We start from the raw sequence: 272,620 nt of genomic DNA on the forward strand, positions 1-272,620 counted from the left end.
GATGGTTCATCCAAACGATTTCGTTCAGAGGATTTTGCTCCTCCAGGGAGCGATGATGATGGCATGAATCGGTCCGATCAAATCCCTCCCATGCCAGAAGTCAATTTCAAAGCTAAGTTACTAAGCTCTTCTTATTTTGAATATACAGAAGGTATGGAAAAGGATGGGTTTTCTATCGAATCTGGTGATTATGAAGTTAAGGATTCTCCTTATGGTCTTTCGATTCGGTTTTCTGAAAATGTTAAGAATAAGATCTATAGACCTTGGAAAAGTTCTGTGATTATCCAATTTGTAGGGAAGACTCATACCTATAATTTTGTCCTTGCTCGGTTGAAGCAGCGTTGGAGACTTAAGGGACCAATGCAATTGGTTGATTTAGACAATGGGTTCTTCATTGTTCGTTTTGTTCTTGAGGAGGACTTGCTGTATGTGTTAACTGGGGGTCCTTGGGTTGTTGCAGGACAATATGTTGCTGTTCAAAAATAGAGACCTAATTTTTGTGCAGCTGAGGAGCATGTCTCCCGTATTACTGTTTGGGTACGCTTGTCTGGTATGGGAGTTGAATTTTTCAATTCGGAGACTATAAAGTGTATTGGGGATTTGATTGGCTCATCGTATAAGGTGGATGTTCATACTGTAGGTCAGATGAGAGGTAAGTTTGCAAGGGTCTGTGTTGAAATTGATTTGAATATGCCTCTCGTCCCTTACCTGGTTGTTGAAGGTAGGCCTGTGAGAGTGGAATATGAAAATCTACCTGTGATTTGTTTCAATTGCTGCAAAGTTGGGCATAGTAAAGAGTATTGTCCTTTTGCTAACCCTGTCCATAAGGGTGATATGGATATGACTGGGGATACTCAAGATGAGATGCATTCTCATCAAGTGGAGAAGTTACGTAAGATGCGGCTTGATGATAATCAAAGAGGCCCAATTGATCCCACTGGGGATAAGGCAGGTTTTGGTATCTGGAATGTTGTGCCGACTAGAAAAGCTTGGAAGAAGAATTTTAAAAATGGGACTGCTGCTAGTAAAGATAAAGGAAAAGGTGCTAGCCCTGAGATTGTCCAAATGAGGCAGGAGAAGGTGTTTGATTCTAGCAATGCTTTGCTTCAGAAAGATAAAAAGGAAGTTGGTCAAAAGGTTATTTCTGAGGATGGGATCTATGATGCTTCTGGTTCTAGATTTAATATCTTGGAGAATGATTGTTTTGATAGTGAGCAAGAGCATGTTTTCGGGACGTTGGAGAATCTTCTGTCAATTAATGGGAAGGCTATTCAAAGTAAAGATGATGGTGGTGGGAATGATCTAATTCCTCCTAATAAGGGCAAGAAAAAGGTTGGTAGGCCGAGAAAAGTTTTGTCTGATATTTCAAATAAATCTTCTTCTAGGCCTGCTATTGTTTTGAGGCCTCGCTCGAAGAATTCTCCGCATGATTCTACTATAACTTCTATGTCTGAGCTGGACCAAGCTTTGTGTAATCTTAGGAGGCCTGTGACTAGCTTTGATAATGAAGGTTTGGAAACTGGGGAGGTTGTTGCTCGCAGCAATGACTTTTCTTCCACTACTATGACTCGAGCTCCAAATATTATTTCTAGGGTTTCTAGAGATGATGATCAGGATATGGAAATTCAGGACTTGAGGGACTCTGAGAGTGTGCAGCTGGATTTTAAAGTTGGTAAAGCTCTTATCGCTGATGTATCTGCTTGTTGTGCAGAGGATGGCAAGGCTCAAGGTCTCCAGGGTTTGGGGCCTTTGTCTGCCAATTCTGATTAGGTCTTTTTTGACCGTCTCTTTTTTCCTTCCATCATTATGATTGGTTGTTGGAATATTAGAGGGGCAGGTAGTAAGAGATCTTTGCTTGCTATGCAGGATCTTAAGTATAGACATAAGTTGGATATGTTGGTTATTTTGGAACCTAGAATTAGCTCCAGTAAAGCTCGGAAAGTCATTTCTCTTCTTGGCTTCCCTAAAGCTGAAATTTCTGATGCTGTAGGTTTCTCGGGTGGTATTTGGCTGCTGTGGGATGATGCTAAATTCAACTTGAGAGTCATTCACTGTATGGATCAAGCTGTTTCTGTTTGTGTTGAGACTGCTGGAGGTACTTCTTGGATTTTTACTACCGTGTATGGACACCCTGGCCGTCTAAGAGATCTTATCTTTGGCAAAAGTTATCTATTATTGCTGCTTCTTGGAATCTTCCTTGGGTTGTCTGTGGGGATTTTAATGATATCTTGTTTGAGGATGAAAAACTTGGAAAATTATCTGGTAAAAGTAGAGGGTTCAAGGACTGGTTTGATCAGCATGGACTTATCGACTTGGGTTTTTTGGGACCCAAGTTTACTTGGGTTAATAAGAGAGTTGGTGGTGATTTTGTGATGAAGAGATTGGATAGGGCTATTTGTAACAAGGAGTGGAGGGTTTTATTTCCTGAAGCTTTCATGAGGCATCTGCCTAGAAGATGTGCTGATCATAGTCCTCTTTTGATTAGCCTTATTTCTGATAAGATTCCTTCTTCTGAGCTTAAACCTTTTAGATTTGAGGCAATGTGGCTTAAACATTGCTTATTTCCTAAGTTCATCAAAGCGGAGTGGAAGAATTTGGAAGGTTCAGTTTCTAATAAATTGGATAATTTGATTCCCCTACTTCGGGAGTGGAATACTCAAGTCTTTGGTCAAATTTTTCAAAAGAAAAAGAGAATTCTTGCTAGGCTTCAAGGTATTCAAAGGTCTCTTTGTAAGGGTTTTTCCCCTTTTTTGAGCAATCTTGAGAAGCATCTGCAGCAGGAGTTTGAGGATTTATTGGATCAGGAGGATGTGTTTTGGAAACAAAAATCTCGAGTTTCGTGGCTGCAGGGTGGGGATGGAAATACCAAGTTCTTTCACATTACGACCCTTGTCAGAAGGAGAAGGAATAGGATTGAAAGGCTTAAAGATATTAATGGGGATTGGATCTCTAGTAAAGAAGGTTTGAAAACGCTTGCTATTGAGTATTTTCATGGGCTTTTTTTGGATGATGTTGTTGATATCATTCGTAGTCCTTTGCCTTCTCTTTTTCCTCATATTCCTGAGGCTGATTTGGCTGCTGTCAGTAAGGAGGTGACTGAAAAGGAGGTGCAGGATGCTCTCTTTGCTATTGGTCCCTACAAGGCCCCTGGTTCCGATGGATATTCTGCTATCTTTTTCCATAATTGTTGGTCTCTTTGTAGGAAAGACATTGAAGTTTTGGTGTTTAAGTGTTTCTCTAGTGGTTCCGTTCCAGAGTATCTGAACAGTACTCTTGTTACTTTGGTTCCTAAAATCACTAATCCTCAGAGTATGCTGCAGTTCCGGCCAATTAGTCTTTGTAACACTTTATACAAAGTTGTTTCTAAGATCATTGTTGGAAGGGTCAGACCTCTTATGTGTAAGCTTGTTAGCCCTAATCAAGTTAGCTTTGTTCCTGGAAGGCAAATTTCAGATAATATTTTCATTGCCCAAGAGGTTTTGCATAGATTCTATAGAGCAAGAGGTAAAACCGGGTATATAGCTTGGAAAATTGACCTCTCTAAGGCTTATGGTAGAATGAAATGGTCTTTTATTGAGCAAACGCTTGAAGAAATTGGTATTGGGGAAACTTCTCTTCAACTTATTATGAGTTGTGTCAAGAATGTCTCCTACAAAGTAATCATGAATGGGGAGCTTACTGAGAGTTTCAAACCTCAAAGAGGTGTTAGACAGGGTGACCCTCTTTCCCCTTACCTTTTTGTTTTATGTATGGAAAAGCTTAGTCACATCATTGCTGCTAGGGTGTTAAAGAAGGAGTGGAAAGCTGTTAGGGCAGCGAGGTCTGGTCCTTTAATCTCGCATCTATTCTTTGCAGATGACTTGATTCTTTTTGGTGAGGCTTCTATTCAGCAAGCTATGGTTATGAAAAATTCTCTTGAGGAGTTTTGTGAGCTCTCTGGGCAGCAAGTGAACTTTGAGAAATCTTTGTTGTACATATCTGCTAATACTAAGCCTGATCTTGTTGATCAAATTGAGCAAACTTGTGGTGTCACCAGATCCACTGATATGGGGAATTATCTAGGAGTTCCCCTTGTCCAAGGGAGGGTTACCAAGGCTACGTATAAGGGGGTTCTAATTAAAGTTCAGGCTAAACTTTCTGCTTGGAAAAGTCAGTTGCTTTCTATGGCTGGTAGAATCACTTTAATCCAGTCTGTTGTTTCTTCTATTCCACTTTATACTATGCAGACGGCTAAGCTTCCTCAAGCTCTTTGTGAAGATCTTGACAAGTCTTCTAAAAGTTTTCTTTGGGGAAGTAGTGAGAACCATCATAAAACTCATTTAGTTAAATGGGATACAGTTTGTTTGCCTAAACGTTTAGGAGGTTTGGGTATTAAAAAAGCTGCTCTTATGAATCAAGCTATGCTATCTAAAGCTAGTTGGAGAATTGTGGCTGGGGACTCAGGTCTTTGGGCTGCGATGCTCAGGAAAAAGTACTTAAAAGGGTAGCTGCTGTTTCGATGCTTATGATGATAATTGTACTTTGGCTTCCAGCTCTTGGAAAGGGTTAATCTATGGAGCTGCCATCTTGAATAATGGGCTGAAGTGGAGAGTGGGAGATGGCACTAGAGTCAAATTCTGGACTGATACATGGATTGGTGATGTTCCGTTGATAGATACTAAGTTTCCCTTATCTGATCAGTTGGACAAATCTGAAACTGTGTCTAATTATTTTTCTAGGACTGGTTGGAATATTAATAAGCTCCTGCAGGTTCTTCTTCCTGAAGCCGTTATGCAGATTGTTAGTATTCATGTTGATATTGAAGGGAATTTACCCGATACTTGTATTTGGGGTCCCACTTCAAATGGAGTTTTTTCTGTCAAGACTGCTTATGAGTTATCTGCTAGGTTTAATGATGTCCCTAGTTCTCCTTGGAATTTCATTTGGAATTTGAAGATCCCTCCTCGTGTTAAAATGTTCACTTGGCTTCTCACTCAAAAAAAGATCTTAACTAATGTGCAGAGAGTTAGAAGGCATCTTTCTAGAGACCCTTCCTGTCCTCTCTGTCATTATCATGAGGAGTCTTTGCAGCATCTCTTTATTTCCTGTCCTCGTGTTATTGCGCTTTGGAGATCCTTCTATTTACCTGAAGGATTGCTCAATTTCTTTTCCTCTGATTTTGATAGTTGGTTGAAGGAAAATTTGTGTTGTAATGCTGGGCACTTAAGGAATTTGAAGTGGTGTAGTGTTTTTGCTGTTGCTTGCTGGTTCATTTGGAAATGGAGGTGTTGTTCTATCTTTGAGCCTCAGTTCCAAATGCCTTGTCGTCCTAAGCAGAGGATTGTTGAGTATCTTCTGGAATGGGATAAGGCTAATAATCTTTTAAAGAAGGCTACCTCTCAAACTCAGATGTTCCTTGCTTGGCAGCCTCCTCCTTGTGGCTTCTCTAAGCTTAATATTGATGGTTCTAGAGTGAGTGCCTCTGGGTGCATTGCTGCAGGAGGTATAATTAGGAATTCTGAGGGTAGCTGGATAGCAGGTTTTTCTGCTAATCTTGGTCATGGTGAAGTCTTGGTGGCTGAAGCTTGGGCTTTATATTATGGTCTTAATCTTGCTTGGCAGATGGGTTTGCGCCAGATAACTGTTAATTCTGATTCTGCCCTTGTTGTTGATACGATTAATGGAGATTGGGTGGACTCTCATCCTATGTCTGTGTTGCTTACCAAGTGCAGAGAGCTTTTGAAAAGCCAGTGGAATTGCAGAATTCTTCATGTCTATAGGGAGACCAATTTTGCTGCTGATTTTCTAGCTAAGATGGGTCATCATAGGGAGTTGGGTTACCATGAGCTCTCTTCTCCCCCTGACCAATTTTAGATGCTGATAAGAATGGTCTCTTGAGGCCTAGATTTGTTTCTGTGTAATCTTTTTGTTTTGGGCTTTGCCCCCTATTTTACCAAAAAACGAACATCGATAGTGTATTTGTTCACCACATGATGTTTTACAAAAAAGAGACCCCACCTCCACGTGAACTCCACCCAATCATTATTTAGTCCAAAATACTACTTTAACATCAACCAACAACATCCAATCTGTTCCAAGTTCCAGTCCACCATCTCAACGTCATCAGCTTGATCAAATGCCTTCCAATTCTAGTAGGGACGCTCGCCCTCATAGTTACCAGGAGGTTCGTAGCTGCAAATGACAAAAACCCAATTGTTGTCACACTTAGCCCTAGCACAACCAAGATGAACCGAGTTCCTCCAAACCACCCCACATTCATCCCCAACACATTTGTTGGAGCCGCAGTTACCAGCTGGATTTTTTTCTTTCTTAGAGCACTTTCATCCATTTATCATGGCAAAAGTCTAGGGGAGATAGGGGCAATTACTCTTCACGTGAATAGTATCTGTCATAGCAATTTTTTTGTTGCTTTTCCACCCATTGTCATAGCAATCGAAGGACAATTACTATTCACTTGAGATTACTTTAATTTGTATGTATGAGATTAATAATATTAAAATTAAAAAAATCTAGGTATGTATAAAAAAAAATATATTCTCAATTTTTTGTAATTTTTCAGAATGTTTTTTAGGCAACAGCTCTGGTTGTAGGATTTTACAAAAATGAAATTATATTATTCATTTCCTTTTCTTTCTTTTTTAAATTCATTCTCTTGTAACCTTTCACAATATCATGCCAAGTGCTAGTCCCATAAAGGAATGTTGTGAGTGTGGGAAAGTATTTGACACCCATTACATTTTATTTTTCTAATTTCGCAAAAGCAAAAAAACACAAGACTTCTCAACAGGCCTCATGTAGGAGTGCGTGTGCGCACGCAAGCATACATACATTGTCTAGTAGGGGCGCTCGTCCTCAGGCTGGTACATGGGATCGTAGCTGCAAACCACATAGTTCTGTCCATTGTTGCACTTTGAAATGCCACATCCGACCTCGGTGGTTTTGCCCCATACCACAGCAAGGTAGTGACCACATTCGTCTTTGACGCATTTGTTGGACTTTTCGTCATAGAACTCCTTCTCAGTGACCCAATATTTGGTGGCCGCTGCGCCGCTCATGCCGTCGCCGGAGGCCAAGTTCTCACCCCAACGCCCCATCGAGTGCTCCATGGCGCAGTCGCCAACTCTTTTATCCGCATATTCTTGGGCATACTGGGCCAAGGTCGTATTCCACTTGAGGGGTTTGTTGCCGACCTCTTTACGAGCCTTGTTGTGCTCCTCGACGAAGCCATCGATCTCTTCTTCAGAAATGTTTGCAAAGACAAGAGTGAAGACCAATGCGACGCAGCAAATGGCCAAAAGAAGCTTCGTGTTGAACGCCATTTTTGTTTCTTGATATGAGAAGTTTAAGGTCTTTTCTTTGTAGTAGAGAAGGTTGGATTGTTAGATGTTGATTGAAAGGGGGCATGGGATTGTGCATATTTATAGAGACACAGGCAAGTTTGTGTCCGCAAAGGGGGTCTTCGAAAATAGGCCCTTAAAAATGGGAGGGCTGAATATTATTTTTTTGGATTCTATAGATTGCCATAGAGGAGGGGCCAAATAAAGAAAAGAAAGAAAAGATCCATAGAAATTTGTGGTGTCAAATCTTTTGGGCTTGGAATGCGTCCACACCAAGTTTTACTCACAATAAGGAGGGAAGACAATTTCTTTGGTGAGTTTCCTTCTTGTTTTTTTTCCCTTAAAAAAGTAAGTTCTTCTTTTCTGTTCTTCTTTTCTTTTCTTCTTTTCAGCTGAACTAGTTTTTTTTTTTTTCTTTATTTTCCTTTTTCTAATGGATAAGATTGAAAGAAGAAGTAACAGGGTAGAACATTATTGGGTGTCTTGAGTAATATGTCTTTTGTTTTTCCTTCAGTTGTGTCTGTTTTTCCTCATGACTTAGTTGGCCTCCTTTCTCCTATGCGTCTATACGCTATTGTTTAAACCTGTCTTCTGGTCCTAATCCCCTTTGTTCACTAAAAAAACTGATAAATAAAATCACCATACTCATGTTATAACATGCGTTTATTTATTAATATTATATTATCGGATGCAAGGATTTGTAACTCAAACAGTTAAGAGGTCCTAAGTTCGATTCGACCCTCCCTCAATATGACTTGTATAAATAAAAATAATAATATCATAAGATATAAATTTGTTGTCCACTTACATCAATTTCTAATGTTACAGTGACCAAAAACAAAAAAATTTCTTCAATTTTTTATAATCTTAATGGTTTTTTGAGTTACTTGTGTCTCTACTAGTGAACTGTTACTTTTTTTTCTTTTTCTTTTTTTATAGAAATATCGGCTCCACAATCTCTGCCCTCATCAAAGCTATTGCACATCTTTAGTTTTGGCGACCAATCTATTTCGTCGCCCATTCTGAAAATAACCAAACCAACTAACATATGCGACAAATAAACTACATCGTTCACGACCATAACATTCATCGCTGAAATGTTCAGGCGACCAAACATTTATTTCGTCTCCAAATAATTCCATGTTCGCGGGAATTTTTGGTATTTTGGCAGCAACTCACTCTCGATGGCAACCAACTTGGAGCTGTGTAGTGAAGACAAATTTAGTCGCTAAAATATTTCAGCGACAAAATTTTGTTTCGTCGCACGGTATCTTTAGCCCGGAGCTTTCAACGACGACCTTAGAGACCAAAAATATTCGTCGCTACTTATATTTGGCGATTAAATTTGGTGTTATAGTGACCATCTTGTTTCGTCACTAAAAGGGATTATCCTTGTAGTGCTTCTTTCTTTCTAGAAGCTGATAAATAGACTCTGTGCCTTCTGAAATCAAATTATCATGGGATATTTCATCAGTGTTATGAGTTTGAGGGAAAGATGTTACTTAAATGACTTTCTCAGCAGGTGATTGTGGGGGCAAAAACTTATAAAACGGTTCAATTTTCTCCTCCTGAGTTTGATAGTGTGGAGACAACTTATTATTTTCCTCTGGCGACCAATCGCTGTCTATTCCCAATCGGTCGCTGTCTATTGGCAATCAGTCGCTGTCTATTGGCGACCGATCGTTTTGAAGCATGTTTTCCATGTTTGAAGAACTAAGGGGGGCGACCGGTCGCTTTCCACTGGCGACCAGTCGTTTTGAAGCTGAGTGACATCCTGTGGAAAAAAATCAAAAATTTGAGGAGGGGTGGATTCTCGATTCTCCTCTTGTGCTGCTGAAAAATATAAAACATGTTCCCGAAACACAACATCCATAGAGGTATAGACCTTCTAACTAGGAGGATGATAACACTAGTATCTTTTCTTATGAGGTGCATAGCCAATGAAACCACACTTTTAAGCTCGGTGATCCAAAATTTGCTTCGTTGGTGATCATATAAGTGGACAAATACAACATAGCCGAAATTCGGTGTTCCAGGTTTGGGGTGGGAGGTATTTGGATATGGTAGTGTTTGAAGTGGTGTTTGGAAATTTAGGATACTAGAGGGAATTTGATTGATGAGGTATGCCACAGAGACGATAGCTTCGCCCCAAAAAGATCGTGGCATATTGGCACCAAAGAGAGAGGCACGAACTACTTCTAATAATTGTATGTTCTTTCTTTCAACCACTTCATTCTGTTGAGAAGTGTAGGGGCATGAGCGTTGATGTATGATGTCATGATCTTGTAAGAACTGGTTAAGAGCATGGTTGAGAAATTCTCCGTCATTCTCATAACTAAGAACATGAATTATGGCATGAAACTGAGTCCCCACCATTTGTTGGAACCGTTGAAACTTGGAACTGACTTCCCCTTTAGTTTTGAGAATGGAAACCTAAGTCATGCTTGTGCAATCATCTACAAACGTAACAAACCATCGAGCTCCTGCCGGGGTGGCAATTTTGTCAGGTCCACAAACATCAGAATGAACAAGAGAAAATGGAACTAAACTCTTATTTGAATTTAATGGGAACGGGACACGATGGCTCTTAGCCAATTCACACATATCACACTGGAAGCTAGAAACATCAAGACTGTAAAATAATGATGGAAACAACTTCTTATGATAACCGAACAAGACATGCACAAGACGTTTATGCCATAACCAAACTTTACCTCTCTCCTCTTTAGAACAAGTTCCAATCGTTGTGAAAGCTTGACCAACCTTGTTCTCACCATACGGTGCCCATTCTAGTAGTAGAGTTTGCCCCGTCAAGTACCACAACCAATCGTCTTTCCCACGAAGATGTACTGAAAAACACAATGATTCAGCCAAAATGTTACAGTACACCCAAAGTAGTAGTAAGTTGTGCAACAGACAACAAGTTATGGTCCAAAGATGGAACAATCAATACAGAATCCAGATGTAGGGAAGTAAAGAGAGATAGAAAGCCCTCCTCAACCACAGGGGAGGGGGTACCATTAGCATTAGACACCACCGACAGAGTGGAGGATTTGCGACTAATAAGTTGCCCAGGATCAAATGTCATGTGATCCGTAGCACCCGAGTTTGTTGATTTTTTAGAGGACATATGAAAAGTAGAACCTTTGGTGGTGCGATAGAAGCACGAGTCCGAGTAGCCGAGTCAGCAGGAGTGACCTCATGCTTCTGTGAGTCTGCAATAAAGGAGAAAATAGTAGGGGGTCCTAACATCGCAGTGGAAGTAATATGTGATATGAGTATGTGAGGAATTTGTTTGGAGGAATTTGATGTGTGAATTTGATGTCGAAATTGGATTTGAGATGTATGTGTTTAGGGATGTTGATAAGAGGATTTGAGGACTTTAGATTTGAGGGATTTGGATTTCGGGAATTTAAATATGAGGAATTTGATTTAGGGTTTTGGATTTGAATATGAGAAATTTGATGTAAAGGTTTAGAGACAACTTAGGATCGATTGCTCTGATACTATGCTAAAATATAAATATGGTTTGAATACTTTAGGTTAAGTTTTATTCTTCTGCATAAAGAGGTATATATAGGAGTTTACATGAGTGCTTTACAAGAAATAGATACAGTAATCAAGTAGAATACTATCTCGTAATTATACAATCATGTGTCAATTATATAAAATAAAAAAGTAAATCCCTTATTTAATCAAGGAAATAAATCTCCTTGATTAATTAAGAGACTTGCGTCAACAAAGACTATGGTTCTACTCTTCTAGTAGAAAATTTTGATATATTTCTATAAAATTTGGTCCCGTTTCAAACCAAAAAAAAAAAGGTAGATTTCTTTCCAAAGGTAAGACCTTTTTTAAATTTTTTTAATTCAAGATTATAAAAATAAAAAACTCCGTTCCTGAAATTTGAATCATGAAGTAAAAATTATACAAACAATTGTCTAAATTAATCTACTTTACGAAAAAGAAACATCAACAAGGAAAGTGACGACGACACATTAGCATACTACCACGGAATGAGCATACAATGAGTTATAAGTACTAAACGTTCTTAGCGCTGAATTCTTTAAGAGTAAAAACGAACATCGATAGTACATTTGTTCACCACATGATGTTTTACAAAAGAGAGATCCCACCTTCACGTGAACTCCACCCAATCATTATTTAGTCCAAAATACTACTTTAACATCAACCGACAACATCCAATCTATTCCAAGTTCCAGTCCACCATCTCAACTTCATCAGCTTGATCAAATGCCTTCCAATTCTAGTAGGGACGCTCGCCCTCATAGTTATCTGGATTTTTTTTTCTTAGAGCACTTTCACCCATATATCATGGCAAAAGTCTAGGGGTGACAAGGGCAATTACTCTTCACGTGAATAGTATCTGCTCTAGCAATTTTTTTGTTGCTTTTTCATCCATTGCCACGGTCATCGAAGGACAATTGCTATTCATTTAAGATTAATTTAATTTATCGAAGGACAATTTCTATTCATTTAAGATTAATTTAATTTATATGTATGAGATTAATAATATAAAAAAAATTCTAGGTATGTATAAAAAAAAATATATTCTCAATCTTTTGTAATTTTTCAGAATTTTTTTTAGGCAACAGGTCGGGTTGTTCTTACTTGCCAGGCTTCTTTGAGTCCACGCCTTGCCTGTGTTGTTTTATACAGCTTCAGGAGCATTTTTTGGCCTGGGCAACCTTTTGACAGGGTTGGACTTAGCACTGGAAGTGCTCTTACTCGTTTTTTTTAATTCTCATTTTTTTAAATAATAGTGGGCTACGGTATTTTAGGAATAATAGTGGGTGAAAAGATAGGATTGTGTTTTATCAAATTTACATGGTGGGAGGGAAGATTAGGTGGGTGGGGAAATAGTGTCAGAATGTGAAGGTAAAAAGCCTCACATTGGAAAGTTAGAAAACTTTGCAATGGCTTATAAGGAGTTAGGTTACTCTCTCCATTTCCAATTAGTTTTGGGGTGGAATGTAATAACCCAAAACAAAATATCTAAAAATTAGTATTAATTTATTCTAATAAAAAGACGATTTTGCCCTCGCATTAATTAATAAAAAAGTTGACTTTTTGACCGAGAAGGAATTTGACAATTCCTCTTACGCCGTTGCATAGAGCACGACGAAAAGAGTCCGTAGACACGGAGTAGACTCGAATCGGAGTTGTAAGGAAGAAAATACGGTCAAAATACCGCGAAGGGCGAAACGGTAATTTAGAAAAAGTCAGATTTTTATCCCTTTTCTCCTTTCTCTCTCCTCAGTTCTCTCTCCTCTCTCTCTCTATCTCTCCTCCCGTCGCGCGCAGCCCGCGCCCCTCCTCCCTTCCGATCAAGCCCGCCGCCACCACAGGGCACGGCGACTCACGCCGCCGGTACCAACCTGACCGCCACGCCCCAGCCGTCACGTCCCAGCCTTTCCCCGCCGCTCCCCGTTCACCAGTCGCCGCAATTGAGTGAAAAACCGCCGGTTTTGGACAAAACTTCTCTCCTCTCATTCTCCTTCGTTTCTCACCCAAATAGTTCGAGTAAGGTATGGATTCTCACCTATTTTTCGTGCTCTAACTGATGGTTGGCTGGGTTTTGATCGATTTTAGCTGTAGAATACTCGATTTTCGAATTGAAAATCGGCCGAACTTCGGCCGCCGTCATCGGCCATTTTCGGCCACTTTATGGGGTATGTCCAAGAACAAAAGTGACTCCAAACGGGGTGTTTTCCCTAGGATAGGAGTTTGGAGTCTCGGTTTTGAGTTTTTCCGGCGAGCCGTTATTGCTTTGGACACCCAAACTGCCGGCGCGTGTGGGTGAGGATAGTGAAGTGACTCTGTGTAGTTTTGCGATCCTTATGTTGTCAAGAGCGCGTAGGATTTTGCGGATCTCGATTTGGAGTCCGTTTGAGCCCCGAACGGATTTTCCATATTGCGCTATCCTTAGGTGTAGTATCGTCGAGCCGTTGGATCGTACCCAAATTCAGATATGTCGTTCTACATGATTTCAGGATCGTGTAGGATTCGACGGATTGCGAATCAGAGTCCCGGATACTCCGAAATCGCGAACCCTGGAACTAGGGTTGGATTTTAAGCGATAACGCGATTTTGGCTAAACCGACCTTCCGTTTCGGACCAAACTCGAAGAACATGGGTCTTTCTCTATGAGGAACCTTTAGAGAATCCCAGATTGGCCATCGGAGATCGTGGACCCCACGGGGTTCCGGATCGGTCGGTCTGGCAGTTTATCGCTTAGTAAAGCTTCGGGTCTTTTAATGCTGTTCTAATTGTCTGAAAAGCTAAAGTGGGCATAGAAGTGACTTTAAAATGAGTGCACGCATTTCTAGGAGCTGGGGGCAGGGTGTTTAATTTAATTCTTTTGTTAAGCAGTTTTATTAATTTATTATTCATGGTTAATCAGGCACTAAAGGCCTGACCGACCCACAGGAGGGACCTTCAAAAGGTCCAGCTAGCTCAGACCATCAGTGAGTGAACTTTTCTTTTCTAAACGATTTTTATAATTTAATTTAATATTTGATCTTGAATAAGTATTATTGCATATTATTCCGAGCTTGAATTGTATCGTAAACTATCTTTATTTCTATACTGCTTAGTTGAACATGTTAAAGTTATATAAACAGCAGACTTTGAGATTTATATAACAGAAACAGCTGTATAATTGAGATTACAGTTATTTATCAGCCTTTCCTATAGTAAATTAGTTTAAGACCACCATGTACCCGATTTTGGTGATTACCCTCAGATGGACCGATCTCTACGGACATCCAGTCTATTTACAGTTCTGTCAGTGCACTTGACATCGCCTAACGAGTTTCGGGGACGCTCGGATCGTGAGTGCCAGGATTTGCTGCTCGGCAGACTTGGTGTCCCGAGACCTGTCAGGATTTGCGGCTCAGCTGACTTCGTGTCCCCGAGACCTGTCAGGATTGCGGATCAGGCTGACTGCGGTCCCCTACATCCTGCCAGAGCGGCTCGAGTCGACTTTGTGTCATCGAGACCTACCGGCGGATCAGGCTGACCATAGTTCCCTGAATCATGCCAGTTTGCGGCTCGGATAAACTGTGTGTCGCCGAGACCTGCCAGAGGAGTTGACGGATTTTACAGGGGTACACCTAGGTGGTAGTTTTAAAAGAATTTCAGTATTTTTATATCATTATTGCTTTCGGTCATTTTATATCAGTTTCTTGATATTCGTGCATGTTTTATATCTCCATATATTTGTTCAGTTATACGAATATATATATATATATATATTTATATTTATACATGTTTATTTGAATACCTTGTGTTAAATACAGTTGAACCATAGATTTACATATCTGTTTACAACGGGGGTTATTATGTTATATCTTGTTTTAAGAACATTATTTTTGTCCACTCACACTTTCAAACTGTTTTTCGCCCTCAGACCATAGAAGTGCGAATGAATCCACCACGGGCCACTTCTAGTTCCCGCACCACTCGCCAAACGTAGGGTTTTGTTGTAAAGTACTTAAAGTTTTGTACATTTGTAGTAATTGCTCTGATATCTAGTTGGAATTGAGAACCAGAGTTGAGAAATGTTTATTTGCTTTATTCTGGCAGTTGGTGTGAAGTTTGTTGCTTGTTTAACAGGTGAAAATTTTTGGGATTGGACAAATTACAGGGGAGACTCTGCCGAATTTTCGGAAGGAGTCTAAGGAAAGTTTTATTCGTAGTTGTAACAGGAAGGGTAAAAAGGTCATTTGTGCCCGACATTCGCCAGGTGTCGGACACGCACAGGGTCCGGCCCGAATTCCAAAGTGGAATTAGGATCGGGTCCTGTCATGGAACCTCAACTTTCTTCATGGAATCAGAGCAGGTTGACCATGTGCCAAAGTCCAATGGCCACATGTGCTCCATGTCACCCAAAATGTGTTGTCCACGTGTTAGGCTTGAAAATTCACCACACAGTGGAGGAGTGCGAGAATGTGAAGGTAAAAAGTCTCACATTTGAAAGTTAAAAAACCTTGCAAGGGCTTATAAGGATTTGGGTTACTCTCCTCATTGCAAATTAGTTTTAGGGTGAAATCTCAACTTCCTTCAAATAGGACAGAGAGGTGGAAATAGCAGCACTCAAAAGAAAATATGTACGGTTATTTAGCCTTAAGTTTCTTAACAAAGTAATGGATAATTAGTCCTTTATTAAAATTTTGGATAAATCAATTAGATTTTTATCTAGTTGTATTTTTCTTTCCGAGGTAAGAAGCCTCAAATTCGAATCTTTCCTCACTTAAGATGAAAAATAAACAGAGATATAATTTGTGAATTATAATTACAACAATGAAAACATTCAAATTTTCAAAATCTATAATGACATAAGCAATCCAAGTTCCTACCTTTAATTACTGCAACCACAATCTTGACTATGGGTTTTGATCCAAAAATGAAAGGATGAGGTAATGAGATAATATTTCAGAAAGAGAGAGATTGACCATCAAAAAAAAAAAACATAACGAGAATGAGATAATATTTCGGTTAGATTTTACAAAAATGAAATTATATTATTCTTTTCCATTTTTTTTATTATTCATTCTCTTGTAACCTTTCACAATATCGTGTCAAGTGCTAGTCACGTACAGGAATGTTGTGGGTGTGGGAAAGTATTTGTATACACCCATTACATTTTATTTTTCTAATTTCGCAAAAGAAAAAAAACATAGGACTTCTCAACAGGCACAGTGTAGGTGTGCTTGTGCGCAGGCAAGCATACATACATTGTCTAGTAGGGGCGCTCGTCCTCGGGCTGGTACATAGGATCGTAGCTGCAAACCACATAGTTCTGTCCATTGTTGCACTTTGAAATGCCACATCCGACCTCGGTGGTTTTGCCCCATACCACAGCAAGGTAGTGACCACATTCGTCTTTGACGCATTTGTTGGACTTTTCGTCATAGAACTCCTTCTCGGTGACCCAATACTTGGTGGCAGCTGCGCCGCTCATGCCGTCACCAGAGGCCAAGTTCTCACCCCAACGCCCCATCGAGTGCTCCATGGCGCAGTCGCCAACTCTTTTATCCGCATATTCTTGGGCATACTGGGCCAAGGTCGTGTTCCACTTGAGGGGTTTGTTGCCGACCTCTTTACGAGCCTTGTTGTGCTCCTCAACGAAGCCATCGATCTCTTCTTCGGAAATGTTTGCAGAGACAAAAGTGAAGACCAGTGCGACGCAGTAGATGGCCAAAAGAAGCTTCGTGTTGAACACCATTTTTGTTTCTTGGTATGAGAAGTTTAAGGTCTTTTCTTTGTAGTAGAGAAGGTTGGATTGTTAGATGTTGATTGAAAGGGGGCATGGGATTGTGCATATTTATCGAGACACAGGCAAGTTTGTGTCCGCAAAGAGGGTCTTCGAAAATAGGCCCTTAAAAATGGAGGGCTGAATATTATTTTTTTGGATTCTATAGATTGCCGTAGAGGAGGGGCCAAATAAAGAAAAGAAAGAAGAGATCCATAGAAATTTGTGGTGTCACATCTTTTGTGCTTGGAATGCGTCCACAGCAAGTTTTACTCACAATAAGGAGGGAAGACAATTTCTTTGGTGAGTTTCCTTTTCTTTTGTTCCCCCTCAAAAAAGTAAGTTCTTCTTTTCTATTCTTCTTTTCTTTTCTTCTTTTCAGGTTGTTGTAAAGTTTTTGTGTGGAGCCCACTAACTATTCATTTAGAGACTTTTGGTAGAGTTTGTCGGCAACTTCTTCTTACTGCACACTCACGAGAGTTGCACCAATCTGCCTATAAATAGGCAACCTGCAAAGTGAAAAGGAAGAGAAGATAGAAGAGAAAGGGAGAAACAGAAAGAAAGAAAGAGAAAGGAGGAAAGAGAGAAGAGGAAAGAGAAGAGGAAAAAGAAAAGAGGAAAGAGAGTCAAGCAGAGAAGAGGAAGAGAAGGAAGAAATAGGGTGAGTGAGCAGAGAGAAACTTCAGTGAGCCTTACATATTGTAAACTCTAAAGTTGTAGCCCTATTATTTTATTTAGTGAAAAAGTTACTGCTGCTGCTCTCCGAGGACGTAGGTATAGCCGAACCTCGTTAAATGCTGTGTCTCATCTACTTTACGTGCAGCTCTGAATTATCGCACATATCCCAGGTTATTTTATAACACGTTATCAGCACGATAGTCTCTCCTTTTATTTTTGAAATTTTTCAACTCAACACTATGTGGTTATTTCTCTGTCTCCTCTCTGTCATATGTCTACTCTCACTTTACTACTACAACGACATGCCAACTTTCTTTTTTGTGTTCTCACAATTTCTATGTTGTTTAATCCATGCTTGTTTAATTTACTTCTTTGTGACGTAATTTGTAATTTCTATATTGTTTAATCTGTCCTGTTATTTTATGGTGGTGTAATTTTTTATCCATCGCGTTATAACACAAATTATTGCAATAAAATGATGGTGTGATCTTAAAACCCATCTATTATATCTTGAATAGTGGCGTAGTTATATTGCCCACAATATATGATATATTATGCACTTCATATATATTAGGTGGAGGTTTTTATCCCCACATTTATTTTATTTATGGTATGGTGTAGGTTTATTACCCATACAACAGTATCTATTTAAAAGGGTGGTGCGGGTTTATCGTCCACGCCTTTATTTTTATTTAAATGTATGGAGCAGAATTAGTGCCCATACAAGCACGTTTACTTTATCGCACATTTACTTTTACTTAAAGTATGAAATTAACCCTCATACTTTATGTTTACTTTACCGCACATTTAATTTTATTTAAAGTATGATGTGGAATTAACCCTCATACTTTATGAATTTACTTTACCGCACATTTAATTTTATTTAAGGTATGGTGCGGGATTAACGTCCATACAGCAAGCAATTTAATTTATGAATTTACTTTACCGCACATTTAATTTTATTTAAGGTATGGTGCGGGATTAACGTCCATACAGCAAGCAATTTAATTTATGAATTTATTTTATCGCACATTTACATTTATTTAAAGTATGGTGCGGGTTTATCGTCCATACCAGTAATTTATTTACCAGTAATTTATTTTATGGATTAATTGTGCTGTATGATGAGTTTTTACAGTATGCAGATCAGGACCAGAAGTTCCTTGATCCTCATCATACAATTACATCAGGACTTGAAGATCCTTGATGATGATATTAATATGAGAGCTGGCAGTCTCTCCGGTACTATACTTGTAAACAAGAGATCGGACTTGAAGATCCTTGATCCTTGACATGTAAATAAGGACCTAGAGTTCCTTAATGATGTAACAGTACCGTATTGGTTAAAAGTGCCGTACACATGAATAATAACTGTACTGGCAAATGTACTGCACACATGAATAGATATGTATTCATGACTTGATGAATAGTACTATTCACATGAATAGTGACGTATGCATAAATATTAACCATTTTGGGTAAACCGTCACTATATACAAAAGGGAACCTGCAGTTCCTTAAACTCATGGATGAGCAATTAAATGAGATGCCAGAAGTTCCTCAAAATATGGACAATTATGTAAGGGCTTGAAGTCCCGAAATATGTACAGAAAATTGTAAAAATGTCCATACCATGAGAATATGTGATTTTGGCCTGAAGTTCAAAATCTAACAGTGTTGAGAACCTAAAGTTCCAACAATTAAATGGACAACCCTTGAGGTATTATTGCAAATTGTGGTACACCACATATTTCTTTGGCATAAGAGAATGATGAATTTAATAAAGTTCGATTTTGTTATAATCGACACCTCAAGGAAGAAATATATTTTGTGAATTCCGGTTGTTAAGAATACACCGTGAAATGGATAATATCAATATAAACCTCAAATAATGAATTGAGGCTCCCCACATATTTTGTTATATCTGGGCCGGAAGCCCATGGATCCAAATATATGAGAGATCCTGAACTTGAAGTTGTGGGTATATAGTAGTTAATGCTCTTCACTACTATATTGCGATATTATCATGGCTTTTACTCAATTTATATTTCATGTCCATTTGAAAAGGGCAAATAAATTCTGAGTTTGTGTTTAGCCCAGGCCAAAAGTTCCGGGCTACCATGCGTTGAAATATGAAATTTGGGAGAGTCAATGTGGTTATTTGAACCTATAAGGCACAAGGTTCCAAACCGTCATTTTGAAAAGACGTAAAAACCACATGTGCAAGTTTAAGAATGTGCGCAATTATTATAACAGGAAAGGAACATATAACAGATAGATTTTTTCCACCTGCAATGAAGGTGCAGGCCCTGTAAAATCTATAAAATTACATTATGTTCTGAAAGCCTCTGAAGGAAGAGGACGGCGCCTCTTAAGCTTAGCCATGAGCCTCTCATGGTCTCCCAAAATTCTTTCATTTGAGACCTGCAGCATGTCTAGCTTTCTCAGTGTATCAACAGAGTACGAACTCACCAGTTTCAACAAGGAATTATTCTCTCCTTTAAGTTTCTCAACCTCCTGTTGAGACTCATGAAGCATTCTTTGAAGAGACGAATTTTCAGTTGTTAGCTTCTGAACCTCGGTTGCTCTAGCACGCAAACGATCAGCCATGTTAGAAACAGAAGCAGCACTCTGAATGCTAAAAGCCATTGAGTCATCAATAGCCTCTTCCTCAGACCTCCCTGTTAACAATATTTCATCCATTGGAGGAATGAAATTCCTAGCTACTATGACAGCAGTAGCATCATTCATCATCACAGAATCATCAACTGTGAGATGACGATTTTGGGATACAAAGGATGGACGCCAAACTTTGGCGTCATTGGTTGTTGTGGGAGCATCATTTAAATTGAAATAATTTGGGCAGGAAGAAGAGGAAGCCATTTTAAGAAGGTTTCAAAGAAAGTCTTACAAAAACTAAAGTTTCAGAAAATGAAGGAAGTTGAGTTGAAACGCAGTTGCTCAATCAAGTTTTGCAAAGGCAATATCTATAGACGAAAATGTGGCAACTTTTCAGGATTCCAATATCTTCTCGAATCCCCATATTATCTTTTTCTTTCACAAGAGTCCAAAACTTCACGTGGCCTCTGATAATGCCTGTCGGCACTTTCGGCGCTTTCAAGTATTATTTTCAAAGCCGATCTTGCTTTACGGATTTCACGGAGCTACTTTTTCAAAAGTATCCCGAGAATCTCGCAATTTTTCCTATGGTTAATTTGAAATTCACCGGTTCTACCTATTCATTGTATTTGTGTATAAATGTGTTACTAACGAAATTTTCTTTGCAGAAGACATCCAGTTTTCTCCATACCTAGTGATGCGATATCTACTTGTTTTTCTTATCAGTAAGCACTCAATATGCCCGAGAAGCAAGACTATCTCTGATCATCCATTCAGGAAGCAAGACTATCCCTGATCACGTTTCCGCTACATCAGGGAACTGTGAAGGCGACCTTATGCTCTAATCTCCTGAGGTCCTTCTAGACTAGGAGAAATGAGAGCTTGTTGTTTGCTCCCACCAGCTTCCTTCCTTGATTGCTTACCTTACCTTGCAATCAATATCACAATTTTTGTATCTTTTTTTTCTTTTTATAACTCTCTGTTCATAAGAGATTTTATTTCTTTAGAATGAACATCTGAAGAAAGAATCCATGAAGTGATCCTAACTCTGAGGGTTATTTGTTTTTGACAGAGAAAAGAATTGTGATTTTTTGCTTTTGCAGGATATAACTAGATCATCAAGCACTACATTATATTTACTGGGCCGATACGAGCTTGAATGATACTTGAGAAAAGTTTCTCCCACCTAAGGATGTAAGCAATACTTGTGTTATTTTATGCTTATATACTTATTTGATATTTTATCTTGAAAGGTAACCAAATGGGGAGATAAGTCCGTTCCAAAAGAATGGCTTGTATGTATCCATGAATTATTAATGCAAATTTTACAGATTGCAAGTTGGATACATTGATAATACACTGCACATATTAAAGTCCCATAAGAACAAAATATGGGTATAGCAGTGATCAATATGATGCACGCCTGTTGCGTAGCAAATGATGTGGATTGAAGTCCCGAAAGGACAATCCTTTGACATGTCAATATTGATATTGTGCACGCCTAATGCGTAGCAAATTGTATGGGTTAAAGTCCCAGAAATTAATTGACATGTATGTATTAATCTGTGGCATGCCTGCAGCATGACAGATATATGGGTTCTAAATGTTCCAACTCCCTAAATGGAGATTATCCACGCCCTACTATAAAATAACGCTCCATTGGAGGTTATAATCCACATTCTCACATAATAAAAGCCCCCTGCAGTGGCTTGGGTACCCAAAAGCAAAGAAATGCTTATAATTGATGTATGCGCATGCACATGAGAATGGTGGGATCATGAATTGATGAATGACAAATTTTGATTTTGGAGTAGCTACTCAAATCATCAATGGGCTGTGTTGATTGGAACCACGTTCAATTATTAAATGTCGACAATATCATTGGCCAAAATGGAATGAGGCAATTCCATTATAGATGAGAATGAACGTGAAAGAACAAACCCACAGTACGAACCCCAAAATTTGTTAATACTGAAAGTTATACTTGGGTGTTCGGAATAAAAGGGAATATACCTACTTTGTATGACACAATGTTTTTGGCATAAACAAGGAATGTTGGGTTTTCTCCATATTTACAAATTCAATTGTGCCCCCTTATTGCACATTTACGGAGACCAACATGTTATCTTTAAAGGTTATTAAAGGCACGGAGCATATTGCCAGAAGCGATTTCCTAAAGATGTATAAATAGCTAGGTTAAAGCTATATAATGTGTCATAAAGTTTAATCCCTTTAAACAAAATCCTTGAAAGGATTGAAATTGCATGAAGCAAGTCCCTGAATGACATGTGCCTGAAGCACAAAATCTGTACTCAATGTTAATGTGCATAAATTGCCTCAGTGAGTACATTGATTATAATGTGTTTGCAACACATTAAAGCTTCTCAAGAGTTCCAGAAATATTTGTCTCGACTTAAAGATCGAGCATTATGCCAACGAGATTCTTGCTTATACTAAGAAAGTATTGAAGCATTTTTATGAGGATTATCCGTTGGACACTTTAAGGATTTTCCGGAAGTATATTGGACCGGACATCATATTTTTCAGATAAGGCTCAACTCCATCACCATCATTTTGGGATGATGTGAGGTATATTTGATGCTATTTCCGCATAACACCATGTACGGGCATATACTTTCAAGTGAACTTACAAATAGCCCAAGTTTTGTTGGAAACGTGGACTCTAAAAAATTTTATGATTTACATAGAGATAGCTCACTGGAAATATATTTACTATATGAATTGTTGGTGGCTACATCATTCACTCACTCCGAAAGATTCTCACTCCAAAAGATAGTCATGAAGACATCAGGGGGAGATATTAATCAGGGGGAGCATCCAGAAGTATGCTATACAGATTGTTGTACTCTTCTTTCTTCCTTCCATCAGTTTTCTACCTCACTAGGTTTTCTCCAAGCAAAGTCTGATGAAGCAACTGACATATTATTTGTGGTCTCCAAGGGGGAGTGTTGTAAAGTTTTTGTGTGGAGCCCACTAACTATTCATTTAGAGACTTTTGGTAGAGTTTGTCGGCAACTTCTTCTTACTGCACACTCACGAGGGTTGCACCAATCTGCCTATAAATAGGCAACCTGCAAAGTGAAAAAGAAGAGAAGATAGAAGAGAAAGGGAGAAACGGAAAGAAAGAAAGAGAAAGGAGGAAAGAGAGAAGAGGAAAGGGAAAGGAGGAAAGATAAGAGGAAAGAGAGAAGAGGAAAAAGAAAAGAGGAAAGAGAGTCAGGCAAAGAAGAGGAAGAGAAGGAAGAAATAGGGTGAGTGAGCAAAGAGAAACTTCAGTGAGCCTTACATATTGTAAACTCTAAAGTTGTAGCCCTATTATTTTATTTAGTGAAAAAGTTACTGCTGCTGCTCTCCGAGGACGTAAGCATAGCCGAACCTCGTTAAATGCTGTGTCTCATCTACTTTACGTGCAGCTCTGAATTATCGCACATATCCCAGGTTATTTTATAACACAGGTGAACTAGTTTTCTTTTTCTTTTTCTTTTTCTAATGGATAAGATGGAAAGAATAAGTAATAGGGTAGAACATTATTGGGTGTCTTGAGTAATATGTCTTTTGTTTTTCCTTCAGTTGTGTCTGTTTTTCCTTATGACTTAGTTGGCCTCCTTTCTCCTATTTGTCTATATGCTATTGTTTAAAGACATATTTAGTAATATACTCATTCTTAGCACTAATATTATAAATAAACCTTACACCATTGAATTTCTATAAACAAACCCAAAAAATGACAACTTGCCTTATTGAATTTAATATTGATTATTAAATTACTTTGATGCCCTATTGAGTGTTTTGGGTATTTTTATGAGATTTTGGGGTTCGGCTTGTTTTAAGAAATTAATGGCAGTTTTGTAATTTATAAGATGTTAAAAGCCTCTTTGGTATGTTGTAAATGAGTTTTGGGTATATTTCTAAAATCCATTTCATATGGGGTATTTTTATAATTTGGGCCCCTATATTGGGTATAAAGTGAATCTCCCTTGTTTAAACCTGTCTTCTGGTCCTAATCTCCTTTGTTCACTAAAATAACTGAGAAAGAAAATCACCGTACTCTAGTTATTGGTGTCACCCACTATACGTTTCTAATTTAGCCATATTCTTTTTTTATAAGAATTCACTCATGTTTTTTTTTTCTTATGAACAAACTCATGTTATAATGTGCGTTTATTTATTAATATTATATCATCGGATGCAAAGGACTTGTAACTCAAATAGTTAAAAGCATTTACTCTGCATTCAAAGTCCTAAGTTTGATTCCATCCTCCCTCAATATGGCTTGCATAAAAAAATTTATATCATAAGATATAAATTTGTTGTTCACTTACATCGATTTCTAATGTTACAGTGACCCTAAAAATAAAAAATAAAAACACTTTCTTCAATTTTTTATAATCTTAATGGTTTTTTTATTTACATGTGTCTCTACTAGTGAACTGTTACTTTTTTTTTTCTTTTTTTTTTCCTTTTTTTATAGAAATATCGGCTCCAAAATCTCTACCCTCATCAGAGCTATTGCACACCTATCAAATTTGTAGCTAGCTAATGAGTCAAAAAAATCATAAGAACAACCATACATAATTCAAATCAACGCACCATATATATTTCTCTTTCATTTTTATCAACCAAAACACATTAAATTAATTAGGCTAAAAGTTACGTTTGGTCTCCGTTGTTTGACACTTCAACCACTTTTGACCCTATAGTTTCAATTCCATCAATTTTGACCTTGTAGTTTTGTATTTGTAGCAATTCAAGGACAAGTTAGTATTCTTGTCAATTTCTTTGACGGTGCAAAGGTCAATTTCGTCAACCCAAAATCCTTGATCATAAAAGCTCATCTGAAACTCCCCATAATTTCATATTAGGGTTTGAAATTGGTCATTTGGGTTTAAGGTTCTTAAAAAATTGGGATTAGTGGTTGAATTTCAAGCCCTAATATGAAATGGGGAGAATTTCAGACAAGCTTTTACGCTCAAGAGTTTTGGGTTAACGAAATTGCCCCTTGCATCATTAAAGAAATTGACAAGAATACTAACATATCCTTTAATTGCTACAAATACGAAACTACAATGGCAAAATTGACGGATTTGAAACTACAGGGTCAAAAGTGGTTGAAGTGCCAAACTATAGGTATCAAAAGTGACTTTTGTCCAATTAATTATTTTGAGATGTAACTTTCTTCAGTATGACACTCAACAATTATACATATACAATCTAGTAAGGACGCTCTCCTATATAATTTCCAGGAGGATAATAACTACAAATCACAAACATCCAGCCATTATTGCACTTAGCCCTAGCACAACCCACATAAGTCGAATTGCGCCAAACCACCTGAGTGTAGTGCCCACAGACATCACCAACGCATGTGTTGGAGGCATAGTCGTAGTTGGGCTTCTCAGTCACCCAAAACTTCACAGCCTGCCCGCCGGTCATTTCTCCATAGCCTTCAGCCAAGTTCTCACCATATGGGCCCTGTGAGTGCACCATTTCACATGTCTCAATCTTCGAATCCGCATAATTCTGGGCGTAGGCTGCAACGGTGTCGTTCCATTTGATTGGACCAACACCAACCTCAGCTCGAGCTCTGTTGTGTTCATCTATGAAGTCCTGGTGGGGTTCTTTGTTGGGTCTGGCTTGAGAGACATGGGTGCTTAAGATTAGGGCTATGGAGAATATGCCTAATAAAAGCTTATTGATAGCTCCCATTTGTATCTCTGTCCTGTGGAAGGCTTGGATCGATGTATTAGAGGTTGATCTTAGGGCAAATTTATAGAGAGTTAAGGCAATTTGAACTGTAAAGAAGAAGATCTCAGAATTAATTGCTGTCTGTGACATTCCTTGGATTTGGTTAGAAAATAAAGAAACAAAAACAATTACATTACCATTTTTGGGGATTCTTGGGTTTGATTTGTATCCGTTTGCCAAAGGTGTCACACATTTGGAGATGGCAGTATAAATGCATATTAATGGTTGTGTTGTTAAAAATTTCACGGAAGGATAAGTTTCTAATTGAAGATGTTACTAAAAGGTGAGTAAAGACTATGGCGCCACTCTTCTTGTAGAAAATTTTGATATATTTCTATAAAATTTGGTCCCGTTTCAAAAAAGAAGGTAGATTTCTTTCCAAAGGTAAGAATTTTTTTTTTAAAATTTAATTCAAGATAATAATAAAAACTCGTGTTCATGAAATTTGAATCATAAAGTCTTTAACAAGTAAAAATTATACAAGCGATTGTCTAAACTAATCTAATTTACGGAAAAAAAAAAAAACATTATCAAGGAATAGCATATTACCACAGAATGCGCATACAATGAGTTATAAGTACTCAATATAAACTTTCTTAGCGCTGAATTTTTTTAAATTTTTCTCAATAGAGAACAATACATTCTTTAAGAGTAAAAACGAACATCAATAGTACATTTGTTCACCACATGATGTTTTACAAAAGAGAGACCCCACCTTCACGTGAACTCCACCCAATCATTATTTAGTCCAAAATACTACTTTAACATCAACCAACAACATCCAATCTGTTCCAAGTTCCAGTCCACCATCTCAACTTCATCAGCTTGATCAAATGCCTTCCAATTCTAGTAGGGACGCTCGCCCTCATAGTTACCAGGAGGATCGTAGCTGCAAATGACAAAAACCCAATTGTTGTCACACTTTGCCCTAGCACAACCAAGATGAACCGAGTTCCGCCAAACCACCTGAGTATAATGCCCACATTCATCCCCAACACATTTGTTGGAGCCGTAGTCGTAGTTTGGTCTCTCAGTCACCCAAAACTTCACGGCCTGAGCGCCCGTCATTTCTCCATAGCCTTCCGCCAAGTTTTCGCCGTAAGGCCCTCCCGAGTGCTCCATGTCACACCCTCTGATTCTTGTGTTGGCATAGTTCTGAGCGTAGGCTGCTACAGTGTCGTTCCATCGGATTGGACCGACGCCGACTGCTGCTCGAGCTCTGTTGTGTTCGTCGACGAAGTCTTGGTGGGGGTTTGAGGGGTTCGGAGCATAACCGACTTTTCGGGCTAGGGAGACTTGAGCAGCTAAGAGTAATGCAATGGAGCATATGGATAGAGAAAGGTTGCTAAACCCCATAGTTGTATATCTTTGTGAAAGACCCAAGTGGAATACTAGATAAGCTTAACACAAATGGGGCATGGGATTTTGGTATTTATAGAGAGAAGAGAAGCTTAGGCTCAAAGCTTGCTGTTAGACAACAAATACACGCAAGGAGTCCGACATATCTATAGCAAACAGTTTATTGTAGAACAGGCCGGGCCCCACATTTCCCCCAATGAACCAATAGTCCGTTGCCAATGATGTGGATCAGTTGGGAAAAAACAAAAAACCTAATAAACTGTTTGCTACTTAGTCACAATACCGACCGAATAAAGCTAACTTGGTAAAAGGGCATATGCGCCTTTTGTCATACCTACCTGCAAGATGCCCTGTGATACTTTTCTAAGATATAATTAATCTCAGTATGAATGATTGAATGGGATTTAATACACACGGCCGTCCCAAACTTGTTTTTTATTATTATTTTGGAGCCGAAACATATGCCAGAGATTCAGAGAGAAGCATGGAAATTTGAAGAATTCTAATTGATCATGTCAAGCTAAGTCACGCTTGGAACAGTAATCATGTGAATTTTCATGTCACTATCTTTACTTGAGGAAGAAAATCCAATAACGCAACATCAGCTGTTGCTAGATTTTCTTAGTGACTCTTGGCATTACATTTCACGGATCCGGCAATGACTTTTTCTCACCCAGTATAGTTTAATTATTTGTTATACGTAACTCAATTATTTGCCTTGTTTTTTTAATCAACCGAATACATGTGATTTGAACTTTGAACATAGTCAGAAATGAGAAATATGACTAGACTAATAAGAGTTAGTTGGTGGCCTGTATTGCAAATTAACATAACTACCGTATAAATAAATTTTAAAAAAAAGAAGCGGTGGGACGAACAAGATGAAGAAGAAGAATGCTAGACAAAGTCACAAAATTCAGATGATACTTTGTATCTTGGATTGTATTAATTCAGAACCATGCTTGCTTTGCAAGTAGAGGAAATTTCGGACATGATATCAGGGCCACTTTTGTGCAACCAGACTTGGATTTGTTCCTTCCTTTTTTCAATCAATTATAGAGTTGAAACTTATAATGGTAAAGTAACGTTGAGAGTCACGGTATCAGCGGCCAATATTTTGCGGAGCAAATTGACCGCAAAACCAGTAACTTTCTGTTGACAGAAGAAAGGACTTTTTATTCTTTTGATATCCCTTACCCTTTTTATGAAGACTTCGTATTCATTCTGATGTTAAAAAAACATGATCATGATGTCACCAAGTGATTAAGTTTTCTTCTTAATAGAGCTACATGTTTTATTTTTTATTTTTGGTTTTAAGGAGACTTGAAGTCTAGAAAGAGGGAGGATAATATTGTCAAACTCATTGATAATATTGTCAAACACATTGTTAATATTGTCAGTGGGTCTAAGTCTAATGAAGAACGATCTTAACTTGTAGATCAGTTGTCTCAAGTTCAAACTTCCATGACACATTGGTATTGCAAATCTTTCAGAGCTTTGATTAGTCTATAGCTTTGCTTTCCAAAACTCCAATGACGATTGTAGTACTACAAAGAGGATGATTCATTGCAAATATGCAGAGGAAAAATTATAGTTAAATATATATATTTGATCACAATCTAGCTCCAATTAAATTCAAATACCAATGAACAATAAAGAGAAAGAACCCTCCAACCTTATGCATATGACAACACAACCTTCAGTCCAAAAACATAGCTTTTGCATAGAATTAATGCAGGGTAACCTAATGCTCTGATACTATATTGTCACACTCCAAATTCACTAAAAGAACAATTAGATTTATGTCATTATATAGCTGTATAGCTGCATTTGAACTACCAGGATCTGCAAGGTTACCAAAACTAAACATAAACACTTCCATTTCCACATAGTGTATCCAAAAGTACAACATTACAATCCAAAGTCTACCAAATCCAAAACATCTTCGTTAGTGCAGTAAAAAATCAGAAATGAGCTGATCTTCTATTCCTAGCTAATCTGAAATGGAAGAGTGTGAGCTACAAAGCTCAGTAAGCAACTATATATGGCCACCAATGAGTATGAGGATCACAACCATATAATATCTCAAGATAGGACTGAAAAGAGTACACAAAACTAAACTAAACAATTCAAGGGCTGAGACACAATTCATAGTCAGAAATCAGAGACACAATATCAATGAGGTAGCTTCTATAATCCTCATTAGGGTTTCCAATGAGGCCATATTCCCATGATGGTCACATGGGCCTTATTACCAACTAGCCAGAGGCCCTAACTCGTTCAAAAGAAGGCACAAACACTGTAATTCAAATGGTCTGAATCAATCACAAATTCAGATGCTGTTCAATGTTCACTAGAGTTCCTTCAACAATCAAATGCAGGAAAACATATTTGAATTGGGGTATTAAACAAGGCTTTCATATCACAAGGATCAAATAGAAATGTTCAATTCAAGCAAGTTCAGACGCTTGGATTGATGGAAGGAACAAAGCTAGAACCACAATAGAAACTTACGTGAAAAAATAAGCTGATACTATAGTCTCCAAACACTTCAATCTCTTTTTAATGAAGAAAGCAATCCTAGAGTTTCTTAGCTTCAGTTCTTCCTTTTCCTAGCAACCTAGAGCTATGTTTTCATTCAAACTATAATATTTTTGGCTAAGGTTTTACGTTTAGCATGCCTAATTTTGAGCTTTGGTGGGCTTCATGTTGTTAGTGGGCTTTTTACATTGAGTGAGCTTTATGCATAGGTTGGCCATTGGTTGGCTTTTCTTTGGGCTTTTTTATTGTTTTTATTAAACTAATTTCTTGTTTAGCTTTCTTTTATGTTTCTTAAAGAAACTTTATTTCTAAACAAAAAAATAAAACCTCATGACTACATGTCAAAATTTGGATTCTACATCTAGTTAGATTTCATGATAAACACTTAGCTCGGCTTTTATAACCGAGTATAGCCGGCCGGCTATAAACACTTAGTGCAATTAGATACTCATGAGTCAAAATAAGTGTAGCCGCTCGGCTATACTATTTTTAAAAAAAATTATTTAAAAAAAAACCAAGTACGCCCTTTAACTAAAGTTTTTAATTTTTTGCATTAATAAAATCATTAGCGGAAAAAAAAAAAAAATCTTATAATGAGTTGAATAGTGCTCGACTTTTGAGACTCTGTATAAGTTGCATTGTGACAATTACGTAAGTAGATCTATTTTGCAAGGGATTGAATAAGTTTGTCTTTTTGGATTGATCCAGGTGCCTACACCAGGTTAAGGGTCATTATATGTTAGGCCTCTGCTTCTGGGAAGCGGCCCTGTTCTGGGTATTGGGCCAGCCCCTGAATACACATTCCTGATATTTGCCTCTCCCATTGGCAATTGGGACAAGGTGAGCAGATTAGCCTTCTTGCATAATAAAATGGATTGGCTGGCAGAGATCTGTTTGGCGTTGTTATTTATTATGTGTTAAGATTTTACCTAAATGATTTCTTTGCTACAATTTGGTGTAGGTTTTTGAAGCAGTAAGCAAGGCTAAGGCCAAGGGGTTCACTGATGTCCTATTTCTGGATGCAGCCACTGGGAAAAATGTTGAGTTGGTTTCTTCATGTAATGTTTCATTGTGAAGGTAGAACTTATTACAGTTGTCATAGCTTGGCCTCTTATGCCAAATGTTCAATTCCCAGAAATTTCAACATGTTATCTTGTTAGATTGTCAAAGAATAGTGTTCAAAGTCTGACGGCCTGCCTTGCCCCCCAACTTTCTGATTTTTCTGTGGGAAACAGGTTTGCTGTGTCTGACAGCCTGAGTTCCTAGCGTGTTCTCTGTGGCCCTGTTTCCATCTTGGTTTCGTTTATGGTGTTTACTTTCCCTTTGTTTTTCTTTGCCTCTGTTTTTGAGGTTTCTATGAAATTCAATTGACCAAAAAATAGAATAATGTAGAAGTATCACTCTATCAAAAGCCAACTTACTCAAAATGTTGAACCCTCCAAATTGACGAAAATCCTAAGCATCAATTTAGTTTGCTTTTTTTTTTTTTTTTTTTTTTTAAAATAAATATAATTTTTATTTGAAGAAATGGTGCCATTTGGGTTGAAATGAAGGCATGCCTTGATCTTTTCTTATATGAACTTCTTCACGTTCACTTTTACAGTACTTATCTTAATGGGAAGATTCGCAGCCGGCGGATATTGATAAAAGAAACGTGCGGTTCTTAATCCAAATTTATTAGTGTTAATCATTATAATAATTAGTAGCTTTCTATTTTGCTGACCCTTCTTTTCTTTTTTATCCAACGACTTTTCTTTTTTATCCAACGACTTTTCTTTGTTAGTGGTTGAGTTAGATATTGAGCTGTTGACTGATATCCTTTATAATATAGCAAAATTAGTCATGATATTTAATAATAATATATTTTATTACCGATCAATTTTTGTCCAGTCATAATTCGAACTCACCATAAATATATATCGTGCTCACATTCTGCCGAGATGAGATATTTTCCAATCAAATTATTGCAAAGGCTAGTTGGTGTACAGTTTCTCCATATAAAAGATAGCATCCTTCTGCTGTTTGCACGCAAGCCCCTCCACTTTGTTTGTAGCCTCTCCAGTTCGTAAGTATCATACTCTCTCTCTCTCTCTCTCGCTCTCGCTCATCTGCATATTCTGTTAAGAAGTGTTTGTTCATTTTTCTGAATCTACTTTTAAGTTAATTATTTTTGTAGTTCTAATTCCGAAGACAAAATTAGATAAATAAAATTAACAATCTAACAAAGTGTGATCAGTTTCTTTGTTGCAGTTGTGTAAGACCTTATCCCACATTAATTTACAGCCATGCCTCCTTCCCCTGCTTTGCAAGCAATTTCTGAATCTGCTGTTCAAAGGTGATTTATATGATTTATATATACATAGTGTTAAGCTTTGTTAATTTTATCTCTTATACATATCTTCATTTATGGATGAAATTAAGTGCAGTCATGAAGCAGATGAAAAGTATGGTGATGCCATGAAATGGGATGAACTTGAATTTGGAGTAATTCCAACAGATTACATGTACATTATGAAATGTTCCAATGGGGATAACTTTTCACAAGGCCACCTCGCTCCCTATGGGAAAATTGAGCTCAGCCCATTTTCTGGAATCTTGAATTATGGACAGGTTATACATTAACTAGTCACAATTTAATAATAGGTTTGAAGTATTGAAGCTTGTAGTTCAAGTGGTTAAAAGTATTTATCCCTATGCGGTGGTGTCATAGGGAGTATTAGAAGGTCTTAAAGCGATCAGGACCAAAGATGGTCGTGTTCAGCTGTTCCGGCCTGAAGAGAATGCTGTAAGAATGAAGATGAGTGCAGAGAGATTGTGCATGCCATCTCCATCTACTCACCAATTCCTTGATGCTTTAAAGCAAACTGTTCTTGCCAACAAGCGTTGGGTATACACATTTTCACTTTAGACCCTTTACTTTTGGAATTTACAACGTTACTACTTAATTTTCAATACTGTTTCACAGGTGTGTTTATGAATTCTGAAATCTTTTTCCGATCACTTGGAAATATATGTACGCATAGGTACCACCTGAAGGGAAAGGAGCATTGTATATTAGGCCATTGCTCATTGGAAGTGGCCCTGTTCTTGGCCTAGGACCAGCACCAGAATACACATTCCTAATATTTGCTACTCCAGTTGGTAATTATCACAAAGTAAGTTATCATCAATTGGTTTTAAATTTAACTCTTCATGAATAACTCTTCCAAATATTACATAGGGTTATTTAAGCAAAACTGTAACAATAGTCTGTAAGTTATATCCGAGTTGCATTTTCGTCCATAATCTTCAAAAATAGTTACAGCAGTCCTCTAATTAGGCGCCGATGAGTTGCACCAATAGTAATTTCCTTCATGTATGTTAGTTTTTCTGCTAATTTGTTTCATATCAATTTTGTTTTTCTCATACTTTGAGGCGCCCACCATATTTTTAAATATGCATTCGTATTGCTTAGAATTTTTTTATTGAAATGTTGTCTTCTAATTAAAACGACAATTGATTTTGTCCATGTAACAATAGCGTGCCTCCACCATGAATCTGTACATAGAGAATGAGGTTCGAAGGGCCACACCAGGAGGAACTGGAGGCGTCAAAAGCATTACCAACTATTCACCTGTAAGTAAAACAGGCAACTTGCATAATGAAAATGGATAGGACTTGGAATTTGGGGCATGGGAAAAAAAAATTTTATTTTTTATTTTATTTTAAAGATTAGATAATATTGGTGACGAAGGCTAGGGCCAAAGGGTTCACTGATGTCCTGTTTCTGGATGCAGCCACTGGAAAAAATATCGAGGAGGTTTCTTCATGTAATATTTTCTTTGTGAAGGTATTATTGATGACACTTTTTTAGGGTTTGTTGTTAGTTTTTTTTTTTTTTTTTTTTTCCTCTCTTGTTTCATATTGCATGTGCAAGTAACTTTCTGGGTTGTTAAAATGTTTTCAAACGGGCGGAAGGAAATAATAGCATAAAGAATGGTTTTCTTATCAATCAGTATGACATGTTATATTGTCGGATCGTTCATATAACGCTCTCGATGGTTAAAAATTGCATTCACAGTCTCACAACCTATCATGTGGGACTATAACAAAACAACAGTTATCTAGCATGTGAAGAACAATTTTTTTTCATCAGTCTGACAATTTTTTTCACTGCTCTAGGATAATGTGATTTTAACTCCACGTACCAGTGGAACTGTTCTTCCAGGGGTCACAAGAAAAAGCATCATAGAAATTGCTCGTGATCTAAATTACATGGTAACCACCCCTTGTTTTCCCCAAAGCATTATATTACTGCTTGGCTTGAAAAGCGATTCCATAAATGTGATTTATCATAGCAACATCTAAAAGCATGTTTTTTAAAATTGGTTAAGGTGGAGGAACGTGATGTTCCACTAGAGGATGTGTTGGCTGCCGATGAAGTTTTCTGTACAGGGACTGTAGTGGAAGTCACTGCTGTTGCTAGTATAACACATCAAGATAAAAGGTAGATACATGTGTTTGAGAATGTTTTTGATTTTGTCAAAAGCAGTTTTAATTATCTTTGACTAAAATAGAATAGTTTGTTTGAGAGTGTTTATAGAAGTGCTTCTGAGTTATAAAAAGAAGCATTTCCGAGTGATTTTCGACATGCTTCTAATAAAAGCACTTCCAGTAACCATGTTTCATTACATCGAAATGGTTCAAATGAAACATATCCACAAAGTACTTGAATTTTCAATTAACAAAAACACTGCTGAGGAAAAGATTTCCACCAAAAACAAAAAAACACTTTGAATCTTATCTTTGGAATTTAATAGCTAAAAATGGATTATGTTGATGCAGGATCGAATACAGAACAGGGGAAGAAACTGTGTTCCACAAACTGCGTGTAGTGCTTAAAGAGATTCAAACAGGTGTGGTTGAGGACAAGATGGGCTGGACCATGCTCATTGATTGAACAAGCTAGCTAGCTAGCTGCTTCATCTCCATATCTCATTGCCAATGAAGCTTCTTCTCTAGCTATGTACTCAAAGATGTTTTTTTTTTTTTTTTTGGACAATTCTATGGTTGCTTGAAAACGGAGAGTTGATACTTGAACCAAATTTATTTGGCAAAAAACAAAACTTTAACCAAATTTTAAATAAATAAAGAGAGAGAAACTGGTTTTTATTCTGAATCTTCTGCTTTTTTTCTTTTTTTTCTTTTTTTCTTTTTTTGTTGAAAAGTAGAAATGATATTTTATCCTGCTTTGGATTCTTGTTCTTTTGTGTTTTCCTTTATACTTTGGGGTAAAGTTGACGCTCAAACAATGCACATTGATATATCCACGTCTTATAAAATAGGTAGATTGGATTATTAGAATGTGAGCATCCAATCCAAAATCAATTGACAATTGTGGAGATTATTTTAAAGACAGAAAAAAAAAAGAGCAAGGCTTCTATTTCTAGTGTAGAATAACACTCTAACATGCCCCTCACGTGTAGCTTAGCTCAAGCTAAACACGTGGACAACCCAAATTAACGTGGATATTGATACCATTTTAGAATGGGGATATTCAATCTAAAATCAATTGGCAATGGGTAGAGAACCAAGATCTTGTAAACTACTAATTAAGGCAAGACTTTTATTTCCGATATGAGATAACACTCTCAACATGAATATCCGTGTCTCGGTCACTACATATAATTAGAAGTTAGAACTACTAAGTGACTGAATACAAACACCAATATCGCTAGAATAGAATCCATGACAAGAATGATGAGTGTTCATTTTATATTGTTCCAGGCTTGCAGCAGGGTGTCAAGACGATTTTCAACATCCAGGCTAAGATTTGGAAACATTGAGCTCAACCCATCTGCTGGAGTCTTGAACTATGGACAGGTTAATTAGCACTTAGCAGCCCCCTTTATGGTTTTAATTAGTTTGAACCACAATGAGCCACAACCTAATAATTAAATTTTTATGTATCAGTAGCAACATTGGTGTATGTTGTTGCATCCAGCAGTGTTTCTAGCTAGCTAGTTTTTCTGTGACATGTTCTTAATATATGGTGTGCCATGATCAGGGCTTATATGAAGGTCTTAAGGCAAAACACTGCCATGATCAGGGCTTAGATTTTCACTTCGGACCCTGCACTTCTAGAATTTACAATTCAACTGCTTAGTTTTCGATATGATTGCACCAGGTGTTTTACAATTCAACTATTTTTACCAATCGATATTGATACTGATTGCACAGAAACTCAGTATATAAGTGCAAAACATGTTACAAATTCATTTTATTTATGAACCTACAAAAACTCCTATACCTACCTTTTATTACTCAACAATGCACTAGAACTACTCACCGTACTATTTAGACCTAAATTGGGTCAGTTGCATGTAATGATGAAATTAAATGTTTTGAAGTCCTCTGCTATTACTACAATTAGCGTGCAAATCCAAGCCATCCATTAAAGTGAAGTCAAGTGAGGATATTGATTGAATGGTTGAGATTAGTGCATCTCAAGAACTGAAGTTGAATTAAATTAAACAGGTAGGAGGGAAATTGGGCCAAGACACCAAGTGCAAAGCAGGACTAGTTTTTATATGTAAAACCATAAGGCGCAAATGCAAGAGTGAGCCAGTGAGGCGCAAACACAGCAGCAGGCAGGCACTGAAGAAGCTTCACGCATTGCTCTCTCGTAGCAGAATGGGAGCCATTGCCTTTGCCCCCACAGCAGCAAGTTATTTCCTACTGTTTTCTACGAAAATATTGTGCAGAAATGGAAGGCTTAGCATGATCTCATATATCTCGCTTCTCCCTCACACATTTCTCTTTGCTAAGGACAAACCACAACAAAACAATTGATTGAGCACTTCAAAGCACATCTGCTTTGCAAATACAGATTAACTTGATCTGCTCAGTGCCTAGGCTAATACAGGCAGCCCAAATAGTTTGAATAAGACCCCCAGCACACATGACAGTGCCACAATTCACATACCACAGGGTGAGAAAAATTACAAAAGCAAATTCGTGCATTTGTGTGTAGTGTACAGAACACACAGAGGGGAAAGCTTTTTGAAACACTAAATTAAGATGCCAATATATCATAGTGACTCGAAGCAATCTATCAATCAGAACCTGAAGGAATTTGGATGCTACTTAACTAACTTGTAGACCTTGTAGCTGAGGGCTTCGTCGCAGTGGAAGCTGCCATTATGAGTGCCGACTAGCTTAGCTGAAGTAACGGTAGGCTGGTAGCCATGAGAGAGCGAGAGAGGTGAAGGCGCAGGTGATGGTGGTGGCTCGGGAAGACGTATGGTAGCGTGTGCTTAAACCCTCACTTTCCACTTTTAACACTTTCGTCCCGTCGTTTCAAGTTGGTCAATTTAGTTGTGGAGGGGCAGTTCAGTCCACAAACAGCAAAGTCTGCGTGCTTAGGTCTGCGTTTAATGGCAGTTGGCCTAGTAAAAGTATAACACCCGACTCCAAATTTAATTCCTTATTTAAATTATTTAAGTAAAATTACAAACTTGTCCTTGGAGTAGGGGTATTTTAGTCATTTTTCAAAAAGAGTTTGGGGCAGTGGCTGGTATTTTTGGGTAGATCGTACTGAGATGAGTCTGTAGACACGTAGTGGGCTCGATTCGGAGTTGAAATGAAGAAGTTTCGAGCAAAACAAACTCAGTGGCAAAACTGTAAATATTTCAAAATGGGTTTTTTGATTAAAAATCAGATTTCCTTCTCTCTCTCTCTCTCTCTCTCTCTCTCTCTCTCTCTCTCTCTCTCTGCGCAAAAACAGCCCCATGTTACTATTCACCACGGTAGTTTTTGGGCCACAACTGTCGCATCCGGCCATCGCTTGGGGTAGCACCGGTCCCAAAAGAACCGGGCCACCTTCCTCTTTCCATCCCAACCAATCTCAGCCGCTGGAACCACTTGTGATCGCCGGAAAATGCAAAAATCAGATCGGTTTTAACTCAAAATTCACGGAGCTCGTTCGGACGCCTCCGGTCACCATTTTCGTCGATCCAGGTATGCTTTCTCAACCTCTCTAGACGTTCTAGCTGCTGGTTCTGTTGGATAGGAGAAACTTCTGCGTTTAGGGGGTTATTTAAGCGATTGAAATTCTGCCAGTTTTCGGCCCTCGATTCCGGCCAATTTTGGGGGTATGTCTAAGAACAAAAGTGGTTCCAAATAGGGTGTTATACCTAGGGTAGGAGTCTTGAGCCGTGGTTTTGAGATTTTCTGGCGATGCGTAATCGCTTTGGACACCCACGCGCTGTTGGCGCGTGTGGCGGCTCGTGCGCACTGGGGGCATGGTCGAAAGTGTATCATTTTTAGAAATTTTTGTATTGTGCCATACTAGGTAAATCCCTGCTTCACAAACCAAAAAATGCCGGTCAGAATTCATATCCAGAAGATAAAACCCACAACAATGTGGGTGGAGTAGCTTGTTGAAATCCAGAAAAATCGAGTATAGCCGCATGGCTATATATATATATATATATATATATATATATATATGGACCCGCCGGTTGGCTATACTATTTTTCAAAACAAACAACTCTGAAAAGACCGAGTATAGCCGCACGGCTATACTATTTATATATATATATATATATATATATATATATGAAAAAAGGACCCACCTTTCCTTTAGGCGCCCACGTGTCAAGTGGCTATACTATTTTAATTAAAAAAACCAGAAAAACCGAGTATAGCCGCGCGGCTATTCTATATATATAAAAGGACCCGCCTTGGCTCGAGGTGCCCGTGTCAAAATAAGTATCGGCTATACTATTTTTAAAAAAAAAATTCAGAAATCACACAAAAGGTGCAGTGCATTAAAAAAAATTGGCTTTTGTTAATTTGGGGAGGTCAAGCCATTGCAAGGTTGAATACAAAACAGGAAAAAGAGCATTATCTCAGAAACTATATGAAACTCTAACCGGAATCCAAACAGGTCGTCTGGAGACAAGAAGGGATGGACCATAGAGATCTACTAAGCTTCTCCTCCTCATTGTACTGATAGAATAGAATCTACCAAAATCACAAAAGTTTGCTTATTGTTATGGCAATTCCATCTTCCTTCGCCTCAAAACGCCCAGAGACAAACAAAGAAGCTACTTTAACTTCTTTTAGATTCTTTCTTCCATAATCTTGCAATGCAATGCAAGTCATGTAAATGTGACGTGTATATATATATATATATATATATATATTTGGAAGTGACTAACCCTAATTGGTGGTGATTATTAGGGATTGTTTGAATGCCTCAAGGCATATAGAAGACAAGATGGTGGCATTCAGCTATTCAGGCCAGAACAGAATAATGCTCTTTGCATGAAGAATGGTGCAGACAGATTGTGCATGCCATCACCATCAGTGATGCATTTGTTGATGGTATTAAACAAACTGCCCTTGCCAACAAGCGATGGGTATGAAACCTCCAAACAATCAGCGCCTACTTTCTTTTTACATCCTCAATAAAATTGTGTCCCACATTTACTGACAACATTACTAATCACATCCTCTACAGAAAGTGTGGTTAATGCACATCATTTTTTATTTTTACTTTGGTACGTATAAAATATCACATTTACTCATCACATTGTGAGAATCACGTAAGTAGATCTATTTTACAAGGGATTGAATAAGTTTGTCTTTTTGGTACAAGGTGAGCAGATTAGCCTTCTTGCATAATAAGAAGGGATTGACTGGCAGAGATCTGCTTGAAGATCTGTTTGGCGTTGTTATTTATTATGTGTTAAGATTTTACCTAAATGATTTTTTTTTTGCTACAATTTGCTCTAGGTTTTTGAAGCAGTAAGCAAGGCTAAGGCCAAGGGGTTCGCTGATGTCCTATTTCTGGATGCAGCCACTGGGAAAAATGTTGAGGAGGTTTCTTCATGTAATGTTTTCATTGTGAAGGTAGTACTTATTACAGTTGTCATAGTTTGGCCTCTTATACCAAATGTTCAATTCCCGGACATTTCAACATGTTATGTTGTTAGAATGTCAATTTAAATTACGCATCCGAGCAAGAATTTCATTTTTGTACGATTCAAATTATGAGTATGATAAACTCAATCACATTATCATGTGTTGCAGGGTAATGTGGTTTTAACTCCACCGACCAATGGAACTATTCTTCCAGGGATCACAAGAAAAAGCATAATAGAAATTACTCTTCATCTCAATTTCCAGGTAATTAACAAGCTCTTTTCCCCACACCCACCGACACTCCCCACCCACCACCCGCAAACAAAGGAATTACTGCTTGTATAAGTCAAACTTTTCCACAGAAGCATGTCCTTTTTTTAGCCAAAATGGATGCCACTTGATGGGTTTCACCATATTAATGTGAAAAGGAATAGTGTTCAAAGTCTGACGGCCTGCCTTGCCCCCCAACTTTCTGATTTTTCTGTGGGAAACAGGTTTGCTGTGTCTGACAGTCTGAGTTCCTAGCGTGTTCACTGTGGCCCTGTTTTCACCTTGGTTTCCTTTATGGTATTTACTGTCCCTTTGTTTTTCTTTGCCTCTGTTTTTGAGGTTTCTATGAAATTCAGTTGACCCAAAAAAAAAAAAAAAAAAAGAATAATGTAGAAGTATCACTCTATCTGTCTATCAAAACCAACTTACTCAAAATGTTGAGCCCTCAAAATTGAAGTTTTTAAAAAAAATATTTTTTATTTGAAGAAATGGTGCCATTTGGGTTGAAAAATGAAGGCATGCCTTGATCTTTGCTTGTATAAACTTATTCACGTTCACTTTTACAATACTTATCTTAATGGGAGGATTCGCAGCCGGCGGATATTGATAAAAGAAACGTGCGGTTCGTAATCCGAATTTATTAGTGTTAATCATTATAATCATTAGTAGCTTTCTGTTTTGCTAATCATTATAATCCGACTTTTCTTTGTTAGTGGTTGATTTATTGTTTTCGTAAGATATTGAGTTGTTGACTGCTAATCATTTTGAATCATTAGATTAATATTCAACGGTGGGTGACCACAATCTCTTGAACTCCTGTGGTCCAAGAGATCGAAACTTTCCTTTATAATATAGCAAAATTAGTCATGATATTTAATAATAATGTATTTTATCAGTCCCGATCTCTTGGACCACAGGAGTCCAAGAGATTGTGGTCACCCACCGTTGGATATTAATCCAATGGTTCAAAATGATATATATAAATGCAATATGACATAAATAATTATTACCCGATTCAAGTCAACCGTTGAATTTACATCCAACGGTGAGTGACCATAAATCTCTTGGACTACAGGGGTCCAAGAGATCAGGACTGTGTATTTTATTACCGATCAATTTTTTCCAGTCATAATTCGAAAACTCACCATAAATATAAATCGTGCTTGCATTCTGCCGAGATGAGATATTTTTCCAATCAAATTATTGCAAAGGCTAGTTGGTGTACAGTTACTCCATATAAATGATAGCATCCTTCTGCTGTTTGCACGCAAGCCCGGCCACTTTGTTTGTAGCCTCTCCAGTTCGTAAGTCTCTCTCTCTCTCTCTCTCTCTCTCTCTCTCTCTCTCTCTCTCTCTCTCATCTGCATATTCTGTTAAGAAGTGTTTGTTCATTTTTCTGAATCTATTTTTAAGTTAATTATTTTTGTAGATCTGATTCAGAAGACAAAATTAAATAAATAAATTAGTTTTGTAGTTTAATTTTATTATTTTACTTTGGAAATTCATTATTCCCACTTCTTCACCCTTTTGAAGTTACCAAAATAGTAAATCTCTATTTTATAAGAAAAAATTCTTCTGATTACCTTTTTGCAAGCAAAAAGAACACAATTGTTTGAAACAAAACCCAACTCACACAAAACCTTGTCTAAATACATTTCTCACCAAAAATGGGGTTCTCTCATAAATTACTTACTCAATTTTAAAATTAACAATCTGACAAAGTGCGATCAGTTTCTTTGTTGCAGCTGGTGCAACTTTATCCCACATTAATTTGCAGCCATGCCTCCTTCCCCTGCTTTGCAAGCAATTTCTGAATCTGTTGTTCAAAGGTGATTTATATGATTTATATTAGTAAATTGAGCTAAGACCCATAAAATTTTTTTTTTTTTTTTTTAGGACTTTTTTTATTGAAATGGGCGATAGCATATTAAACTCACACACATAACACGGATGCTAGGACTCGAACTCAGGACCTTGTCTGAGGGAGTAAATACTTCAAACCACTACAGTAGTGGGTCCTTTGCCACAAAATTCATTTTAAATCACCTACAACACTTCTCTTTATTTTTATATTTAAAATACCCAATTTTTTCAAATAATACCCAATAACTAGGATCCAACTAAGCAAGTTATCTAATATAACTTAAAATCTGATTTATTGTATTTTTCAGATTCCAAAACTATCCATATTTATAAGTTAATGTGTTATGGAGGGTGTAACTAATGACGCACGTTGAATTTGTAAAGATCTCCAAATGGTTGTAATGAATGTAGGAATTAATTTAAAAATTTATTTCAAATTAAATATTAAATTCAAAATTAACGTATTAGTAATCTATAGGTGATTAACGTTTTGGTTTATTAATTAAAAAATTATGTTGTTTTCCTTTCATGAATTATACGAATAGCAATTTATTTTATTATAATTTTATGAATAATAGTGTACATTCTAATTATGTTGAAAAATAATTTTTTTATTTTTTATTATTTTTTTAAAACCTTTTTTTACATGAACCTTTTTTTTTCTTCTCTAAATAAAGCACCTATTACTGGTTTTATGAAAAATAATTTGATCATTTTTTATTGTTTGTGTTATGAAAACAATTTTTTTTTTAAACTAACCAATTTTTCCTCTCCAAATAATGTACCTATTTTTTCTTCTAATAATGTATCTAGTAAAACAATTTACCTAGTATAATGAACCTATTGTTTCACTAAATTTTGTATCTATTTTTTTTCTCTAAATAATGTACCTATTACTTGTTTTATGAAAAATAATTTGAAAATCTATTTATTTTTTTATGAAATTATTTTAAAATGAACCTATTTTTTTCTCTAAATAATTTACCTATTTTTTTCTTCTAATAATGTATACCTAGTAAAACAATTTACCTAGTATAACAAACTTATTTTTTTTTCTTATAAATAATGTACCTATTTTTAATTTATAAAAAATGTGCATAAATTTCAATTACACAACGTACCTATTTTTAATTTATGAAAAATGTGTTGACATTTCAATTACAAAGCAACTGACCTAGTTTTTTAAAAAAATTTTGGTAAATAATATACCTATATTTTTATACATATATATTTATATTTTTCATATGTATATTATGGGATATGTAATTTACTCTTTTTTTCTTTTCTTTTTTTTGCAATTTTAGGGTGCGATATATAAGAGTGAATGGCAACCAAAAAAAATGGGGTGATTGATATACTATTAATAGGGAGTTTTAAGTACAATTATGGCAGTTAATGAAATGCTTGGAATAAATTATAAATACAATATGAAGCTTGATGGCAACAATGTAAAACATAGGAATACTATAACCTCTTATATCCTACTGGTTATTTCAGTTTGAAATTGGATTCTACACATAGATTTATAAAATGATAAGTATAAATAGAAATTGTAGGTGACAGAACCCGATCCAAATTCCACTTTGAAATCCGAGCCGAACCCTGTGCGTGTTCAACACTTGGCGGGTGCCGGGCACAATGACTAAATTGCCCTTCTAGTTAAAATTCAAGTTTATTACTAGTTCAACTTCTACCGAAAATTCGGCAAAATCTCTCATGTAACTTGATCATTTTCCAAAATTTCAACCTGTCAAAAAGCATATATATAAATATCTCAACTGCCAGCATGCTTCTAATTTACATCCAAACAGTTCTGATAAACTAAACGGCCTCAGGCCACACAGAAAGTCCTAGGGCAATTCATCAGAGCAACTAATTCAAGAATATACAACATAACAATTTGATTTCAAAAGAAAATTCTATAAAAGAGGGAGAGTGTAGCGGAGTGTGGAATATGCCGGGTAGTAGCGCTCTGGTGCGCGTCTATTGCCTGGGGGCCCCAAACATTCAAAAATGTGAGTGGACAAAAATAAAGGTTTAGAAAATAGTATATGAACATACTAACCCCACTGTAAAAACAGTTATGCAAAACTAAATTATCCTTTTCATTATATTTATACTGAAATCAATGCATTCATATATTTATATATCAATCATACTCATGGTCGGTAAAACTCTCTTAAAAGCATTGAAATCAATTTAAAACTATTACCTAGGTGTACCCCTTTATTTCCGTCAATTCCTGATATCCGTCAATTCCTTATATGCCGTCAATTCCTCGTGTCACAATTTGTGCACATTCTCGCAGATCTCGGTAATACAAGGTCAACCCAAGCCGTAATCTCGCAGGATTCAGAAGACCTTTAGTCAACTTTATCTATATTCCTCGCTCCCACGGCACGCTGACTAAACCGAAGGCAACTATTATGTCCATAGACATTATCATAACCGAAGGCAATAATTTATTCCATAGGCAACATTCATTCCGAAGGCAACATTTAATCTGAAGGCAACCTTGGGTACATAAGGTGGTTTTTAAAATAAATAAATATTTCTGAAAAATATTAGAATTTATAAAACTATTTCTTAATTGTCCTTAAATCCTACTGCCATTCAATCCGATAATATCTCAATCTTTACTTTCCATATCCTTTTAGCATATTCAACTAAGCAGCATATAAATAAAGATATTTAACTTCAACAATAGGAAAGCCATAATCAATAAAACTTATTCAAGATCAAATAAGGAAATTCAATTGCATAAAAATCATTTATAAAACAAAAGTCCACTCACTGCTGGTCCGAGCTAGCTGGACCTTTCGAAGGTCCCCCCTGCGGGTCTGCTTGAGCCCGTATGCCTAATTAAACCATCATAATATTTTATTAATAATCTTGCTCAATATAATCTTTAATTAAAAATCCTGACCCCCGTCTCCTAAGAGTGAGTGCACCAATTTAAGATAATTCATATGCCAACTTAAGCATTTCGGATGGTTAGAACGGAGACTCGCTAAGTGATAAACTTCCATATTTGGTCAACCCGATACCCCGTGTGGTCCACGACCTCCAATTAACAATCCAAAAGTTTCTATAGGTTCTACATATTTTAATAATGGTGTCCTGCAAGTTTGGTCCAAATTGGACAGTCGGATTGATCACGATCGGACGATTACGATTATTTAACCCTAGGGTTCACGATTTCAGAGTATCCGGGATCCGATTCACGATCTGTCAAATTCTATACAATTCTGGAATTACCTAGATCAACATATATTAAATTGATTATGATCCAACAGTTCAAAATGATCGAACCCAGATAACGCCTAATATGCGATATTTGATCGACGACCAAACGATAATCAAATTGAAATCATAGCATACCGTTGTGCTCCGAATGACGTGGGAAACATTCTAGGACAAAAATCAACATTGACCCCCCGGCGACGTGCCGCCACCTCCGCAGGTGTATTGAGTAATTTTCCGGCGACCGGAAAACTCCAAACCGCCGGCCAATAATCATACCTACGGATTAAGCATATCAAGGGGAGTAACTTTATACCTTGGCTCGACGATCAATTCCACTTTAAAGCCCTCGAACGAAGCTTTCTGTCTTAATAAAACCTAGAAAATTTTAGTTTCGAAATCAAAGAAATTGGAATGGATTCACCTCATGTTTTCAAGGAATAACACAAAAGGAAGGTAAGAGAGTAGTTTGGGTGTAATTACCTGAGTTTTGGCCGCCGGACTTGGCCGGAAATGGCGTCGGTGTCCACTGAAAATTCCGGTTTCGAAACTGCCCGTTTTCGAGCTCAACTTTGGCTCGATTTTCTGGTTGATTCACTTGGAATCAAGGCTGGATATGGATATTTATGGAAATAGGAGAGAGACATGAAGTGTTTGCAAGTTATGGCGTTGGAATTGGTGGCTAGACGAAGGAGAAATCGGAGTTTGAAAAGTGCTGCTCGTCAAATTCGCGAGTGAAAGAAGAAATTTGGGTTTAAAAATTCTGAACTTCGAAAAATTTACGATTTTTCCCTAACCCTAACTTCTTCGTTACAACTCCGATTTGAGTCCACTATGTGTCTATGGACTCATCTCGATGTGCTCTACGCAACGGTGTAACTGAAATGCCCAAATTCCTTCTCGAGCGAAAAGTCAACTTTTGACCCAATAAAATATTCCCGGGATAAAATAGTCTTTTCCCATAATAAATTAATAATTAAAAATTAATTTAGGATAGGGTTGTTACAGTAGGGACCTATAGTGGACACATAGTGTTAAGCTCTGTTAATTTTACCTCTTATACATATCTTTAGTTGTGGATGAAATTAAGTGCAGTCATGAAGCAGATGAAAAGTTTGCTTATTGTTATAGCAATTCCATCTTCCTTCGCCTCAAAACCCCCAGAGACAAACAAAGAAGCTACTTTAACTTCTTTTAGATTCTTTCTTCCATAATCTTGCAGTGACAAAGGCTTTAGCTGAACCAGAGATGGTTAGGTTTGTTTGTATCAGTGTTAAGAGACAAAAGATAGACAAACAAGAGAAGAAAAAAAGAGTAAAAATGTATTGACGCACCTAAATGTATTGGTGTTTACTTGAGAAGAAAAATTTACCCATCTTCATTTCAACTGCGCCATGAATCACTGTGTACAATGTTACCTAACAGCAGCAAAAAGAGTAGTTTGAGAAGTCAAATAAAACAAATTATTAAAAATATATATTTAAAAAAACCCGAAATTAGGTCAGTTTTTGACTTCTAGGCTTTCTCAAACGACCTAATCTATAAGAAAAAGGGATACAGGATATTGGAAAGAAAAAGGGTTACATGAGTTGCTTAATTCTAAATGTCCCAAAAAGGGAAAAAACAAAACAGGAAGAGACAGGCTTAATTCTAAATGTCCCAAAAAGGGAAAAAACAAAACAGGAAGAGACAGTCTCCTAGCCAAAATTGATAGATTATTATTGTTCCATAATTAATAATTACAGCTAATTACTTATTTATTAGTGTACTTGAAATTATCATTTTCATAGCTGTAATTAAAACAAAAATAAAACACACATACAGTAGGTTTTATAAGATATATAAGAAAAGCATTCATAACCTGCTTGCATTATCTCCTCCCCAGTTTTTTTGTCAGCAGTCTCCAGTTCGTACGTATCATACAATCTCTCACTCTCTATCTCACAATGTTTGTTCATTTTCTTCTGAATCTATATTTAATTATTACTTTCTATATTTCTGATTCCTTTTCTTTTGTAGCATAATGATATTCCATCATATATATATATATATATATATATATTTGATTTCTTTTTCTTCTTCCAATTTCTTTTTTTTGTTATAAATATTTTAGGGGTACATTGATTGGTCAAACAATTATAAAAACTAGGGTGTCAGCTATAATTTATATCTTGATCATTGTGATATCAACTTGCTCACATGAGATTCCTGGGGCACTAGATATAATTATTAATACCAACTACCAAGAAGATCCGAAAATTATTAATACAAACATCATTTGTCTAGTTTCAGACGTTGTTCTGCATTGATTTCCAGACTAAAGTTTGCAGCTATGCCTTCTCCTGGTTTGCTAACAAATTCTGATTCTATCCAGAGGTAACTTACTGGTTCTTAGTGTTAATTATGTCTTATTTGTTAGATATTAATTCTTTCTTTGTCTATGAAAATGTGCAGTCATGATGCAGATCATGAAAAATATGCTGATGTGAACTGGGATGAACTTGAATTTGGATTAGTTCCAACTGATTACATGTACACCATGAAGTGTTCCAAAGGAGATGAGTTTTCACAAGGCCATCTAACTCCCTATGGAAACATTGAGCTCAGCCCATCTGCTGGAGTTTTGAATTATGGACAGGTTAATTAGCACTAAGCAGCAACAATTTAATAATTAAGTATAGCTTGTTCTGTCACATTTCTTATTTTTTGTGTATCCAACTTTTGGTCACATAAATATATGTGGTGGTGCCATGATCAGGGCTTATTCGAAGGCCTTAAGGCGAACAGGACAGAAGATGGTCGGTTTCTGCTGTTTCGGCCTGAAGAGAATGCTCTAAGAATGAAGATGGGTGCAGAGAGAATGTGCATGCCATCTCCATCTCCTTGGCAATTCCTTGATGCTGTAAAGCAAACAGTCCTTGCCAATAAGCGTTGGGTAGCCTCATTTTCGCTTTAGATCCTGCACTTCTGGTTTGCAATATGGTTTGCACAAGAGTGTTCATAAATGCTGACATCTGCTTCTTGGTCACTTAATATGTACATGTATAGGTACCCCCTACAGGGAAAGGAACACTCTATCTTAGGCCGTTGCTCATTGGAAGTGGATCTGTTCTTGGCGTGGGGCCAGCGCCAGAATACACATTCCTAATATTTGCTTCTCCTGTAGGTAGTTATCACAAGGTGAGTTGAGCAAAACCATTAAACAGTATGTCATCAAGATATGATGAAGTTAGGCTAATTTCTGATACATAGTTTTGCGGTTTTTTTTTTTTTTGGTCGAATACTTAGTTTTGTGGTTGTTATTGTGTATGTGACAGGGCCTGGCAGCACTCAACTTGTACGTTGAGGATAAACTCCATCGAGCTACTCCCGGTGGAACTGGAGGTGTCAAATCCATCACCAACTACTCACCTGTAAGTATTTGCTTCTTCTGAGTTGTGTGTGTTCCCATGAATATAAAGAAACTTATCTCATAACCACTTAGACTTAATGACTAGATTCCTGCTGATCTTTAACACAGAATGAGGCTAACATATCAACAAAATTCATCAATTTGAATTGATTACTGTAGATGTTGATTGTGTAAAATTGCTCACTTTTGAGTCTTTTTTTTGTAGGTATACCTAGCACAGAAGCAAGCAAGGGCCAAAGGGTTCTCTGATGTCTTGTTCGTGGATTCTTTAACCGGAAAAAACATTGAGGAGATTACAGCATGTAATATTTTCATTCTGAAGGTAATACCAATGAGTTTTAACTCTTTATTGTTTTCCAACTAGACTGAGCATCTCAGATATGCATCACCAATATTATAAGCAGCTTCTGCTGTCTACCTTACAGAAGATAATATATGCAGGGAGAAGATTTATTTTTTTAATATCTTTTGTCAGATTAACACGATCAACTTTGTCTCAAATGAAAATCTCATGTCAACTTAATTTATCGCCAGTTTCACTTCCAAAACCTGAGAAAGTTTACAAAACTGTTTATTTGTTGCAGGGTAATATTATTTCAACTCCAACAATACATGGAACTGTTCTGCCCGGAATTACTCGTAAAAGCATCATCGACATTGCCCGTGATTTTGGCTACCAGGTTATAAGTGCTCTTCAGTCATGATAATCCAATCAATAAGCTTGAAGTTTATAGATTTTATTTTTGTGGTGAATTAATTTTGTAGATTTTTCAGAACACACTTTTAGAACAAGCATGTTTTCAACTTCTTTTTTGGAACAGGTGGAGGAACGTGTTATCCCAGTGGAGGATTTGCTTGAAGCTGACGAAGCTTTCTGCACAGGAACTGCTGTGGTTGTGACCCCAATTGGTGCTGTAACTTATCAAGATAAAAGGTACAAAGTGCATCAAAATTTTCCTATTTTGATCAATATCTATATGGCTTCTAAAGCTTCATATGGTTTTTAATTTGGGGATGTCACTTCATTACAGGGTTGAATACAAGACAGGAAAAGGAGCACTATCTCAGAAACTGTATGAAACGATAACCGGAATTCAAACAGGGCGTCTGGAAGACAAGAAGGGATGGACCATGGAGATCAATTGAGCCCCTCCTTGTGCCAAATCCTACAAGTTTGCTCTCTTTTTTTATTTTCTTCAGTTAATTAGATAGTAGTGTGTCATTTTTTAGGGCTTTGCTCATTGTTGTGGTAATTCCATCTTCCTTGGCCTCAAAACCCACGGAGGCAAACAAAGATGTTCTAATTAAGATGACTTAGATGGTTAGGTTTCTATGAGTTTTGAGAGACAAATATTTGTTTTGGCCTGTGCTCTTATTCGAACGAATATCTGCAGAGTAGAGCTATTTGAGGGAAAACACCACGGTTCAGAATTCAGATGATGAGTAGTTTGAGGGTGATGCAATTTGATTGATTCTTAAGATTTTAAAAAAACAGTATAACCCAAAAATAATTTGAGAATATTTTTCATTCACAACGTCCTCGTATAGCCTTAATTAAGGTCTGGGGGTAATAATTTTTTTCAAATTCAGGGGTAGATTTGGGTTAACCTTGTCCATGTTGATAGTGGAAGGGATTTATCATCAGGGGTCATCTAATAGTATATCTCCTCTCAATGTTAGGAGGCGTCTCAAGTTCGAGTTCTCTCTTTCTATTGATTTTTATAAAAAGAATGCAATCGGTACAAATAAAAGTACCCTTTGCTCCCTCCAACCCCCTTTTAATAAAATTCCCAATGACAAATTTATTGTCGCAACAAAATTAATTTAAAAAACAAGATAATAGAATTACCCATTGCTCTGGCTACCATGGCTTGGGTGGAAAGCCATCAAAGCCGTGGCCGCAGGGCCTGACGAGCTAACCACAGTTGCCTCCTCTGCATGCAACATTTATGTGGATTTCAAACGGGTAGCATTGAGAATACGATGGTATGTGCTGTGAAAGTTGACATTTCGAATGAAAAATCTCAACATGAAAATAATTGATTAACTTCTAAATTTAACAGTATTTAGCTGCTCTATGAACAAGTCATTCCAAGTATCTGTTATTCCTGGTAAGCACCAGTGCATGCAATCGTCGTGCTTCTTTCCACCGGCTGCGGATGGATGGGCATCTGCTCTGAACTCACTCATGTGGGTTATGTCCAAAATATGGAAACCCAACCCTTTGAGGACCTTATAAAGGTGTTGATTGACCAGGCGTGCCTCCACATTTGTCCCATTATTCTTCACAGAGAATAGTTTTTCAACCTGAAAAGCAAACCATGACTTTAAACATGTAAATATATTGATGTTACATACAAGAAATTGAAACAAAATAGAAGAAAGTAAAGGGGTGTGTGCTCATATATCAATCGTAGCTTTATGAAATGAAATTTTAGCTCAATTATCTAAACTGAACATTCATTGTGTCAAAAAACAATTACACAAAACATAACATTCAATCAGCTCATGATAGTGTCCTGCAACTCACCTGCACTGGCAATAAAGGCTTTTCCCGGTTACAAGAACCACCTTGGTCCCAATCACCCCCTTCAAAATGCCTAGGTGATTGAGTGCGAAAGAATTTTATTGCACCTGGCTGCGTTCTGTTCTCCACAAACATTGCCTACAATGGACGAATCTATTAAAAACATGACCACAAGAATACTTCCTCTTAATTTCTTATGAAACATAAAAATTTAAAAATTTAAAAATAATCTAAATATTTCATCTTAAGATTAAACCAACCATGTGTTTCAGAGCCATATCAAGGCCAACATCAGGGAGTACGGGAGGAACCACAGGCTGACCCTTTTCAAAGAAAAGCATGGGTGATTTTGTAGGGTCAAACTTTGAAGGAGCCCACCACCTGTTTATAAGAACCAAAAAAAACAAAACAAATGCATAGTCAGCAAAATTGAGAGAGGCATGAAATTTCCTAACTCGTCTGATACTTATTTTCAAAACGTGTTCTTACCTTGTACCTACGGATTTTTAGCCTATTTCAATGGCTGCTCATAACTTCTTGAAGACAGCAACCCGTTGGTTTCTATTCCTATAGTATTTGGAATTTACTTGGACAATTAATTAGATCATAGAAACTCTAGTTCCTGATTTTTTTCGTGGGCAAATTAACATACTCCAAGGAAGTTTTCAAATTTCTTGTTCCTTTCTATTTTACTAATAAGGTTATCCTACATCAAAGTTTTCTTCCTCTCCATTGGTGTAAGTAAATTGGATCATGATTGTTGATACTAGGATACTAGTCTTGTGATCCCTAACTATGAATCTATGATATACAGACTTATTGTAATCACATCATGAAAAGAAAAAAAAAAATTAAAGGTATCGGCCACATTCAAAAAACTCATGAATAAGCAATAACATAGTAAGTACCAGTGCCCTGTGTTAAAGATCAGAATGTCATGAAAGCTTAGAGCTTCTGCCCATGTACTGTCTGGAATGTCAACATCAACTCTATAACCCTCTTTATATCCTAGAGATTCCAGCACCCCACCATTAGCATTGGCAGACCACCTGCATCAAACAAAACATAACAACCCAAGTGTCCAAATAAATAGATGAACACTGGACCTTAACATGTGCAAGATGTAACTCAGTTCCCCATCTATTCATCTAATAAAGTAGCAAATAGCCATCAACATAGTTGCAAACATAGCTTACCTACCATAACGGGCCAAAAGGTTTGTTCGATGATATGCAAGGGTAAGATTATACTGAAGAAATGTAAACCCGCGATCAGCACCAGCTGGTCGCCACTTCTTAACCTCACTTGACACTTGTTTCAGAGAACAGAAAAGCGAAACAAACATATTCCGGTTCAACGAATCACCAACAAACCCTGCACTGTAGAACATTCATAAGGTCTTATATACAACACAAGATTCAGTATTATAACTGAACCACAAAGTCCTTCAAATCATCTCATCATATCGCATTTGGTATGATCAAACTAAGTACCAAATTTAAGTGTCTGATAAAACTAAAACCTTTACTTAATTAAGTCAATTAGAAAATTGGGTAACCAAGGAAACAATGTTCTGCACTGCACTCAATCAAGTCAATTAATAGTTAAAAATTCCGGATTTCTATATGTTTATGACTTCCCCTAGCTTCAAATGTAAGTTTTCACACGCTTTCTCAGCATCCAAACAGACAATAACTTCACATCATGGACTAAATAACTTCAACAACCAACACGCACATAAACAGAGGAAGAGAGAGAGAGAGTACCAATGCTGGTGTCTCTGTACATCTGAAGAAACCTAACCGGATCGAATGGCGGGAGATCACAATGCTTGGGCTGCCATCTCCACTTGACGAGCGCCCGGCCGTTGAATTTGTTGCCGGAAATACAATTCCAGCCTTTGAAGATCTCCTTGCAGGTATTGTTGTACCTCGCAGGAGAATTCGGGTCGTAGATCCACCTTCCATCCGAGAAGTCGCACGACTCTCCCGGGCTCCTCCGGCCGGATCCCGAGCTCCTTCGGAACTCGAAGCTCTTGCTGTGAGGTCGCGAAGGAACGGAGATCTTTCTAATGGAGGAGAGGACGGCGAAGATCGAAACGAAGCAAACGAGAGAGAGAAGAGGAAAGAGTGGAACTTTCCTTGTCGTCTGGTTTTGGTGCTGAGAGTGTTCTCTTGAGGCCATGCTTCACTATCGTCGATGATTTTGGCGCAGGTTTCAGCCTAACTGGCAACTCATAAAAACCTCATGTTGCTCTTTTTTTTTTTCTTTTTTTCTTTTGTGTTCTCTATAATTAATTTCCTTAGGTAATTTCAAGTTAATGACAATTATATCACCACCATGTTCAATTTAATAACAATTATACAACAATTTGAAGTTATTTTAAATACTAGAACTTTTTTTAGTGCAAGCATTAATTAAGCTAAATGGTCATGAATCGTGATAGTATGTCTACTCTTATGTAATTGAGTTCAATACCCCTTCATTGTAGATTAGAATCGATTAGATTATCGCTTCTATAAAAGAATAATTTAGATTATCACTTGTATAACCCTAGAGTGGTTACGACGAGCCATTGGATCAAGTCAAGTTCAGGTCGTGCTATTTTGAGGTAATGAGAAAAAGCATTCTCTATTTTGAGCGTAGTGCTCTTTTGATTGATTTTCATGCGTCTCGTTTCTGGATTTAGTTAAACACGTTCATCTCCTCCGCAAGTATGGTGCATATTTTGAAATTTCGAGATAATCTAACACCAACACACAGAGTATAATCAACAAGTACAAATGCCAAATGATGGGCTAACAACACATTTATCTACGAGACAGAAGATGATATCCTTTATTAAATTAATCATTGAGATATTGTTTTTGTTTTATAAATATAATAAACAAAAATAGATCTATTGCACTCAAATATGTATCACTGCAACAACACCAACAACAAGAAGAAGCAGCAATGTTGGGAGAAATTACATCATTGTAAAAGAATACAAAGTGAGGATGAAAGCCAAATCTCTAGAACTCACTTCCCCAACACACCAGTCAGAAGATCCTGTGTCATAATCGATCACACAATGGGGCTCTATGTTCCCACAAAATATGAACTTACCCTTTGGGCACTGAAGACGTATATAGCCGATGTTTCACCAACAGGCTGATCGAACAAAGTTACAAAGCTGTGATTCTTAATGGTATGACTTGAGGTGGAAAACTTGGCAAGCAGGCGTGTAAGATTTCTTTAGTGCAGCCTGTTCAAACTTCTTTGAGGCTACTTCGTTCTCTTCTAAGCTAGTTTGAACAAAGTACCTTATCCACCAGGACGAACTTCGCAATTTGGCCTTTAAAAGAAAATCATTGCATCATTTCTCTATATTTAACTTTGTAAAGCTATACATTAGGAAGTTAAACTTGCCACATCCATACAACCAAAGCAAGCAAATGAAAACTGAGAATCAAAATTTAGTTTGTATGTATCAATTGCCATCAATGACTGGGAAACTAAGAAAATTCGGAATATCATAAACATTAATCACTTACTGGACGGCCAAATTTGGATAGCTCTGCAACTTTAGCTTTATGCTGACCTGGATAACCTACAAAATGGAAATGAAAAGTACATAAAAATTCCAAGAGATCGGTTACTATCAAGTATGGTTTGTATAATCTATTGAGGGCAGGATCATTTACCAGTAAATATAACAACACCATCAGCAGATACCCTCGCCAGCTCTGGAAGAGTTTTGTTGAGGTACTTAGGAGACAAGTAATCTAACGCATCTGATGCTATTACGAGAGAAAATGATTTTGGCCGATAAGGCAGAGAAAACTTTATATCAGCAGCACGCACAATGCCTTTGCTCACGAGACTCTTGCAATTTGCATCAGCATCTTCTAAGTCAAATGGTTCCACACCCCAGGCTTCCGTATCCTCCTCTTTTAATAATTTAGATACCACTGAACAGGTGTCAGGGCCCACATGCAACACTTTCTTCATGCTATCACCATATGCTTTCTTTAGTATGGGTATTGCTCTCTGAACTTCGAATGTGCACGAAGCACCACCTGCATGTAAATATGAGAGATTGTCAAACTGTAAAAAAGTTCCTCTACCTCAGAAAACCTGCATGCTAACAGTAAAATAAAAAAAAATTGAGGGAACCAACAATCTCTCCTCGCAAAAAGTTCGCAATGCATAACATTCACATAGTTTGAAACAACTGAATTCATACCACAAAATTTGATAGATCCACTCAATTTAACCGTACAGAGATATATAAGCTCGGAGATGTTGAGAAATTTGGAAAGACAATATAGAATTCTAACAACCCATGTTAATAAATCAGGCAAACTATTGCATTCAATAACCAAAATGTTTTAGAGAAATGGAGACTGGACAAAAGAACAGGTCAGGAAATATACCTTCAAGTTTAATCACAGCCTCTTTACTGCTCCGTCCACCTGACCCGCTGAAAGCATAGCAGACAAGAAGAATTGCACCCTGAAATTTAAAAGTTAATACTCAGTACTTTTGTATCGAAACGAAACCTGTTTGAGTAATTATGTTCAGTGACAGCATTACTAAGAGAATTCATTCCTGAAATTTCAAAGTTCACACTTGTTAGTTTTGTATTGAAGCTGAACCTGTTAGTGCAATCTTGTTCAGTGACAATATTACTAACAGAATTCATTTCTAGGATGGAAGCACACGATTTAGTCATCAGTTCGTGTTCACCTACCAAGTATTATTTTTTGGTTATGCTAGGATTATCAATGTTAACACCATGCTCCTAAAGAATACCGATGCAATGGAATTAGAATGGTAATGGAAAGTACCACAAGCACAAGCCCTATAGACAGTAGTGGCGATGAGCGTGCTTTGGACTGCACAACACCCACAAATGGGATGCTTCCACCGTCGCCAATGCGTCTAGCAGGATTTACTGGCCTCCTTGACATGATTTTATTAAGTAGTGAGCCTGCAAAATCTAGCATAAGTTGAAACAAAACTTCGATTAGCAGTGTTTCCAAATGCCTTGTGTTGAATCATTTTTCTAACTGTCCTCTACTCATTGATCTCAAAATTTTCATATAATCCAATTAAATAGGCATCAACCATCATGACAATGCCACAAAGAGATCTTCTTTCCAAACGTCAATTCAAACTCATACATAATAAATATACCAAACCCATAACCCTTTTTTCTTCTGCATTTCAAATACCATCTTAACGAATTTATCATTACTACTCAAAAAGATGGCATGATTGAGCAAAATTCCAGTGAAACACGCATGTACAGCGCAAAATTTGTGAACATAAGACCAACCCAGATATCCAAGCAGCCACGGAATCAATAAGAACTCAAAAACACAATCACAAAAAGCCAATCTTCGAAAAGAAAATGAAGACTAGAATTCAAATTCAGATCGATAAAGCAGTAAAGAAACTTAATTTGTGGATAAATCACTCTGTCCCATTCAAAGAAATGGATCTAAAAGCCGAAAAAAGCAGAGCAAAGAGCAATAGTGAGAGAGAGAGAGAGAGAGAGAGAGAGAGAGAGAGTAACCTCAGGAGAATGCAGCGGGAAGAGCTGGGATAGGAGATCTAGAGCGCGATTCAGATCTGTGCGGGAGCCCTGGTTTTACTCTTTACCTCGTAGAGAGTGTGTTTGGAACCGATTTAGTTTCTAGTTGTCAGCGCCATACACTTGCAGGTCCTACACCACTACAAGTCCACATCTATATTAAATATTAAACAATTCAATAAACTCATTTCACCAAAAACAGTAATTTAATATGCACCGACCTCAACTTGTGTGTTTAAAAGAAATAAAGCTCTTATTCGAAAGAAGAAAATAAATAAGAGGTATCTATTTACTTTTATAAATTTTTTTGGATTTGAGATCGTGCGTTTGAATTTCCTCTCCTTCAATATCACTCATATATACTCTTTTTTTTTTACATATATTATAAATGTTGTTTTTAAAATTTTCACAAAAGTAAAAGATAAAAATGAGTATCATGGAAAATAATTTGAGCACTTTTTTTTTTATCATAAAAATTTTGAGAAAATTGATATATTTTTGTCAGCTTAGCCTACATTTATGTGGCAAATGAAGTGGACAGCCACATCAATTAAAATTAATTTAATATTTTCTTTTCTTTTATGATTTATTGACACTTTTTAATTGATGTGAATCTCAACTTCATCTGTCACATAAGGTGGTATGAGAATGTGGTATACTAATGTGGTAAGAGTAGCATTACTCTTTTCTTATTGCAAGTTTAAACTGAAAAAATTAAATGCAACTGCAACCCAATTAAATTAAAAATATTTGAAAATTAGAAGTAGAAATATAAAAAATAGGTCTATATGATTTATTTAATTGGGTTGCATTTAATATGATTTAACCAGATCATTAAACGAGAATTTGGTCTCAACTCAATTGAACCAGCCCAGCCCAATATGATTTATGCACTTGTTAAATTGTGATGGTCCTGTAAAGCGAAATTACTCTTAACGCGTAAGAAAGTGTTTTCATTTTGATCATGGCTGTGAAATGCTCTCGTTTTTTAGGAATTTGAATCATTAATTTCCAATAGTTGCATTTAGGGGTGAGCCAAAAATCACTCTCGAATCATCTTTCTAAGGTGAAATTCTAAATTATTATAATTTTCTGGGAGAGAGAATTCAAATGCAAGGAGGCAGGCATATGTACAACTAGCCTAACTCATATGTACGACTGTATGAATTGTTTAAACATGCCGAAGAAACCAATCCAGCCCACATTTTAGTTTTAACATTAAAATGTGTAACTTTATATCCAATTTGAACCAAGTCGCAATTAGTTTTGATAAATTCGGTTTGATTTGACATATTAAAAAAATTGCCTAACTTGTACGAAATCGTATATTTTACTTTTCTTCAATACTTGACATTTTCTTATTAATTATCACCGTTGGCTATCATGTTTTATCTCACACATTGATATAAACCATTTAATACTAAAAGCTAAAATCCCTAACCCATTCGAATTTGACGTCTCTCTCTCAAAAATTCTCCATCTTCAATAGTGAGAAGTTTCCTTTTGATATATAAGAAAATACAAAATATATGCAATAAATGAACCAAGCCGGTCAACAAATGATTTCGATTAGTTCAGTTGTGTTACTATTTTGAGGTCTAAACATTGGTTCCATGTGTAATTTGAAACCTAAATCAAATCGGATCACGTTCACTTCTATTTACATTTTCACGTGATCATTGAAATACATACAAATACATCACGCGTACGCATATACCACTGTAAACTATTGATTGAAGTAAGTTTCATTGTCAATGACATCAATTATATTGATGAGCCGTTGTCAATTGCTCAGGAATGCGTTGATGACTTCGGTTGCATTAGTTCTGTTGCTGACTAGAAGCTATGAAACTGGTATAAACAAAAGAATGGTGGGATTGGGATATATAAACTGAAAAGAAGAGTTTCAGGTATGTCTCATTCCACACCATGAATAGTGGCATCAGTCGTCAGAATTTCACTCTGTTTATTGTACTTTACATACCATATTATTATTAACCTAACTCGCACCGAACTGGTTGGCCATTATTATTTATTTATTTATTTATTTCCACACACTTTTGTTTTTGTGTCCTCTTCTCTTTTGTCACTGAGAAAATAAATTTTATCTCTTTATAATTTTATTGGGGGCCAACCGATGTATTACTTTGGGAGGTAAACAATAGAGATTTTTCAATATTTCCCCAATAATTACAAAAGTTTAATATAAATTTACATGAAATGCTTGAGTTTCGGGGCATGGCTATTTTGGGGCCGAAGTGTGGAAAAAAAACTTACTTATAACAGGGATAATACTGTTTTACTATCTTCAACAAATAACATAATGATACGTGAAAAAAAGTTATCTCATGAGTTATTGATCGGGATAGAAAAAGTGATATCGTTATTCTCCACTCCTACATTTATGTGTATTAAATGGACAAATATAGACAAATTACCCACTCCCTCTAAGATATTTATCAGGCTTCATTTTGACCATATGAGATCATCATGCTTATTCAGACCCCAAAAAAAAAGAAAAAAAAGATTATCATGCTTATCAAGATCATCCTGCATTGCTAATCATATACAAGGACTTTAAAATGAGGCTCACTGTCATAGAGTTCTGAATATATAAATATCTCAAATGACCAGTTTTTCTTGTCTCCTGTCTTATCTTTTAAGAAGAAAAAAAAACAAAAAGTATTAATTAATTAAGCTTAAAGTTGAAAGGTAGGTCATAAGATTGATCAGTGCCAAAAGGCTATCCAGGATTAGTTATTATTGTCCCTGGAATAAAAAGGTCTCTTGGGATTAAGTCCGGATTATATTATAGTTGCATGGCAGGGACAATTATTGGGTGCATGATTTGCGAGCCTTTATTATTATTTTTCTTTTTTATAATGTTCAATGTCAAAAAATTAGGATTAATAGTTGAATTTTGAGTCCTAATATAAAATGAGAAGAATTTTAGACAAGTTTTTACGTTCAAGGGTTTTGGGTTGACGAAATTGCTCATTGTATCATTAAAGAAACTAATAAGAATACTAACTTGTCCTTAAATTACTACAAACACAAAACTACAATGACAAAATTGACGAAATTAAAATTATAAAGTCAAAAGTGATTAAAGTACCAAACTGATTTTGGGTGTTGGACGAGACAATATAAAGACAATATTAAAAGAATTGACTCCAATTGTGAATCATATCTTCGTGCTGGAGCATTGTTCTCCTCTAATTACTTTCCTTTTTCATCAGCGTATCCGTCATCTACCGTTAGATATTTGGTAGGAAAGCTTACTTTTAGGTAGGTAGGTAGCCTTTGCTTTTGGTTAATGTATTTTTCTATATTAAACAAAAAATCACATCAAAGGGAAAGAGATGGGACAGCAAATCATGTACAGGGTGAGTGAAGGAATAGTGTACGGCACAAAGCTAAATCTCTCTCCCAATCAGCGGCCTGCAAAATAGATGTCGGTGATGACGACGAAATCGGTTTAGAGAGACTGAGATCGAAGCCGCATATTCGGGGCTTTCCCAAATTGACCACTAGCTCAATACACCATTGTATAACACGTCACCCATACACAATGCCGACCCAATACCCTTTCAACCCCTTTCACTATGATTGTTAACAGCACTATATTTTATTGTTTCCCTTATTATAATTGGGAAAAAACAATTAGACCATAATAAAAAATAAAAAATAAAAATAAAAATTTACTCTGTAATTTTCCAAATGTTTTATTTACTTTATGAAAGCACGGGCTTCATGTTCACTTATCAAGGAGAAACGGGGAAAGTTAGGGATCTTGGAATTAGATAAATTAGGAATCAGATTAACTACTCCTCTAGTTGATCTGATTCTTAATTTTGAGGGTATTTGATTACGGATTTTGTCATGAAACTCCAATAATTTTTTATTCAATATGTGTACTTGGAAAGTAAGGAATTGAAATCTTACCAAAACCCATGTGTTAGTAAACATGGGGAAAAAAGGAATCAAAATGATTTCGATATCCATTACTGATAAATCTGTTTTTCTTTCTAATATTAGGTCATAACTGTAAAGATATCAATGGTCCTAGTCTTGCCACATGTCATAAGATTAAAGAGTCAAGTGGTTAAGATGTTGTTTGTATTGTTAGGCAGTTAGGAAGAACTGTTAGCAATTGATCAGCAAATATTAGAGAGGTAAGAGAGGTTAGAAAATGTAAACAAGGCTCTAACTAAAGCTGATATAAAGTCTGTAATTGTGCTAAGCTGAAGTATAATTGAGAATACCATAATTCTTCTTTTCATTACTTTGAAACTCTCTCTGCTTCTATTCGTTTCTCTCTGCATTTTCTGCTTAATCTTGCTATCTTAACATGGTATCATTCGCCATGGATCGATCTTGATCTTGTGATCTTCTGCTTCCGCACTCTCTTCCTCTTTGTTTTCTCTCTCTGGCTTCGTTCTCTTCTCAACCATAGCGGTCAAATTTCGTATTATTTGCTCTGCTTATTACCTGTTTGATCTTTTGTCTCATTGAAAGTTCTTCTTCAATCTTCATTTCTCTGCAAGTTTCTTCTTTCTAGACCTTCGATTCTCCTCTTTTGGTTCTTGAATTCTCAACATGGTGACTACTACTCAGCTTCAAATTGTTCAATCTCCTATTACCACTTTGCTTCCTACGGTTTCTACTGCTGTGACAGTCAAGCTTGATGATACAAATTATCTTACATGGCACTTTCAAATGCAAATTCTTCTTGAGAGTCATGGCATTTTGGGGTTTATTGATGGTTCAAGGAAGTGTCCTACTCGATTTGATGAGGACTCTGATGTTGAAGGTGTTGAAACTGATGCTTATCAAGTTTGGAAAATGCATGATCGTGCATTGATGCAGTTGCTTATTGCAACTCTTTCTTCTACTGCGATTTCTTATGTCATTGGCTGTACCAGTTCTCATGATATGTGGGTTCAACTGAAAGATAGATTTTCTACTGTAACGAAAGCTAGAATCTTTCAGATGAAAAGTGAACTTCAGACTATCAAGAAGGGTTCAGAACCTGTCTCCCAATATCTGCAAAGAATAAAAGATGCTCGAGATCATCTTTCTGCAGCAGGGGTTTCTTTTGAAGATGATGATATTGTGATCTTGGCTCTTAATGGTCTTCCTTCTGACTATAATACATTTCGGTGCATGGTTCGAGGCAGAGAACATGTGCTATCTCTTAAAGATTTTCGTTCTCAATTGATTGCTGAAGAAGCCACTCTTGAACAAACTAATTCTGCATCTCCTTTTGTCTCTGCAATGCTGGCTCAAAATCAAACATTTCAAGGCAAGGCTCTTGTTCTTGATGAAGGTATCTCTAATTCTCAGCCTCAAGGTTATTCTTCTAGCTCTAAGTCTGCTCCATCTTCTCATTTTCCCTCTGGTTTCAATGGGGGTTTTAGTGGTAACCATGCTGGTTTTAATGGTCACAACACTAGTGGTTACTCTATCAATCGTGGGTCTCATTTTAAGGGTCGGAGCAGAGGTCGTAGTCATTATCAAGTTCAGCCTACTTCTAGCCCTGGTATTCTTGGTCCTGGCACTGACATTCCTACTTGTCAAATCTGTAGCAAGAAAGGCCATGTAGCTGCTGATTGTTATCAAAGGCACAATCAACCCTCTACTCCTACCTCCTCAGTCCAATGTCAAATTTGTTGGAAATTTGGGCATTCTGCCATTCAATGTTATCATAGAGGCAACTTCTCTTATCAAGGCAAACCTCCTTCCACCAATCTTAGTGCCATGCATGCCAACTTCCCATCTTCTTCACCTCAGGAGCAATTTTGGGTAGCTGATACTGGAGCAACAACTCATATGACTTCTGACTTGTCTCAACTCAGTTTGGCTACTCCTTTCTCAGGGTCTGATACTATCACTACTGCAGGGGGTTCAGGTTTGAGCATTTCTAATATTGGTTCTTCCATTTTGGATGTTCCACAGTGTTCTTTACAATTAAAGCAGGTTTTGCATGTGCCAAAGCTTTCTCAGCATTTGCTATCAATTCATAGGTTATGTAAAGATAACAATTGCAGATTTATATGTGATGCCTTTGGTTTTTGGATTCAGGACAAGATCACGGGGAGTGTTCTTCTCAAGGGACTGTGTAGAGCTGGCTTGTATCCTATTCCTTTCTCCCTTCCGCAATCCACTCTTCAACAAGCATCCTTTTTTCACAAGAATCATTTTTGTTATCTTGGCCAACAGGTCAATACAAGTCTCTGGCACAAACGTTTAGGTCATCCCTCCAACACAATCACTTCAGCTCTTTTACGTCAGTCACAGATTTCTTTTTCTTTAGACGACTCCAAATTAGTCTGTACTACTTGTTTAGAAGGCAAACTTGCCAAGCTTCCTTTTCCTTATCCTGTGGTTAAATCTATCAAACCTTTAGAGGTAATTCATAGTGATGTCTGGGGTCCTTCTCCCACAATATCTGTTGAGGGTTTCAAATATTATGTTAGTTTCATAGATGAATGTACTCGATTTACTTGGATTTTTCCAATGATCAATAAAGGAGAGGTTTATTCTATTTTTGTCTATTTTCATGCCTTCTTGGTTACTCAATTCTCTGCTACTCTTAGAGTTTTTCAGAGTGATGGGGGTGGTGAGTACCTTAGTAATAAATTCAAACATTATCTTCTTACCAAGGGTATTATTCATCAAATATCTTGTCCCTATACCCCTGAACAAAATGGTCTTGCTGAGAGAAAACACAGACACATTTTAGAGACTGCCATCACTTTGTTACAAACTGCCCATTTACCTTCTAAATTTTGGTTTCATGCTTGTGCTACTTCCACCTACTTGATTAATCGCATGCCTTGTCAAATTCTTCAGCTCAAATCTCCTTATTTTTTATTGTATGGTTCTTCACCAGTCATTACTCATTTGAGAATTTTTGGTTGTGCTTGTTTTCCTCTACTCAAGCCTTACAATACTCACAAACTTCAGCCCAAAACTTCCACCTGTATTTTTCTAGGTTATGCAGGCCAATATAAAGGGTATATCTGTTTCTCCCTCCAAACGAATAGGTTCTTTGTGACTCGCCATGTCATCTTTGATGAAACTATGTTTCCTTACACCTCTGTGCATGCCGTGTCTGTTCCTCCTTCTCAACCTCCACCTACTTCTTCTTCTCGACCATTACTTTCCTTGCATAACACTGTTTTGTCACCTATCTCTTCTCTTCCTATTTCCTCTTCTTCTTCATCCACCTCTAAAGCCGCTGCCTCTTTGAATACACTGCTTTTTAATGCTTCAGATTGTGTGCTGTCAACCTCCCAGGATATGCCAGTTTTAGATTCTGCTACACAGTCTCCTCTCCCTGTGGATCCTGATTTTCAGCCTGAAACTCTTTGTGTAGTCTTACCTCTTCCAGCTGTAAATCTTCATCCTATGACCACCAGGTCTAAGAATGGTATTTCCAAAAGGAAGGCTTATTCTGCTTCTGTACAGCCTGTTGATTCCTTCCAGGTTGAACCTAGTTCTTTCAAGGTTGCTTCTACATCCTTAGCATGGCGGTCTGCAATGAGGGAGGAAATTGAGGCTCTTCATGCACAAGGCACTTGGGACTTGGTTCCTATCCCACCTCATAAGAATCTTGTCGGTTGTAAGTGGGTCTATAGAATCAAGAAGAATGCAGATGGTTCTATAGCTAGACATAAGGCTCGTTTGGTTGCTAAGGGATTTAGTCAAGAGGAAGGTATTGACTATAGTGAAACCTTCAGCCCTGTAGTGAAACCTACCACTGTTCGTTTAGTTCTTGCTCTTGCAGCACAGTTTAATTGGCCTTTAAGGCAACTTGATGTTAAAAATGCATTTTTGCATGGTATTCTTCAGGAGGAGGTTTACATGACTCAACCCCAAGGCTTTGAGAGCAAACTTCATCCTTCTGACTTTGTTTGCAGACTCAGGAAGTCTTTGTATGGGTTAAAACAGGCTCCTCGTGCTTGGAATGAACGATTCACTAGTTTTTTACCAAGTTTGGGTTTTCAAGCATCACTTGCAGATCCATCTCTCTTTGTTCAGCAGTCTTCTCTTGGCACTGTGATCTTACTCCTCTACGTAGATGATATCATCCTTACAGGCAGTCATTCCTCTCTTTTTCCATCGGTTATTGCGGCTTTGACTCAAGAATTTGATATGAAAGACTTGGGGCAGTTGAATTATTTTTTGGGCCTGCAAATTTCATATCAGTCCCCTGGTTTGTTTGTGTCTCAGACTAAGTATATCAAGGAATTACTTGATAAAGTTGATTTACAGGATTCGAAACCTTGTGCTACTCCTTGTCTTCCCTATCACAGATTACTTAAGGATGATGGAAAGCCTTATTCTCATCCAAAACAATACAGGAGTATTGTTGGTGCTCTACAATACCTCACTTTCACAAGGCCTGACATAGCATTCTCTGTAAATCAAGCTTGTCAGTTCATGCATAATCCCATGGAATCTCATGTTGTGGCGGTTAAGAGAATCTTGAGGTATTTGAAAGGTACTCTTGATTTTGGAATTCTTTTTCAACCTGGTATTCTTAATCTGCAGGCTTACAGTGATGCTGATTGGGCTGGTGATCCTAATGATCGACGATCTGTCTCCGGATTTATTGTTTACTTAGGGTCTAGTCCTATTTCTTGGGCTTCTAAGAAACAACATACTGTATCTCGTTCATCCACTGAGGCAGAATATAGGGCCCTTGCTATTGCTGCTGCTGAGCTTGCCTGGATTCGACAATTATTTTGTGATCTTCATGTGTCTTTACATATCCCTCCTTTAATCCATTGTGACAATATCTCTGCTATTTCTCTTGCTTCCAATCCAGTATTCCATTCCCGAATGAAGCATCTGCAGATCGATTACCATTTTGTCAGAGAACGAGTTATTAGAGGTGATTTGCTTGTTCAACATGTCTCTTCTGCAGACCAGTTTGCTGATATTCTTACTAAAGGTCTTTCTGCTCCTTTGTTCCAGCACCAGTGTTCCAATCTTATGCTTGGCTCCTCCAAGCCTGCGATTGAGGGGGAATGTAAAGATATCAATGGTCCTAGTCTTGCCACATGTCATAAGATTAAAGAGTCAAGTGGTTAAGATGTTGTTTGTATTGTTAGGCAGTTAGGAAGAACTGTTAGCAATTGATCAGCAAATATTAGAGAGGTAAGAGAGGTTAGAAAATGTAAACAAGGCTCTAACTAAAGCTGATATAAAGTCTGTAATTGTGCTAAGCTGAAGTATAATTGAGAATACCATAATTCTTCTTTTCATTACTTTGAAACTCTCTCTGCTTCTATTCGTTTCTCTCTGCATTTTCTGCTTAATCTTGCTATCTTAACAATAACAAGAATGGAAATGCAAAGAAATTTGAGTCCAAATTACGTTGTTTTTTTAAAATTAAATCTTATTCCTGAATGGGAGTAAGGATTCATATGAAATATAATTTAATTTTCCATTTGAAAAGTTGCAGTAGCAAGTCTTTGGAAAAATGAAATGAAATATACTGGAAATTTCAGCATGATTACTCATAGTATTGCAATGATTCTAATTTATGCTTCTCATATATTTATTAACACATTGGTATTGGAATGATTTCAATTCCTGATTTTTCATGCGTTTACTAATACATAAGAAATAAAAAATTATATGAGTTTCACCTTAAAATTTGTAATCGAATACTCTCAACATTGGGAATAAGATCAACTAGGGGAAGTAGACTCCAACTAATTGATTCCTTGATCTAAGTTCCTCAATTCATGGGTTTCCCTATTCGTAGTAAGTAAATATGCGTTAATAGGAATCAACTTTATTTTCATTTCTATTCCTAAGAGTTAGTATGGGAATGTCTTACTCTCTATTCATACTCCAATTCCTACTCATTTTGATTCCTGCTTAATAAACATGCCTTAAGGCTTCAAAAATAAAAATACTTTTAATATTCCTTTTTAATTTTCTATTATATCCAACTTGTTTTCATTAATTATATTGTACTTGAAATTTCATCACAAAACATTAGGAACAGTATACTTGCATATTAAAAATATATTATTCTAAAGAGTAAGCTTTTCACTCTCAATTTTCTTTTTCTCTTTTCACAGTGTAAAGTATCAATTCGATCACCCACTCTAATCCTTTCTTTTTCCTCAGTCATCCTCATCCAGTCGCTTGCCTGGTGAGGTTCACTCATTATTTTATAACGTTTGTTTGAAGGAGAACTTAAGCTTTGATGATATTTTCCATAATTATGTCACTTAAGTTTTCATTTATTTTCAAATCACCTAGATATGAGTATTTTTTTTGTTTGATTTTTTTTTTCTGCCAATATATTTGTTTTTTAATACAAATACATTTAGAGGACCTTTGATATAACGATTTTTCCTTTTTTTGTTATGAAGAAGTGTAAATAGGATAAGAAGGCTCGAACATTGATCTCGGATGCAAGAGTAAAATACTTTCAACCATCTACAAGCCACCACCATACATAACCATTTTTTAATTATTTTTCTTGTTCAAACTCTTTCTAATTAGTTTTTTGTTTAGTTTTCTGTTATGAGTTTAAGAAATATAGCCATGAAAGAAAAATAACAGATATGAAGATTAAAACTAAAAACTATTTGAAAACTGTTTTTTGTTTTTCTTTTGTAGACCATTATTACAACGCAAAAATTGATATAATTTTTATAAAAAAAAAATGTAAAAGAGTGGAAAAGGTGATGCTAAACGCTACACAGATATAAATTCTCAGTTCCCACCATTCTCTGGAATTCTCTCTCTCTCTCTCTCTCTCTCTCTCTTCTCTCAATTGCTGAGTCAGTGTTTGGTTGGGGAGAAGCTCGAACAATCAGCGGCAATGGACGCGTGTCTCTGAGAGGGAGCTAGATTGAAGCTTTGTCTGTAAATTTGGAAACTTTGGAGGAGGAGAGAGAGTTGCTTAATCGATTGATTGGGAGCTGAGGCTGAAGAAAAGCTTGCTTTTTTCTAATGGCGGTGGAATACGAGTGTTGCAGTAGCGGGTTCTTCATTCACATAGCGCTGATCGTGCTGTTGGTGCTGTTCGCTGGGCTAATGTCTGGCCTCACCTTGGGGCTCATGTCCATGAGCCTCGTCGATCTCGAGGTCCTCGCCAAGTCCGGCACCCCCAAGGATCGCAAATACGCCGGTACAATTTTGCCTTTCTTTCTTGTGTCCTCTGGTTTTGTTTGGAACTTTATGCTCTGTTTGGCTGCTCGGAAAATGTGAGAAAATGAGGAAAGAAAAAAGTGTGGGCCCCAATATAATGTTAAATTCCACCGTTAATTTTTATTAGAATGATCAGGTTAATGTTTTTATTTGGAAATTAAATTTTTGCTTGATTATAGGAGCTGTTAAATGAATGCTTGGATTGACCAGCTTAAGAAAATTATTGAGTTTGTTGAAGTAATTTGTCCAACTATGGTGTGTTTGTATTGGTGGGAATATAGTTTATGGCTCTATTTTCTTATTTGGTGAAAATTAATGTTTTATTTGTTGAAATATAATCCAACCTTCTTCATTTGCATAAAAAGTAGAATTATGAATGGAGAAAAGGCACGCGATTGGTATTAAAGAATGAAGAGTGATTTTGCAAAATTGATGTTGCAACATCTTCCCAGAGGATTAATACCTGTGCTTCTTGTTTGTTATGCATTTTAATTTTTTAGATGTTTGGCTTTTCATGACTCTGTAAATTACCTGGCATTAAGAGGGAAGAACTTGTGCAAGGGACTTTAGCTTTGTAATGATGGATTATGGTTGTACTAGTTTATTATGATATTGCTTTGTAAATTTCTTTTGACTAATCATTGCATCTGTTTTTATGCATTCTGTTATTTATTACAGCGAAGATATTGCCTGTTGTAAAAAATCAGCATCTGCTGCTCTGCACCCTACTAATTTGCAATGCTGCTGCAATGGAGGTACATGTTATTGATGCTTATTGGAAAAAAATTCTAGTGTTATATACAAAATAACGACAATATTGAAATGGCCACTGCTCTTTCAGACACTTCCTATTTTCCTTGATGGTCTGGTGACAGCTTGGGGTGCGATCCTAATTTCGGTGACACTGATTCTTCTGTTTGGTGAGGTTAGTGATATATCTTACATTTTGTTTGCATTGAAGCACGGACAATTCAGGATAGATAGTTGGACTTTTTAAATCTGTGTGAATGTTTTTAATTATATTTTTGAACTAAGTAGCTCTTTGAGGATGGCAACATTGAGTGGATGGATCCAGAGCCTTGCATTTTTGTCCATCAGTTTGTCAGGAAAAAATGACTTGGAAAAAATGAAGTAACTTTTAGTGTGGCTATTTTGATATACCCTGTCGCATGTATTCTTCAAGCCAGTAATGTTGTCAAGCACGATGTGTGTGTGTCACTAACTTCTATTCACCTATGGGAGCAGATTATACCACAATCTGTTTGTTCCCGATATGGTTTGGCGATAGGTGCAACAGTCGCTCCAGTTGTGCGCGTTCTTGTCTGGATCTGCATTCCTGTTGCATATCCAATTAGCAAGGTATGATATATTGATTTAGCACTTGCCTTTTTCTTTTCAATTTCTTATGCCACTACTATTTTCTCTGACTATTTATATGTTCTATGTGGTTTCCAGCTATTGGACTTTCTGCTGGGCCATGGACATGTAGCTCTATTTCGCAGAGCTGAGTTGAAAACACTTGTAGATATGCATGGTAATGAGGTGCGTTTGACAGCTCTCATATAGTTTCATTGTCAACTATCAAGTCGAACTTTTCTCTATGTCAAACTCTTGTCTTTTCCAATCTCATCTGCTTTTTTTTTTTTTTTTTTTTTTGGCCGGGAATCTATCATTCTCAAATTCTTTCTTCTGGACCTTTCTTCTCACTTTTGCTTACAGTACATACCATCTATCCTAAAACCATATGACTGTCTTGTTCTAGGCTGGAAAAGGTGGAGAGTTGACACATGATGAGACAACAATTATTGCCGGAGCACTTGAGCTCTCCGAGAAAACAGCTAGTGATGCCATGACTCCTATAGCCGAAACTTTTGCAATTGATATCAATGCCAAGCTTGACAGGTTTATTATGCTTTCAGCATTAGAACAAAATAGTCACCTTCTGTTGACTCTATATCTAATGTTTCAATTTGCAACCCTAACTTATGCTAATCACACAGGAATTTGATGAACCTAATATTGGAGAAAGGACATAGTAGAGTTCCTGTTTATTATGAGGAGCCTACAAACATAATTGGACTCGTCCTGGTAAACTCTTTAGCTATTTTTCAGTGCAATTCAAAATAATTCTTTATGAAATTAATTTTCTATGTAACCACAGGATCTGGCATGTTGCCAGATTACTGCTATCTTAACGTGGCCTTTTTAAAATATAACTCCCAAGTTCCCAACCTACAGGTGTTAAAACCAATGTAAATCAGAATTAACTCTGCTTAAATATGTCTCTGTCAACATTGGATCTGAAAAATATTTGCGCATAGACAAGTATGCCATAAACTTAAACAGGTTCCTAAAATAATTGGAGTCCACAATCATGTTGGACTAATTGGAGCATAAATTTCGAGCATGATGATCATGCTAATGTATTTTGTTTTCCAATTTCATTCCGTCTGATTTGTCTTCATATTAGTTGGTTGCTTTATTTTTCTTGGCGACATACTTTTCTCAACTATTTTCATTCAAATCTTAGGTAAAAAATTTGTTGACGGTTAATCCAGAAGAGGAAGTGCCTGTAAAGAGTGTCACTGTACGCAGGATTCCAAGGTATTTTGCGTTGGTTAAAGGGATATTACGTTTTGTTATAGGTTTAATTACAGTACAAATTTAGGATGCCTTACATCATCTTAATCATAACCTGATGACTCCTATTTGTTTGATAGGGTTCCAGAAACGTTGCCGTTATATGACATATTGAATGAGTTTCAGAAAGGTCACAGCCACATGGCTATTGTTGTAAGACGATGCAATAAGAATGTGGATCAGACCAACGGTGATCCTGCTGACAGTAAGCACCAACTTCCTAGTGTATAATGCCTTGAAAAAATTTTCCCAAAATTTCCCCGTCTGCCTGCCCCTTCAAACTCTATGAGGGGACTTTTTGTTTTTATTTTTGTGATAGACATAGTAGCTGTTCTTTATGTCTCTCTCAATAGATCCAGTGAAGGAAGTGAAAGTCGACATTGATGGTGAAAAGCCTCTTCAAGAGAAGATTTTGAAGAGCAAAAGATCACTGCAGAAGTGGAAGAGCTTTCCCAACACAAACAGTGCAAATAATTCATATAGGACCGGTTCCAGAAGCAAGAAATGGACAAAGGAGATATATTCAGACATCCTGCAGATTGATGGCGGTGAGCCACTCCCTAAGCTCCCTGAAGAGGAAGAGGCTGTTGGCATTATAACAATGGAAGATGTTATCGAAGAACTGTTACAGGTACTCGCTTGTTTTTTCATTTTCAAGCCGTATTTCTGTTCTCTTTCCCTTCTGTCCACCATTTCTTCTAGGAGGCCTCGTATCCTGATATCAAATATTTGTTAATGTAGGAGGAGATTTTCGATGAGACTGATCATCAGTTTGACGACTCATAACACCGGTCTATTCTAGGAAGCAAAGTGTCTTCATCTTGCCGTACATATGATCACAGAAAATTAGTGAAACTTGTTTCAGTCATTTCTTTTTTGTCTTGTAGTGTTAAAGTAGGTTTGTAGTACTGTACGGAAACTGTATTGAAAATTCATGCAGTTGAGAAGTGATTAGATGTGTGTAATTTGTTGTACTCATTAGTAGCTGTGTATGTTGGAGATGAATGTCAAATTTTTCTCCAGGCTAAGTTGTGAAAAAAAGAGAAAGGTTAAGCATATGGTCTTTGAGTGCGTCGCACTGTTTTCTGTTGTATAATTCTACTTTTAACAGTCCCGCTCTTCTCATCCCGCGGACCAGAAGAGCGGGACTGACTTTTAAACAAAACAAATTGAAAATGTTTTCTCCTTTTTTCCTCTCTCCCCTCAGTTCTTTTCATGTTTTTCCCATGGTGATTAGGTCACGTCACGGTCGACCAAGATTAGATTAGCCAGTATGCTTAACTTTTTTCTTTCTTTCTTTTTTTAATACTGTTTACTCATTTTCCTGAATAATCTAAATAAAAATTTTGAAAATTAAGGATGGTAAAGTAATTTACTCCTCTCTTCATATTGTAATCTTCATCAGAACACGACCTTGTATTGTTTACAATGAATAGTTAAAAAAAATTAACCACAACAGGGCCCCCAGTTTTTGGGGCTGGCAGACATGAGAAACCGAAGCAGCCTCGATAGTCGGCAGTCAACAACATAGAAGTTATCACTTGGATGTTGATTTCACAACTGTTAAACCTGGAAATCAAACTCATGATGTGCAAAAGCTTTTCTTATTTGGCAGTTGTAGAACAGAATTTCAATAAAAATCGGATGAAAAATAGAGCATCAAAGAGGCAGCTAAATGAATATAATTTCCAGCTTGAGGACCAAAAAGAGAATCTGATTCTGTCATAGAATAAAATTACAGTTCTGCTTTTGTTTTCATGCACTTCTCAGCAACAGTGGTTGTGCATCAACTCCATACAGGCCTGAAAGATTCTTCCTTCAGCTTGGTTAGACTATCCTAGTCAAACTAGGGTTTAGGAAGAAAATAACACATTTCATTGTGTTCCAGATTTTGCTTTCAAGTTCAATTGTTTTCCAGATCTTGCCTGGAACTGTAAGCAACATAAAGATTCACCTCTGCAAAAACTAGGATGACCCTTCAGAGTAACATATGACCCTTTTGAAGAATGAAAAGCGTTCGCTAACACCCTACAGGATAAGATCTTTTTTAAATCAGCAGCAAGGCAATGCAAAACACCACTCAAGTAAGGTATTTACTTCTCTCTTCCTTCCTCTTCTTCTTCTTCTCTTTCGATTTATCCTTGGATTTGTGCTTCTTCGAGCTAGCAGCCTTAACTTTTTTTGATTTCTTCCTGTCATAGTCAAGCTCCTCTTTGGAAGAATCATATAACTTCCGTGAAGGCTTCTCTGGTCCATACACACGGCGTTCTTGTACACTGGGGCTCACTAGCAGCTCGTCCCTGGAGTCTGAACCACGTGGAAGATATGGACCCGCTTCATCCATCCTTGATCCAACAGCACCTCTGCCACGCTTGACCCTGCCATAGCAAGAAATTCAGGAATCATGTCAATCAGTCGTACATTCTACCTCACATGAGGGAGAGAGGGAAGACGAGTGAGGGAGAGAGAGATGGGGAAAGAGAAGGGGAGAGAGAGATGCCTTGAATGTAAAAATTCTTCAAGTTCTTCATCTCTTAGACCATTTTCTTCCCTTGAATGGCAGCTCTCATATTCCCTTTTCCTTGATGAGCAAGAAGGACTAGCATTGTCATCTGTGACATCATGCCCCTTACTGCTGCTTCTCGAACAGTTACTGTCTCTTCGACTCCTGTCATTTCTGCTCTCATCCTTCATCTTTCCTTTAAGCCTATTGTCCAATTCTATCTCTTTCTGCCGGAGTCGCCACATTTCATTCACTTCCACAGCTCGATTTGCTGAAGAAAACAGAAATAAAATCAAAACTTCAGCTGAATGACACAACATTCACCAAACAAATAAAATATGGGCGTGTATGGCAATTTTGATTATGCTTTAATGCAAAAGCAACAGAACCTCATATATGCTAATCAAAACATAATGGGCTCATCATATATTTCTAGTTAAAAAACTGCGTATAAATTAATTTTCATTTTATGCAACCTAAGAAAGGCAACAGTGTGTGATCCAAACTGGTAACCTTTTTAAGGCACTAGTATGATGTGCCTAAAGATTGAATATGAACATCAGTTCATCAGCAAAACGGCCAGATGACATATTACAGTGACTGCCTTTTCTTAAAAGAAACTCTTGAACTCATTAGGATGATTTTTATCCAACAAGGAATTATTGAGGTGATGTCACAGAGAGAACAATGCAAGTACTAGATTATTAATACACCAGTATGGTAACTGACCTTGTTGCACGCCAAGAACAGTAGCGCTGAGGAACCGTGAATTTGGCCGAAACCGTGTTTGAGGTTGTCGAAGATAAGCATGCACACCTTCCTTCTCAGCTTGGCGCCGCAATTCAGCAGCTTCTTTCATAAGAATCGCAGCTATTCTGTTTTCCGTCTCAAGATCCATCCTATCCCTCTTATGCAATTTCCTAGGGAAAAAAAAACAAAGAAAAGAATCCCAATCAAATAGTGCATCAATGAAAGAAATAAGTTTGGAATCACAATGAACTTTCTAAATAGTGCATCTATAATGTAAAGTTGTAAACTGAAGACATAGCTGAAGGAAATTACCGTGTAGAAACTGTACTTTATTGGCTTCTCAAACTTCCTTTTGCAAGTCCTCAATCTGAAACAAAACGTCTTCCATTTAATGCAGGGAACATTATAATACTTATGTTGATTTGAGCTAAAAAAAATATGCAGAACGATGCAAACAAATTCCCAGGGACAAATGCATGACATAAATGATCATCCAAACATATCTCCGCAGAAAACAAACCAAACCGTCATCAGAATTCAAATTGAATCATACACAAACCAATCAAAATTACAAAACTTCATAACAAACCAACCAAAATTACAGAGAATCAAGACGACCCAATATCAGAAATTGAAAATTTTAAAAACAAAAAGATGAAACATAAAGAGACCAATCTGAATCACAAGATTTCATCAAATTAAACAGAAAAGCAAGTTAAAAATAGGTGCTTTTGAAAGACATACACGAGAAAATTTTGGTCCCAGTGGTGATAATGAGAAATCAAACTCAATCGGAATCCCAAACTCAAATATATGTTAACGAAAACCCTAGAATCTCATTCGTATTCTTTCCAATAATTTAACCTCAACAGAAAAACATCCAAAACATCGAAAATTATAATTGAAAAAAATTACTTGGTGGCGGTGGCTTACCCGGTGGCGGCGTTCCTTCCGCCGTTAACAGCGTCTTTGTTTGCTTCTCCTGGCGGTGATGAGAGAGAGTCGGACGGAGGGGTAGAGAGAGAGAGAGAGAGAGAGAGAGGAGAAATGAGTCTTTTTCCCCTAACGCAAAACATAACCCACGGTTTCCACGTCAACCCAACTTAAAACGAAAATTAATGTTTGTTCAGACCAAAATACCCTTTTACGCACCCAAACGAAAAAGGCTTTTGCCCTCACACGCAGCTCAAAGAGTCTCTGATTTTTTAGCGCCGTCGAGCTCCCTCGTATCCAAGTTGAAGCTCATTTCTTTCGTTTCTTCAAAACCCAAAAATGTCTTCTTCTTCTATGTTACAGGCTTCAATCTCTTCGTCTTCATCTGCTTTCTTCGCCAACACCAAAATCAACTTCAACAGCAGGTATTAGTTAATCTCCCACTCTCTTCTCTTTTTTCCTTTCTATTTTTCAGCCGACAAACACCATGGACTCTCGCAGCTGACATTATCACTGTTTTGCAGAGCTCAGAATGTCTCTCTTCCAGCAAAACCCGTGGGCGTCTGTACATGCGTCGCCACTCCACAAGCAGAGAAGACAGGTCTCTGTGCTTATTTATTTATTTATTTATTTTCTGAATTTATTGATTAATCTTTTATTTTGTTCTAATTATTGTGTGTATATTTTTTCAATGTGAAGCGTTCAAGACCCAGGTGTCTCGCAATGTCAATATAGCCAAACTTCAAGCTGGGTATCTCTTTCCAGAGGTTTGTGATGTCTTTCACTTGATGTTTTTGGGCTTAATGTTAAGTTGCTCAGTTTGGTCTCTCAAAGGTGGCATACCCTTTTGATTTACTTCTTCAACTATTCTCATGTCGAGCTATCTATCTACATCTCTAATATAATCCCAGATAAAAAGTTGGTTTATAAATAAGTAAGAAAGATTACTCTTTGAATTTTACTCTAGGCTAAATGTTAAAGCTTTGGGGTTTGCTTTGTGTGGTATATGTATTTTTTTATTTACTGCTGTACTGTATTCATGTATCAATTTCTGTTTTTGGGTTGATTTGTGATTTTACTTTTCAATATATTATACAGATTGCTAGAAGAAGGGCTGCACACTTGCAAAAGTACCCTGATGCACAAGTGATTAGCCTTGGGATTGGTGACACTACTGAGCCCATTCCCGAAGTTATAACCTCTGCAATGGCAAAGGTACGTCTTTGCCTTCCTCTTTAATCGATTCTGTTACTACCCAACAGGAATGGACCTTTTTTGTCACGTTTATTATTGTGGTATCCCAGCCACGATTGGTTCAAATGAAAAAGGCAGTTTTTTTCTTTTGTTGATTGTATGTATAAGCACACTTGTTTGTAATGTGTAAAATTATTCATATGCAAATCAAGGAGTGAAGCGAACCAAATATAACCAACTTGCTACTTTCAATTACCACAACAGGACCACCACATATGAAAGTATCCTCCTTAAATGGTTGGTGATGTTGCTTTGTTTCTGTTTCCCATCTGTTCCTATTTTTATGTAAAACTTGCCTGTTTACTGGTGTTTCTTTGAGGGCAATTGACATCAACCTACCCGGCCTGAATGTCAATGTGAAAGTAGTATAATCAATAAGCATGGGCTGCCTTTACTTGAGACCCTTTTTCTTGTTAAATTCTTGACCTCTTGTTATTTTATGATTAATTTATTTTTGGTTCTGCTAGCCAACTAAGCCAAGTTCATCGTCAGATGTAAACTTAAATTATGAGTTTGTTTTTGGTTGAGTTGGAATTGTTGAGACAGTCAAGTAGCCAACCCGTTTTTCAGGGCAAACCGAGAAAATTAATCTAGTGATTGGAAATTATTTTCAGACCACATCCAGTGGATTATCTTGTAAAAATATGTTATCCTTTAAAATATATAGGTTCTTTATCCAACCCAAAAATAAAATTTTATTTTATTTTTTAAATTTAAATTTATTGAGAAGCAAAAGTACTTATTTTTGTGGTAAATAATCCATGCATTTTGAGCATCACGCATTCTAACCCACGCATTATATGTATATTACCTTATCAAAAGAGAATGTGTAGTATATAATTGTTCGTCAATTGTCATGTCTTTCTAATCCATCTTTAAGTTGTTTCCAATTTTCAGAGATCACATGCGTTGTCTACCCTAGAGGGTTACAGTGGTTACGGAGCTGAACAAGGTGAAAAGGTAAGGGGGTCAGCTATTTTCAGGGACGTAGTTGATGAGCTTTAAGTTATTCTATGCAATGCAAATATATCCTCCCACTTTCTACCATCTTTTTTCTTGTTCAAAATCAAGTGCAAGTTCTTGATTTGTACTCTTCAATTTTCACCAGTTTCTTTGAGGTTTTAGATGACTAAGATGAAATATTTTTAGTGCTAATGAAGAGTAAAACATATTGTTAATCTGTTCAGCCACTGAGAGCTGCAATTGCTTCGACCTTTTATGACAACCTTGACATAGAGGAAGATGACATCTTTGTTTCTGATGGTGCAAAATGTGACATATCCCGCCTTCAGGTTTTTAATTTATTATTATTTTTTTATCAATTGTGATTTTTTGCGTTTCGTGTTAATTGACACAATTGATTCATAACTATAACTGTACTTATATTGGGTTTGCCTGTTTTTACTTTGTGGCAGGTTGTTTTTGGGTCTAATGTTACAATGGCAGTTCAAGATCCATCTTATCCGGTAATCTTTGTTTTTATTATGTAGTTGCCTTTTTATGTCATGTCTCATTTCTCTCACAATAATTGTTACCTTTGACAGGATTTTGTTGTTGTTGCTATATTAGGTAGGGTTTTTTGCTATAAAAAGGAATGTTTAGAAATGCACAGGGTTACATTCTGATTGAAGATTTTTGGAAAAATAAAATAAAGCAACAAAGATTGGGGAAAAAAAAGGACCTATCTTGTTGAGTTAATGGTGGTGTGCCATCTTTTCAAATGTAGACTCAAGTGTAAAGCTATCTTCTTATCCGCAGGCTTATGTAGATTCAAGTGTTATTATGGGCCAAACTGGAGAGTATCAGAAAGCTGTGGAAAAGTTCGGAAATATTGAGTACATGAGGTGTACTCCTGAGAATGGATTTTTCCCCGATTTACGCACTGTTGCTCGAACAGATATCATATTTTTCTGCTCACCAAACAACCCTACTGGTTCTGCTGCAACGAGGGAGCAGCTGACACAACTGGTGCAGTTTGCAAAAGATAATGGGTCAATCATAGTCTATGATTCTGCATATGCCATGTATATGTCAGATGACAATCCACGCTCAATCTTTGAAATCCCTGGAGCCAAAGAGGTAAGTCCGCAATCTATAACTTTAACTTGTATCTTGGCAAGGCTCTTGATTCTTTGTTTTCTTGAAACCTTTATCTTTACCTGCTGGCCGTCTCTATTAAAGGTTTGTTAGAGAATAATTCTATTCACACAGTTTGGGTTCTCAAAGTTCATCTACACTATAAAAACCCTTCAGATTTGGCCCAGATTGGCTGGCACAAGCGTATATGCATTGTAAATTTTTAATTTTCCTTGGGTTGCCATTTCACCTTTCATGAGAACCCTGTTGCACTCTTATCGCTGTGAATATACAAGAGCTAACATTTATGTTCTATGTTTCTGTATGGACATTGCAGGTTGCAATTGAGACATCATCATTCAGTAAGTATGCTGGATTCACCGGAGTTCGTTTGGGGTGGACTGTTGTCCCAAAGCAGTTGCTCTTTTCAGATGGATTTCCTGTTGCCAAGGACTTCAACCGCATCGTTTGTACTTGCTTTAATGGTGCATCAAATATTTCCCAAGCTGGTGGTCTTGCTTGCCTTTCACCAGAAGGTCTTAAGGTCCGTTCTAATGTCTCTTGATTGATTGCTGAATTTTCAAGCTAACACCCCACCTGCATGTGTTGTTACAAGCTTTGATTACATTTATTTGATTTCATCTCATTGTAGGCAATGCATGAGGTGATCGGCTTCTACAAAGAAAATACTAATATAATAGTGGAGACATTTGAGTCTCTAGGCTTTAAGGTTTATGGAGGGAAGAATGCACCATATGTGTGGGTCCACTTCCCTGGCCGAAGCTCATGGGATGTATTCAGTGAGATTCTTGAGAAGACTCATGTGGTTACCACACCTGGGAGTGGTTTTGGACCTGGTGGTGAAGGTTTCGTCAGGGTTAGCGCCTTTGGTCACAGGAGTAATGTATTAGAAGCCTGTAAAAGATTCAAGCAATTGTACAAGTGAGCCAGAGTATCAGACTTGTAGATTAGTATCTGCAGTCTCGTATCTGAACCAAAGAGATCAACATTTGCCTCCACTTCCTATGTTTGTCAGTTGTGCGCTAGTTTCAGCAAGTTCCTTGTCATATTGGTTTGTGGATTCTATTTTTAGAAATGCAAATCATTTTGGCTGTCGCAGAAAATGATTGAATTTTTAGATGCTACACTTGGCTGCTGTAAAGTTTCTATTAAGATTAGAAGCTTGATTTCTAGTTGTTACGTTGCCTAAAAGTTATCTAAATAAAGTTGCAGTAATTCGTAGCCTGTAAATCCGTCGAGATCATGCAGTCCAAGACGGCACCTTTTTTTTTAGGGTACTCCAAGATGGTACTTTTGGGCCTCGATTTCAGAGCTGTAGAAGGCTAGAACCTAGAAGCTGATATAAAAGTTTCTGGTTTTGTTTCCTTTCTCTTGGCAGCCAAGTTGGCATTTCAGCATGTTCATCTCATCAGTTTTGCTTCATTTAAATGTTGCCCCTATTAACTTCATCAGGAAAAAGAATGGAAAGTATTTTAAACTTAATTTGAAAACAATTTCTCGATGCTATTTGTAGTGGAAACACTCAATTATATTTATAGCAAAAGGTCTCAATCCTATTAGTAGTGTAAACACTCCCTTACCTAGAATCTTTAAAAATCCTAATTAAACACCATAAGAAAAAAACATACATTATTCAACAGATATATTTTTTCTTTGGTGAACCAAAGTGTGCTACCACTCCGAGCTAGGACTATTTACGGTAAAGCTCTCCTAAAAGGGTGTTTTTCACATGCTGGATTTTGAACTTCGTTCGCCCAACTGCAGGAACTAGCGAGTATCCACTACACCAAACCCCTTTGGTATTCAACAGATACTTTTTATATTGCACTCAACACAATTCAAATTATTCATAATAAATGCCCTATACCTAATGTCGGCAAAATATTTATGTCGTGTCTAAAAAGGGCACCAAGTGGGACAACGTTAGTGGGTCAAACAAATGTTGACATTATATGAATAAGGGAGGAACATGAATGAAAGGAAAAAACAAGAAGCAGAGATGCATATTTGAGAGAACTAGCACTAAGCAACCAATTTATTAGTGGCTATATGTGCTTACAAAATGTTGGTGCTTCATTCTAAAGACTTCCGAGAGGTTGGTTGTGGACAGAAGAAAGGCTAGTCCATTTTCTTAGCAACCAAACAACTTCCACTCTCCTAGCTTACATTATCAACTGTTTTTCCGAGCTCAGAATGTCTCCCTTCAAGCAAAAAGAGAAGACTGGTTTCTTGCTTTTAACTTATTTTTTTTGGATGAACTTATAAATCTTTCGTTGAAAAACAAAATCCGATTCATATACATTTTTTCAATGTAAAGCATACAAGACCCAGGTGGCTCGCAATGCAAACATGGCCAAATTTCAAGCCGCGTATATTTTTCCAGAGGTCTGTAATGTCCTTCACTTGCTCTATAGTTGGCCTTCATGTTAAGTTGCTCAGTTTGTGTCTCTCAAATATGGCATTTTGCACAACCTTTTAATTTACTTGTTCAACTAAATCATAATTAACTCATTAAAATTTACTTGAGGGTTAAAGACGCTTACTTGTAAAGTTTTTGAGTTTGGTTTATGTTGTTTTAGATTGCTAGAAGAAGGGATGCACACTTGCAGAAGTACCCTGATGCACAAGTGATTAGCCTTGGACATGGTGACACCACTGAGCCCATTCCAGAAGTTATAACCTCTGCAATGGAAAAGGTAGCCTTCTTTGCTTTCATGTTTAATCGATGTACCTTTTGACATAGAAACCTTGATATTCGGAAATGTTCTCTTGCCAGACTCTGAATTTGGACTATGCTGTGCATTTTTATGTCAAGAACTTGTACGTACTGTAACACATGCATTACAATGGATCTTACCTTTTGAGTAGTAATTGTGGTTTGTGAGTTGTCATGTCTTGCTGATCCATCTTTAAATTGTTTCTAATTTGGCAGAGATCACAAGCTTTGTCCACCCTAGAGGGTTACAGTGGTTATGGACCTGCGCAAGGTGAAAAGGTATTTGGCCTTCTCAATATCTGATTAGCTGTTAGGGGCAAAACATGTAGCAAATAGTCATGCCTTTGTTTTCTGTATTGACATTCCTCATCTGTACAGCCATTGAGAGCTGCAATTGCTTCGACATTTTATGACAACCTTGGCATAGAGGAAGATGACATATTTGTTTCTGATGGGGCAAAATGCGACATTTCCCGCCTTCAGGTTTTTATATTTTTGTTAATCTGTTGATATTTTTTTGTTTTTCATGATAATTGTCTTGATTGATTCAGAACTTTAAACTGTACTTAAATTGTCTCTGCCTTGTTTTTACATTGTGATAGCTTGTTTTCGGGTCTAATGTTACAATGGCAGTGCAAAGTCCATCTTATCCGGTAATTTGCTTTTGATCTTTACTTGCCTTTTATATTGTCTCCTCTCTCTCTCTCTCTCTCTCTCTCTCTCACATTGTTTAAAACTTGGGATGATTTTCCTTTTTTTATTCTTTATCTGCAGGCTTATGTGCAATCGAGTGTTGTTATGGGCCAGACTGCACAATATCAGAAAGATGTTGAAAAGTTTGGAAATATTGAGTACATGACGTGCACTCCTGAGAATGGTTTTTTTCCTGATTTACGCAAAGTTGCTCGAACAGATACCATATTTTTCTGCTCACCAAACAACCCTACAGGTTCGGCTGCAACCAGAGAGCAACTGACACAACTAGTACAGTTCGCTAAGGATAATGGTTCAATCATAGTCTATGATTCTGCATATGCCATGTATATGTCAGATGACAATCCTCGCTCAATCTTCGAAATCCCGGGAGCTAGAGAGGTAAGTCTGCAATTGATAATTTGTTTGCAAGGCTCATGATTCATAGTTTTGTTGAAGATTTATGTATGGAATGGATAATAAATAGGAGGATTTATATGCATTGTGGTGGATAAGAAGCCTAATATATAAGAGCATACCAGATCTAACTTGTATGTTTTATGTTTCTGTATCGACATTGCAGGTTGCAATTGAGACATCATCATTCAGTAAGTATGCTGGATTCACTGGAGTTCGTCTGGGGTGGACGGCGGTCCCAAAGCAGTTGCTATTTTCAGATGGATTTCCTGTCGCCAAGGACTTCAACCACATCGTATGCACTTGCTTCAGTGGTGCATCAAACATTGCCCAAGCTGGTGGTCTGGCTTGCCTTTCACCGGAAGGCATTAAGGTCCGTTCTTCTGTATCTCGATTGATTCTAAAGTTTCATACTTGAAACCCACCTGCATGTGTTGTTAACTTGTTACAAGCTTTGTTTACATTTGTTTGATTTCAACTCCTTGTAGGCTATGCATGATGTGATTAGTTTCTACAAAGAAAATGCTGGAATTTTAGTGGACACATTTGAGTCTCTTGGCTTTAAGGTGTATGGAGGGAAGAATGCACCATATGTGTGGATTCATTTCCCGGGCCGAAGCTCATGGGATGTATTCAATGAGATTCTTGAGAAGATTCATGTGGTTACCATACCTGGGATTGGTTTCGGACCTGGTGGTGAAGGTTTCATCAGGGTTAGTGCCTTCGGTCACAGGAGAAATGTTTTAGAAGCCTCTGAAAGATTCAAGCAATTATACAAGTGAAGTGACTCTAGAGTGGTATCTGCAGCCTTCTATTTGAACCAGAGATCATCGACATTTGCCTTCATTTCTGTTCTATGTTGTGTGCACTAGTAAACTTCTGAAAGTCGCACGTCATTATTTAGATGTTATTGCAGAACTTGATTTAATCAGCAGCGTGTACATGTTACACTTGATTTCTAACTTATTTTGGTTGCCGAGTTGTTTTTTCAAAATAAAGGGCAGATACTTCCTATCCTGCAAATCAAGATCTAGCACTCCAAAATGGGTCTTTTTTGTACTTCTAGAAAACACAGCTGCAGGAAAAAACCACAAAGGCGAAATTCCAAACTGAGAATCACACTGACAAGGGGATAAAAATACGCTGGTTTTTAACACTTCATTATAGCAAGAAACATCTGCATTTTCAGAAGTCCTTCCAATTACACGTACGTATAATAGCACAATGGACAAAACCTACTTTACATGATCTGAATAACTAGTATGGCATAATTACAGGAAACTATTCTACACTAAGGTAATATAAATATAGTAAACGTTCAGGAGGTGATCTCTAGAATACAAAATTAGACACCTAGAACTGTTCGATACTATCCATAATCTCTGCTTTGCAAGTCTCTGCTTTGCAAGTTGTCTTGTAATGTCCAGTTTGGTTACACCGACTACAATGCACAGTATGTTTCTCACGATTAAGGTCCTCTACACAAATTCGTTTCTTTTCTGGGCGTCCTGGCGGTCTACGAAACTTAGGAGGTCGCACAACTCGAGTATCGTCATCCACACAAGCCTCATCTGCCTTTCTCCATTCAACTTTTCCAGGGATAGGGTATATCTGTTCAGCATATGCCTCACGGTAACTTGCAACAGTAAAACATTTCTCTGTAAAAGAGTATACATCTTTTCGACAGGAGATGAAGGCAGCCACAGCATGGGAACATGGTATCCCATATAGCTGCCAATCACGGCAGGAACAACAACGAGTACCAATATTCACAATGTCTGATCGGTCAGCTGAGAGAACCTCAAATTCTACTTGATCAGAACGAAGGACCTGATATGTTGATGCATGGCCGATGGCTTCTAAAATATGCTTCTCGGCAGATGGAGCAAGTACAGAAAACCAAGAATTGCTCTTAAAACGCCGTTCTTCAAACTCAGCCATCAATCTAATATGAATTGTCGCAATCACCTGGATTATGGGCAGCTCACGAGCTTCGAGAATCCACGTATTGAACTCCTCAATATTTGATGAGAGATGACCATAACGTGTTCCTTCAAAATACACTAATGCCCAGAGGGAAGGATGGAATTGTTGTAGCCATTTTGCAGCCTCCGGAGATACCTCCTCTATTTCAGCCATTTTTTCTTTAAAGCCAAACATGGTAGTGGCATATGCAGCATTCCATAGAAGATGAACAAGCCTAGAGTTCTTAAACTCTTTTCCAATGCTTTCACTCAAGTGGCGCATGCAAAAAGCATGTAATGAATTGGGGAATTTTCTTCTCATTGCATCTGCAATGCCCTTGTGCCCATCAGATAAAAATGTGAGCTCCGGCATATTCTCAGTGTTCATCTCCAGCGCCTTATGCAACTCTGACAAGAACCACATCCAGCTCTCATCAGTTTCTACATCAACAACACCAAATGCTAGCGGAAATAAACCACCATCAGCATCAAAAGAAGTTGCAGAGAGTAAGGTACCAAGATATTTGCTTTTAAGCTGGATTCCACCGAGCCCAATGATGGGCAAGCAACCATTCAAAAAACCACAAATGGACGCATAAAAGGAAACAAACAACCGCTGGAACCGATGATCCACACCAGTGGTAAACACCTCTGCAATGCTTCCAGGGTTGGTCTTCTTTATTTGCTCACAATATGACGGAAGAAGGCAATATCCTTCCTCAGAAGAGCCATAAATCGCGGCAAGTCCTCGTTCCTTTGCACGCCAAGCTTGCTTATACGGTATAGTTATCCCATATTGCTTATGGATATCATGCAATATATCCTTTGGTTTGTAATTAATGTTATCCCGCAGACGTTCTTCTATAAAACTGACAATCCAATCAACAGAAGCCTGGTGGTGCCCATTGTGTGCATTTCTACCACAAGTGTGTGTCCCTTCAAGGCTTCTTATTGTAAAGGTTGGGGCATTAGGAAGCTTCACAGCACGGATGCGCCATGGACATCCATCTGTCGCACACTTCGCAAAGTAGCGGATAAGGTCACTTTTTATGATACGAAGCTCGAAGTGTTGAGCAATTGCAGCTTCTTTAATTGCATTCCTGAAGGCCTTGACATCAGGGAACTCTTGACCAACAACAAACGTCTGGCCCTCCATGTGGCAAACAAAAACAATCAAAAGCTGACAATCCAATCAGCTTGTTTGAAATTTCCTTCAACGTAATCGTCAACTATTCCAACGTTTAGCTTCCTGGGAAGCGAAAAAAGAGATGAAGATTAAGACTGTCATTTTGTTGCATCTGACTGGAAACTCCCTGAGGGACATTCTCATCGCAAAAAGCCTACAAGAAGCCAAGCAATCATATTTAAAATCATACAATTGAAATCATTGGTTTCATCCTAAAAAACGAAAAAGACCCGAATGTCTACGGTACTCTCTATATGACACTCAACACAAATCAATTATATAACAAAATTATGGATTGACAACAATTATATAACAAAATGTGCTCATATATTTCAACAACTCTCTCTCTTTAGTAATGTACACAAATGACGCTCATTAATTCTAAAAATTTCATACTAACCAGCTGTACTAACTGGGGCACATTGGCTGATAATTTGGCTTCAAAATACCGTACAAGTTGACAGATTTTTCCATTGTCGGTAAAAAATAAACGAAATTTCAAACAAACAGGCTCTGTAATTAAGATAAAATCCAGTTATCATCACAACAAATATGGCATACCCAATTTATAAAAATAAAAAATACAGCAAAAGTAAAGTTTATTTATACATTCAAACCATATTTTGGGTTTGCAGCTAAGATCTGCAACTCGTATTTTCCAAGGTCAGAATCAAATAGAAAACAGAGCGATTCATTCACCCCTCATACATACAAATATATACATACATGTTAACGAAAGAATGAAGTTCGCATAACTGACGGTTGAAAGCAGAACCAGGAAATCAAAGATCAAAGCTTGACAGAGCAAGATCGAGGCAGTGGGGATTTCGACATCAGAGAGGGGAGAGAGAAAGGGCGAGAACTCTGTTGGTATTCTGACAAAAGATTAGGGTTGATTAGGTCACATTTGGAATATTCTGACATTTCGGCTACCAAAGATGGGTATTTTCGTCATTGGAACTCATTGACACGGGCGAACGAATGTATTCGAGTTTCGAAACTCAAATTTTATTTAGGAGAGTGCTAGCAACCTTCTTTATAACCTTCTCTTTTGAACATTTTCAATTCTACTCATGACAAGTGTTACTTTTCTTACACTAAAAACAATATCATTAATGCATCACACAAAATAGTTTTTGTTTTCCAAGTTTACCCTTATTAAATGTATTTATTTTTTTGAATAACAAGTTAATTTTTTTTATAACTTTCTTACCACCTTGTTAAAAATTAAATAAGTAAATAAAAACTGATTTTTTTAAAAAAATTTTAATTTTTCCAAAGAGAACGCGTAACAAAATAAAGATGATAACAATGTCATGAAACAAACTTTATTATTATTATTATTTTAAAATATGACGTTTTTCTTATGTTTTTATTATTATTTATTTTTTAACAATGTGCTAAATAAGTTATAACAAAATTTGAATAAATTGAGGGAAATATAAAAGCCAATACATTTTAAAAGGGTAAATTTGGAAAACAAAAACTAAATTGTGTGATGCATTAATGACATTGTTTTAAGTGTAAGGAAAATGACACTTGTCATAAAGAGAAGAGAGAAGATCCAAAAGAAAAAGTTAGAGAAAAGGTTGCTAGCATTCCTCTTTTATTTATTTGGGCGAAAAATAGCCCGAAACCATATCCAACATAGGATTCCGACGGGCCCAAATTTGGGAAATGCCCACAATCGCAATTTGATGAACAAGATATCCTGCATCGAGTTTTTGAGACTAGTAACCTCATTGGACTTGGCTATAACCACGAATAATGTGTTTGCATTTTATTTATTTATTTTTTATGACACAAGTGATATGAAGGTGGAGAAAATCGAACATAGAATTTCGACTGTGGGAGTAAATTCTCTTAACTACTTGAGCTATAAGCTCTTTTGCAATAATGTATTTGCCTCAGGAAGGTGAAAGAGGAGGAGATGGAAAGAGATAAATTTATTTAATTTTTGTCACAATTGAATTTTTTTCCTTCTTCAAATTAAGTGGTATCTGTGACATTTTTATAAAAATAAAATAAAATAAAGGTTGGTGATAGAGAAAATTGGAGCACGGATCCAAATTCAAACAAAACACACCCACATTTTCTTTTAAAGTAGGAAATTGCTTCACCCCACCTCAATTAATTACTTTCTTTCCATTATTATTTTAAAAATTATCATGCATTTATCTTTAATAATATTTCTAAAACTCCTAGCCGATGTATTTATCAGAATGGAATAACACAATCTCAATTCTCTCAAATATTCTTTACTTTTACAACATTCATTATTACTCATCTCTCCGCACGCGCGGATTTTTGTAAAAAAATTTAAATTTATTTTAGAATTAAAAAAGATAATGGGTAGTTGTGTTCCATAAAACTAGAATATATTATCTGATTTTTCTTTTAATTTTTTTAAATATAAAAAAGTGTGAATTTACCATATTATTCTCATTTAATTAATAATTTCAATTCTTAGTGCCCGTTTGGTATTGCTTATTTGAGGTAATAAGTGATCTTTTAAAAATTTTGAAAAACCCAATCCGTTTGGTAAACTATGAGAAAATCACTTATTGTTAAAAATTGCTGTGAGAGAAAGCTATAAAGGAAAGCAGCTAATGAGGTGCTTTCATTTTCTGATTATGCAGGAATCAGTTTCGAAAAGGCGCTGGGTTTAATGATTATGTGGCAATCATTTTCTGATTATGCATAAAATCAATACCAACAACACTTTTAACAAAAATTTTACCAAACGCCAAACTGCTTTATCTCACAGCTGATTTCTCTCACAGCAAATCTGACAGCGATTATTTTCACAGCACAGCAATGCCAAACTGGCCTGTTAATGTTTGCATTAACCAAGAGTATTTTTTAATATTTTGAATATTTTACCATTATTTGCCTTTTATTATATATATAGAATTTTTGTTCTTATTATATTCATGTACAATGATCTTATTCGTGTTGAAATGGAATTTTCAGAAAAATAAAGAAAGTTAAATAGATTTTAAGGAATTAAGAAAGAAAGGGTTGTCTTTTTTTGTCAAATTCCCCCCCCACCCCCACTTCCCATTCACGCACACAGCACGCAGCAGCCACCCTTTTGGTTCTTCGCTACTGCTACCCCTAGTTTTTCTTCATTGCTTCCTTATTTACTTGTTCATTTCTAATCCCCTCCTCCTTCCTCTTCCTACGGCCTTCACTTTTCTTCTAACCCTCTTGTTTTTCACAGAGTCCTTTCACAGTCCAAGTTCGGGTCTTGGAAGGGTTTGCTCAACCCAGTGCTCAAAGGGCCAAAAGGTTCTTCCTTTTCATTGTCTAATCTTCCAATTTCTCTGCTGAAAGTTTGGTGTTAATTTATTATTGCTCATGTATTTGCAGTGGTGATGTTTAGGGTTTATCTATTCGATTGAGAGATTCATTGGCATGGCTAATAATTGCAGAAATTTTTATTGTAAAGCAAACAAACCAGCCAACTTTATCCCACTCAGCTCTGTTCGTTAGCGCGAAGTTTTTAGAATTAATTAGCAAAATGTTAAGTCGTGATTGATGAGTTGGTTGCTTACTAAAATGTAGTTTGTGTATAACAAAATGTAGTTTGTGTATAACAAAATGAGTTTTTGTACTACGAGTACGAAATTTTTGCTTTTTGTTTCATTCTTGTTGTCCTTTTTGTTGTTGTTGTAATTCGGGTCTTGGTAAATTTACCAGTCTGGCTAACTGTAATGATTCATAATGCAAATTGAATGTTGTATTGTTAACTGTTTATCATACTAAATGTTAGTCTTCTCTCACCCCCAACAAAAAGATAGGGGATTGCAATTTTGTTATGTTTTCTTCTTGTTTAGAGCAATATATGTAGTTCTTGTGTTCTACTGATCTGTTCTTGGCCTAATAATGGTAGTTAGCATTTTTTGTTTTATAGTATGGGTGTTTTCTCCAATTGCTCAAAAACAGTCTTTTAAGTTTGAATGGTCATTGATTAAACATTTTCTTTCTCATTCAGCGGTTCACCATGAACAACCTCTCGTCCTTCACAACTCTCGACTCCAATCCGCTCTCTAAGCCTCACTCATTTGGTCCCTACCTCCACGGGCCCATTCACCTTCAGCGCCCCAGAAATGTTGTCATATGCTCGGTGAAGCCCTCAATTGCCACTCCCTCACCTCTAAGTGTGTCTGGGTCCCCTAACCAGGGGCTAAGTCGAATTGAGTCGCTAACCCAGGTCTCGGGTGTGTTGGGCTGCCAGTGGGGAGATGAAGGAAAAGGCAAACTCGTCGACATCTTGGCCCAACACTTTGACATTGTTGCTCGTTGTCAGGTAACAGAAAACTCTCACATCTATAAACAAAATTTGTAATTTCCTGATTAATTCTTGTATCTATTTAGGGTGGAGCAAATGCTGGACACACCATTTACAATGCAGAGGGAAAGAAGTTTGCACTTCACCTTGTTCCCTCAGGTATCCTTAATGAAGAGACTCTTTGTGTTATTGGGAATGGAGTTGTGGTGCATCTTCCAGGGCTTTTTAAGGAGATTGATGGCCTTGAATCTAATGGAGTCTCCTGCAAGGGAAGGATATTGGTCTCTGATCGTGCGCACCTCTTATTTGATTTCCACCAAGTAGTGGATGGGCTTCGAGAATCCGAGCTTGCTAAATCTTTCATTGGCACTACCAAGAGAGGTATTGGACCTTGTTATTCTAACAAGGTTATCCGAAATGGTATTCGAGTTAGCGACTTGAGGTACATGGATACTTTTCCTCAAAAGCTAGATGTTCTATTATCAGATGCTGCAGCAAGATTCCGAGGTTTTGACTATGGGCCCCATGTGCTCAAAGAAGAAGTTGAAAAGTACAAGCGATTTGCTGAGAGATTGGAACCCTTCATTGCCGATACTGTGCTTGTCGTGAATGAAGCCATCTCTGAGAAGAAAAAGATTTTGGTCGAAGGGGGCCAGGCAACAATGTTGGACATTGACTTTGGAACTTACCCCTTTGTAACATCCTCTAGTCCTTCAGCCGGTGGGATTTGCACTGGCCTTGGCATTGCTCCCAGAGTTCTAGGCAATCTGGTTGGAGTGGTAAGTAGAATGTTACTCTTGTAGTTGCAGAATTGATTTTCATTCGACTGATGTCATCATTCTCATCCTTGCCTTGCCTCAATCAAATGGGATTGGAGGGATCAATTACATGAACAAACAGTATCTCCAACTAAATCTATTTTTTCAAACAGGTCTTTTATATTATTTGTTTCTTGTCATGCATTCTCCTTGCATATAGTTTTGGCTTAACTAATGGAATCTGTATCTAGGAGTTGTCTGGTTGAAATGTCTTCAAAGGAGATAGAACACCATATGGTAGTATTGGTCATGACATGTATTCTTGCAGTTAGTACAAAGGTCAATTGAGATCGTGAAGTAATGTTGCTAACTTGAACTTCGTCTCTGCAGGTGAAAGCATACACTACAAGAGTTGGTTCTGGTCCTTTTCCCACAGAAATCTTGGGTAAAGGGGGTGACCTCCTTAGGTTTGCTGGTCAGGAGTTTGGCACAACTACTGGCCGCCCCCGTCGTTGTGGTTGGCTTGATATAGCAGCATTGAGATACTGCTGTCGGATTAATGGTTTTTCTTCTCTCAATCTCACCAAACTTGATGTTTTGTCGGATCTTCCTGAAATTCAGTTGGGTGTTGCCTACAAAAAAACTGATGGTACACCAATCAGATCATTCCCTGCAGACCTTCGTGATCTTGAGCAGTTAAAGGCATGTTCTCTGCTCTCCCTTCTATTTGGATATGCTGTTTATAGTTTTGCTAAATTTTCAGTTGGATAGTTTATACTAATTTTTTCTTAGTAATCAAGTCCCTCGTTATATTTGATATCTTACAAGAAAAACTTTGTGTTAACTCTTGTTGATGCTGTTGTTTTTCTAAGTTTTGGTGGATATTTATTTTTTAATATCTTGGAAGACACACTCTTGTTGATGCTATATTTTTTTTCCTATGTTTAGGTGGAATATGAAGTATTGCCTGGATGGAAGTCTGATATATCTTCGGTCAGAAACTATTCTGACCTTCCAAAGGCAGCACGCCAGTATGTGGAAAGGATAGAAGAACTTGTCGGCGTACCCATCCATTACATTGGTGTGGGGCCTGGTCGTGATGCACTCATTTACAAATAATCATCACAATATTTATTTCCTTTAGATTTCAGATGATGTTCAAACTACCAGAAGTAATACAGAACTTCTGGTGCTGGAGGAATTCCCTTCTATGTTGGGAGATTTGTTTTTTGGGATGGAAATAATTTTTCAAGGTTATGAACTTGATGCAACGCATTCTCCACCCAATGGGGCCACATGAATTCTATGCTTTGATTAGATGTTGGGAGAATTTTGTTTCAGTAACATTACTTGTTGTAATGCATGTATTGCTAGGATAGCAGGTTGGCAACAATTTGAAGTTGAGAGAATAATGTGGGTCATGTTTGTAGTTTACACATTATTTGATAGCAGGTAGCATCTGCTGCCTGGGCTGATCTCTTTAGTGGGAATATATTTTCTCTTTTGATCGATTATGGGAATATCTTTTTGGAGGGAATCTTTATTGCTTTGATTTCTATTATCAGCAAAACAGGATTAAAGAACTTTAAACGAACAATAAATTGCACTTACCGAAAGAATCTTTGGGCTCATTATCTGAAGTTTCAGAATCCTGATATATGTAATTCAAATGTGTATAGCTGAATCGGAAATAGGAACACAATTTTCTTACATCCAAATTCTGGAGCTAAATTCTTTGATTTTTTTCACTTAAAAATAGTATTTCAATGTTGTGCCCTAGACCAACACTTGAACTTTTTACAATTTTTCATAACTTTTGTTGAGTGGTTTTATACCTTTCATCCGTTGAGAAGAGATATGGTTCAGTATTATTTCTTATTATCTACTCAAACTGCCAACACCCGTCTCTTGTTTTGGCTACGCTTGACTTCTAATCTAGTGGTTCATTAGAAATCCAAAAGTTTAACACATTTTGGAGCTTAATTACTAAAATCTTAAAGACAATGAGTAATACTTAAAATGCCAGAAGATTATTTGAATTAGCAGTCAAAGATAACCATCACAATGAGAGAATCTAAATTTTGTGCTGATACAAATGTCTTGAAACCATCCTAATTCTCCTTCGTAATATACTAGAAATTTCTAATGAACTTGAGTCCTAAAAACCATCCTACTTTTGCTTTGCAACCTATTTGCACATTTATACAACTATCATCACGAAAACTTGTCAATTTAAATACAGCAAAAGTAACTATACACCTGTACATCACCCAAAATGAAAAATGAAGCAGATAAACTTATGCTGTACTCTGCTAGGCATCATCTCAAGAGATTAGGCATGCTAGCAACTTTCCGCAGACTTGCCGTAGCTCGACTGAAGGATCTGTCGAAGATATACTTGACAGTATGGATCTTGCTTCTACTAATCCTCCTGATATAGTTTCTAAGATTGCATCATCACTAGCCATAAGAGACCCCAATAGCTTTGCACCTGCCATCCTTTCCTGAAGAACAATATGGGCCATTAGTTCAGAAATTGGGTGTTTACAAATGCCAAGGCATAGAGACAGTAACTAATATATCAAAACAGCGCTCAATACCTTCTCTGATCCTTTTCTAAGAGCTTTAAATGAGACTTCAAGAAGATCAGCTGAGTAAGGAAGAACTGTAGATTTCAGATGGTACACGGATGAAAAGAGAACCTGAATGCATGCAGCTCTTATCTCTGAGTTCGTCATGACCTGCAGTATTTGACAGCACATTTAAGAATGAAATGAGACAAAGCATGACTTTATGAGCCACAACAGATTTTGATAACATGATAATCTACTGATAGTGAAATAAATAATCAAAATACCTTAACAGAATGGATGAGACAAGGAAGAGTTTTTCGAACAAAAGGCTTTTTTCCAGAGTCCAATATCTTTTGGCAAGCACTGATGAGAACATTAGCCATGCACATATAAAATGAGAGTGGAACTGGCACCTCAGACGAGCATTTCACATCATCCAAGTTGGATGATAAAACAGGCTGGTGGTTATCTTGTATAAGTTTATTGATCACACAGGTGAGGACAGAGTTTCCTGATGAAGCATCACCTGCATTATGGATCATAAAAGTCACATGTGCCCTACAAAATTTAAGTTCATACTAAGGATAATGCAATAACCAAGATCACCTTTCTTCCCAACAATGCTAAATGATTCTGGATCTTGCAGCTCAGCACATATCATCAGTGCCAGGGAATCAATGCACCCATGCTGTGCTTTAGATACTGAGGGGATAGAAACCTATCAGCATCAAACTTAACCAATAGAAACAAAATTGATAGGTGTTTGAGAAACTTTACTTATTCACACACCTTCATCCCCATCAACAGAAGGCCATAAAAGCATTGTCTCCAATGTTTTTCTGATTTTGAGCATTAAAGGATGAGAAAGTGATTCCCTGCCTCTGACCTATCCATGACAGGAACCTCAACATTAGATCAATGCAAATAAAACAAAAGATGCCTGAGGTCGTGGCAGAAGAATAAAGCACAAAACTCTGCCAAGATGTTGACCATATAAAACAATTACCACAAGGGAAGTGCAAACTGAAAACAGACAAGCTTTAATCTTTAGTATATCCCGAGAACCTGTAGCAATTTCTAGCTGGGAGCTGACAACTGGAATTAGCACCTACAATATGAAATGGCAGGTACAGATTAAAATATTGGTATTTTATCCAGTACAACACATACAGAAGCACAATAAACAAGAAATTAGAAAGCAATAACCTAATACCGAAGTACTAACTTGTTCATCTTCTTCATATACAATGTTTCATATGGATACATGAATTCAACTTCTTAACTTCCACAATCACATTGGAGGTAGATTTTAATTTGTAATTGCTACCACAAATAAGATGCGTGGGTATAGTTGATATCCTTTATGGAAAAATGAAATGCAAGCTGATGAGCAAACATTCTGGAATCATTCTTGAGCATTGAAAATGGATGAAACACAATTGACAGTACAAAACTAACAGACCAATAACCAAAATCAGAGAATTCTTTCTGATAAGCAGATGGATTCCCAAATGGATCTTAGCTAACACTATAAGTTGGCACATCCAATCTATATGTTCATAACCCAATTTATTTTAGAGTTGAAATCATATAAATAACCATACTGACTAATTACAAGAAACAACAATGAGCTTCTTTAATGGTCAGTGTGGAAGTTAACAGAGAAGTAGGCAGGTAGATAGACAAGCGATAGTGCCAATACATTTTTAAAAAAAAATTCGGTCACATACTTATTTGCTAGTTGGTAGCACACATTGATAGATTTGGAATCCTGATATAGTAGCATTGGCACTGCTTTAGACCAATGGCTGCTAGTCCAGTTGAAAGAAAATCTTACATAACTGATAAGAAAAGCATAAAAGTGTACTCGTGTAGTTCCACAGAGATAAATGCTTTGCTCGCTTAATGTTAAAGCCATGCTAGCATAACAAGCAGAAACTGCAGTTGCGATCCACAGAGGACTCACATTTTAAAGCTCTGACTAGATTGTTTATGGATGCTAACATGCATATCATCACATAACCAAGTTGAAAACCTTATTTGAGAATATATATATCCATGAAGGCACAAATCAGTCTTCCTGGAACATGTAATGAGAGATACAGTCATAATAAAGAGTAGGTAATAAAAGTCACTGTTATATACTTTGGGATGAAGACGCCCACAGAGCTCAGCAGCAAGTTTCCGTACATCGTTGAATTCAAACTCACAAAATGTCCTGAAATAAAAATGTAACCAGAATAAAAAAAGAAGAAGACATTCCAGTCATATGAATGAATCTTTCTAACATTGATGGACTAACCTTTTCAAAAGAAGAATGGTAACACAATCCTCACTGATGGCATTGATATCTCCACAGTCTGAAATTAAACAGAAATAGGTTAAAACCAGAAGTACGTCTAGAGAATTTTTATAGATGTTTCACAAAAATCATGCAGCTATTGGAAAAATAGTAATTATGATTTTACATAACTGAATTTCACAATGTGGTAAGAGATCTGTACTAACTACTGACTAACATGCGTCAATGTTGTTGAAACCAGTTTGGACAGATTGACAGAATGTACATGTTTGTAAAATGAGCACAAATACATGCATCTTCAAATCAAGGATTCCTAAAACAAATACTTTACAGTTGCTAAACCATTACATGCAAGCATCCAATCCTTCTTCCATATATTGTTGCTTCTAAATTGACAATCCACCAGTTGTTTGTAGAGAGACAGATCAGATCTCTCTCTCTCTCTCTCTCTCTCTCTCTCTCTCTCTCTCTCTCTCACACACACACACACACACACACACACACACACACACAAACCAGAAACCATATACCTCTTAGGTTTTCAAATCAGCAAACTTGTTTAATATGGAGATGGAGAGAGTATACCGTGAAAAATGCCTTGATTGAAAAGTTGTCCATACACTATAGATGAATTAAGGTCATTAAAGACTCTCAGTGGAAGCATCCTAATTATGAGTAGTGGGCAAAGGTGTTCAAAAAGAGTCTGCTGCATTTTTTCAGAGTCATCACTTCTATAGGTTTGACACTCCTGTCCAGAAAAGCTGTTTTCATCAATCCTGAAAGAGAGAAAGGACAGAACAAATTAAAGAAGAAAATTTTAGCATAGAAAGTTGAACAAAGTCTTCAAATAAGCTGAAAAGTAAAGAGAAAGACAGATACAGGAAGTCACTGTATAATCACTAGGTACTAGTATAAACTACAGACGGCTAACTATTAATAAGGATACGAGCCTTATATTTGATAAATGCTATATAACATAATGTACTTACTCTTCCCGTCGCTTAGCATGCAATAGAACACAAGAGAGGACTGCATCAGCAGCTTCTGCCAAGTGCTCACTTATATAACTCAAAAACTTGACAATTGTTGCATTTGATGGCTCTGCAAACATTTTCTCAATCAACAGTCCGATCAAGACATCCCAGCTTTGAACCTGAGATAATTCAATAGATAACAAAAGGATCATCCAGCTGAAACTTTGTAAGAAGCAAATGACGAAATGACAAAATTTGAGGTTTCATTTAAAAAGCATGAAAGAGATATAAAACATATTGTGGTAAAATCAATCTTACACTTTTAGACCAGTCTGGGATCAGCCTAAGCACTCGATCACTATCAAATTTCGATCCTGCAAGTTGCAAATGGAAGAGCTCAATTTCGAAATAATATTTGGCAATAATAGAATTAATCAATTATAAATTTTAACTATGAATACTTGATGCTCAGTTGCTCACCACAAAAATGGAAGAGGAAAGCAAAACTAAGCTTCAAAACTACCTCATTACTATTACGAACTTCCAAATCTTCGGTCCATTTAAAATCCACAAGAAAAAAATAAATAAAATAAATAAAAAAAAGCGTAAAGGAAATATATGTTCACACAAAAATATACACAACTGAAAACAGACAAAAAGCATTTAATATTTAGCATCCAAAAGAAACTCTGTCAGTGTATGATGTAGAAGAACCGTGTTCTAAGGATGCAGAATTTATGTTAGATTTAAAGTTACTTGCTATACTCATTATTCCATTTGGTCTTTAAAGAAATGAAAGAAAGCGAAGAAAATTAAGATCTTTACGGTTTAATTTCTCCCATCTAAAATTTGCTCTATTGTTGTAAGTCATTTGAACATTATAGTTCAGACATCATCATATAGATAATTAAAGAATAGTGGATATAAGACATAAAAGACACAAATTTGGTTATGCAATGAGAGGGAAAAGATGCATATACAAGTTCAGCACAGTGAAGGATGTCATCTGGCAAGTGGTGACATCAAAACAGTTACATACCTACAACCCCTGCAGTGTTCTGAAGATCTATGCTTTGGCTGAGGGTGCTGCAAACAAGAATAAATAATAAATGGAAAAACTGTTATCTGCTGTTGAATATATTCATAATTAGCAGCTTCAGCTCAATAGACATTTCTCTAACCCAAACCCGAAAAAAAGAAACAAAGTTTTCAACAGACGTATTCATAGCAAGATAAACAAATTAAACTTTGAGAACAGAAGGAGAAAACAATGAAATGAAAAGGTAAATACCTAAGACAGTCAAGCAGCATACATATAACTTCAGCATTCTGGCTATGATATTTGAGCATCCCAACACAGGCATCACTTGCACTTGATTGCAATCTTTCATCCGATGAGTAAATTAGATGAACTAAAGAAGGCAAAACTAATGAAGGATCTGCAAGAACAGGTATGTGTAATTCATCAATGCAAAGTACTGAAATCAAAATGTCAATATTTACTGCTAATGGCAGTGCTAAAGAAGTTACAGTGGATATCACTTTTACTCAAAGAAGATGAAAGAGAAAAAAAAGATCCATACTAAAATATAAAGGGAAGAGCTAAGTTTTTGGCTCATGCTCTTCCCACAAACTAATCTTATATTTTATTTATTTATTTAAAGTGTTGAAATGCTGCAACCCCAGAATTTTAGTGGATGATAAATAATATCTACCTAAAACTATTTTAATCATATTATAACTATTCCATTTATCAAAATAAAAAGATAATAATTCATGAAGAAAAACAAGCCACCAAATGCCATTATGCACCAAGCAGTTTATGCCTAGTCAAAATAATTTTCCTTCACAGCTTGGATTTGCAGTTTACTATGGTTTAAAAGAGTATATAGCAAAGATCTGGAAAATGTCAAATGAGATTTGGCATGAAACAATTTAAACCGTAAACGAACCAATCATTGGAAGCAAAGTGGATGTTTGTTTCCGAATTGCAATTTCTTCATCTTCAAGACGCTCAAGCAAATGGTTTGCAATATCTTGCCTGCAATTATCATAGGGAAAAGATAAAGAAGGGCAGAATGGTGAAATCACCATAATATGACACAATAATAAAAGCTGATGGAGCATTTTGCATACCATGATAACTGGGAAAGTTTGTCCTTTGAATCTGACGACATACAAATGAGTTCTGATATAACATCAAGGGCATTCGTCCTCTGTTGAACATTTCCAGAAGTAAGGCGCTCCAGAACTTCTTTTAAGCAATGACTGTCTTTGCTCCTGGTAAACCATTTACACCAAATTGACAATCAGGTACCCAAAAACAAATGGAGAGATAATATATTTGATTTGAGCTTCCAAGCACCAAAGGATAAAAAGAAGTAAATACATCAAACAGTATTCTGCTATAAGCATAACAACAGCTCTAGCTGTGCCATCCCGTTCATCTAGAAGGTGAATCAGCAATGGTAGCATAGCATCCACCTCTCTGGTGTCAGTGAGACTGCTTCCAGATGATTGTGGCTTAAAAATGACTGCTTTGAGTATGCAAACAATCCCGTCTACCACATCATCATCACAAGAACGGAGCTTCATAATGTAATAAAATATTAATGTTAGTAAAATGACAACAAAAACAGGGCCTTCCAATGGCAACAACAATATTATGGGTATTAAAGAATCAATCTTAGTTATCCTTATGAGTATTATACGAAGATTGGATGCAAGAATTAATACCTGTGGTAAAAGAGCATGTGATATCCTTATCCCGTATTCTGATACTATGGTCTCAAATTTCTTGCGGTCAAAACGCCCCAATAGAAGGCATAAACAATTTAGGAAAAACTTTCTGGTCTCTGCACCACCATCCTTATTCTCAGGATGCCCTCCGGCATAAAGCTGCATATGTTTTTCTTATCAGAAAGTTAACGATTGCATCAAGTACAAGTGAATAAAAATTCACGTTAAAAGAGAGATGTTGACGCACCCAAAAAGTGGAAGAAATCATAGCCCAGCATGAGAATTTAAAAATATACCGTAACAAACAACAGTTCTTATTATTTTGCAATTTAAAATAATTAAAAGTCAAGTTCACATAGTCCTGGATTATATTAATGAAGTTAGCTGTTTGTAATGCTGAGAAAATATAACCTGTATGCCTGCTAAGTATTGGTCCAATAATTCTTTGTAATGATGAGAAAATTTCTGATCTTCCAAGTGCATTAGCTTGCCATAATGCTTCCAACAAGAAGACAGTAGCAATGCTCCACTCTTGATAACCTTCGAACCTGTCTTTCATGTTACAAACAAGGAAGCCATGACCCATAAAAAAATTAGACACCATTAGAGGTGTGATATTTAATAAAAAAGAATGGGTAGAGGACCTGCCTTAACTTCAAAGTGGCGATAATGCCCTTTTATCTCCCGTAACCACTGAAGCACTTGCTCCAATCCTTTGGCATGTAAAGATCGGCTTTTCCTGCTCCACTGGAGTAGAGTAGGTGACAAAATGTAACAACGTTCATGTTTGAAACAAGTTACATATAATACAGAAATAGTGAGACCAAGACTAATCATAAATATGTAAATATTGCTTCTAAAACTACAAGGAAATATTTGGTAAAAGAATATATGAGCTGCTGCTGATAGAAAATCCTAGTTTTTACAATTTATACCTAATAGGGATGTGCATACTAATTATTCAACTAATTTTGAAAAATAGCAACATCATCAAATTAAAAGTTTGAGATTTGAGGTGTTTGAATATATAAATGTAACAAAGTCAAGAACTTACAGCAAGGAGTTTCTGCACGAGACAAATAAGTTCCTCTAAATGATCCCAGAGTATATATTCCATTTCCATATGTGAGGTTACTAAAGATTCAGAAACTGGTTTTGCTTTCTTATCTCCACTGTCAATGGCCACTAAAGTAAGCTGTCGTTTTGGTGCATTTGAATCTGACAATTTGGGCTTGTTACTTGCAACCTTTGCATTTTTTGTCAATGCTTCTGTGAGAGCTAAAAAACAATCAGCAGCAGAGATAGCAAGCCGAGATGGCAGTTCATGTCCTTCCTGCAAAGTGCTACAAAAACAAGAGGCCGAAAATACGACCAAATAAAACCAAAAAATAAGCATTGCATTTGTTGTGATTTGTCACATAATACATTAAATTTTTTTGCCTAATTTTGTTATACAAGACATTAAAACTATTTCAAACACGACATGCATGATATTCAAATCCTTATAAATCTGAATATGACAAGTAAGCCAAAACATAAGTCATATAACAAAAACCATACAAGATGTGCACTCAATTTGCATCTGGTAATCAAATACCTTCCTTTTTCGACAATATGCGACAGGTACGGAATACACGAAGAGAGCATCTTCAACAAATCACTGTACCTCTCCATTATTCCTGTCATTTCAAGCGGTAAAATCTCAAATTCCTCTGTTAAAGATAATTAAAGCAACGGCTTTCAAACTAATTTCACTTTGAAAACTCCAAATTAGGCTTTCTTACCATTCATGGGAAACTGGGTCATAGCAGTCTCGTGGTCCAAAAGAGCACGCACAAGGGTACACCAGCCAAGAGCTATAAAGCGATCATCTTTCGTCGAAATAACTTTAGCCAAGTCCGTTGCAATAGCTCGGAAGAGAAAATCGTCTTGAAAAAGCCAGTTCAAAAGCACCATGGATTGGCCACCGTTCTTCGTGTCCTTGTACCGCAATGACTGAATTTGGAAATAATAACAAAAAATTTAAAATTTTGAGAAAACCAAAAGCAATTGCATTGTGAACGATTGAAAAATGCGAAGAAAAATGAAATTGGGTACATTTTCAAGCATGGGGATGAGAATTTCGTGGAGGGGCTCGTTCTTCTCAGCGGCGTCGTTTAGGTACGTGTGCAAGAACCGCAGGGAGTCATCGAGAGAAGCTGAAATGGAGATGTGACCGATTGAGTTGAGGGGGTGAGGGGAGAGTCGAGAAATGGAGTCGTTTAGCTTTCTGGGGCGAGCGGAGAGCAGAGCGGTCATTGCTCTACCAAGGGTCACTGACATCATTGCCTGTGAAGAGGATTCTGATGGCTCCGATAAGTCTGATTTCGATAGCAACTGTTGGGTTTGTTCCATTTAGATTGAGAATTTGAGAACGAAATTAGGTCTTGTAGCTTTAGCTATGGCGGAACTGTTCTAAAACCTCACTTGGGTGGGGGTTTAAGAGAGCCACCGAGAGTTCACAACTTACAACGGCCATGTTGAACCGCCCGTTTTGACCCGAGTACAAATTCGGATCCAATCTGATCCAATTCACGTTTTAATCCTGGTCAAAATTTGGATCCAAGCCCATTAGTTGATAATTCTTTAACAATTCATATAACATCCATCCCATTAGTTGTGTTAAATCACAGCTTCATTATTTTTGCTAGTAGGTGAAATTAAATCAGTCAAAGAGTAGTTCACGCAAACTAGGGCTGGGCACGGTTCGGTTTGGACCGGTTTTGGGGAAAAAATGGAACCTGATCCGATAGTGCAAACCGGTTCGGTTTGGACCGGTTCTGCTCAACATCCATACAGAAATCCGAACCAAACCGGACCTGTCGAGTTCCGGTTCGGTTCCTGCGGTTCCGGTTTTTTATTTTATTTTATATAATTTAAATTTTAACAAATCTGCCCAAAATGTATTTATATACTAACATACCCCAAATTTGAGGTTCCATCAAGCTTTCAACACATCAAAATGAATCCAACTTCAACAAAAATACAATCCAAATTCAAATGAATCCAACTTCAACAAAAATCATCAAAATGAATCCAACTTCAACAAAAATACAATCCAAATTCAATCCAACTTCAACATATAAATTACAACCCAAATTAAATCAAACTTCAACAAAATAAGTTCCAAAATAAATTACTAGCCAAATACAACCCAAATTCAACCAAATATACATTACAACCCAAATTAAATTCCTCCTAACATTGAAAAGTAGTTGGAGCTATGGTGCTAGGTGTGGATGAACTCATAATATCTACATAAAAAAACATAAACACATTAAAACATTAGTCCAACATACATATTATATAATACATTAATAAAGCACATATAAAATTACAAAGACATACCTAATTCAATCGATTCATAGAACTCCATCTCTTGAATTGTTGGCTCATATTGTAAAGAGGATATGTCATCCGACCTTAACCAATTTTGAGAGCAAATTAAGGCCTCCACAATCTTAGGAGTCAAAGAATTTTGCGAGTGATTCTACTTTTTTTTTTTTCCTTTGTTGCAAGATTAAAAACAATTAGGTGGGAGCATAAATTTGCCCCTTGAGTTAAGTATTTCGATATCTCCCAATTAAAGTGAAAAAACCAAATCCCAAACTGATACGATTTCATAAGAGAAAAGGAGAGCAAAGACTTACAGCTTCAATGTCAATTTTGTAAACCCAAAGCTTCCTTCTTTCTCTGCAACTTGTTCTATATGCCACAACAATATGCCCAACAGCCAAAACCATTGAGCAGAAGCACCAAACACATACTCTGCTCTTACATACTCTGCAATATGCCCAACAATATGCAGAATATCAACACAATGCCTTACGAAGTTCAATTTAGTTCTTAGCTTTTAAAACTTAAGATCTTGCATTTGTTGATGTCTATTAACTGCAAACATTTGGAGTAAGACAACAAACCCAGAAAAGCAAATAAATAAATAACTTTGCATCAACAATGAACCCCTATACATGAACTACAAAATCAATAAGCAGACCATCAATGGTTCCAAAATAGTTGAGTAAGAACTGAAAATGCATCTAGGATCCATTGTAATTTTTGCTTAATTAGCAAACCAAAAAATTGAAAGCAACATACAATACAAAGCACAACTTCAAATTTATATTGGCTTCTAACTATAACAGGATCCGAATTGAGACAACAGTTGTAGAAAGGTTTAACATTTTATCTCTGTTCTCTCCCTACATCATTCCAGCAATAGACAAAGCAGCAAATAGTATAAATAAATTAAAAGAAAATCAATTTAACGTAATCAAGATTATTAAAATCATACCAATAAGGCCATATCAAATTTGCATCTCTTATATTGTTTTTACTTCTTCTTTTATTTGCAGAGGCACTGCGTGAGTTTGTGAACTGAGCTGGGAGGTAGACGGAGGCAGGAAAAATGGATGCAGATGCTAAGGACGAAGGTTACAAACTTCCACCAGATTTTCAAGAAAATACTAAAGAAGCACTTGTCGATTTCACTGTGACCGACTCCACAGAGCTTTGGCTCATTGATTTGCCTAAAGATCAAGTATGTTTCTTTTTGGGTGGGGGGCTCTTTTCTAATACTTTGTATCAATGCCAGTTTATAAGTTTTCAGTACAAAGAGAGACGAAAAATCTGCAAGCTTTAATAATCTGTCCAAGTCATTACAGTGTTGTGCTTTTCTCGCTTGAGAGGGGAGTGATTATGGAAAGTGCTTTTTTTAATCTGGGAAGAAGTTTTACACTGAACTAGTTCATGGAATCACAATGCGAACATCAAACTAAAAAGGAGAGAGATAGAGAGAGAATCTGACCTGCAACGACTGAGAGAGGCTAAGAGAAGAGCGGCGGCAGAGAGGGGTGTGACTGTGACATGCTGGTTGAGAGAGAGGTTTGGAATCGGTGGCTGGTGGCTGGCGGCTGGCTGAGTATGAAACGAAATGGGAGGGAGGAGAGGAAAGAACGAAGAATGAAAAAACCCAATCTGAATTTGGTGTAATCCTGTGTGTGCGCTACCTATGGTAGCAGCATACACACCCAATCAAAATTTGACAGGTATGAAAATGTATATAATTTCAAATATAAATATATATAATATTTAAAAAATATATAAATTAATTCTATTGGACCGGTTCGGATTGGACCGGTTCCTTAGGATGGAAAACCGGAACCAGAACCGGTCTGAACCGGTTCGGTTTGGATTTTTCTCGGTTTTTGACTTTTTTGGTCAACACGGTTTTTTTCGGTTTTTTCCGGATTGGTTTGGTTCGGTTTTACGGTTTTGCGGTTCAAATGCCCACCCCTAACGCAAACTATACTTTATTTTGGGTTTGAGGTTATTCCAAATCGAATTATTTAAAGTGAAGTTTTCGCATGTAAACACGTAATGTTATTAATTCACACATAAGCGTAATATAATATAAATATATACAATACATACATCGACTCATCGAACATAGTCACATATAAAGCGGAATCAAGAATTTTTCAATGGGTGGGCTAGCTAAAGTTATTAGCTTAAAATCTAAGGATCAAGTTTTGTTTGGGTACTGGCCAGTTTAACATTGTTGTGCTGTGAAAATAATCGATGTCAGATTTGCTATGAGAGAAATCAGCTGTGAGATAAAGCTGTTTGGCTTTTGGTAAACTTTTTGTTAAAAATGTTGTTAGTACTGATTCATGGTTAATCAGAAAATGATTCTGGCATAATCATTAAACTCAATGCCTCATCGAAACTGATTCCTGTATAATCAGAAAATAAAAGTACCTCATTATCTATTTTCCTTTATAGCTTTCTCTCACAACAATTTTAAACAATAAGTGATTTTCTCATAGTTTACCAAATGGGCTGGGCTTCCCAATTTTTTTTTTTTTTAAATCACTTATCACCCCAAATAAGCAATGTCAAATGGACACTTACTGTTTCTATAGTTTTTCTAGAAATAAAAATATACATTGGGATTGTAACATTCCACATCGACTAACGAAGATGGGGTAATATGCCTTATATGTACATGCCCACCTCCATCTAGCACGAGGCTTTTTGGGAGCTCAGTGTCTTTGGAGTCATGGGAACTCCGAAGTTAAGCGAGTTCGGGCTAGAGCAATCCCAGGATGGTGACCTATTGGGAAGTTGCTCGTGAGCTCCCAGAAACAAAACCGTGAGGGCAGAGAGAGGAGCCCAAAGTGAACAATATTGTGCTACAGCGGAATCGATCCCGAGACGTGACAGAATGGTATCAGAGCCACTCTCCCGTGTGGTGCGAATGTGCCGACGAAGACATCGGACTTTGCATTGAAACATTAGCTAAATAGGCGTAGGGTTTGCTAAACCTTGCGTAGGTTTCGAGGTATTTTCAAAGGGCAGGCGCATCATTCAGATTGTGCATAGGTCTTAGAAGATTCTTAGAAGAACAATTTTTGATAGAGCCACAGTTCACAAGTAGGTCGAGAAGTTTTTTTTTTTTTTTTTTTAATTTATCCTCTCTATGTGATGCACACTATACATACCATGTGGTGCAATTTTAAATGGCCCTTTCATGTTACAACCGCCAACATCCAAGTAAGTGACGTGGCATGCCAACTCACGCAAAATGTATTTAAACTTTTTTTGTTTGTTTGAGAATTGTATTTTAACTCTTTTATTCAACTCTCTCCTCTCCCTGACACCTTGTTCACCACGGCAAATCGTGTAAAGTTCCAACGCAAAGAGAGCTGTGGGGAGGGTGGGCTCTGTCTATTTTTTCGATCAACTCATTGGAATTGTCCTCCTCAGTCGAGCATCTCAGGAGGTGTGCATGTTGTGTAGAGTTTCGATGTGAAACTGTAGACATGTGCTGTGGGTGCTCCACGTGGCCAAATGATGTATCCCTAACTTTGCCATCTGGATGTATCCCTAACTTTGCCATCTGCAGGCTTGGGTGTCGAAGGCTACCTTGCCCATGATCTCTTTTGTCCACGTGTCCTGCTCTTATTGGCCGTTGATTCTAGTATAAATAAGAGTCCCCCAAGTTCCTAGTTGAGAGGTATTCTTAGTTTGGACTTGCTTTTTCTTTCGATACGCGTGGATTGCCACAAGAAAGACTAATTTGGTTTGTTCGTAAGGTGCCATTCGGCGTATTTGTGGGAACAAAGGAGCCGGGGTTCTTTTGGGAGGCTTGGTTTTTTTGTATGAGACACCGTCCAGGTATTCCAAGGGTCACCAATTTGTGTTTGTGCCGTTCGATTAACATGTCATCCGAATTGGATAAACCCTAAGGACTTACTCATCCATAGCTGAAGTTAGCCTGGCAGCAATTGCAACCAAACAAATCTCAGATGCTTCAACTCGCTGAATCTCTACCATATGAACGTGAATTCGGCGCTGGTCATTCAACCCCTGGTCAAGATTGACATCGAGAAAGTAATCCCGCTCCGTTTTGCTCGTCATCATAACCCACACTGCTGATTGGAGGTGGATAGAGATGTCAGCCTTCTCCTGTTTGGCTTCTTGGAGTGAGCGAGCAGCTGATTTCTTTGCAGCAAAGAAATCCACATAGGCTGTAAAAGTGGGATGGCTTGCGACAAAATCAATGGCCACCAGAAATTCAGTGCACTTGAGGCCGGGGCGGAGGAGCTTTCTCTTCATGCAGCGATTCTCCTCTGGATTGGTAGTGTCGACCCAAACTTTGACAGGCCTCCACTCCATTCTTGCTTTCTTGAATTATATTGCTGCTTCCACTTCAATGTCTTGCGTGATGGTTAAACCGACGTGGTTTTCCATATTCTTGCACAATGTCGAACATCACGTGCTGACTGGCATAGGTGAGGATGGAGATCGTTGATGCGATGATCAGCACGCATCAGTTCAGAGATTCTAGCCATTCGTAGAGAGTGAGAGTGAGAGAAACAAAGCGAGAGACAGAGAGAGATTTTCAAATCAAAATCCCTAGAAGGTTTTACGAGTTTTAGGGGGAAGAATTGAGGTTTATTTCAATACTATATATAGGCTCTCCTTTTGTGTTAGCTGTGCCCAAACCTTTTAATAAGCGCCGTTTATGACCTTTGCGCTAGCTATGCCCAAACCTTTTAATAAGCGCCGTTAAATCCCTCTTTTTATTTGTTTGTTGTTCTTTTCAATATTATTGAAAGTTTCTTAGTATTGATCAGTAATATATATTTTGTATTTGTTGACGCGAAAAAGTGGTTCGGCACTTTTGGGCTCAACTTAGTGATGTCTGAGCCTTCGGAGTGCTCTGGGCCTCGATAATGTGCTCGATCTGCAAGACGAGGACATGTTCGGTAAGACCTAGGGTACCGGTGTGATACCGGCCGAAGATTTTCTGATGCTTAAGTAAGTACGAAGTTAGTAAACAATCTAGACAGAGCGATGACAAGTATGCCGAAAGTTCTAGTTACCTCCATTTTGGGACTCGTCCCCTTTTTATAGGTCTTAGGAGGTGTGCATGTTGTGTAGAGTTTCGATGTGGGACTGTAGACATGTGATGTGGGTGCTCCACGTGTCCAAATGATGTATCCCTAACCTTGCCATCGGCAGGCCTGGGTGTTGTAGCAGCTCACCAACAATTCTATCTGGCTCAGTCAAGTCTGTTTCAATCACATGCACTTGGCGCCCATCCTGCAGTATATAACCTGATGTTGTAAATGATCACCATTATAAATGGACCTACTATCTAAACCGTTTCTACATCCTAAAATAATAATTAAAATGACGGGGAGGGATTGATTAGTACCAAATACTAATTTACAATATAGAGTTATCGATAAAAGTATCGACAAAATATTGACTAAATACCAGATTCTGTAGATTAATAAAATTTAACCATTATCTTAAATATAGGTAGAACCCTTATGTTATTGAGTGAGAGAATGTGACCTTCTCAATAGTGTAAGAGAGTGCTGAACCAACAACCCCAGCACCAACAATGCTAATGTCCGTTGTTGGTGCTGGGGTTTCACCTATGTCTGGTTGCAGGTACCTTGCATTCACAGAGTTTTGCAAGGAGTCACGTTTTGAGTCTTCATTGAAAACATGACCCCCCCCATCGTTGTATGACAACACCATTCTATAGATGCTAGTAAACGTAACAATTAAAAAAGTAAAATAATGTGAAGGTGATGGTGCAAAATGAGTAATGAAGATGATAGTGGCATAGTGTCACCCTCTGAATTTAATTTAATTGTTATTGTCTCTTCAAGACTTCAACAACACATAAAAAGTAAAACTAATATCGGTATATGTCTACACAGATGCATATATATAAATATCTTTTACATTTTTCTTTTTTTCCATGTCTGCTCCAATCATTGGATGATTTGGTCCATTTTTGCAGGTGTATGTGTACAAATCTTCAATGTCCCAACTTGGAGGGAGTCAGTCATTTATTTTGAATTGCAAGTCAACATCAAGAAGTGAAGAGAGCATAGGGTGCTAAGAATGATTTGTTCTCGGTACACTGTTTTCTTTTCTTCAAGCATGGATGACCAGCTGAAATTGTTACATAGAAGAATCTGCATTCCTAAAGCTGTGCTAAAACATATCTTTGTGTTAATCTTGTCAATTAATTAACCGGAGGAGCTCTGTAATATGATACAACTGTCACAGGGAAGAACATTTGTCTTACTCCTTCAGAGTTGATTATGGGGAATATGATCCCTGATGCACCCTGCAAATGATTGAGAAAAATCAAAATAATTATAAGAAGGGCATTGTTAGATGCAACTAAAAGTCACAATGAATGGAGATATTTACACACCAAAATTAGTCTAGCTCCAACCCACATGCGTTTGGGTGAAGGAAATGGAATCAACAAGCGCCCAACAGCATAGACAGCCACAGCAAAGAAGTGAAGAACCAAGCTCAATGGATGAGGGTTTAGACCGGAGAGAATCGCCAGAGGTCCGTTTGAGAAGACCCCTCCGAGGCTCAAGTAGTCAAAGCATGCTTGGCGCATTTCCTTCCTTGCCGGGTCAGGGGATGCACAGAACACCTTGTATAGTGCACCTGCCAATGTGTTTATGGTAGAAGCCACAGGCTGCCCCAAACCAAATTAAGTACTTTTAAGTACTTTCTTATTGAAATGCATGGTGGGCATAGGAGGCTTACCTTGCGAAGGGTATAGAAGGATTCAAGGTATTTGCAAAGGGCAGGTGCATCATTCAGATTGTGCAGAGGTCTCAGAAGGTTCCTCAGAACAACAATGTCTGATAGAGCCACAGTCATGCCTCCTCCAGTTAAAGGATGCCTCATGTTGACAGCATCCCCCATTAGAAGGGCACCAGGCGTAGGATGAGGAGCAGCAGGCATGCTCCTATTGGGCATGGATTTTATGTTTCCTTTATCAGTAGCAACCATGAAAGCAGCATACATCTCAGGAGGAACCTGAGGTATTCAATTTACCCCTTAGACATCATAAAAAAGAGGGTTGGTATTTATATCACATTTACTGGTCACCTTGCAAAATGGTCAGTAAATGTGGTCCAAATAGTTTTATTCCAAAACAGACTGAAATACAATTTACATACCTGGGGTGCCACTTTGGTTTTCAAGTAGTGAGCCATTTCACCACCAGAAATGGAAGGTACTTTTTGGCCTGGTACATCAACCAGACACCGAATCTCTGTGCTGCTGATAGGATAAAACAGTATCGGTGAAGGATCTGCCAAAATTACATGCCCATGGTTTGCGTATGGAAGTTGGCAATTCTCCAGAACCAAACCAACAAAACAAGAAGGAATATCAACCTGCAGAAATAAAATGAAAATGAATTGCTTTTCAAGAGTTCATGTGTATCTCAATCAATTATTCTTTCTTGTTTTTGTTATTTTACAAGATTGGCATGTTATCTTCACCTTAGGATCGCAGAGAGAGCGCCGCAGGTTTGAGCAGCATCCATCGCATACTATCGTGAGAGGAGCATGTGCAGTGAGTTCTAGGTCACCACCCTTGGATTTATACTGCACCCCCTTGATAGTACCTTTTTCCTCAAGCAAAGATGTCACTGTTCCTTGTTCCAATCTTACACTGATGTTGAAATTTTTTTTTTAAAAAAATGGACAGGAATTAGATTTCCAGCAGAGTATGTAAAACTCTTGATAGAAAGTTTGACATACCAAAAATCATGTTATAACAGTACTTAAAAGAAATGACTGAAGCATCAAGCAGAGAGAAACCTCCACGTTTTCAAGTTCTCTACAGCTTTTGGATCACAAAACACATGGCCAGCCTAGTGAAAGCAGAATAGTTTGAAAGCATTTAAAGGGAGGAAGAATACTTGGGAAGAGATGAAGCTTTTTGACGCATCCTTTGAATGAAACGCCCATGGTGAAAGCTTCTCCCAGCCACATCTGGATGGAAGTTTTCCAAAGGATATGGCAACTTGGTACTTTTCCCATCCTTGTAAAGAGCATATCCCAAAACCCGCTGAGCATCAATCTCACTCACACAATCTTCAACCAAAAAGGCATATAAGCAATTAGCCTAAATTCAAAGATGAAAATGAGAAAGAAAGTTCAACTAATTTAGAACTTGCAGGAATTATAAGTGCTATATGCCTGAACTCCTTGCTTACCCTCAAGGCCCAACTCAATTAATTTCAGGTAGCCCCCTGGTTGTAGAAGTTCACCAACGATTCTATCTGGCTCAGCCAAGTCTCTTTCAATCACATGCACTCGGCGCCCTTCCTGCAATACGCAGACATTGTAAACGAAACATTACATTATATTTTTTGGTCTGCAACACTGTAATATATAAGATCTGTATCCCATTTATCATTAGGCCCAAACCAAGAAAATTTGAGGAACAAAGACAGGACATGATCATTTAGAACAGTGAAATTGCAATCTCAATCTTGATGTTAATACATACAAGCTAACAAAATTTTATTAAAATATTTTCCAAATTATCCAAATTCAGCTGATCTGGGAGACCCCAAACAGATCTCAAAGTCTTCTTTAGTTCTTATTATTTCTTCCAAATCAAGCAGAAATAGAATCCCATACAAAAATGAAACTATTTATTACATACTTTTCATGAACTTAATGACCATCCTGATCTTGAACACATAAAAGTTTAACCATTGAATTCCATAAAACCTTAAACCTCAACAAGTTATGTATCAAATTCAAACCAATATAGAAACAGGCATGAGCCCCTAAGGGAGTTAGAGAATGTCACCTTCCCAAGAGTGTAAGCAAGCGCCGAACCAACAACCCCAGCACCAACAATGATAATATCCGTACTTGCACTTATCTTCGCCTCACAAATTCCATTTTCAGAGCTCTTCAAAGAGTTCCCATTCTGATCAGTCTTCACTAAAGCTCTGGCTTTCTTCTTCCCTCTTAGTCTGTACAAGAAAGCAAACCCCAGCAGTGAAGCTATGACTGCACCAAAAATATTCTGGTAAACCATTTCCAAAGATTGGTGCAAAAAGGGTTGAAGAAGATTATGGTGGCACTCTCTGAATTTAAGTTTTTTCCAGGTGCAAAGTGTTTGAGTTTGTGCTGAGACTAAACTTGGCGCCTTTATATAGAGTGAGCCACAGTTCAAAAACTGTTTTTCGGCATAGTAAATTTTTGTGATAGAAACGTGGAAAAGTCATGCGCCCACCATTGTAAAGGGGTTGTTTACTAGGCCAAATTAGAAGAAGACAAAGTAAATCATTTGTATATGAATGCATAGGAAATTTAAGGACAATTTTCCATCATGTAGTGGCAAAATATGAATCTCAGATTGTCAATGTTTGGAGGTCTTGGATTTTTGGAGCTAAGCAGTACAAGATTTTATGTCCATGGTAAGTGAGTGAGTGAGTTCTCCAAGTAAGACTTGATGTAGTCAAGAGAGGGGTTGGTAAGGTGTGAGATGGATGATATTTTTAGTGCAAATTATTAACATTTCAGCCATGCAATGCAAGGTCAATATATATTTTTCCTGGGTTTTAAAAACCATGGGTGCCAAACAGGGGGGTGACAACTTGTAGTGTTAATTAAAAACAGAAAAAGGTAGGGAGGAAGAAAATAACTTCTCTGATTCTGTAAACAAAGTACAGCATATTATTATGACTTAGAATAATATGTCAGAAAGGTGGCTGCTGGGTCAATATGTATTTGTTTAATTGAATAAATAATTTTTTATTTTCTTTGGATATGATGGAAATTACAGATCATGTAGTGTATTGAATGATATATTTTTAAGGACACTTTAAGAAAAATAAAAAATAAAAACTCAGGCATGAATTTCCACCTGAAATTTTTACAAGGGAGAATCTGTCTTCATACAAATTAGCTTATCTTAAAAGGTTGAAAAGCTGTGTTTCACCATTCTTGTTTTTTGTTTCTCTGGGTATGTTGTTTTCGTCATGTCAAATGATAGGAGGACCTCTTAGATATGATTGCAGGGCGGCTACAGGGCAGATCATTTGTCTTACTCCTTCAGCGTTGATTACGTGGAAAATAATTCCTAATCCACCCTGCAAAATGGGAAAAACTAAGAGATATAAGGTTGTTCATTTAGTTATAAATTATGAAATTGACAGGCTTTACATGTGAGTAAAAATCATGATGTCTTGTGTTACAAGTTAACAACCCAAATGTTTCTATACTCTCTAACATAGGGCTCATAATATTGTGATGGGACCGATGGAGGACTCGAATGATTGTCATGTGGGTTGCGAAAAAATTTAGGAAAATATTAGGGTTTTGCAGCATTTTGTTTTTTCCAATAGAGATACTCACCAAGATCAATCTGGCTACACTCCAGATGCGCCTTGGTGAAGGAAATGGAAGTAACGAGCGTCCAACAGCATAAAGACCCACAACAAAGACCTGGAAAATCAAGCTCAATGGACAAAGGTTTAGACCAGAGAGAAGAGCAAGAGGTCCATTTGAAAAGGTGCGTCCAAGGCTCAAATAGTCGAAGCATGCTTGGCGCATTTCCTTCATTGTTGGATCAAGGGATGCACATAACACCTTGTATGCGGCACCTGCCAATGTGTTTATGGGAAAAGCCACTTGCTGCAGCAAAACCAAGGATTATCTATGTAAAGTTACCACTAAAGTTGAGCACAAAATCAAGACCCATAGGCCTCATTAAGAACTTTCAAATAATTTCTCAATGAAATGATGTTAAGGATGTTCTGTGAAGACAAAATGCATGAAAATAGTATTAAATAGGCATAGGCTGCTTACCTTACGTTGGGTATAGAAGGACTCAAGCAATTTGCAAAGGGAGGGTGAATCATTGAGATTGTGCAGAAATCTTAGAAGATTCCTTACAACAACAACGTCTGATAGAGCCACAGTCATGCCTCCTCCAGTTATAGGATGCCGCATGTTGACTGCATCCCCCATTAGAAGGGCACCTGGGGTGGGATGAGGAGCAGCAGGCATGCTCCTATTGGGCATTGATTTTATATTTCCTTTCTCAGTGGCAGCCAAAAAAGCATTATTCAGCTCAGGAGGAACCTGAGAATTATACAACCCGATTGATTAGTCCAAAGGGTTAGATGAGCACCTTGTGTAGCTGCGAAGTACACCCTATACATACATACCTGGGGTGCCACCTTTGTTTTCAAGTAGTAAGCCATTTCACCGCTACAAACAGAAGGTACTTTCTGGCCTGGAATATCAACGAGACAGCAGATCTCAGTGCTGCTGATTGGATAAAACATTATGAGTGAAGGATCCGCTAAAATTACATGTGCATGATTTGCATATCGAAGCTGACAATGCTCAAGAACCAAACCAACAGAACAAGAAGGAATATCAACCTGCAGAAATAACAACCATGGTTGATTTGATATGTGAAAATTCAAATATACATGTATATGTCAATCTATGTATGTTTTCTTGTTATTTAACAACATTGACATGAAATTTTCACCTCAGGATTGCAGAGAGAGCATCGCAAGTTTGAACAGCACCCGTCACATACAATTGTGAGGGGGGGCATGTGCAGTGATCCCCTGATGACTACCTTTGCATTTATACTGCACTCCTTTGATATTACCATTGTCTTCAAGCAGAGATATCACTGTTCCTTGTTCCAACCTTACACTGATGTCAAAACATTGAAGGAAGACATGAATTTCAAGTATGCAAATCTTATCTTGTAATATTGAACTATCTTTGTATAGTAGAAACTAGAAACATTCAGAAATCAAATCATAACATTAATTGAAAAATTAAGGACCCGTGTAGAGAGAGTCCAAGTTTAGAGATGTCACTGTTCCTTGTTCCAACCTTACACTGATGTCAAAACATTGAAGGAAGACATGAATTTCAAGTATGCAAATCTTATCTTGTAATATTGAACTATCTTTGTATAGTAGAAACTAGAAACATTCAGAAATCAAATCATAACATTAATTGAAAAATTAAGGACCCGTGTAGAGAGAGTCCAAGTTTAGAGATGTCACTGTTCCTTGTTCCAACCTTACACTGATGTCAAAACATTGAAGGAAGACATGAATTTCAAGTATGCAAATCTTATCTTGTAATATTGAACTATCTTTGTATAGTAGAAACTAGAAACATTCAGAAATCAAATCATCACATTAATTGAAAAATTAAAGACCCGTGTAGAGAGAAAGTCCAACTTTTCAAGTTGGCTATCAGTTTGAAGATATATGAGTAATGCGACATGTACCATATTTATAATGACACTGAACAGTCGGGACTCATATGGGCCTCATCTATGTAATTCGAATCCTTCTATATGAGGTATGTGTTCAGTAATATGGTACACAATGCCAGGCTAGTGATTATTATGCATGTCTTACATGTTCCAACTATTTATAAAGTAGTGTTTTCTTCACTAGGCTACAATATCAAAGCAGAATAATTTGGGAGTGTTTGAAGGGAAGAATACTTGGGGAGAGATGAAGCTTTTTTGCGCATTCTTTGAATGAAACGCCCATGGTGAAAGCCCATCCCAACCACATCTGGATGGAAGTTTTCCAAAGGAATTGGCAACTTGGTTTTTTTCCCATCATTGTAAACAGAAAATCCAAAGACTCGCTGAGCATCAATCTCCTTGACACAATCTAATTCAGCCACATACACATATTAGCGATCAGCATAGACGTCGAGTGAAAAGAGGAAAAAGAGAATGAAACCACTTTACAACTTGCAGAAATTACAAACAAATTATGCAAATCATGCGAGTCTTAAGGTTCATTCTTAAGACTATAATATATGCACAAATTCCTTGCTTACCCTCAAGGCCCAACTCAATTAATCTCAGATAAGCCCCAGGTTGTAGCAGTTCACCAACAATTCTATCTGGCTCAGTCAAAGTCTCTTTCAATCACATGCACTCGGCGCCCATCCTGCAACATATACGCAGATGTTGTAACTGATCACCATCTTAAGCATTAAAAAGAAATAATATAAGTTCAACCAATTCCATAAACCAAATGAATCCGGCATACACCTTAAACCTCATCAAGTTATATATCACACCAATATGTACAAAAGGCATAGAGATCCCTTAGAGTGTGAGACTGTCACCTTCCCAAGGGTGTAAGCGAGTGCCGAACCAACAACCCCAGAACCGACAATGATAATGTCCGTACTTGCACCTATCTCTGGCTGGCACATTCCATTTTCACAGCTCTTCAAAGAATTCTCATTCCCATTCCCATTATTTGCTGAAGCTCGGGCATTTTTCTTCCCTCTTAAACTGTAGGAGGAAACAAACCCCGACAGAAAAGCTATGACTGCACCCAACGTTTCGTAAACCATCTTGAAAGATTGGTACAAAATGGGATAGTGCACCCTCTGAATTTTTTTCATGTGCATGAGTTTGTGCTGAACTTTGCCGCCTTTATATAGAGTGAGTTGTTCAATAACTCTTCTCTTGGCTTTAGAGCAGAGGCTTATACGTCCCCCTAACAATCACTTGGACATGAGCATTACTTGATATGGGTAGATGAGAGAAGAAACAAGTATATGTAGTTTAGTCCGTTCCATCCCAGAATTTTGCTAAGCAAACTTGTTCAACTAAAGGCACAATCTTTGCCAGGGTGCCGGTGTCTGCTTTCACACCCATCTTTGCTCAATCCAAGTTTCGTATCCGTAAGATGCAAAATGCACAAGATAATGCAACCCAACTACGAAATTCAAAATTTAAGAAAAGAAAGGAGCTATAATCAAAATGTTTCTGAGAGAACTATTATCAAACAGCTGGTGTGCAGGTTTGGAACATAATTATGCTTCACAATTCTAAATGTTTCTTCTTTTTTTGTGCTTTACTATTCCTTGTTCACAGCGTTGATTATTGGGTCAACATCCAAAATGTCCAAAACCTAAAAAAAGGAAATTCAAAAAATGATTACCCAAAATAAAAGAATGGGAGAGCAATTTAGAAGATTATGCAAAACTAAAAAGCCCAAGCTCCAATCTTGAAGGCGGCAGCTATCAGATTATGCTAATGGAGGTACATTGGAAGCGGAAAGAGGAAGAAGAAGAAGTTTAATCTGTTCTTTTCTTAAGCACATTTCGCCATACGACAGCGTTTAATGTGAGCAGAAAAACCAAACAACGTTTGGGTTCCCTCGCTAATTACCCAACGTACCACCACCTACAAAGGATGGTTATGGTTAGGGTTGGCAATGAGAGGGTTGCTGGGAATTGGATGGTCAAAATCAAATATAATTTACTCCCTAGTCTACACTTACTTAAATTTGTTAAATCTAGTGAGCCCCTAAGTAAATTTTAGACTACATATAAATATATAGATCGTTTGAATAATCTAATCTTCAATGTGTGAATAAATTTTTAACTTCTAATTAAGCTCAAATTAATCGAATTATCCAATTAAACCGAACTCGCAAAATTCAACTCATGAGCTACAGTCTACAAGATCAACCTTTAGATTCAATTCACTGACTCAATTTATGATTTCACCAATTATGAAAATTAATGTTTTATGCTTATGTGATTGAGTTATAACAAGGATTGTGAATTTTGGGATTAGAAATGTAGATGAGTTTGGGTTTTTTTTTACGCTAAAGTTAGGAAGGGGATAAGAATTTTCTCACACACACTGCCAATGTGCGGTAGTAGTTCGAACCTGAAATTACTAGTCTACAAATCAAAACCCTTTCCTATTGAGTTTGAGTTGAGATAAGTGGTTAGATACTCTATCAAGTTGTCATTTGAATTAGCTTTGGACAAACTACTTCTTTAATATTAAATTTAAAGTTTGGACAAGTTCAGACTGAACCTACCAAAATTGAACCATATACAATTAGTATGGTGGGGCAAGTGTTAGGTTAAATGGTCCTCTCCTCCCTTTGGACCGTTACATTAAACATAGTTCAAATGTCGCACATCACCGCATATATTGTTATCTTTAGCTCTTCATAGCACGCCAAAATTGATATCCTATTCCAAATCTGCCTAAACACCATTATTTCACACAACACATGAATAATAATGATGCAGAAGAAGAAAAATACAAGAAGAAAATGAAGCAAACCAGAATTTTCAGCCCATTAAATTTTGGTGGTCCCTCCAGATATAATATCCTCTCACGTCACATACGTGATATGTCATGCATAATGCGCAAGAAAAAATCAAGCCGAGACAAAATCATATTACTTTGAAAATGGAAAAGCCAAAAGCATATTCGTGTGGAACTCTGAAAAGCCAAAAGCCAAAAGCAGGGGTAGTTGAACTTGAGAGCCTGAAAACTTGCAAGAGTTGGAAAACTTTTACGTGTAGAATTGATTAAGCAAAAAAGAAAGTTTAAAGTGTAGATTATTTACGAACTGCTAGAGATCTTGATACAAGTTTCTTTGGGAAAATCTTGTTCCCCATTTGCAGAACAACAAATGCGCTAAAAAGAATTAAGAACATATATATATAGCATTGACCCTCTCCTTGATTTTTATTTTTTGGGAGAAGTCTTGCTGATTTGATACAACTTAGTTTCCCATAGCAATTAAAAAAAACTGGGGTAGCAATTTTGTCTTTGTTTTCTTCTTTTTCTTCTCAAAATGCTTTCATCTTGTTTTCTAGAGGAGCAGGAGGAGCTCTGTAGTATGCTGGGATTGTTGCAGGGAAGAACATTTGTCGAACTCCTTCACCCTTAATGATGGGGAATATGATTCCTGACGCACCCTAAGAATTAAAAACCAGAAAAATTAGTTTAATTAAGGTAGAGCTAGCTTTGTTTTGTGTTAATTTGTAATTAGCAAGCATGTTGATGATATGAAAGTACTGGGAATATGAGTGGACATACCAAGATCAATCTAGTCCCGAGCCACACGCGTTGCGGGGTAGGGAATGGAATTAGTAGGCGGCCGACTCCATAGACAGCCACGGCAAAGAAATGGAGAAACAAGTGCATCGGACGAGGGTTAAGACCAGAGAGCAGAGATACAGGTCCATACGAGCAGATGCCTCCCAGGCTCAAATAGTCAAAACATGCATCTCGCATTTCTTGTCTTGCTGGGTCAGGTGACGCACAAAACACCTTGTACAAGGCACCGGCCAATGTGTTTATGGTAGATGACACAGGCTGCAAGACAAACCAAGCACTATTATCAGCAAACCAGAAACTATAGAAAATCTCATTAGAAACATTATACCATTTTGCATAAAAGATAATGCGCTCTTGCCAAGATATATGACGTTCTATATTGTTAGGCTGTGAATTAGGGCCGGACTCAACAACATAGCATATCAAATTGTCTGGCAAGAGAAAAGTTTCCTTCACATACAAGAAAGGAGTTTGATTTATACCTTGCGCAGTGTGTAGAATGATTCGAGATATTCGCACAAAGCAGGTGCATCATTGAGATCGGTTAGGGGTCTGAGAAGATCCCTTAGAAGGACAATGTCTGAAAGAGCCACAGTCATTCCTCCTCCGGTTAAAGGATGTCTCATGTTGAATGAATCCCCCAATAAAAGTGCACCAGGAGTGGGAAGTGGAGTGGCAGGCATGCTTTTGTTTTGCATGGTTCTGATGTTTCCTTTCTCAATTGCTGCTATAAAAGCCTTAAAGAGCTGAGGGGGAACCTGAAATACCAAGTCCTCAGATTAGTCTCTTTCGATCGGTGGGATATGTGTGTTTGTCAGGTCGAGATCAAAATGACTGGAAATTATAACTTAACATGTCAAGCAAACAATAGATACCTGAGGAGCCACCACAGTTTTCAAGTACTTGGCCATATCACCATTAGCTACTGAAGGTACTTTTGTGCCAGGTACATCGACCAAACAACGAATCTCAGTGCTACTGATAGGGTAAAACAAGATGGGTGAAGGATCTCCCAAGATCACATGTCCATGGTTTGCATGAGGAAGGTCACAGTTCTCCAATATCAAACCAACAAAGCAAGAAGGACTATCAACCTGCAGTAAAAGCAAGTACCTATGTTGGTCTCATGAAAGAACAAGCACCTCCTTTGCTAAAATTGAGTCTAATATTATTAACAAATGTTTGATTTTTCCACTGATTGAAATCGGATCATTACCTTTGGAGTACAGAGGTTGCGGCGGAGATTTGAAAAGCAACCATCACATACGATTGTTAGTGGAGCATATGATCTCATCTCCTCTCCAGCCTTGTTCTTGTACATCACACCCTTGACGATGCCCTTTTCTTCAAGTAGGGTTGTCACTGTTCCTTGTTCCAAAGTCACACTGCAAGAAAAAATTTGTGAGACATGAGTGGTTGAAGAAGATTACACCAGAATAATTAAAACCAAGAAATCATGGAAATCTATCATCTAATATTCTGAAGCAAAATGGGAATTACTTTGGAAGAGTTGCAACTCTTTCGCGCATTCTCTGGATGAAACGCCCGTTGTGGAAACTTCTCCCGGCAATATCTGAAGAATAGTTTTCCAAGGGATAAGACAGTTTGGTGTCATTCCCATTCTTGTAAAGAGCATAACCAAACACTTTCTGGGCATCAATGGACTCATTTGCACAATCTGCAGCCACAAATATAGATTGTTGATCAAAATCGATGCGTGCCAATTTAGTACCAATTAATCGATTAGAACAGAAACAAAGGCAAATTATTGAACCAATTAAACAACTTTAAGCAATTGCTTACCCTCAAGACCCAACTCAATCAATTTAAGATAGCCTCCAGGCTGCAATAGTTCACCAACAATTCTGTCTGGCTCACTCAAGTCTCTTTCAATCACATGTACACGGCGTCCTTCCTGTAACAAGAAGCAATTTGAATGCTTAGCCAACCTTCTCAAAATTTTGGTTTACAATCAGATACTCAAATTTACCAGTGTGAAAAATAAAATAAAAAACATTAAAAGGGTTTGGACTGACTGCCCTATTCAAATTAGCACCCAATAGAATCAAATCAAAGGGGGAAAAAAGAAATCAGCTTCACCAATATCATCTATTGACTGAATCCGGATTTGTATAAACAAGAAAAATATTCAATAAAATTCATATCATGTGCTAAGTCCTTGTTTTCTGAGAAAAAAAAAAAAAGCAATCAATAAAAAAGAAAAAGTCAGAACAACGCAGCTTGAAGGTTTGACTGCTTGCTTTGCTTAGCTGGGTTGTTGAGGAAAATAGAGTTGAAAAGTAATATTAATAATGATTAATGACTACGTCTTCTATGTACAGCAATGAAATGCAATTTTTTTTAAAAATTTCTTTGATTTTCTCTGTCACCAAACAGAACCCCATTCACCACCAAAATTCTAAATTCATGAAAATAAAAATAAAAACTTTTGAACTTGGGAAATATTTGAAAACCATGTTGTTCATTATGATGGTCTTTAGAGATAGAATTAATTATCACCTTCCCAAGAGTGTAAGCAAGAGCAGCACCAGCAACTCCGGCGCCGACAATGACAACGTCCGTACTCTTCTCAATCTCCGGCAGGCAACCACCGTTAGCCGGCTGCGCCCGGGCAAACCCATTTCCATTAACATCCTCTGAAACATCTTCGGCCTTCTTCTTCCCGCTCAGAGTACTGTTTATGATCATGAAAAAAACAGAGCCCAGCAGAGAAACCAAGACCCCACCAAGAACATACTGGTAAACCATCTTCGCAAACTGCTGGCCAAGATTGAAACTTTGGAAGAAATGGGATCTTGGGTTGCCTCTGGTTTTTCAATCTCTCAGCTGCTTAGCTTTTACGTGTGATTTTGGTTGTGAATGTGAAGAACTGCTTATGGTTATGATGAGATAGCAATCAAACTTGAATGCGTTTATATAGAGAGAGGTGGGCTCTGCGTTTTACTTGAGCGTTGGGTCACTAAAACGTGTAGGCGCCTACCGATTAGTTTTTTTTAGGCCCAATTTTTTTAAAAAAAAAATTATGTGGGTTTTGATTTGATGTGGGTGAGCCTAGGGGAGAATGGGGTGGGCTAGAGGACAAAGGTAGAGTCACTTGAGGACAATTTAATGGTGTCAATTGCAACATAATTGTGATCAACGGTCAGTGATTGTTGGACTCTACTAGCTGGGTACCTAATATATACACACAATCATCTTCAGCTTTATATAATTTGTATTATTGAGATTCAACCTTCCGTTAAAAATGTGGCATATGGATGGGATTTTGAATACAACCGATCTTTTTAATTAATTGCTTGAGTAAAGATGGGAAATCATATTATTATTGTGGTGCATAAAATAATCCTATTTGTGATATGATATGTTTAATGAGGAGCACATATTTTTTTAATATAAGAGAGGAGGGATTCGAACTCAGGTTTAAAGTGAAGGGCACATTCGTTCTAGTTAATTTGGCTAAGTCCATATCTACATGAGAAACGCACATTTAAACATGATGTCTTATTGAACATACTTATTATATATCTGATCTTTTTTCTCCTTTTCTTGCCATGATATTATATAAATGTATACATAGGGCAAAATTTTCTTTTGATTTTGACATGTGATGTTACGACCATTATATAGCTAGAGATATATAATTATATCTAAATGTGCAGTATAAATTTATACTCTGTTACCATTAATGCCTAACAATGACCTCATGATACACTCAAACATGAGCTTAAGAAGGAAATTAGTCCACGAGGAGCACTAAGAGATATATTATGTTCAAGGCGGGGGGAATTACACTACTACTATGGATCAGTTGCATATCATTTTCACAAGCTTAACAAAAAAAATTATATTAATTAAATTTTTTTTTTGGTCAAACGAGAAGGAGATTGTATTCATAAATTATGTCACGAGGCCACCACAACTACTCATATAGATGTTACAACTAATACGGAGGAATCCAACGGCAACATCAAACTCATACAATGTACCTCCATTCAAAGCTACACGCGATTAAAGACAGTCAGATAAACGTGTCTGGAAAAACCAAATCTAGCACCTATACACTATATATGTATTTTTGTATTTCAAATATTTTAATCAAACTCTGAATGCATGTGTGTTTGATTAAAACAAAAATCACATACGGAGATCGTAGAGTTGAACACATGTGAAATCATTTTTAAAAACTTAGTCAAAGCGTTACACTGCCACTGAGAAGCTTGCTAGCTCTCCAATTGGGACTAAGTTTGGTCAAAGTCTACTATGTTGATACATACGTGGGCAATTAGATGGCACATAAAATTAAATTACAATCCCAATCAACGTTATATTTTCAATAGTTTTAAAAAACCATGGGAAGCAAAAAATAATTAAATATGTTTAGAAGAAAATTAATTATTAAATAAATAAACAAATGACCGAATAAGTCCACGAGCACTATATTGGCATATGGAGATATGAAGGCAACGGGGAAGTTAGGTTAAGTCATCAGTGTGGACTGGAGCAATACTTTGTCAAGGTCCTCGTTATTAAATATTAACCATGACTTTTCGTCTCTTTGTAAAAAAATTTGTTGAAGGTTTAGTAAATTGGAGAAATCTTTTTTTTTGTTTGTTTTATTTACATATGATAAAATAGTTTTTACATTAACCACCATATTCACATCTCCAGTTCTTCTTTTCATTCGAACTTCTACATGTTATTATCGTGCAAATGTCATTACAAGTAATTAGGAAATAAAAAAGAACAGTAAAAAATACATGACGTTCGATGATAATAACATCTGAACATCCGCATAAAAGAAAATATTTCACATCTCTATGTTTAAGTCCAAGCCTATTGCAATGTTCTTGTCTTTATCTAATAAAATGCCTCCGCAAAATGCATATGAATCCGAACAAAAGAAAAGGAAAGAGAAAACAACATCTTCACCTCATTTATCAATGAGAAAGACAAATTTAAGAAAATCTTCTTCTTTTTTTTGTCGGAAGTAGATTTCATTAGAACCTCAGAAAAGGGCATAACAATACAAGAAAATCTTAATCACACGAGAAAATCATCTTTGCCAGAAGGGCTTATGATATATACATATATGGTTAGAGCTACGTCTTATAGGATGATAATTAAAGTGGTCCACAACAATTATTCAACAAATGTCATCAAAAAAACAAAAAAACGTAACACGTTAGTTCCAACAGAGCATCATATCTTTACTCACAAAGAATTATATTCGACTCTACCTTCTCCTTTTTTCTATGAATTAAAATATATAACACCACTTTCACTTGAATTGTTTGCATTGAGAAAGTCATATTATACTTTCATAAAAATTATAAGAGGAGGGGATTTTCATACAGCAAAACTTACTCATTGAATCTAGCTCAGGCAGATGGTGGGCTCTACCAAGCTTGAGCAAGCTCGAAGGCAAGAACAGTTCGAGCTGTTGTTTGAGGGCGTTAACGTCAGTGACCAAAAAAAAAAATTCTGAAAATTTACCAAAAACTTCAGAATTTTTTTTTTAATTAATCTCGAACATAGAAAAAAATTAATCCCATGTGAATAGTAATTGTTCTTGGATTGTCATGACAATGGATGGAAAAATAACAAAAATATTACTAGGGCAAATACTATTCATGTGAATAGTAAATGCCCTTGTCTTTTGCCATGGCAAATAGGTGAAAGTACTTTTACTAAGGTGTCATGAGAGTTCGAATATGAGACCATTGATTTGCAAATCAAGACCGTTTTCCAACTACAAGTCAAGTGATATATTTAATCACGTTTTTATTTATTATTTCCTTCAGTAGAACATTTCTTCTTTTATTGTGAAGTAAGAATTGTGGGTAACCTAAATATAGATTGCCCCGTTCCGTGAATTTGAATTGTTTGATTGTAAAAAACAAGCGTTGATATTCTACTCACTATTACTATACAAATATGCTATGAATGGCAATTGTTAGAACTCAAAAGGTAGCATTTGTTCTTTTCAAAATCGATTTACAAGAATGTCCAAAAACTCGAACAGTAGTCTAAAATATATATTTTTTTCTCTTAATCTTTCCAAATATGGTTCATCCTAGCTAAAAGAATAGATAGTTGAACTCCAGTCAATGACCAACGGGTCTAGTCCAGTGCATTGATTTGCACACAAGAGGTTTTATGTTCGAATTTCCATGATATTTTAGTTATGTGCGTGTGTGTGAGAAATCTCCTCCCATATAGTTTAGACTATCACTTGTATTAAAAATAAATAAAAAATAAAAAAAATCCAATCAATGCCTTGTCTTACTTTTATATTACATTTAATTATAATTTGGAAACCTTTCACACAATGCTGCATTTATTGAGGAGAAACTTTTGTATGTGACACATCTAATTTATTCAGCAATATACTAATAGCTGGAGTGGTTTGGTATGATGAAATAATGATTTGTCCTATAGACTCCTAGTTGATATAAATTAAAATTTATTTTTTGAAGACCTCATGGTGTGAATCAGGAAATATGGATAGGGATTAGGACTAATCATTAGAGAACACAACAATATTATCTTGTGTATTAAGATAATTTAGCACTCTTGGGTGATAGAAAATACTATTTACTTTGTAAGAATAAGAATAAACTTCTATGAAATGAAAGGGTTTCGCGGGAATTGTCTTGATCATCGGATATATATATATATATATATTGTTTTAGAGTATATACTTTGAATGATATATATGTAGGGACAAAAAGAAAAAGACATGGTTAAATTCTAATGTTAATGTCAACATTGTCCTGCCACACTAAGGTGGGGGATTAGCTAGGTCATAAATGGAGGGAGTTGGCAAGGTCTTTGATCCCCACTATAATAATTTTGCTTCCTTGAAGTTGCCATCTAGCTACCAAGAAGATGCCAGTATAGTCGACTTAAGCATACTTGCCAAGTCCAAGCAATCACGGTTTTTTTAATTCATTTGTTGATATTTCATATGGAGAAAGTTGCAGGGATAATACATTATAAACTATAATTAATCACACAGAAAAAAAAAATTATATATTTTTGAATATCATGCGTCCGGATAAATTAATATTAAAATTATGTTTGTTGCAAATATTTATTTACTTCGATCACTAAATAAATATAAGAGTATACAAAGAGTTTGACTGAGCACTCTCTCGGGATGATATATAATATGGTTTTAATTAATTTTGTTTGCTTAGAACTGGTTGTTCTAATGTTATTCATAGAGGCATAGATAGAGCTCAGAGACAATTAATTTAGGATTTTAATGCCCTCTTTCGTGGGTGTGATGTAACAAAGTTTGGTGGAGTCACAGGTCAGTCGTTCATATCATGTTATTGCTTCTACCTCCATTAATGTGATTATATATGGACCGCAACTTGATTTGGCGTTCTATTTATATTTACATATATATATTTTTATATGCAATCTGAAATTTATTTTTTAAAAAAAGAACATGGTGGTTGAGGCGTGGATGTGTCTATATTGACTTTGTTGTGGTGTGAAGGTAGGTCTAAAAATAATATGCACAGCATTTAAAAAAAAAAAAAAAAATACAAGAGTAGAGACCTAGTAGTCGGCAGTCGGCCTGCAATTTCTGACCAATAGCATCATCCACTACTTTGCATGGAATGGTGATCATACTGTAGGTGGCAGCTTCAAGACCAATTATATTTCCACGACGTTTCTTCAACATGCAGTTTTGGACCAAGATAAGCTGATTTTTTATTTTTTTTTTCCCCTCTCTCTTTTTTGTTTTTTTTTGGGGTTTGTATAAGATGATAGCACACCAAAGTATACCAGATGCGTCACTAGCGGCAGCGAAATGTGTTGTTACTTATGATGAATAACAGATAATCTTGTTTATGCAGAAAAAAAGTAGCTACTCCCCCTTTTTGACCACTCATGTTGTTCTACAATTTCATCAACTAAGTTATAATTTCCATAACGATCCAGGCATTTATTGGTCGCATATGCTTTTTGTTGTGGGAAAAAAAATATACATGGCAACATTATGCTTAGACCACTATGTATATGTTTAATTTGTGGCCAACACACTTTTGAGACAAAAAACATATGATATATCAGTGGCAGATACAGAGGTTTTCTAGTAGTGATATATTAACAGAAGAAAGAAAAAAAAAGAGAAAATTTAGGTGTCAAAATTAAGCATTTAGGATTTTCATTCATCAAGATTGGGTGTATGTAATGTCGAAAATATCGATGGTTTCGGAAATATCAGTAGTCCAAAAATATGAAAATTTCGATGAAAATATCGGGATAGTATCGATATCGATAAAAATTGAATAAAAACCACGGAAATTGTAAGAAAAACTTAGAAATTTTTCTTGGAAATATCAAGGGGTGTGTGTAATTTTTGAGACATGAGGGGGTTTTATAAAAACACAAGAAACATCAGGGAGTGTTAGTGTAAATAACTATTCAAAATTTTCATTGTCTTCATTAGTGGCGGATGTAGGAATTGCCACTCATGGGATCATAGTGTAAACTACCCAATATTTTTTTAAGATAAAAAAATATTAAAAATAAAACGATAATACTTTCACTCATAATTAATGTCAAGAACAATATTACAAGTTACAAAGAATTGAATTGTAAACTTTCACAAAAATAGTCAAGTCACTTAGGTTAATTTGTTGTTTGCTTTCGAAAATATCTTTGGCGATTGAATTGCCTTTTCTTTCCAGTCAAGTCAGTACGTAGTAGGTAAAAAGCTTCATGCAAATATCTGATTGCCCTTCCTTGAGTAACTAGTTTCAATGGATGAAAAAGCTTCATCCCTTAACATTGCCCGAACAATCTCATCATTTATTCCATTGTTTCTCTACATAAGGCGGTATCTTTTTTTTTTAAAGTAAAAGCGATTGGGGGAGGAGAGTTTACATAAATATTCATTAAGTATTTGAGGATTTCGAATATCTACCTACATGAATGAAGATGACCCTTTTTAAATTAAGTAGAACGCTATAAAATCACTCTTAATATAAATAATTAAATTTCTAGTATTTATCTATTTCTTTGTTTTTTAGTTCTTAATAAAATTAACTCCGTATATATTTGATGATAATAGTGTAAACTACCCAATATATTTTTTAAGATGAAAAAAATATTAAAAATGAAACGATAATACTTTCACTCATAATTAATGTCAACAACAATATTACAAGTTACAAAAGTTACTTGAATTGAATTGTAAACTTTCACAAAAATAGTGGCAGTGGCGGGGACGGCTGGTAGTGAACTGCAGCTAGCACCCTTGGCTGCGATGGCAAGGGAGGAGGTGGTGGAGGTCTTGGGGAGAATGGGGTTAGGGTTTGTTGTTGAGGAGAAATATGAAAATTAGGATTTTGGAGGTGAATTTTGGGGTCTGTGCTTTTTAGAGGGTTCAGTTCCCTTTTGTTTTTGTGTTTTTTTTAAAAAAGTCCTAGCCCAAAACGATGTCATTTTTTAAAAATTGTCTTGGCCAAAACGACGTTGTTTTGCCAAGCAGTTTAAAAAAATAAAAAACAGAACCCCAACTGGCCCACGAAGCTGCTTCTTCTCCATGGGGTCGTCTGACCCCATTGACCCCATGGTGGATCCTCCACTGGTCTTCATCATCTCAATATTATCGATATTATAACGATATTTTTGTCAAATATTGTTGAAGTGTGAGAGAAATTATTGACATTAATATTATCGATATTTATATAATATGTGTATAAATACATTTCAAAATATCATTTACTTGAAAAAATGATAATATATTCGATATTTCATTAATGTTATTAATATTTTACACTATGGGTGTATGTAGGGTGTCCCTTTTTATTTCAAAACTTGCTGACACAAATGTTCTATTTTCCACGCACGCATGCAGCCCCCTTTATTTGAACAAATCTGACTCAATCAAATCATTCTTTTTTATCTCCTTTGCATGGGCCAAGCGAGAAAGTCAATGTGTATATAATCTGTCTGAGCCAGGTTAGGTTAATTTGTTGTTTGCTTTCGAAAATATCTTTGGCGATTAAATTGCCTTCTTTCTTTCAAGTCAAGTCAGTTCGTAATAGGTAAAAAGCTTCATGCAAATATCTGATTGCCCTTCCTTGAGTAACTAGGTTCAATGGATGAAAAAGCTTCATCCCTTAACATTGCCCAAACAATCTCATCATTTATTCCATTGTTTCTCTACATAAGGCGGTATCTTTTTTTTTTTTTAAGTAAAAACGATTGGGGAGGAGAGTTTACATAAATATTCATGAAGTATTTGAGGATTTTGAATATCTACCTACATAAATAAAGGTCGCTCTCTTTAAATTAAGTAGAACGCTATAAAATCACTCTTAATATAAATAATTAAATTTCTAGTATTTATCTATTTCTTTGTTTTTTAGTTCTTAATAAAATTAACACCGTATGTATTTGATGATAATAGTGGGTCTTTAAACAAAAATTAATTGTTTTCTATTTTTAATTAAACTTTGTTTTGTTTTTTTTTTTGTGAGGACATTTCCTATTGAAATGGGCGATAGTATATTAAACTCACTCACATAACACGAATGCTAGGACTTGAATCAGGACCTTGCCGAGAGAGTAAATACTCCAAACCACTACACTAGTGGGTCCTTTGCATTTTTAGTTAAACCTTAAACAACGTAAAATGAGATATATTTTCAGTTGTGTCCTTGTATTGATCCCACATAAACTATCACTATCCATTGTGATTATCAATTACTATACGTTTTTATTTTATTTTATAAAAGCGATATTAGAAAAGGGAGATTCGAAGACATGAGCGTACTTATCATCACTTATAATAAAACATCAGTAAAAAACACTTATGAAAAATTGAAATCCTATCCATATTGATCTCAAGTTTCGAAGTTTTGCTCTTTTACAACAAACATTTGAGTTTTGACCTCTTACGTTTTGGAAACTGTGAAGACTTGGGCCTACAAATGAAAGCAAGAAACCCAAAGCAGAAGCAGAAATATAATCGTTGGGTTTTCACATAGAAAGCTCTTCGGCAACCCTCAATTGGTAAGGCCCAATATACAACGAAGTTGGTACGTGAAATGAAAGTCATCAACAAGAAGAGTAATTAACCATTTACACAAAACAATTGTAGCATGGCAATTTAAGTAGATTTGGATTGATTATTACTTAACAGTGACACATACCCTCATATCATTCGGCCTTTAACACGAATAATAAACGAGTTGAGTTAGTGTCAAACACAAGAAATTATAGAATACTACGATAGTATAGTCACGTGACATATTTTGTACGTGTGTTATAATATGGATGGACGACATGATTTATTTTCCCCTCTTTTAAGGAATAGTATCTATAAATATCAACTAATATTATAACACGTGCATAAGATGTACCACATGGCTGTATTACCGTAGTATTCTATAATTTCTCGTCAAACACAAATAATCGCCAATGAATTGTTCCCACCACAATGGTGGTAGCTTCCCCCTTCATCATGGCACCACAATTCTCCGGAATCGAACTCCATTGTAACCCAAAAGAAGGAAAAAACACCAATAATCGAGACTCGATTAGGACATTTAATTAGTAACTACAGAAAATGATTAGTTTTTTAATTTCTTGATATGATATATATGAATTGTTATAGAGTTATATGCTTACTTATTAACGTTTGCTATTTTTTTTTAAAAATTTTACAAAAAATATTTATTTATTTTGTGGATCAACCTGGGCTTGGGCCCAACACAGTCCCCGTTGGTGAATCTGACAGTTGGCTGGCAAATGGTGCGCCGCGACAGGAAGACCGAAATGACGAAAACACCCCTAAGAAACCGTTTCATTGACATCCTTGTCCGAAAATCAGAACCTTTCCCCAACGGCTACTTGCAGAGACGGCAAATTTAAAACTAACGACTCTCTCACACTTCACACTCTTCTTCGCTGACCTCCATTCCCCAAATCCAAACTCGCTTTCTCTGTCACTCACACAACTCAGGCTCCCTTCTCTTTTTCGCTCTGTGGAAAATGGAGGAAGAAACTAAGTGCGTGCAGATTGACTGCGAGGAAGGCGGGGACGAGTTCTACGAGAAGATCGAAGCGCCCAAGTTCGTCGACTTCACCGAACCCGACCCGTACCGACCCGACGACCGCTACTGGTTCTGCATGCGAGTTGGTTCGTTTCACTCTAACCCGGCAACCCACAAATTTATCTCTTCCCTTTATTTATTTGTTTTTCACTAATCAGATGAAGCTCTTGCTTTAAAAGTTTCAAGCTTGGAAATGAATTTTATGTATCTGTTAGCTTTTGATCCGCTTTATTATATTTGGTTCTGTTTTTGATGTGTTTGATTTGAAGCTCTCTGTTTGGTTGCTGGGAAATTGAAGGGGTAATAAATTAATTAACTGATGATTCTTTATTAGGAAATGAACAAAATCAACTAAAAGATAATTAATTTGAGTTGAAGACTTTAATGGGTTGATCCAGTTGACATGGTAATATGCAATTCAGAATCACAGTGAGTCAGTGACAGGGCTAAGTCAGGAAGCCTAATTATAGAAATAAAAACCCCTTTTTTGTCCGATAAGGAAGTTTGTGTTGGTGTTTATTTTGTAGGGTGTGATCAGAAGCATGAAGAAGAATTGGACTCTGAAGCAGTCTACAAAAACTTTGTTCTTCGGGTGAGTATTAAATTTTGTTTTCGGTTCGAATTGGAATTACATAATTCACTTTATTTTGATATGACAATAATGAGTTTTGCAGGTCATGGCAGCGAGAAGTCCTAATGTAAGACACAGAAAAACACCAAGGTATATATGCAAAGCTTTCAATTGATTAAATTCCAATTTGTTTTTCATAATTCTGTAATTGGGCTTATAATGATATACCCTTTTATTTTTATTTGCTATGTAGTTTGAAATGCCCACTTACTGCTCCTGCAAAATCTTCCAAGCCTAGAGTATCAAGGTTGGCCCTGATTTCTTCGTTCTCTCGTAAGATGGTTGATGTCAAAGATAAAGCCAGACCTCTTCAAAAGATCAGTGCAACCCCAAATGTTAAGGCAAAGCAACCATCTTCTGTGGCCAAAGCTCTCACTAGTCCAAGGAATAGAAAACCCATCTCAAATCCAGACACATTTCGAAGTGTTAGGAACCCCAAACTGAAAAATGTTGCAGTGCCAAAGAATAGGGTGGTGGCTAAAGCTCTGGTATTTCACTCTCCAAAGAAGGCTGTAAGAACCAAAGTTTCGAAGGAATGGGGTAGTCCTGTGGGAAAAATGTGTTCAGCCATGAAGAAACTTGAGATCACCAGTGGAAAGAAACATGTATTGGGGTATAACAAGCCATTGCCTTTAGATACTTCAAGAAAACAATTCAGAGGGCGGGAAGTTAAAAGCCGGGTTTTTGATTCATTGCATTCCAACAATTGCAAGGGCCAGGAAGCCAAATCCATGAAGAGAAAGAACAAGGAAACAGACTTGAAACAGTGTTGTGATACTGTGACTCATGAAGGGATTAATGACAACGATTCCGCCGACATGGAGGTTGATGAAAAATCAAGAAATGGTACTCTTGAAGGGTTCTCCTTGTCAGGTACTGCTAAGAGTGGTGGAGTAAATGGTGACGAACAGTGTACCGGAACTGGAAAAACCTCAGAACCTCCACTAGGTGAGAATCAAGTTGAAGTCCTATCAGAGACCTCCAAAGGTGACCCTACCTCCTTGTCAAGTTCCAAACACGGGGATTCAGAAGAGAATGATGATAAGGAGAATGCCAAAGATGGAAATGGTCATGTGGAGAAAATAAAGTCAAGTTCAGAGAAGGCGAAAACCGTTGAAAACATGGACAAAGATGATGATAAAGAAAATTCTTTGGCCTCTGACAACCCAGAAAATGAAAATGAGGTATTTGAGAGTGATGATAAAGAAAATAATAAAGCTTCTGATGAGAACAGGTGTGTGGACTTGTGCTTCTTTACTTTTCAGTTCTCTGTATTTTTTGTAGAACTCAATTGTAATTAAAAAATTTCAAGTGATTACAGAGACCTGAATACTAATGGTCACTCCAAGAGGAAAAATCTGGGCAAGCATGGTCCTTATAAAAACTCACAAAAGGTGGCTTCTTATAACCCCTTGAAAATCATACGATAATATCATATCTTCTAGTGTACTATCAGTTTCTGTTAAACTTTTGTCATTCATGTTTTTTTATGCCTGCTAACACTTGAACAATGATGCAGGTCAATCAAGCTCAAGAGATGAAGAAAGAGAGCTCTACATCTGCTGCCACCAATGCTCAAGGGATGAAGAATAGGAAACCAAAGTCTACAAACCCTAAACCTTTTAGGTTTAGAACTGATGTATGCGGAACCTTTTCTGACCATTTTCTTTAATAAACAGTCAATGTCCAGGATATCTGATATGATTTTGGTTCTCTTTCTAGGAAAGAGGGATGCTTAAGGAAGCAACTTTGGAGAAAAAAGTTCATGCACCTCTTAAGGAAATCACATTAGTCAAGCTCCCAGGGGCAAAGCCAATAAATAAACAGAAAGTGGTACAGGTAAGTCTGTAGTTGAACTTTCTTTTACCCCTTTCTAGCATGTCATAAATAAAGCTCCAGGCTAATACATTCATTCCTGATTAGATGACTAAAAACTGCCTTGGACAAAGTGACAATGAGAATGATACCCAAGGAGGCAGTGAAAAGAGATTCGACAGAAGAACACAACTAGATGAAAATGTAAGTCTCGTTGTCTTCGCTGAAAATAGATTACTCTTGAGGGTCTTTGCCTAGGTATCTGATCAAGTTCTTATGGTACTATGCAGGGAAAGAAGGGAGCTAAGAAGACTTCAAAAAGAAACTTCGAAAGAAATTTGTCTTTAATAACTCCGCAAAATGAACCTGGCCTGGACAGAATACAAAAACCAGATAAGGAAAGGACTAAATCACCAATGGTGCAGAAAAAATTTGTGAGACTCAGAGGGTGAGTACTTTTTATTCTCAAAACTTCAAAATAAATTTGTCTGCAGTATCATCTTCAGTGACAAAGGGTCTATGTTCATCAAAACTTAATCATACTAGCCTTTTCTTTTGCAGGGTAGATTCAACTGGGAGGAAGGCATTGGTTTCCCCCAAGACACCTTGTCAACTCAGTGTAATAAAGGAAACCTCGTGGACAAATATAAGACCCAAGAAAGCAGCAAACCCCTGCAGTGCTTCTCCAGCAACCAATTGCACCCCTTCCAGGTCATTGTCAAGGGGAAGAAGGCCTGCAACTATCCCAAAAGAGCCACATTTTCACAGTATTCACATACCGAAGAGCTGCACGGGGCTGCACAAGGAAAATGAGTTAATGGATGCCCAACAAAACTAACTTATTTTCTTCTGTTGTATGATATCTTCTTGTTTGTTCAATAACATCATTGAATTGTATTTGCTTGCTTATATGTATTCTGGTTGTTAGGCTTGTGGGGGCGTACTGAAACATGAGAGGATTGAATTGTATTTATTCATTTAAAGGGCAAAGGCAATATATACTTGCTCTTTAATCAAACATGAGAGAGGATTGAATTGTATTTATTCATTTAAAGGACAAAGGCAATACACCTGGTCCTTAATTTTCTAATTGTTTACCTTTTAGGTACTGAGACTTATGCACCTGGTGCAATTCGCAAGCTCTCTGACTCCCAAAATGTGGGAACCAACCATCTCTATCTTTAAGATATAATATATATGTATAAAGAGAGGAGAGGAGGGATGGAAAATAGAAGAGAAAAAGTTGATTATTTTAATTATTAATTTAAAGCTAAAAAAAATTAAACCATTCTATATGTCTTCTTCTCTTTCTTACCCAGACTGAAAGATGAATGAAATGTGAGAATGTGAAGGTAAAGAGTCCCACATTGGAAAGTTGAGAAACCTAGCAAGGACTTATAGGGAGTTGAGCTACTCCCCCCATTGCCATTTGGTTTTGGGGTGGAATCTCAACTTCCTTTATGGTATCAGAGCGGGTTGCCTACGTGTGAAAGCCCAACGGCCACACGTGCTCCACGTCATCCAAAATGTGTTGTCCACGTGTTAGGCTTGAAAATTCGTCACACATGTAGGGGCGTGTGAGAATGTGAAGGTAAAAGAGTCCCATATTGGAAAGTTAGAAAACCTTGCAAGGGCTTATAAGGAGTTGGGTTACTCCCCCCATTGCCAATTGGTTTTGGGGTGGAACCTCAACTTCCTTCATGGTATGGAAGAGTTTCAGTTTAGAGGCCAACAAGTTTATGAGCATATCAAACAGAATGTCTACATATTCAACAGCCCTCATCCAATTCCCCGCCAAACAGCTTTGATACAAAGGGGAACACTAAACTGATACAATATTCCAACACTTCCATGGCAATTAAGTGGGAAGACTGTCACTTATTCTCTGATATTCTTATCTTTGTTTTCCTGTCCTCCTTTCTTCATGTGTTTCAGATTCTCATTTGCGGCCACAAGTTCTGCAGCTATTCCTGGTTCATTAGCAGAATGCCCTGCATCTTGAATAACCTGTTAAGAGCAAAATTATTTAGTAATTTCTTCATAAAAAGGGAACTAAGACTACCGCAATTCAGGTGAGTGCAATTAGCGGTACACATGATGCAGGACCTTCTGCATCTTACACAGTTACATAAAATATTTCTGGAATAAATTATTATGTAGAATACACCTGAAAATTTCCCTTTATTGGCATCATAAAAACGAGAACACATAACTTTAGTCTACTTTTTGCTCATGCAGAAATAATTTTACAGCAAAACAAATGCTTGGTATATAAAGCTGAAACCAGTTTACAGCAAGATAAATGGTCTACTTACCTTGAGATCAGCTTCTGGCCATGCTTTATGAAGATCCCAAGCTGACATCATGGGGCAGCAAACATCATATCTTCCCTGCAAAATCAATTGTTATAGTTCTTTCAACTCACAATTGATACTAGATTGACAATGTTCCCTCAAGGTGCACACATAAGCACATATGTTTACTGGACGTGGAAATGATGTTGGACGTATTATCATACTAATGGAGAAAATTTACATATATAAATATATCAAGGTTCCTACAATATCAAATCTAAGTTATTAGTCTTCTATTATCGAAAATAAAATATCAAGGTTCCTAATATCAAATGTCAGTTATTAGTCTTCTACTATCGAAAATTAAGTTTTTGCCTTCAACCCCATGATGCACATAAACATCATCCACTGAACTAAATGCATAAAAATGGGCAGTAAGCAAGGGGTCTATTAACTCCATTATCCATTTAAACCAATTCCTAAAATACGTACTCATAAATTTTAAATGATACCCTAAGCCAAAAAAACTGGCCCAGCGACAGCAGATAATACATCATTAGGTAACCAAATATCGTGCCCCTAATTAAAAGAGTATGTCCATGATGTATGGAAGAATATAAAATATTTACCTGTACGATTGTAGTTTTTATATGCCTTATCTTATCAATGTTATCTAACAGGAACCCATCTGAAGGAAAAAATCCTCTGTTCACAAAGTAATGATTTTCAATCCTTGCAAATGCCTGGACACAGCAAAGCAAATACCATTATAAGTCAAAAGGGAATTTCAGTCATCAGTGCATAAACTATGCAAGATACTTTATACTCATCCGTGAATCAACCTACCAATGAAAACTTATCGTCCTCTCCTTTCTTGATGTTATCATTATTTGGAAAAAGATGGGCAGTCATCATTTCCCACATGGTCCATGCTCTAGCAGCTGCATACTAAGAAATTTGGAAAGATTTAAAGAGAACGAGCTTAAAATATCATTTTTTTTAAAAGCAGCATATGCCCAAAACCAGGCATGTCTTACTTGTACTTCCCGATCATCGGAGTTTAATCTCTTCCCGTAGGCATCGACAAAACTTCCCCTCTCATTTTCTGGAATAAGATCTCGAAATGGCTCCCAAGCTATATATTTGAAAATAGCACAAGCAATCAGCCACTTAAAAAAACTAATAAACATGCCAAGGCCAAGTATAGTTATTGGAAAGAAAAACAAAACTGTCTTTGTTTATGATTTTTAAAACTATAAATCGTTAACAAGTTTTATCAAAGTCCAACATTACTACATCAGAAACTCAAGCCCCCAACAATGTTTTGTAACATCTAATAATTGGAATCTCTTAATAATAATAGTTGGAAATTCCACAATTGCACTTCTTATGTGACTGATATAATGGAAGAACAGTGCAGTAATCATAGTCAATGCAAAAAGGGTTTGAGAAACTATGAAAATGTACTTCAAAACATCCATTTATAGAAATTTCTAACCAAAACCTGAGAGGTAGATATTATGGTTTATGCCAACAGAAAAGAAATTGTAACATACCGTCAGGAAATATGGAAGCAGCACCACCCTCATAAAACCAATCAATCTCTTTCTTTCTCAAAAGAAAAATCCCTCTAAGAACCATGCCAGTAACCTTATAACAACATCAAAGTATAGTAAAAAACTATACCATGTAGTAGATAAAATTAAAAGTACAGATGACCTGTATCAAGAGATTTGGAATCCCAGCAAAAGAATTAATTGTAAAATCAACAAAGTTATGCACCTTATCAGGGTGTAGTTGGCTATATGCAAGGGCAAGTGTACTACCCCATGACCCACCGAAAACCTGAATGACAAAGTAAAGAAAATTATATGTACTCAGGCATATCAAACAACCGTGGTTTTTACTTTATCGAGAGCTAGAAATTACATACTGACCTGCCATTCTGGAATTTCCAAGTGTTCCCTGAGCTTTTCAATGTCACTAATTAGATCCCATGTGGTATTTTCTACCAAGCAAGCATGTGGGGTACTTTTCCCAGCACCTCGCTGGAGATAAGGAAATAACTTCAGATAAAAACTGTGGGAGAAATTAAAATGTATCTAATAACTTAGCATAAAGGTTAAAGTCCTAACCTGATCAAATAGAATGATTCTGTAAAAATCAGGATCAAAGAATTTGCGATTACTTGGTGCAGTTCCTCCTCCTGGACCCCCATGAAGAAAGACTACAGGCTGCAGGATAAAATTCACAACCATTTAAAAAAAATTTAGTATCAAAATCACCAACCAACATGGAACTTTCAGAAATACAATATAAAATTAGTACACTACATCTTCTTTAAACAACACCCATCTAATATGTAGCCACATATTCTTACTATGGAACATTTTATTCATTCGATAAAACAGACAAGGAAATTTGGGTAGGCCCAGAAATGAGAAGAAAAATTAAAGTTTCCTTTTTTCCTTTTCACCTGGAACATGTAGGTGTTAAGTCCGCATAGGAGAACAAGAGGGTCAGAGTGAGCATGAATCAGTGTTGGACCTCACATGAAAACCTTAACCAATACGAGGTACCTCCACCAACAGACCTTGCCAGTTGACAGTTTCAACAAAGTTTTAAAACATACAACAAGTCTCAAGAGGGCAAACCATCAAGCAACAATAACAAGAAGAAGGCCAACTTTACAATACCATAGCTCACTTACAAAATGTAAATCCTATTACTTTGAGATGATTTGCAAATCCCAGTTCTTAAAGATTTGGAATTTGAAATCTTAATATATGAAGAATTCACACTCTAAATGAACAAGATGGAAAAAAAAAAAAAAACTCAAAACACAACAACTTGAAAAACCCAAATCGCATAGGCAGTGGGGCACTTACATCCCCATTTGGATTTCCAGACTGCTCCCAATAGATTGTATGAATATCCGAAACCTTCAGAAAGCCAGAACTGTACGGCTCTATACTCGGGTAAAGGTTTCGGTTGAATTCCGGGAATTCCTTCTCCGATTCCATCAAATCACCTGGTTTGAGCTCACTCTCAAAGCCACCACTTTGCCCGCGTAAAACTAAATTCCTCTTCCCTGTCACAAACTTTCCTGTCAAGTTGGGATTTGAGAGAGAGAGACCTGAAGCTGAAGGAGTGAACTTCTTGGAGAATGAGAGAGAGGAGGATGAAGAAGAAGAAGTGGGGATGGGTGGAATGACGGAAAGGGATGCGCAATAATAGGAATTGGAACTCAATGCTATTCCCAAGATGCTCAACCTCATCATTGTTCTTCTTAGGTGGCGTTGGTTAATTGCTAATCCAAATTAAAATGGAATGGAATAATTTTTTTTTATATAAGACAAAATCTATATATTCTATACTATAATAATAGGAGGGAAATTATTATAATTTAAATTTTTTTTCAAAAAAGAAAAGAAAAAAAAAAGAATGGATGGAATGGAATCCAAATTAAAATAAGAATAAAATGTAACCAAAGTGATGGCTTTATTACACAATTATATTACAAAGTAACACCCTCTGAATTAGCAGGAAAAAGAAGAGGGGGCAAAAAAAAAAAAAACCAAAAAAACTAAACTAAACTAAACTCTCCTGCAAAGCATAGATCTAAATACTAGAGCTCCTTCCCAAGTTTTGTAGGCAGGAGCTTCTCTGGGAGCTAGGAAGACTATTGGAGTTCACAGACAGAGCATTGCTTGTGTATTTTTTGTATTGTGTATGTTGGGCTATATATGAAATGAACCATAACTTCTGCCTTCAATTGTGCTACTTCTGTGCCATCTTGTGGGTATTTTTACCCTTCTTTGGTAATATTTATGCTGGTGAGTTTACGAGGCTCTGCCTCTTCCAGCATTTGAACCACCATTCTCATGGAAGGCCTTAGAACCGGCACCCTAGCGGTGCAGTGAATTGCAATGCTCAGCACCTTGATGGCATCTTCTTTTAGATAATCTGAGATGCTTGAGTCTACCAATTCAAGCACACTCTCCTTGTACTGCATTTTGCTGCAAACCCAGCTCACTATATCCATGTTGTCTCCAAACTCGGGCTCAGTTGGCCTCTTCCCTGTGACCAATTCCATCAAGACCACCCCAAAGCTATAAACATCACTCTTCTCATTGACCTTGCATGTATATGCATACTCTGAACCGCAAAACACAAAGACAAATTTAATCAGATTTTTCGGTGTCAACTGTTACATGTTAATTCATGAAGGAAAAGAAAAGGAAAGAAAAATTACCTGGAGCTATGTACCCAACTGTCCCAGCAATGACATGAGTGCAATCTGCACCAACCTGCATAATCTTGGCAAGCCCAAAATCAGCAATTCTTGGCTTCCAATCCCCATCCAGCAGAATATTGCTAGACTTCACATCCCTGTGTATCACAGGTCTGTGATTACCATGGTGAAGATACTCCAACCCCCTTGCAGCCCCCAATGCAATCTCATGCCTCACCTCCCACCCCATCTTCATCTTGTTACTTGTGTGCAGCTGATCCCATAAGCTCCCATTGGGAAAGTACTCATAAACCAGCAGATTGCTGTCCTCACTTGATATGCTGCAGTAGAGCTTCACCACATTCACATGCCTCAGAGAGCTCAGTGTGGCCACCTCTGCATCATACTCTGAGGACCTGGGTTTGCACTTCTTCAACATGGAAGCGCTGCTTCGGTAACTTTTTCGGTCACAGGTGTCTGAAGTGGTCCAAATGTGCTTTACAGCAAGTTCTTTCCCATCACTCAGTGCAACTTTGTATACATTCCCTGAACCTCCTTTGCCAATTAAATTCTCAGCTCTGATTGAGTCCAGGATTTCCTTTTCTGTGAAGCTTAGCACATGGTACTGCTTCATAGTCCAAGAATCACTCTTCAATGGATGGTCAAGACTCTTCCTCCTCAGCTTCAAGAGCGAGATAACAGCAACCACAACAAGCAGAACAAGTACTCCAGCAATGAAACTGGACAGGAATATTCGGGGTCTTCTAGAAGTTCCTGAATTTGAAGAACAAGGCCTCACATTTTGCATGTTCCGACTGCACAAACCCGGATTCCCATCAAAGCTTCCACTAAAGGCTTGAATGGATAGTGATTCCGGTATGCGTCCAATCAACCGATTGTTTGTCAGATCAAGAAGGCTGAGTTTGAGCGATGACAAAGTGGTAGGAATTTCACTGGAAAGTTGGTTTCCAGATAGGTTCAAGGAGTTTAGGTTATGTAATGATCCCAGACTTGATGGGATTTGGCCAGAAATATTGTTTTGGGCAAGGTTTATTTCAGAGATACCAACACATGAGCCTAATGAGTCTGGTATGGTACCAGACAACATATTTTGGTCCAAATGAAGACTGCTTAATTTCTTCAAATTCCCAATTGTTTCTGGGATTGGACCCTCAAACTGGTTCACACTCAGCTGAATTGAGACCAATGAGGTAGCTTCTGACAAAGTATCAGGCAACTCACCTGAGAATCTATTATTAGCTAAGAGCAACAATGACAAAGAGTTTGCCTTACCAATATCTGGTGCCAGAGGACCTTCAAATTGATTCATAGCAAGATCAATGATGATAACATTTGGCAAGCTCCACATTCCAACAGGGACACTACCCGAAAGCGAATTGTTACTCACACGAAACCGATTCAAAGACTTGCAATTGGCATAGTTTTCCGGGATCCCACCTGTGAAATTGTTCTGCAGCAGAAGAAAATCAACCATTTTTCCATTGTTGCACATGTCAGGTGGTATAGGACCGGTCAGATAGTTCTCTGATACATCAATATAATCCAAGCCTGCCCAAGAACCAAGCTTTTGAGGAAGAGTACCAGTGAGCTTGTTTTTGTAAAGCGAGAGCTTAACAAGGCTCTTGAACTCCCCAAACTCCTCAGGAATCTCTCCTTCTAATTGGTTTTCAAAGAGTTGCAGAGAGGCAAGCTGGGTCAAGGACCTCAGCTCAGACAGATCACCTTCAAGCTTATTAGCGGAGGCATCAAAATTCACAAGGCTTGGAAGGCTACCAAGCCCAGCTGGGAGTTTCCCAGTAAGCAAATTTTCATAAAGCTCAAGCTGCCTGAGCTTCTTGAGATTTGAAATACTTTGTGGAATTTCACCAGACAGTTGGTTACAAGAAAGCTCCAGATTTTCAAGCAGAATAAGGTTTCCAATACCCTCTGGGATTTGTCCAGTGATGCTGCAATTTGTGAGGTACAGCCAATAAAGCTTGTCAAGCTTTATAACCTCTGCAGGAAATGAGCTTAGCTCAAATGGGTTGTCTCCAAGGCTCAAGAAAGTTAATTGGGTAAGATTTTCTAGTGATTTCCATGGAAATGCCCCTGAAAATCTGCTACCATTCAGACTCAAGAGGGTTAATTGGCTCAGAGATGACAAGTCAGGAACTTTCCCTGTAAATGAATTGTTACCCAAATCCAACTGCTTCAAACTCGTGCAGTTTTTCAAGTCGTCTGTTAGGCTTCCGTGCAAGCCATTCCATCCCAAAGAAAGCTTCTTTAAAGATTGAAGCGAGCAAATTGAGTCGAATGGAAGAATCCCAGAAAGCTTTTGTTGAGAAAGGTTGATTTCAGAGACGAGGCCATTGGAGTTGCAGACAACACCAGTGAAGCTGCATATGGGAGTGGCTTCTGTCCAAGAAGTGAAAACAGTTGGGTTTGAGCCTTGAAGGGCGGTCTTGAGCTTGAAGAGCGGTTCAAGCTCGTTTGATGTGGATGGAGAAAGCAGGCACAGGCAGAGGAAGAGCAGAATGAGAAAAGGTGTCGTCGGAGGAAGCCGTTGCCTGAACGACATGCCGTCCGGTGGTAGTGGGTGTGAAGCTGGGGGGAATTGCTAAGGTTGTGTTAGATTTTGGTTGTCACGGGGTGGCAACTTTGGAAGGGAAGTGGAATATGAAAAAAAAGTTGGCTTGGAATATGAGTTCATGGGTTCGCATTGTGAGAGAGAGACATTCACGTGTGCTGAGACTGTGTGGGGAAAGAAGAAAATTTTGGTACGCAAAGTTGAAGTTTGAAGCATGGTTTTCATAAATCTGATGGATTTCATTAAATAATTGCCCAATATTGTTCAGTCTAAAAGTGGAAACTATATTTTATATTGATTATCCAAAAAACTCCATTGTTTATCCAAGATAATTGGATTTCTTTTAAACATACTACTAATCACAAGGATGCCAAGCTTGTATATATTGGGTATTTCTCTACGTTACGCTACACAACATTATAATAATCTAACGGTTTTAGGCATGACACGCTATCAAACTCTGAGATTTTTAAAATATCTTTTAAATCTGCTTTGAGTTCTTTTAAATTTTAAAAAAACTAAAATATGTTACATGACAATATGTTTTCTTGTTAAATAAATGAGGTTCAAATTGCAAAGGAGAAAAAAGTTTATTTACACTAAAAATGCATCGGCTTATTATGACTGTAAAATTTCAAAACTAGAGTCTTCAATAAAAAGCAGTTCCTCCACCGCCCAATCAGTCCAATGTGAGTAAAAGTCTAGTCGGCTGTTTGATTCACACTGAGACTTGTTGCATAATGCTTCCAAAACCAGCAATGAAAGAAAGAACAGAAGAAAAAGAGAAGAAAAAGAAGAAAGTGGGATACAAAGCAATTAATAACCTTTGGAGTCTCACCTGTTCATGCATGTGTTGGTTAAGAAAATAAAAACACGTGTTAATACGTTTACATTGATATCACAGGCCAGGCACAGACAAAGAATCTGATCTAGCCGCCAGGATTGACTGGGCTTTCACCTTCTGCCACGCGTAGCCTAAGATGCCACGTAAGCATAACCGGTAAATTACCTGGAAGCCATGGAACCATAAATGAATGATTAGGCCTCAAGAAAATTCAACAACATTGGAGAAAAATATACACACAAGATAAGTGTATGAAGTTGACACAGTTGGATTTACTAGCTAATTGCAATACTATATTTACTCAAAAGGCTGATAATTCAAATGTGTTAACTTTAATAATTATCTTATGTGGAATTTTTTACGTTCACGTTGAGTCACCAAACGATGCCGTGGTGTATGAAAATAGTATGATTAAGGTGAAAATTTTATTCAAAAGACAACAACCATATCTCTTCTGAATAATATATGACCTCTTCATGTGTACCACTACCGGTCATCACATCACTAATACCAATCTTCCTTTTGTTTGAAACATCCTATTAAGTTACAAAAAAGAAATTTGATACATCTTTTCTAAAAGTATCTTTTGAGGAAAGGAAGGGTATTTTGCTGCTCAAGTTAAATGTAATTACCAAGAGGGGTTGGTTTAGTCGATAAAGTTCATGTATTGTGTGATGCTCCACCGGTGTGCGATTCTACTGTTAATAATTTCGTATTTGATGGATAATATGTAAATTCTTCTGTAAATTTGAAAAAGTCTGGAGTTTGCCCTGGTCATGAGTGTCCTCAACTTTTTATTTTTATTTTTATTTTTAAAAAGAAGAAGTTAAATGTAAAATATTTTGATGATGCTAAAACTCTTTAAATTTCAGTGAGCAAGTCAAAATGACTAAGGAGCAAAGAAAGGAGGTGGTGGAATCTCTACGCCTACTGGGAACTAGTTCAGTGAATGTTAGCTAGACATCAAGCCCAGAGTCAAAGACATACCAAACTTGTGGCCCCATGTACCCAACAACCATGAACACAAAAGATCCTAGAAAAATTTCTTTGATTCATGGACTTTAAAACCTCTTTGTCTTTACGACCACAAGAAACCTCTTTGCCTCACCAATCCCATCCCATCCCATCTCACTTTTTTCTGGTGTCTTTTTCTCTTTATCTTCAACTTTGTAGCCGAAAATTCAACAAAATTGTTAGTATTAATAGTTTACGCGCATGTACAACGTGGATGACTGATAATCGTTAATAAGTATTATTTTAATTCAAATTATAAACATCATATCCATTAACAATTGAAAATCACCAAAAATATTAACAGTTAACTAAACTTAAGTTTTCAATTCCATACACCCTAAACTTTCTTGAGAGATTTACTATTATATCCAATATAGGTGTTCAAATTATAAAACAAATCTCACACGAAATTTAATTTTAAAAACACATCAAAAACCCATTTACAACATAGTAAAGAGACTTTAAACTTCCTATAAATTACAAAACTGCAATTTATTTCTTAAAAAAAGCCCAACCCCAAAACCTCATTTAAAAAAAAAAAACCTAAAACACTTAATAGAGTATCAAAGTAATTTAATAATCAAAATTAAATTTAATAGTATCATTTTTTTTTTTTTGAGTTTGTTTATAAAAACTAAATAATATAGAATTTATCTATATCACCCGTGAATATCTCAACTTTCTTTTGGTGATGGTACACCCTAGATTTTTATGTGTCTATTTTACCTATATTTTCCAATCTAGTAAGTTGTATGAGAATTGGTAGAATTCTCAAGTCCAATGGACCTTACTTTTCCAGTCTCCTAACTCAGTAATTTTGGGCTCCTATAGGCGCTTGGGTGGCCCAGAATGTTTTTCCTTCAAATCCTTTTTCTGGGTTGGCTATTTATCCAAGAAAATACAGTGATGAACAAAATTGGTGGGCCACATCTAGGAATGGGCCCACGTCACTATAATAAAGTCAGCATCAAATCAGACAGGTGTAGGTTTCTCACTTAAAAATTGTGAGAGCCACAATTGAGAAATGGGATAGGATAAGAATTCAAAATAATTTGTTTCCACACAAATTAAATATGGCAAAAATTATGTATCATTCCTTCAAAATTATCTCTTTGTTTTTTTTTATTTTTCTAAATGGAATTCTTTGTATTTATTTAATTATTTATTGTCCATGGCAGGTACGGTATAGGCTAAGCTTGTTTATTGCTTTACAGTTAAATCTCTCACTCTCCCTTTGTCTGAGAAAACAGAGAGATAATGGAGCCAAGTGTGGAAGCTAATGGACGCATTGCAAGGATCTCAGCTCATCTGTTTCCACCAAATCTCCAGGTTTTCTCTCTTGGGTTTTTCTGTTTGCTTGCACAAAGTTGACGGTGCATTTGGCTTCAAACAAATGCATGCCACGCCTTCATTTTCTTTTCTACTTGGTTCAACTAAATTTTTTTCTGTTGCATTAGATACATAAACAAAGTTGTTTAACTTAGAATTATCAATCAAGAACGTTCAATTTGTTGTTAAGTTGAGATTGATGCTGCTAAACAATATATATTGATGTCTGGATTGTGTGCTGCAAAATAGATGGAGGATGGTTCTGCTTTGAGAAGAGCTGATTGCAGAGCCAAAGGCGGGGCACCGGGTTTTAAAGTGGCGATTTTGGGTGCTGCCGGAGGCATTGGCCAACCTCTTGCAATGCTCATGAAAATTAACCCACTGGTTTCAGTTCTTCATCTCTATGATGTTGTTAATGCCCCGGGTGTCACAGCTGACATTAGTCACATGGACACTGGTGCTGTGGTAATTCACACTTCATCAACTTTAGCTTTCAATCTACTTTTCATAAAAATGTCGTTACATTTCCATATTGCACTGAGGCTTAAGTTCTTCTGTTGATGTTTGTAAGATATGGAACTTGCATATGAACTGTTAGATTAGATATGAACGGATAAGATGTACAGTTTAATTAAGTGGATGAGATTCATCTTAGTCATCCATATATGATCTAACGGCTGATATACAAGTCTTGAAGTTAAGTTTTTGATTAAGTACTAAACTTAGGGCCTCATTCTGCCACCATTGTCTAATTACCAAGTAAATATCATGTACTTGGAATTTAGGTGAGGGGTTTCTTAGGCCAGCCACAGCTTGAGAGTGCTCTCACAGGCATAGACCTTGTGATCATACCTGCCGGTGTTCCAAGGAAGCCAGGAATGACAAGGGATGATCTTTTCAACATCAATGCCGGAATTGTCAGGACCCTCTGTGAGGGAATTGCAAAGGCCTGCCCTAAGGCAATTGTCAACTTGATCAGTAATCCAGTGAACTCTACAGTTCCTATAGCAGCTGAGGTTTTCAAGAAGGCCGGAACTTATGACCCAAAGCGACTTCTAGGAGTTACGATGCTTGATGTTGTTAGAGCAAATACTTTCGTTGTAAGTATTAGTCAATGAAGTTTGTGTGTACTTACTATCATTGATGTTCATGGTTCTCATTTTCCAATCTCATAATTTTGTCGTAGGCCGAAGTTCTGGGACTTGATCCTAGGGAGGTTGATGTTCCAGTCGTTGGTGGTCATGCAGGAGTGACCATTTTGCCACTTCTGTCACAGGTCTTACATAGATCTATACAAGTTTCAGCTTCTTTAGATGTTTCTTATGTTTCCTTCAAACAGTAAATTGGCTGCAGTACAAGTGGGAAAGATTCTCAAGAAGTTGTCTGTCTTTACAGGTCAAGCCTCCTTGCTCCTTCACTAAAGAAGAAACAGAATATCTGACAAACCGCATTCAAAATGGTGGAACAGAAGTTGTTGAGGTAATGCCACTTAAATTTTGATCTTAGGATGCATTTATGTGTGTAGGGGACTAGAGTCTCACTGTGTACTCATCTGGTACATCTGTACTCAATCAATCGTCTCATCGGTCCAGCATTTCAGTTCAGCCCAAGGGTTGTTTTTGTGTGTTTATTTTCAACAAAAACCACAATTCCATTAAGTTATTTGTTCACAATTTTGCAGGCAAAAGCTGGGGCTGGCTCCGCAACATTGTCAATGGTTAGCCATTTCAATTCGCTTAATCATATACACTGAGTTTGTTCGGGATTATACAAGCATTAGAAGTAACTACAAAATATCTGCAGGCATATGCAGCTGTGAAGTTTGCGGATGCATGCCTTCGTGGCTTGAGAGGAGATGCCGGCGTTGTTGAATGCGCTTTTGTTGCTTCTGAGGTACTGGTGTTCTTTGTCTTAAAAAATAAAGTTCTGAACTTCTAATGACCAAGCAAAATGCTCGATCTTATGGCAGGTTACCGAACTTCCTTTCTTCGCAACCAAGGTACGGCTTGGTCGAAATGGAGCTGATGAAATCTACCAACTTGGACCTCTGAATGAGTATGAGAGGTATGTAGTGCTTTGCTATACAAACACTCTACAATTTTGTTGCTGCAAAATAGAACAGTTTATGAACAGAGTTGGTTCCTTTCTTGATAAATCTTATTGGTTTATGAACAGGGTTGGTTTAGAGAAGGCAAAAAGGGAGTTAGCAGCAAGCATCCAGAAGGGGGTTTCTTTCATCAAGAAGTAAATTTCTCTTGTTTCTTACAGGGATTTATATTTCGTAGTTGCTGTTGTACTCAGAATCTACTTGGATTAAATTGTCAATTTAAATCATCAGTCCCCTTGACGAAATTTGAACTTCTGCTACACCTAGGCTGTATAAATAATATATGCAATCAAGTCTTCATTTCATTTTCATGGCGTACATAACAAAAACAAAGCTAGGGCTTCTCTCTGTCTAAGGCACCCTTACATTACCAAAGAGGGTGAAATGATCCACAACCAGAGAGAACAACATAATTTAAACCCTCAGTCACTCCATTTCTTAAATCTTTACAGCATTAGACCTCATCTAACTCATCATGTTTTAAGAAAAAAAGAAGAAAAAACCATCTCGTCTTTACAATTTCAGGCTTTCTATATGTAACCCCAACCAAAAAACTTTACAAGGTCAAGGGGTTCGCCGGAGGGTAAACGATGGGGACTGTGGACATGCTGACATTCCCCAAAAGCTCATTAGGTGCCACAGTGTCCTCCAGAACCACAGGGTTAATTGGAACCACTCTTTCCGGCACTATTTTATCACCATCAACCTTAGCCAGCACCTCAAAATGCATCCTTACAGTCTCTGGCTTTGTCCTCCACTCTGGAAAACCTTTCAAATCAAAACCATCTCCTTCTTTCAGCTTCTTCTCCACCCCAAACCCAATCTTCAAAAACGTTTGTGCAGACACATCTGCCTTCAACAACTTGAAGGAGCCTTTTTTATTGGCCTTAGGACCCAACACAGACGAAAGCAGTGCCTCAAAACCCAGCAAATTCAAGTTTGACCCGTTGATGGAAGCAAGAGGCCAAACTGTGGTGAAGTAGCTAGGGGTTAAAATGGCAGTGGTCTCTTGATTTTGCAGCTCAACAGAAATGGGTTTGGTGTTTGACGGTGAGGACAACTCCACAAGGCCTGGGGCAAGGCGCTTAAGCTTGAGCTTGTTGTTCATGGAGGAAGAAGTTGGTGAAGGTGATGCAAGCGAAGTAGGACCAACAATACGGAGAGAGAGCAATGGAGATGTTTGGGTTCGAGAAGCATGGCGCAGCCATTCAGCCAAGGTCACAAGACCAGAAGCAAACCCATTGTTGGTTCGGTTTAATGGCAATGGGAGCTGAAGAGGGTGGCGCAGACTCACAGACCTTGCACCCTTCACTGTGACCACAGCGCCTTCTGCCAACATCACCTTCTTCAACACACCAGCATCCACATCATGCTGCATAACATTGAACAAATCAGTTTCCGAAGTTCCAAATTTCAATCCTAAACCAGTCAATCATATGTATCTAAAATTAAGACCAAATTAAAATTCTCATCAACTTAACTCCCAAAATGCAATTTTGATATGCGCATATAACACCGAAATAGACATTCTGTTAATTAATTCAATCGGAATCCTGATTTGAGCTTAATTGCAATTGTCAACTAACCGAATTTTGTTAATTAAATAATGTAAAAGTTTTTAAAATTATTCAAATTTGAGCCCACGTTGAAATTCAATAAGATTATTACATATATATACTGAAACATCATTTTGATTAACAAATTTGGCGAGTCTAGTTCTATCTACATCTACCAAAATCAAAATTTGAGCTAAATAATCAAACACTAATTATAGGCTAATAGTGCAATGGCCCCCAATACTTACAGGCAGCGAGATCCTCATGTCTTTGGCGTCCTGAATCCAGAGCTCCATGGGCCCAGCCAGCTGAAACGGAGCCAAAACCGGCGGCAACCCAGTACCCGATTTGCCTTTCTGGACCAACCCATTTTCGTCCTCGACCCGAAAAATCGGCAAATCGACGTAATCCCAGCGGTCCACGTCCTCCAAGAGCTTGAAAGGAAGCACCTTGTTGTCCACCTCCACGTCGAACTCGTACGCCACCGAATGCCCCACCTGCGCGTCCCTCAAATCGAACCCCGACACCTCCAAATCCTCCGCCGGAAACCCTAATCCCTTCACAATACTCTCCTTCAAATCCTGCAAATTAACCAATCAAATTCAATCAATCCGACCCCAAATTTTTAAAAAATATTTTTTCCACAATTCGAAATTGAAGACAGAGAGAGAAGGCTTACGGAGATAGCTCGGGGGCTAGGGTAGCGAGAGTGGAAATCGGGCTTGGAAATTAGAGAAGAAGATGGTAGGAATTGCGTTGTTAAGAGGATAAAAAACAGAGCTTGGAGAGCCATTTTTTGGAGGACGGGAAATTTTTTTTTTTTTGGTTGTGATTTTGGGGGTGACGAAGGCGGTGGGTTTGATTGGGTGACTTTTGAAGTATGGGAAAATTAGCGGCGAAGAATCTAGAGGGTGCTGACGTGGAGGAGACCAACCAATGGGAAGAGAGTAAGTTATGTCAAGACTTGCGCGATTGGTTCTCGTTTGTTGGAATTAGAAACTGCCCCCGATGACGTGGATTCACAGTGCGTGGTTTCGCCGCGTGTTTCGCGGGGTTTTGTTGAGGTTGGGTAATACCGTTATGGGAACAATCTGACGACGTCGTTTCAAAATGGAATGGGATTGAGAAAAAAAAAGAAAATAGAGAATGGCTTCGCCCGGGTTCGAACCGGAGACCTTCAGTGTGTTAGACTGACGTGATAACCAACTACACCACGAAACCTTGTTGTTACCTTTGTCAAATTTCGTACTATTAATATATGAAAATATTTGAACAAATGAAACATACACAAGCTCTTTCTGGCAATTGAAAAAAAAAATGTAGTTTTAGTATCAGTGTATGAAGTCAATAAAAATGAAAATGCTAAATGATCTGATAACTAGGAAGAAGGAGGAAAATGAAAAATTAGCAAAGAAAATATTTGTGTCAAGTAGGAAAATGAAGATTCTTCCTATATTTCATCATCCCTTAATTGAGGAAATTGATTGCCTAATGACATGACCTAACAACTCGAATTGTGGTTAAATTAAGCTTCTCTTTAATGGCAGATGCATTCGTACATGGACAATTCTTAACCATTGATTTACGAAAAATCAAATGTTAATTACGTGAGTAAAAAACTAAAATCATTCCGTACACGACACGATACACATGAAATCTATATCAACGTCTAGTTAATATTGGAATTTGTCTAACTTCATTTTTGAACGGCTAGTTAATATTGGAATTTGTCTAACTTCATTTTTTCCTCATAAGAATCTTACTCAATAATCATCAACATGGAATTATTTTTTTCGACAGAGATTTCCATAAAGTCGTAGCAAGAGATCACAATCTTAGTGGGGCTACGAGAAGAATATGAAGTCCTTTAATTATTCACCTAACTGAGTGTGACGTGCTAAATTATGAGAGCAAAATTCCAACTCTGAAAACCCTTCAAAGTCTCACCCCCACCATCCACACAATCTCCAAAACCAGCTGAGCTAGCATAGCTGTACCTGTACCCCTAACTAATATGCTGCAATAATTTGATATAGACTATGGCACACTCAACTATTATCCCTGTGATTTTTATCAAATCATGCTCTCTTTTTTTAAAAAAAATCTTTTTTTTGGTTGTTTTTGTTTAAAGAGCATATTACGGGGAAACGGAATAACCCAATGAAAAATGGTCTTGATTTGTATACTAGTATTCTCAAGTTTGAATTCCCATGACACATTGGTAGTGTGTGTGAGAGAAAATCATCCCCCTTGTAACTTAGACTATCGCTACAAGGGATATTTCTGTTCTTACATAGAATAAGATATATCTATGCCAATAATATGGGAGGTAACATGAAATTACTTATTTTCCATTACTTTTAACCAAGCGGTTACATATAGAAAAGGACATTACAAGGGAAAGAGGCTCAAGAAATTAGAATTCAAGATGCCTCTAAAACACTGACCAAACAAACTGCTAAAACAAATGCCTGTTTCTTATCCTCACCTACAAAAAAGACTTTTCCCTTGCCAACAAGTTAGGATAAGCAAACTCCTTTGAAAAAAAAGCTCAAACAAGCTGTGAGATCACATGTTTTAACAGGTGGGCAACTGAACATGGTCAACAAGTTAACCATGCAAAAAATATTTGGAGTAAAAAACCCTCCTGCAAAATAATCTGACAGCAAACAAGCTTTGGAAGGTACTGGTTCTGAACTTGGTGGAGGATTGCAGGCCTTGTAAACAGAAATTCATAGAAAGGTAAACTTGGACTGGTTGGATATTTGAAGACATATTGTTATTTATTTTGAAGCTTCTGGCTGCAGCATAGAAACTTAGTTGAGGCTTCTTTTTCACATGAACATGTCGAAAGCGGAGCGTAGATTCTTGACAAGTTCCTTCACTGAGAGGCTGAATTCCACTTCCATCTGCCAAAGATCAAGATGGTTTCAAATGAATTTAATTGAAAAAGTCATCTCATTAAAGCATGAAGCCACTGGATCAAAACAAAATTACCTGAGCAATAATGGTTACATCAAGAGCACAACCCCCAAATGTCAAGACACTGCTATTGATGAACTTAAGTTGGAGCTTCTCAACCTCTGCTATAGTTTTCTCCACAACTCCTTTTCTTTTCTCACAGTGAATTCTTATCATGACATTGTTGTCACAGAACCTTGCTTCAATTTCAGGCAGTGTCTCCTCAAAGGGGCCACTGGAGTTATTTTCTTCTGAGGATGAGTTGTCATCGTTGGCGAAGAGCTGCGTTTTCTTCACAAAGACGACGGATTCCATGTTTTTCTTTCTGGTCTGTTCCTCAAGTGTTTTTACCTTGTCCTGCAGTTGTTTGATATACTTGATAGCATCTCCAAGAACAGAAGCCTTGTCCATCTGTCATAGCCAGGGTACGATTTAGGATATGGGAGCGATTCAACAAGTTAAAACAATCCAAATTCCTAAATTTCCGACAGATCATTTCAGGATATAACATATGAAGTATTTGACAAGAGACTGAACAAGAAGCATCCGCATTATTCAACAACTGTTCAGGTGGTTCAGAAAATATGAAACGTTACTTTGAGAACCGATTTAAGCTATCCCAGAAACTATAGATTGCTTAGAGTACAAGCAAGACAAGCAAAATAAAACATGTTTTAAATAAAAACTGCAAAGAATAACATAAACAAAACTGTGGAGGAAGCTTCAGAGCAGGACAATGAAGAGAATTTGTTACCTTCTTTAGGCCAGGAACCATTGCAGATAAAGCTATGAACCGTTGGCTGAGCTTCTCTCTCCTTTTCCTTTCTGCAATAATGTGATCTTGAGTTGTAGAAAGCCTAGTGTTTGTGTTGACCCTCTTTGTTCCCTGACTGGCCTTAAACAAATAACTTTGGTTGCCAAACGAACTTTGAGAGAGCAATATGTCAGAAGGGAGACTGTTGTTGCTCTTTGAACACACTGCTGCCTCCTCCTTAGGCTTAAGAACCCCCATTTGGTTTGTGCTATTAGAGTTCACAAAGGAAAGAATATTTGGAGAGGAAGCAACTTGCGGGTTCGATCCTTGTTGATCGGTTTTGCATGAACTCCAGCCATCAGTTTTAAGCTGTTTCATGGGTCTATCAATGCCACTATGACAACTATCCATAGAAGTTTTAAGATTGAAATTTGGGTGAAAGTGAGACTGGTTAAAGTTCTCTCCAAATGGAGCTGCTAGTGGCAGCATGCTGACTTCATCCAGAGAGTTCATGTGCCACTGGTTGATGAAGTAGGGATCTTCCATTCCCTGCAAGTTCAAAAAAATCTCCTAAAGACATTTCATCTAACAGACAAAACCAAGTCAAAGTATTTCAAGTAAGCCTCAATCTCTTACATAACAAATAAAACTGTTTTTAAAAAGTCCAAAACAAAATTTCCCAGAAGCATGTTGTTTATCTTTATCCAAAGTAAGAGATACAAAGTGGTACAGAATTTCCTTACCAGTTCAGACATCCCTCCTATCGACGAAATCGCCATCAAGTCTGCTTCTTTTGTTTGATGTTCTGGAGCTCAAGGAAGGGTCCTGGAAAACAAAATCACTGTAACAAGTTACTTGGACCGTGCAGAACAATTTACACAACACACCCCTTATCTCAACAATGAGGAAGGCTTCTTCTTCTTCTTCTTCTTCCCTAGAGCTTACAAGACCTTGACCTGGTTCAACTTTTATAGCTAGCTCTTGGCCTCTTGCTCAGTTTGCTTGTGTAGTTCACCTGTCTGTAGCTCACCTTTGAACAATTGCTCTCTGATGTGAAACTGGGACCAGACAACTTGATTAATTGTTCCCATTATTCTATCTTGGTACTGATTGACCAAGATATTATTCCTCAATTGTTTGAATTAATGTTAAGTGTAGCTATTAGCTAGCAAGGAAATTTTAAAATTATTACCAAAGTGTAGTTGTTCTAAGCTGATAAAATATACAGACTAGAAATTCAATTTTGTTGCTTTGTGGACTTTTAGCAGGATCTTCACCAACTAGGCATTGAAATTTTCTTTCCAAGGTTGCTGATGAAGCAACAAAAATATTAGACATGTGGTCCCTTCACACAAGGTCCTAATCACCAAAGCCAACCTTGCATTATTATTGTTCTTTCTTATGAGACCGTATAAAATACATGTATTTGTAACATTATGTGACAGTGTTATGATCATATCCGAATTGTTTTTTTATTTTTTTTATTTTATCTTTTTAACATTTAAAATCAATAATCAATAATAAAATAATAATTAGTAACACCACGTCACAGTGTTACGATTACATCATAACGCTACTGGTTTCTATTCTTTAACATTCAAAATCAAAGCCAATGATGAGCTGGATAATTATGCAATCTCGTTAAGTTAGTGATTAAATCACAGTGTGATTTCAGACGTATCATTAGAGAATGATTGGTGTGGAAAGTAATTTTTAAAAGGTTTAATGATGTTGATTGTGTTAGGAACCTTCCCTTGACTTTTTTTGTTATGACCCAATAGGATATTGACGCGTGCTACGGAACGCTACACCTGGCTACTTTATGGGTTTATTGTTGGGCCGACTAATTCCGTCAAACCGGCCATTAAGAGGTCGGCTCATGAGTTATCTGACTAAACTGGTTCATCATCCCTTTCCAATTTCTATTATTTCCAATTTCTATTATTTCCAATTTCTATTATTTAGATTTGTCTTCTGAAATTGAACTCTCTTGCTTTCACATTCAAGGTCATCTAATTGCTTTCTCTAGTTTTTTCTTATAGGACTTTCTTTGCCTCAAAATTTTATAATGCCCCTTAAATGTTGGGATATTGAAGAAAAGAAGTCAGAATTCAAATCCGAAATTGAATTTGATTGAGGATTAATTAATTAGAATCAAAGATTTTGGTCCAAAATGTAAAGTTGGATTGAAAATCAAGTTGAATTCTCAACACCGGCGGTACAACTTTTTATATGTTTACATGCACATAGCATGTTTAGGGCAGCCGGATCAGGTTCATTTCCGAACCAATTAGGACGGCTAGGTTTAAGTACTCTTATTCAAGTTATTCTACATTGAAGAACTAAAATCTTGCACCACGATATATAAGATATCAAGTCTCTCTATTCATTACCAATTGATTCGACGCGTTTGATATTCTAAATCTATTACTCGACCTGTTCGGCCAAATCGTCATGATCTCAAACTAACTATTTTATGTTATAATTTGTTGGCTAAGCTAAGGTGAGCCCTAAGTTTAGATCTTAGAAAATGAGTGCATGTCAATGCGTGGGGTAACAAAAGGTCTTATATTGGTATAAAGAAATAATAATAAGAGTGTAGATGTCAATGCATGGTGTTTGCAAATAATTTCCTATACGTATATCTTGGATAGTATAGATACAATATTATACGAACTGTGTTGTGTGTGAGTGAGCATTGGGGACCTCTGATGCTGGAAACCAATTCAAGGAACATAAATGGATTGATAGCGCGTTGAAATCTGGTGAATCTATGACTATGATCTGTACTTTATACTTCAAAAAGATGCACACACACCTTGATGTCAAGCACTCAAATTTTTCTAGAAGATTATATGAGATTCCTCTCCTAAATGTTGCTTGTGATTGCGACTATAGCTTAGCTAATAAACCAAGACACAAAAGACAACCGAAAAATGTGAGTCCGTCCTCTTATACGCAAGTTCGAGTCACTTTCTTATAATGAATCTATATCTTGTATAAGAAAAAAAGATACAAAGAAAATGAAAAACAGTTTACATGCAAGATGATGACTTTATATTAATTTATATGTAACAATATAACGTAACCGGCAAAGGGGTGCGTTTTGGCTGTTACCAAATAAATTAAAAGCCACATTGGCCGAGGGAGGACAAAGATTTCAATGGAGTTATTATGTAGAGGGAAGTTTCCTGCAAATTTGGTTCTACATAACTACTGTTGTCCCCGTGGGCATCTCTTTATCTATTGCTTAGCTCATACGTACACTGATTCGCCCTCAATTTTCTTTGGGATTTCTTGATTTATTTGTTTTTTTTTAATGACTAACTTCTAAGTTACACAATGCAAACGAAAACCAAAGTCTATAATAGAAGAAAATTATGCAAACCCCCAAGTTTAATGGGATTTGAAAAAAAGAAAGGGTTAAATACTTTTTTGATTACTGGATTTACATGAAAAATTCAATTTGGTCACTGAGAAAAATATTTAGTCAAATTGGTCACTGTGTTTCCCAAAATTTACAATTCATACACATTCTATCACCTTGATTACGTCTCCTTGCCATCAGAAGTCACAATACGGTGCTCACTCAATTGATTTAGGCTTCAATATAGAATCCAATTTGTGACCTTATACCTCATAATTTCGATTTCAACCCAAGATGTTCTCTAATTTATTAAAACATAATAGCACAATATGCCCTACGTGGAGTTAGAGGAAGAAGACTGAGCGTGCTTCCTAAAAAAATAAAATAAAAAACTAGACTTCACGGAAATTAACGGAATGTCTATAAATTGTAAATTTTGGAAAATAAAATGACTAATTTGGCTACATTTTTTTCTTAGAGACCAAATTGAATTTTTATGTACAACCCAGTAACCAAAAAAGTATTTAACCCAAAGAAAATTTATGCACTTTGTAGCTAGCTTTATTACACTAGAGTGTAAGTGGGTTTAGTATTATTAACTCAACTAATCCTAGGCATCACTTTGTGGTCGTCCTTTTCTTCTTCATTATTGCAGGTTTTACAAGTTCTATCTCCTCAAACTGAAATTAAGCATGACTAAGTCTAAGAGCACCATTTCGACCACCCAAAAAAAAAAAAAGTCTAAGAGCCACCAAAATTTCGTTGTCAATAAAAGTCTCCCTCTTCTCTCTTTTCTTGCTAACCACACAATTGAATAGCAAACGATTCATAGCTATTGGCCACTCACTACTGTACAAGTTAACATGACATCACTCACTCTTTTATGCTCAACGTAATAATGTGGTTCCTGAATGAATTAGTGTAATTTTTAGGTCAACCAATGCATTTTCGATAAAATTATTGTAAAAATTATGATGATAACCAAATGGTTACCTATGTTCTGATCTTTCAATTTTTTTTACCCATTTCTTGGATAAAATCTCCCAACAATATTTGAAAATGAATTGGTCATCCATAATGATTAAGATTCACTTTATAATTCCACTTCTTGTTCTAAATAGAAAGACTTGTCGGAAATTTGGTTGGTCCAACCAAGAAAGACATAAGAGTCTTTATGCATCTCACGTGAATTTTTGATCTTGGACCCACGACACTGAACACCCATCCAATCGTCGATTACCAATTTAGTTGATTTTTCAAATGGATAAGTTCAAAAGTATAATAAAAAAATGAATATTTTAAGGGATATGATTTCCCCACTCCCATTTTTTTCACTTACACTCCTTTTGCTTTTTAATATTTTTTAATCAATTTTGTTCATTCTCTTTCCTATTCTACTCTTACCCTACATCAATTTCTTTTTACTTCACTTTTATATTAGTTCTTTTTCTTTTTACATAATTTTCCAACTTGCACTCAATTTTCAATATTTTTTTTCCTTTAATCATGTAGAAATTAAGTTTTTCCCCATTTAATATTGAAAATGGAGTGTAAGTTAGAAAATTAAGTATAAAGAAAAAGAAATAATACAAAAGTGTAGTAAAAAAGAAATTAATTTAGGGTAAGGATAAAATAGGAAAGAGAAAGAATAAAATTGATTAAAAAGTATTAAAAAGCAAAAGAAAGTGTAAGTGGAGAAAATAGGAGTGAGGAAATCAGCTCCCTATTTTAAATAATAATAATAAATTTTTTTTATACAAGCGATTTTAAAAAACTCTTTAGATTATAAAACCACATAAGTAGTCCAAGAGTAACAATTTGCATCATGTTAATAGTAGTGTGCCTATGAATTTGAATTTTTTGGGGGTTTTTAATAAAAATATAAATTTTGAACTTTTTGGCTTTAGGAAACATAAAATTCTGTTTTTCAGTTGGTAGAAAACCCATATATTTTTCACTTCACTTCCACTGCGCCACTTCCTTCCTGGCCTTCCTGAACCAAAATCCCACTCAAATATCTCTCCTCCTTCATAAACAACAAAACAATGGCGTTGCCAGCGCTGCCCAAAGTAGAGCTTCGAGAACTGGGCAACACAGGCCTCAAGCTCAGCTGCGTCGGCTTCGGCGCCTCGCCTCTGGGCAACGTCTTCGGTCCCGTCTCTGATGACGAAGCCATCGGCTCCGTTCGCGAAGCCTTTCGTCGTGGCATCAACTTCTTCGACACCTCTCCGTATGTAATTTCTTTTTTATTCACGCAATACGCAAGTTCTCAATTTTTGTGAGCAATGCTTGTTCTATCCGGTTGCTGAGAAATTGTGAATAATTAAAAGAAAATTTCGTGAAATTGAACTTATTTTCACATGATTAGATATAAGAGCAAACTAAAACTTATAATGCAGCCAGAAAGTCTGAAACTTTGTAGAGAATTTTCGAGAATTTCTCTTAGCATGTGATTTTGATCTGTGTGGCTCTGTTTGGTTTTAGAGAAAAATGTGGCAATATAAGATAACGAAGAGTTGGGGTTTTTCAATTATGAGATTGCAGATCAAAAAGAATTTTTGATACTTTACCAATTATTTGTGACCCAGAAAACCCATTTGGTTGTATTTGTTCTGACCTTGTAAATGAAATTCCTTCACTAATCTATGACACAAATCACATAACTTTTTGTATTGAAGTCACCTTCTTTCCATCTTATTTCTGCTGTTTTTTTGGGTGTCATACTTAAGTGTTCAGTTTCCCTTTCTGCTTCCCAATTGTTAGGTACTATGGTGGGACTTTGTCAGAGAAGGTGCTTGGTAAAACACTAAAAGCTCTAGGCGTCCCAAGGAGTGAGTACATTGTGGCAACCAAGTGTGGGCGCTATGCTGACGGTTTTGATTTCAGTGCGGATAGAGTGACTAAGAGCATTGATGAGAGCTTGGAAAGGTTGCAGCTGGATTACGTTGATATATTGCAATGCCATGACATTGAATTTGGGTCTCTAGATCAGGTTCTTTGGCATTTCTTGTTTTAGGGATAATGGTCAAGTTTTGTTCTCATTTGTTATAGCCTAATGATCAAGTTGTGTTCTCCTGTTTGGTTTTGTTAACAGATTATCAATGAAACAATCCCTGCCCTAAAGAAACTCAAGGAAACAGGGAAGATTCGTTTCATTGGTATTACAGGACTTCCATTGGGAATTTTCACATACGTTCTCGATCGGGTACCACCTGGCACAGTGGACGTGGTTCTGTCATATTGCCACTATGGTATTAATGATTCAGCTTTGGAGGATTTATTACCATACCTAAAGAGCAAAGGTGTTGGTGTCATTAGTGCTTCTCCACTTGCTATGGGCCTTCTAACCGAGAGTGGTCCTCCAGAATGGCACCCAGCATCTGCTGAATTGAAGGTAGACATTCTGTATACATCAGTTCCAGCTGGCATTTTACTTCAGACCTTAGTGAATCCTCTTCTTTATCACCATATCACATGCAATCCCGTTATTGAAAACTCAAAACTGATTAATGTGTTTTATATTTTTGACAGTCTGCATGCCGAGCTGCTGCTGTCTATTGTAAAGAGAGAGGGAAGAACATTTCAAAGTTAGCTATGCAATACAGTTTGTCCAACAAGGATATCTCTTCAGTGCTTGTTGGCATGAACTCCATTAAACAGGTTCTGATCCATCATTTACCTCAAACTTGTACGTTCTATCAGGATTGCACAGTGGGTGCTATACCACCCTGCTCTATGGCTTTATAGTAGCATGAACGAATGATCATGTCAAGGAAATGAATTACCTATTCGCTCATGTCACATTGACATCCCATAGAAAATCCTTTCCTTTCATTATTTCATAAAATTTCTAAATTATGAAGATCATTCTTTGGTCTCTGTTTTGTATTATCCTTTTCCTAATCAGGTTGAGGAAAATGTTGCTGCTGCTGTGGAGCTTGAAACTGTCGGGAAGGATGAAAAAACTCTAGCAGAGGTTGAAGCTATTCTGAAACCTGTGAAGAACCAGACATGGTCTAGTGGAATCCAGCAGAGCTGACAATTTTGCTGTTGTATGTAATCATCTGTATCTTGTACGCATTTTTATTTATGTTCGTTGCCTTCATTGGCCTGCTGGCTAGATATTAATTCTTCAGGAGGCCTTATTCTATTGTAATGGAACTCTCTTTACATGAGAGAGGTTGTGCTTATATTAATGGAGATGAATCAATAAAATGTGTATTGTTCACAAGCATTGTACTCCTAGCCATTGCAAGGAGGCATTCTAGCATTTTCTTTTTTCCAATCAGAAGGCAGGTCTCCACTGGTTGTGTTATTTTCAACTTCTCAGTCGCATAAGCTAAACTGATTTAATCATAATTTGTCAACTGTATGGATCTTTGTCAACTTTAATTATTTAAGGTTCAGAAAGAAAATAATAAAGCATTGCTAAGTTGTATTCAAGAATCAAGATACAAAGAAGCAAAACTTGTATCCATTAATCTGTGTGAAATGGTCATAAAAGAGAAACACCTATGCAAAAGGAAGAACAATCGATCTATATGTTACTCCCTAAGTTCATTTACATGGCTGTTTTCTCAGATGAAAAAATATCTGTAACCGTACTTAAATCCATAATGTTAGCCTCCCACTCCCATCGACGTCGGCAATAATCGATGTCAAGAAGTTACATTTCCGCTGTCCTTGATGTCAAAACTGTATGTGAACATCCAGTCTCATCCACTGGAGCTAGAAATGAGGTCAAGGAATCTGTCTTCACTGCAAAGGATTGTGATACCACCCATGGGATGATTATATCCAAATTCTTCTTCAGCCTGGCTTAGCAAGTCTTTGAACGAAGGCTGGTTCAAGTATGATATTGGAATCACAAACCGCTTCTTTTGGCTTTCCCCAATATAGACTGCAAAATAGCCCTTTGGAGCAGCTTGGTTCGAGGGGGAGTGTCGAAATTTTTGCTTAGCATGAGTAATACCGGGCAAACGAAAACCCATGTTTTTTTAGATGTGTTTAGATGAAGAACAAGCAAAAGATTTCAAAGAAATTTGCGGGACAATGGAAATTTGTAAGTGGTCAAGAATGTGAGATTGATTGTGAAACCAATTTAGTTTATATAGATGAAAGGGTATGAGTTAAATCCTCTATTAATTAAGTCAAATTGAAACCCTCATGAGAATTCACATGGATTGGTCTGCCCTCTATTGTCATGAGGATTTCATGTGAAATTGGTAAAGCTGTAAACTTCTAGACAAACATCTTGCCCTACCTCATATATTTAAATATAACCAAAGCACCCAATAAAAGATACAGATTCAAACACAATGAAAGCTCTCATAAAATATAGAGCTAAACCTCCAAGATTAGAGACATGCTTGAGACATTTAGCTATTGATAAGACAACTAATACCAGAAGCATTAAATGGGAGATGATATTGGTGCAAGCAAAATGGTGGGGCAATTGTCAAATATGGAAAGCTGAGGACAGTGAGACATGTTAACTGTTAGAGGAGGCGGCAGAAGTCCAAAGTCATGGAATTACAAATAAGAATACAGAAAAAAAATGTCTTCAGTTCCAAATCCATCAACTTGCAAATACAAGCTTCTTTAAGATCACATCCCATCACTTCACAAATCAACTTGAACAACCAAAACAGGCTAGATACTTGAAATTCTTGTGTGTTCCAGACAATTATAACATCGCACCCTTTCTTTCCCCCTAAGCAATCAATGGTCACAAGCCCTTCTTATCGCAGTAGGAAGTCCTGTAAATTAACACCAGGGTCAAATGTTGAAATAGTAACACATCGCTTGGTTGCCATTCTCTCCTTGTTAGCCGGCTTTGCAAGGATATGTTCTGCTCATGAGTTTAACACCTAAATCCACTGGGGGGAAACAAACGGTAACTTTAGGTTAGATTTGTTTTATGACATATTTGGTGAGGAATCACATGGTTTTGTCTCCAAATTAAACTTGACAGATTTCATGCTGCTTCACAATTTATAGCATGGCCTACCATCAATAGACAGATTATGGTTGCAGAAGTGACGCTATTACTTATATAACCAAGAGCACACAGGAACTAGAGACTATTGTGTAGCAACTAGTTGGATCAAATTCAAGAAACAGAAGTTCCGCATTTGAAAACGATTTGTCGATCTACCAGAAGGAACAAGGTTATCACCCCATGTGAGGTGTATTGTGACAAAAACATGCCAGGAGTTGGTGGTGATATAACCTTGGGCTAAAATTAAATGGATGGTAAGGTTGATGGGAAGCACAGAACCAACCTAGCCGATATAATATCATTTTGTGATATTAAACATTGAAAGATACAGGCTTTTATTTATTTATTTATTTTTCTCTCTCTATTCATTTGAACAAGTTTGGTATTTCCAACTGATTGGCCATACATGGAAGATGAAACTTATCCATGAAGAGCAAGTACTAAGGCATTTGAATTTGACACGGAAACGTAAGGGGTTGGGTAGGGCTTGATTTTGCAAGTTGCTACCTTGATAGATGGAATTGACCAATCAATATTTGAAAGTTAGTCAGAGGACAGAAGCATGTGACCTCCAGTTAGCTAGGTTCCTCTTAACTATTCCATCCATAATTCCATCCCTATATATGCAGCAACATAGCTATACAAATCCATCACCCCAAGTCCTCACATCCTCTATTGTCACAGCTTTTTCTCATCCAAATATCTCTTTAACTCTCAAGCATAACAATCCACAGAAACCATGGGTATTAGTTTCATATCGATCATCCGACAATCTCTTGTGATGTCTAAGCAATCGAGTATGGCTACAACGAATGTCCCGAAGGGCCACTTTGCTGTTTATGTAGGAGAGGAGCAGAAAAAGAGGCTTGTGGTACCAATATCATACTTGAACCACCAGTGGTTCAAAGACTTGCTAAGTTGCAGTGAAGAAAAGTTTGGTTTCACTCATCCAATGGGTGGCATCACAATTCCATGCACTGAAGAGGCCTTCATTGGTCTCAGTTCTTGTTTGCATTCCTTCTAATCTTATGACAAACATGACTAAAACCAAACTCTTCAATTTTGTGCTGTGAAGAGTTCAATTTGTAGATGTCCCCTTTATATTCTGATTACTGATAAAATTATTCAAGACCACTTCCTATATTAGTTTTGTTTCTTAAGTTTCTTGCTCATGATTTTAACATAGATTTAACTGTAGTACATTCTGCAAAGCCGTCAATGTGGGATACTTCTCTCCCTACTCCAAACAAAAGAGAATAAATCTGAGCTAATGTATTTTAAATCAATAGAGAGCTTCAGGGCTCTTCTTCATATGCTGCAGAGACATCTAAAAACAATCTGTATTAGACTACAAATATCAATCTCCCACCATTCATCAATAAATCAATTCTAGGAAATATACTTAATTAAATATAATGTAAATGTAAAATTAAATCCTGGATTACGTCATTGCATTTGGGGGATGAAAAGAGAAATGCACCTTGGTTTATACCGAGAAGTATCAAATGCTTCAGCCTGACTTAGCTAAGCTATCCTATTTTTCCAACATGGGACATTTGGGATGTCACAGCTCTCTATCCAAGTTCATATTCGTAGTTAGCACACAATCGACATATGTGAAGGCATGATTGAAACATCTTTTGTCTCTCATTTAATTAGTTGATGTTTAGCAAAAAATAAATAAGAGATTGCTAATTTGTGTGCCTTTGTGGGAAATGTGGAGGTTTTTACAGCAACATGAGACCACACCACAGGTTAATTGTATCAGCATAAGTCTAGCATATATGTAGTCAACAATCAAGATATTGATGCTAGTATTACTGGGTTCTGTTTCTTGTTTTCCAATGCTTAACTCTATAAATTAGCAACGTTGTATTCATTGATTTTGGTGAATGGACATCAAAGACAAGGATCAATGGAATAGAGAGAAAAATCAATCAATTTGACTAAGATGAAGATATGTTACTCCCAAATTATTTTTTATAGGACAATACAATGTGGACTAGAAAACCAAAAATGTACTAACAATCTTCTGAATATCTGTTACACTAAGTGTACTCAAATCCATATTATTAGCCTCCGACTCTCATCCTCCTCGGCAAGAATCCTTGTCAAAACTGTATGTTAACATGCACTCTCATATTCTTGAGTCAGAAATGAGATCAAGGAGTCTGTATCATATCCAAATTCTTCCTCAGCCTGGCTTAGCAATTCTGTGAATGAAGGCTGGTTCAAACATGATATTGGAATCACAAACCGCTTTTTTGGCTTTCCCCAACATAGATTGCAAAATAGCCCTTTGGGACATCTGTAGGCAGCTTGGTTTGAGGGAGAGTGTAGAAGATTTTGCTTTGCATGAATAATACCAGGAAAAAAAAAATTTGTCTAGAGGATGAACAAGCAAAAGATTTTTAAAAAGTTTGCAGAACAGTTGAAGTTATAAATGGCCAAGAATGTGAGACTATACTGCTTGTAAAACAGAATGAGGTATAGATGAAAAGGGTATGAGTTAAAATCCTCTACTAATTAAGTCAATAGACACATAAGCTTATGAGAATTCACATGGATTGGTCTGTCCACAAATGTCATGAGGGCTTCATGTGATATTTGGCCAAACTGTAACCCTCCTGAGAAACATCTTGCCCTACCTCATTTAGATAAAAGCAAAGTACCCAATAAAAATACAGATTCAGATAAAAGAGCAGCCCTTATAAAATATAAGCCTAAACCTCTTAGATTAGAGACATGCTTGAGACATTTAGCTATTGATAAGACAACTATCTGGGGGATGATAATGCTGCAAGCAAATGATGGCATTGCCGATAAGAATGCAGAAGAAGACTGTCTTTAGTCCTAAATTCATCAACTTGCAATACAGGCTTCTTGAAGTTCACATGAACCATGACCTACAACTCATCCCATCACTGCACACACCAACTTGAACGACGACAACATGCTAAATACTTGTAATTCTTCTGTGTTTTGTATTTAACTACAATACTTGTCACATGTGTTCCAGAAAATTATAGGACCGCACCCTTATTTTTCAGTTTGAATGTGGTGCAAAGGCTGGTAAATTAGCACCAAGGGAGGCAAACAGAAACTTTAGTCTACAATATATAATTCAGATTTGTTTTAGGACATATTTCATGAGGATTCACATGGTTTTGTCTCCCAACTAATTGATAAGACTTGACAGATTTCACACTGTGAATTTATTTGCTATGTACCATCATATGCCGACTACTACAACATATGACCTGGAGTTTCCCAAAAAAAAAAAAAACCTGGAAAACACAGGAACTAAAGATTATTATGTAGCAACTAGTAAGGTGGATCAAACCGTGTTCTCCATTTGAAACCGGGTTGTTGAATTTATTGATCAACAAGGTTATCACCTCAGGAGCTGGTGGTGATATAAACTTGGGCCTAAGTTTAAGTGGATGGTAAGGTTGATGGGAAGCAGAGAACCAACATGGCTGGCATAATATCTCTCTATGATCTAAAGCATTGAAAGATACATGTATTTTTTTTTCCCTTTATATTTGGTCAAGTTTGATATTTCAATATTGGCCATACATGGAAGATCAAACTTATCCATAAAGAGCAGGTACATTAGTCTGAAGGCATCTGAATTTGACATGGAAAGGTAAGGAGTAGAGTATGGTAGGGCATGATTTTGCCTACCTTTGTACATGAAAATTGACCCATCAACTTTTGAAAATTAATCAGAGGACAGAAGCATGTGACCTCCAGTTAGGTTCCTCTTAACTATTCCATCCATAATTCCATCCCTATATAAGCACAGCAACAGAGCCATACAAATCATCACCCCAAGTCATCACATCCTCTATTGTCACAGCTTTCCCTCATCCAAAGATCTCTTAACTCTTAATCATAACAATCCTCAGAAACCATGGGTATGAGCTTGCTATCGATCATCCGACGATCTGTCTTGATGTCTAAGCAATCGAGTATGGCTGTGACGAATGTCCCAAAGGGCCACTTTGCTGTTTATGTAGGAGAAGAGCAGAAAAAGAGACTTGTTGTACCAATATCATACTTGAACCACCAGTGGTTCAAAGACTTGCTAAGTTGCACTGAAGAGAAGTTTGGGTACACTCATCCAATGGGTGGCATCACCATTCCATGCACTGAAGAGGCTTTCATTGGCCTCAGTTCTTGTTTACATTCCTTCTAATGTTATGGCCAACATGACTGAACCAAACTCTTCAATTTTTGTGCTCTGAAGAGTTGAAATCATTTGTAAATGTCCTCTTTGTATTCTGATATTGAGAAAGTAATTCAAAACCAATTCTTAGTTCTCTTTCACAAGTTTCTTGCTCATGCTTTTAAAATTATTTGCTTCATCACAAAAAATCTTTCCAAATGCAGCAAAGCCTGCAATGTTGGCTACTTACCCCAACAAAATAGAGGAGAAAATGTTGAACTAGTATATTAATAAATTTCCAGTAATTTTCAGGGTTCTTCTTCTTCACATGCTCTCAAGAGACAGCTAAATAACAATCTGTAATAGAATACAATTATATCTAGTCCCCACCATCCATCAATAAAACAAGTCCAGATAATATACTTTACTATGTGTGGTGGAAATGTAAAACTTGCATTTTGCTTAACCAGATAAGAGAACTTTCTTGTATTGCTTATCTACAGAATAGAGAAAAGCATATTGGTTTACACCAAAGAAGTGCAAAATGCTTCAGCCTCGTATTCTACAATTCTCTAATGTGGGATATTCCCAGAAGAATCTGGAATATATTTATCATGATCCAACAAATTTAATACAATTACCTCCTCACTAATAGAATCTTATCCAGGTGTGAGATTATGGGTCTATCTATATTGGACCAAAAAATATGACTTAAACAAATCAATAGATAATATATAATATAGTCAACAGAAACATAAGCAATTGTTTATAAGAAAAAGGAAAATTACATTATCAATGAAAAATAATTGTTCTTAGAAAAGCTTCTTGAAAAGTTGAAACCAAAAGTATAGGATGAGATAATTAATTCAACTCTAGTCTTTGCCTAGTCAATAGAGTGTCCATGTGAATGAGTCAAGAGAGGGCCCAGTAATGGTTTAGATAATCTAAAGGGAATGTCTAAGCACAAAGCAGAAAACCATGTATTGGTTTACTTGTGGGAGCTAATCACCACAAAAGGCTCATTGGTTGGCTGTCACTACAAAAGCTATCTCAATAGCTCAAGTCCAAGTTCAGTGCTTCATTATATGCACAATGACTCAGAGCCTCAGAAGATCCTCTTTAATTGATCCTGGCCTCTGATGTCAAGAACATGGCTAGCATTAAAAAAGGTCACTCTACTTTATTAGTTGAAACATTACTCAGATAACTCTATGTATTTTTCAAGTTGCACCACTCTTTTATTGGGTCCCAAAGTTTGTAGGGTAGGGTGTCTTGGATAATTAAGGCAATGTCCATGTGAACCTTCCACAAGTCCTTCACCTGATATGTTTCTCAACATTCTTAATAAGGCTCTTACAAATTTATCCATTCCCTTCCCCCCCTATATATTTTAGGTACTGACATGCTCATTCAACCCAAAATCTGCAGCTCTCACTTAACCACTAAAACAACTTTTCTATTTCAACCTTTGAGGTGCATTTCTTTATTTGTTGATTCTGAGTATGGGGATCAAATTGATAGGCATAGCTCATGCCAAGGAGAAGCTCCAGAGAACACTTTCAGCAAGATATGGATCAGCTGCAGACACTAATGCTGAGGTTCCGAAAGGCCATTTTGCTGTTTATGTTGGAGAAGGAAAGAAGAAGAGATTTGTGATTCCAATATCATATTTGAACCATCCTTTGTTCCAAGACTTGTTAACCAAGGCTGAGGAAGAGTTTGGATATGATCATCCTACAGGGGGTCTCACAATTCCATGCAGTGAAGACTACTTCCTTAGTGTAACTTCAGTTCTAAATTGTTCATAGATGATAATGTTTCTGTATATGACCTCCAATTATAGGTCAATTATTTAACCAAATCATTCCTCCTTTCAATTAATTTTCCTTTCATCCTACAACTGAAAGAAACAGAACTTGAGATCATAAGTGATCAGTCTCTTCTTTTATTTTGTAGTTTTTTTTGGATCAAAAGTGATCAGTCTCTTCAGTTTTGTATTAATTGTAAGTTCTGGGAAATACCATCCCTGGGAATGCCTTTTATGTTTTGTAATTTGGCCTATTCTGACCTAACAATGTGTAGGAACCACAAAAGATAACAAGAAACTTGGAACGCAAAAACAGAATGTTGATATGATATTTGCCACAAAATTTTGATTGCACAACAAGAAACAGAAAGGGGGGGAAGAAAAAAAAAACCCAAGAAAAGTTCTTGCATGCAAACAATTTTTAATCAAAGAGGAAATTATTCACTTCAACCTGAGAGAATTATGCATTCATCATCTTCAACTTCGCCATTTGGTATTAATTACGATTCTGATTAGGAAAGAGGCAATTAGCATTTTATTTATTTATTTTGGTCTGAGAGGTAATTAGCATTTAAGACAGTACAACTGAGGAAAATTGCAAGAGAGATTAAGGGCTTGTTTGTAAGTATCAAATTGTAGCGGATTCAACTGTATATTGTAACGCGACTAACTAGGTATTAGTTTAGTGGTATTTCTCGTCATTTGGTGAAGAGGTGCTTCCAAGTTCTAGCTCACATAATTAAAGATTAAAAAATCTTTACTGTGATGCGCAAACTAATGGTGTGCAGGCTTACTGATGAGGTTGATAATTTGATATGAAGTGAAAGATTGAGCAATTAACTCAAATCCTCATTAAATGGAAGATCCCAATATTCCTTTGTGGCCATATCTAGCAAAAAAAATTGTATAAAACGGAGATAGCACTGTTTTGCTATCCTTAACCAATCACAAATTGTCACGTGGAAAAATTATCACACGTGACATACCATGATTAATCGAGGATAACAAAATAGTGCTATCTCCGTTTCACACAAGTATTTCTCCATATCTAGGGGCTACTTCATCCTGACGAAGAGAGCTAAATTTTATTTTTCTGGTCTGACAGTATTATCTAAAAATGTTCCTCTGTGTCCAGTAGTAGTGGTTTGCTCAGAGTCAGAGATATATCTGCAGCAGCAAATGGTAGCTGCGGCTCCTGCCATATTATCATGAAAATGATTTCTTGTGCCCACATGCTCTGCATATTATTCGAGTATTGAAATACTCATTAAGAAAGGTCAGGCCAGGATCATCAGATGAATTTTGAACCAATGGATGGAGGGGCATATGCCCCCCCCCCCCCCCCCAACTTCCCAAAAAACATTATAGAAAGAAACCCCTTCCCAAAACATTATAGAAAGAAACGAGGCATACACTTGCAGTACTTACAGTTTCTACGCGGAAAATGGTGGGCGAGAAAAACAAATCAGCCATTTATGGTACACGTGAGACGTGACGATTCACTCTCAAGTAATTCGAGTAAGGATTTTGCTAAGATGAGTCGTCGAGATATAATGACTATTTCTGACTATTAATGAGATGCGTACCTCACATATATTAGTGATCAGAAATGACTTGCATATCAACAACTGACGGTAGCACAACTCTTTTGCGCAATGATTAATTTCTAATTCAGAGCCATGAGGACTCCATAACTGACTGACTCATCATCATCTTCTTCTTCTATTAGCATTTTTATTGGTTTGGCTACTAATTTCACACTCAGTCTCTCACTCTCACTCCCACATGCATTATTGTTGACTCTTACATCACCAACATTTTAATTTCCGTTGGTTTGAGGTAAGGCCATGTGCTATATGGAAGAGAAATAAAGTACACTCATCACATTGGAGTGAGCAACAAAAACCCAACTTGACCAAGTTTGAAACTGAACCAACCCTACTAATAAAAAAAACCAATAATGATGAAATTCCAAACTGTCCCACAAGCCTACAAAGCAAACCTGCAACAAAGACATGCCTGAAAACTTGTTCCTATATATACCTTAAAAAGGGCAAAATGCTTGGAGAACCCATCAAGCAAGCTATAGCATCCATAGCCATAACCCTAAAATTACTCATTTCTCCTTGTGTCTTTGTGGTTAGAGCAGAAGGCAAACATGGGCTTTCGTCTGAAAGAGATGGTTTTCCATGCCAAGCATCATTTGAGGTCCACAAGAACTCCTTGTACTGTTGATGTTCCCAGAGGCCATTTTGCAATCTATGTAGGGGATGATGCAGAAGAAAAGAATCATGAGAAACGGCATGTCGTGCCCATATCATATTTGAAGCACCCTTTGTTCCAAGACTTGCTCTACAAGGCAGCTGACGAGTTTGGTTTTGATCAATTGGGGGGCATTAGACTTCCATGCTCAGAAGAGGAGTTTACTAGTCTCACTTCTCGAATAAATTAGCAGCTAGAGAGCTAATTAACGAAGCTCAAATTCCAACCCAATTCTGTATTCTTCTGAGTTGTATAAATCAGTGTCAAGGATTCAAGGCTGCCACTGAGACTTTGTGTTAAACTTCTTTCATGGCAAATTTTGTGTATATAGAGACAATTTTTGCAGACAAAATAAGAATGCATGTAACCTTCTTTGTCATCAAATATACCAAGACTGGAATTAAAATTCAGTATCTCCAACGTTTATTGATGTTTTAAGTGGGCACATATGATTAGCCATTTTTTCGGGTAAGTCGTTGGATTGGAGAAATTTTTGTTTGTCACAGTAATACTGTCATTTCAAGTTTATACTATATTATATGAGTAAATTAATAACACTATATGACGCACAAAACTTTTAAATAAAGATTCATGTTAATAGGACATCACATGATCACTAACTCATAACATCGAGTAACAGTTACGTGAAAAAAAATCCTCAATCAAAATTCATATTAACTAGACATCACATATTAACCGTTAATTGATAACACCATATGATAATGTTACGCAAACAATTCGTCAAGCTTGTGCCAAAAAAGGCTCCTCAATCGAGGTCGATGTTAACGATTGAATACAAAAACACTGTACACACACTGTTACACACGTGAGGCCAATGTACAAGCGGTAGTAGCTGAGACAATATGCATGTGGAGGAGGGGGTTATGGTCTAATTTTTATTTCAGATGAGAGAGCAGAGCATTGCGCATATGGAAAATGCCAAAATGAAATAGTAATATTATAGCCACCCAATCAACCGCTTAGATAAGGTTTGGGTGGGCTTAGATAATATTATACTTCAATTCAAACAACTTGGCCTGCACTGCATTTTATATGTCAGAAAAGGAAAATACATAAAAGGGGAAAATATTGATTGGATGTTTATATATATATATATATATATATATTTTTTGGAGTTAATTTTTTAATTCCTCTTTTAAAAAGTATAAGTGAACAAAAGGATAGTGAGAAAATCAGCATTCATATTTTTTAATACAAACAATAATCTAAACTAGGAGGGAGGGCAGGGAGAATTTGTGAGCATTGGATATATATATATATATATGGGGGACCTTGTTAGATCACTGTGGGGGTAGGTTTCAGTCAAAAACCTATCCATTTTCGTCTAATTATTTTAAGCTGCAATTCTATGCTTCACAAAACTAATCACATGGAAGTTGTTAAGTAGCTTCCATGGTTTCTGGTGTAGCTAGGGCCTCTGGATTTTGATATGCTTTGAAGTTTGGTGACATATGGGCCCATGGTGGCTCTTTGGCACTGGCAGCAGCCATGAGTTTTTTTTTCAGGGCAATTTGCATAAAATATTGTTCAGAAGAACAAGTGGGACATTTGCATATTTAAGTCGGTTGCTAATAAGCTAAGATGATGAAACCCATGTGAGCTTTTGCTGCCTGCCCTGCCAGTGCCACACAGCCTCACTGTGACCTCATTATCCAACTCTACAGAAATTTGGGAACTTCTATAAATAGAGGTACAAAATCAATTTGGGCTTCAAACAATTCCTAGCTTTTACATCAAGCAAATTCAGCAAAAACTCTCTCTCTCTCTCTCAACTATATTTTGCAAAGTTTTAGTGATCATTTTATGGGTATGATGATTCGTTTGCCTTCTTCTATGGTACATGGAGTGAAGCACATTCTGAAGCTGCAGCCTAAATCTCACGAGGTTCCAAAAGGGCATGTTGCAGTATATGTAGGAGAAATGGGAAAGAAGAGGTATGTGGTTCCAGTTTCTTACTTGAACCACCCTTCTTTCAAAGTGTTGCTTAAGAGAGCAGAAGAAGAGTTTGGCTTCAACCATCCAATGGGTGGTCTTACAATTCCATGCAAAGAAGAGACCTTCATTAGCCTCACTTCTCAGTTGGGTGCCAGACAAAGACGATGATGATTGGATCATAGAGAAATCTTCCACAATTTTGAATTTTTTTTTCCTTTTTGGGTTTTGTTTTGGTAGGCTTAGGAATGATGGGGAACCAAACCCATCTGAGATTTTGTACATGTAAATGAGTAGGGCACTAGGTGGGGAAATTTAAGTCAAATTGCGATGTGATGTGGTGACTTTGGTCCTTAATTCTATAGCACAATTTTAAAGAAGGTTCTTGGCTCTCCTAACATATTTTACAAGAGCTCACATATTGCATTACCACAATTGTATCACATGGTTTGGTTTGGTTTTATTCAGTCCATGAAGGTTGGCTTCGGTTTTAGGACGCAGCAGCCTCAGGTTTTCATTAATTTGATGACGGCTTCAGCAGGTTTTCAATAAGTAGAAAGTTTCTTCAGTTTTATTAATTTGAAACTATATTTCAAATCGAACCCAATTTCAACATAATGAACTTCGACTAAACTTGGTCAAACACTCTGTCCTCAACTTAACCACCTTGAATTGGTGTGAAACACCAATACTATCCCCAACTAAACCACCTTCTAGTCTAGTAAGTGAGGAATGTTATCACAAAAGGCCTCAACCTTTTTAGTCAGTCTGAAACTACTCATTTATATATTTATATTTTATTTTGCCAAATTTCCGATATTGAAATTTTACATTCTTCAACAACTAGTCTTCCTTATCAATTTATTACCAAATAATTCGGGATAGTGCAAATGAAGGTGTCTTACCTCAGCTATATATCAACACAGTAATTGACATTGTCATAAGCATACATTTCAACTCCCATGATGGTATTGAAAACGAAGACCATAACTCTATACTGAAAATGGAGGTTTATTTTTTACATCAAACTTTATATTTAACGTGGTCATAAAACATAATCATACATTTTTCAACTCCCATGATGCTATTAAACGGTCATCACCCAGCTGCAACTGCAAGGTACCTACAAAGAGACAGGAAGGGTGGGGTTTGCTGTAGCAAACCATTGAACATCATGCATCTCTCCTCTTTGCAATCCAAGGAGCTTCTTTTCACTCTATTAATCCCCGGCTGTCGCTACTTTTATACGAACTCTCGTTACTCTTCTACAAACTCTATGCAAGGAAGAAACTTTCAACTTCTGGTATCCCATATTCGAAGCAATTTTTGAGAATGGGGTAGCTAGTTAGGCTCGGGGTAGGTATAGGCATGTAAGACTACTGATATAAAAAGTGTAAAGAGCATCAGCCGAAGTTAGGAAAACTGGATTAGATGCTTCTAAACTGTCTACTGGGCAGCATCCATATATTATGTCCCCTTAGTCCAAGGACAGATTGCCAGTTCGAATGTTGCGCTGCTGATGTGTGATTCCTTTTCCTAATTGTAACTGGGATGAGCCGAATTCTCCTGGTTTTCCAGTGAAAGAAGCAAGCTTTGGCTGAAGCCATCTTTTCATGGCCAACCCACTGATTTTTATTTTTCCACGTGATTCATTTCCTTGGTAAGGTATTCCAAGCCTTCTCAATAACGCTGCAACTGACTGGCCAACCCTGTTAAACAAAAGATGGCACATTTGCATCAACGAAATAAAGAATATACACTTATATAAAATTCCATGAATTCTGAGGGCGAATTCTGATGAAGTGGAAGTGATTTTAAAACATATTTCATCCCAGAAACCTTTGCCCGCAGTTGATCATTCATATCCCTAACTGTAATTGTTAAGTTATAATTTTCACCTTCCTGCAATGTTGATTGTCTTCCCCTTCGGAGACATAATTTGTGTCTTCTCTACGGGCAGTAAAATGGTCATGTTGGGTAACTTTGCACCTGCAAGATATGCAACAACAAAGGAATAAGATTTAGGCTTTATACAACGGAAAGCTAACCTTTTTTTTAATCTAAATCTTCCATAAATTTTTACAAATTTGTCCAATTTTCTGCACTAAACTCATTCAAAGCCAAACTTTTTTTTTTTTTTTTTTTTTCAAAGAATTGAATAAACAGAAAAGAGATGTAGTTTATAGTACCAGCAGCAAGCCGATGTTTGAGACCTTTTAGAACAGTCAAGATGAAGACCTGGCAAATTTCACACAGGAGTTGATGAGTAGCACGTACTATCTAATTTAATCTAATTTATTATTCTCTTGTTTTGTTTGCGTTTTGGGGGGGGAGGGGGGAATAGATCAGCTACAGCTACTGTTAAGCTCATCAAGTTGACCTACTCATTGAGACAGAATTTTATATTACTAAATAAAGGAAGACAAGCTATCCAACAACAACGAGAGAACTTACCTCAGCAGTGTGAAGTTGCAACTTCCTTGCATCAACAACAACAGGACTTGCTTTGAAGGATACACATGGAACAATTCCAAGAGATGCAGCTTCCTTCAAGTATATGCCATTATAAGATTGTTTCCAATTAGTTTTATAATTGGAATTGTATTGAAAAGCACTGAAAAGTTCAGCTTCCAACTGACCTCAAGTAATGAAAAAGCACGAGGGTCATATTCACCAAACCCATCTATCAATGAACATAGGTTTGAAGGTCTTGATGTGTCGGCAGTTACACCAAGATTCTCAATAAGTCTATTCTTGAATGATGCATCATAAGGGAGCTGCAAGCATCCCAAAACTTGAGATATAACTTCAACGGTAGGCATAATACCAGCTACAATCGTTTTGCGGTAGACCATTAAGGCCAGTGATGCCCTATAGAAACAATGCAATAGATAAAAACTGCTCAGAAGACTGATTTTAGCCTAGAAATCAAAATCATGACTTTCTAAAATAAATTAACTCAGGAACATATCAAACCATGTAAAGCTTTTCAGACGAACATAAAGATATATAAATAAAGAATAATCAAACAAAAAAGTTTCCTTTCAAGATACAGATTGATAATGTTTTAATTCTTTTTTCATGCTTACTTATTGGGGTCAGAAAACTCTTTACAAATGCATAACTTTATAGACAAGTACAGAACCGACAGTCTCAAAATCAATAAAATAACTCTTGCTGCTACATTTTTTGAGAAAAATTCACACATACAAAATAAGTGACGAGCATTTTCCAAGTACATTATGTTGCTTTCCTAGTTCCCCACAACAAAACATGTCCAATGATCATCACATAGAGTCTAAGAATCAAATACCATTTGCTATCAACTTGTGGTCGATCACGCGACAAGACAGGTTCACCAAGTGAGCATGCCTTCTCAGATCTCCGCAAGCACATGCCTTCAAAAAGATCAAATGTAAGGAGAATAAAAATGTATGAAAGACAACACACTGCAATAATTCAGAATATGAAGATGTGAATATGTTTGAAAACCCCAAATGCCAACTGAAGTCAACTGTCCAATTCAAATTTCCTTGAAGCTCAAATAATAAAACACAGAATCAAAGCATGCTATGTATACTCATATGTAAAAAGAAATAATTGAACACAAGAAAAGTTGTTATGTAACGATGTTGGTATGTTCTAATTAAATTGTATTTATGTCTCTAACTATCTTTGACTTTAGTAATGATTTGGATTATGATTTTCAAGTTTAAATTTTAGTGGAAACATCAGAATAGTAGGAAGCCAAGCTTCTGATTATCTAGCTAGACTAGACTTCCAACGAACCAAATGAAAAAAAGTTTCGAAGAGCATTTCCCTAGAGCTGTATTGAAGGTTATTATCAATCAAATTCACACGTTAGGCCAACTTGTTTTTATTTCCTTAATACAATGGAGAATCATCTCGCAAATCATTGTGAGACAAAATGAACCTATATTCATTCAGATATCAGAGCCAAACTGACAAAAAGAATTTTGTAACTAACTATACTGTAAACTCACCAATGATGCATCTACACATGACAAGGTTTGGAGCAACCCCATCCTTTTCGGCTTGAGAAAGGAGCATGTGGCCAGCTTCTAGATCATCCTTTCTGCAAACAGGGTGCACAATTAAACAGGTGCAAGTTTTGAGTTTTACGGAAGACAAGAATACACGCCAACATTGTCTTTAACACTGCATCAACTCTAGAAGACTCACTTTTCACTTGCCACTAGAAGTATGGAGTATGTTATGCTGTTGGGATGCAATCCAAATCCTTTCATTTCAGATAGAACTTCCATAGCCTTCTGTAGTTGATCCCCATCACCTGAAGTGTGATTATTGGCATCTCAATCAAGTTTAGCTAACACACACACATATTTTATATACACGCCTCAGATAATGTGACAGTTTAGGATTATAAAACAGAAAGGAATTGTTATGATACCAATTGACATTAGTTTGAAAAGGAAATAAGGTAACATTTAGAGACTTACACAGGGCTGTGATCAAAGCATTGACAGTTGAAACAGTTTTCTCAATTTTAGTGGATTTGAGATATTCATAGAGCTCCAGTGCTTTCTGCCAGTTTTTGGCCTGAAACAAGGAATACCCAATTTATTAAATATTTAAGTATTCTTACCAGCATTAAAGAGTTTACACTAACGGGAAATAAGTTGGGCAGTTCAGCAGAGGATTTTTCTCTCGATCACCTAACTACACAATTACTTTGATTATATGGAGCTCATTTAGAATTATAAGCCCCTATTTTCAGCATCAGGGAAAAGTAACGTTTCAAACAGCATGTTACGTCTTTGGATTGAAAAAACAATAACAATTTTTTTTATAACAAAAAAATTTAGAACTAATAGGAAGCATTCTTAAGAACAAATAAAAGCCTCCAGGAACTGTCGAGGGATAGAAGGTAGGAAAACCAACACAACTATAAGAATAATTTTTTATTTATTTAAAAAAATAGTACAAAACCCTGTCTGGTTTCTTAATTTGGGTTTTTATTGGATGATTCTGAATTTCTATTCATCTTCATTTTGCATGCTTGGACCAATAACCTATATGAAAAAATACGCCTAATTTTCTTTTATAGGAAAAAAAAAGTCTACCGCAGAATTGCCTATGTGAGACATACATTGCTACAGGCTCCCATCAATGAGCTGTATGATACAGTTCCAACTTGTATTCCTTGATTTCTAGCTTCTTGTAGGATTTCAAAGGCAGCATCTAGTTTTCCAACATGCCCAGCAACATCTATTAATGCACTGAGAAACATCTGTACGAACACCAGAAGCTTATGTAAGCAATCATGACATGTATCAGAGAGGAGTAATTTTAGTGATGATGACTGAATGCAAAGATCACATCAACGAAAATAGATTGAAAGATAAGCCAGCTGTTTTTCCCCTTCTAATTCCCGAGCTTATCTAAACCCTTTTAATTCCCTAGCTTATCTAAACCAACTAAATTTAGTGGCGACTAGATTTTGTAAAACTTAGACAGCACTAACACAATCCCAACTCCAAAATGACTGTGCAAGTCAACATGTCATGGGAAAGATCTAATTCTGAAAAAATCACCTCATCAGGGACCACGCCTTTCCTAGTCATATCACTATACACATTGCACGCAAACTCCCAATCACCTGTCTGGCTGCAACAGTTAACAGCTATGGTGTAAACCTCGGAGGAGCCCTTTATCTTATATTTGTGGACCATCTTATATACTTCCCGTGCTCGATCAACCTACAAGAAATGCACCAATCTAAGTTGATTAAACATACAAGTAAGACATAGGAGTAGAAACACCACATGCACCACAAATGTGAAGAAACTGACCCTGCAACTACTGTAAGAAAATGGCAAACCGTACCTGACCAGCATTTGCACATGCCTTTATTAGTGCACCGACAGTTGTGTGATCAGGTTCTATAGGTTGCGTTTCTGCCATCATCTCTCCTAAGACATCAAAAGCACGATCAACTGCTCCTGATTGACCACATGCAGTAATAAGCGCATTGAATACAACTCGATCTGGCTTCACTTTCTACTGCATGTAACATCTTATCAGCATTGAAACTTATTCACTATCCAGGAAGAAACAAGAAACAACATCCTTTCTCAGAAACAAAGAACTTGATAGAGTAATAGTAACTATGGATAGATATTGTAAAGTTTCTCATTCTAATAGTACCTTAGATCTCATTATCCCATAAGCACCAAAAGCCTTGGCCACTTCCCCAGCTCTGCCACAACCATCAATAAGTGCCCCATATGTGTGAACATTTGGTTCTACTCCAGCATTAACCATCTCATGAAAAACCTTTGCAGAAGAAAAAGATAAATGTAGTTGAAATACTATGGGAAACGCAGAGAAAAATGGATATGCAGAGGTTATGTTAAAAAATATATCTAAAATTGAAGATAGCAATTTACCAACTGGGCACTCATTAGTTACAGGATTCATGAATGAAAAATGTAATGAAGAAATCAATACTCAGCTTTAATGAAATCAAGTTTAAAGCTTCAGTAAATACAAAAGGCTGGTACTCAAATTCTATTTGAGATGTAGATGAGATTTAATTATATCGAATTCAGGGATTACAAACAGAATGTCAACCTGATGGTCAAAATTTTGTTTAAAGGGATGGACATGTAAGCTTCAATTCTTTCTACATATAAAGCAAGCCAAACAAGCAGAACTTGCCACCCTGGCAGCTACTGTGACTAAAATTGGTAATACAGTAAAACTTCATTTCAGAAATATTGGGCTAAAAACTCAAAGTATGCATGCCACTGAGAGCTGAAAGAAACCAAAATGAAAGATATCATACATCAAACATCGTGTAAACTTTTCCACTTTTACCGCATGTTGATATCAGAGTAGTATAAAGTTTGCAATCGGGCTTCATTCCAGCCTCCCGGACAAGTCGCAGAACATGGAAAGCTTCTAAAACCACAAAAAAGATATCAGGAACTTATTTTGCACCAAATAATTAATAGCTGTGGTAAATTGTATAAACGAATTTACCCTCTGAATCTTGAGAACTTGCACAGACAGTCATAAGCATATTATATGTACTCAAGGTTGGATTTGGAATCAGTTTGATGAAACGGAAAGCTTTGTCAACAGCCTTTTGCGATTTGCAGATTTCAAAAAACCTTGCATGATAAACCTGATGCCAGAGAACTTAGTAAAATAGAGAAACCCAACACACAAGAACAAATCATCAACAGAAGGTTGCATCCTTACCTTATTCATATCCAACAAACCCCTTCTTTCCAAATCTTCAAGCAATTTTAAAGAGTCGCCTAGCCTAAGAAGCCCATATTATTCAATGATCAGCTTCTAGAAAAGAAATTTGGAGAAGGGGAAAGACTGGTACGTGAGAACTCAAATCTAGGGGTTTATATTAATACTATTTAGAGTTAAATTGCATAAAACTGTGTTTCTACAGGGAAAGAAGAAGAGGAAGTACACGGATTCACTTTGGTTAATTACATCTAGTCATTTCAAACCAGTGCAAACTCCTTTTCAAAAACCAAATCCATTTTATTAAACTCCAAAATCCCAAAGGACCCTAAAGGTATTTTATAACATATATGTGAAAGATAACATGTACCTCCCATCCTTTAGCAAACGATGGTAAGCACTTAATTGCTCTGATAGAAGATCTCTGTCATTTGTATGAATCCCATGTGGGTGGGGAAACTGGGTCATAGTCCCAGAATTCTTTTTAGGCAAATGTCTTACTTCTTTGTCGCTTGAATATCCACTGCCCTTTCCCAAGTCCTTTCTGCTGCGGGTATGGCCTTCTATAGACTCTGAACAAACACTCTTCTTCAGAAAATAGGCCAAAAGTACATTTATTTCTCAAAATTACCATACAAGTATCAAAATATGGTCTTTCTTTCATGGCATTACCTGTAGTGTGATGGGAAGCTTGTGGTATTAAATCCGTCCCTGTCACAGTGATGTTCCTCAAAAAAGAAGATGGCTTTTTACCATTCAAGCTTGCTACAGATTTCGTCTCAGACTTGTTCGACTCATAAAACATGTGAAGCTCTTCTCTCACCGATTCTCTATTGAGTACATGAAAGCTAGTAGCTTCGCCGACTTCATCGCTTTCGCCAACTTCAACGCTTTCCTCATCATCTACAGGAACAGAAGGTGAAGCTACGCCAAAATTAGAATCACTCATTAATTTAGAGAACTCATCAGAAATTGGGTCACGACCACCATCTTCAGACCGTTCACCCATTAATTTAGAGAACTCTTCCGAAATTGGATCATAATCAACATCTTCAGACCGCTCTGGCTGCTGCAACTGAGTCAACTCAGTGGGAAAACGAAGCGGTTGAAGCACTGCGGTTGATTCAAACACTAAAGGCGCAAGAGACTCCTGCGCAGAATTGTGAAATTGCAGCACCGGCGTCTCTATTTCTTCAATCTTTCCGTTCAAAGCATCAAAACCAAGAATCTGATTTTCGCGGATTGGTAGCTGGCTACTGACCTCTTTGGCGTCTCTAACCTCTCTGAGCTCTCTAACTCTAGCATCGAGATTCTTCTTGGACTTGAATGGCCGATTGAAGTAGACGACGGAGACAGCAGAGAAGGTAACGACGGCGACGACGACGAGGAGCGAATGCGGGTCCAGGGAGGCCTTGATGAGAAACTTCGAGGGAGGAGAGCGATGGACCCCGGCAAGGCTTCTGCGTTTTCTAAGAGAGCGAAGATCGCCGGAGAGCGGTCGGGGACTATGGCCACCGCAGCCGAGGAAGTGTCTGCGAACTGATGGGAGAGAGGAGGAGAAGGAAGAAGAAGAAGAAGATAGAGGAGTGCATGAGATTAGTGTTAAGGTTTGAGGCTTGGCAGAGAAGCTCATCTCCTCGGGAGAGACGAAGAAGAGCAGAGGAGGAAGCTCTGTGTGGCCTATCAGCTCTGTGAGGGAGTGACGAGACTGAGAGTGAGAGAAGCTCTCATATCATGATTCATAACCAACTGCCTGGTCCTCTCTTTATTTAATCTGTTATTTTGCTCATCCATATGTTGCTGACGTGGCGCAATTCCTGGTTACAACTTACAGTTTGGCTTTTATTATTTTATTTATATTTATTTTGTTTCGTTCGTTTGCTGGTTTCAATGATTTTCTGTTGGGGCCAGTCGTATTTGCCGCGGATTTCTTTAGTTCTTTTATTGGCCCAAGAAAAAGCCCAATCCAAATCTCTTTAGCCTTTTGTTTTTGTTTTTTGTTTTTTTGTTTTTCCAGCACAAGTGACGGTCTAAACTACAAAAAGAGGGGTTTAGAGGCCAATTTAGCATAATTTTCCTAATTTTGTGGAATTATTACATATTATATTTTAAATGATGAAAAGATCTATATAGAGGACAAAATGCCATGAAAACCTCATGTCTACACCTAGCTTCGTCCTTCCTCACGTATTGTAATCGAAACACCTAAATTGTGAACCTAGTTTTGTACCTGCTCATGTATTGCAATCAAAACACCTAAATTTTGAATCATGGGCAACATATATTTGGTCAATCTTTGACCGCGGGTTCATAAGTAGGGGTAGACATGTAAATTACAATATAGTTCATAATTAACTAAGTATGTTTGCCTAGTTTGATGGAAGTTGGTCATGTAATGGAATTTACAATTGTAAGGAGAGGAAAGTAGAGTATGGCACCCATAGAGAGTTGTTTATGGAAGATGGGGTTTGATATAGTTTTTGTAAACTTACAATTAGACTTGACTAATGTAAAAGAGACATGATTATTATTTACTAAATTGCGATCCATGCAAGTTAGAACATGTATGTTGAACATACAAGCAGAAGATCGAATTTGGTAGCTAGTATGTAGTCCGTGTGCTAACTTAATTTATTTATTTTATCCTATTTACCTTATAAGGAAATGTTATGATCATACTTCATCGTCCAATAAAACGTACGTACTTATAACTGGCATATCCGATATTCGTGTTGAGAATATATAATTGTCTTTTAGTACAATGCATCTCACTTAACCATGCACGTGGTTAATTAGGGTTTTCTAATATGGCTTTTATTTTTTGTTTTTGTTTTTTCAATTGGATTAGGAGGTATGAAGTGGAAGAAATAGAAAGGAAAAAATTATAGATTAATGACTATAAAAATATTAACTGAATCTGAAGAATAATTTCAAAATGAATATATAAAAAGGGAGTGTAACTGGACGAAAGAGGAGTGGGAAAATCAGCATCCAAAAAAATTATGTATTAATCACTATACAAATTTCCTACCTTTCTATTTCTTATATTAATTTTCACTTTTTGTTGTAAAGTGTAATGGGAAGTGCATTTTTTGAGCAAACAAACATAGAGGAGAAATCATTCTCAACATCTCTTGTAAAGGTCATAACCACTCAAATAATTCTCAATATAAAGAGAGATGTTATATTAATTCTCACATAATTAAAGAGAGCTAGCTAGTATTTCAAAACAAGAAATGAAAAAAAAAAGAAAAAAAAAGAAAAATATTGACATAAAAAAGTTTATTGGTCATAAATATCAATACACCATATCATTAAATTATTGCACATTCTGCTGAGCATATAGTAAGCATTTTCTCAATAAATTAATTTGCTAATCAAACAGGATGTGTCAATTAGTACATTAATTTCTCCCCAATATGTTTGAAAATAAAGAAAGTTAAAAGAATTTCATAAAAAGAAAATTTTGAATGAAATTGATAAGTGTCAAAATTTCATTTGTTATGAGGAGGAGCGCCTCCTCAAATTTAAGGAGCCAAGCTTTTTATTATATAAAACTCTAAATCAAAACACATAAAATGTCATTAATTTGATTAGCCAAAAGGCATAGTTGCTACAACCACAGGACTCTTGATGATTAAAATTCAAATTAGCTAATGCTTATTAAAACCCTCATCACCATATATAAAAACTTCACAGAAAACCTCCACCAAGATTCGGGTTCCAGTCACTGAGAAACATAGGATCGCCATTGAACCCAACATTGTTAGGCTGGTCTGGAGGAGCCTGCATAATAGGCTCAGCTCCATTGAAATTGAAACCAAGATTGTTAGGATGATCAGGTCCATTGAAATTGAAGCCAAGATTGTTAGGCTGATCAGGAGGAGCCTGCATAACAGGCCCAGCTCCATTGAAATTGAAGCCAAGATTGTTAGGCTGATCAGGGGCCTGCAAAACAGGCTCAGCTCCATTGAAATTGAACCCAAAATTGTTTGGCTGGTCAGGAGCCTGCATAACAAAATCATTTCCATTAAAATCGAACCCAACATTGTTAATCTCAGGATTAGCCAAACCTTGGAGGCCAGAAGGCCCAGCAGCAGCACTAGAAGAAGAGCTCCCCACAAAAAAATTATTGTGAGCAGGGTTTGCACTTTGGGCAGCAGCACTAGAAGAGGATCTCCCCACAAAAAAATTATTGTGAGCAGGGTTTGCACTTTGGGCAGCAGCACTAGAAGAGGAGCTCCCCACATAAACATTAGGATTGTGAGGAGGGTTTGCAGTTTTGGCTGCAGCAAGTTTCTGTTTAGCCTGATCAGCCACTTTGGACCTCAACTGCATAAGAGAAGCCCTCAGAATCTCCATCGTGTCCAAGTCCAACTCCTCCACTGGTCCCTGCAACCCGCACTCCGCTTGGCTGGCCTTCAATAACTGGGTCAGCTCTTCCCCCCGCTTCCTTTCTCCCTCGATGCGCTCCATCACCTGTGTGAGCTCAGCGTTGAGCTCATTCAGAGTCGCGTGGGAGCACGCCTCGACGATCTGCTGCATGTCGTGATTAAGGGGCTGACGAGAGGGTCTGCCCTCATACTTGTCCAACACCTCCTCGATGGACGGGTGGCCAAAGCAAAAGGCCTTCTTGCCTGGCGAGAAGACAATGAGGCCGAGCTCTGTACCACACAGGGTACTGAGCTCGCTGGCCTTTTTGAAAAGGCCTGCCCTTCTCTTGGAGAATGTGACTTGGAGATTGGTCTCATTCTCCATTTTCACCATCTGCAATTTTTGGCGACCCCTACATATCCTTGGCATGGCTAACCCTTGGTTTGTTGTGTATGTCCGGTGGGCTTAAAGGGGGTATTTATTGACGCTTGTGTACATAGCAATTTAGGGTTTAGAAGGTTAATCTGACCTAAATAATTATCAATCTTTGCTGTCATTGTTCTTTTCTAATTTGTATATGTAGTTACTGAGATACTAGTTTGGGAGAAATTTAAATCCTTTTGTTCTTAGCATACATGGTAGGCACTTCATGAATTTTTATACACTAAATACCATTCTAAACTATTACACTCATTTCTTACTCACCAGTCACAACACATGCATGCATGAGGAAAAGTGCCAGACAATTGCTAGATTGCCTATAATCTTATCCTCCTCCTTACTTCATTCTTGGCTTTGTTCGGAGTTGCCAAAGAAAGAAATTTTGATAAAATATGACAACACAAATTAAATCTAGAAATTTAATGTTAAGTGAGGAGATAAGAGCATCTACACAATAATACTATCGTATCACCAGCTGGCATTTCTGATTGATACTACGGTCCAACAAGATTCAGCCATATGTACATCTTTTACAGTCAACAACAAACCTAATAGATTGTCGTTAACACTTAACCACCATCACCATCGCTTCAAACAAGAAATACTCAAGATTAAATTCTTTGTGGCATATACTCCCTGAGAAAAATACAAACATATACTCCCTTGGAAAAATACAACTCAAAACTTGCATATATATATTGTAAACTAAAATTTAACTAAAAAATAGGGAGCATGATTGTAGATGCTCTAAGGAGGTGGTTTAAGGAGCCCATTGCGTATGCTCTAACAAATTATTAATCATACTAGACTTGGGGATTTAATTAATTAAAGGGTTTTTATTTTATTTTTTTGGCAATATGACTAGCAATATGTTCTTCCTTTCACGGCAATATGAATTTTTCCTTCCACAGACTCTAAATGAACACCCTTGCATAAAGTCAGTAACTTCGGAAACTCAAATTTTCAGGGACTTTAGAAAAGTATGCCCAAAAAAATACATTTATACATTTCTCAAATTTATCATACCAAACTACGGTCGGTCTTCCTTTCAAGTTTCATGGCATTACCTCAGTAGTGTGATGGGAAACTTTTGCACCTGTCACCTGCTACAGATTTCATCACAGACTTGTTTGCCTCATAAAACATGAAGCTCGCCTATTCTCCAAGAAGTACATGAAGGCTAGTAGCTTCACCAAATTCACCAATTAACTTCAACACTTCCTTCATCATTGACACAAATAATGCTCCTGTAAACACGAAATTCCACCTTTAGTTGAAGCACTACGGTTGATTCAAACACCAAAGGTTAAAAAAGACTCTTGCGTAGAATTGTGAAATTACAACATAGGATTTAAGAGCACTTCCACCCATTTGCCATGGTAAAAAATAAGGGGAGGCAAGGGGATTACTATTCACGTAAATAGTGTCTGCCTTAACAATTTTTTTTATGCATTCCCACCCATTGCCACGGCAACCCAAGGGCAATCACTATTTACATGAGATATGAGGAGATGAATTTGTATGGATTTTGGTGTGGGAAGTGAAAAACATGGCTAAGTATTTATAGAAAAAAAAAATGAAATTCCTGGTTTTTTTTTCTAATTTTTTAGTATTTAAATTGACCGCTGACATCAACATGACGTCAGCTTGTCCAGGCCCCAGGCAAGTCTTGCCTTTGGACTTGTCCAGTTTCATGAAGCCCACTTCTTGCCATGATAACTTTTCCTTGGTGAGAAATGTTTTTAGAGCTAAAGCCTTTTTGCCATAACAAAAGAGAATGGGTGAAAATGCTCTAATTCTTCAAATTTTCATTTCATAAGGGACAAAACCAAGAATTTGCTGCTTGTGGATTGGTAACTGTTAGTGTTGTCGGAGGATTTTTTACATAAAATTTCCCAAACACTGATGGACCTAAATGGAGACCTAGCTATCAGTGCAAGCTTTTGTTTTCATTTTTTTTAGGCTATTGTTTTATTTAATCACAGTTTGGCCCAAATAATTGCAATGCAAAATCTTTTTACCCAATTTTATTTTCTACCATGGTTTATATTTTCCACCAACCTATCATTTTTTTCCTTTGTTTTGGTTATACTATATAGAAGGGAGGAAAGATAGTGATTTATTGTAATGCTATGTTTGATCACATTTTCTCTTCACTTGAGTTAACACCCAGAGTGCCTATTAGCCTATATAGTAATCCTATCCTCCTCCTGAATATGTCTTTGGTTGGAGTTGCCAAAGAAAGAAATTTATATTAAATATGACAACACAGATTAAATCTGGAAATTCAAAGTGTTAGGTGAGGAGATAACAAATAATTAATCATAATGGACTTGGCTATTTACTTAATTAAAGGTTAACTTAGGAACTTGTTTTTGTTGAATATTTGTCCGACATTGGAAGCTTAAAAATATTTTACTTTGGTTTATAAGGAGCTGAGTTACTCTCCCCTCCTCACCCCAAAAAAATTACCAATTGATTTTAAAGTGGAACCTCAACTTCCTTCATGGTATCAAAGCTCAAATAAAAGACATTTTGAATTTGACTACCGAAGGTGAAAGATTTAATATCATTTTTTACTTTCCATAATGACAATAATGAAAACTAAGTACGTGTATGGTAAACCCTAGGATCCAAAGACTATTCAAAAATAATTTGGTAACTTAATGATTATTTGCACAATATAAGTTAGAGCGTGTATGTTGAGCATGCACGTAGAAGATAGACTTTATAAGCTATTACGAAATCGGCGCTGTTGTCATTCTCTACTTAATTATTTTTTATCATATCTCTTATAAGGAAATCATATCATATCTCGTCGTGTAATAAATATGCTTACAACTGGCATATATATTTGATATACGTATTGACTATATATAATTTCCTTTTAATAAAATGCACGTATGTTAAATAGGGTTTTGTGAGCTCACTTAGTAGCTACTTTATTTTTCGTTTTTTTTTCCGTAAATGATAATTTTTTTTTTTTTTCTCTATTGAGTGAGAGGATTTAGGGGAGGTGGAGCAGAAAGAGGAGAACAATCCACATATAAAGCAAAATGTAGCAAAATGCTTTTCTAGTTAAATTTTGAGAAAATAAAAATCCGAAATTGCCCCCATTTAAGAAAAAATTTCAGAACACAGCCACTCCATTTTGATGGGACAAAGACGTCAAACAATAAACTTAAAATGAAAAAAAAAAAAGAAAAAAAAAAGAAAAAAAAAGGGATATAAGAGTGCATGCCAAATAATTTCCAACGAGTTATAGTTTTAAATTTATTTTTTTGGTTTACGAAAAATAAATAAATAAACTACTTCTGAGTTCCACCCATGTATATGTTTGCTTCTCCTCTACATGCGGTGTCTCTCATAATTTTTCTTCCTAAAGTATGGTTAACACTAATTTACCTCTCCACTTTTATGTTTGATTTCATCCCTTCAATATTACTTGTATTAATTTTTTTCTTTATTAGTTTTCACCGTTTGTTGTCAAGTGTAATAAGAAGTGTAGTTTTCAACTCTCAAATAAGTATATGCTTCTTTTCATTTTAAGGATTTAGCAATAGGCCTTGCGTGCATAGTCATACTTTCATTACTAGAAAACTTCAATATAAGCCATTGATATACTCATGACTTGTATTAATGTTTGTTACAGATTATTCGCGGTGTTGGTCATAGATTGGACACAGGTTACGTGATTGTAGTAAAAGCGGGTGTTACTATTAAAATTCTGCCACGACAAAGAGTGTATATGGCCTATAAATAACTAATTGTGGCTTACATATTACAAGCCACTAATGCACAGTAACCGTGACCATTACACACTAATTAAGGCCCACTATTGGTTCACCGTGGCTAAGCAAACCGTGGCCTTAGCCACTTTTTCCAGTAGTGTTAGTGCTAGTATTACTTTCACTAAATTTGCATCAAGTAGAGAGCCAGCTAGCATTTGAATACTCTACATAAAAGCAAAACTATATCATTATTGTACATTCTGATGAGCATTAATTTGCAAATTCAACAGTATGTGTCAATTAGTACAAGGCCAACATATCCGATAGTTCTTTGAACCACATTTCACATAACTAAAAACGAATGGTCAAAATGATATTAGATAAAAGGCATAATTTTTCAACCTGATCTGATATCGATATATACACCAAACACAATGCCAGTATGTATAAATAAATAAATAAATACATAATTTTTTTAAAAAATTATGATGAGCCAAACGGCTTAGTTGATACAACGATAGTACTCTTATTAAGAAACAACTTCTGATAGTTCATGGCAATCTGAAATTTCAAAAAAAAACATGAGACACAACAGAACAACACAGATCGATCACTCTGTTTTCTCTGTGGCTGCCAGTGCTGGCTTATTAATTAAATAAAATCATCATCACCCCCATCACAAATTTTTCAGAGAAAGCCTCCACCGAGGTTAGGGTTCCATCCACTGAGAGGCATGGCATTAGGATTGCCATTGAACCCAACATTGTTAGGCTGATGAGGAGCCTGCATCACATGATCATTATTTCCATTAAAATTAAACCCAACATTGTTAAAATCAGGATTAACCAAACCTTGGAGGCCAGAGGGCCCAGCAGCAGCACGGGAAGAAGAGCTCCCCACAAAAAAATTATTGTGAGCAGGGTTTGCATTTTGGGCAGCAGCACTAGAAGAGGAGCTCCCCACAAAAAAATTAGGGTTGTGTTCAAGGTTTGCACTTTCGGCAGCAGAAAGTCTCAATTTAGCCTCATCAGCCACTTTGGACTTCAACTCCAGAAGAGAAGCCTTCAAAGCCTCCAGCTGATCCAATTCCATCTCCTCCACTGGTCCCTGCCACCACTTCCCCTCTTTGTTGGCCTTCATGGACTGCGTCAGCACATCCCCCCATTTTCTTTCTTCCTCGAGGACCTCTAGCACCCGTGTGAGCTCATCAGTGATCTCACACAGGCCTGCAATCCGGTACCCGTCAATAAGCTTCTGCGTTTCGGAATTCAAGATCTGACGCGGGACTGTGCCCTCGAACCTGTCCAACAATGTCTCAATGCCCGGATGGCCAAAGCAAAAGACCTTCTTGCCTGGTGAGAAGACAATGATTGCGATCTCTGCACCACACAGGGTGCAGAGCTCGCTGGCCTTTTTGAAAAGGCCTGACCTTCTCTTGGAGAAGGTGACTTGGAGATGGCTGTCATTCTCCATTTTCACCATATCAACCTTTTGGCGACCCCTAGTCTTCTTCACCATGGCTAACACCAAATGGTTTGTTGTGTGTGTTAGGTGGGATTACAGGGGGTATTTAATTGAGGTTTGTGTACTTAGCATTTTAGGGTTTAGAGGTTTTCCTGAGCTAGATATCTCTTCGTTGTCATTGTTTTTACTTCATTTGTATGTTGTCACTAATATACTAAATCTGAATCTTTTTTTCTTCTTAATTAGCATACATGGTAGGCATTTCATGAATTTTTATACACTAAATACCATTCTAAACCAGTTGCACTCATTTCTTACTCCCCAGGCACACACATGCATGCATTAGGAAAAAGTGACAGACAATCTGGTATTATATTCTTGGCTGGGATAAATATGCCTTTGTTGGAGTTCCCAAATAAAGAAATTTTGATAAAACATGACAAAAAAGAGATTAAATCTGGAAATTTAAAGCGTTAGGTAAGGAGAACAAATTGTTAATCTCACATATAATAGACTTGTTAAAAGGCTATTTAACTAATTAAAGGGTATGAATCCAATTGGAAACCTTTTTTTCTTTTGCGGCCGGCGCCACCTTGATAAACCTTCCGATAGCATTTTACTGAGTATCTAAATAGTGAATTACAAACGTGAGTTAAACCAGTTGGTTAGGACAATGAATCCACCTCCTTGCACTCAAATTCAAATCTTCGTTCTTTATAATTTATAGCATTTTAAATTAAAGATATGAATAGTTGACTTAATTCAAAGATATGTCTGGTCCATAACCAACAGCCCAACCTTCTACTAAGTGTAGGCCTGTGATTTGATTAAAATCTTGGGCCATGTAAAATTATCTGATCCAATTTTGTACAGAAACCCCCCAAAAAAAAAAATTTCAAATCCAAAATTCAAATAAACATTTGTCCCGTTGGCAAGCAAAGTAGCGTTTTGCTTGTATAGCGCCTTTTCGTGCGACGTGTTTGAAGGTTGAAACCAAACCCAAACATGCATATACATATTATGCGACGGTTTTCCGCTGTACTCTATTTCTACTTTCGGGATTTTCTTTCCCCTTCAATCTCTCTTCAGGTAAATTCCCAGGTCTTCTTCTTGTTTTCAATTTGGGTCATATTTTTTTTTTTTTACCAATTTATTTCTGAACTCACCTTGAACTTTTTTATCTTCATGGTTTTCAGGTTATTTGAAGTTCTGGGTTAATCAAAATAATGCTGGGATCTTTTCTTCCAAGGGTTCTTCTGTACGTAATCAAATGAACCCCAATTGGGTTTTTGACCTAACCCAACCCAAGTGGTGTTAGTTTTCATGAAAGTTATTGTTTGGGTAATTAAATTTTTTATTTACTGCAGGATGGTGTTTGGTTACGCTTATCCGGCTTATGAGTGCTATAAGACTGTGGGGAAGAATACGCCAGAGATTGAGCAACTTCTGTTTTGGTGCCAATACTGGTATATACATATATGATATATCTATTATGTTATTAATTATGATTCTTTCAACTTTAATTTCCAATTAAAATATTGAATTATTTTTGATGTGGGTTTTGTAGGATATTGGTTGCTATGCTTACTGTGTTGGAGAGATTTGGGGATGCTTTATTTTCATGGTAAACAATTTGCTTCCATAACATTTTATTGAAGCCTTTTTTTGTTACAATGTATATTTGCAAATCAAGGAGATGTACGACTCGTTTGGATGGGAGAATCTCATGTGAAGTGTCCGTGTAGCTTAAATTTTTGTCGATTAGTGATTATCTAATATCACGTGGCAGAGCGTTGCATATTTGTGTCATATGATTTTTAATATAACTTATTATTCCCTTGTGTTTTTTTGAAGGGTACCAATATACAATGAAGCCAAATTGGCGTTGTTTATATATCTCTGGTGTTCTAAGGAGAAAGTAAGCACTCATTATCATCCTTACTTATAGAATCATGTTTTTATTCTGTCCTTAATAATAGTGATACTCGTGAATGTCTTAATTAACTTTTCAGGGCACGGCCTATCTTTATAATCGCTTCTTCCGAGACTTTGTGGCACAACATGAGGCAGAAATTGATGGTAAGATATTGGAATTCAGAGTTAAGACTAGGGATTTTGCAAACCTATCTTGTCAAATGGCTCTGAATTATGGCCAAAAAGGTGTTTATGAGATTTTGGAGTATGTTTCTTCTCATCAGTCGGCGCCACAGCCTCATTCTGATCAGGTACATTCTTGCCACAGCCAACTCGTGGCCCAGTTAGACATGTTATTATCTTGCTAAATTAAGTTTACGCCGCACATTCAAACAATAATCAACCTGATCAACAGTTGAAATCTCTCTATATTTAAATAAATTAAGCAGCCCAGCCCCCCTGTGGTTTCTGTGCAGAAGCAAGAGAAGGGCACTGGAAAAGTAATTGCTGCTGGTCAGTCTGAAGCTGAAGCAAGGGACCAAAGAACAACAAACGACTTCGAAGAGAAACCAACTGAATCAGTATCATTGTCTGGAAATGGAACCCCAATTCTTCCCAGCAGAAAACACTGGTTAAAGAAGCTCATCAAATGATGCGTCCAACACTGCACCAAATTATATTATTTTGGCTTACCAATTTTCAGCCTTTTACAAAATACAATTTTATGTCTTGTTAGTCTTAATTACTTCCTCTGTACCTCATGAAAACTAATCAAGACGTACCATACTCATTCTACGTACCACAGCAGGTAACATTGATCCTATTTTTTAGATTTCAAAACCGAAACCCCTTCGAGTCATACAAAAGGAGTGTTGGGATACGTAAGAGTTGAACTACCTAAATATCTAAATCATATAATAAATTCCTTCAAAGAAACATACCCAACAACATTACTGATAAAGCTCACTAACTCTTTAGCCACCGGCCTAAGAAATTACTAGGGTCAGTCACTTTCATATATGAAAATGACGTATGATATCAATTTTTAATTATCATGACTCGATACATCACGTGTTTATAAACGAAATAACACCTGTCACGCGTCTGACGCGCACTCATAAAGTTAACCACACGTTGGAGGAACATATTGTTCTTTCAATCCAACATTTCCACAATTGCTGCGGTCATCTTTACTTGTTCAATCCAATATTCCCTGCGACCCAAATAACCCAATTTTATTGACCAAAACAAGTTTTCCAATATCCCCACCAACATAGAACGGCACGTCGTTTGTCTCTGTTAAAATACCACAAACAACCTCGTGAATTCGACAATTCAATGAATTCACCTCCTTTTCAGCAATAAGCTACACGGTGGACTCTTCCGTAGCCTATCCAGTTACACCACGTGGCAAATATACGTACAGGACACGTAGCTAATTAAATTAGCTGGCACGCTCACGTGTCGCATGGATACGGGCCGACCAAAGTAAGCGAAAGATCAGAACCCAAAAAAAAAAAAGTAAGCGAAAGAGCGAAAATCTCACTCCTACGGGGCCCACTTCGTCCGTCAGCCCTTTGTTGGTTTTTTGGTTGGTCTCCCTAACCGCCCCACGTGTCCAAGCCGCAGTTATCTACATTTGTGACCACAAACCACCCTATCCATCTTTCTTTTAGGTCCTTTGTTTGCTTCTGTTTCATAAATTCATGCTTACTTTATTAATTCATTTTATTTTCTCCTTTTTCTTTTTCAAATTTTTTTTGTTTGCTTTTTTTGTCAACAAAGAATAGTGAAATGCACCGCCCAAAAAAAAAAAATTTGGATAGAAAGTGGAAAACGTGGGAGAGAGTAAATAGCGGAGGATTAGTATTTTGTGCCGACAGACATTTGGAGATGAATATACTTTGTTAATTGTATTGTAATCATTCCTCTGAAAGTATTTTTTATATTATACGAAGTTATTGGTGCAGTGGCTCGGTACAAGAGATATGATATGTAAAGTTTTACATTGGATGATATAATAATAATATCTAGTTCAAATATAAGTAGTCCACTCCTAATTATATTGAGACATTTTAAGTTCAAATCTCACACCTCAAGATCGATTGAGCCTAAACCTGCCAAAGGTTAAAACCTTATTCCTAATTACAACAAACTGATCATGTTTCTAAAAATGTTAAGTTGTATTATACATTATATGTGGAGTATGATAGAACATTTACCTTTGTAGCTGAATTTTTGTGCCAAACTAACCCATGTCTCAGTATCACTTGTATATATATATATATTTATTTATTTATAAAAAAACTACAATCAAATTACTTTATTTGGAATTTTTTTTTTTTTTTGGGTTGCTCCTTGAATTAGCTAAGGAAAAAGAGATAAGCTCTTACATCATGTGTTTTGACTTCTTTCAAAGCAAAAAGTAAACAAAACTAGTTTTCTTAAGTTTTGGTCGGAAAAGTAAAAGATTAACTAGTTATAAAATTTTATTATCCTTCCTCTCTCATTTTTTTTACAAGAAAGAAAATAAATAAATAAATTTGCGTCTTGAAAACGAAAGCTAGACCAAACAAAGATGCCTAATAACTAGCTTTTAAAATACAAAACCCCGTACAATTTCCACAACACACACACACACTCTCTCTCTCATATTTAAGCCTCTGCCTGCAGAGCCAAAAGGAAAGAAAAAAGAAAGAAAAGAGAGAGAGAGGGGCTAAAGCAGAAAGAAAGAAGAAGCTGTTTGTTTTTCCCACTTTTTAGCTCGTGTGACTCACGAGACTCACAAAAAGAAGAGCAGAGGCTAAGAAAGAGGGGAAGGGGGAAGGAGGAAGAAGAAGAAGAAGAAGGGTCACAAGAAAGAAAGAGAAGGCAATAAATAAAAAGGAAGAAATAATGGAGGAGAGCCCAAGGAAGAAAAGTGGAGCGGGGCAGGTGCTGGACGGTTCGAATATAATGGAGTTGGTTGGGAACAAGGAGGTGTTCAGTAGTTTTGTGGAGCATAAGTTTAAGGAGCTGGATAGAGACAGAGATGGTGAGCTATCTGTGAAGGAGCTTCAGCCTGCTGTTGCTGATATTGGCGCTGCTCTTGGCTTGCCTGCTCAGGGCTCTTCCCCTGACTCTGATCACATCTATTCTGAGGTACCCTCCAACTTCAATTTCTTCTTCTTTTTTTTTACCTTATTTGGTATTTACTTTCAATACCCTTTTCATTTTTCTGCTTTTATTTTCTTCTTATTATTTACATATGTACACTCTTTATTAGAAAAATTAACTGACACGTGTCTTATACTTAAATTGTCAATTTTGTAATATGAAATGTTTGATATTGAAATACGATTCAAAGTCTAACAACGTAACATAATTAGTAACGAGAGAGAAGACGAGTTACCAACTGTAATTGTTTTAGTAGTTTCTTTGGTTTTGTGTTGAATGGTTAGGATCTATAGTTATTTAGGAATTGAACACAATGATTTTCTTTTTTGGCTGAATTAATTTGTTGGAGTGGCTAATCACTGATACATCCAAAACCCTCAGGTTAATAATGCAAACTTACAACAGATTATATCAAATGCTGCAAATTTACATCAGATATGCATAAGATAAAAATGCTACGTCTGATTTGACTTTGGAGCTTTTGATTGCGTTTTTTTTGTAGTACTCTAAATTCCACCCTTTCATCATGTAATCAAATTTGTTGTGTCATTCTTGTCAGGTCTTTTATTATTTTAGGCCACCTCCTTTGTAATATATGGTTCTGTTAATATTTTTTTAGTACAAGCGATAGTCTAAACTACAGGGAGGTGGGTTTCTCATACACACGCAAACAACTAAGATGTCATGGGGTTTCGAACCTGAGACCAGAATTAAGGCTATTTTCCACCAGGCTAGACCCCGTTTGGCTTTTTTTTTTTTTAAATGTTGAAAAAGGGAGATTGTTGTGGCTTTGCTTTGTTTCGTCTATCTGTATGTTGAGAATTTCTATTTCTAGCTCGCTTCAGAAGCATCCAACCCATGACCAAACTTTGTCGTTCTTATTTTGTGACTTTGCTTTTCATTTGGACCTACTTCTCTCACTTTTTATTTATTTTTGGGTATGAAAAAGAACCCTTTTCTTTTTATCTTCTTATGCTAAGAGGAATCTGGTGACGAACTCTGTCGACACTTTTATATTATTCAAGAAGATTTAGTGTGACGAAAGCCACAATTTGCCATAATATTCTATGATGGGACTGGTGCCTGCCCATTTTTCAAAAGGCAGTGGTTTTGTGGGGGAGGGGGAGAGAAGTCAAAAAACTTTCTTTAAGGGACTTGCTTCTGAACAAAGTAACAACCTTACCTAATCAGCTTTAATAATGTGGCTGTAATTTATCTTAGCAAAAGTACATGATATGTTAGTAAAATAATGTCACATACTCACTTTTAACCGCATGATAATTGAGGAAATAGAATAATTGTAAAGTCAACATAGATGAAGTTATATAGTGAAGAAGTTTTTCAACGGAGGAGATCTGATTGCAACTTAAGGTACGTCTGAGATTGGCCTGACTGATTTACTGTGTCAATGAAGCTGCAATGCGGCAGTAATATTTTAAGTATCTGATATGCTATCTTGGCATATACTGGTTTTAGTCCAAATGGGACAACACTGATCACCTGCGGTAAGAACCCGATTAGCGGAGAATCCATATTAGCGAATATAGTAGATTGTGTAAACATGAGCTGAAACAGGAAAGCTAGTTAACTAGATCTCTTTTAACGGTAACTGTTATGTGCCAATTTGTTTAGAGGAACTAAAGTCATTTTATCCACAGATTAATTCCTTTGTTTATGTGTGTAAACTTGCACTGAAAAAAAAAATAAAGCATATGATTTGATGTGCATAGGTGTTGAATGAGTTCACTCATGGAAAACAACAAAAAGTGAGCAAGACTGAGTTCAAAGAGGTTCTTTCAGATATTCTGTTAGGCATGGCTGCTGGTTTGAAGCGAGACCCTATTGTGATCCTCCGTATTGATGGAGAAGATCTCGAAGAATTCATCAATGGGCCAACTTTTGAACCAGAGATGGTAGCCTTGTATTCTGAGATAAAGTCAGCTGATGGAAGTGGAAGCCTCCGTGACTATATAGCCAAGGCTTTGGCAAAACTCACCGTTGAGCAAGGGATGCCCCCTTCATCAGATCCTTGGGTAGTTGATCTTCTCCAATTTAACTTGTTTCAGTACTAACAATTCTATAATTTGATCTTGGGAATGAAAATTATATTAAACTAACATGCTGCAATTTAGATAAGTAGCGAAAGTATCGGCAACATTATATCATCCTACAAATTTACATGTTCTCACCACATTATTGTAGGTTGTAGAACCTAGAAAAGTTGCATTGGAATCTTCTTTCTTGACTACTTTTTTTTCCTTTTCCTTTTTGCTGGTTATTTTTGTTCTTTAGGTTATTAGCAATATCGTGGAACCTGCTCTGCAATCATGCACTGGCCATGATTTGGACAAGCCTGTATCTCAAGAAACTTTCATAGAGGAGTTTAAGAAAGTGGCAGAAACCGTGGCTCAACACCTTAAGGAGCAGCATGTGATTGTAGCCCACAGTGAAAATGACTTTGATGGAAGTGGCATTAAGAGACTGTTGTCCAACAAGTTTGAATTAGACAAGGTTTGACTCATAAAGATGTCTTCTCATATTTTTTCACTGACCAGTTGCATATTTAAATCTTGTTGGAATGCCATACGTATTGAAATCGCTTATTTCAATCTATTGTAAAATGCAGACACTGAATACAGCTATTGAAAATGTGTCAAAAGATCGCAGTGGGAAACTGTCCAAGGAATATTTGCGTGTGGCGCTGGATGCAGTGGGTCCAACCGCTGGTCTGCCACCACTTGGTGCAGTTGAGCAGGTGCTCTGTTAATTAGCAAATCTATCTTTATATCTGATTATGAACTCTGACAACCTATTCCTTCAGTGCTTCCCAAGCTTGATCATTTTTTCCTTCGGAAAATCTTAGTAACTTATGCCTGTCCAAATGACTAATGCAACATCTCCATGAATTTTTTACGATAAAAATCTACAGATGGACAAGGTTGTGCAGGACGCGTTCAACTTGGTGAATGCAGAAGATGGAAAGCTGCTCAAAGAAGACGAGTTCAAAAAGATATTGACTGAAATCCTGGGGAGCATCATGTTGCAATTGGAGGGAAATCCTATCTCAGTTTACTCAAATTCGGTTGTGCATGAGCCCCTTGCCTCCTCTTCTACACTATTGCAGCCATCTTCCGAGTTATAGAGCATAGCTCTTGTGGATATATCGAGCGTAACAAAGATAAAACTGGCAATAAAATTTTGATGAAGAAAATGATCACTACCACAAGTTTGTGTGTTGCTTAGTTATTGTAATCGTGCTAATGAAATGCTCTTAATGTGCAAATTTAGATAGAGATGGTGCCAAGATATATCAATGTCCACTACTCTCTCTGTTATGACTGATTTCTGTTTGATGCATCAAGGGTTTGAGCTAATCGTAAAATTGTTACTGAAGCAAATGGATCCAGGATTTGTCAAGGTGTTCATGGTGACTCTACTTGGTGCAATTGGTCTCTGCTGGATATAAAAGAAAGCTTGTGTTAATTTCTTGGCCACAATCTTTCAAATATACCATTTTTATCTTACAGTAGTTTTTTTTTAACTGTTCATAGAGATGAAAGAGAGTTCTATTATTCATGCAAGTACTTTAAAGCACTAATGAGGTCATATGTTATGTTTCTGAAGTAAAAAAAGATCATATGTTATGGGCGCAGAGAAGTTTACATGTAAGAAGATTGAGACAACATCTACGTAAACACTAATCAAATTTGACATACTACCTTTGCTTTTGAATATAAGCGGGAGTGAGCGCAGGCATCTCCAGAAGAAGGCCTACAGCCAAACTCAAAACATAGAAAGGTTTGCCTATAAATAAATTTACACTTATCTCTTACGTTTGCACTGAAATTATTTAGACCACATTTACGAATGACATATTTAATAGAGATGAAGTTCACTCGTATAGACGGATCTCATCCTCTATTAATGATGTGGTCTGTAATGTGATCCATGTATCATTACTCTTACTTCTGAATATAAACAGGAGTACTGCTTCCTTTGAAGCAGGCCTCGCCTATGCTCAGAATGTCGTGTTCTCCTTCCAGCACCACCAAACCCTTCTTTGGAAAGGTCTTAAAGACAAGATAGTATATTACACAAGCCAAAATGGGTGCAAACCAGAAAACCCAATGCCCATGCCACAATGAACCTCCTCTTACCAATGCAGGGCCTAAACACCTTGCTGGGTTGAGACCAATACCAGAATAGCCAGCCGTCCCTGTGATTGTTATTGAAATGAAAACTCCGAGCCCTATTGGTGCTGACAACATGAAGCAAACCCGGGCGGGCCAACTTCCTTGCTTCTTTTCTAGTCAAAAGCCACTGTTATGCCCACAAAGAGCAGCAGAAATGTGCACACAGACTCCAATAGAAAAGCATTTCCTGGGCTTATCCCATGTGTCTCTCCATTGGCATTGAGAGTGCAGCCACCTAACAAGAACTTCTGCTCTAAATCATGGCTCATGAGGGTGTGAATGAGCAGAAAACCCAGAGTCGAGCCAATGCATTTTCCCATAAGAGGGAATAGGTTGTTGGCTGCCTGATGCCTTTTTTTTTTTTTTTTTTTTTCTTTTTCAAAAACGATTTCAGATATTGCTAAATTTTTTTTTCTTATTTTAAAACATTGCTAAATTATAAACAGTTTAGATTAAGATCCTCATGCTAGATCACTTTGCATATATGTAAATATGTGTCCATATATATATAAACAGTTTAGATTAAGATCCTCATGCTAGATCACTTTGCATATATGTAAATATGTGTCCATATATATATATATATATATATATTAAGAATCATACATATTACGTTGTTAGACTATCAATGAAGACCGCACATTTAAGAAGAATTCTAAGTAGCAACTGTGGTTCACAAACGCTAGAATTCGAACTTGTAATCCACTACATTTCCAACTGATCAAAGTACCACTTAAGCTAGAGCTCAGGGTAGAATATTTTACTTGTTTAAATGCATTGCAGATCAAGATCTCATACATTGCCCTCTCCCTTCAGAATGTCACACTCTTCTTCCACAGATTTTAAACCCTCATTGGGCAAGTTTAAAGAGACACAATAGTACACACTACAAGCCAAGATTGGTCCAACCCAGAAAACCCAATGGCCATCCCACAACCTCCCCCCTTGCAACAATGCCGGGCCTAAGCACCTTGCCGGGCTCAGACCCACGCCCGCATATCCGACCCGCCCAGTCACAGTAATTGACACAAAAACTGCAAGTGCCATAGCCCCAGCTACCACAGCACACACCATGGCCAAACTCAACTCTTTGCACCTTCTCTTGTCAAATGCCACTGTGACCCCGACAAAGAGAACCACAAATGTGCAGGCAAATTCTACCATCAATGCTGTTTGTGTCCCCACCCCAGATGTGGACCCACTTCCCTTGATTGTGCAGCCACCTAAGGAGTATTTTTGTGCTGCATTTTGATCCATCACAGTCTTGATTATAAGAAATCCCAAGATTGAGCCAATGCATTGTGCCAAAATGTAGATGGAGGCCCTAGCAAAAGTTATAACACCCTTGAGGGCAGCTATGAATGTGAAGACAGGGCTCATGTGCCCTCCAGATAAAGGGACTGTGACTAGGAGGAAGAGGAAGGCTATGATGAAGACTGCGATTGGGACAAGCAGCTTTGGATCAACCTCTCCTGATTCCAAGCATGAGATGATTGAAGAGGTCAGGGTGAACAGAAGAGAAGCTGTTGCTACTAATTCTGTAAAAGCTGCTCTCCACATCTGAAAACAGAACCCAATAGTGAGAAAATTGTAACTATATTGACACTTTTTTTAATTCAACAATTGTCATCTATGAGATTTGAACGCATGAGTTTCTCCGACAAAATGGAGAAAAATGAAATTTTATGATGATAATAGAATACTTGGTAGACAAGACATTATGTTGCATACCATTTGAAGCTTACCTCTGGTGAAAAATATTCATGGGCACCAATTGCAGCAAGAAATTTTAGCCTCAGCGAGTTTTCGACACCAATTGCCCCACAACTTCTGCCAGCTGATTTGGGCAATTTTTCATCAGCTTCATTTGGGGTCATGACCAAACCCTCCATGCCTCAGACAATTGATGACAAGAATAGGGTTGAAGGGTTTCTATTTAAAGAACCACCTTCTTCTTTTTGTGAGTTCTAAATTTCTAATTGGTCACTGCAACACAAATTGAGACAAAAAAATTCATGGCAGAATGATACACCATTACATAAGTTACAGAAGTTGCCAAAAAAATTATTGGTTTGTAGCACTTATCCAAAAGAATTGAGAGCTTGTGAGCTGGAGAAGTTGCCAAAAAAGCTTTGGTTTTTGCTCTTCCAAGAAGGCAGGCAGGCAGTGAGCATGCATGGTTTTATATGTAAGTTATTTAATCAGAACAACAGATGACTTGTTTATCCCTTGGACGTGGAAGTCGAAAACTATAAGGATGATGCTAAGCTTTATAATTGCAGGCATATTCACTCTGCATAAAGGAAGATGCTGGGCTTAGAATAGAACAATGGAAATTATAGCCAAATAAAACTCTATATACAACGACTAGACTAAGCTACAATTTGCAAGTTGGGATGATGACAATCTTTGTTTTGCACCAGTTAAATTATGAAAAAGTCAGTGAGGATTTTGATTCATGAAACATAGAGGCATTTTGGCTTAACCAATGCCAACATCACATCACACTTTTGCTTTGTCTGTCCAATTAAATGAGTTATTCTCTTTAAACCGTTGATTGGTGTTTGATTCGTTTAAAGTGGGGAATTTTGAGTCGTTGATATCTCTTGTGCATTATTCGTGCCAATCAAGCAGTTGATAAGCTAGCATTTTCTCTTAGAAAACACCTTCCACCAATTCCGAGGAAAGCAATGGCTATATTTGATATTAAACAAGGCTCATAACTCTCTAGTTTAATACACAAAGACTCTCCAAACATATCTTCAATAGTTACCACAAAGATATATTCTGTCACGTGGTGTTATTAATTCACATGAACGACATAGCTGATATTTCATGAATCTATAGTATAGTTCTCATAGAGTAGATGCACGTTTTATAAATAAGTGGATTGATATATAACACCACTTGTCAAATTTGTCACACTGGAAAATTACTCAAATCCATTTCTAGTGGGGAAGAGTCTCTACGATATTTACTGTATCTTGCGTGTAGCCATCCATGTGAAAATGCTGACGTGGAATGATCTTTATGTACAAATAAAACGCCACGCAAGCAATAATGGGCCCGGCCCAAAACACCCAATGCCCATGCCAAAGGTGCCCCCCGCGAATCAATGCGGGGCCCAAGCATCGAGCCGGGTTCATTCCAACCCCGGCATAGCCCTTTACAGCCGTAACGGTGGTTGAGATGAACACAAGGAGGCCCACAACTGTTCCAACGATAGAAAAGACTACAACTCGGCCCACAGCATGGGCTTGGCGATGGTCAAATGCCATCCAAATCGAAGCAAAGAGAAACACAAACGTGCATATGATCTCAAGCCAAAGGGCTTGGGTGGTCTCAATGCCAATAATGATTGGCCCATGTGGGCCTGGGGCAATGACAGTGAGAGTGCAACCTCCAAGTGAGAACGTTTCTTCAATGCTGCTGTTTACCACAGCCTTCAGGGCTAGTGCACCTAGTACCGCCCCCGTGCACTGGCTCAAGATGTAGACAGCGGCACGTGAGAGGGATATGAGGCCGACGAACACTGCGGATAAGGTGACAACGGGATTGATGTGGCCGCCGGAGATGGGATTGGTGGCGAGGAGGAGAATTGCAACTGTGATGGAAATGAGGATCGCCATGACAAGGTTTGGTGTTGTGGTTCTAGTCTCATAGGAGGAGATCACTATTGTGTCTATAGCGAAAACAAGCACTGCCGAGCCAACTAGCTCTGCTAGAGATGCTCTCCAAACCTGTAATTAATAATTTAAAAATTTACAATTAATCAAGTACAAAAAATTGAAAGATCGAAACTATCTATTTTTTAAGTCTACATTCATAGATCATCTTTGCAAAAAATTAGAAAAATCAGAAACCGTTTCGATATTCAATTGTGTCCTACAAAATCAATGACCACGGTGCTTCAAAAAAGTACTAAAATTTCAATAATTCAATTGAGTGGTCAAATGATATAGGATTCAAGTGATTTTTGGTAAAGATGATCTTTGAATGAGTATCTACAAAATAGACGTTTGAATTAGTGAAATACATTACGGAATGAGCCCTACAAGAGAATCCCTCAAATAAACTAATTTGAAAGATCCCTCAATAAAAACTCTCTCTATATATATATATATGAAAGTAGAATGACTTCCATATACCTCTGGATCAATTCTTGGGTAGGATAAGCACACTAGGCAAGACTCTAATAAAATTCATACAAGATATGCACCACTTAATTATAGGTTTGACTTATTTTTGAGTTACATCAGACATATATACGTACTTTAGATTTTGATTTCATCGTAATTAGCCGACTTATCAAGTCACTGATGTGAATGTTAACACATAATATATACCAACCTTCAACGAAAACAGCTCGTGCAATCCCAACTTCTCACTCAAAGTGGAGGGACTGGACTTCTTCACTTCCTCAACATTCCAATGCTCTGACCTGCAAAATCATTTGCAGAAGAAAACATGGCACAATATATGACAGAAAGTAATGAAGTATTTTAACCCTCAGATTAAAGAATTAGGAGAATTGGGAAGAAGAATTTGGTACTTACATTGGTGTGGAAGAAAAAGGATGAACTCTATCATCCTCTACCACCGGCCTATTTTCAGCCATTTTTTTTTCTTTTTAATTGGTTGAATGGATTGAGTTGGAGTTCATTATATCTAGGGATGTATGTATATGTATATACATTATAATATACTCAGGGACGTTGATCTGTATGAGTGGGTAGGTCGACAATAATACCTGTTACAAGTCAAAATAAATTCAATGATAACCACACTTCCGGCTGCTACACCCTACTTATTTATGATATGATGTACACTGCTTTCTAACACCAAACTCATTATTGTTAGATATTATTCATATGTTGTAATATTTGTTATATTCAGGGGCACTTCTATCCTCTAAACATTTGCTTTCTTAAAGCTCTCTCTTTTCGGACAACCAACCAAAAGTCGACATAGATGTTAAGTGAGCACAAATTGGTCAGAGCAGCACATGCATGTATGATAGTTGTGCCTCCCAAGTTACAAACATAAAGGATTTGAACGTCAGACTATTAGTCTGTAAGTCAAGGTATTTTTTTACTTAATAGATCTCGTTGGCCACATAATTCTACAAGAAAGATGGGTCTCTCTTCCTTCCGCTACAAGTCACCGAAGCCAGAGAAAACCCTAAATCCAAGACGCATCATGTTTCCTATGGACATAGTCAGCCTATGTTCTCAGTCTCAGGCTTCAATCCTCTCAAAGTTTTGGTAAGCATGTTCAACAGTTTTTTGTACCCTAAGTTATTTTTTATTTTTCTTCACTTAATTTGTTCCAAAACTTTGACGTGATTCTTCTATTAGAAGTATGAGTGCAACTTGGGAAAGCGACGCAGTTTGTGTGGATGTCCACTATGGTTCTCAACTTTGATGCTAACTTTGATCTTGGTAGAAATCTCTGCCGCTTCGTACACCGAAAAGAAAATTAAGATACTTGGAAAGTGGTGGATAGGCCACTTGGGTGAATCGTGTGGTTGAACAGCATAGAGGTCCAAAATTCGAAGGAATCAGGGCTTGCTTTCAGCTAAATAGTCGGTTCACAAGTTCTTTTTTTTTTTTTGGTGGTCAAAATCGAGTTTCATTAAATAGAATATCAAAGTCATATTACATCAAAATTAACTTAAATAATTGAGTTCACACAAAATATAATACAAACAGATATAGAGCCTACTATAAATAAAACTAACAAAGTGCATAAAGCACACATAAAGGCATAAAATCCACATAGGCCAAGTGCCTACATGAAGACAAAAAACCCACACAAAGCAAAAGCCCACAAAACACAATTAGAAAACCTTAACACCGTTAACAAGTATGTGCTGCACAATCCTACAGCCACAAAAGGTGCCACCATAGCAAGTCAACAGCCACCAAAGAGAAACCAGTAACCAACAAAAAATGGTGGTGAGCAAGTCACCCAAGCTACACCTAGTAAGAGTAGCGCTACCATAATCCAAGCAATAAGTGCTATTTGCACTTTAAGGGCATCCCAAACTCCATCAGTTCCACCGATGATAGACAACGGAAGAAATATATGTGGAGTCAAGGAGCCGATAATAATGGTTAAGACCAACCGATGTGACATAGCCTCCAACAATAAGAGAAAATGCATTGTAGAAACCTGTAAAGAGCACTAGAAAGGATTGACTTGCAGACCAGAGGTCTCAAATTCGAATTTCCACGACATCATAGTTGTGTGTATGTGAGAGAAATCCTCATCTCTATAATTTAATGATTAGAACGGATATTACATAAAAAGGGATAATTTCTCTCTAAAAAAGGAAGAATGAAGCTTAATTTGACAAATCGACTACGCATCTAAACATAGAGGTTTTGTTTGTCGAGATTCTCCCAAAATTTGTTTTAATTCCATATTTTATATATATAAAAATTTCAACCTTAGAAGTGCACCCATCAATTATAAAGATGGGTATCAAATTGTTGGGGATAGCATGATTTTTCACAGGATGTTCCTTGCATACCTTTCATATGTCTGGATGTTTACAGAGATGCATTTTGAACAAATTCTTTGAGATCAACTGGGGGCAATACTAGGGCTTCGAGAAGTTGTTAGGTAGAAATCAAGTCATCTAAGAACAAAATTGTACCTGTTATTACTTGTAGACATTTGACTTCACATTCATAAATTGGAGGGAATGGGTTCTCCCAAAATTTGTTTTAATTCCACATATGTGAATAGAAATCCTCTCTTTACAATTCTCATTTGGATGTGACATGAAACCAAGCAAGCTAAAAAAATATTACAGTGATCAAAGTGAGATGTTAACATATTTAGTCGAACATAATCAAGCTTAATTAAATTTCTTCACGGATTCTTTAAAAACTTGATGTGTACTCTCTTGATCTAAAAATTATGTACATTTGATTTGAATCGTGATTTCAAATTGCCTTCTATTCATCAGCCTAAAAATTAAGTGTTCCGGGTTTAGCTACATAAATAAAATACTTGAACTGCTACAGAGGGAAACATGGTGAAAACACTATTAAGCTTTCTCTGACTATGCTGATCGTGTCCGAGAGAACCGGAGGATGAAAAGAATGGCGTTTCGATCCCAATCTGAACTGCACAAGATCACCTCCCAGTTGGATGCCAATTCTCCGAAGCTCACCAGGGTTTTGTAATTACGTGCGGAGTTTTGAGGCACAGAAGGAGGCTGCGTACGAATCCGGCGGCCGAATTGTTAATATGCTGGATATATATGCTTGGTGAATGTTTACTGTGTTGGAAATTAGTGAAACTTAGATGAGTCATTGCAGGTTTGATATGCTGGGAATTAGAATTGTTTGATGAAATGTTGATGTTTTGAAAGTTTTAAACAATGGGTTAAGCTAGAAAATGAAGAAAAACTTGTAATTTAGTATCTAGAGATCTTAGTGATTCAGCGAAAATCTATAAACAAAGGCTAATTAAGCCTCAAGCAATGTATGTTTTTCTGGTTTCCTGCCAAAATGGTAATGAAAGAATCATGGTTTCTTTGAAAGTATAGAACAAGGAAGACAATATTACAATGTCAGTGCCATGAATTACATGTCACTGTTAGTTAATGACATGATCATTACACATGTCATTGTTAATCTGTAACAAGAATTATATATGTTGAATTACACATCACTGCCTGGTAGTGACATGAATTATACATATTGAATTGCACGTGTGAGTGACATGTGAATTACATAGTGTAGTTATATATAGAATTATGTTTGAACCAGGTGTAAACAAAATGATATATACAGTTTGCAATGCAATAGCAACTAGAAAGGAATTAAACATATTCTATATCATGCACAAGGCCCATGTAACTACAGACATACAAATTCAACAGTTGAAGGCAATTTTGTTTTGATGAGTTGCACAGCGTGCTCTCTTGCCTCTGCCTCATCAGCGAGTTCTTCACTACCCGGTTCATAGGGATACGCCCAACGTCGGAGAGGATCAATAACAATTTTCTCTAATGCAGTAGCACTCTTTATTAAGAACAAAATATGATCAACAGCAAATGCACACGCACGATACCCGACGATTTCTACTACCTTGAGGTAATGATGGGGGCATTTTGCAGCTTTCTTTATTTTTTCTATGTCCTCAAGGGATACAATGAAATCCAACTGCGCCAAGAAGGAAAAAAAAAAAAAGTGTAAGACAAAACAAGAACCAGAAGGAATATGAAATCTATTAGCATGTTTCATCACACAGCATAATTTAACCTTTTTTGTTTTTGTTGTACTTTTCATTCTTCAGAATTGTTAATGGAACCAAAAGAAGATGAACAAAATCACCAAAAGTGCCCATACAAAGACTTACATATAGTTTTACTATGTAATCTATTGAGTACAAGCATATACCTTCAACACAAGTCTTTGCAAGAAAGGAGATGCTTTTAGAAAAGAAGTTAAATGATGAAGAGCCAGACGGTAATCCGCATGAACTATTAATTCCAAATGCTTGAGATTTGCCAGCATAGGAAACACATGTTTCGGATTACAATCCTGAAAACCAAACAAGGAACAATGAGCTACATAATCCATAAAAGAAGAAAAGAAAACCAACACATCATAATTACATATACTAACCGCTCTAGTGATTTTCAGCATGAGAATCTCCAGTTGCGACAGCATGAAAGTTTGCTAGAGAAAAGCTCTATGAATGCATGGGGGTTGGAAATATAGGAAATGGACACCTCTACAAGCAATGGTACATTAGTGAGAAGCAGGTTTATCACATTTCCATTATATTTAAATGAAACAAGGTTTGCCTCACAAATCTCTATGCCTTGAAGGCCAAGACAAGCTCCTATAGCTAAATGCTTCAATGCAGCCGATGGACGAAAAACTCTTAAATTAACCAAACTTTTTGTTCCGTACACGGTTACTCGTTCAAGAACTGCACAGTTGGAAAAGAAGTATTCAAGAACTTCATCAGTCACATCAACCCATTGGAAATGAAGAACTTTGAGGAACTGAAATCCAACTTTGTATCCACAGGGTCGTAGACTTGGAATGTAAGAATACAAGCACTTCTTTTCGAGACCTAATAGTTTGTGGGGAAACGCATAGAAATTTAATGAAGCACTGTCCAATTGGTAAAAAACTTCAACACGAGTGTTGTAACTCCCTTTTCAATTGCAAACTGAATCCATTTGTCAATGGAACTTGTAAACCAATCATTTAGTTGAAAGCAAGCCCTGAACTCCTCGATGTTTGGGCCTCTATGTTGTTCCACCACACGATTCACCCAATTGACATATCTACCACTTTCCAGGTCTCTTCATTTTCGTTTGAGGGCTCCGAAGCGGCAGATATTGCTACCAACATCAAAGTTAGCATCAAAGTTGAGAACCATAGTGGACATCCACACATACTGCCAACGTCTAGAAAGGATACTAGTAGCTGCGGCTTCCTTTAGCGGCAAGAGAGACAATATACTGACAAGAATTTCATCTGGCAATGCACTAATTCTGTCCAACAAGTTGTACACACCTTTTTTTCCCTCATTCTTTCCTTCACAACATCTGCGTCGCTTTCCCAAGTTGCACTCAGACTTCTAATTTCATGATTCAATCACATTGTTATATTCAATTTACATAAAGAATAATAAACAAAACAATAATAATAACAATAATACCGACCAAAACACACCTATATACAAGAGAAAGAACAACACATTAAAATTATATGGAGAAATAAAAAAGGATGCTACTTTTAAACCATTTAGATACCAGCGTAACTGGAAGGGAAATTAAAAAAAAAAAGGGTTCCAATTTATACAAGTTTAATATCTGGGAAATGAATAGGATCAAACTTTCAAACCAATTAGATATTCCAGAGGTAAAGAATGTGCAAGGATTGGATTAGTTCAGTTTTTCCCCAAAACCACAGCTCAACCGATTACATTACAACAGATTGGTTTGGTTTGGTTTTGACTAGCACCTCAAGGGTAACCAAACCAAACAAAACCATTGTCGGTGGGTTTGATTTTGCAGGTTTGGGCCTAACCCAAATCCATTGTTTCCACCTCCTGTTACATTTACAGACCCTGCTACTGACTTTCAAAACCTAAAAAGTCCAGTCAAACCCAACCTGCTTACAAGTACTAAGCACTCTATCAATTTAAAACTTTCAAAACATCAACATTTCATCAAACAATCCTAATTTCCAGCATATCAAACCTTCAATGACTCATCTAAGTTCACAAATTTCCAACACATTAAACATTCACCAAGCATATCCAGCATATTCACAATTCAGCAAGCAGGAAACAGAAAATTAATTAGAGTGTGAGAGAGTATTAAAGCATGAAACAGCATAAATAAAGACAAAATCTATAAGAGAGATAATGAAACAACAGAAAATAATCATTGACAACAAATATCATCAATTTTATGAGACTAACACTAACAATACCCCAAGTTATCAGAACTCACCCCCAAGTTGTATACACCCTTTTCCCCCTCATTCTTCTCCAAGTTCTTTCCTTCACTACGTTTGCATCGCTTTCCCAAGTTGCGATTGTACTTCTAATGGAAGAATCAGACCAGAAAAACAAACAAATTTAAATTAAAAAAACATGAAAAGAGTAAAGACAGGAATTTTACCGGTTGATCATCTCTCTTTAATTTCATGGTTTCATCACATTGTTAAATTTAACTTACATAAAGAATAATCAAAAGAAAACAAGGATAACAACAATAAAACCAACCAACACGCACCCATATACAAGACAGAGAACAAAGTATGGAAATTTTCTACAAGTTAGATACGGAGAAATAAAAAGGATGTAACTTTTAAACCATTTAGAAATCTAGGTAACCAAAAAAAACAGGTGCCAACTTTATACCGGTTTAATATCTTGGAAATCAAAAGGATGCAACCTTCAAACCAATTAGATATCCAAGATATACAGAATGTGCAATTTCTGGGTCATCTAGGTTCACTGATTTCCAACACATTAAAGATTCAGCAAGCATAGCCAGCGTATTCACTTTTGACAATTCAGTGAGCATGAAACAGCAAATTAATTAGAGTATGAGAGAAAATTAAAGCATGAAACAGGAGAAATAAAGACATAGTCTATAAGAGAGATCATGAAACAACAGAAAAAAAATCATTGACAACAAAGATCGGCAATTTTATGAGACTAAATGCTAACAGATACACAAGTCATCAGTCAGAACTCACTACCGAGTTGCATACTCCCTTTTCCCTTTCATTCTTTCCCAAGTACTTTCCTTCACTACGCCTGTGTCGCTTTCCCAAGTTGCGTTCATATTTATAATAGAAGAATCAGCCCAGAAAAACAAACAAATTACAAATTTTTATTTAAAAAAACATGAAAAAAGCAAGGACAGGGAATTTTACTGGTTAATCATCTCTCTTTAACTTCATGGTTTCATCACATTGTTAAATTTAACTTACATATAGAATAATCAAAATAAAACAATCATAATAACTACAATAAAACCAACCATAACGCACCTATATACAAGAGAAAGAACAAAGGATGAAAATTTTCTACAAGTTAGATACGGAGAAATGAAAATGATGTAAATTTTAAACCATTTAGAAATCTGGGTAATATTTTTTTTTTTTTTTAAAAGTGCCAACTTTATACCGGTTTAATATCTGGGAAATCAAAAGGATTTCAAACCAATTAGCAATTTTATGAGACTAAATGCTAACAAATACCCAAGTTATAAGAACTCACCACCATTGGGACTGAGTCAGATTGATCCAAAATCACCACGAAAGCAGCAAGCACACCACCGGTTAGCAATTCGAGGCCTAGTTAAATTCAAATATAAATTTTAAAACAAATTATGTGAAGAAAGATTAAAATTAATTTAAAAATTGTTGAACAGGCTTACGAAATTTCTGAGACTGAGACACTGATCAATTAGAGTGTGAGGGTGAGGACTGAGAAGATCGGCTGACTTGGTTCGGAAGGGTTAGGCGAGGGACTGAGAGTGAGGCATCGCGGCAGAAAGAAGAGAGAGAGAGAGAGAGAGAGAGAGAGAGAGAGAGAGAGAGAGAGAGCCTGGGATGCTTGACTGAGGAAGAGGATTCGAATGAGTTATGTTAGACCAAAAAACAAAAACAAAAAGATTCGAATGAGAGAGAGAGACTCGGGCTTTTTTTTCTTTTTTTTGATGAGATAGGGGGGACAAACCTCAAAAAGAAACAACAACTAACTATAACAAATCAAGCTAAAGCCTAACAGCTCTTAAAAAACCATCCTTTAAAAAAGAGTTTGTTATAAATTGAAAGAGAAATTGGAGAGAATTGAAATAGAGAGAAGCAGAATGGTTTTTCTCTCTGCAATCAAATTGATCTATTTTGTTCTTCAGATTGCATATGTATATATATTACAATGATGTGGGCCCCTTTCCAACATGTGGGCTCCACACCTAATAATTTACAACACTCCCCCTTGGAGACCACAAATGATATGGAATATGTCTCGTTAAAAACCTTGCCAGTAAAAACCCAGTGGGACAAAAACTGGTCGAAGGGAAAAAGAGTACATAACCATGCGTAACATAAAATTCTGTGTATATTGACATGCGTGCGACACTGCCTCGTTAAAACCTTGCCAGGAAAAACCCAGTGGGATAAAAACCTGGACGAAGGAAAAAGAGTACAGTGTGGAAAGGTCTTTATTGATGGCACGCTCCCCCTGATGCTTGATAGAATATCTTGAAGCCATACTGTTGATCATCTGTCTGAATGTCATAGTGGACACTGCTTCTGTGAGTCAATCTTGAGCGACACTGCCTCATTAAAACCTTATCAGGAAAAACCCAGTGGGATAAAAAAAACTGATGAAGGAAAAAGAGTACAGTGTATGAAAGTCTTTATGAATACCATGCTCCCCCTGATGAATATCTCCCCCTGAAAACTTCATGACTAGCTGTTTCCAGCAAGCGACCATAGAGATTTCCAGAGTCCGCATATCTAATAACACTTGGGCTATTTATAATTTCACTCAAAAAAAATATGCCCGTATATGGTGTTATGCTTAGATAGCATCAAATATGCCTCACATCATCCAAAATGATGGAGTTGAGCTCTATCTGGAAAATACGATGTCCGGTCCAATATACTTCCGGAAAATCCTTCAAGTGTCCAACGGATAATCCTCATAAAAATGCTTCAATACTTTCTTAGTATAAGCAATAATCTCGTTGGCATAATGCTCGATCTTTCAGTCGAGACAAATATTTCTGGAACTCTTGAGAAGCTTTAATGTGTTTGCAAACATATTAATGTACTCACTGAGGCAATTTATGTACATTAGTATTGAGTACAGATTTTGTGCTTCAGGCACATGTCATTCAGGGACTTGCTTCATGCAATTTCAATCCTTTCAAGGATTTTGTTTAAAGGGATTAAACTTTATGACACATTATATAGCTTTAACCCAGCTATTTATACATCTTTAGGGAATCACTTCAGGTGATATGCTCTGTGCATTTAATAACCCTTAAAGATAACATGTTGGTCTCCGTAAATGTGCAATAAAGGGGGGGCACAATGGAATCTATAAATATGGAGAAAACCCAACATTCCTTGTTTCTGCCAGAAACATTGTGTCATACAAATTAGGTATATTCCCTTTTATTCCGAACACCCAAGTATAACTTTCAGTATTAACATCTTTTGGGGTTCGTACTGTGGGTTTGTTCTTTCACGTTCATTCTCATCTATAATGGAATTGCCTCATTCCATTTTGGCCAATGATATTGTCGACATTTAATAATTGAACGTGGTTCCAATCAACACAGCCCATTGATGATTTGAGTAGCTACTTCAAAATCAAAATTTGTCATTCATCAATTCATGATCCCACCATTCTCATGTGCATGCGCATGCATCAATTATAAGCATTTCTTTGCTTTTGGGTACCCAAGCCACTTCAGGGGGCTTTTATTATGTGAGAATGTGGATTATAACCTCCAATGGAGCGTTATGTTATAGTAGGGCGTGGATAATCTCCATTTAGGGAGTTGGAACATTTAGAACCATATATCTGGCATGCTGCAGGCATGCCACAGATTAATATATACATGTCAATTGATTTCTGGGACTTTAACCCATACAATTTGCAACGCATTAGGCGTGCACAATATCAATATTGACATGTCAAGGGATTGTCCTTTCGGGACTTCAATCCACATCATTTGCTACGCAACAGGCGTGCATCATATTGATCACTGCTATACCCATATTCTGTTCTTATGGGACTTTAATTTGTGCAGTGTATTATCAATGTATCCAACTTGCAATTTGTAAAATTTGCATTAATAATTCATGGATACATACAAGCCATTCTTTGGAACAGACTTATCTCCCCATTTGGTTACCTTTCAAGATAAAATATCAAATAAGTATATAAGCATAAAATAACACAAGTATTGCTTACATCCTTAGGTGGGAGAAACTTTTCTCAAGTATCATTCAAGCTTGTATCGGCCCAGTAAATGTAGTGCTTGATGATCTAGTTATATCCTGCAAGAGCAAAATCACAATTCTTTTCTCTGTCAAATAACTCTCAGAGTTAGGATCACTTCATGGATTCTTTCTTCAGATGTTCATTCTAAAGAAATAAAATCTCTTATGAACAGAGAGTTATAAAAAAAAAAAAAGATACAAAAATTGTGATATTGATTGCAAGGTAAGGTAAGCAATCAGGGAAGGAAGCTGGTGGGAGCAGACAAGCAGCTCATCAATCAAGGAAGGAAGCCGGTGGGAGCAGAAAACAAGCTCTCAATTCTCCTAGTCTAGAAGGACCTCAGGAGATTAGAGCACAAGGCCGCCTTCACAATTCCCTGATCTTGCAGAAACATGATCAGGGATAGTCTTGCTTCCTGAATGGATGATCAGAGATAGTCTTGCTTCTCGGGCATATTAAGTGCTTAATGATAAGAAAAACAAGTAGATATAGCATCATTTTGTATGGGAAAACTGGATGTCTTCTGCAAAGAAAATTTCGTTAGTAACACATTTATACACAAATACAATGAATAGATAGAACCGGTGAATTTCAAATTAACCATAGGAAAATTGCGAGATTCTCGGGATACTTTTAAAAAGTAGCTCCGTGAAATCCGTAAAGCAAGATCGGCTTTGACGAAAATAATACTTGAAAACGCCGAAAGTGCCGACAGGCATTATTAGAGGCCATGTGAAGTTTTGGACTCTTGCGAAAGAAAAAGATAATGTGGGGATTCGAGAAGATATTGGAATCCTGAAAAGTTGCCACATTTTCGTCTATAGATATTGCCTTTGCAAAACTTGATTGAGCAACTGCGTTTCAACTCAACTTTGTTTCAACTCAACTTCCTTCATTTTCTGAAACTTTAGTTTTGTAAGACTTTCTTTGAAACCTTCTTAAAATGGCTTCCTCTTCTTCCTGCCCAAATAATTTCAATTTAAATGATGCTCCCACAACAACCAGTGACGCCAAAGTTTGGCGTCCATCCTTTGTATCCCAAAATCGTCATCTCACAGTTAATGATTCTGTGATGATGAATGATGCTACTGCTGTCACAGTAGCTAGGAATTTCATTATTCCAATGGATGAAATGTTGTTGACAGGGAGGTCTGAGGAAGAGGCTATTGATGACTCAATGGCTTTTAGCATTCAGAGTGCTGCTTCTGTTTCTAACTTGGCTGATCGTTTGCGTGTTAGAGCAAACGAGGTTCAGAAGCTGACAACTGAAAATTATTCTCTTCAAAGAATGCTTCATGAGTCTCAAAAAGAGGTTGAGAAACTCAAAGGAGAGAATAATTCCTTGTTGAAACTGGTGAGTTCGTACTCTGTTGATACACTGAGAAGGCTAGACATGCTGCAGGTCTCAAATGAAAGAATTTTGGGAGACCATGAGAGGCTCATGGCTAAGCTTAAGAGGCGCCGTCCTCTTCCTTCAGAGGCTTCCAGAACATAATGTAATTTTATAGATTTTACAGGGCCTGCACCTTCATTGCAGGTGTAAAAATCTATCTGTTGTATGTTCTTTCCTTTTATAATAATAATTGCGCACATTCTTAAACTTGCATATGTGGTTTGTACGTCTTTTCAAAATGACGGTCTGAACCTTGTGCCTTATAGGTTCAAATAACCACATCAAATCTCTCATATTTCCATGCATGTGAGCCCAGAACTTTTGGTCTGGGTTAAACCCAAACTCATAATTTATTCGCCATTTTCAAATGGACATGAAATATGAATTGAGTAAAAGCCACGATAATATCTCAATATAGTAGTGGAGAGCATTAACTACTATGTACCCACAACTTCAAGTTTTAGGATCTCTCATATATTTGGATCCATGGGCTTCCGCCCCAGATATAACAAAATATGTGGGGAGCCTCAATTCATCATTTGAAGTTTATACCGATGTTATCCATTTCACGGTGTATTCTTAACAACCGGATTCACAAAATATATTTCTTCCTTGAGGTGTCGATTATAACAAAATCGAACTTTATTAAATTCATCATTTTCTTATGCCAAAGAAATATGTGGTGTACCACAATTTGCAATAATACCTCAAGGGTTGTCCATTTAACAGTTGGAACTTTAGGTTCTCAACACTTGTCAGATTTTGAACTTCAGGCCAAAATCACATATTCTCATGATATAGATATTCAATCCCCTTAGATTTTGAACTTCGGGCCAAAATCACATATTCTTCATGGTATGGACATTTGTACAATTTTCTATACATATTTCGGGACTTCAAGCTCTTACATAATTGTCCATATTTTGAGGAACTTCTGGCATCTCATTTAATTGCTCATCCATGAGTTTAAGGAACTGCAGGTTCCCTTTTGTATATAGTGACGGTTTACCCAAAATGGTTAATATTTATGCATACGTCACTATTCATGTGAATAGTACTGTTCATCAAGTCATGAATACATATCTATTCATGTGTACAGTACATGTGCCAGTACAGTTATCATGCATGTGTACGGCACTATGAACCAATACGGTACTGTTACATCATTAAGGAACCCCAGGTCCTTATTCACATGTCAGGGATCAAGGACTCTTAAGTCCGATCACATGTTTACAAATATAGTACCGGAGAGACTGCCAGCTCTCATTGTAATATCGTTCATAACAACACCACAATCAAATAATATAGTAGATAATATTATTATCGTTTATGGAAGGCATCATGATTGTCTCTTAAATCAAAAACTTTCCACCTACAGAGCAAGTTAAATAGTGTAGGATAATACTAATGTAATTGAAAGATAAGGATGCAGAAGAGGGTCCTCGTGTGGTCCTCGTGTGGAAAATTAGACACACAAAGCACCCACAATTAATTAATAAAATCCACTACGGACATCAACCTCATTAAGTCAAAAAAAAAAAAGCAAACCTTATCATGACATTATTTACGTAGGTTGGTTTAGTGGGGAATAATCTCATGATTAGCGTAGTCAATTAAAGACAGTAGTTAATTAACAATGATTAAAATGACACCCAGGCCTAGGTCCCAAGATGTATAATTAAGTTTCCTTCGTTAAAAAAAACAAACCTTATCATGACATTAATATATGTAATTAGAAAAGTTGAGACAAACCATAGTGCTCGTGAAAGCGTTTGTCTGCTCCATGATTAATGAACATGAACCTGAAGAGCAACTTGAGATTGATTGAAGGCTCCTCTTCTTCCCCAATCTCCAAGAACCAAAAAGCTAAGAGATCCATCGGCTTTGGGTGCGTGCTGGAATCGTCGTAGTAGCTCTGCTGCACAAGACAAGCCAGTACCGACTGGTCCACCGATGCCAATAGTAAAAGCCATTTCACTGAAATTCCTGGTGAGAAGAGGTTGAGCTCTTCTGCTGAAGTAGCCAGGGGAGTATATGGGTTCATGCGAGTGTGGCGCCAGCCCATCATGGCTATGGTACACCTTCCCATCTGGGGCTACCCATGAATTTGTTCCTGAACTCCCATGGCTATGATCATGTTCATGATCATGATGGTGGTGATGTTCATGGCCTTGGTTCAAGAAGAGCGCAGGAAGAAAGAGCTATCTGGTTTAGTGGTTTGGTGGACTTTGGCAGAGAGACTATCACATGCTCTCTGTGAAAAAAAAACATGAAGGAGATGGGAAGGTCCTGCTGCCATGGCAGTCTATGATATCGGGTTTCCTTGCAGGCATAGCAGGTCCCGTTTGCACGGCTCCACCTGGGCAGGCCATTGGACTATCCAAGCTCTACCTGAAAACCCGACCCATGGCAAGGATGGAGTGCTCTGTTTCTTTATGCAGAGGACTTGATGATCTGATCTTCTCCGATTCTGCCAAAACCCAAGTCAAGTGTGTTGTTGAGAGGTACTGTGACTAGTGTTTTCTCCATCTCTGTTGACTCTCTCTCTCTCTCTCTGTTATGTTTTTCTTTGTGAAAGAAACAGAGGAAGAAGCATGGGAGCTGAGGCCGGAGAGAGATAAGATATCTGGGTTTTATCAGAGAATTCAGCTTGTATTGTTAAAGCAAATTCGTGCTGATAACGTGTTATAAATTGAAAGAGAAATTGGAGAGAATTGAAATAGAGAGAAGCAGAATGGTTTTTCTCTCTGCAATCAAATTGATCTATTTTGTTCTTCAGATTGCATATGTATATATATTACAATGATGTGGGCCCCTTTCCAACATGTGGGCTCCACACCTAATAATTTACAACATAGTTAACTTAAAACGGGACTTATCCAAATAACTAACTCCTAAATTCAAGTTAAAGTTCGAATTAGCTATACGATCAGCAACAACATTCATTTCTCTATAAACATGAGCAAAGTAACAGTTGCCAATACACCTCATAAAAACACAACAGCTCTAAATTAACGTAGCAAAAAGATAATAACTCAAAGTACCAACATGCTGAACAAGGGAAACGGTCCACTCTTCTACCACTCACTTCTAATCCAAGTACGGTAGAATGATGGCTTATGTGGAAAAATAGGGTTGGACCTATAGGAGAACTGAGGTGTGCTTCCCATCTAAAATATATATATATATATATATGTTGTAAATGGTTTTAGTGGAGCCCACACGTTTTGGTGGAGCCCACACGTTTTGCCTACAAAAGAGTTCATCCCTCTTGATTGTAAATTAATCTGTTTTTGACAGAGAGTTTTCTCTCTCTCTCTCTCTCTCTCTCTCTCTCTCTTTTCATCGTATTGCAATGAGAAATGAATCAATTCCGATCTGAGAATTTCCTCTGCTTTCTCCATTTCTTTTCTCTTTCCAATTTCCTTTAGTTTTATAACACGTTATCAGCACGAATTCGCTTTAACAATACCAGCTGAATTCTCTGATAAGCCCCAAGTCCGGTGACCGAAGCTTGGGCAATTCGTCGAACACCTTACCCGCAAATCCGAAAAACCCTCTGAATTTCCACAGCATGCTATCTGCTTCTTCAAGGCGTTTGCGATGCTACATAGCAGCAGCATCAGACCTATGCGCTAGCAATTTCGGCCCCAACTCGGCTCCAAATCGGTACCCGATTCACAAGCCCAACGAAAGGAACGATTTTTCCCTTGTGTCCCAACTTGTTCAAGTTGCAGTCGCGTCTCGTCGTCAACCCTTGAACTCGACTTGTTTTCTCACTGTCGCCAAGGCTTTTGCAAAGTCAGATGATTGTGGGGAGTTGCTCAGACTAACAAAGCAAGTCATGAAGATGACCTCTCCCAATATGACCATCATTAACAGGGTTTTCTTTGCCTTTGGTGAATGTGGAGAGATCGATAAAGCGCTTCTGATCTTTGCCCAGATGAAAGCTTTGAATTTTGTACCAGATTTGTACAGAGGTCTCAGAAGTCTGCCTTAGCAGCTGCTGTCCCGCCCCCTTGTTTAAGTTGTCGGCGCATCACGATGCCATCTCCAAGTCCAGAAGTATTTATGCAGCTTGCCGCCGTGACTTTGCGGCCATGATTTCATCATCCATCTTGTGGTTCGGATCCACCCAGATCGTCATGTAGGGCTTGCTTTACAATCTCTTCCTCGGATGGTGGGCTTGCTTCATCTGTACAAATGGAGCTCAACATGCAGGGCTGCTCAATCTCTTCCTCGGCTGCTTCCCAGCTGTTCATGCAGTAGCGGCACGGTGGACTGAGATAACCATGGGGTCGGCGGGGGAGTACCAGCCGCTGCTGCTCGGACTTGACTCACACTCCCAGATACCTGGCTTGTCGTCTGCTGTTATCGAAGAGTTTCTGGAGCACCGGCCTGTGGCAGTACGATGGTGGCCTAGACTGGTGGCATGGGAGTCTAGGCTGCTCTGGTTTTTATCTGGTTCTTCTATCATTGTCTCCATATTTAATTACATGCTCAGCTTTGTCACCCTCATGTTTTGTGGCCATTTGAGTACCTTGGAGCTGGCTGGAGCCTCTATTGCTAGTATGGCTGCAGAAAATAATCTAGAGGAGGTGTTCAGTTACTTGCTCCAGTTCTGTAATATAGAGATTGCAAAGATCAGGTCCAAGCATGATATGAACGCTTTTCATGTTACCACCAAGCGTGGCTACTTAGGCATGGGAGGGACGATCTTGACGGTCAAGGCCTTCTCGAGGAACTTCCACGTGATGGGCACGTGGCCGAGTTGAGGCTGTTGCTGAGCTGAACAGCCCAGAGGAACGGGACCTGCTGTGCCTGCAAGGAAATCCGATACCACAGACTGCCATGGCAGCATGACCCTCCCTTCTCTTTCATGTTTCTTCCGCAAGGGGACAAGGAATATGAACTTTGCTATGAGTAATAGCAGTCTGTTATTGTTCCCACTATCCCAAAAAGAGAAGATGCAAACAAAATAATTCAGGTCAATAAATAAAGCAATGAAGACTTTAGACTCCAAAACAAATAGAAGGGGTCACAATATGGGCCACTGCCATCAATCTCTTCTGTGGAATTATTTTCTTTGGGACAAAGAGATTAGCATGCAGGTCTATAATGCAGGTATATAATTATATTATTTTAATATTATATAATTATTAAAGGTGTGCAGGGATACAACAAAGCCGATCGGCCAATATCATCTGTGATATCATGTCATTGTCGAAAGACAATCACTTGTCTCTGCTTTTTTTTACGTCATGGATGGGCATGAATCTTCAGGCAGGTGGATCATGGATGGATATCAATTATTGATGCTGTAAGTGTATGTAAGGCAATATTTATTTAAAGAGTGGTGCGGGTTTATCGTCCACGCCTTTGCTTTTATTTAAATGTATGGAGCAGCATTAGTGCCCATACATGCATGTTTACTTTATTGCAAATTTACTTTACCGCACATTTACTTTTATTTAAAGTATGATGCGGAATTAACGTCCATACCAGTAATTTATTTATCGGCAATTTATTTTATGGATTAATTGTGCTGTATGATGAGTTTTTACAGTATACAGATCAGGACCAGAAGTTCCTTGATCCTCATCATACATTTACATCCGGACTTGAAGATCCTTGATGATGATATTGATATGAGAGCTGGCAGTCTCTCCGGTACTATATTTGTAAACATGTGATCGGACTTAAGGGTCCTTGATCCCTGACATGTGAATAAGGACCTGGGGTTCCTTAATGATGTAACAGTACTGTATTGGTTCATAGCGCCGTACACATGGATGATAACTGTACTGGCAAATATACTGCACATATGAATAGATATGTATTCATGACTTGATGAATAGTACTATTCACATGAATAGTGACGTATGCATACATATTAACCATTTTGGGTAAACCGTCACTATATACAAAAGGGAACCTGCAGTTCCTTAAACTCATGGATGAGCAATTAAATGAGATGCCAGAAGTTCCTCAAATTATGGACAATTATGTAAGGGTTTAAAGTCCCGAAATATGTACATAAAATTGTAAGAATGTCCATACCATGAGAATATGTGATTTTGGCCTGAAGTTCAAAATCTAACAGTGTTGAGAACCTAAAGTTCCAACAATCAAAAGGACAGCCCTTGAGGTATTATTGCAAATTGTGATACACCACATATTTCTTTGGCATAAGAAAATGATGAATTTAATAAAGTTCGATTTTGTTATAATCGACACCTCAAGGAAGAAATATATTTTGTGAATTCCGGTTGTTAAGAATACACCGTGAAATGGATAATATCATTATAAACTTCAAATGATGAATTGAGGCTCCCCACATATTTTGTTATATCTGGGCCGGAAGCCCATGGATCCAAATATATGAAAGATCCTGAACTTGAAGTTGTGGGTATATAGTAGTTAATGCTCTTCACTACTATATTGTGATATTAGCGTGGCTTTTACTCAATCCATATTTCATGTCCATTTGAAAAGGACGAATAAATTCTGAGTTTGTGTTTAGCCCGGCCAGAAGTTACGGGCTCACATGCATTAAAATATGAAATTTGGGAGAGTCGATGTGGTTATTTGAACCTATAAAGCACAAGGTTCCAAACCGTCATTTTGAAAAGACGTAAAAACCACAGGTACAAGTTTAAGAATGTGCGCAATTATTATAACAGGAAAGGAGCATATAACAGATAGATTTTTCCACCTGCAATGAAGGTGCAGACCCTGTAAAATCTATAAAATTACATTACGTTCTGGAAGCCTCTGAAGGAAGTGAGTTTTGAAACTCTCAGCTTGCTCAATGTTAAGTTTTGTATATAAAATCTATAAAATTACATTATGTTCTGGAAGCCTCTGAAGGAAGGGTCCAAAACTTCACTTGGCCTCTGATAATGTCTGTCGGCACTTTCGGCATTTTCAAGTATTATTTTCGTCAAAGCCGATCTTGCTTTACGGATTTCACGGGACTACTTTTACAAAAGTATCTCGAGAATCTCACAATTTTCTTATGATTAATTTGAAATCCACCGGTTCTATCTATTCATTGTATTTGTGTATAAATGTGTTACTAACGAAATTTTCTTTGCAGAAGACATCCAGTTTTCCCATACAAAATGATGTTATATCTACTTGTTTTTCTTATCATTAAGCACTTAATATGCCTGAGAAGCAAGACTATCTCTGATCATCCATTCAGGAAGCAAGACTATCCCTGATCATGTTTCTGCAAGATCAGGGAATTGTGAAGGCGGCATTGTGCTCTAATCTCCTGAGGTCCTTCTAGACTAGGAGAATTGAGAGCTTGTTTTCTGCTCCCACCAGCTTCCTTCCCTGATTGCTTACCTTACCTTGCAATCAATATCACAATTTTTGTATCTTTTCTTTCCTTTTATAACTCTCTGTTCATGAGGGTTATTTGTTTTTGACAGAGAGAAGAATTGTGATTTTTGCTCTTGCAGGATATAACAAGATCATCAAGCGATACTTTATATTTACTGGGCCGAGCTTGAATGATACTTGAGAAAAGTTTCTCCCACCTAAAGATGTAAGCAATACTTGTGTTATTTTATGCTTATATACTTATTTGATATTTTATCTTGAAAGGTAACCAAATGGGAAGATAAGTCTGTTCCAAAAGAATGGCTTATATGTATCCATGAATTATTAATGCAAATTTTACAAATTGCAAGTTGGATACATTGATAATACACTGCACAGATTAAAGTCTCATAAGAACAAAATATGGGTATAGCAGTGATCAATATGATGCACGCTTGTTGCGTAGCAAATGATGTGGATTGAAGTCCCGAAAGGACAATCCTTTGACATGTCAATATTGATATTGTGCACGCCTAATGCGTTGCAAATTGTATGGGTTAAAGTCCCAGAAATCAATTGACATGTATATATTAATCTGTGGCATGCATGCAGCATGCCAGATATATGGTTCTAAATGTTCCAACTCCCTAAATGGAGATTATCCACGCCCTACTATAACATAACGCTCCATTGGAGGTTATAATCCACATTCTCACATAATAAAAGCCCCCTGCAGTGGCTTGGGTACCCAAAAAGCAAAGAAATGCTTATAATTGATGCATGCGCATGCACATGAGAATGGTGGGATCATGAATTGATGAATGACAATTTTTGATTTTGAAGTAGCTACTCAAATCATCAATGGGCTGTGTTGATTGGAATCACGTTCAATTATTAAATGTCGACAATATCATTGGCCAAAATGGACTGAGGCAATTCCATTATAGATGAGAATGAACGTGAAAGAACAAACCCACAGTACGAACCCCTAAATTTGTTAATACTAAAAGTTATACTTGGGTGTTCGGAATAAAAGGGAATATACCTACTTTGTATGACACAATGTTTCTGGCAGAAACAAGGAATGTTGGCTTTTCTCCATATCTACAAATTCAATTGTGCCCCACCTTATTGCACATTTACGGAGACCAACATGTTATCTTTAAAGGTTATTAAATGCACAGAGCATATCACCTGAAGTGATTCCCTAAAGATGTATAAATAGCTGGGTTAAAGCTATATAATGTGTCATAAAGTTTAATCCCTTTAAACAAAATCCTTGAAAGGATTGAAATTGCATGAAGCAAGTCCCTGAATGACATGTGCCTGCAGCACAAAATCCGTACTCAATACTAATATGCATAAATTGCCTCGGTGAGTACATTAATATGTTTGCAAACACATTAAAGCTTCTCAAGAGTTCCAGAAATATTTGTCTCGACTGAAAGATCGAGCATTATGCCAACGAGATTATTGCTTATACTAAGAAAGTATTGAAGCATTTTTATGCGGATTATTCGTTGGACACTTGAAGGATTTTCCGGAAGTATATTGGACGGGACATCGTATTTTCCAGATAGAGCTCAACTCCATCATTTTGGATGATGTGAGGCATATTTGATGCTATCTAAGCATAACACCATATACGGGCATATTTTTGAGTGAAATTATAAATAGCCCAAGTGTTATTAGATATGCGGACTTTGGAAATCTCTATGGTCGCTTACTGGAAACAGCTAGTCATGAAGTTTTCCCAATCTCTATGGTCGCTTACTGGAAACAGCTAGTCATGAAGTTTTCAGGGGGAGATATTCATCAGGGGGAGCATGGTATTCATAAAGACTTTCATACACTGTACTCTTTTTCCTTCATCAGATTTTTATCCCACTGGGTTTTTCCTGATAAGGTTTTAACGAGGCAGTGTCGCTCAAGATTGACTCACAGAAGCAGTGTCCACTATGACATTCAGACAGATGATCAACAGTATGGCTTCAAGATATTCTGCCAAGCATCAGGGGGAGCGTGCCATCAATAAAGACCTTTCCACACTGTACTCTTTTTCCTTCGTCCAGGTTTTTATCCCACTGGGTTTTTCCTGGCAAGGTTTTAACGAGGCAGTGTCGCACGCATGTCAATATACACAGAATTTTATGTTACACATGGTTATGTACTCTTTTTCCCTTCGACCAGGTTTTTATCCCACTGGGTTTTTCCTGGCAAGGTTTTAACGAGGCATATTCCATATCATTTGTGGTCTCCAAGGGGGAGTGTTGTAAATGGTTTTAGTGGAGCCCACACGTTTTGGTGGAGCCCACACGTTTTGCCTACAAAAGGGTTCATCCCTCTTGATTGTAAATTAATCTGTTTTTGACAGAGAGTTTTCTCTCTCTCTCTCTCTCTCTTTTCATCGTATTGCAATGAGAAATGAATCAATTCCGATCTGAGAATTTCCTCTGCTTTCTCCATTTCTTTTGTCTTTCCAATTTCCTTTAGTTTTATAACAATATATACTTTTTTTTTAGGTGTTGACATATTAGGGAACAGTTAAAATGTAGCACGATACTATATTTTGTAAAATTATTTATTAGAGGTCTAAGTATAGACCTCTCCACCTACAGATAGTCTAAACATAGTCCATCATAAAATTTAGCCCACCATTTATATTTTTAACTTCATGGGTCTCAAGGTCATGTGCAAGGCATGTGATCACTTTTAATTATGATTATAATATATATGGATATGTCCTTACTAAAACACGCCACTTGTAACAATGGTCAAAGTTCATGGACCATCGGCATAAATTTTTTCAAAATTAAAAGACTATTTTCCTTTAAAATTAAAGAAATCATCACCATTTTTTTTCCCCCTAAAAAAAATTGGTTTTATAGTGTTGTTAAATTGTTTAATTGATCTCCAACTAAATCTCTCTGTCTTTCCCAATCTTTCACTATTTTCCTACTCTATCTCAAATTCTCTCTTCGTCTTTGCACTTGCCCCAATCTGTCTCAAAGGGAAACCAGAATTTCAGAATTGTTGAGAGTTGACGAGCACATCTCATGTCTGATGGCTCGCTTGCGCCAGGCGAACAAGGTAAAGTGAGATCAATATCGCGAAATCGACAACGACATCGCCATTACCATTACCTGTCACTTGGACCTAGAAACTGCGATTTTTCTCAAGAAATCAAAGGGGGATTGGAATCCAAAATAGTTTTTGGTTCGATCTGAAGAAACTGACCATGCTCTGAAACGAACAAAGGAAAAGAGGGAGGAGATAGCTCGATTCTGGTTATCCTCCAACATCCCTTCACCACAACCATCCACATCCCCAAAACCATCCACATATAATAGAGTGAAGAACTATGGCAATTGTACTTAAAAAATTGAAATAGACAATGGTTGCAGGTTGAACTATATATATATATATATATATATATATATATATATATATTAAATATCTATTATCTTTGCTTATGGCACCAGATAAGCGTGACTTACAAACTAACATGCGATATACATTTTGTACAAGACTAAAAATCCCACTGTTCGTCGACCACGATGTTGCATTGGTTATCACCAGTGTTGCTGATTCTGGTGGACTGGAGGTCGTTGAGTAAGTCCATTTGCTAGGGCGTTTTTTTTGGTGGAATTGCAGTCCAACTAGTGAGTGAGACAACCGAAAATGTTCAAGAATTCAATTGCAGTTGATCAAGAATTACTAGGGTTTGATGTGTTTGTGATTAGACTTGTTTTGGGGTTTAGGGTTTAGAGGGGTCAATAGATTGTGTAAAAGAAAAGGAAATACTTGTTTTGGGGTCATTAAGATTGTGCAGTTCATGCAAAAGACAACCGAAAGTTACTTGTGTTTTGTTAAGCGTTCCTATTATATGTAAATGATCCCACTGGAAATTCAGCAATGTGAAATGTACCCAGATTTACTTGAATTGTATATCTTGCAATATGTTACAGTATGCAGTCCAACAAAATCATCAGCACAAGTGCAACCTAATTACAAGAATAGGTTTTTAACTTTTGTTATCCAGTAAAAATGATCACCTGCCTTGGAGATAATATTAAGCTAAGGACAATTCCATCTCTCAAGATCATAAGAAATTCTTACAGTCGATTTGGGGAAGTAATTCAAAGCTCAATCAAACACTTGGAGAGCTGGTGACAAAATGGAGAGAAGGATCGGGGGTTAATTGGCTAATTTAGTGGTGATGTGCAAGGCAGGTGATCACTTTTAATTATGATTTTAATACATGGATATGTCCTTATTAAAACACACCACTTGTACAAGGACCAAAACAACTGCTTCTAAGAAAGCTAATGGACCCATATGTGTGTGAGTAATCTCCTCCCCTATAGTTTAAATTATCGCTTGTATTAAAAATAAAAAGAACCAGACTAAGGGACCCAAATGTAAAAACAACATTTATGGTGGTTTATCTAAAAAACCTCAAACCCCTCTCTCTTCCAAGAAACACTTCTAGAGCCGTTTTCACTTTGAGGGGGGAGGAAGTCACTGTTCTTCCTCCCTTCTCCCCTCTTCTTTTCCTCCCTTCTCCTCTTCCCCCACTTTTAGAGACAAAAGATTTCCCCTATTTTGTCTCTTTTGTCTTCGTTTTGTTATGATTTTCACCCAACCATCATAGCCAGCTACGTCTCGACGTCGGATCTCCACATGCGTTTCGGCATCGGATCTCTACCACCATCCATTTTGCGGTTTCTTTATGTTTGGAATAAGTCACAAAGACTCGTTGGGTTCTCTGTATGGTTTTCACCTCTCCTTTTGTGAGAGCTTTTAACCTCTCATTTGTGAGAGCTTTTCATCTCTCATTTGTGAGAGCTTTATTTGTATTGTTATGGCTTGGTTTTTTCAAGCTTGATCTCTTTTTGATTATTCTGAGTTTACAATCTTAGTTGGGATGCCTATGGCAGAGTTTCTTTTATCCTATGTGATCGTTAGTAGAGCCACGCCAAATTGTCTTAATTTTGATGTTAGATTGCTCCGTTATTGTAGTGGCCCTTTTGTGGTTAGTTTATAATAATCTTTTGTGGCTAATAACTTTATTGGCTGAATTATGAATGCAATCATAGAATTTCTCAACAACAAAAAAAGGACCCAAATGTAACAATGGTCTACTTTGTACATCGGCATAAAAATTTTCAAAATTAAAAGACTATTTTTATGAAGGAAGCTAAGATTGGGCCATTAATTTTTTCTTTACCAGAAAAAATAAGACCCTTGTTTGTTGTTTTGACCTCTTTGCCCTTTCCACTATGTTGTGGAGGTATTGTGATGGGTTGAAAAAGTATCTTGGTTTCTTCATTATATGAGGTCGGGTTGAAAACTTGGCATGGATGCTGCAATATGTGAGTCATTTTTGTTTTTCAAGTAACTATAAACAATCGAATACAAACCAGGGCACTCATGTGGATAATCCATGTGGGAATTAGGAAATAACATATGAATTCTTGACCCATCCTTATAAAAAAAAAACCATGCCTCTGCATCATATATGACGACATCACCTTTGGCATCTATCCATATATCATAAGTTTCCTTTCATAGTTACATGAATTTAATATTGGTGTGCAATATATGATTGTTTAAGCAAATAGTAGAAGAAGAGAATGAGAAAAAGCGTTTCAACATTCAAGAACTGAAGGCTTTCTCGGCCACATACATGGATATCCATTAAAAGGTCACCATTTGCTTCAATTAATTATATGATTAACAGAAACAGTTTGAGCTTTTTTTTCCTTAATTAAATGGGAATTTGAATGTGACAAGAGGAATGTGTTCTGTAGCATAGGATAAATGTGTCAGCATGGGATCTTCTGTTTTCATCTCCAAGGAACCAGGTCATTTGGATTTGTCTGCTCATATCCAGTTGATATTTCCAATGTTTCTTGTTTGATTCGAGCAACTGAAAGACTGAAAGAGCAGAAATTTGGGTTTTTTGCCTTTTTTTCCTAGATTGATTCTGAGCATTTCTTTCTTGTTTATAAAGTCAAGTTTGGGGAACAGGTTTGTCTCATTGCACTATAACAAGCTCTATCTATCTATGCCTTGCTTCTCATTCCCAAACCCTAAAATGACTTGCATCTATTCTTGTTTGTGGCCTTTTGCACTGGTGTCCATGTTGTTAGTTGCTATGTGCAGTTTCTCAGGCATGAACATGAGCCATCATCATATTGATAGTCATATGTTGCTTCTTGTTTCAGGTTTTGGAAGAGAATGTTTGTTGCTAAATTGGATGCTGCTTTCTTTGCTTTGCAGATTGCTATGATCCTTTGGACCCAAATGGAAACTTTACGATTATTTTCGACACTTATGATTGGACAGATGACGGCTATTTGGTTAGCATGCTGTGATTCTGCTCAAACCTTGATGTTGTTTGGTTCAATTATATCACCAGGAACAGATTTTTAAAAACTACTAGAAATTTTTTTGAAGCTGCACTTTTAACATCCACAACTTTATGACTGCCAAATATTCTGAGGCAATTGGAATCCTGTGAAGCTCATACTTTCATCATTTTAGTGTACATTTGTGTAAACTGTTATCTCCAAAACCCCTATTTTCTTAGTACAAAGCCTTTATAGACTCTGTTTTTTTATTACAGAAACACAATTTTTTTTGGGACTTCTAAAAAACTTGCACCTTCAACATCCCATTGAAGATTTCATCATTTTAATCTTCTTAGTTAGACTTTGTTTGCACACTCCTGCCTGTCCAACGACATTTATAGTTGTTCTGCACAATGCTGAATGTGTGAACAAACTTTGGAGTGTCACTTGTATGTTTTTTATTATGAAATCTTGAAATATTTGTGAGCAAGCCTATACACAATATGCAACTACTAACAGAGACTTTTGCAGGCAAAAGTAACCATCCAAAATTTATTTCAGTATCGTCACGTGGACAAGCCTGGTTGGCAGATTGGGTGGATATGGCAGCAGAATGAAGTCATTTGGTCAATGAATGGTGCCTTTGCCACAGAACAAGGAAACTGCTCAAACTACAAGACTGATATACCACACTCCTGCAAGAAAGATCCTGAAATACTTGATCTCATGCCTGATGCTTCCTCAGATAACAAATCTGAAGACTGCTGCCGCGGTGGTGTTCTTGATGCCCTGGCTATCAATCCCTCCAAGTCTTTCTCTTCCTTTGGAATTAAAGTTGGCAACTTGGGAGGAGCTCCTTTTTCAGGACATCCACCTCTGAATCTTACTCTGAATGCACCAGGTCCTGGTTACACTTGTGGGCCACTTAAGAGTGTTGATCCCACAGTTTCTTTAGATTTTGGGGGTAGAAGACAGCGCCAAGTTTTCAGTAAGCAATTTAACCAATACATATAGACGGAAATGTTCTCTTGTCATACCGTTTGGTAACGTAAAACCATTTTTTCAGACCACAAGCAACAAAAGTCTGTTAACAAAACATTACCCTATGTATGCATACGTATAAAATTGAGATTTTCTCCTAACAGTTTGTGAATCATAACCGTTGATTATATACAGTTATGTATGAATGTGGTTCAGATTCACAGTTGTGACATACAGTTAACGTATGCTACTTCGGGATTCTTTTTCTTACTTTGTTGGATGATAGGAAAACCTTTGATGTTAACATTTCATCAATTACTTGTTTGCAGGAACATGGAAAGCAATATGCACTTATTCCAGTTTTCTAGCTGGTGAGACTCCAGTCTGTTGCGTTTCACTCTCTTCATTTTACAATCCTGAGATCACATCATGCCCCAAGTGTAGCTGTGGATGCAGAGAAGTAACAGACAAAAACTTCGGTACATGTTTAAGGTTGGGTTGCTTTTTTTTTTTTTCGCTGCATCCATAACAGTGAGAGCTGCTACTTATGCAAGTTAATTTGAACTCAGCTGATCCTCTCTTTCTTTCTCTGTCTCTTCCTCTTTGTGATAACAGGCCAGCTTACCCCTTCCCAGCAATGTCACTAACAGGGGATAATTCAGGAGCTAATTTTATGAGTGCTCTAGACCCGGTGAAATGCACAGATCATATGTGCCCTATTCGAGTTCATTGGCATGTCAAGACCAGCTATGTGGATCACTGGAGAATTAAACTTACAATTACTAACTACAACTATCAGAGGAACTTCTCAAACTGGAATGTACTGGTCCAGCACCCTGGTCTCTCCATGAATCCAATAACGTATAGTTTCAACAGCACATTGCTTCAGCCTAGCTTTAGAGGTACTTACTCTATTTCGTATCTGTTGTTCAATAACGAGGGAAGTACATAGAATAAATGTTGAACATAATCAACTTGGTTGTGTAGATTAATCTTTAGTAGAAAGGATAATGTAACTTTAACTGTTACAATCCAGTGACGTGACCCAATAAACCCTTACAACTCTTTGTACGTACAAAACTAGACTGTCTGGTGACATAAGCTCGTGAATTCATACGTACCATTAGGTTAATTATATATGTGATCGTGATTCACAGTCTGACAACATAAACACACATGTCCGGGTAGTCTAGCTACACAAGTCTGAAATGGAACAATACCCTTTATTCTATTACCACTGTGATTAAATAAGTTCTAGTTTCTCAAACATTGGAAACTGTTGCAGACGTAGTTGCCCTCTTCTGGGGTATAGCCTTTGTTAATGAAGAGCTGATTGCTACTGATGAGGATGGAGTGGGTTCAGTGTCAACAGAGATACTTTTGGAAAAAGACTCAGAATCATTCACATTCAAAAATGGATGGGCTTTTCCAAGAAGGGTATATTTCAATGGAGAAAACTGTGAGATGCCCTTACCAGACACTTTCCCAACGTTACCAAATGGCACCTCCAAAACACAACCACCAACACATTGGCTCTTCCTTCTTCTCATCTTTCTGATTTCCCAAACCCTACTTTTACATGCCCTTTGAATTTGAAATCTGATCAACTCACCCCACAAGCTTGCTTTGAGTGTTTTCCCCACAATTTTTAAGCCATTTTATTCCCCTGTGGTCTTGAACTTGATGGTTCTTATTGAGTACAAATTCTTAACTTTCTAAATACATTGTTTGCACAGTATATACATGAATTGTAATGTATTTGCAAAATTTTATTTTGTTTTTGTTTTTTGGGCAGATGTACAATAATTATGTAACTGTTTGATGCGAATTGGTGTTGATAATTACAATGTTGATCATACATATTTGTCATAATCTGTTGAAAGTCTTCATTAAGATGATATTGATTTGATAAACTTGGTTTTTATTTTACTCCATATTGTCTAATTAGTGTCTACCTCAGCTAGTGTTTTTCCCTTCATTATCAAAGACCCGTATCGTATCAAATTTGCTTATGTGTGTAAATTATCATAATATCTTTTGACAAAAAATTTGACAATGCCAAATTTATGTTAACAATTGAGGCATCATTTTGGGGACTTCTCATACAAAAATTTCATGACACTGACACTCGTTGAAAATCATTTGCCACTCAAACCGTCGGCAATTTAGATTGGCACGCAAACTATATATGATATTATAGTTGACTTGTAAATCCAATGTTCTACATTGTAAAGTACTATTTGATTCCATCATGAAACATGGCTTGTCTTAATTTGTTTGATCTACAAACCAAGCAGACAATAACTTTGTTTATTTTAACAACAACAGAAGAACCCCACAAAGAAATATCCATGAAAAGTTGAAACCGTGCTGATTAGAACACGTGGACCAATGCTCTCTAATCATAGATCAGCGTCACCAATCAACGGTCAGCGATCCAATTCGATGCATTGCCTTCTAACTCATTAATTACGGAATTGTCCTCACCCTCTGCCTCGTCTTCTCTAGTCTCTCAGCCGTAAAACAAAGTCACACTCTGTTTGATTCAGAACTTAAATTCTGTTTGATTGGCAAGAAAGAAAATCGGAGAGAAAACAAAGGAAAATAATCCAAAAAGAAAAAAATTATGTCTCCTCACGGCGACAAATCGGACGCTGCAGAGGAAGCCTTGGTTGCTGAAACTGAGAAGCGCCCCATTTCCACCATCCTCATCGTCATCGGTACTTTTTCTCTTTTTCTTTTCCAATTTTGATATTTCCATTCTCTCTTTTTCAGATATTATTACGATGTTTTTGAATAAAAATAGTGATATTTCCAAGTAACTTAACAGCTATGCAGACTGAAGCTCTTCCTGTGGTGAACAAGTTCAACCTCACAGAGGACCCTGACTCCGTGTGAGTTCATCTTCTTGTTTCATCCTCAAGCTTGAATCTTTTTATGTGCTACTTTCAATTTTTGGAAAATGGTTCCTTTTTTTGGTTTTGTTTGTGAATTGCCCCCATTACCAAACACGACCTTGGTTCAAAGTTCTTGCTTTGCAAACTATATTCTACGTCTTAACTGTGGCTGGACGTGGCCTTGTTGTGCCCAATACACATGTTTTGTTGTGGAATGCTCTTTGTGATTGTTACTTTTTTTTTTTTTTGTTTCCTTCCATAGGCTATCATCTTGTGTGCAAATACGGTTTATTTCTTTGAAATGTGGAGATCATCGTTTAGAATTTTGAGCATTATATATCGGTTCAAAGATTTTAATTACTCAGTTGGTTTCAATTTTTTGATATGTCAATGCATGAATGATGCAGGTTCCCAAAAGGGGTCCCTTGGGTCCGGTATCATGGGTTTTACAAAGATCTTCATATTAATTTAGTTTGGCCTGGAAAAGATTCATCTTTAGGTGAGTTTTTGACTCTCATGGGTTTTGATTTCTCTTGTCAGGAGAGAGAGAAATAATTTGTTATTATACTTCCCTTCATTGTCTATGACCTTGTCATATCTCACCAGGACATTATTGAAAGGGTTTACATGGTTATCAGACTTAAATGTGATATAGGATCTTTAAGATTCTAGAACTAGGCTGCGTGAACTTAAGGATATTTGTGGCTGGTTTAGTGTAAAAGGTTTGAACTTTTCTGTTTCAAGGGGTGTATAAAAGAATAGGCTTTCAGTATGCTAGGGATGGAAAACTGCTTGTGTTTGAATTGCCACTCCTCCTTCAAAAGTCTCATATGTTACGGTTGTTTCTTCTTTTTGGTCACTATTGTTTAATTAGAGCACAAAAAAAAAGTGGTTTTTGTTTCATTGTCGTGTACCTCATCCTCAAATTTCCTTTCAGGAGTTGATTGTGTAGGCACAGTTTCTGCGTCTCTTGTGACCTATGCTGCCATTCAAGCGTTACAGCCAGACCTAATTATCAATGCAGGCACTGCCGGTGGCTTTAAGGTATTACCAACTTTTCTCTTGTTCTTGTACAAGAAGAGTTCAGCTCCGTTTTCATTATTCTCTCTCATTTGAATATTAATTGGAGAAGTTGTTAGTATAAGGAAAATGTGGAATCCTCTTCTTACAAAGGACAGTGAAAAGTTTGAGGATTGAACCATTTGCGTTGCAGGGACCATGATATTAATAAGGAACTATTTATGTACACATACGAACTATTATTTATGTATGCGTTCTTGTGCACGCACACACACACAGACATGAACTAATTGAGTATGAAGTATGTGGACGTGCAGATGTGTGAAGCATCTTGACATATTGCGTATAACTAATTAATGTATATTTTCAGGCCAAAGGAGCAGGCATCGGTGATGTGTATCTCGCATGTGATGTTGCTTACCATGATAGAAGGATACCCATTCCTGTGAGTGTTCCTTTGTCTTTCCATTAAGTACGTTTCATGCTTGGTCTACAATTTATTGGAAGATCTTAACAGTTTAGCCATACCCCTTCTGATACTTCAAACATAGAATTGAAAGTTGACGCCACTAGAATTGAAGATACAATATATTTTGCTAGCTGATGGAAATAATGTTTCTTTAAGAACTACTTTCCTGCTTCCTGCTTCCGCTTAGAAAATTTCTAATCAATTATTCTCTATCTTGTATGTCTTCTACAGGTGTTTGATCTATATGGGGTTGGTTTACGACAAGCCTGTGTATCACCCAATCTTCAAAAGGAACTTAACCTAAAGGTAATTATCATGCAGCAAAAAGCTTGGACTTATTTAAACACTTAAACCCTTCTTAAATTGAATAGCGTCCGAACCATTTGATATAATGTTGGTCACTTTTAAGTTTTGAAATTGGAGTTCTCCATTATCTAGACCAATTCACTTAGGCATGAGTGTGTAACCTATGGTACGGATGTGCGTTACTATGATACTTGGGTTTCCTTTTCTTTGTATTTGATAGCTTCACAAGTATTGGCAATGTCATTTATGGTTTCCCTCATGCTTCAGGTTGGTAAACTGTCTACCGGCAACTCTCTAGATATGTCCCCGCAGGATGAAGCATCGATCATTGCAAATGATGCTACAATTAAAGACATGGAGGTAACCTTAGCATTCTTCTTAGCATTGATCAGAGTATCCCTGCTTTTCCCTGCAAAGAGTATTGAACCTATTTGCATCTCTTAGACCTAATATTGGATAGCTGCAAATTTGGACCTCTTTATACATTGCCCAACAGTCATTTTTACTTTTATCCAATAGTCAATTTTACTTTTTACTTCTATTAAAGCAAATTTCTTTTGCTTGATTTTTTTTGGCTTTCAGGGTGCTGCTGTTGCCTATGTGGCAGATCTGTTGAAAGTCCCAATCATATTTGTTAAAGCTGTGACTGATGTAGTAGATGGTGAAAAACCAACTGCAGAAGAATTCTTGCAAAATTTGTCTGCAGTAACTGCTGCTCTTGAAGAGAAGATCACCCAAGTTATCGAGTTTATTAACGGAAAGTGCCTTTCTGATCTTTGAAGCATTGCATCCAAACTTAATGAAACATTTATGTGATATTAGCATGTCCCTGGACCGCGGTTGATTAGATATCTACAGATTTTGGTAATACCTTATTTGAAAGGTCCAACAGCAACAGTTCATAGTTTGTGTAACTATATTTAAACAGTATTTCCGGTGGTTTAATCACGTGTTCTCTTTTGTAATTTAAAAATATTTTGTGATAATGTGTCGATAACATTCTCGCCAATCAAATATACCTCCATATTATCAATACATTTTCACGATGCACATTCGCTCTTTAAAGAACACATCTTGCACAGAGAATTTCTAGTTTGTTACCTTTCAAAAACTCAATGCAAGGAATAACGGAATAATTTTTTCATATGCTTTTTTCAGTATCCTAGCTGCATGCTTGCTATTATACAATTATATTAGAGAGTATAAGTAGAATATTCCTATGGATCGTATTGACAGACATCATGTCAACCTTTAGTGCATACTCCAAACTCCATGCGTACTCAATGACCTTACTGAGCATGTGAGTGTGACCCCAAGGAGAGCAAAGAGAATAGACCAAAATTAAAGATTAAAATTAAAGAAAAAATTTTAGATTAAAAGAGAATAGCTTTTAGTTTTCAAAGAAAAATTTTAAAGGTGAAAGTGAGGACGTATGAATTGATATATGAAATTTTAAGCAGAAATAACTTGTTAAAAATACAAAAATAAAAACAATAACTATTCAAAAATAAAAAAGTAAAAAAAATATATATGAATCGAACTCTTATTTATTTACAAGAAGGAACTTAATATAAACAAAAATGATTGGCACCAAACAATATGATGTGGCATTTGGCTGATATGTCGTACTACGGACTTGCCACGTGGCACTGAAGAGTTCAGTGAAGGACACGTGGCAAGGGTAGAGTAAGAAGAGATTGACACATAAGCTCCGGGTACACTTGGCTGCTTGGCACCAAACCAAAGGCCTCTTCTTCTCTCTCTATCCTCTCAGCAGTAAAACCAAGTCACAGACTCACACGCTTCTCTCTTGGTTTGATTGCGAGGGAGAGCACAACATTTTGTGTTTGGTTGGCAAGAAAACAGAAAACCCAGAGAGAAATCAAAAGGAAAACAATAAAATAAAAATGGCTCCTCATGGCGACAAATCGGACGCTGCAGACGAAACCATGGTTGCTAAAGCTGAGAAGCGCCCCATTTCCACCATCCTCATCGTAATGGGTACGTTTTTTATCTTTCCCATTTTGATATTTCCACTCTCTCTGGTTTATAAATTCCACTCTTCTTCAGCTACTATGACTAGTTTTCTTGGATAAAGTAATGATCTTTGCAAGTAACTTAACAGCTATGCAGAGTGAAGCTCTTCCTGTGGTGAACAAGCTTAACCTCTCAGAGGATCTTCAGTCTGTGTGAGTTCATCTTCGTTCATTTTCAGTTTATAATCACTTTATCTGACTTCGATTAGCAAAGTAACACATCAAATAGGAAATGCCCTCATGAATTACCAAACACAATCTTTAGCTGAAAGTACTTGCATTCCAAACTATACACCACATGTTTAATTTAATTTTTAGAATTCTAAGAGCAGAGTATGATCTGCTTAAAAAAATTTAATTAATTTACTTGGGTGGTTTTCATTTGTTTGATACATCAATACGTTAACAATTCAGATTCCCAAAAGGGGTGCCTTGGGTCCGGTATCGCGGTTTTTACAAGGATCTTAACATTAATCTAGTTTGCCCTGGAAAGGATTCATCCTTAGGTGAGTTTTTGACTCTTCTGAGTTTGGAGTTTTCTTATCAGTACAGTATATTTTGAAATAATTGATTATTTGTTTCGGCTATTGCAAAATCACTCCTTCAAAAGCATAATATGTTATGGTTGTTTTTTTCCCCTTTGGTCTATTTTAATCAGACATAAAAAATGTAGTTGCTTCGTTTCAATGTTATCAATTTTTCTTTCAGGGGTTGATTGTGTAGGCACGGTTCCTGCATCTCTTGTGACCTATGCTTCGATTCAAGCATTGCAGCCAGACCTAATTATCAATGCAGGCACTGCTGGTGGCTTTAAGGTATTTTGTTTTTCTACCAACTTTGCTCTTTTTCTTATAATAAAATTTCATTTCTGTCCCTTTGTGAGATGTTAATTGGAGAATCTGCATTACTGAAAAATTAGGATCCTCTTCTTAGAATGGATATTGAAAAGATTGAAGATTCAAATAGTGAATTGTATATAAATGAAACAAATGCACAAGGGGACTTGCACACAAAACATTTATGTATAAAGTATGTTGAGATGTAAAGATATTGTGTGAAGCATCTGGCATTAATTATTATGTATGACTGATTAATGGATGTTTTCAGGCCAAAGGAGCATGCATTGGTGATGTGTATGTCGCATCTGATGTTGCTTTCTGTGATAGAAGGATACCTATTCCTGTGAGTGCTCCTTAGTTTCTTCATTCAAGCACTTGTCAATGTTTTCACGCTTGATTAATTGGATATATAGCCTACGGAACTTGTTTTCTTAACTGGAAAATAGGAATTCCTGTTCGCAATATTTGCTGATAATGACCAATCTTTTATCAAATATGTTACGGCAGAGGTTCCAAAACAATTGCATCTTTTTTCCAGTGTCTTTAGTCATTGTTGAATGTAAATACCTTGAACTTTGCTAGATCTGGTAGGGAGAATTGAACGTTTGTTGCTATTATGTGGCCTAGAATGGTTAAAAACAACAAACGTTGGAATGGAATGGATTAAAATACTCATTATTCATTAGAAGATAAACACTTGCCAATACCCCTTCATTCTTTTGATATCTACTTTTCTGATACTCAAACATATGTGATTACTTGGAAATTTTCTACTCAATATTTATCTGTGGCATGTATGTCTTCTACAGGTTTTTGATCTATATGGACTTGGCTTGCGACAAGCCCTCTCAACACCCAATCTTCAAAAGGAACTTAACCTAAAGGTAATTACCATGCAGCAAAATTCTTGGACTCAGAAGCTTCCAAATCATTTGATAAATTCTGGTCAGTAAATTTTTTTAATTTGGAGTTGTCCATTATCTAGAGCAAACGCAGTTAGGCATCTGTCTGTAATTTATGGTAGAGATTTGCATTATCATGATTCATGATACTTGGCTTTCATTTTCTTTCTATTTTATAGCATCACAAATATCCACAACGGGATTTATAGTTTCCCGCATGCTACAGGTTGGCAAACTGTCTACTGGTGACTCTCTACATATGTCCACACAGGATGAAGCATCAATGGTTGCGAATGACGCTGTAGTTAAAGACATGGAGGTAACCTTGTAACTAAATCATAGCTTTCTTCATAGCATATAAGATAAGGGTATCCCTACTTAGTTCTGTTGTATTCTACAGTCATTTTTACATTGCATTAAAGCTTTTTTTTTTCTTTCCGAAAAACAAAAATTGGGTTTCAGGCTGCAGCTGTTGCCTACGTGGCAGATCTGTTGAAAGTACCCTCAGTATTTCTTAAAGTTGTGATTGATATAAAAGATGGTGAGGAAACAACTGCAGAAGAATCTTCGCAAAGCTTCGCAGCTCTTGAACGTGCGGTCACCCAAGTTACTGATTTTATTAATGGAAAGTGCCTCTCAGATCTTTGACATATTCATTGAAACCTATTGTAGTGATGAAATTTGACATGAAAAAAATGTCCCCTGGACTGCAATTATTAGATATCTGCAGATTTTGGTAAGTTGTTATTCTAAGTCCAACAGAAACAGTTCGTAGTTGTGTCACTATATATTATAAACTCTATTGTGCTGACTTAATAACAAGTAATCTTCTGCTCTTTTATAAGTTGGCATATTCTTGGTGAACCGTCTGTTACCTGCTCGGAAGCAGTTTGAAGGTTTAATCCTTGTTTAGATGGTCATTTTCTGAGTTCTGGTTGTCTGAGGCTGTTCTTCCACAGTACAATGTGACTTGAAATGTGACTTGAATAAGCTCTATTTTCTTAACAATGCCTGGCTTCTGAAAATTAAAAATCAAAACTAACTTCAAATGAATTTTTAGTTTTAAGAACACAAGTATCAAAATTTAACCGTAAATATTGATCCTTGAGGCTGGTCGATGTTTTTCAGCTTCACACTACGCTACATGTGTGGTGACCAAAAACAAAATGTTACATATGTAGGTTTTGTATTTGTAACATGAATTGCAGACATTCACACATTGAGGGGTCATGCAGATTCAATGTTAATTACTTCTCTCAGCCAGGACATGCCAAACCAGTGGGTTTTAGTTTTATGATTCTGTGAACAGAATAGAAGTGATCTCGGGACCAAAAGTATATATAGAGAAAATAAATATTTGATTTCAAATGTAAAACACCACCAGTGCAACAAATCTACATGAACAGCTTGCTTCTCACCTCAGACCAACCCTTTATCTGCACCCTTAAACATAATCTACATGAACACCTTACTTCTCAACTAAACCACTAACCTATGTATAAGAATTGCACACCGCATGATGTTTCTCCCTATATGAAAATGTTTAACACCATATGTCCCTTGAGTTTAATCTAATGTCATAAGTATGCGGTGGAACTGTATATATATTAGCAGCCCAATAGTTGTTTTACTGCAAGGGTCAGAAGTTACAAGACCTCTTATGCTTGAGGCATATCACCAAGTGTTTTGAAAGAGAGACCAGCGAACTACTAGACATGGGGAGTGAGCATGTTGGGCAGGGAGGTTCCATAATGAAGGCCAACGGCGGCAGAGCGACGATTTTGGCTCTTGGCAAGGCCTTCCCTCATCAGCTTGTCATGCAGGATTTTCTGGTTGATGGGTATTTCAGAGATACCAACTGTGATGATCCTGAACTTAAGCAGAAGCTGGCTCGACTCTGTAAGTCCATCAACTAAAGTTCTTTTTTATTTTTCTATTTACAACATTGACACACCAATAATTGCGCACAGCCATTAACCAAAATATGATCATACATTGTAAAATCAAGCTACTACACATATAGACTGCGCATGTGGATCTTGTGAAGGGAAATATTCTCTTGCCAAACCTTTTATCTGTATCATTAATCAGGTGAATGTTTTTTGGAACGTATGATCTGTAGTAACAATCTAACAACATAACATACTAGATATCTTGATAGAGCATAGTGTCCTATGTAATTTAAAGGCAACATTATATGGTTTTAGTAATTCTTATATGGCAATTCACAGGCAAGACAACAACAGTCAAAACTAGGTATGTTGTCATGTCAGATGAGATTCTAGAGAAGTACCCAGAGCTTACAACTGAAGGCACACCCACTATAAAGCAAAGACTGCATATTTGTAACGAAGCTGTAACACAGATGGCAATTGAAGCTTCACGAGCTTGCATCAAGAACTGGGGGAGACCTACTTCAGATATAACACACTTGGTCTATGTCTCATCCAGTGAAGCTCGACTACCCGGTGGTGACATTTACCTAGCAAAAGGACTTGGCCTCCGTCCCGAGACTCAAAGGGTCTTGCTTTACTTCTCAGGCTGCTCGGGTGGTGTGGCTGGCCTTCGTGTTGCCAAGGACATTGCTGAGAACAATCCAGGAAGCAGAGTACTACTTGCTACTTCTGAAACCACTATTATTGGCTACAAACCACCAAGTGCACATAGACCGTATGATCTTGTTGGTGTTGCACTATTTGGGGATGGTGCTGGAGCCATGTTGATTGGCTCAGACCCTGACTTAATCTCTGAAAAGCCTCTGTTTGAGCTTCACACTGCCATACAAGAGTTCCTGCCAGACACCGAGAAGACCATTGATGGAAGGGTCACAGAAGAGGGGATTAGTTTCAAGCTAGGAAGAGAGCTTCCTCAGATAATTGAAGATCACATTGAAGGGTTCTGTGGGAGGTTGATGGGAGTTCTTGGATATGATAACAAGGAGTACAATAAGATGTTTTGGGCTGTTCATCCAGGAGGTCCTGCAATCTTGAACCGGTTGGAGAAGCGTCTTGATTTGTTCCCAGAGAAGTTAAATGCCAGCCGACGAGCTCTGGCAGATTATGGCAATGCTAGCAGTAATACCATAGTGTATGTGCTGGAGTACATGATAGAAGAGAGCAAGAAGATCAAGAAGGAACAGCAAGAAGGAGATGGTGAATGGGGATTGATACTGGCTTTTGGACCTGGAATTACTTTTGAGGGAATTCTAGCAAGGAACCTTGCTGTCTAAGCATAAAGCCAAATCTTAGATAGCTCACTAGAATTTTTATATCTGCTGTCATTAGGCCACATGAGGTGCGCTTATGTTTATGTAATTGTCTTTCCATTGATTTCAATTGAATATATAAGACTGAAGTTCTTAAAGTCTAACAATCCTTAAAATCAGTCCAAGTTTATTATTTTGTTTTCGTTCCAACCAAATGACCCAAAATCAATTTGATAATTGTTGTTTACCCTATAATCTAGAAATTCTTGCTTACAACAGGGTTGTTGTACACGTGAGGTTAGATGCGAGGGTGTTGTATTCAAACCGTCCTACGCATGAATTTTCCCCTACAATCCTTGATAGATACGAATTTTCTTGGGATTATTAGCTGAAGTGTCACAGGACAAGTGGGATTAGTAACCTTAATTTAAGGTAGGACCAAGAAAAAAGACCCAAAAGTCGGACAAAAAAAATGAAACAAAGACCAAAAAATTGTGGTGGGACCGGTGAAGTAGGCACTTGGTAGAAACAGGAAAGCAGTTTGTGGTTTGATAGTGCTGTAGGAAATTGAATATTGAACCAAAGAAATGAAGCAATGTGAATCCACTCAAGTTGGCGGGCAGATGGCAGACAAGTGCTTTACACTTTGTCCTGCATCCATTGTTAAATATATGCTTGAGCAAATTAACTGGATGTAGAAAGAAACGATTCTGTAGTAGTAAACTTTAGCAAATGTTAGCACCTAGTAAGAAAAGATGAAGCAATTCAGAAAAGTCATGTCTAAATTATAAATATAAATTAAATTCACTCCATCTCCAACTTTACAAACAACCCACTTCATCCCCAGTCATGATTTTTTTTTTCATTAAAAGAGAGAACTAGAACCTTGTGGAGAGCAAAAAGGGGAACTTAAACAACAATGACCAGCCACATGCCTAGCTAAGTTAAGTCTTGATGGCAGTGCGCTTGCAAATCACAGCAGAACTGGAGTGAACTCATACAACTCCAGAAGGGAGACGGAGGACTAGCTGCCCTCCAAAAACACTGCCAAACAAAAACATCCATAATAGGTAAGGGTTGAATGAAATAAAATATACATTTGGGGGAAGATAATTGCGATGCAAGTAAACTTGGCAAAAAATATAATGGATTGAGGCCCAACCTTTTGACATAGTAGTAACAGAAGTCTGCTAATATGAAAGTCTGAACAATTTCTGAAATAAGAACCATAGAAGGCCATAACCCGTAGCCCAAGGCTACAAGCAAGTGTCCGCGAGTATCTAATACCTGTCGGAGCAATAGATAAAAATTTATTAGCAGCAGAATGCAAAGAACTCATACCCTTTAACAAAACTAAAATAATCGCAGCAACATACTCGTCTAAGATTTTGACCATTTAAGCGCCCATATACAGTACTACATAATTAGTACAAGTGCCAAAGCTTGGACAGATGGACTACAAAAATCAAAATATGAAAATTTGTTCTATACTGTTCATCTCATCATCAAGATGCCACTTCCAAATATGACACTAAAGCAACTCATCTTGAAACATGCAGAATGACCATTTTTTAAAATGCCACAAATAAATCAATCTAAAATAAAAGCAAACATATACAAAAATCAAACCTGGAGAACCCAATGGGCACAGCTGAGGAACCTTGCGACACCCAGTGCAAACACATAATGAGCTGTGAATGGCTCAACAATCTGAAAAGTACAAAAAGAAGATGATTCATAGGGGAAACTAGTAGTATGCAGTCAAATCGTCAAACCCATAAAAATACAAATTTTTCATTCTATGAAATTAGACCTTTGTGTTCTGCATGACGCGCAACTGGGGCAGTACGGAAACAGCTTCCAGATACACACAAAATGCCCAGGAAATCCTGTTCAATAAATGATGAGACGTTGATGGATGAATGAACAAAGCTAATAGAGCACATGGTACCACCTGCATCAAATAAAATAAAAATAAGGATATTACTACTAGAAAGAAAGCAACTTCATTAATAGCAATAGCAAGCAACAACATAACTTCGGTCCAGAATAAACTTCACAATGCATCATGACTGAAAGAGGAAGTCAATCAAATAATTGTTCAAGATGTAATAATGCAAACTGACAAGATCGCACACCCCAATAAGCATTAATTTTTCCTTATCACTTTGATCAGAGACTCGAGCAAAGAAAAAAGATAATGCTTTTATAATCTGTGAGAATTCTCCTTCACATACACACTCTTATTTGAAAAGAAAACAGTGATGAAGAGAGAAACTCACGACATAGTATATTGCAAAATTGTCTTTGTCCTCCATGTAACTAGACTTTAAGTTGAAGCGGATCATATAAATAACCCAGAGGGTCGTCACCAGCGTAGCTAAATCAAGCAGGGTGTGTATATCATATTCCATCACAAAACTGCAATACAATCTCACAGCTAAAAACATAGCTGTTAACTCCTGGGATTTGAGTGATAACCCTGCAAACAATTCCAATATTTCCCAATCAAAACACGAGTTTCATAGCATAAAACATATTCAACAGGTTGGTGAAAAAAAAGGGAGGAAAATTTAAAACAGAAAAGAAAAACATTCCGGAGATAAAACATGTAAAAATTAAAAATTAAATTAAAACTTTAGCCTTATTAATCTTCTTTTTTTGAAGGATAAGCTTATGAATTTCTGTTCTAACAATTATATTGTCAAGCCAATAAATCCCAGATTTTTCCACCGTTCATAACAATTTCTCATCAAACAAACAAAACCCAATAAAGGATTTGCATGTGAAATTCCAGTCATCCTAATATTGAAGAACCCCCATTCGCCGCAATAGAAAAGTTTGTACCAAAATCGAATCAACACTTTCCAGCATTCCTAAAAATTGTTGGGAAAGCCAAACAAAACCAACAAAGGGAAAACAAACAAAAAAACCCTAAAAAGGTCAATACTTTACCAGCACAAGTCTTCTCCTTCGTGAGCTTGTAGATTAGGACCATGATTCCAATTGAGTGCACAGCCTCAGCTGCAACAAAGAGGTTATCGTGATCGTGAACGATAAATCGGAGCACCACCAGAGCCGCCATGCCCGTTACGACGGCCAGAAAGGCCTTCACTTTCGGCGGCTGGCGTCGAACCCATGTCGATACGGTGTGGATCGGCCTCTTCGGAGCCCTCATGAGGTTTTCCGTTGTTTTTCTTTCACTTTTTTTCCTTCTCTGATTTTCTCGGGCTCTTGATTTTCCCGGAAAGTGTGATGAGGTGGAGAGAAAGTGAGGTAACTTATTAATGTGAGTAGTTGTGGTGCGGAACAGCCTCTGTTAAGAGAGAGAGAGAGAGAGAGAGAGAGAGAGAGATTAGGACTGTTTTGCAAGGAAAAAAAGGATTTTGCGAAGGCAAACATTTTCTTCTGTGATTTCGGGTGGGTTATCCGGGCACCCGAATTAGATATCCGGACCCAAGTTTAATAAAAGAAGACGTACTACACCCGTTGCATGTCGTTTTTAGCATGCTTCTGAATTCTGATGTGTCGTTTGCACTGAACGTGAGAATGTGGCGTGTGGATTGGATGACAAGGCAAGGCACCGTTCTTTTTCTTTTTCTTTTTTTCTTTTTTTTAGAAACAACTTTTACGTTTCCTTGCTTGCCACAGACCATTGCGTACGTATATACATAATCGGGTAATAATCATTTATGTCATATTGCATTTATATATATCATTTTGAACCATTTGATTAATATCCAACGGTAGGTGACCACAATCTCTTGGACTCCTGTGGTCCAAGAGATCGAGACTGTCTATATATATAGTAAAAAGTAGAGAATGGTGAAACATTCAAAATATCAGAAAATGTCCTTAGTTAATTCAAACATTAAGAATTGAAATTATTAATTAAATTAAGATAATATGGTAAATTCACATTTTTTATACTAAAAACATTAAAATTAAAAACAAAATCAAATAATAGGTCCTACTTTTATGGAACATAACTACCCATATTATCTTTTCTTAATTCTAAAAATAGATTTTTTTTTTTTAAACAATTGGCACATGCTAGGACTACTATAATAAATAATTATAAAACTATAAGTAAAAAAAATTTTCGGTATCCAACACAAGTTGGAATTTGGAAATTCTATTTCTTGTTTTGTTTTGTCCACAATCATATTTCAAAAAGAATTCTGCATGTCCAATAATTATAAATAAATAATAAAGAATTCTATATGTACAACATTTTATCACGGAGGTAATTGGTTTAAGCCATTTATGATTGGGAAAGTATCAATCCTCTCGCTCACTCATATTATAATATATTTATAATATATCTGATAAATACATATATTATAAGTATATTATTAATGAATAAATACATGTATCATAAGAGGACTGTAACACCACTTAAAGGAGTTATTTTAGTTTTTTTTAATTTATAATTATAATGAGGATTTCTAGATTGACAACCAGAATTACCAAATAGGCAACAACCGATGATATATCACACACCAATCAGAATATGACACCTTGACCTTGTGGAAGGTTATCTTCCCAAAATTTGGTGAACTAAATTCCTACTTTCCCAGCAGTTCTGAATGAAGGCTTTTTGGGGCTGACTAGTGCTCAAAGTCAAAAGTCTTCCAATGAACAATAACAACTCCAACACAAAAGCAGGCAGCAAACAAATTGCTCTTTTTCATTAGTGTTTTAACCAAAATATGACTTTGGGCTTAAGTCTTTGTTAAGGGAAAGTCCCTGCATCAATCTCATCTCTTCAAGGTGGTATGACATAATATGGTTTTCACCGCAAACACGCACAGATTGGTGGGGGGGGAGGTGGGGGAGGGGGGAGAAAGAGATAGAGAGAGAGCTATAAAAAAGGGTTTTGTACCAGGAAAAGACATATTACAAGCATACTACTATACAAGTAGCTTATTTAAAATGAAGAAGCAAGAAGCTAATACTTCATTGTAGTTGGTCCCCTTCAACCCCACCTAACCACTAAACCGACAACCCTTGTGCTGAATAGGTCATAGGTTGACCAATCGAATTAGCAAGTCCACGAATTTGATCTCTTCATTGCCGGCTTCATCTGTTTGTCTTCCTCGAGCGCTATCATACCCAAATGAGACGGGTCTTCCAACAACATCTTTGCTACCAAGTACCCCGCTACTGACCAGGTCTGGAATTTACGGGCCTGCTTCCCAATGTAACGGCCAAGTTTCCCATCATAGTATTCAGGCCAATTGTCTTTCAGCAATCTGCTCTCAGCAAGTTCAATGGCACGTCGAGCAATCTGGGGCCGCCCAGTCTTGATGCATGCAGCAGTGAGAAGCCATAACAGCACTGTATCAACCACAATGACAACATGTAAATGGCAGGAAAAATAAAGGAACACCCTAACAACAACATCACCACATCATTTAATTATCACGGTGAGATGTATACACAGGTACATGTAGAGTACTCAAGCTTTAGGCAAAGTAAAAATACTACAGTTTTTATCTCAATTCACTGCTAATAACTCATGACCAAACCTTTCTAGTGACAAAAATGACAACTTCTCCAAAAATTTATGGAGTAAAATAGTTATGAAACATCCTACTCTACTTGCAAGTTGCATCTGTTGCTCTGTCCTAGAAAACCCCTATATTCTCTCATCTCGTCTGCAATTATTTGCAGACATTCAGTCCATGCCAAGATAGCGTTGATGCTGTCTTGAAAAATTTCAAACGCTGAATTATAGGGAAAAAGAAATTTGCACCATGGATAGAGAAATGTGGACAAAAGAGGGTGAAATCTACAAATTAGTGAAGAATAAGAGTTGGTTGAGTAAAGATTCAATATGCTTTCATGTAAACTGCAGAATTGGTCCAGCAGAATGGGCCAAAGGAGGGGTGAAGGAGGCGACATGGGAGAAGGATGGGGAGCAGGGGAGAAGTTCTCTTTTTCCAATCTTTTTCTACTGATCTATTGTGCAATTTCCATAATGCCATCAGTAGTTACGGTAAAATTTTGTACAGAGGAGGCTATAGAGTGCAAGCATACCTGGCCAAGACCCTCCGTTGTGGTAGCTCCATCTTGTATTTTTCGGGTCGCAGCCTGTTACAATCCGCCATTCATGACTTTCTATAGCTGGATAACAAACCTTTAGTGGCATTTCTCCTGCCAATTCTTCCCACCGTGATTCTATGAGATCCATTATTGCCACGGATTGTTCAGGGGTTGCCAAGGATGAAAGAATCGCCATACAATTACCCAAGCAAAACCAACGGAAATCCATTCTGGCGGGACTGATATTCCCAATAAAGTAACCACCACCAGTTGGCATAAAATCAAAGACCCAGTCTGGAAGAGAATCTGGTATCACATTGAACTTGTTGACCGCTGTATGTGAGTACTCTTCAGTTTTATATCGATATATGTCATTTAACTGCTTAAAGTCAAGCCAAAAGTAACTTCTCATGTGATAGCTCAAGGCATGAAGGCGTTTTACTATGCGCTCTACAAACTCCTTCCCCTCATCATCTTGCTTAAGCAACAGCAAAGCACATCTTAAAGCCATGAAGAAAAGAGCCTGAATTTCGATGGGGTACCCATAGACACCCTGAAAACACAAAACCAATACAGAAGTGAGCCTAAGGAATTGAAAAGATAGGCAACACAAAACCAAAATCTAAAAAAGCAGCATATTTATCTTAAAATACAAAATTGAAAGCAGCTAGTAGTGACGACTGATGAAGATCAATGAATGCTCTAACAAGAGAGTGCCCACAGTGCTTCATATTACAAGAAAATGTAATCTAAATTAACTTTCTTTTGCTTTTGTTTTTGTTTTTTGCAATTTAATTGATGACAAGCTGAAAATTTGATGGGGAGATTAAAAGTTCTCAAAAGTCTGTGCACCAAAACATCACGATGGGTTTAGTTGCATGAATTTACCTCTGCCAGGGTCATAAGAACCTAAAACAATCCTTCAGGCAGAGATAACATGGCAAGTGAGTGACTTAGCTCATAAGCCTTTACAACAAACCTGATTTACAATATAATTTCGAATGCTGCACTCAGATCATGAGGAAGAAGGCACTAACTGGGAGATTTATTTGTTTTGGCAGACAAGAAAATATCGACTCAAATTCGAATATGTTAGATCCAAGTTCCATCCTCCTAGACAATTAAACAAACGAGAAGGCTGACCAGGTTGACACGAAATTCAATATTAGAGTTACTCACAGAAGGATGATTTGAGTTTCTGAATGTTGTAGACTAAGTTACTAGCTGCAAAACTAACAACTTATGCATATGCTAATATTTTAAGGGCTTTGACTGTGGTGAACTCATGATATTAGGCATGATGGCCTGATTCATACCAGATGATAGAAAAACAGGACTCAACATAATTATGAAAATCTTACCATTCTACGATCAATCATGCAGCATCCATCAGCACAAAGAAGGGTTGGAAATGTGTCGAACCCTTCTGATAGACATAAACTTAGAATAAGCCGCATACCCTTCTGGCATTCAGGAAGTTCCGCCAATGAAGAGTCTCCAGTGGATTTTGTGTATGCTCGAAGCAATATGATCCACCAAAATCCAGAATCAACAGGAGCAACTCTTCCTATCGCACTCTCGCCAAAATCTGCTATTAAAGTCTCACTGTTCCTGACTGGATCATGGAGTACCTTGAAACTAGCTGGCATTACTCCTTCTCCAAGATGGAACCTATCAATCTTTTTCTCCCATGACTGAAGACGCAGAGTCTTCAAGATAAAATTTTTAACTATTTCAGGTTCACCATTCATCAAAAAAGCCAATCCACTAGGGACAAAGTCTCTGACAAACACCTTCACAGATGCATAAGAAGAAAAAATAAGAATAAAATTTGTGATCGCCAACTTTATGGAACAGAAACTCTGCCTGGTAAATCAGAGTTAAAGAAAAGCACAAATGGAGAACTGGATAAGTTGAAAGTTGAAACTAATAAAGTTTGTTCAACATATAAAAAAATATGTCCTGCATAAAGAATATTCATATCCCACAGTTTGAAATATATTATTGGAACATTAAATCAGCAAGTTAATTATAAAGCTTGGAAACTTGGGTATTCCACCCCCCCTGCCCCCCAGGCAGACAATGTGCCTAAGCCTGTTTGTATGCATGTATCAAAAGTCCTAAGACATGTATACATATAAACATGGTGGTCATCAAAAACTGAAAATGAGGCTCCCCAAGACGACTCAGGGACTGACAAGAAGGATAACACAATGCATTTCAAATTTGTTTACTATATGGATGTGTCACAATAACTCATGTCTTCAATGCAAAAACATCATAAATGTTCCTCACGTGTGTGTGTATTTGTAGGGTGATACTATAACCAAAAGATTGAAAACATAAACAAATGGAGATATACAAACAATGAAGTCTTAGGTTCTCTCTATTATTGCAGAATCAACGTTCCAAGAATATGTACATTTAATATGAAGAACAAGGAGAGGAGGTCTCTACCTGATCATAGTTAAGTTTTTCTTCAGAGGTATCTGTTGCAGCAATTGTCCCAACTGGCTGACCACGGAAAAACACCAACGAACGCCTCAAAGTTTCCCAAGCTTCAGCAACCATTGGATGTGGCTCAAAGCCAGTCAGTGACCTAGGGGTGCCAATGAGTGACCTTCTACTGGGCGAAAATACATATTCAGGATGGTCAAAAAATCTGAAAGAATTATCAGCATTTCTTGATGAGTGACGTGGGGACAATGCAACAGATAGTTCACTGAGTGACCTCTCATCAAATGATCGTTTTCTCTCCATATTCAGAAGGCTTGGTCTGTCTAATAACTTTGAAAAATCAATTTCTTCAATTTCTGCCACACTACATAAGGAATCAACATGCCTTATATTTCCATTCTGAGACATGTCTGAATTGGGTATTGACATTTCCACAGATTTCAGCACTTGACACTGACCCAATGGTTAGTTTAGTGCTCAACACCCTGCAATTCAACCACCAGATCTGAACCATTCATCATCTGCAAAAAGGCAGTAATCATCTATTTCCACCTCTCCCAGGTGACCAATAACAGATAAGAAGAACCCATTTACTTTACTACTCTATCCAATGAAACCAAATAGAAATATTCCAACCACCCAAATAAAGAACTGTAAATGAGGTCAATTTACAGAATGATAATTGACAATTAAGAAGTGGTTTAAAAATCAAGTTTGTTGTATACAGTTTCCCAATTACAATTAATAATACATATCATTATAACAATGCTCCAAAAGAATATAGGAAACCAAATATATTACTATGTTTCCAATCCTTCAAAATTCAGTAGTTGGGTATCTCAATAATTTACCAAACAAAATGAAAGGTGGATTTCCGATTTCTGAAAGGCAAATAAAAAGTAATATTCAATGGATTCAATTTGATTCTCATTTCCACTTGTTTCTTCAGCAAACAAACAGATATGAGACTAGCATGTAAGAAAATACTCGAATCTGTTCGCCGCAAGAAGAGCAATTCCCGGAAAACAAATCCAAGAACTGACGGAGAATGCTTCAAGATCCAATCAAGTTGAATTTTTTGATAATCCAAACCCATCAAAACATGCATGCATTATGGAATGGACATTAATTAATTGGTTTTCAAGAACAGAGAACTAACCTCAAAGGAGTCTCCAAAGGCCAAGCTTGAGATATAAAATCAATTGAAAGAAAGAAAGAAAGAACCAAGCTCACTACTGAGAGTGTATTCTTATAAAATCTTTGTTGGGTACCATGAGGCAGTGGTGGGCCATTCAGTACTGAACCGGGCAAGCCGGTGAAGGCTTCCTGTGAAATGGTAGAGATGACTGGCAGATGGGTTTGGGGTTGGAATGCCTAAACATCACTGCTACATCATATAAATGAGAAGAGACCTCCTCAGCTTAGCATATGAGGCTCTGTAATGTACGGAAGATGTTGACACTTTGGTGCAACGTGGATGATTTTGATTGACTGTGATGGACAACTTGGTATGCGTTACATGCCGAAATAGTGTTACCAATGCATATTAATATTAGGGCTCTTTAGTTTTAACCCATAAAAAACTTAACTAATTTGGAAGAAAGATAATTAATTTTGCTTAATTAATATAAAACCAAAGCCACCTAATTTTACCAAAAGGACATCCAACAACCCTAAAATTACTACATGTGTCATTGTAGAATTGTACAAGAAGGGTAGAATTGTCTTATCAGAAGGGTAGAATTGTCTTATCAGTTGTTATTTTTTACCTGACCCAATGAATCTGGGCCTCTCTTTAGGCTAATCCAAAATAGTAATTTTTTTCTAGGTATTAAAACTAAAACCAAAATATCCAATATCTTACAAACTAATTAATAAAGTTAATTATGTCTAAAACCTAATTTTTCTTTAATGGTATACCATAAAAGTATAAATCAGTTGCATATTGAGATGATTTTTACGAAAGTTTGAATTTTTCTCCTTATTAATAAAAATTATTATATTTAAACATGTCACGAGATATTATTGTAAGAGAAGCATGAAATGGTTTATTTGGAGAGGTGATGTCAGAGAACATGATTGCATGGCATGAAATGTGAATGTGTTGATATTATGATGTGGGGGGCTTTGGGACTTGGACCTTATAAAACAACAAGAACATGCCAACTGGGTATTGGCCTGTGCAGCAATTGAAAATAATGCAATGGCAAATGCAGAGAAGATGTCTTTCAGTCTTTGTCTTTGAGCGGTAGATCCAAAGGGGCTGGTGAATGCTGAAACGGTGATCCTTTATTGATCCTGTTCCTCCTTTTGGCAGCAAGTCAAAAAGTGGGCACTTTACCAACGACGAAGAGAAAAACACACTTTTCGACCAAAAAAAAGAGAGAAAAGCACACTCACAAATTCACATGAGGAACCCTGGACATCTTGTGATTGTGTACAATCAAAACAAAATTGCAAAAGCTCAGCCAAACTTTTGACATTTCTAAGATTAATCAGAAAATTGACATCATAAAACCTTGTGTGACGTTGACCTAATTGTTGTACATGTGTGGATTGATCACCACGTGCGAGCTACTTGGCATGGTTAAGTAGTGCATGCCTACCTCATGCACAAATGCTGTATGTGTGACTTCAAATAATATGAAAGCATGGATACCTAAGGCTAGTGTGTGTCGGTCGAAGATCTTCCGACTGATATATATTGGTATTGGTTTGGTGGGATATTTATAGTAGTATTTTCTTCGTTTTTCTGCTCACATTTGGTGAGGTCGTATGATGTGAGTTTGGACTAGAAAGGTGGTCTCCAATGCAACTACCCAAATTCTATATTTGAGTCAAAGTAAAAAGTATAGGCCTTGCAAAGGAAAATTTAAATCCAAAACTACACGTATAATTGAGTTTGGTGTAACTCAAAACTCAAATTGTGGGCCTCAAAGGGAAGAGAAGAAAGAGAGAGTGTGAGTTGCTATATGAAAATAGTGTTAAAACTCATATTTGAGTTTGGGTCCAACCATATTTGATTAGGGATCTAGACTCAAAACTAAAACTAAACTATTTATATTTGGGGTAAGAATTCGGGTCTCACATATAAGAAATTGAACATATAATTTGGATCTTTCCATTTAAAGATGTATGAGAAAAATATATATATATATATATATATATATATATATATATATAGTCCCCTTCTATTGAGGGATTTTTCAAATAATTTTATTTGAGGGACGCCCTTTAGGGTATCCTACAAATTTTTTTTCCAATGATCCAAACTATCTATTTTTTAGGTCTTCATTCATAGATCATCCTTACAAAAAAATTAGACAAATCGGAAACCGTTTCAACATCCAATTGTGTCCTACAAAATTAATGAACATGATGCTTCAAGAAAATACTAAAATTTCAATAACTCAATTGAATGGTCAAATGATGTCAGATTCAAGTAATTTTTTGTGGAGATGATCTTTGAATGAATATCTACAAAATAGACGGTTTGAATTAGTGAAATACAATATGGAGTGGGGCCTACAAGGGGTGTCCCTCAAATTATTTGAGGGATCCCTCAATGGAAGCTCTCTGTATATATATATATATATATATATATATATATATAGTCCCCTTTGAATGAGAGATTCCTCAAATAATTTTATTTGAGGGACACCATTTAAGGTACTCAATGATTTTTTTTTTCAACAATCCAAACCATCTAATTTTTAGGTCTTCATTCATAGAACATCCTTGCAAAAAATTAGACAGATCGAAAGTCGTTTAGACATCTAATTGTGTCTTACAAAATCAATAGACATAGTGCTTCAAGAAAGTACTAAAATTAATTGAGTGGTCAACTGATATCGGATTTAAGTGATATTTTATAGAGATGATCTTTGAATTAATATCTACAAAATAGACGATTTGCATTAGTGAAATACAAGTGATGATCCAAATTACAATGGGAAGCATGATTTCACACACACACACACACACACACTAATAAGGTGTCATAAAATTTCGAACATGAAACCACTGACTTGTAGTCAAAGAGGTCTAAATTACAATAGAAATAAGAATGAGAATTTCTTATACATACACATTAATAAAGTACCCTCGAGGTTCAAAATAAATTTTAATAAATTAAAATAATAATAATAATAATATGCAGAGGCGTCGGGTAGTTGAGGTAGGCCGTTGTGCTATTTTGATGCATTAGTCCATCGTATTGATTTATTGCACTGGGCTTTGCCCAAAACTTTTGGAGGTAAGGCCCAACAGTGCCTTTAAGGTTTCGCCCCATGAATGAAACACAAAGTCAAAATTATTTGGCCTACGTCATTTTTGTGAGCCCTAAAATAAAACGTTAATTATACGACGACGTTCCGCCCTTTTGTTATTTTGCTGGTATCAAGGGAGCCGAAGTTCAGAAAAAAATACATAAACAAACTTCTGGGTCAAGCAACTCCACTCAAATCATCCAATAGATAATGTCCAAACCCTTCAGGCACATCCTTCCAAAAACTACACCAAAAATCTAGTTTTGAGTGAAGAGCTGCCAATTTATCCACAAGACACTTCCCTTCTCTATATTTATGAGAAAGGCAATTTCCGCCCTTTCTTCATCTCTCCGTCCTGCACTGCATTGCATTTACTAAACCCTATAATTTACAATAAAAAATTTAAGAGGAGCGGATCCGCTTTCCCCAAATTATGTGTCCCTCATGTCCCCTCAATAGTTTTTTAATTTTTTTAAATTGCTAAATAAAATGTTAACAATGTTAACCGTTTGTTAAGTTAGTTGAATGTATTAATAAAATCGAGTATAGCCGATCCGCTATACTCTTCATATATATATATATATTGGGATCTTTTTTATCTTTTAAATTTTTTCTCCGATTTTCGTTTATCGATAAGAGTAGTTTATAGCATTATCTATTATTATTAGGCCATTACTCGAGTCTCTATTGTCCCCTTTTCATTTTTTTACTTATTACCCGTATAAAGAATTTACCACTTTCATGTTTAATACACGTAATTTTTATAAAATTTTCAATAATACCCAGAAAAATCACGTATTATACACATAATTTTCACATATTATTGAATAAAAATAATATATATTTAAATATTTTAAAATATTATATAGTGACCGAACTTTTCAATTGTAGTTTTCCAAAATTGTTAATGATTACTAAACAATTTATTATGCAACTACGTTTTACTACTTTGTAGAGTTTAAATAGCAAATTAATATCCATAAAGTATAAACTAATGCAACTAGGAGGTCCTTTTTTCTTTTTCTTTTTTATATTAAATAGTCTCGCCGAGAGGCAATACTTATTTTGACATGTACGCGCCTAATTGACCAGGTCCTCTCTTTAAAACATAAAATAAACTAGTATAGCAGTACGGCTATACTCGGTTTTTTAATTTCTTTTAAAAATAGTATAGCCGGGCGGTTTTACTTATTTGGACACATGGGCTCCAAATAGCGAGGCGGGTCCTTTTTTTTATAATATAAATACTAATAGTATAGCCGGCCGGCTATACTCGCTTTTTTATTTTTTAAAAAATAGTATAGCCAGGAGGCTATACATATTTTCACACGGAGGCGCCTAACCGTTGGGGTGCTCTCCTTTTTTTTAATTATAAATCGAGCGGCTATACTTTGGTTTTACATTTTTTTATAAATAGTATAGCCGGTCGGCTATACTCTGTTTTTCTTATTTTTTATAAAAAAATAATATAGCCTCCTGGCTATACGCGGTTTTATTAATATTTCTTCAAAAATAGTACAGCCCCAGCCCGGCTATACTCTGTTTTCGGCTTTTTTTAATAAATAGTATAGCCTTGCGTGTATACCTAGTTTTTAATTTTTTTTTGTTTGCATACTATAGCCGCGCGGCTATACACTGGTTTTCTCTTTTTTATAAATAGTATCTCGGTTTTTTAGAGCCACTCCAGCGGTGCAGCCCAGCCCGAGGCGAGGGCAGGCCAAGAAGAAAAAGTGGCTCCAGCGTTGCGCCCAGGCCTGGGTTTGGTGTGGGACCCACCAACTCGGGCCAGCCCGAAGGCCAAACTAGCCCCAAGTCCAAAACGAGGTTGCTGACGTCACGCTGACGTCAGCTAGCTACAGTATCGCTACAGTACCCCGCCACAGTGCGCTACAGTGCCGCAATGCTACAGTGTCCCGCTACAGTACACTAAAAGTCCACGTGTCACACTCTGAGCTCTCCGATCAGATTTTTTTTCTCCAATCCAACGGCAGCCAATTTTTGTGCAATAAAAAAATGAAAAAAATTGAATTTTTTTTAAAAAAAATACAAAAAAAATTCTCTTTTTTTTTCTATAAATACCAAAGAAATTTCCGATTGAGATATGAATTTTATAATAAATATTGATATGTACGAACCCAAAAATATTATCCAAAAATATTATCTAAATTAATTATTTTTATTAAAACATTTGTGAAAAAAACAAAAAAATGAATAGTAATTGCCATGGCTAAGGGCAACGGGTGGAGACACAATTTACTATTTGCAAGGGCAAGCACTATTCACGTGAATAGTGCTCGCCCTAGCTCCACCCTTGCCATGGCTAAGGGCAAACGGGTGGAGTTGCTCTTAATATTTTAAAAAATAGTCCGGGTGGCTATACTTATTTTTGGACACGTGGACGTCTAATCACATGGCAGTCCTTTTTTAATATAAATAGTATAGCCGCCCGGCTATACCGATTTTGACACGTCGGCAGCAGCGTACGCAAGAGAAGAGAGCGTACCTGCGTCTTCTCCCTTTCTCAACCCTTCCTCAAACTCAAAAACCCTTGCAAAACCCAGCCATACAACTACAAGAACTCCAAATCCCAGAAACCATTTTTCCCAAACAAAAACGAGACAGGGACTGAAGGAGTTCAACAATGGCCGGCTCCGAAGCTACGCCTAAAGAGAAGCGGACGAAGAAGAACAAAAAGAGAAAGCAAAGGAGCCTTGGAGAATCTGAAAGGGCTTCCAAAACGCACCGGATTAGGGTCTCGGAGAAAGAGAGTGAACCACAAGAAGTGGAAGTAAAACGAGCTGAAAAGCCCCAGCTCAGAGAACCCAATCAGGAGCTCGAACAAGGTGGTCCATGGAGGAACCTGGAGTTAGTTTTGTCCATTCAGAACAAAGAATTTGATCTTCAGAAGTGAGTGCCTTCCTCTTCTTTCTCCCTGTTTTCTAATTTTTCGTTGTTTACATTTGCTTAAGTTTGTTTGGCTTCCGAGAAAGTTATTCAATCAATTGATTATTCCGAAGGAAGATTAGAGAGCTCAATAGGCTTGAAGGCGCAAAAAAGTTGATTACATTAAGCTTGATAAATTTGATATTTTTTTCCCATACATGTTTCTCAGAACCCAAAATGGAGCATTTAGTTTTAAATTTTTGTAAATGAAGTGAGTTTAATTCAAAATGTTGTGATCAAAGGCTGGTTCCTGGCTAAAATATTTCGATATTTACAACTTGATAAAAAAAAATAATGAAATGGAAAGGTGACAAAGTTAGAGTCTTTGTCTTACAAAGGAAACCAAGGGACTATAACCCCATTTAAGCCAAATTGGTTGAGTTAGACCCAATGTATTAGATTTGATTTTGTACTTGAGTTCTTGTGTGTCTGTTTCTGTAAAAACAAAGATTCAAAATTTCATCTTGTCTTCATTTCCTCATTAAGTGATCAAAAGGAGGGTTAAGCTTTAATTCTGATGAATGTAATTTCTAATCTAAAAGAAGATTTAATTCTGATGAACGAGGGAATGCAAATGCAGGAAGGTGGAACTAGCTTATGGCTTTGTCATATTGAGAGTGAAAGAAGAAGGCAGCAAGAGTGATCAGGATAATCAAGCAGTGAATATGTCACGTTTAATAATTTTTGTTAATGATTGGATCCAGTCATTATTGATTTCTTCAGGAAAGAAAATTCAGAGTGGCGGAGAGATGCATCAAGCTGAAGTGATTGAGACATATTTGGATTTTAGATGCTGGGAGATTTTCAAATTCTGTTTGGAGGAGTCTTTGAAATTGAATGTTTCTCTAAGTTTCTCCCGGAACCTTTTACGCTCGATTTGTTTGATTGCAAGAAATGCACTGTCCTTATTGAACAAAACATCTTCACATCAAACAGATTTATTTTCCATTGGCGAAGGGTTACCATTGTACAATACCATGCTTGATTGCATTTCTTTGGTATTTTCATCCCATGGAGGCTTGTCGAATGAAAATTTAGACCTGTGGGTTTCAACTGTAGGTGCAGTGCTTGATCTTGTACACACATTTTACATGGAAAATCTTGTTAGTGGCAATGAGGGTGACTTTGTTTTCCGGTTTTTGTGCTTGGTTCTTGAGCCATTTGCCAAGTTTTTTAGGGCCCACCCAGCTCGGAAGAATGGATTTCGTGATTTCATCGATAAACTCCTTGAGCCTCTGTTGCATCTCTTAGGTCTCTTGCATCTTCAGATTGATGTAAGTAATCCTGGTAGAGCAAGAAACTTACTGAAGCTAGTTGAAGAAGTACTATCTCATGGGCTGTATCACCCAGTCCACATTGATGGATTTTTGAACTTATGCAGCAGTGAAAGATATTCCACCTTCAATTATGGGAAGTCAAAAGACTCAAAAACAATGCTGAAGAGTTATCACAGACATTTATTTGATAAGCTGGAAAAAATTTTGGCTGCAAAGAATCCTTTGGCAGTGGAAAGCATGGGAGAACTTTTTCGCTTGCTTATTGATCAAGTTCAAAAGCTAAAAAGGGCTTCAGTGCCGGCCGAAAATACAAAAATGATGGGGAAGACTGAAGCTTCAAAGCAAATAGAACATAATTTAATGGGTCATACTTCAAAGATGTCTTCTGGGAGTAGTACTGCACTAGTTGAAAATAATTACTGCTCAACTAGTTTCAGTGCAGAAACACGAAAGTCACTTCTTGATTTTTTTGTACTGATTATGGAGCCTCTTCTGCTTGAGATTAATGGCTATCTTGAAACTAAGCCGGAAGTGGGACCCATATTGTCGGATGTTCATTGCACACTTAAATCTATTAATAATTTACTTTCTGGCTTTATGCATGAAAAGGTTTATGTGAGAACAGAGGACACGTCAGAGGGAGCTTGCCTTAATTTCTTGAAGAAGGTCTATAATATGATTATATCATTGTCCTCCAATTTAATTCAGTCGTCAAAATATGGTGTAGTTAATGGGACACACATGGATATGTTAACTTTAATAGCCAATGAGGTACTTTCTGCTGTAGGGTATCTTTTGGAAATTGAATATGAGGTTATAGAGAATGATTTGGTAACCTTGTGGCTTCTGATGCTTTCTTACTTAGCCATTGGTTTTTCCCTGATGGAAGTTCCTGATCGGTGCTCATTATCTTTGAAGATAACAGATATTGGATGCCAATTAGTTATTCTCTATAGTCAACTTCGCCAGGTTAGCATAATGCTCTTTGATCAAGCATTTGGCTGCGTTTTAACTTCTGCATGCATATAAATATGCATGATTATATATGTGTGAGCTGTTTCCAAAATCAACTCTTTTACTAATTCCACTCATGAGTTTTAGGGTGCAGGTAGTGAATTGCATCATTTCTCGAAATGATATTCTGCTTTGTTCTTTACTTGTGGTTTTAATCCCATCGTTTTACTTTTGCACAAATGCAGGTGAATAATACTATTTTTGCATTGTGTAAAGCAATAAGGCTTCTAAATTCACGTAATGGTGATGGTGAACTGAAATATACTAGATTTGTGATTTCTTTACATGGTGAAGCTTATGCAAAATCAGTGGAAATGCTATTATGTACGCAAGAGTTTAAGATTGCAATACAACAAGCTATTAAGTCCATACCAGAAGGACAAGCAAGTGGGTGTATTGGGCAGTTAACATTGGATATATCAGAATCTCTAGAGTGGCTGAAAATTAGTTGTTTGAAAGCTGATGAAAAAGAATTTGGCAAAGGGGATGGACGAAGTAGCTTGCAGAACTTTAATCTAGAAGCTGAACTTTTGGGGAGAGGGTTGTCTGAAGTGTATGCACTAGTGCTAGACTCGTTGTTTGTTACACCTGGAAACTGTAACCTCCTTGGAGTTTCTGTAAAGGATCTTATAGCAGTAATTTGTGCTTGCATGAGTAGTCTGGTAGGACTACAGCCAGATGCTGTAAATGAGTTCCTCTTTACTGTCACAGGAAAAGGATTTGACAATGAGACAGACGAAAACAAAAATAATCTTCAGATATTTGGATTGTCCACTCATTGGGTGTTTGTGTTCTTCTTTCGATTGTATATGTCCTGCCGAAGCTTATATAGGTCAGCAACGAGCCTTATGGCTCCAGATTTATCAAGAAAGATGTCAGCAGCAATGGGAGATTCATTCACATCATACTCTGGTAGCGATTGGATTGATATGACTGACTGGATCAATGGGGAATATTTTTCTTGGATCGTTCAACCTTCAGCTTCTCTTCCTGTTGTTATTCAATCCATTTCAAACATCTATTGTAAGGACAGTGCAGCCGATTCTTCTCCTTTGACTTATGTGATGCATGCTATGGCTGTTAGACGGCTTGTCGATTTGAATAGGCATATAAAGTCTTTTGAATATTTGATGCAAAATAATGAAAATCTGGTGCAAGTCAGGTTGCTTGACGATGCTGACTTGTCAAGGTGTCGTAAAAGAAGCAAAAAGTTGGAAAGGCACATCTCTGTTTTGAGGGAAGAGGCTTCAGGTCTTGCTGGTTTTATGATGGAGCACCTATCATTAGTGCCCGAAGATCAACAGCCAATGTCCATTTCTGGTGATACAACTTGTAATAAGATGATTTCCCGTGAAAGTGATGAATGGGATTTCAGTGTTTGTGCTTTGAACAAGAAGTCATTGCCAACTTCAATATGGTGGATTCTTTGCCAGAATATTGATACTTGGTGCACTCATGCCACTAAAAAGAATTTGAAGAAATTCCTTTCTCTTTTAATCCATACTTCCCTTTCCCGTGTAAGAAGCAGCTTTGGGGTGGTTAGAGAGTACAATAACCATGCAGCTGACAGGCTGAAGAAAGTAACCTTGCATCAAATCTCATCACAATGCTTCATTGACTCCATTCTGTATGAGCAAAGAGTAAGATGCTATCAAACATAACATGGTGCTTCCCCCCATCCTCACATGCACACGTAACACACATAGACACAACTCATACCCCTGCTCACTATTTGACTTTGTCTGAGTGGTTGTGTTAGTTCTTGTTCGTTACAATTTTTCTTCTCTTATTGATGTCAATAAACTGTTCTTAGAGCCTTTATAGAGACTGTTTCAACCCAGGTATTTATTCTATCTCTTCTATTAGTTTTTCTGCAGGTATTTTGCATCAACGTTTTGCCGTGCATTGGAGAAATCTACATTACCATTGATCAGTGACTTTTCATCTGGCAATTTTGATTTCAAATCATTACCTGATTGGCCGAAGGTTTTAAATTCCCTGGAGAACTCATCAGTGGTTGTTTCATGTAAGAATCACTACATATTTGATTGTTCCTCGGCAGCAAGCCCGGTCACTCATTCTTCTGATGAGCTGCGTAAAGGAAGTTTCAAGGAACAAAAAGATCTACAATCGACCATCATGAAATTTATAGCTTGCCAGAGTTTACTTAATCTTTTGTGTTGTATGCCAAAAAGTCATTTCAACTCAAGAGCATTTTCACTTTATGTCACTTCTATTCTCAACCTTGAAAGGTACGAGCTTTGTTCTTTCAACATTTGATTTTATGGTGTGATGTGGTAGCATAGTTCTTGTTGCTTTCTATTTTTTCAATAAAATAAAAAAACAACATACAAATTCTTCTGGTGAGCAATTAGGTTCTCAAATTTGAATAAGATGAGATTAATTGAGTTGAGCTCTAAGGTGAAAAGCTATCTCAGATAGTATATTATGGCTGTTGACCTGTTTTTTCTTGCACATAAAATTTAGAGTGAAGCGTCTGAAGTCTTGTTCGTTGTAGAATTGTTTCAGAAAGTGTTGTGCGCAGAACTACTTATCATTGACAAACTAGTTTTGCTTCAGAACTTTCTTTCTGTCTGACAATAATAGTAACTCATTACTTCTGTTTGCACCTGAGGTTCCCAGCAGCCTCAAGAATTCATATCTCATTATGAAAAAATTATTGTGTGCATTATAATTGAAGTTCTGATTATGCGTAATCTTTGAAGCCTTTTAATCAAGTTTATTAATATTATCCGTTCTGCGTTTTTCAGGCTTGTTGTCGGCGGCTTATTAGATTATCAGAATGCATTATACTCGCATCACTATCACGAGCTCTTCAGATTGTTTGTGTCTTGTCGGAAGGCCTTGAAATATATAATTCTGGCTTGTGAGGGGAAGACAGCAGATAGTCAAACCTCACATACTTTAGTGTTCTTTGAGGATTCGTTTCCTATTTTATGGCTTTACAAGTCAGTGTATGCGGTTGTTGGGCTTGAAGAGTCATTGCCAAAAGATAATTGCCGTCCAGTTAGTGATATGATCTTGTCCTTGATGGATCACACATTTTATGTGTTTCTCACATTAAGTAAATATCAGTCTAATCATGCTGTTCATTTCTCTAAAGTTGCTGAACTGAATGCTGGACTTGTCCATGAACATAGTAGTTTAAGTGAATCTGATCCGTGCTTGGATTCTTCCGACTATATTGAAGCTTGGAAAAGTGTAACCATTATTGCTAAGAGTTTGAAGGAACAGATGCAAAGCTTACTGGTAAATTTGAAGGATGCCCTTTGTAATGGAAAAGTGGGGATTGGTGTTGATGGTTTAAATTTGAACAAGTTCTCATCCTTAATTTCTTGCATTAGTGGGTTTTTATGGGGCCTAGCATGTTTTGTGAACCATACAGATTCGAGAAGTAGTGATCATAAAGTAAACTCATCAAGGCAGAAACTTGAACCCATCTCTGAACTTCACCTCTGTATAGATGTTTTTGCAGAATTCTGTAGTTTGCTCTTACCAATGTTAGTTTGTGACAGTAGTCAACAGTCCAGAACTTTATGTGACTCTCAAAATCTTCAAAAGTCAGACTTCAATGCAGATTTGTTGGGTGTGCCTGAAGGCACTGATGTTGAGACTGATATTGCAGTTGTTGAACTGCATGATGAATCTGGTGCTGCAATGACAGCATCATCTGACATCCATGCTTACTCTGGGTCTGGTAGTGTTCATAGAAGAAGGTTGCACTTGGAAGGTGCAAATTGTGCTGCCAGTGCACTGAATGACATTGATTCATTTATATTGCAGTCTTTGAATAGGCCTTTGTTGAGACGCCTGCTAAATGGTGATTACCCTGATGCAGCATTTTTGCTCAGGCAGTTGTTAATTGCATCTTCAGCTATTTTAAGGCTAAGTTTGCATATGAATAGTCCTCCCCTGTCTTCAAGCTTGGTGCATACTTTTACTGGCATTACACAAGTCTTGTTATTGGAATCAACGGACATGAATCATGTGCCATGCTTTTTTTATTTTGTGTGTTTAGATGGTGTTCTGAAGTATTTGGAAGAAATAGCGAATCATTTTCCTCTGACTAATCCTACCTTATCCAGAAGTTTGTATGACAAGATGGTTCAGCTACAGTTAAGGGCTTTAGGAAAATGCATAACTTTACAGGGGAAACGAGCCACCCTAGTATCTCATGAGACAGAGTCAAGCACCAAAATGCTCCATTCTCCTATGGAATTTTCTGAAGCATCTCTGTCTGGCCGGCCATACTTATTGGATGAACTTAAAGCTAGGTTGAGGTCATCGTTCACGGTGTTTATAAAGAAACCATCAGAGTTGCATCTTTTATCTGCTGTACAAGCTATAGAGAGAGCACTAGTTGGTGTGCGGGATGGGTGCACCATGAGTTACGACATACATACTGGAAGCGTAGATGGGGGAAAAGTTTCTTCAGTTGTTGCAGCTGGCATTGATTGCTTGGATTTGATTCTAGAACATGTTTCGGGTAATATTTTGATAATTTTGGATGAAATGGTTCTACTGCATTCTCGATAGTGTCTATAGTGATTGAAAACTTCACCAGCTTTTAAAAACTTTTTTCTTTTGTGCAATAGGAAGATACTTCTCTCAAAAGGTTCAGCTACTGCATGCATACTGTATGTTTTTAGGAATTTTTTCACATAATTGATCGATGTTTTCTTACTCGTCTTATAACGTATTATTATCCACTTCAGCTATTACATGGATTCAAGTGCATATGATTGAAGTTGTGTTAGAACTTGCTTTTCTGACCATTTATTTGCCTTTCAGGACGCAAACGTTTGAATGTGGTTAAAAGACACATTCAGAGCTTTATTTCTAGCTTGTTCAATGTTATTCTGAACTTGCAGAGTCCAGTAATCTTTTATGAGAGATTGATCCAGAATAAAGGGGATACTGATCCAGATCCAGGAACAATCATTCTTATGTGTGTTGACGTACTGGCAAGAATTTCCGGCAAGCATGCTCTGTACCAAATGGAGGCCTGGCATGTAGCACAATCTTTACGTATACCGTCAGCACTTTTTCAAGACTTCCATCTTTTAAAACTTTCTGAAGCTCCTGTTCCCGATGATTCTTCGACAGTTCCAAATAACCAAATCTCTAATTCAGTAGCAAGTAAACATTTCTCTGGCGTAGATAGGCAATACTCAATCGACCTATTTGCTGCTTGCTGCCGGTTATTGCATAATGTTCTGAAGCATCACAAAACGTGAGTGTATTCGTTTTGTATGAAAATCCTCATAATAAGTATATGTAAGGTGTTTCAACCAAAAAAAAGAAGAAAAGATTTTTAGTGTGCACTTAACCTTGGGCCAAAGTTGAAAACATAACTGTAAAAAGGTATAGATATGGTATGAAGAGGAGGTTTAATATTTTTATGTTCAGTTTTTGCGAAATTGATTGAAGAGGCTTCAGATGCTTATATTCCTCTGAGTTATTTTTCGTTTTTCAGCTTTCCTTCCTCATTAAGTAGACTCCACATATGATTGCAACTTCTTTTTTTCGTAATTCTAGTGAATGTGAACGGTGCATTGCCGTACTTCAAGCTTCTGTTGGTGTTCTTCTTCATTGTTTGGAGACAGTGGATGCTAATGCAGTCGTCAGGAAAGGTTTCTTTTCATGGGAAGTGGAAGAGGGAGTCAAATGTGCAGGTTGTCTCCGAAGAATTTATGAAGAGGTAGGTGACTTTTCGTAAATATGCCTCATTAAAATATCATTATTATCTTAGATTTTGGGTATCTTCCATTATATCCAAAGTCTTATATTTTAATTTTTTGTAGGCCTTTTATTTTTACTGGTAGGACCAAAGGCCCCCAACTATTTCTCCTCCTTAGAGCATCCACAATGATGCTCTCTATTTCTTAGCTAAAATTTAGCTAAAAATATAAGAAAGCTATTTTAAGAGCTCTCTAAAAAATTTCAACTCCAACCATACTCCCTAATTTGGAGAGTCATAAATGCTATAACTCTTTTTTGATTGGTTCATCTCTATTAAAAAAATAAATAAAAAATAATTAGCATTAAATAAAGGTTTGAAATACTCATTAAATAAAGCAGCATTAAATTATAGGGAGCCACTAGGAGTCCTTTCTCTCTCCTCAGATTTAAGAGCTCCAAGAGGACTCCCTATTTTAGGAGGTGGATAGAGAGCATGGTTGGAGTTGCATTTTTATGATTCCTCCCTAAAAATTGTCTTAAGGAGATGGTTTAGGGAGCCCATTGTGGATGCTCTTAAACAATCAAGTTTCAGCATGATATGTATAATATATAGATGTATATATTTATATGTATTCCTTTGACAATGATAGAGCTCACCTGAACCCAGTTACCATAGAGAACATATCGTTAATATTTATATATATACTTCATGTTTATTTTTTTCTCTTGGCCAAGGAACTGATTTTAAATATCTTCTTGGGAATGGGAGTTATTTAAGGCTTCTTTTCAAATTTAATGAAGGGTTGGTGCTTAGTGCATGGGCACCTTTTGGCTCACCAGATCAGCTTTCATGTTAAAGAAAATGATTGCATTTAGAAAACGTATTTGTAGGATAATTGATACATCATCTGCTTACAATTTTTGGCTTGTCCATTGCTGAAAACCAAAAGGAGAAAAAAAGAGATCTTTCTCACCTGGTTTTATCATATCTATTTTGCAGATAAGACATCAAAAAGATGTCTTTGGTCCGCACTGTTCCCAATTTTTATCCAATTACATATGGGTTTATTCAGGACATGGGCCCCGTAAAACAGGCATCAAAAGGTAATTTCTGGTACCTTGGACTATTTGTTGTTATGATGTTCATGAGTTTCCTAGTGAACTCAAATAGGCAACAGATTAATGAACAATGGTGTATCAATTGTATTTGTTAGAAATAATACAATCCAAATTACTTTGTTACATCAATTCCCGCTGGCCTTTAGTTAAGATGGAAAAGGGGCGAGGTTGGTGTAGATCCTATGTTCATAAGTCACTTTCTCCTTCTCATTTTCTCCCCTTAAAAAGTTTTCTGGAAACCTTGAATTTGTAATTATGCCATCACCTTCCAATTTTTATGCAATAAGAGGGTAATATTACATATAAAAAAGTACCTATTACAATCTCCAAAAGTGTTACCTTTTGGCATGGACAATCTTGGGGTGACAGAAACGCATTGGTTAGCTGAATTATTGTATGTTTAATTTTCAGGGAAATAGACGAAGCTCTAAGACCAGGTGTATATGCTTTAATAGATACTTGCTCAGCAGATGATCTTCAACGCCTTCATACCTTATTTGGAGGTAAATAATATTGACTTTGTCAGGGCTACAAGGCGTGGCTGGAAGGAATTTCAACTCGGTCTCACATTTTCTTCTTGTTTGTGCAGAGGGTCCTTGCAGAAACACTCTGGCCACCTTGAAACATGATTACGAACTAAATTTCCAATACCAGGGAAAAGTCTAAGGGAAGCTTATTCCTATGTGGGCTGTACTGGCATCGTCATTTTGATGCGACTTATACAACTCTTCTAACATGTAAGTTGTAACAAATATTACATGTAATGCATGTGATAATAAATTTTGTAGTCATATCTTTCCCATTTTCGAAGCTACAAATGGTAGCATCCTCATGGAATGGAAGTAACAAAGCTGTCTGTTGGTAATAGGGACTCGGGTCTAACAGAACAGATGTGATGTGAAGCGGGTAATTTTTGTGTAGCTCTATTTTGAGTGACTTGAGCCTAACGTATGTACCTTCCTTGGTTTTGCATTGTTCCGTGTTAATTTATGCATTCAAATGTAAATGGATTTACATTACGTATAAAGTGCAAGTTCAAATGTTTCTTATCAAACAGGTTAATTCTTTTCTTTTTTTTTTTCCTTTTAATGTGCATTATATCAAATTGTGGGCTATTAAATAAGGTCTCCAAAGATGACCATGATGGATTTTCAAGTAAAATGCCCTATCCACCCACCACCTTATTCGGCTGGTCCCATGTAATTTGGACCATTTTGTGGTGTTATATTCTAAACGGAATAATTAGGCTGGAATGACAGAGATTGATAGAACTACCAAAAGCCGAGTCCAAAAGCAAACACCAATACTTGTGCGGTTGAGATTAGACTAGGATATATAGAAGTCTTCGTTTATACGTCAACTGGGTTTTCAGTTTCCATCTACATTTTTTTTTCCCTGTAAAACAACTACTCCCATTGACAAAGCCCCTTGAATTGTGATGGGCTGTCACTGTTGTAGAAGAGAAGCCCCCTCATCCTACCCAGTTCTGCTTTTCTTGGCAGTGGTCGCTCTACTTCTTCTTCTGTCATCTTTGATCTCTTTCGAGATCGAAGCCCCCAGTTTGAAGATAAATTGGGGGCTTATTGCAGTGCCGTTGCTTTTGTTAGCGGTTGTGCATTGGTTGTCATCAATGGAACCTCCCAAGAGGCCCTGTATGATGCCTCGGCCGTGTTGCAAGTGTCCGTATGCTTGCAAGTGTGCCTACTTCTGAACTGATTGTGCTGGTGTTATTCACCATGGTTGGTGCTGTTATATTATCAGACTGCAAAGCTGGTTTGTCTAACACCTCTTTAAGATACGAGGATCAGTGTGTTTCTTGGTTTATTTATTGTATGTAATGAGTTGAAGTTGTTCTTACAACATCAAATATATGGGCAATCAAAGAAATAATATGATTGTTGTAACATGATCGACAATATCATTGTAAATATTGTGTGTTTTTGTCTCTTGTATTCTTCTCTATCCTTAGTAGCACAACCCAATCAACATACCAATTTTTCTGTCTTTATGAGAGCCCAGGAGAGTTCAGAACCTCATAAAAACTACCCGTTGATTTTCTAATGAACCCACATTTTTTTTAGTTAGGGATTTAGGTGGGATGACTCTGATTAAATATCAAATTGATGAGAAGGAAAGAGAGATTGCTCAAAGTTGCAGAGCTTCAATGCAGAAAAGTACTTATCGGCTGCAAACTTTCCATTTGATTTCCAAAAAGGATTACTAATCCTTAACTTTTCGAGGAATCCTTCATCTCCACTGAAGATTTTTTTTTTTTTTTTTTCCTTTATAGCAAGCAATTTACAAAAGAGGGAAAATTTGAATACAAGACCTCGGGTGCAAATACAACTGCTGTTAAGCTACAAGCTCTCACTTTTGAAGTTTAATAAAACATTGTTAAACTTTTATATTGGAGACAAATAGTTTAACCGAAATTGTTTCCTATTGGGAATTTTTTATCTTCCATTACCGACAAATCACACAGGCTCAGTTAATGTCGACACCACACCACATTGTTTTTCAATATTAAAATTTCATGTCGGGTGGAGGGTTGGGATTGTAATTATTATTTTGGCTGAGTAAAGTTGCACTACTGACTGTTGTTAAGGCTATAAAGTGTACGGACCGCCCACCTCTGATGTGGATGCATGCCCCAATAGAAAAGTGACCATTCTTGCTTTGGTCGACATACAAAACCAAAGGGATGTCGATACAAATATCTTTAACATAAAACGAATGTTTTTCTACTTAGCCCTAATTACACTAGTGCATCTGAAAATTCTGGTCAAATATCACATGATATATCACCCTTGCACATGGCATAGATTGAGTGGATTAGGCAGATTGCATTGAATCTTCAACATCTCTACGTGGCATACATTTCAACAAACTAGTTTAAACAGTTCGTGCCACATCAACGATTTTAACAAAACAACAAACTTAATGAGGGACAAAACGTAAAAAGTCAATTAAGGGGGCAATGTGATCATTGTAACTTCATGAGGTATTGTCATATTTGATTCAGGTGACACTAAATAATAGTTATATAAATTATTTGAAAAGGATTTTTACCAAAGCTATTCTTATTGATTCACTATTGTTTTAAAATATGCAAAGTCTTATAGATGTATTTGTTTCTTTTCTTACATTTGGTTGTCAAAGAAAATTTGAAGTGAGTGAAACTACAAATCCTCTTTTATATAACAATTAAAAACTATACCAACCTTAGTGTTGAACATGTGGTTTCGATTCTATTTTAAATCTTAAATAAAATCTTTAGTATTAAAAATACCACGTAGTTTCCATAGATGAATCCATTAAACAAAGTTATTTAAAGGGACAGTTCACTCTACACTATAGTTCAATGATTCGAACACTCTAATTTTGTTCAATAAAAATTTATTAAGAAATAACAATTCAAATGGTAAAAGCTTAAAAGTAAGTACATAAATAAATGGATCAGTCATTGGGTTTTTATCTTAGAATAGTCTAAACTACAAGGGTAAGGGAGTTTCTCACACATACACTATCAAGATGTCATGAAAGTTCGAACCTGAGACCACTTATCTGCAAGTTAAACTCCTTTTCATTGGACTAGACGCCCAAATATCCTTGTTTTTGGATAATTACAAGTACAATTCTTTTTGGCCGGTGTAGATATCTTATCAAAGTACAACACATATGCATAAGTTAAGAGCTCTTCTTCTTATCTTATGTGCCTTGATTTTTTCTTGTACTTGGCCGCATGCATCACCCTTCAGTGCATAAATGAAACTCCACAAAGCAGACACTTACCTGTTTCTTGGCTATAAAACACAAGCCCTTCAATTCCGAACCACCTCTTGAACTTGTCCATTTGAACACTAAAACTTCTCTTCATAATCAAGAAAAACCATCCAACCAATATCCATGGCCTATGGACGAAGCCCAACCAGCTCTTTCATAGAAGGGTTCTCTCTAAGTCCTCTGCCATATCCAGTTCTGCTAATTCTTGCAGTAATCTCAATCTTTTTTGGCATATCCTGGTACTCATCCCATGACTCAGTTGTGGAAGAAGCTGAAACGCAATTCAGTTGGCTGCTTTTGTTTACAGCAATAGCACTTCTGCTTCTTGTTAAGTTGCTGTCTTTTCTGGATCCTGATTGGTTCTTCTCCTTGTTTCCATGGGGAAGCCGCAGGATAACCTACCATGAACCTTCAGAGGGAAGCTCACCATGGGGAGTTGCTGCTTTCATTGTGCTCCTGCTAGTTTTGCTGCAATACCAGTCTATTTTCCGGGACAGCTGGCTCATTAAAAAATAAAAAATAAAAAAAGGCTGTGTGTATATGTAGTAGTTGTTGTATATAATGGAATATGATCTTCTATTTATAATTTCTGTACTGATATTGTGAAATAGATTATACTCGTTTTATTTTCACATCAAGAGCCATATATGTTGAGTTGAAATTGAATCTTCAATGATTTTCCATGTGGGTTTTGAATCCTCTATTTGATGTTTCTTTTTTCCTAGTGGTTTCATTAGGCTAATTTGATTGCTTGGAAGTAATAATTCAATGTCCAAAGCTACAAGTTACACAAACTTGAGATTCAAACTAAGTGGTCATTGTAACTTCTAGATATATAAATTCTTGAAAAATGTTTTTATTACCAAAGCTATTCTTATTGATTCACTATTGTTTTAACATTTGCAAAGTCTTAAAGATTTATTTGTTTCTTTTCTTACTTTTGATTGCGAAAGAAAATTAGTAGTCTCTGATCAAAAGTAATATATACCAAGGCATATCGAGAGGTCTAAGAAGAAAAAGATAACTCTTCGTAAATCCTAGCATTTCCCTTCTCTCTCAACCCTTTTTGCGATGTGTGTTCTTGGAGGAGGAAGGAGGCCGCGCCTCCTCTCTCCCTCTCTCTCCCCCCTTAGACATCACTAGTGGTTGGGTGTATAACGGGGTATATAGTACATTTACATCTTATTTGGCCGGAATCAACTACAATGCAAGGATGTATCCTGCTGCAAATATAGCAAGCCACTGTGAGATGGGAAAATAGATGGAAGCATCCATCTTTTTATTTTATTTTATAGAAATTTAGTTATATACCCAATTTTAGACATAGTTTTATAAAGAAACCCTATACCGTTTAAAAACTATAAACACCCAAAAATTGACAGTTGTCAATTTTTTTAATTTAATAGTTATTTTTTAGTTTATTTGTGTGTGTTAAATACCTATATTGTCCTTGTACTATGGATTTGAGAGAGGAAAATTAGATCTGCCATAAAACCAAATATGCCCAGATCTGCAAAAAAACCAAATCAGTTTTATTTTCTCCTTTCTCACTGGTGTTTTCTCTAGTGTTGGAGCAAGAGGAGCTTCCATTGAAGCTCAGTCTCAGGTCCAATTATATTCTTCATCTTTAATATACAATTTTCAATATTTCACCTTCGATTTCATGTTCTAAAATCGTGCTTCTATGGAATTTTTTTTTTTCGGATTGTTCAAGACCTCGATCAGATGCTCTTAACTCTACTCCTCATCTTTGAACTCTACTCCTCTTTCGCCACATAGTCGTTGTCGTTGTCGTCATCGTCGTCATCGTCATCGTCGTCGTCATTTGGTTTGGACATGAGATTTTTTATCTTTTGCTTCAATTATATGTTTCTCTTCGGATTTTAGTTGATTTTCAAAATGTATTTTAGCTTTGATGATCAATTTATCTTTTGTTATTATTTTAGTTATGAATCTCATTTTTGCTTAACAATGTACTTCTATGACAGAGTATTAACAATGTACTTCTATGACATAATAGTATTAACAATCTGGGCTCAACTTATTTTGAGTTGGTCAGGTTTGTTCTTTCTTCATTTTTTCTTTGGAGGAGATGTATTAGAAATAGCAACATGACAAGTATTAATCAACATGACAGTAAACTAGCAGTGTTATTACCTTAGATTGGAACATTACATAGGTAAACATGCATTAGAAATAGGATGTTATTGGAAATAGCAGTGTTATTACCCTAGACTAGAACATTACAGGGGTAGATATGCATTAGAAATAGAATGTCATAGGAAACTAGCACTGAAACATTACAGGAGCAGGCATGCATTAGAAATAGGATGCCATATGAAACTAGTATTGATATTACCCTAAACTGGAACATTACAACCATTAATCAACATGACAGTAAACTAGCAATGTTATTACCTTAGATTGGAACATTACAATCATTAATCAACATGACAGTAAACTAGCAATGTTATTACCCTAGACTGGAACACTACATAGGTAGACATCATTAGAAATAAGATATCGTAGGAAACTAGCAGTGTTATTACCCTAGACTGGAACATTACAGGGTGAACATGCATTAGAAATAGGATGTCATAGGAAACTAGCAGTGTTATTATCCTAGACTGGAACATTACAACCATTAATCAACATGACATAGCAGTGTTATTACCCTCGACTGGAACATTACAACAATTAATCATATGACAATAAAGGTGTGGAACATTACAGTCATTAATTAACATGACACGTTAATGAAGCTACGGTTTTCAAGACGTTTTGTTTGTAATGAATTGTTTGGGTTTTTTTATAAAATTGGGCTGGGCTTGTTTTGGGTGCTATTTAAGTTTTTTTGTGTTGGGCTTCTTTTTTAAGTTGATCAATGACAGTCATGTAATTTATAAGAACTTAAACACTAATTTCTTATGTAGTAAATGAGTTTTGAGTGTGTTTCTAAAGTACATTCCATGTGGGGGGTTTTTTTAATTTTTAATTTCAGCCTCTATTTTGGGTATATTAGTGAAGCTTTATTTATTTATTTATACATCCAGCTAAATGGGCCCCTTTCTTGAAAAAGCATGAGAGAGAATAAGCTTTCAGTGTGGAAAAATAGGAGAAGCAGAAGAAAATGTGATGTGACGTCAACACACTAATGGGGGTTGTATGATCCAACGATGCTAGTGCTTCCATATTTGATTCTAACGGTGTGATACTTCCATCTTCTGATTTACATCTCCACCCAATGGAGTAAAAAACACATTTACACCTCCTGAATGTGTAAAGGGGATGTAAAGGTAACTTTACACCTCTGAAAATACACCATCTCACTGGTGATGCTCTTATCTCTCTATTTATTTTTCCCATTCCCCATATATTGGATTTGGGGTTTTAATTGTGGGGAGATTATTTGTGCCTAGATCTATTTTGGATCTTGGTTTCTTACCCATATCTACTTGGATCTGTAGTTTTGTTGGTTGGTTTTTCGTTGTACGGTGAGTGACTGCAATCTAGGTGGTGTTCTCTGTCTCAAAGGCGGCGATGATGGTTGTGGTGGCGGTGGCTCAATTAGTTTTTGGTTATTGTTTTCTTATATTTTGTAATAATTGCATAAACTCTTTGTGAGTTGGGTGTTTTATTGTTTTCTAGTCTCTACTTGTGTTTTGTACTTGTGAGAATTTAAAAGTTGTAGTTGTATTAAAAGATTTGGGCAATGTAATTCATGTCTGATTTATTCAGGTATGCGATTTTTATGTTGAAATTTCTTTGCCCTTTTGTAGTTACTATGC

At 37.0% G+C, this 272,620-nt stretch overlaps 42 protein-coding genes, 1 long non-coding RNA gene, 1 other non-coding gene and 2 pseudogenes across 61 annotated transcripts; 20 read left to right on the forward strand and 26 right to left on the reverse strand.

The window, feature by feature from the left end:
- The first annotated feature begins 153 nt into the window (after positions 1 to 153).
- LOC117638558 lies at positions 154 to 5,853 on the forward strand. The gene is made up of 5 exons (XM_034373666.1): positions 154 to 442; positions 506 to 1,729; positions 1,991 to 2,073; positions 2,166 to 4,471; positions 4,533 to 5,853. The coding sequence occupies exons 1-5, from the start codon at positions 154 to 156 to the stop codon at positions 5,851 to 5,853; spliced, it is 5,223 nt and encodes a 1,740-aa protein (XP_034229557.1).
- Positions 5,854 to 6,608: 755 nt separating this feature from the next.
- On the reverse strand, positions 6,609 to 7,410 carry LOC117637190 (basic form of pathogenesis-related protein 1-like). Its single transcript, XM_034372024.1, has one exon. It carries the CDS (start codon positions 7,317 to 7,319, stop codon positions 6,834 to 6,836), a length of 486 nt encoding a protein of 161 aa, XP_034227915.1. The 5' UTR covers positions 7,320 to 7,410; the 3' UTR covers positions 6,609 to 6,833.
- An 8,459-nt stretch (positions 7,411 to 15,869) lies between these two features.
- On the reverse strand, positions 15,870 to 16,672 carry LOC117637388 (basic form of pathogenesis-related protein 1-like). Its single transcript, XM_034372267.1, has one exon. The coding sequence runs from the start codon at positions 16,585 to 16,587 to the stop codon at positions 16,102 to 16,104; it is 486 nt and encodes a 161-aa protein (XP_034228158.1). The 5' UTR covers positions 16,588 to 16,672; the 3' UTR covers positions 15,870 to 16,101.
- An 8,471-nt stretch (positions 16,673 to 25,143) lies between these two features.
- LOC117637815 (basic form of pathogenesis-related protein 1-like) lies at positions 25,144 to 25,638 on the reverse strand. Its single transcript, XM_034372838.1, has one exon. It carries the CDS (start codon positions 25,636 to 25,638, stop codon positions 25,144 to 25,146), a length of 495 nt encoding a protein of 164 aa, XP_034228729.1.
- Positions 25,639 to 26,302: 664 nt separating this feature from the next.
- LOC117637648 (pathogenesis-related leaf protein 4-like) lies at positions 26,303 to 27,052 on the reverse strand. The gene has a single exon (XM_034372584.1). The coding sequence runs from the start codon at positions 27,031 to 27,033 to the stop codon at positions 26,524 to 26,526; it is 510 nt and encodes a 169-aa protein (XP_034228475.1). The 5' UTR covers positions 27,034 to 27,052; the 3' UTR covers positions 26,303 to 26,523.
- Positions 27,053 to 30,466: 3,414 nt separating this feature from the next.
- LOC117638834 (putative branched-chain-amino-acid aminotransferase 7) lies at positions 30,467 to 34,728 on the forward strand. The gene is made up of 12 exons (XM_034373983.1): positions 30,467 to 30,654; positions 31,468 to 31,601; positions 31,638 to 31,642; positions 31,814 to 31,912; positions 32,004 to 32,187; positions 32,288 to 32,464; positions 32,601 to 32,732; positions 33,097 to 33,192; positions 33,293 to 33,406; positions 33,739 to 33,834; positions 33,951 to 34,063; positions 34,402 to 34,728. Exons 4-12 carry the CDS (start codon positions 31,863 to 31,865, stop codon positions 34,514 to 34,516), a joined length of 1,077 nt encoding a protein of 358 aa, XP_034229874.1. The 5' UTR covers positions 30,467 to 30,654; positions 31,468 to 31,601; positions 31,638 to 31,642; positions 31,814 to 31,862; the 3' UTR covers positions 34,517 to 34,728.
- A 6,222-nt stretch (positions 34,729 to 40,950) lies between these two features.
- LOC117638154 (branched-chain-amino-acid aminotransferase 6-like) lies at positions 40,951 to 49,712 on the forward strand. Of its 7 annotated transcripts, none has more exons than XM_034373264.1 (11): positions 40,951 to 41,060; positions 41,488 to 41,585; positions 47,149 to 47,238; positions 47,317 to 47,500; positions 47,621 to 47,797; positions 47,911 to 48,042; positions 48,180 to 48,275; positions 48,480 to 48,596; positions 48,859 to 48,954; positions 49,096 to 49,208; positions 49,306 to 49,712. In XM_034373264.1, exons 2-11 carry the CDS (start codon positions 41,536 to 41,538, stop codon positions 49,418 to 49,420), a joined length of 1,170 nt encoding a protein of 389 aa, XP_034229155.1. In that variant the 5' UTR covers positions 40,951 to 41,060; positions 41,488 to 41,535; the 3' UTR covers positions 49,421 to 49,712. The 7 variants fall into 7 exon arrangements, with proteins under 7 accessions (XP_034229155.1, XP_034229157.1, XP_034229160.1 ...); XM_034373266.1 differs by having other exon boundaries at positions 47,155 to 47,238; XM_034373265.1 differs by having other exon boundaries at positions 40,954 to 41,060; positions 41,502 to 41,585.
- A 497-nt stretch (positions 49,713 to 50,209) lies between these two features.
- On the reverse strand, positions 50,210 to 53,064 carry LOC117637282 (protein trichome birefringence-like 13). The gene is made up of 6 exons (XM_034372132.1): positions 52,568 to 53,064; positions 51,998 to 52,175; positions 51,710 to 51,850; positions 51,062 to 51,182; positions 50,805 to 50,939; positions 50,210 to 50,581 (listed from the first exon to the last, which is right to left on the reverse strand). Exons 1-6 carry the CDS (start codon positions 52,983 to 52,985, stop codon positions 50,318 to 50,320), a joined length of 1,257 nt encoding a protein of 418 aa, XP_034228023.1. The 5' UTR covers positions 52,986 to 53,064; the 3' UTR covers positions 50,210 to 50,317.
- Positions 53,065 to 53,620: 556 nt separating this feature from the next.
- Positions 53,621 to 56,632, reverse strand: LOC117638388 (probable pectin methylesterase CGR2). Its single transcript, XM_034373519.1, has 6 exons — positions 56,365 to 56,632; positions 55,634 to 55,785; positions 55,220 to 55,298; positions 54,488 to 54,862; positions 54,338 to 54,393; positions 53,621 to 54,138 (listed from the first exon to the last, which is right to left on the reverse strand). Exons 2-6 carry the CDS (start codon positions 55,754 to 55,756, stop codon positions 53,986 to 53,988), a joined length of 786 nt encoding a protein of 261 aa, XP_034229410.1. The 5' UTR covers positions 55,757 to 55,785; positions 56,365 to 56,632; the 3' UTR covers positions 53,621 to 53,985.
- A 10,497-nt stretch (positions 56,633 to 67,129) lies between these two features.
- Positions 67,130 to 71,386, forward strand: LOC117636402 (DUF21 domain-containing protein At2g14520). The gene is made up of 11 exons (XM_034370880.1): positions 67,130 to 67,546; positions 68,245 to 68,321; positions 68,408 to 68,491; positions 68,812 to 68,925; positions 69,022 to 69,108; positions 69,329 to 69,468; positions 69,567 to 69,654; positions 70,097 to 70,170; positions 70,287 to 70,411; positions 70,560 to 70,837; positions 70,948 to 71,386. The coding sequence occupies exons 1-11, from the start codon at positions 67,369 to 67,371 to the stop codon at positions 70,990 to 70,992; spliced, it is 1,290 nt and encodes a 429-aa protein (XP_034226771.1). The 5' UTR covers positions 67,130 to 67,368; the 3' UTR covers positions 70,993 to 71,386.
- A 472-nt stretch (positions 71,387 to 71,858) lies between these two features.
- On the reverse strand, positions 71,859 to 74,540 carry LOC117636403 (transcription initiation factor TFIID subunit 3). The gene is made up of 5 exons (XM_034370882.1): positions 74,393 to 74,540; positions 73,772 to 73,826; positions 73,439 to 73,629; positions 72,707 to 72,980; positions 71,859 to 72,584 (listed from the first exon to the last, which is right to left on the reverse strand). Exons 3-5 carry the CDS (start codon positions 73,605 to 73,607, stop codon positions 72,287 to 72,289), a joined length of 741 nt encoding a protein of 246 aa, XP_034226773.1. The 5' UTR covers positions 73,608 to 73,629; positions 73,772 to 73,826; positions 74,393 to 74,540; the 3' UTR covers positions 71,859 to 72,286.
- Positions 74,541 to 74,579: 39 nt separating this feature from the next.
- LOC117636404 (LL-diaminopimelate aminotransferase, chloroplastic) lies at positions 74,580 to 79,108 on the forward strand. The gene is made up of 10 exons (XM_034370883.1): positions 74,580 to 74,817; positions 74,917 to 74,993; positions 75,092 to 75,159; positions 75,491 to 75,607; positions 76,544 to 76,606; positions 76,834 to 76,938; positions 77,062 to 77,112; positions 77,405 to 77,725; positions 78,060 to 78,266; positions 78,375 to 79,108. The coding sequence occupies exons 1-10, from the start codon at positions 74,732 to 74,734 to the stop codon at positions 78,666 to 78,668; spliced, it is 1,389 nt and encodes a 462-aa protein (XP_034226774.1). The 5' UTR covers positions 74,580 to 74,731; the 3' UTR covers positions 78,669 to 79,108.
- A 635-nt stretch (positions 79,109 to 79,743) lies between these two features.
- Positions 79,744 to 82,531, forward strand: LOC117636405 (LL-diaminopimelate aminotransferase, chloroplastic-like). 2 transcript variants are annotated; one of them, XM_034370885.1, is made up of 10 exons: positions 79,744 to 79,967; positions 80,061 to 80,128; positions 80,323 to 80,439; positions 80,676 to 80,738; positions 80,838 to 80,942; positions 81,062 to 81,112; positions 81,234 to 81,336; positions 81,409 to 81,554; positions 81,736 to 81,942; positions 82,058 to 82,531. In XM_034370885.1, the coding sequence occupies exons 1-10, from the start codon at positions 79,937 to 79,939 to the stop codon at positions 82,349 to 82,351; spliced, it is 1,185 nt and encodes a 394-aa protein (XP_034226776.1). In that variant the 5' UTR covers positions 79,744 to 79,936; the 3' UTR covers positions 82,352 to 82,531. The 2 variants fall into 2 exon arrangements, with proteins under 2 accessions (XP_034226776.1, XP_034226775.1); XM_034370884.1 differs by having other exon boundaries at positions 81,234 to 81,554.
- A 168-nt stretch (positions 82,532 to 82,699) lies between these two features.
- Positions 82,700 to 85,621, reverse strand: LOC117636406. 3 transcript variants are annotated; one of them, XM_034370887.1, is made up of 3 exons: positions 85,446 to 85,599; positions 85,120 to 85,232; positions 82,700 to 84,873 (listed from the first exon to the last, which is right to left on the reverse strand). In XM_034370887.1, the coding sequence occupies exon 3, from the start codon at positions 84,687 to 84,689 to the stop codon at positions 82,923 to 82,925; it is 1,767 nt and encodes a 588-aa protein (XP_034226778.1). In that variant the 5' UTR covers positions 84,690 to 84,873; positions 85,120 to 85,232; positions 85,446 to 85,599; the 3' UTR covers positions 82,700 to 82,922. The 3 variants fall into 3 exon arrangements, with proteins under 3 accessions (XP_034226778.1, XP_034226777.1, XP_034226779.1); XM_034370886.1 differs by lacking the exon at positions 85,120 to 85,232 and having other exon boundaries at positions 85,446 to 85,621; XM_034370888.1 differs by lacking the exon at positions 85,120 to 85,232 and having other exon boundaries at positions 85,480 to 85,594.
- Positions 85,622 to 87,776: 2,155 nt separating this feature from the next.
- Positions 87,777 to 91,291, forward strand: LOC117636407 (adenylosuccinate synthetase 2, chloroplastic-like). Its single transcript, XM_034370889.1, has 6 exons — positions 87,777 to 87,816; positions 87,943 to 88,010; positions 88,717 to 89,031; positions 89,100 to 89,792; positions 90,162 to 90,473; positions 90,720 to 91,291. Exons 3-6 carry the CDS (start codon positions 88,726 to 88,728, stop codon positions 90,888 to 90,890), a joined length of 1,482 nt encoding a protein of 493 aa, XP_034226780.1. The 5' UTR covers positions 87,777 to 87,816; positions 87,943 to 88,010; positions 88,717 to 88,725; the 3' UTR covers positions 90,891 to 91,291.
- A 491-nt stretch (positions 91,292 to 91,782) lies between these two features.
- Positions 91,783 to 100,848, reverse strand: LOC117636409. 2 transcript variants are annotated; one of them, XM_034370891.1, is made up of 23 exons: positions 100,457 to 100,848; positions 100,144 to 100,354; positions 99,957 to 100,038; positions 99,414 to 99,702; positions 99,014 to 99,106; positions 98,771 to 98,911; positions 98,357 to 98,518; positions 98,010 to 98,209; positions 97,757 to 97,900; positions 97,573 to 97,661; positions 96,912 to 97,059; positions 96,660 to 96,706; positions 95,939 to 95,994; positions 95,636 to 95,799; positions 95,232 to 95,422; positions 94,647 to 94,704; positions 94,490 to 94,562; positions 93,351 to 93,452; positions 93,134 to 93,230; positions 92,951 to 93,046; positions 92,629 to 92,870; positions 92,372 to 92,512; positions 91,783 to 92,275 (listed from the first exon to the last, which is right to left on the reverse strand). In XM_034370891.1, the coding sequence occupies exons 1-23, from the start codon at positions 100,751 to 100,753 to the stop codon at positions 92,096 to 92,098; spliced, it is 3,303 nt and encodes a 1,100-aa protein (XP_034226782.1). In that variant the 5' UTR covers positions 100,754 to 100,848; the 3' UTR covers positions 91,783 to 92,095. The 2 variants fall into 2 exon arrangements, with proteins under 2 accessions (XP_034226782.1, XP_034226781.1); XM_034370890.1 differs by having other exon boundaries at positions 99,008 to 99,106.
- Positions 100,849 to 101,461: 613 nt separating this feature from the next.
- Positions 101,462 to 102,126, reverse strand: LOC117638789. The gene is made up of 2 exons (XR_004587307.1): positions 102,049 to 102,126; positions 101,462 to 101,652 (listed from the first exon to the last, which is right to left on the reverse strand). It is a non-coding gene; the product is annotated as an uncharacterized LOC117638789 (long non-coding RNA).
- Positions 102,127 to 107,523: 5,397 nt separating this feature from the next.
- Positions 107,524 to 111,462, reverse strand: LOC117636805 (squalene monooxygenase SE1-like). Of its 2 annotated transcripts, XM_034371477.1 has the most exons (8): positions 110,567 to 111,462; positions 109,962 to 110,073; positions 109,665 to 109,839; positions 109,243 to 109,414; positions 108,916 to 109,134; positions 108,497 to 108,772; positions 108,147 to 108,425; positions 107,524 to 108,056 (listed from the first exon to the last, which is right to left on the reverse strand). In XM_034371477.1, the coding sequence occupies exons 1-8, from the start codon at positions 110,798 to 110,800 to the stop codon at positions 107,952 to 107,954; spliced, it is 1,572 nt and encodes a 523-aa protein (XP_034227368.1). In that variant the 5' UTR covers positions 110,801 to 111,462; the 3' UTR covers positions 107,524 to 107,951. The 2 variants fall into 2 exon arrangements, with proteins under 2 accessions (XP_034227368.1, XP_034227369.1); XM_034371478.1 differs by lacking the exon at positions 107,524 to 108,056 and having other exon boundaries at positions 108,212 to 108,394; positions 110,567 to 111,409.
- Positions 111,463 to 111,599: 137 nt separating this feature from the next.
- LOC117636804 lies at positions 111,600 to 115,795 on the reverse strand (annotated as a pseudogene).
- A 1,325-nt stretch (positions 115,796 to 117,120) lies between these two features.
- On the reverse strand, positions 117,121 to 120,566 carry LOC117637083 (squalene monooxygenase SE1-like). Its single transcript, XM_034371857.1, has 8 exons — positions 120,176 to 120,566; positions 119,459 to 119,570; positions 119,156 to 119,333; positions 118,872 to 119,040; positions 118,531 to 118,749; positions 118,138 to 118,413; positions 117,635 to 117,913; positions 117,121 to 117,513 (listed from the first exon to the last, which is right to left on the reverse strand). The coding sequence occupies exons 1-8, from the start codon at positions 120,422 to 120,424 to the stop codon at positions 117,385 to 117,387; spliced, it is 1,611 nt and encodes a 536-aa protein (XP_034227748.1). The 5' UTR covers positions 120,425 to 120,566; the 3' UTR covers positions 117,121 to 117,384.
- A 9,045-nt stretch (positions 120,567 to 129,611) lies between these two features.
- Positions 129,612 to 133,287, forward strand: LOC117636322. The gene is made up of 10 exons (XM_034370773.1): positions 129,612 to 129,845; positions 130,287 to 130,351; positions 130,434 to 130,480; positions 130,584 to 131,624; positions 131,712 to 131,784; positions 131,910 to 132,029; positions 132,113 to 132,229; positions 132,314 to 132,409; positions 132,496 to 132,653; positions 132,767 to 133,287. Exons 1-10 carry the CDS (start codon positions 129,698 to 129,700, stop codon positions 133,041 to 133,043), a joined length of 2,142 nt encoding a protein of 713 aa, XP_034226664.1. The 5' UTR covers positions 129,612 to 129,697; the 3' UTR covers positions 133,044 to 133,287.
- A 591-nt stretch (positions 133,288 to 133,878) lies between these two features.
- LOC117612105 (proline iminopeptidase) lies at positions 133,879 to 137,813 on the reverse strand. 2 transcript variants are annotated; one of them, XM_034340845.1, is made up of 10 exons: positions 137,388 to 137,813; positions 136,635 to 136,733; positions 136,437 to 136,547; positions 136,282 to 136,344; positions 136,056 to 136,149; positions 135,537 to 135,634; positions 135,346 to 135,447; positions 135,129 to 135,242; positions 134,521 to 134,595; positions 133,879 to 134,212 (listed from the first exon to the last, which is right to left on the reverse strand). In XM_034340845.1, the coding sequence occupies exons 1-10, from the start codon at positions 137,778 to 137,780 to the stop codon at positions 134,084 to 134,086; spliced, it is 1,278 nt and encodes a 425-aa protein (XP_034196736.1). In that variant the 5' UTR covers positions 137,781 to 137,813; the 3' UTR covers positions 133,879 to 134,083. The 2 variants fall into 2 exon arrangements, with proteins under 2 accessions (XP_034196736.1, XP_034196737.1); XM_034340846.1 differs by lacking the exon at positions 137,388 to 137,813 and adding an exon at positions 136,976 to 137,291.
- A 168-nt stretch (positions 137,814 to 137,981) lies between these two features.
- LOC117636824 (receptor-like protein kinase 7) lies at positions 137,982 to 141,550 on the reverse strand. The gene is made up of 2 exons (XM_034371509.1): positions 138,755 to 141,550; positions 137,982 to 138,657 (listed from the first exon to the last, which is right to left on the reverse strand). Exons 1-2 carry the CDS (start codon positions 141,309 to 141,311, stop codon positions 138,308 to 138,310), a joined length of 2,907 nt encoding a protein of 968 aa, XP_034227400.1. The 5' UTR covers positions 141,312 to 141,550; the 3' UTR covers positions 137,982 to 138,307.
- Positions 141,551 to 144,304: 2,754 nt separating this feature from the next.
- Positions 144,305 to 146,914, forward strand: LOC117636701 (malate dehydrogenase, glyoxysomal). Its single transcript, XM_034371341.1, has 9 exons — positions 144,305 to 144,507; positions 144,757 to 144,972; positions 145,293 to 145,607; positions 145,694 to 145,783; positions 145,903 to 145,986; positions 146,189 to 146,224; positions 146,311 to 146,400; positions 146,477 to 146,571; positions 146,683 to 146,914. The coding sequence occupies exons 1-9, from the start codon at positions 144,436 to 144,438 to the stop codon at positions 146,753 to 146,755; spliced, it is 1,071 nt and encodes a 356-aa protein (XP_034227232.1). The 5' UTR covers positions 144,305 to 144,435; the 3' UTR covers positions 146,756 to 146,914.
- Positions 146,886 to 149,210, reverse strand: LOC117636700. The gene is made up of 3 exons (XM_034371340.1): positions 148,850 to 149,210; positions 148,419 to 148,751; positions 146,886 to 147,986 (listed from the first exon to the last, which is right to left on the reverse strand). The coding sequence occupies exons 1-3, from the start codon at positions 148,961 to 148,963 to the stop codon at positions 147,171 to 147,173; spliced, it is 1,263 nt and encodes a 420-aa protein (XP_034227231.1). The 5' UTR covers positions 148,964 to 149,210; the 3' UTR covers positions 146,886 to 147,170.
- Positions 149,211 to 149,317: 107 nt separating this feature from the next.
- On the reverse strand, positions 149,318 to 149,391 carry TRNAV-AAC. The gene has a single exon. It is a non-coding gene; the product is annotated as a tRNA-Val (tRNA).
- Positions 149,392 to 150,500: 1,109 nt separating this feature from the next.
- Positions 150,501 to 153,013, reverse strand: LOC117637814 (transcription factor bHLH25-like). Its single transcript, XM_034372837.1, has 4 exons — positions 152,629 to 153,013; positions 151,886 to 152,434; positions 151,168 to 151,542; positions 150,501 to 151,079 (listed from the first exon to the last, which is right to left on the reverse strand). The coding sequence occupies exons 1-4, from the start codon at positions 152,662 to 152,664 to the stop codon at positions 151,005 to 151,007; spliced, it is 1,035 nt and encodes a 344-aa protein (XP_034228728.1). The 5' UTR covers positions 152,665 to 153,013; the 3' UTR covers positions 150,501 to 151,004.
- A 4,168-nt stretch (positions 153,014 to 157,181) lies between these two features.
- Positions 157,182 to 159,483, forward strand: LOC117637213 (L-galactose dehydrogenase). Its single transcript, XM_034372053.1, has 5 exons — positions 157,182 to 157,482; positions 158,016 to 158,244; positions 158,347 to 158,646; positions 158,784 to 158,912; positions 159,160 to 159,483. The coding sequence occupies exons 1-5, from the start codon at positions 157,298 to 157,300 to the stop codon at positions 159,289 to 159,291; spliced, it is 975 nt and encodes a 324-aa protein (XP_034227944.1). The 5' UTR covers positions 157,182 to 157,297; the 3' UTR covers positions 159,292 to 159,483.
- Positions 159,484 to 166,858: 7,375 nt separating this feature from the next.
- LOC117637633 (auxin-induced protein 15A-like) lies at positions 166,859 to 167,232 on the forward strand. Its single transcript, XM_034372565.1, has one exon. The coding sequence runs from the start codon at positions 166,927 to 166,929 to the stop codon at positions 167,230 to 167,232; it is 306 nt and encodes a 101-aa protein (XP_034228456.1). The 5' UTR covers positions 166,859 to 166,926.
- A 3,949-nt stretch (positions 167,233 to 171,181) lies between these two features.
- LOC117637758 (auxin-responsive protein SAUR21-like) lies at positions 171,182 to 171,752 on the forward strand. Its single transcript, XM_034372757.1, has one exon. The coding sequence runs from the start codon at positions 171,318 to 171,320 to the stop codon at positions 171,615 to 171,617; it is 300 nt and encodes a 99-aa protein (XP_034228648.1). The 5' UTR covers positions 171,182 to 171,317; the 3' UTR covers positions 171,618 to 171,752.
- Positions 171,753 to 172,328: 576 nt separating this feature from the next.
- On the reverse strand, positions 172,329 to 180,437 carry LOC117638271 (pentatricopeptide repeat-containing protein MRL1, chloroplastic). 3 transcript variants are annotated; one of them, XM_034373410.1, is made up of 18 exons: positions 179,367 to 180,437; positions 179,065 to 179,266; positions 178,695 to 178,758; positions 178,473 to 178,617; positions 178,276 to 178,391; positions 177,636 to 177,764; positions 177,315 to 177,488; positions 177,023 to 177,187; positions 176,578 to 176,718; positions 175,928 to 176,027; positions 175,650 to 175,758; positions 175,451 to 175,542; positions 174,760 to 174,844; positions 174,086 to 174,317; positions 173,901 to 173,993; positions 173,636 to 173,684; positions 173,345 to 173,435; positions 172,329 to 173,155 (listed from the first exon to the last, which is right to left on the reverse strand). In XM_034373410.1, the coding sequence occupies exons 1-18, from the start codon at positions 180,325 to 180,327 to the stop codon at positions 172,924 to 172,926; spliced, it is 3,180 nt and encodes a 1,059-aa protein (XP_034229301.1). In that variant the 5' UTR covers positions 180,328 to 180,437; the 3' UTR covers positions 172,329 to 172,923. The 3 variants fall into 3 exon arrangements, 2 of the variants coding, with proteins under 2 accessions (XP_034229301.1, XP_034229302.1); XM_034373411.1 differs by having other exon boundaries at positions 178,276 to 178,388; positions 179,367 to 180,415; XR_004587287.1 differs by lacking the exon at positions 173,636 to 173,684 and having other exon boundaries at positions 173,040 to 173,155; positions 179,367 to 180,415.
- Positions 180,438 to 182,387: 1,950 nt separating this feature from the next.
- Positions 182,388 to 183,497, reverse strand: LOC117638104 (agamous-like MADS-box protein AGL62). Its single transcript, XM_034373202.1, has 2 exons — positions 182,703 to 183,497; positions 182,388 to 182,480 (listed from the first exon to the last, which is right to left on the reverse strand). The coding sequence occupies exons 1-2, from the start codon at positions 183,495 to 183,497 to the stop codon at positions 182,388 to 182,390; spliced, it is 888 nt and encodes a 295-aa protein (XP_034229093.1).
- Positions 183,498 to 187,861: 4,364 nt separating this feature from the next.
- Positions 187,862 to 188,765, reverse strand: LOC117638105 (agamous-like MADS-box protein AGL62). Its single transcript, XM_034373203.1, has one exon. It carries the CDS (start codon positions 188,756 to 188,758, stop codon positions 187,928 to 187,930), a length of 831 nt encoding a protein of 276 aa, XP_034229094.1. The 5' UTR covers positions 188,759 to 188,765; the 3' UTR covers positions 187,862 to 187,927.
- Positions 188,766 to 189,763: 998 nt separating this feature from the next.
- LOC117638138 (putative HVA22-like protein g) lies at positions 189,764 to 191,401 on the forward strand. Its single transcript, XM_034373246.1, has 7 exons — positions 189,764 to 189,793; positions 189,901 to 189,962; positions 190,072 to 190,170; positions 190,272 to 190,328; positions 190,559 to 190,622; positions 190,717 to 190,929; positions 191,095 to 191,401. The coding sequence occupies exons 2-7, from the start codon at positions 189,931 to 189,933 to the stop codon at positions 191,269 to 191,271; spliced, it is 642 nt and encodes a 213-aa protein (XP_034229137.1). The 5' UTR covers positions 189,764 to 189,793; positions 189,901 to 189,930; the 3' UTR covers positions 191,272 to 191,401.
- A 1,843-nt stretch (positions 191,402 to 193,244) lies between these two features.
- Positions 193,245 to 197,298, forward strand: LOC117636877. Its single transcript, XM_034371588.1, has 5 exons — positions 193,245 to 193,759; positions 195,505 to 195,807; positions 196,067 to 196,285; positions 196,401 to 196,529; positions 196,704 to 197,298. The coding sequence occupies exons 1-5, from the start codon at positions 193,514 to 193,516 to the stop codon at positions 196,914 to 196,916; spliced, it is 1,110 nt and encodes a 369-aa protein (XP_034227479.1). The 5' UTR covers positions 193,245 to 193,513; the 3' UTR covers positions 196,917 to 197,298.
- Positions 197,299 to 198,712: 1,414 nt separating this feature from the next.
- Positions 198,713 to 200,102, reverse strand: LOC117638200 (aquaporin TIP1-1-like). The gene is made up of 2 exons (XM_034373330.1): positions 199,713 to 200,102; positions 198,713 to 199,527 (listed from the first exon to the last, which is right to left on the reverse strand). The coding sequence occupies exons 1-2, from the start codon at positions 199,857 to 199,859 to the stop codon at positions 198,760 to 198,762; spliced, it is 915 nt and encodes a 304-aa protein (XP_034229221.1). The 5' UTR covers positions 199,860 to 200,102; the 3' UTR covers positions 198,713 to 198,759.
- Positions 200,103 to 200,840: 738 nt separating this feature from the next.
- LOC117638023 (aquaporin-like) lies at positions 200,841 to 202,607 on the reverse strand. Its single transcript, XM_034373108.1, has 3 exons — positions 202,524 to 202,607; positions 202,318 to 202,408; positions 200,841 to 201,707 (listed from the first exon to the last, which is right to left on the reverse strand). Exons 1-3 carry the CDS (start codon positions 202,583 to 202,585, stop codon positions 200,916 to 200,918), a joined length of 945 nt encoding a protein of 314 aa, XP_034228999.1. The 5' UTR covers positions 202,586 to 202,607; the 3' UTR covers positions 200,841 to 200,915.
- Positions 202,608 to 205,556: 2,949 nt separating this feature from the next.
- LOC117638865 lies at positions 205,557 to 210,042 on the reverse strand (annotated as a pseudogene).
- Positions 210,043 to 224,714: 14,672 nt separating this feature from the next.
- On the forward strand, positions 224,715 to 230,317 carry LOC117638559 (COBRA-like protein 1). Its single transcript, XM_034373667.1, has 7 exons — positions 224,715 to 224,821; positions 227,378 to 227,439; positions 227,495 to 227,574; positions 228,097 to 228,553; positions 228,876 to 229,038; positions 229,162 to 229,448; positions 229,832 to 230,317. The coding sequence occupies exons 1-7, from the start codon at positions 224,715 to 224,717 to the stop codon at positions 230,134 to 230,136; spliced, it is 1,461 nt and encodes a 486-aa protein (XP_034229558.1). The 3' UTR covers positions 230,137 to 230,317.
- Positions 230,318 to 231,030: 713 nt separating this feature from the next.
- LOC117636434 (5'-methylthioadenosine/S-adenosylhomocysteine nucleosidase 1-like) lies at positions 231,031 to 234,281 on the forward strand. Its single transcript, XM_034370921.1, has 8 exons — positions 231,031 to 231,266; positions 231,377 to 231,440; positions 231,851 to 231,942; positions 232,381 to 232,487; positions 232,834 to 232,908; positions 233,164 to 233,238; positions 233,506 to 233,598; positions 233,821 to 234,281. Exons 1-8 carry the CDS (start codon positions 231,173 to 231,175, stop codon positions 234,016 to 234,018), a joined length of 798 nt encoding a protein of 265 aa, XP_034226812.1. The 5' UTR covers positions 231,031 to 231,172; the 3' UTR covers positions 234,019 to 234,281.
- A 714-nt stretch (positions 234,282 to 234,995) lies between these two features.
- Positions 234,996 to 237,859, forward strand: LOC117636436 (5'-methylthioadenosine/S-adenosylhomocysteine nucleosidase 2-like). Its single transcript, XM_034370923.1, has 8 exons — positions 234,996 to 235,239; positions 235,364 to 235,427; positions 235,689 to 235,780; positions 235,983 to 236,089; positions 236,382 to 236,456; positions 236,923 to 236,997; positions 237,242 to 237,334; positions 237,478 to 237,859. Exons 1-8 carry the CDS (start codon positions 235,146 to 235,148, stop codon positions 237,661 to 237,663), a joined length of 786 nt encoding a protein of 261 aa, XP_034226814.1. The 5' UTR covers positions 234,996 to 235,145; the 3' UTR covers positions 237,664 to 237,859.
- Positions 237,860 to 238,111: 252 nt separating this feature from the next.
- Positions 238,112 to 240,379, forward strand: LOC117636435 (type III polyketide synthase B). Its single transcript, XM_034370922.1, has 2 exons — positions 238,112 to 238,914; positions 239,247 to 240,379. Exons 1-2 carry the CDS (start codon positions 238,731 to 238,733, stop codon positions 240,242 to 240,244), a joined length of 1,182 nt encoding a protein of 393 aa, XP_034226813.1. The 5' UTR covers positions 238,112 to 238,730; the 3' UTR covers positions 240,245 to 240,379.
- A 560-nt stretch (positions 240,380 to 240,939) lies between these two features.
- On the reverse strand, positions 240,940 to 243,596 carry LOC117636437 (ER lumen protein-retaining receptor erd-2.2-like). The gene is made up of 6 exons (XM_034370925.1): positions 243,176 to 243,596; positions 242,503 to 242,702; positions 242,034 to 242,174; positions 241,850 to 241,930; positions 241,383 to 241,507; positions 240,940 to 241,264 (listed from the first exon to the last, which is right to left on the reverse strand). Exons 1-6 carry the CDS (start codon positions 243,396 to 243,398, stop codon positions 241,216 to 241,218), a joined length of 819 nt encoding a protein of 272 aa, XP_034226816.1. The 5' UTR covers positions 243,399 to 243,596; the 3' UTR covers positions 240,940 to 241,215.
- A 1,485-nt stretch (positions 243,597 to 245,081) lies between these two features.
- On the reverse strand, positions 245,082 to 250,110 carry LOC117637777 (probable alkaline/neutral invertase B). Of its 2 annotated transcripts, none has more exons than XM_034372785.1 (5): positions 249,885 to 250,110; positions 248,726 to 249,210; positions 247,630 to 248,061; positions 246,263 to 246,821; positions 245,082 to 245,560 (listed from the first exon to the last, which is right to left on the reverse strand). In XM_034372785.1, the coding sequence occupies exons 2-5, from the start codon at positions 249,152 to 249,154 to the stop codon at positions 245,265 to 245,267; spliced, it is 1,716 nt and encodes a 571-aa protein (XP_034228676.1). In that variant the 5' UTR covers positions 249,155 to 249,210; positions 249,885 to 250,110; the 3' UTR covers positions 245,082 to 245,264. The 2 variants fall into 2 exon arrangements, with proteins under 2 accessions (XP_034228676.1, XP_034228675.1); XM_034372784.1 differs by having other exon boundaries at positions 248,726 to 249,246.
- Positions 250,111 to 255,478: 5,368 nt separating this feature from the next.
- LOC117637657 lies at positions 255,479 to 266,118 on the forward strand. 3 transcript variants are annotated; one of them, XR_004587214.1, is made up of 11 exons: positions 255,479 to 255,900; positions 256,517 to 258,182; positions 258,413 to 259,867; positions 260,094 to 260,479; positions 260,999 to 262,734; positions 263,040 to 263,481; positions 263,787 to 263,949; positions 264,931 to 265,034; positions 265,461 to 265,552; positions 265,639 to 265,786; positions 265,918 to 266,118. XR_004587214.1 is itself a non-coding variant. In XM_034372602.1 (10 exons), the coding sequence occupies exons 1-10, from the start codon at positions 255,635 to 255,637 to the stop codon at positions 265,713 to 265,715; spliced, it is 6,387 nt and encodes a 2,128-aa protein (XP_034228493.1). In that variant the 5' UTR covers positions 255,479 to 255,634; the 3' UTR covers positions 265,716 to 266,118. The 3 variants fall into 3 exon arrangements, 2 of the variants coding, with proteins under 2 accessions (XP_034228493.1, XP_034228494.1); XM_034372602.1 differs by having other exon boundaries at positions 265,639 to 266,118; XM_034372603.1 differs by lacking the exons at positions 263,787 to 263,949; positions 264,931 to 265,034; positions 265,461 to 265,552; positions 265,639 to 265,786; positions 265,918 to 266,118 and having other exon boundaries at positions 262,844 to 263,155.
- Positions 266,119 to 268,784: 2,666 nt separating this feature from the next.
- Positions 268,785 to 269,515, forward strand: LOC117637882. Its single transcript, XM_034372929.1, has one exon. The coding sequence runs from the start codon at positions 268,956 to 268,958 to the stop codon at positions 269,346 to 269,348; it is 393 nt and encodes a 130-aa protein (XP_034228820.1). The 5' UTR covers positions 268,785 to 268,955; the 3' UTR covers positions 269,349 to 269,515.
- The last annotated feature ends 3,105 nt before the right edge of the window (positions 269,516 to 272,620 follow it).

Source organism: Prunus dulcis, chromosome 8, assembly GCF_902201215.1.
Source record: "Prunus dulcis chromosome 8, ALMONDv2, whole genome shotgun sequence".
Lineage (NCBI taxonomy): Eukaryota > Viridiplantae > Streptophyta > Magnoliopsida > Rosales > Rosaceae > Prunus > Prunus dulcis.

What these genes read in the sequence shown, in the direction of transcription:
- LOC117638388 (XM_034373519.1), bottom strand. Translation starts at nt 55,756, where the DNA reads ATGTCAAGGAGGCCAGTAAATCCTGCTAGACGCATTGGCGACGGTGGA. An exon ending in TGGTGTTGTTATATTTACTG is followed by an intron (nt 54,394 to 54,487) that starts GTAAATGATCCT and finishes TCCATTTTGTAG; the next exon opens with GTTATCCAGGTCAGCATAAA. An exon ending in TATCCAAATTTGGCCGTCCA is followed by an intron (nt 54,139 to 54,337) that starts GTAAGTGATTAA and finishes TTTCTTTTAAAG; the next exon opens with GCCAAATTGCGAAGTTCGTC.
- LOC117638105 (XM_034373203.1), bottom strand. Translation starts at nt 188,758, where the DNA reads ATGGTGAAGAAGACTAGGGGTCGCCAAAAGGTTGATATGGTGAAAATG.
- LOC117637083 (XM_034371857.1), bottom strand. Translation starts at nt 120,424, where the DNA reads ATGGTTTACCAGTATGTTCTTGGTGGGGTCTTGGTTTCTCTGCTGGGC. An exon ending in GATTGAGTTGGGTCTTGAGG is followed by an intron (nt 119,334 to 119,458) that starts GTAAGCAATTGC and finishes TTGTGGCTGCAG; the next exon opens with ATTGTGCAAATGAGTCCATT. An exon ending in AAACTGTGGTGGCTCCTCAG is followed by an intron (nt 118,414 to 118,530) that starts GTATCTATTGTT and finishes TTGGTATTTCAG; the next exon opens with GTTCCCCCTCAGCTCTTTAA.
- LOC117636402 (XM_034370880.1), top strand. Translation starts at nt 67,369, where the DNA reads ATGGCGGTGGAATACGAGTGTTGCAGTAGCGGGTTCTTCATTCACATA. An exon ending in CAAGGATCGCAAATACGCCG is followed by an intron (nt 67,547 to 68,244) that starts GTACAATTTTGC and finishes TATTTATTACAG; the next exon opens with CGAAGATATTGCCTGTTGTA. An exon ending in TTATCGAAGAACTGTTACAG is followed by an intron (nt 70,838 to 70,947) that starts GTACTCGCTTGT and finishes TTGTTAATGTAG; the next exon opens with GAGGAGATTTTCGATGAGAC.
- LOC117637758 (XM_034372757.1), top strand. Translation starts at nt 171,318, where the DNA reads ATGGGTATGATGATTCGTTTGCCTTCTTCTATGGTACATGGAGTGAAG.
- LOC117636434 (XM_034370921.1), top strand. Translation starts at nt 231,173, where the DNA reads ATGTCTCCTCACGGCGACAAATCGGACGCTGCAGAGGAAGCCTTGGTT. An exon ending in AAAAGGAACTTAACCTAAAG is followed by an intron (nt 233,239 to 233,505) that starts GTAATTATCATG and finishes CTCATGCTTCAG; the next exon opens with GTTGGTAAACTGTCTACCGG. An exon ending in CTACAATTAAAGACATGGAG is followed by an intron (nt 233,599 to 233,820) that starts GTAACCTTAGCA and finishes TTTGGCTTTCAG; the next exon opens with GGTGCTGCTGTTGCCTATGT.
- LOC117636437 (XM_034370925.1), bottom strand. Translation starts at nt 243,398, where the DNA reads ATGAGGGCTCCGAAGAGGCCGATCCACACCGTATCGACATGGGTTCGA. An exon ending in ATTTTGCAATATACTATGTC is followed by an intron (nt 242,175 to 242,502) that starts GTGAGTTTCTCT and finishes TATTTGATGCAG; the next exon opens with GTGGTACCATGTGCTCTATT. An exon ending in GTGCCCATTGGGTTCTCCAG is followed by an intron (nt 241,508 to 241,849) that starts GTTTGATTTTTG and finishes TTGCTCCGACAG; the next exon opens with GTATTAGATACTCGCGGACA.
- LOC117637190 (XM_034372024.1), bottom strand. Translation starts at nt 7,319, where the DNA reads ATGGCGTTCAACACGAAGCTTCTTTTGGCCATTTGCTGCGTCGCATTG.
- LOC117636405 (XM_034370884.1), top strand. Translation starts at nt 79,937, where the DNA reads ATGTCTCCCTTCAAGCAAAAAGAGAAGACTG. An exon ending in TGCAAAGTCCATCTTATCCG is followed by an intron (nt 81,113 to 81,233) that starts GTAATTTGCTTT and finishes CTTTATCTGCAG; the next exon opens with GCTTATGTGCAATCGAGTGT. An exon ending in AAATCCCGGGAGCTAGAGAG is followed by an intron (nt 81,555 to 81,735) that starts GTAAGTCTGCAA and finishes TCGACATTGCAG; the next exon opens with GTTGCAATTGAGACATCATC.
- LOC117612105 (XM_034340845.1), bottom strand. Translation starts at nt 137,780, where the DNA reads ATGATGAGGTTGAGCATCTTGGGAATAGCATTGAGTTCCAATTCCTAT. An exon ending in TGGAAATTCCAGAATGGCAG is followed by an intron (nt 136,345 to 136,436) that starts GTCAGTATGTAA and finishes TTTGTCATTCAG; the next exon opens with GTTTTCGGTGGGTCATGGGG. An exon ending in TAAAAACTACAATCGTACAG is followed by an intron (nt 134,596 to 135,128) that starts GTAAATATTTTA and finishes TTGATTTTGCAG; the next exon opens with GGAAGATATGATGTTTGCTG.
- LOC117636435 (XM_034370922.1), top strand. Translation starts at nt 238,731, where the DNA reads ATGGGGAGTGAGCATGTTGGGCAGGGAGGTTCCATAATGAAGGCCAAC. An exon ending in GCAGAAGCTGGCTCGACTCT is followed by an intron (nt 238,915 to 239,246) that starts GTAAGTCCATCA and finishes GGCAATTCACAG; the next exon opens with GCAAGACAACAACAGTCAAA.
- LOC117636404 (XM_034370883.1), top strand. Translation starts at nt 74,732, where the DNA reads ATGTCTTCTTCTTCTATGTTACAGGCTTCAATCTCTTCGTCTTCATCT. An exon ending in CTGGGTATCTCTTTCCAGAG is followed by an intron (nt 75,160 to 75,490) that starts GTTTGTGATGTC and finishes TATATTATACAG; the next exon opens with ATTGCTAGAAGAAGGGCTGC. An exon ending in TTTCACCAGAAGGTCTTAAG is followed by an intron (nt 78,267 to 78,374) that starts GTCCGTTCTAAT and finishes ATCTCATTGTAG; the next exon opens with GCAATGCATGAGGTGATCGG.
- LOC117638558 (XM_034373666.1), top strand. Translation starts at nt 154, where the DNA reads ATGGAAAAGGATGGGTTTTCTATCGAATCTGGTGATTATGAAGTTAAG. An exon ending in AGAGGATGGCAAGGCTCAAG is followed by an intron (nt 1,730 to 1,990) that starts GTCTCCAGGGTT and finishes CTGATGCTGTAG; the next exon opens with GTTTCTCGGGTGGTATTTGG. An exon ending in GCTGCGATGCTCAGGAAAAA is followed by an intron (nt 4,472 to 4,532) that starts GTACTTAAAAGG and finishes TTTGGCTTCCAG; the next exon opens with CTCTTGGAAAGGGTTAATCT.
- LOC117637213 (XM_034372053.1), top strand. Translation starts at nt 157,298, where the DNA reads ATGGCGTTGCCAGCGCTGCCCAAAGTAGAGCTTCGAGAACTGGGCAAC. An exon ending in AACTTCTTCGACACCTCTCC is followed by an intron (nt 157,483 to 158,015) that starts GTATGTAATTTC and finishes CCCAATTGTTAG; the next exon opens with GTACTATGGTGGGACTTTGT. An exon ending in CAGCATCTGCTGAATTGAAG is followed by an intron (nt 158,647 to 158,783) that starts GTAGACATTCTG and finishes TATTTTTGACAG; the next exon opens with TCTGCATGCCGAGCTGCTGC.
- LOC117637282 (XM_034372132.1), bottom strand. Translation starts at nt 52,985, where the DNA reads ATGGCCTCAAGAGAACACTCTCAGCACCAAAACCAGACGACAAGGAAA. An exon ending in CTTTTGGCCCGTTATGGTAG is followed by an intron (nt 51,851 to 51,997) that starts GTAAGCTATGTT and finishes TGTTTGATGCAG; the next exon opens with GTGGTCTGCCAATGCTAATG. An exon ending in ATCTTTAACACAGGGCACTG is followed by an intron (nt 51,183 to 51,709) that starts GTACTTACTATG and finishes TCTTATAAACAG; the next exon opens with GTGGTGGGCTCCTTCAAAGT.
- LOC117636322 (XM_034370773.1), top strand. Translation starts at nt 129,698, where the DNA reads ATGGAGGAAGAAACTAAGTGCGTGCAGATTGACTGCGAGGAAGGCGGG. An exon ending in ATAAACAGAAAGTGGTACAG is followed by an intron (nt 132,230 to 132,313) that starts GTAAGTCTGTAG and finishes ATTCCTGATTAG; the next exon opens with ATGACTAAAAACTGCCTTGG. An exon ending in AAATTTGTGAGACTCAGAGG is followed by an intron (nt 132,654 to 132,766) that starts GTGAGTACTTTT and finishes TTTCTTTTGCAG; the next exon opens with GGTAGATTCAACTGGGAGGA.
- LOC117636406 (XM_034370886.1), bottom strand. Translation starts at nt 84,689, where the DNA reads ATGGAGGGCCAGACGTTTGTTGTTGGTCAAGAGTTCCCTGATGTCAAG.
- LOC117637777 (XM_034372785.1), bottom strand. Translation starts at nt 249,154, where the DNA reads ATGTCAATACCCAATTCAGACATGTCTCAGAATGGAAATATAAGGCAT. An exon ending in AAAAACTTAACTATGATCAG is followed by an intron (nt 248,062 to 248,725) that starts GTAGAGACCTCC and finishes GCATCTGTGAAG; the next exon opens with GTGTTTGTCAGAGACTTTGT. An exon ending in GCATGATTGATCGTAGAATG is followed by an intron (nt 246,822 to 247,629) that starts GTAAGATTTTCA and finishes TTGTGTTTTCAG; the next exon opens with GGTGTCTATGGGTACCCCAT.
- LOC117638023 (XM_034373108.1), bottom strand. Translation starts at nt 202,585, where the DNA reads ATGGCTGAAAATAGGCCGGTGGTAGAGGATGATAGAGTTCATCCTTTT. An exon ending in CCTTTTTCTTCCACACCAAT is followed by an intron (nt 202,409 to 202,523) that starts GTAAGTACCAAA and finishes ATGATTTTGCAG; the next exon opens with GTCAGAGCATTGGAATGTTG. An exon ending in ACGAGCTGTTTTCGTTGAAG is followed by an intron (nt 201,708 to 202,317) that starts GTTGGTATATAT and finishes TATTAATTACAG; the next exon opens with GTTTGGAGAGCATCTCTAGC.
- LOC117637815 (XM_034372838.1), bottom strand. Translation starts at nt 25,638, where the DNA reads ATGGGAGCTATCAATAAGCTTTTATTAGGCATATTCTCCATAGCCCTA.
- LOC117637388 (XM_034372267.1), bottom strand. Translation starts at nt 16,587, where the DNA reads ATGGTGTTCAACACGAAGCTTCTTTTGGCCATCTACTGCGTCGCACTG.
- LOC117638200 (XM_034373330.1), bottom strand. Translation starts at nt 199,859, where the DNA reads ATGGAGGGTTTGGTCATGACCCCAAATGAAGCTGATGAAAAATTGCCC. An exon ending in ATGAATATTTTTCACCAGAG is followed by an intron (nt 199,528 to 199,712) that starts GTAAGCTTCAAA and finishes TTCTGTTTTCAG; the next exon opens with ATGTGGAGAGCAGCTTTTAC.
- LOC117638271 (XM_034373410.1), bottom strand. Translation starts at nt 180,327, where the DNA reads ATGAGCTTCTCTGCCAAGCCTCAAACCTTAACACTAATCTCATGCACT. An exon ending in CATGTGCAAATGCTGGTCAG is followed by an intron (nt 177,188 to 177,314) that starts GTACGGTTTGCC and finishes CATTTCTTGTAG; the next exon opens with GTTGATCGAGCACGGGAAGT. An exon ending in CATGTGTAGATGCATCATTG is followed by an intron (nt 174,845 to 175,450) that starts GTGAGTTTACAG and finishes ATCTTTTTGAAG; the next exon opens with GCATGTGCTTGCGGAGATCT.
- LOC117637648 (XM_034372584.1), bottom strand. Translation starts at nt 27,033, where the DNA reads ATGGGGTTTAGCAACCTTTCTCTATCCATATGCTCCATTGCATTACTC.
- LOC117638154 (XM_034373264.1), top strand. Translation starts at nt 41,536, where the DNA reads ATGCCTCCTTCCCCTGCTTTGCAAGCAATTTCTGAATCTGTTGTTCAA. An exon ending in TCTGAATCTGTTGTTCAAAG is followed by an intron (nt 41,586 to 47,148) that starts GTGATTTATATG and finishes TCATTTGTCTAG; the next exon opens with TTTCAGACGTTGTTCTGCAT. An exon ending in CCATCACCAACTACTCACCT is followed by an intron (nt 48,276 to 48,479) that starts GTAAGTATTTGC and finishes TTTTTTTTGTAG; the next exon opens with GTATACCTAGCACAGAAGCA.
- LOC117637882 (XM_034372929.1), top strand. Translation starts at nt 268,956, where the DNA reads ATGGCCTATGGACGAAGCCCAACCAGCTCTTTCATAGAAGGGTTCTCT.
- LOC117636824 (XM_034371509.1), bottom strand. Translation starts at nt 141,311, where the DNA reads ATGTCGTTCAGGCAACGGCTTCCTCCGACGACACCTTTTCTCATTCTG. An exon ending in AGTTGGGTACATAGCTCCAG is followed by an intron (nt 138,658 to 138,754) that starts GTAATTTTTCTT and finishes TTTGCGGTTCAG; the next exon opens with AGTATGCATATACATGCAAG.
- LOC117637657 (XM_034372602.1), top strand. Translation starts at nt 255,635, where the DNA reads ATGGCCGGCTCCGAAGCTACGCCTAAAGAGAAGCGGACGAAGAAGAAC. An exon ending in CCATTCTGTATGAGCAAAGA is followed by an intron (nt 259,868 to 260,093) that starts GTAAGATGCTAT and finishes CTCTTCTATTAG; the next exon opens with TTTTTCTGCAGGTATTTTGC. An exon ending in CCTTCATACCTTATTTGGAG is followed by an intron (nt 265,553 to 265,638) that starts GTAAATAATATT and finishes TTGTTTGTGCAG; the next exon opens with AGGGTCCTTGCAGAAACACT.
- LOC117636701 (XM_034371341.1), top strand. Translation starts at nt 144,436, where the DNA reads ATGGAGCCAAGTGTGGAAGCTAATGGACGCATTGCAAGGATCTCAGCT. An exon ending in TTAGAGCAAATACTTTCGTT is followed by an intron (nt 145,608 to 145,693) that starts GTAAGTATTAGT and finishes ATTTTGTCGTAG; the next exon opens with GCCGAAGTTCTGGGACTTGA. An exon ending in TTTTGCCACTTCTGTCACAG is followed by an intron (nt 145,784 to 145,902) that starts GTCTTACATAGA and finishes CTGTCTTTACAG; the next exon opens with GTCAAGCCTCCTTGCTCCTT.
- LOC117637814 (XM_034372837.1), bottom strand. Translation starts at nt 152,664, where the DNA reads ATGGCGATTTCGTCGATAGGAGGGATGTCTGAACTG. An exon ending in TAGGAGGGATGTCTGAACTG is followed by an intron (nt 152,435 to 152,628) that starts GTAAGGAAATTC and finishes TTGAACTTGCAG; the next exon opens with GGAATGGAAGATCCCTACTT. An exon ending in TGGTTCCTGGCCTAAAGAAG is followed by an intron (nt 151,543 to 151,885) that starts GTAACAAATTCT and finishes TGGCTATGACAG; the next exon opens with ATGGACAAGGCTTCTGTTCT.
- LOC117638138 (XM_034373246.1), top strand. Translation starts at nt 189,931, where the DNA reads ATGCTGGGATCTTTTCTTCCAAGGGTTCTTCT. An exon ending in TTTCTTCCAAGGGTTCTTCT is followed by an intron (nt 189,963 to 190,071) that starts GTACGTAATCAA and finishes TATTTACTGCAG; the next exon opens with GATGGTGTTTGGTTACGCTT. An exon ending in TCTGGTGTTCTAAGGAGAAA is followed by an intron (nt 190,623 to 190,716) that starts GTAAGCACTCAT and finishes TTAACTTTTCAG; the next exon opens with GGCACGGCCTATCTTTATAA.
- LOC117637633 (XM_034372565.1), top strand. Translation starts at nt 166,927, where the DNA reads ATGGGGATCAAATTGATAGGCATAGCTCATGCCAAGGAGAAGCTCCAG.
- LOC117636700 (XM_034371340.1), bottom strand. Translation starts at nt 148,963, where the DNA reads ATGGCTCTCCAAGCTCTGTTTTTTATCCTCTTAACAACGCAATTCCTA. An exon ending in CTAGCCCCCGAGCTATCTCC is followed by an intron (nt 148,752 to 148,849) that starts GTAAGCCTTCTC and finishes GTTAATTTGCAG; the next exon opens with GATTTGAAGGAGAGTATTGT. An exon ending in ACATGAGGATCTCGCTGCCT is followed by an intron (nt 147,987 to 148,418) that starts GTAAGTATTGGG and finishes AATGTTATGCAG; the next exon opens with CATGATGTGGATGCTGGTGT.
- LOC117636403 (XM_034370882.1), bottom strand. Translation starts at nt 73,607, where the DNA reads ATGGATCTTGAGACGGAAAACAGAATAGCTGCGATTCTTATGAAAGAA. An exon ending in TGTTCTTGGCGTGCAACAAG is followed by an intron (nt 72,981 to 73,438) that starts GTCAGTTACCAT and finishes TGTTTTCTTCAG; the next exon opens with CAAATCGAGCTGTGGAAGTG. An exon ending in GAAGAATTTTTACATTCAAG is followed by an intron (nt 72,585 to 72,706) that starts GCATCTCTCTCT and finishes TTGCTATGGCAG; the next exon opens with GGTCAAGCGTGGCAGAGGTG.
- LOC117638559 (XM_034373667.1), top strand. Translation starts at nt 224,715, where the DNA reads ATGCGATATACATTTTGTACAAGACTAAAAATCCCACTGTTCGTCGAC. An exon ending in GGTGGACTGGAGGTCGTTGA is followed by an intron (nt 224,822 to 227,377) that starts GTAAGTCCATTT and finishes TGCTATGTGCAG; the next exon opens with TTTCTCAGGCATGAACATGA. An exon ending in GCTTCAGCCTAGCTTTAGAG is followed by an intron (nt 229,449 to 229,831) that starts GTACTTACTCTA and finishes AAACTGTTGCAG; the next exon opens with ACGTAGTTGCCCTCTTCTGG.
- LOC117636805 (XM_034371477.1), bottom strand. Translation starts at nt 110,800, where the DNA reads ATGGTTTACCAGAATATTTTTGGTGCAGTCATAGCTTCACTGCTGGGG. An exon ending in TTGCTTACACTCTTGGGAAG is followed by an intron (nt 110,074 to 110,566) that starts GTGACATTCTCT and finishes TGCGTATTGCAG; the next exon opens with GAAGGGCGCCGAGTGCATGT. An exon ending in GCTCTCTCTGCGATCCTAAG is followed by an intron (nt 109,135 to 109,242) that starts GTGAAGATAACA and finishes TTATTTCTGCAG; the next exon opens with GTTGATATTCCTTCTTGTTT.
- LOC117638104 (XM_034373202.1), bottom strand. Translation starts at nt 183,497, where the DNA reads ATGCCAAGGATATGTAGGGGTCGCCAAAAATTGCAGATGGTGAAAATG. An exon ending in GAAATGATTTTGTTATGCAG is followed by an intron (nt 182,481 to 182,702) that starts GCTCCTGACCAG and finishes CCTATTATGCAG; the next exon opens with GCTCCTCCAGACCAGCCTAA.
- LOC117636407 (XM_034370889.1), top strand. Translation starts at nt 88,726, where the DNA reads ATGAACAACCTCTCGTCCTTCACAACTCTCGACTCCAATCCGCTCTCT. An exon ending in ACATTGTTGCTCGTTGTCAG is followed by an intron (nt 89,032 to 89,099) that starts GTAACAGAAAAC and finishes GTATCTATTTAG; the next exon opens with GGTGGAGCAAATGCTGGACA. An exon ending in GTGATCTTGAGCAGTTAAAG is followed by an intron (nt 90,474 to 90,719) that starts GCATGTTCTCTG and finishes TCCTATGTTTAG; the next exon opens with GTGGAATATGAAGTATTGCC.
- LOC117636409 (XM_034370890.1), bottom strand. Translation starts at nt 100,753, where the DNA reads ATGGAACAAACCCAACAGTTGCTATCGAAATCAGACTTATCGGAGCCA. An exon ending in GAACACTGCAGGGGTTGTAG is followed by an intron (nt 95,995 to 96,659) that starts GTATGTAACTGT and finishes TGCAACTTGCAG; the next exon opens with GATCGAAATTTGATAGTGAT. An exon ending in GTGGGCGTCTTCATCCCAAA is followed by an intron (nt 93,453 to 94,489) that starts GTATATAACAGT and finishes TTCATATTGTAG; the next exon opens with GTGCTAATTCCAGTTGTCAG.
- LOC117638834 (XM_034373983.1), top strand. Translation starts at nt 31,863, where the DNA reads ATGCCTCCTTCCCCTGCTTTGCAAGCAATTTCTGAATCTGCTGTTCAA. An exon ending in TCTGAATCTGCTGTTCAAAG is followed by an intron (nt 31,913 to 32,003) that starts GTGATTTATATG and finishes AATTAAGTGCAG; the next exon opens with TCATGAAGCAGATGAAAAGT. An exon ending in TTCTTGCCAACAAGCGTTGG is followed by an intron (nt 32,465 to 32,600) that starts GTATACACATTT and finishes ATGTACGCATAG; the next exon opens with GTACCACCTGAAGGGAAAGG.
- LOC117636877 (XM_034371588.1), top strand. Translation starts at nt 193,514, where the DNA reads ATGGAGGAGAGCCCAAGGAAGAAAAGTGGAGCGGGGCAGGTGCTGGAC. An exon ending in CTGATCACATCTATTCTGAG is followed by an intron (nt 193,760 to 195,504) that starts GTACCCTCCAAC and finishes TGATGTGCATAG; the next exon opens with GTGTTGAATGAGTTCACTCA. An exon ending in CCCCTTCATCAGATCCTTGG is followed by an intron (nt 195,808 to 196,066) that starts GTAGTTGATCTT and finishes TTTGTTCTTTAG; the next exon opens with GTTATTAGCAATATCGTGGA.
- LOC117636436 (XM_034370923.1), top strand. Translation starts at nt 235,146, where the DNA reads ATGGCTCCTCATGGCGACAAATCGGACGCTGCAGACGAAACCATGGTT. An exon ending in CACCATCCTCATCGTAATGG is followed by an intron (nt 235,240 to 235,363) that starts GTACGTTTTTTA and finishes GTAACTTAACAG; the next exon opens with CTATGCAGAGTGAAGCTCTT. An exon ending in TCAGAGGATCTTCAGTCTGT is followed by an intron (nt 235,428 to 235,688) that starts GTGAGTTCATCT and finishes TTAACAATTCAG; the next exon opens with ATTCCCAAAAGGGGTGCCTT.